At 44.9% G+C, this 288,358-nt stretch overlaps 3 protein-coding genes across 7 annotated transcripts; 2 read left to right on the forward strand and 1 right to left on the reverse strand.

The window, feature by feature from the left end:
* The first annotated feature begins 23,072 nt into the window (after nucleotides 1-23,072).
* Nucleotides 23,073-75,869, forward strand: Ret (ret proto-oncogene). The gene is made up of 20 exons (XM_077798610.1): nucleotides 23,073-23,316; nucleotides 48,884-49,147; nucleotides 50,529-50,816; nucleotides 52,071-52,312; nucleotides 53,688-53,883; nucleotides 54,646-54,845; nucleotides 56,671-56,929; nucleotides 57,844-57,969; nucleotides 58,523-58,633; nucleotides 59,335-59,454; nucleotides 60,209-60,465; nucleotides 62,639-62,786; nucleotides 64,415-64,522; nucleotides 65,587-65,801; nucleotides 65,888-66,010; nucleotides 68,072-68,142; nucleotides 69,260-69,397; nucleotides 70,359-70,458; nucleotides 72,177-72,324; nucleotides 75,075-75,869. Exons 1-20 carry the CDS (start codon nucleotides 23,250-23,252, stop codon nucleotides 75,203-75,205), a joined length of 3,312 nt encoding a protein of 1,103 aa, XP_077654736.1. The 5' UTR covers nucleotides 23,073-23,249; the 3' UTR covers nucleotides 75,206-75,869.
* Nucleotides 75,870-85,363: 9,494 nt separating this feature from the next.
* Nucleotides 85,364-163,677, forward strand: Csgalnact2 (chondroitin sulfate N-acetylgalactosaminyltransferase 2). Of its 5 annotated transcripts, XR_003301765.2 has the most exons (10): nucleotides 85,364-85,499; nucleotides 94,214-95,133; nucleotides 97,261-97,477; nucleotides 99,260-99,361; nucleotides 102,628-102,806; nucleotides 104,859-104,953; nucleotides 116,111-116,192; nucleotides 140,863-141,034; nucleotides 144,393-144,555; nucleotides 145,009-145,832. XR_003301765.2 is itself a non-coding variant. In XM_077798305.1 (9 exons), the coding sequence occupies exons 2-8, from the start codon at nucleotides 94,428-94,430 to the stop codon at nucleotides 141,030-141,032; spliced, it is 1,551 nt and encodes a 516-aa protein (XP_077654431.1). In that variant the 5' UTR covers nucleotides 85,364-85,499; nucleotides 94,214-94,427; the 3' UTR covers nucleotides 141,033-141,034; nucleotides 163,623-163,677. The 5 variants fall into 5 exon arrangements, 4 of the variants coding, with proteins under 4 accessions (XP_077654431.1, XP_026255306.1, XP_026255305.1 ...); XM_077798305.1 differs by lacking the exons at nucleotides 144,393-144,555; nucleotides 145,009-145,832 and adding an exon at nucleotides 163,623-163,677; XM_026399521.2 differs by lacking the exon at nucleotides 144,393-144,555.
* On the reverse strand, nucleotides 142,641-152,516 carry Rasgef1a (RasGEF domain family member 1A). Its single transcript, XM_026399524.2, has 12 exons — nucleotides 152,319-152,516; nucleotides 149,702-149,824; nucleotides 148,055-148,192; nucleotides 146,908-147,129; nucleotides 146,420-146,494; nucleotides 146,044-146,136; nucleotides 145,328-145,430; nucleotides 145,170-145,249; nucleotides 144,342-144,533; nucleotides 143,381-143,504; nucleotides 142,894-142,966; nucleotides 142,641-142,687 (listed from the first exon to the last, which is right to left on the reverse strand). Exons 1-12 carry the CDS (start codon nucleotides 152,514-152,516, stop codon nucleotides 142,663-142,665), a joined length of 1,446 nt encoding a protein of 481 aa, XP_026255309.2. The 3' UTR covers nucleotides 142,641-142,662.
* Nucleotides 163,678-288,358: the final 124,681 nt, after the last annotated feature.

The following is a 288,358-nucleotide window of genomic DNA, read 5'->3' on the forward strand; positions in this document are numbered from 1 at the left end:
CATCACACCAGGACAGACACGGAAGTTTCTTCTATCATTGATGATATTACTTTAATTATTGGGTTAAACCATATTGTCAAGGGCAGATACCTTAAGTTTACAGAGACCTTGAGTTTGTGTGATTCCAAGTTCCCATTCAAACTTTTATCCTCCAATTTAGCATCTGCTGATTCTTGCCTGAATCGATTATTATAATTGTTGTCAAATGATGATTTTTAAAAATAATATACCATCCTACGTATTAGCTGACAGTATACCACACCTGCAAGCTCTTCTTTCCCTTGTGTTTACTTCATATCACTGTAGAGTCAGAATTGTATTGTATTCAGTGGCCATAATTCATTACTGGCATTCACGGTGGTGCTCAAATTTCCTGGATGGGCTTAATGGGAGCCCTCCAAATTGGCCCTGCCAACCCTTTGACATGTCCTCTTAATTCTTGGAGCACTTCCTTCCTTTCTGTCCTAGCAAGATGTTCCAACCTCATTTTCTCCCCAGCCGCAGCCATGGAATCATTTCTCGAAGAAGCCCTGGTTTCCTTTAGTGGAGACACTGTTGACAGAAACGAGTATTTGGGCACTGAAAGTACTGATGGCTACTGGGCCATTGGAAAGATTACTGAGAATGTGTAGAGTGACTGAAGGCACAGAGGAGTGTTCTTGTTCTCAGATGGTGGGAGAACACCTACGTAGAGTTTAGGAGGTGCATGTGGCCACACCTGGCAAGTGGTGACAGGTGAGAACTTTCACATTCTTCCCACTTGAAGGAATTTATTCACACAAACCATTGCACAGCACATAAGAGCCACACATCAGAAATGACCACAGTGTCTGTCAACACATAGTGAGCTAAAGAAATCATAGTGCTCCTGAGCATCGACCCTGAGCAAGTACTGAAAATAATGAGTCGAATTCAAGATTATGAACCATGATTGGATAAAATAGAACCAACAGAATGATATGTGTGTGTGTCACATACAAAAGCGCAGTTTTATAGGGAAAACTCTAGAAGGGCATACTCCAATTTCCAAATCAATGTTATTCCTCCTAGTTGGCAGGGGAGGATGGAAGGGAAAGGTAATTGAATATATGGGAACAGAAAATTATAGTCTTTTAGTTTATGCACTGTTGAACTATTTATAGACTTTCCATAGTTACCATTTATTTCTTTTGTATTTTTTTAAAGTGTTAGGCAATAATTGGTCAAAAGAGACCTACAAAACTGGCCAATGTTGTTGAAATGTACTAAAGTGGCTTTTAAAAGGGAAGAAAATGGAGTCATCATCAGAAGTGGAGTCAACCATCTTTGACAGCAGAGGAAGAAGAAAAGAAAGAAAATCTTGGCTGGGTTCATTTCTATGTGTCCTGCCTAAGGTCCTGGCTCTTTGTGACTGGACTTGCAGGGTCTCTCTAACCTTCCAGGTGTCATTCCTTGACTCTGATCCTGAGAGGTGCCCAGGCCGGCCATGAGGTGCCAGACTGGAGGCCCCAGACCTGGGCTATGCTGTCTTCTCTGCCTCCTGATTTTATAGAGGGAGACCACACATGATCAGAATCACTGTGATCACTAGTGGTCACTGTGGGAACCTCCTTGTCTTGCCTTAGGGTTTCACTTTTTTTCCCTGCAGTGCTGAGGATTGGCCTTGTGCCTACTAGGCAAGCACTCTATACTTGCCCACACCCCCATCTACCCCCGATCCCATAACGGGGCCGCTGCCACCATCATGTACAGCAGTTAGCGATGCCCTCGGCTGTCAGAATTCCGAACTCACCTTGCTTAAATTAAGAAGATTTTGCCTCCATTTACAAGAAAACTGCAAGTAGGCAGCTGTTGGCCCGGATTCAACAATCCAACTACGACTTGGCTTTGTCTCAGCAAGTGCTTATCCTCTCTTTTGTGTGTTCTGCCTCAGGGTCGCAATATATGTGTCCCAGCTTCTGTTATCACATCTACCTTCATTGGAAAAGAGGGAAATAGAGAGAAAACTGAAATACCAGCCATATTTGGCTCCTTTATTAAAAAAAAAAAAAAAAAAAACCAGCCTTCCCCAAAATCTCTCAGATGACTGCCACTTGAGTCTCACTTACCGGAACTGTCATTTGACCACACTGAGTTCAAGACAGACCAGGAATATATTTAGCTTTTTAGCCTCAGTAGCACAAATTATGAGGAAAAGGAAGTTGGGAACCACCTCACAGAACCTGTTACTATTTTCTTTATCCTATTAAAAAAAATGCACGTTGTCCCTGTTTTAGCAAACTGGGAGTGGGTAGTGGCACTTAAGAAATGATTTTTCGTCATGGGATCATCTCAGTTCTTCTTGTTTGGGGGTCCATCCAAAGAGAATTCTACCTGTTGAGAAGCAAGAGGGGAAGTCCAGCTCTGGGGCCAGCAGGGAGCTCACACCCTCTCCAGGACTTAGCAAACCTAAGAGATGTGCACACGAGGACTCAGGATCCAGGGATCCAACCTCCAGCCACCTCCCTGTCAGCAAGAGCCCACTACTGCCAGCTTGGGATGGGGGAGGGAGCCAGAGGCCATCAGCTTCCTGAACCAGGTCTTTGATAGCAAGAACACCTCTGGTCGTTTCCTCCTGGATCACCCAACCGGTTTTCCATCTTCTGGGCTCCCAGGAGTACTGGGAAGCTGAGGCAGGGATTAGACAACTCCCATGCGTGCAGTCGCCACCTCCTTTCACATCCGCTGGGCAGGCCAGGCTGATGGTATCTAGTTCCTGAGACCCTGCAGTGAACTCAGACCCCAGATAGTCTCTCCTGATAACAACTTTGCCTTTTTCATCTCTTTTTAACAAATACGCTGGCTGAAACCCAAACTCCTGGCTGGTTACCAGCTCCTGGCTGAAACTTTTGCTGCTTCCCAGAAATGCTTGAAATGGACATCCATTCTGAAATGGCCAGTGGAGAAGGAGAATGGGCTTGGTGCCCTCTCCAGGCTCCAATTCCTCGTGGGTAAATTAAAAGGGAAGATCAGATGCCTCCTGCGTGACTCTCCTCTATACACAGTCAATAGGTTTGTGAGTGGGACACCCTTGGCCCTCTTGGGGTCCCCTGGCTCACCCTTCATAGAGAGTGGGCTCTGCATCCCAGGAAATGCCTCTGGCAAGAGGTCCACAGCCATGTGTGGCAGCGCTAGCCCAGGCAGGAGCGGCACCCTGTGCCCAGCCTCAGAGGAAAGGCAGTTCATTTTCTGAGTTTGTGGGAAATGCACTTTGAACACATTTGCATCAATGGAGAAAATAATACCTCTCTCAAGAGGCCAGAAAAGAAGGATAATTCAATTTATAGAGACATCCAGCCTTAGATTCTTGCTCTTACTACCTAGGTTCCTTGGCCGTTGAGAGGCAGCCTATCCTCCTGGGTCCAGATGATAAGGAAGGGAAAGAGATACCACATCAAAAATAGGACTGTTCTTCAATTCAGTAGTGAATTTACACATTCACAATAATCATCAGAGCTGGAATGTGGCTCAGTGGTAAAGAACTTGCCTAGCATGAATAAGGCCCTGGGCTCAATCCTCAGCACCACACCGTGTGTGTGTGTGTGTGTGTGTGTGTGTGTGTGTGTGTGTACACACGTGTATATATATATGTACACATAGGTACATGGACCAACACAGGGAAATATTTAGGATGTCATGGTCTTTTTCATGAGCTTTGTGCCACTTGGGTCCCTTTCCTGGTGGAAATGTCTCATTCTTCATCTGCACAATGCCCCTTCCTACTGTGGGTACACAGAGCCTATGTGATTGAGCTCTTCTTTGCTCCATTTTTCAGATGAGAAAACTAAGACTTGAAAAAACTATCTCTTGGGCTGGAGATGTGGCTCAGCGGTAGCGCGCTTGCCTGGCATGCGTGTGGCCCGGGTTCGATCCTCAGCACCACATACCAACAAAGATGTTGTGTCCGCCGAGAACTAAAAAAAATAAATATTAAAAAAAATTCTCTCTCTCTCTCTCTCTCTCTCTCTCTCTCTCTCTCTCCTCTCTCTCCTCTCTCACTCTCTCTTTAAAAAAAAAAAAAAGAAAAAACTATCTCTTACCTGAAATCGCAGCTGGAGCCTGGACTGAGCGTGTTCTCACAGCCTGGAGCACATACCACCTGGCTATACCTCCAGCAGTGACCAAGAGCATCCGCCTGCTTCCAGGCTCTCAGAGGGTCAGTCAAGGGTACCTCTCCTCCCCTTTGTAAACCTGTTCAGCCCTTATTTTTCAGCTTCTTACAAACCACATAAAACAAAGCTGAAGGTGCAACAGAAGATTAAAAGCTGAACCTAGACCAAATCAGGAAATGCTGAGTTCAGCACCCTAGCTCAGTTCCTGCCCACTGAGGTCGGTCCCAAAGTGGCAGCAGGATATGCAGGGAACCGGCACAGGCTTTTGGGGACACCTATATCCTCTAGAACTTCCGGAGGACTAATTTCCCAACTGGCACTGGTTGGTCATTTTCTTCTGCCTCCCTGGGGCCTCTGTTCCAACTACAGTCCCTCACTCCTACACCCTGGGTGTCTCCTCTTCAGAGGATCCTTCTCCTTGACCTCCTTATTTCTGTTGTTCCCCATCTTTAAGACATCCATTACTTGCCTTATTCTACCCTTCAACTAAGGCCACATTTCTTTGTGCCTCTTGATGGCAAAACTGCTTCAAAGATGTGAGTCTCTCTGGGTTCACTTTTTGTGCTCTCTGGAGCACCTGCCAAGGCCCCACGTCACCCTCGTGACTACTGATCTATCCTTGATAACTCAACTGAACACAGGGCAGCAGTGGCCCAGTGGTTTAGTTCCCTTCCTTCCTTTTTTCTTCATCCCCTGCATCTCCTCTGCTTCCTTCCCTGGGCTAGCTGGCCCTCTCCTTTATCCACACTCTAAAGATCTTGTTGCCAGTTCCTCCCACTTCCTTAATTCCCAGTCTACCTACCTAACCCTTCAATCCCCTGTCTCACGCTACCCCAGCTTCACCTGTGAACCTGACCTCCAGAACTGTCCAAAACCACCACCCTTCCTTTGATGCCAAAGCTGCCTTGGCTCACAGACCCATGTGAATCCTGTGGTCTGCCTTTTAAAAAACCTCACACCTCTAGTAATCTCCAGTGCTACCCACTCCCCACCCAAACCACCATTGATGCCCACCTGGACCTCTAACCTGTACACCCACTCAATGTCTAAAAGGCCTGACTTCAGGGTCAAGGCCCAAATGCTTGCACGATGCCCCCTCCTCTCTCTGCTCTCTCCCTTGCTTCCTCTAGCCCCTCTGGCTCTATTTCAGCCCCCTGGTCTCCTGAGCATCTTCAAACACACGTTCTCAAGTTAGCTCTGCCCCCAGTGTCCCATGGCTCCCTCTCTCCTTTCTTTGAGTCTTTTTTTTTTTTTCAAATAACTCCAATCCTGTCACTCTGTTTTAAACTATACTTTGACCCTGGTCCTCTTCCACTACATATTGGTAAGCTATTGCTGATTTCAAAAAGGAGCCAAAAACTTAGGGGCTTAAAACAACATTGGTTGTCTTGTCTTCTGTGGGTCAGAAATCCAGGCCTGACTTAGCTGCTCCTCTCATCATGGTGACCCTCAGGTACAAGGACCCATTGACTCTGAATATAGCATGGGCAAGAGGGCTTCTATAGCCAAGAAGCAGGGAAGGGGTCACTGAATAGAAAATGACCAAGAGGAAACTTCAAGGACAAGAGGGTTTGGGCTAACTTTACCTAGCAGGAGTCCTGCGGAAGATAGGGCTGGGTGATCAGGTATAATCTGGGTGATGGTGCAGGATAAGAAACCCTATTATTTCTGGGGTTGTGGCTCAGTGACAGAGCACTTGCCTCACATATGTGAGGCACTGGGTTCGATCCTCAGCACCACATAAAAATAAACACAATAAAGATATTGTACCCGTGTCTAACTAAAAAAGAAAGAAAAAAAGAAAGGAAGGAAGGAAGGAGAAAGAGAAAGAAAGAAAGAAAGAAAGAAAGAAAGAAAGAAAGAAAGAAAGAAAGAAAGAAAGAAAAAACAAGAAACCCTATTATATCTTGTTATGGTTTGAATGTGAGCTGTAACCTAAAAGCTCCTGTGTTAACGCAGAAGTATTCAGAGGTGGAATGATTGGTTGTGAGAGCTGGGACCTGACCAGTCCATCCTAGTTTGAATGGACCTAAAGGTTCTAACCGTAGGCTGGTGCAGCGCGACTAGGGGAGGTGGGTCACTGGGGACATGCTCAGGAAGGGAGTCTCTTTTCTGCAGCTCCTCCCCTCACCCGTCTCTGCTTCCTTGCCACCACAATTGGAGCAGCTTTTTTTTCTCCTGGGCCGTTTCCCCATGTTTCTCTGCCTCACTTTGGGCCCAGAGCAATGAAGTTGTCCATCTATGAATTGAGACCTCTTGAAACCATGAACTCCAAAAAAACCTTTTTTTCCTCTAACTTGCTCTCGTTGGGTGTTTTGGTCACAGCAATGGAGAAGCTAACTAAAACAGACCTCAAGGCTGATCGGATCTCCAGCATGAGGGGTTCTTGCTAAAATCAGATTGTTTGAGGAAGAACACAGATGGGTCTGGAAGCTTCAGGAGGCTGCATAAAGGTTGGCCAAGCAAAGAAGCTTTGTCGTGTTTCTCTTCAGAGAGAGAAGAGGGAGATGGAGGGCTCCAAGGCTGGGGATGGTGCAGTCACAAGGTGAGTAACTAGCAGGGCCAAGGTTTGCTGAGAGTGGGATATGGGCCTGGAGGAGATAGCAAGATGAGCCCTCCAGGTCAGGGTTTTGCCAAGTGAGCAGGACAAAGGGAGAAGGCAAAAGAATCAAGAAGGGTACAATGACAGTACTGGCCCCTGGAGGCTCAGCTGGTTAGTAGGGAGTGAGGAGGCAAGGGGCCCAGTAGAGAAGGAGATAAATGTATGTCGAGTGTCCTGTCAGGTTCACTTCCCAGATCCCTTGCCTCAAGACCTGGGCCTTTCACAGCACAGCCACCCTGGGACAGGCATCCCTTTGAACCCCTCGGATGACTGATTCCCAGTACCCAGTGTTCATGAGGTGAAGCTGGGGAAAGCCTTATCAATAGACAGACTTCTTGATGAAGGCACAGCGGATTCGTTCCAGGGAAGGCCTGGGAGAAGAATGACCGGGCAGGAGTAGGGGTGGGAGATAACGCGAGGGATTCAAGACCCCCACCTTCTAAGAAGACCCATGTACATCAGGGCTTCAGAAAATGTTTAGGTAAAAATTAATGATATGGTCTTTTTCTTTCTTTTATAGAACTTGAAGATGGTGGAAGTCCCTTCCAAGTCTCAAATCCATTGGTTCTTATCCAGAAGGTGAACACTTGGAAAGAACATCATCCAGATGCAGGAAATCAGGCCCCCTTTCTCTCCGCCCTCACCTTATGGCTAACCTGCCCAGTACTTGGCTACAGCCTGCTCCTACCCTGAAGTCCCAGGTCGTACTGAGTGCTGTGACCAGCCACAGGTCAGTTCCCAATCTAAGAATGGTTGGAAGCCACAGAGAGATCCCCAGGTGCTAACCAAAAATCTCTCCTATGCCCAGCAATATGCTAGTCCTCACAGGAAGCAAGGGCACCCCTGGCACCCACATTCCTGGGCCCTTGGCTCTTAACACACATGGCTCAGAGGTGGGTACCACCTTAGGACAGGTGAGGTGGAAGCCAGGTGGCCCACACAAGGCAATAGAAGGACAGAATGAGAACCCATGTGCTGCCATTCTCCATCATCCTTGTGTACTGAACAGCATCCACACCCCTCATCCCTTTTCCTCCCTTGTTAATGTCCTCAACTCAGGGAGTTCTGTCATTAGCACAAGGCATCACAGGTGTTTGATAAACACTAAGACACCCTCACACACAACATCCTGGCTGGTAGGGACGACCCAGGTTCTCCCAAGGAAGGTGAGATCTAGGGCCCTCTGGGCTGGGCAGCCCAAGCATAAGCCATGAATCCCTGTCCACACGCCCTTGATCAGAACATCTGATGACATCACCTCGTGCAGCCCCACTGTTACTCACAGAATTACAGCTCACCAGGCAGCTTGACAAGATTTGTAAAATGCCCCAGGCATGACGAATCTTCTTTTTTTAGTGGGTCATTTCCTGAAGGAGATTCCAGGGACAACTTAATGCAGAGATTGGAGAGTCCTGGCATTGCGGACAGTGGGGACTGAGGAGGCTTGCAGTATGTGTGTTTCCTGGTGTCTGTGCTTAGGGGTCTCCAAGGTCAGAGAGGACACCCATGTGTTTGTGACACCTCATTGCTCACTACAATGCAATGAGGGGACATTTTGGACTTTGTCTCCCATTCCTGGAGTTAATCACATTTGCTACCTACTCCCTGACCCAGACTCCCTGAGGTGATCTCTAGCCCATGATGTGGCAGATCATATTTTCCAAAAATGACCACAGCAATATTTCTGCTCTTCTAGGATCCTGCCCACCCTCCTTGAGAAACACTCTATTTTCCCTTTCCTTGAAGCTGGGCAGGCCTTTGTGATCAACATAATGAATGGTAGAAAGGGATGGGGTAATTTCTGAGACAAGGCCCCATAAAATTAACAAGGGAGGAAAATTTTCTGCCTGGTCCACCATGTTGTAGGAAACCTAGAACCAACTGGACAGCACGGTGCCTGTGTTCCAACTGAGAGCTACGGTGAAGATCTCAGCTGACCACCAGCTCTAGCCACTACCACAATATGTAAGAACAAGGAGTCAAGATCATGGTACTGTCATGTGTAACTAATTAAAGCAGATTCAAAAAATGGGGGAAAAAAAAAAAAAGAACAAGGAGGCTGGGCCATGCCTTCCCTGGAGTTGCATGTTTGCAAATAACCATGAAGCTCCAGAGTGAGTAAGAGCCTGATGGTGATGATGATTCCTCTTCTGGGCAAGTTCTGATTGATAAGAGAGCAGCTCCTCAGGAGCCGAGGGACTCAGAGGGCCACCACATTAGCAGCAGTAAGAGCCATGTGGCCACGGTCTTCAAGGTCTTCAAAGGAGAAGAGCCATAGGTAGGAAGCATTGTATGGGGGTTTCTATTTAATGGGAAATGTTTTCTTAAGTATCAGCCTTCAGAATTAGAAATTTGGTAGTTTTTCCAAGGGTCATCTCTGAATCCCACCTCCAGATCTGAAGCAAGCAGCATTCTATTGGGTGGAAAAATTGTATATTCAACCTCCATTCTAAAAACAGCAGTAATGGGGTAATGTTAAGTGAAGTTATCCAATCCCAAAAAAAATAAATGGTGAATGTTTTCTCTGATATAAGGTGACTGACTCATAGTTGGGTAGGGAACAAAAGACTGGAATTGTGCTTGGGGTCTTTGTGGTCAGAGGCCAGCTGCAACAGAGGGCATATCAGTGGAGAAATGACTAGGATTCAATGTAGGAGCAGAGTTGCAGGAGGATATCAGAAACCCACAGGGCATGGTGAGAGGCTGCCACATCTCACCTAGATAGGCCAGAGGGGTGGAAGGGGAAGAGAGGGGGCAGGGGGTTGGCAATGATGGAGGAATGTGATGGACATCATTATCCAAAGTACATGAATAAGACATAAATTGGTGTGAACATACTTTATACACAGAGATATGAAAAATTGTTCTATATGTGTAATAAGAATTGTGGTGCATTCCGCTGTTGTGTATTTAAAAAATAAAACCAATTTAAAAAACCCAGCAGTAATGGGGATGTTGTAAGACCAAAACCTGGTTCTAAAGCTGGTGTGTCTTTGAAGTGTTAGGCAATATGCTGAAATTCTCTGGGACACATTTCACCAGGTAAGTGGTCTTTGACTCTATTTACAATGCATAATTACTCTTAAACCAATAAAGCCCACAAAATCCTTTTTATCAAAATAGCACTGATCTCTTATTAGATGAAGGACAGATAAGCCCTTACTGCCCACTGCCCTTACTTCTCTGACTGGCACTGTATCCCAGTTGGGCTTCCACGGAGCTTCCTCATCAGTGTTGCTGCCCCTGATGGGCACAGAAAATGTCACTGAGATGGTGACATGTCAGGGGCAGCAATGTGGTTCCCGTCATGCCATGGTCCTTGCAGGAGAGAAAGGCTGCGACCCCCTTTTGTGCTCCATGCCTCCGATGGCCCACACACCTCTGTCCCAGCAACTGCTTCAACCAACCTCCTCTAAGGCAGTGAGCAGCTTCTTTAAACCTCTGATTATTAATAAATAAACATCAATCTGTGAAGTCACAAGAATAAGACAAAATAGAAGCACAAAAACTATCTAAGATACCAAACTCCATAAAGAATGAGAAACAAAACCAAGTTCATCATAACAAATTCCTTTGCAATGTGTTTGCATTTTCTCAGGCTGCCCTAACAAAATACACCAGACTGTGGCTTCAACAGCAGAAATTTGTCATCTCATGGTTGTGAAGGCTGGAAGTCTGAGATCAAGGTGTCAGCAAAGCCATGCTCCCTAAGCAGGTGCTAGAGGAGGATCTATACCCAGCCTCTCTCTTCAGCTTGTAGAAAATCCACCACTTGTGGGTTTTCTACAAGACACTACAGATGGGGTGGGACCTATCTTGCCTCTGTGTGTCTGTCTTGGTACCCAAATTTTCCTTTTACAAAGCCAGCAGTCTCATTTTAACTTAATTATCGCTTTAATAACCCTTTCTTGAATGATAGTCACATTCAAAGGTACTGAGGATTAGGATCTTAGCATTTGAATGGGGAGGGGGCACAATCCAGCCCATAACAATGTGAATAATAATAATTGGGTTTATGTTTATCTTCTTAGTAAGATTCAGGATGCCTCTGTCACAACCTAGCCCAGAATCATGGGTGACCCAGCAGCCAAGGAGAGGGCAGGAGGGAGCAGAGAACACTTCTTTGGGAGCCCAGAGGCCTGCCTTGCTCAGTGGACTTGGCTGGTCTCTGGGTCCAGCAATGAGGTTTGGATAGAAGGGCACCTCAGGAGTTTTCTATCCCTGAATCACTTTAAGTCACTTAGGGGTTGCTCTCCCTGGCAGCTTAGGGCAGGACACACAAAGAGGTAAATTCTGCCACCAAGAACAAAAGACTAGATTCCCCATCCAGTCTAGCCCTACTGGAATTGTGCTCGGGGTCTTTGTGGTCAGAGGCCAGCTGCAACAGAGGGCATACCAGTGGAGAAATGACTAGGATTTAATGTAGGAGCAGAGTTGCAGGAGGATATCAGAAACCCACAGGGCATGGTGAGAGACTGGCACAGAAGAAACTGTGATCCCCATTCTGTCTGAAGATTCAGGGGCAGTGAGCTGCTGGATCTTGAGACCTGGTAGAGTCATGGTTTGTGGGGGCGGGGGGACCCAAGGGAATCTGAGGGCTTAGAGACTGGGACATAAGTTTCTTGTCCTCCCAGTCTGGTTCTCTCAGGCTTTCCAGGTCCAGGGACAGGTATCAATGTGCTCTTCTGCCCCCAAAAGCAGATCTGAAAAGAAAAAGAAAGGAGTACCTGGGAGCAGGCACTCTCTCACCTATTGCATTATCCTCCACCTCTACCCCAATATGACCCTCACCACAGAGGAGGGAAGGAGACGCACCACTTGTCAAGTTCTGCAAGACAGCTAACTCTGCAGATGGGGTGGGGCCCACTGACTTCTCTGCAAGAGCCCAGCTTGAATCTTCCAGCAGGTGAAGACAGAGAAGCAGCCCTCTGACAGGCTAGGGACAGGGCAGGGATGGGCCAAGAAGGGCATCTGGCTCACATCACCTTGAAGAGACCAGCAGATCCTAGGCGGTGGGTGGTAGAAATGAGCAGTTGCTCAGGCAAACCTTACCAAAGCCAAAATGTTTAAGGTGATGGCTACATTAACTATCCTGATTTGACCATTACACAATACCCTGTAACCCTGTGTACATTAAAACATCACACTGTACCTTGGAGATATTTACAATTAGGTGTTAATAAAATAATTTAAAAGTAAAATATCAATTAATTAATAAATGAATGTAGACTCAATATCAGGAGGTTCCCAGAGCCCAGGTCCTAGCATTGGGCTTCCTGCACAGGCCTCAGGTAGGCCCTAGCCTGGCACCCCCGCCCTCCCTATCTGGCCTTTTCCACAGCTCCTGGAGAGGCCTAGTGAGAGAGATCATAAGCCAGAAAATCAGGGAGTTTCAGAAAGAGGACTGGGAGGGCCCAGACTGGGCAGCCCATGCACTCCCCTCCACCCCACCCCAGGCAGCAGGCCCAGCTGGCCCCATTTCTCATTCCTATCGATTATGGTGGCAGAGACCACGGCACAGAATGTAAATCAGTGTCCCTGGGGTATTTAACCCGAGGAGGGTTAGTTGAAAGCGGCATCCCTTATAAGTTCTGTATCTGATGTTTTTATATTAATTCCTATAGTAGCTAGATTAATTTTTATCCCACTGACTGTTATCTCTTCTTCATTGACTAGGAGACATTTCTGAGAAGTGCATATCTTGGTGAGTATCAGTCATTTAGTGGGGTACTTCCCCTGGCTGCAAGGTTTTCATTAAAGAACAAAAATTCCTTGGATCCAAAAATACAGTCTTTGGAAAATATAATGCTCAGTCTGGCTTGAGTCACTGTCAATACTGACACCATCTGTTTGTGGCACCACCTGGGAGCCCCATGAATACCAGGTCCCCCCAACCTCTCTCATCCCTTCAGCTTTCCCAAGCCCAGAGCTGGCCATAAACAAAATAGGAGTCAGCCTTTACCAAGTGACTATGATTAACAGAGGAACCCCAGAGATAAGCACATCATCCCTTGCTCTCTGCTAGGAGCCCGCCTCACATCTCATTGAGTCCGTGCCCACCTTCTTGTAGCCATGTTGTAAGCAAAGGAAATGCAACAACCAGAAATTCCCTGAAGCTCAGTACTGTATAAGGCATTGACCTGAGGTGAAATCTTGCCCCAGGCCATAGAAATGACCAGCCTCTTTGCTAATGAGGCAAAGGTACTGGAAAATAGATTCTCAGGGGCCTGGGTCTGTCAGGAGAATTCCAAATAGGAATTGAGAGGAGCCCAGAACTGTCTGCAGATGCAAGTGCCTGCAGTTGGCAAGGCAGGTATGTTTTGGGTCCCAAGTGAATGCCAGGGCTACGGGCATAAATCAGGAGGATTGAGACTGAGAGCCTGAAGGAGCTGCAGGGAGGAGAAGCAGGTTGGCACTGCTGGGAGCAGCCGCCCAGGCTGATATAGGGGAGCCTCCACCTGAGACTCACCGCCTCTTTCCCATCCCACCTTGCTCTAGAGCAGTGGATCCCAAATGTGAGCCTGGAACCCACAGCATCCACATACTCCAGGAACCTGTGACAAGTGCACACATACACCCATACTGTGGGGCCGTGAGAACCACAAGTGATGTGGAGCAAGGGCTCCAGAGGAGGAACACCTGGACCTGCCTCTCAGTGACCTCACCTTCAAAAGGAGGACCCTGCCACTACCAGGAGAGTGTGGTGGTCCTGGATGAGGTGGAGGTTCCATACAGTTTGTAGGTTCTCACCCATGCCTCACTGGGCTGGCCTCTGTTTCTAAAGGAGATTATTCAGGCCCCAGAACCACCCTCATTTGGCATTTCTTCCAGGAATCAGACAGATATCATTAAACCCCAAACCTTTAGGATTTAGAAATTACTGACAAATAACAAATGCAAATGGATAACCAGGCAACCCACCACAACTCACTGAAGCTGGGTATCAGCCCTGGGAAGTAAAGCAGAGATCATTTCCTCTCGTCCTGCACACAGGTCATAAGAGCCCCAATGATGATATGTCATTTTATGGAGCTGTTTTTAATTTATAGAAAACTGCTTCCAAGACACAACTGTTTAAAAAATAAAAAAAAAAACTAAAAAAGTTGTCGTGAGTGGTAGCTAGGAAATCAGCTGCATGCAAGGGTTTGGATTCTGCAAAAACCCAAATGATGATATGGGAGCGATGCTTTAAATGACACTGGGTATTTCCTCCGAATTTTTCCTATCCATTTGTTAGGTGGTCTCCTGATGAGGGTTTCTTGGCAAGTCCCAGACACTGAGGAGGTGAATTTAGGCACCCAAGAGGGGAGAAAGTGAGGAGTTGACACTGGAGGAGAAGCCAATGTCAATTCCAGCTACTCAGCATCCACAGCCTTGTTTCGCTCCTGAGACATCAATCCTGTTTATGCACAATCTCTGGAGATCCTCACTTACAATTGGGGTGCTTTAGCATGGTGAGGGTCTAAGCCCTAGAGGCTAGGTTGGGAGGGCAAAATATCCAAACAAATGTAAAACCTGAGACACACTTTCTCTGGTCAACTCTCTTGGTTCCAGCACTAGAGCTGCTGCCCTGGAAAAGATAATAGAGATACCTGTCCCTTCTTTCTTAATAGCCCTTCTAGGAGCCCCCAGCATTACAAACCCACCTGGGATTCTCCTCTTTCATTCCCACCTGCTTGTTTTCTGACAGCCAGGTCCTGGGTGTGCCTTCTCCTGCCTAGGCTCCACATACCTACACCATGATATCCATGGCCAGCAAAGACAAGCTTTCAATGGGCCCAGCCTGGCCCAAAGTGACCCAGAGCTGCAGTAAATTTGACCAGGTATGTAGCTTTTTAGTGCTGACTTCATTCAAAGATGAGTTGCAATTTGGGTATCAATTTGAGGTAGCACTTACCCCCTTACACACAGTCCTGTCAAAGAGGGGGGTTCTGAGAGCAGAGAAGCACATGAGGGGTACACCCAGTCTCACGTGTGGCCCCTGGGTTTGGCAGAGGGCAGCTGTGGGACCTGGCAGAGCTCAGGATGGGCAAGTGGGGGCCTGTCTCTAAGCCGGAAGGGAGAAGCTTCCAGACATGATTGCATCTGACCTTCTCCTTGAGTCTCCTGTCTCTGGCACAGGGCCTGCAGTGAGCTCAGCTCCTTCACACTCCTGGGCTTCATTGTGGGGAACTTTGTAAAGTTTCCAACCCACAGAAAATTACTAACCTCTGGGACCCTCAGGAGGACCACATCCTCTACACAGAGCCCTTCTCATCCCTGAGGACCACCTGTCCAGTCTATTCTCCTGCAACAGTGGTAAGTTGAGAAAGGGAGTTGCTCTGAATAAGCAGGATGCTTCCAAGCTTCCTAATCAGGATTACAAGAGTACTTCCACCCCCAGCCCCACTGACTTGGAGCTGAGGTCTTTAGAACCTTCCTGAGCATACCTCCGCTGAGCAATCCCAGCTCAGGCCAAATCCCAAGGGAACCTGGAGAAGGCAGCTCCTCCCCCTTGCTGTGATCCAGCTATCCTTATGTTTAAAGGGCCAGAGGGAAAAGAATGTTCCTGAGCTTTTTAGAGAGAATCTCCACAAAACACTTCCTGATGCTTGTCTGACACTAAAAACCTATTAAAGTCATAAACTTCTCCTGCGGAACTCTTCTCAAAAATGTATTTATCTAAAGGGCATCTGTGTTTGGTCTCCAACGCAAACGCTTCAAATGTCGGGCCCCAGGTGATTTATTTGGGGCTCCTTGTTCTCTCTCTACTTGATCTGCTGATTTCAGCTCAAGTCCCTGGCTGCATTGTTCCTTCCACTGATGTTTATAGATGGCTTCTATTCACACTGAGGAGCAGCCCAGAGGGGCACAGAGAAGCCTGTGAATGTGCAATGGCAGGAGGGGAGGCTAGAAGAGTGACTACTGATACTCATGGAAGACACCCACCCTCCTGTCATCCTGAGCATATGCTTGTGCCTGTCTACCTGGAACACCATTCGTGTGGCAGACATGTGACCAGCAGCTGTCCCCTGCTGCACAAGATGCTAGGCGTTCAGCAGCCGGTAACCCACTGGCCCCACTGCAGAAAAAAACAGAGAAGAGAATATGGACAACAATGATGAATGTGACACATGGTGACACTGAGGGCTAGGAGGCCACAGTCATTCCAAGGCCACTTGCTGGGGCTCCAGACAAACCCAACACAGTGACCCTGGGAGGCACACTAGGCCTGGAGCAGTATGTCCACACAGCATATGAGCAGCCGCTGAGAAGAGTGTTAACTTCTGAGTGACAAGGAGTTGGGCAGCAAAGGAACTCTGAAGGAGGCAGTTAGGAGCAGGGGCAGCAGCCAGAAAGTCTGGGAGTCTATGCAATTACAGATTGGGGGAACAGGGGACTTTCAGGAGCAGAGGGCAGAGGTACTGAGAGCCTAACCATAGCTACTAGGCCCTTGGGCCTCAGGCTGCAGCACAGAGTCCCCTGACAGCCCTTCATCACTGCATCTTAATATGCACGAGCTCATCAGCCCCTTTCCAAAGAGGCCCCAGAGAGCAGAGCCCTGCCCAGGCTAGGCTGTGCTGTGCTCACTCCGCCTGCAGTGGGAAGAGATTACAGGACTGGGGAGGCCAGGGACTGAGCATGGAGAGAAATATAATATTTCCCAGATGGGCGGGTGCCCAGGGTGTACCCCTGAAATGCCACCTTTCTCCTCTGGGCTATGACATTTTCAAGCAACCAGAAAGTCAGATCAATGAAGGAAAACTACTAAAGCACTCTGTTTGTACCTCATGGGCACTCCCAGCACTGGGCTGGGGGCTCTCAGTGGGCTGTTTCTCTATTGTCACTCCACTGGGTTCAGGGGTGTTGTGCCAGGAGTCCTCCCTTTCCCTCAAGCACCCAGGGAGGATGGGGAGCTGTTTATCAGAGCCATGCTGCCTGATAAGTATGCTTGCCATGCGTGGCTATTTAATTTTATGTTATTTTAAACTCAACAAAATTAAAAATTCAATTCTTCTGTCATACTAGCCACATTGAGCACTATCCATAGCCAATTTACACCCCCCTGTTCCTGCCCTCCAGTTCATGACAGCTTCCCCATGTGCAGCAGGGCAGGCAGACACCACCTCAGCACCCTCAGGCCTGCTGTGAAAGACACTCACCATTCCTAGGGTTACAGCCCACCAAGATCCTGAACAAGGACAGCTTGCAGAAGCCATTAGAGGGCATTAAGTCAATGGACTTTCTATTTGTCAGCATTCCAAAAACAGAGCAGTTTTTTTTTTAACCCCTAGATAGGCCAGAGTTGGAATTCTGCAGATTACAGAGGCATAAACCTTTGAGAGACCAAAGGAATGCTGGGACCCCCCTGGAAAAGGAGACAGAGGCTTGTCGAGGGTACCCTCTTCTGGGAAGATGAACGATGGCTCCTGCCCCTGCTGGGGCAGTGCAGGGAATTCCAAGGCCCGCTGGCCTTCCCATTTCCTGGTGTTTACAAGGCAACACTGTCCTCCATCTCCATCTTCTTTACCCAAAGTTGGCTCCCCACTACCCACCAAATGCCTAAGCCTGTGTCCTTCCCTAATCTCATATGCACTGAATGTATATTTTGTGTTTTGGTGACTGTCCATGGGAAACACCATGAAAGGAGAATCTTTGTTTCTTTCACTGCAGTGTCTCCATTTCTAAAACTGGCACCTGGAATATAGTAAATACCCAATAAATAAATGAAATTTTCAAGAAGATCATACGGGAAGTGTACAGATTGCATGAAATGTGTGTTCACATATGAGTTTTTGAGCAAAAACAAGTCACAACTTTATTCTAAGTTGATCATTTTAGGTTCCATAACTGGGAAGAAGAAACACTGAGGTCCTCAGGAACCTGGATTGGTGGCAATACCCCCTTCTATGTGCCCCCATTGAATGGCTTCTCCCCTTTGAATCAGCATCCTCTTCACAAAACTGGTTCTTTACAGCCCTCCAGCTCAGAACTCTGATTGTGCCTTTCCACAGCACACTGCTACCTGATCACTCCCCCACCCCCACCCCCCACTGAGCTAGAGACCAAATCAGAAGCATCATCCATCTTACCTGAAGGCTTTGCCATTTTAGCCTGGAAACCTGAGGAGAAGTCATAAATAGATTTTGCGATGGTAAAGGTAAGCTTAATTTTTCATTTATCTCCAGCTAATAACAGATGGGTAGGTCCTCCTTCACTTCTAGAAGCCAAAAGGAAAAGAAAGGGCTTCCTAGTGGCAGGATAATTTGTCAGAAAGTTATGAGTGAGTCAAGCAGGGCTATATAGGAAGTGTATATTGAACAATATGACACACTGGCTTCTAATTGCTGCTGCCTTTCTGATCAATAATACATGTTTTCAAAAAGCCTTCTGTTTGCATTTACACAATGGACTGTAACTACTGCAAAGGATCCATTAAGACCTATTTTAAAAAGTGCATTCGTAAAAAGTTGTCTAAATCTGCATTACAAGGCAGATTATGAAACTGCCTTGGGAGATGTTTTTTCTAAAAGGCATTCAAGCCATATCTGCTGGACTTGCCAACTGACTCCCCTGCTCTCTCCATGGTTTGCTTGCAAACCAAGAAGGTTCTTTCCATGGCTCCAGATGATGACTTAGGCACTGTCAGGCTTGAGGTCCCATTTCACTCTACATAGGTCAGCTGTGCCTCTGGATTGGGACACAGTGTGAGCAGTCTCCAGGAGCCTGGGTGGTGCAGGCATGAATCAACCTACCACTTCTGACTATATAATTACAGTTAGCTAAGTAACCCCTGCAGCAAAGTGGGCTCTTGGATTCTGAAGCTCTCTCTCCTTCCAGTCCTGAGAAGACCATGGGCTATATGGGGAGGGCTGGAAGCCTGTGACCAAGCCTTTGGTTTGGGCAGGCCAGGCTTATGTTTGGCACAGAGGTATGACTTGTTACACGTGCAGGTGGGAAGGCCAGAGGAGAGGAAGCAGTTTGGGTTTAGAAGCCACCTGACTTTCTGTGCTGCCTTAACAATATACACTGACTTCTGTGGCCTGATGATTTCAGCTTCTATAGCTGGTAGAAATAAATGATAATAAAACTATGGCTTGTATGTACTGCCATGGGGCCCTGTCTGAGGGTTCTGTGCAGATGGAAAGGCTTGATCCTTGGACAATCTGGGAAGAAGGAATTGTACTTTCCCACTGAGGCCCTGAGACCCTATGGCTGGACTAGCCAACTGAGCCCCTGCCAAGGTCACAATTCAGAGCCACCTGCAAGTTCCACACCATACTCCTGCCCCAAGCCTACCCCCCAATTTCCTAGATATGAGAAAATCCTGGGAGAGGAATGATAAAAAAAAATTCTCAAAGTGCTCACACATTCAGTGTCTATGAGTCCATCCATACATCATTGGATTTTATCCTCAAAACAATACTACTTGGCAGTTACCGCATTGTTATTCCCATGTTACAGATGAAGAAACTGCAGCCCAGAAAGTCCTATAGAAAATGCTGAATGACGTAGCCAGCCTGGTTCTTGTGCTGGGTGAAAGAAATGAAAACAATATTCTTCTAGGAGAAGCAGGTAGGAAGAAAGGAAAGAAGGAGAAGGGAAAGTAGAAGAAATTTAAAAGAGTAACCCCAGTACAGAAGGGGTTCATGGAAGGTAAACCAGGCAAAGAGATGAGGACAGATCAGCTGGATGGAGGTGGACTCTGTCTAGACGCACAGGCCCACTGATGGACAGGAACACCCTGTTGCCTTTGTTCAGGACCCAGAGCCTAAGGCCTCGGGCATCCTACCCATGTCAGGCACCAGAGAGGGTGCAAGGAAGTTTTTTTTCATAGGCCAGGCTCAGGCCCTGTCTGCAAATGGCCCCCATGGGCACCTGAGGCAGGAAGGCTGGTGGAACCTCCACAGAGTCAGTCACACCTGGTAAGTCCAAACCTAGTGTACTGTCTGTTTGTTAATGGGGATAGATTATGTGAAAAGGAGGGTGGCCTGGCCAAGGACCCCCTGCTGAGGTAACCTCAAAGCCAAATTACAGGCAATGGCTTTCTTCTTGCTGCTGTCCTTGAAGGGCATCAATAGCAGGGCCAGGAAGGCAAACCATGGGGGAGCAATAGCCTTGCCCCCTACCTTGACACCCCATGAGATTGTAGAGTGCAGTGGTAGGCAAAAGTGGGGAACTGGGTCACTCAGCAATTCATTAACAGTGTTCATGGTCAGCCTCAGAGTCTGTGCTTCTAACCATTATGTCACACTGCCTGCAGGAGACTTAGACCCCTGCCTATGCCCACTCTGAGAGGGCTTGGTCAGAAGTTCAAGGAATACCCCTAGCTTTCCAATGCCTCCATGGCTGGGTCAGCTCTTGGATTTGTTTCCTCCCCTTTATAAGATCACTAGGGTTGGCATTTTCTGTCACTCTGCTTGGCCTTCTTGGTGCCTCTGGAACCCCCTATGTCTACCTGGTCCATGGTCCCATAACATCCTGCTCTGTCTCCCACCCCAGCAGCAGCTCCTCCCTACCAGGGCATCTTTGTCCACACTAAGCTTGACTTCCTGCTCCCTGGCCAGTGCTGTTTGGGAGTCAGGCCTGCGAGCTCCAGATGCACCTCACCTGCTCAAAAGCCACGAATGAACCTCACATTCCCACTGGCTTTGGGAAGACCATGTGAACTGCCCACCCACTGACTCATTGGAGCCACCAGAGGGGAAATACTAGCTTAGCCCCCACTAGGAAATTGATAAAACGGAGGCTCAGAGAGGTTAAGCAACTTGTGCAAAGTTACCCATTTTAAGGGCAAGTCCAAATAGGTCTGATCACTCCAAAGCAAAAACCTGCATCAGAACCTCTTAAGAAACTTTTTTAAAAAGATGTAGATTTGGGGATGGAGTATATGGCTGGGAGGTGGCCACTTCCTAGAATGGGTTCAGTTCCTAGCAGCATGCACAAATTTTAAAAAATGGATTTTTATGGAGGCGTATACATAGGAATCTACGTACTTATAAAAGTTGCCCTGTGGGTAGAGCCTAGTACCTACCACATTGTAGATGTGACTTCGTCTAGCTCCTAGAACAGAGGGTTGGGACAAGGACGCCAAGGCCAAGTACCAGGGAGGCCTGGGCAAAACAATGGCTATGATCTTCTGAGCATTTACCGTGTGCTAGCATAGGGCTTCACCCTCACATGGACTCCCCCCTTTTATCTTCACTCCTCCCTCTGACAGAGATATGTTTACTGGAGGAAACTGAGACTCAGAGAAAGTTGATTACAAGGCATCAAGAAAGGGAGTTGAAGCCTCTTGCAGACCTCTCTTTCCCCCAAGATGACAGGGAGCAAGAGATGGGGCTTCCTAGATAATCACAGGTTGGGACCTTTGGATTCTACATTAGCACAGCCTCTACCTCCCATCGTTGGACCACAGGGCGTTGCATCCATCTCTTCTCTGCTAAGCAGCTCCCTTCTGCTGCCCTGAGTTTCTAGACCTTGAATGAATGCCCTAGGTCCAGTGAGGACTGAGTCACCCTCTCCCTAAGGTCTCTAAGATCAGGAGACCCAGAGTTTCCTGTCTGCCCTCTACTGGATGATTCCCTCTCTGGTCAAGGCCCCTGGACAAGCCTGTGGGGAAAGGTATGCCCCCAATGCATATGTGCTCAAGGGCTCATATGGAAGTCTCTCCCCTTCCCAGATCTTTTTAAAGGAGAGGGCAACAGTCCCACTATGATGTCATGTGTTCATTCAGGACCCCCAAGAGTGAGGGTAGGGGGAGGGTGAAGACCTGAGGGAGGCCAGGCAAGTCCTTGAGACAGTCACAGAACCAACTAACCACCCTCTGGGAGGTGTGGAAGTGAGGCTATAAGCAGGTGGGTCGAGCCACCCACTTCACTCTGCATTCTCCTAGGAGGCAGCCACAGAAAGCCAGTTGTAGAGAGTACCCCAGCACTTCCCTGGTCACAGGCCTCAGTGCACAGCCCTGGTAGCCAATAGCTCCAAAGATGGGAACTGTCGGCATCCTAGAGAACTTCCCGTGGACAACTCTAGCTCCATAAGTCTAAAGGCCCAGAGCCCTAGAGGTATATGGCAGATAGAATAAGGTCCAGCGTCTGCAAGGTAGCTCTCCTGGGCTGGCAGACCTGTGAAGTGTGGCCCACCCATCAGCAGGCAGACTGTGGATATCTTGGCCCAGCCCCAAGTCAGCCTCTGTCTTGGCAGCTCCTCCTTCTGCCTGCCAGAGTGACTTCACTTTGACTTCATATCTGCAGAGTGATGTGCAGATCGCTTATTCAGCCCTGAGCTCAGCCAGGGATGAGGGTGGGGCTCTGCACACAGCAGAAGACAGCTTGTTCAGGGGCACCCTTGGCCCAGGGTTCTGGACTTGCATACCACAAGGCCCCATTCGCTTCCATTCCTCTATCCCTCTGCACCTAGGTGGAGGCCAGACCTCAAAAAGAAGGTGCAGGTTGGGTGAGAATGATGGACCTTCCCTAGAGGCCCAAAATCCACATACAACCTCACTCCAAGACCTTCCATTTAGGGTACGGAGGCTTCCTCTGGAACTCAATTCTGGGCTCCTGCTACCCACTTTCCTACTCTGTCCTACATCCTCAGAGTTGTTCTATTTAGAGGAGGACAGGGCACCCACCAAGCACCCCATTAGGCTACCTTTGAAAGGTGTGCCTGAGCCAATTTCCTGGTCCCATTGGTTAGATCAGACCTAGGGTTCACAAACTAGACCTAGGGGACCCCCACTCTTTCCACCAGAAGATATTGTAAACTAGAAGGCTACTCTCCCGCTCTCCTTTCTCTCCCGGTTTCCTCCACTCCTTATGCCTCTGGCCCCAGAAGAGGCCAAGCTCGCACCGCGCATCCTTCCTCTGAGAAATGGCGGAGGATGCGCTCCAAGACCAGAGCCTGGGAGAAGGGCTCCGGCCTAATCTCTTAAGACTGTTTGGGCGCACCGGCAGCAAGTCAGCCAGACCCTGCATTCCCACGTGGCGTCTCTGGGCGGCCAGAAAGGGCGAAACTCAAGGACCACAAGCAGGCAGACAGATGAGAAAGTGGATGTACATTTGCATGTTCGTGGATCCAGGAGACGGATAGCCGACCCGCACCGCACCCCATTCCGCAAGCACCCGGTTCTCACAGGCGCCGGGCCAGGGTGGCACAGCACGTCCCATATCCGACTCCTACCGGTGCCCCGCCTGCACCCCGCACTGACCCCAACTATATCCGGAGCCCCGCCCCTAACCCGCACCCTGGCCCCGCCCGGCCCGCGCCCCTCCCCACCCGCGCGCCGCCCCGCCCCTGCCCGCTGCTCGGGCTCAGCCCGCGACAGCCTTGCCTCAGTCCTGGGAGCGGAGCCCAGAGCGCAGCAGCCGAGGGCGCCCCGGAGTCCGCGCCCAGGGTCCCGCCCCGACGCACCGCGCCCGCAGTGTCCACTGTGCCCGCTGCTTCACGGGCTGGCATGGGGCGGCCGGGTTGAGAGCCGCACCTCACCGCCAAGACCCGCCACTCTCCAGTCGCGGCCCCTGAGCGCACCGGCGATGGCGAAGGCGACGTCCGGCGCCGCGGGGCTGCGGCTGTTGCTGCTGCTGCCGCTGCTGGGCGAAGGTGAGTCCTGGCTGGCGTTCTCGGCGGCTGGGCTGAAGTTAGCACTGCGCGCTGAGCGGCGGAGGGGACGCTTTCAGAACCGCGTTTGTTGGCGGCGGGCAGTGGGCAGCAGGTTGCGCGGTGGCTGGTCGGTCGGCCTCAACTGGGAGTGAGGTGGCGATGGCCGGAGGCGGGCAGAGCGCCGCGGGCTCAGTGCTGGGCGGGTCTTGGCGAGGAGAGCGGGACGCGGGCGGGTCAGCGAGGGGTCGGTGTCCAGAGCCCCTGCAGCAGCCGTGCGTCTTAGGCTGGTCTTGCCTCCAGCCGCATCTACGTCTTGGAGCAAAGCGGACGGATCATTCAGGCATTTGGGCACAGACAGGAGCTAATGGGTCAGGTAGCCACAAGATGCCTGCGACCTGCGCGGGGAGTTCTATTTCTGCAGAAGATCACTGTGTCCTGGTTTTCTTTTCGCGCTTCACTTCCGTGCATTCTCCTCCGGCTCTGTTGTCCCAGCTGGCTGAGTGGAGCAGAGGCTCTTTCATAGAAGATGGCTTTTCTCTTGTATTTTTGTTGCCCGCGTCTTTAAAATCCGAAAAGCCTATGGTTTCTGGGTTGTCTTCCCCCTGAGGGCCCTAGGTGGCCCGAGCCCCACCCGGCAACCAACAGACTCCTGCACCGCTGGCCTAGACTTACCTAGAGGGGCGGTTTTTGAGCTATAGGACGGCTCAGAGCGCTTCCTACCATCTTGTGGTATATGCGCTGTAGGATCCCAGTATTAGGTGTGGCCTTAGAAATGTTGGTCACTGCCCCCACTGCCAACCTCAGACATAATGAACAACAAGGCTGAAGAACTATTGACCGACTGTGTTGGCTGCACATTTTAGAGTCCCTCAAACTCGTCCTAACTTGACCCTCTCCTAGAATACTTAACATAGGCATCGAGCATCAAGTTTTCCTAGGAGAGGGAAAGAGCCCCGGCTACCCTCCCCCACTCCTTACAAAAGGAGGCTTTGGAAACGGAAGTCCAGTCACCCTGCCTCTATCCCCAGGTCCTGCACAGACTTTATATTCACAGACCTTCCCAAGGTTTCATTTGTGGTTCTGGTTCCTCAGCACAACAGAGACTGGGGTAGAATGGGTGCATGGTAGAAAAGAATGCAGGGGAGAAGCCAGTTCCTTTCATTGGGGAAGAATGGAAATGGGGAGTCTATTTCTAGGTTTGGGACTGTGGGGTCACAGTCAGCAAGGGGGAGGCAGGCAGGAGGCTGTGCACAGGACAAAAGTAAACACAAAAGTTAACACCCGAGTTCTAAAGCTATCCTATGACTTTGGGTTGCAATTTTGCAATGTGGGTGTGTGGTTAGTTGTGGGAAGCTCATGTGCTGGGCAACCTCCCCATGCCCTTCCAGCCTTAGCTGGGTGTCCACCAAGTCCTTAGGGACCAGGCAGGGGTGGGGTGGGTCTGGCCTGTGGCACTTGTGGGATGGCAGGTACCTTCTGTGCCAAGAAACCTGACCCTTGAGCTAGGTAATCACAGTCATCCTCCCCAATCCAAGGAACATAAGTCCCTGTCACCCACCACCTCCCCTGGGATGATCAAGAAACCAGGATTAGCGGCACTGGGGGTGGAATGGCAGCCCTGCATCCAAGAGGAGACAATTGGATCCTTTGGAGAGGCCTTCAAGAGCTCTTAATCAGAAGCAGCAGCTGTGGGGCTGCGGAGCTTTGCTCTCTTGGAGCTGCTCTAGGCTGCTACTAGGGAGCCCCCTGGGCTCACTGGGCACACACAGATAGGGAGCAGCTTGGCCTCCAACGCCCTCTTGTGGAAGCAATGGTCTAATGGCCCTGCCTGTTGCTCAGGAAATGGGCTGGGTCTCTAGAGGTGATGGGCCTTCCTTAGCTTACATTCACACTCACTTATGGTCATCACCAAGTCACACTGCACCCTTTCTAAGGAAGACATGCTCATGAGATTTGTAGACATGTACTCTCACACATTGTGGCCTTGCTCCTTACACCCCCACCCTCAAGCAGGTACCCCTGGAGACCCAGCCCCTCTCTACCTACTCTTATGTACTAGGATCTCATAGGTACACCTAAGGACACACACCCCTCACCTCCTCATATACTTGGACACTACCCATCATCCCCAGTTTCCCTGGAACTAGAGTTGAGAAACCTCCCTCTAAAAGTTATTTGAAGTTTTGGGCTTTTCAATGCTCAGCACAGCTACAGCTGCATCCATTGCATGGAAAAGGACTTGAGTCCTGGCATCTGGGGCTCCCTCTGCATGTCCCAGGCTGACCCACTTCTGCCCTCCCACAGCTTCTCAGCAAGTGTCTTGCCCCTCCTCTTCCTGGCCTGACTTCTTGGATCCTTCAGAGTGAGCACCCAGGGACACAGCTTTATTTCATTTTTCCTTTACATCCTCCCCTGTCTTTGGCCAGTGAAGACTTGTCCTGCCTTACCGGGTTTACCTGAGCCATGACCTATCTCCCCCATCCCAGCCACTGAGCCCCTCTGGTCTCAAGGAGCTGCCTGCACCCCTCACTCTGGACTAGGCCAGCTGGTGGGTTCATGAGGGTGGAGCCTGAAAGCAGATAGCAAATGGGAAAGTTTATTGAGTCCGTTCACCAAATTGCCTTTATTCTGTAGAATTGCTTTAGGGACTAGCTAAGTAAATCACTGTTTCCTTGGTGGTGTGAAGAAAATGGGAAGCATTCACGTAATGGGGCGCTAATGGCCTTTTAGCCAGGGGAGGAGAAAACTAATTTAAATTATGGTATCTGTTGAAATGGGAGCCCGGGGTGCCAAAGGGATGGGAGGCCCGGAAGCCACCACTTCCCCTGGGGCCTTCCTTTCTCTGCAGCCTAATAGAGGACCCTCTAGGTCCTCTTGCCTTCACTGGGGAAGGCTGAGGCCAGCAACAGACTCTCTGTTGGGGGCTCACAGCATGCTGATCCTTGGCATCATACTGCCAGTTTATTAGCTCACTTTATTTTCCTGACACCCTACCAGGGCTTGGGTTTTATTTTCCCATTTCATAGATGAGGAAACTGAGGATGCCCCAGTCTATGGACTCTGGAGCCCATGGAGAGCACAGAGGGATTCTTCCACCCCTAGTCCTCTACCTTTCCGCAAGCCCCTTCTCAGGCCATTGGTGGTGAGTACCAGGGTGGAGCTGAGGAGGGGTCCTCGGAGAAGAAGTGACTCTGCACCTAATCACCCACTCTTCAGGGCTCTGGGTATCCTGGGGACATCCTGGCCCAGATCTCAGTGTGACATGTGACACTGTGCTCACACACCTAAGCAGGGCCGCCTCTGGATCTCAGCAGAGTTCTTAAAGGGGTATCGCTTTCTTTGATGTCAGGGTCTGTTGAACTGGGAATCAGTACCAGGCATGGTCCTATAAGAGCCGGCCCAGAGAAAGACAATATGTGCTTTGGGCATGACAGGAAAATATCTATATACTAGTGTGGTGCAGCCATGTGGCCAGGATACCCAGAATGTGGTCCTTGCACCCCTCATCTGCCTGGGCACCAAGCATCTGATAGAGCTGCTATGCTGAGGAGAGGGATAGGAGGACAAGAGGACTAGGCTTCAGGGGGTAGAAGACTGGGGACAGACTGGGAGAAGGATGCACCCAATGGGTACCCAGGAAGCAAGGGCAGAGTTGAAGAGGCAATCCACCTCTCCCCTCGTGTGGCACTTCCTTCCATCCTTGGGCAAGTGGCCATGTTTGCACTGTAGAATTCCTGTTCCTGTGGGGATGGAGGGGGAGTCCTCCTGGTGCCAGGGCTGGACCTCCCTTCCCTCCAGGTCCTATCAGTCTGAAGATCTCAGTTCAGGCCTCCTCCTTTTCCATTTCTGCTGTGCTCTCCTCCTCTTTTTTCTCATTTCCACAATTGTTTTCTTGTGCGAGTGACTTAATCGTAACAATCATGTAGCAATGATCAGCAGGTGAATTCCCCCCAAAGGGGAAGTGCACTGGGCTCAGGGCTTTTCCACTGCTGTGGATGCATGTGGGGAGAACAGCAGAAGGGCCCCTTGAGTTGATATGTTGTTGCTTCTCATGAAGAGAAATGTAAAGTAAATCCTAAGCAGTTAACCCGTGTGTGTGTGTGTGTGTGTGTGTGTGTGTGTGTGTGTGTGTGTGTGAGAGAGAGAGAGAGAGAGATTTCACATAGAGGTCTACAACAGGCAGCAAGGCAAAGTTGGCATGAGAATGAGGGGTGGAATCACAGGTGAGATGCTGGCACAGGGGACCTTCTTTCTTCCAGGGTCTGCAAGGGCTATTCTCTGTGTCCTGTGGTATGGGGATGCTTCAGTCCCAGGGAACCTGTGGAGTCAGTGTGACTGACTCAGAGGTCAAGTTCACAGGTCTCTCTAGAAGCTATGACTTGGTACTGTTCTTTTAGGCACTGAATCTGGTTGGGCTGGAAGGGGTTAAAAGTTTACAGACTTCTGAGAGTCTGCTTCTTCCTTCCCCCATCCCACAGTAACAACCCTGGGTGTAGATTTTAGGGGCAGCAGAGACTGTGCCTCCTAAAGCAAGGCTCCAGTGCCCCTCTGAGAACCTTGGAGAATAAGGCTGTCTCCTGATCGAGGCCCTAGAATACTGGGGAGTCCCTGTGGACTGAGTCTTCCTCCTTACTTCTACCCAGTCCCCCCACCATCTTCCTTCCCTGAGCTCTGAGACCATAGACAGGTTCTGAGCCAGCCTAGGCCTCTTTCAAGCTCTGGCCTTCTAACTGCTTGATTGTTATCCTCCCTGAAGACCGACAGGTATAAAGCCAGTGAATCCCTGAGCTGTCCACGTGAGACCATGTACAGTGCAGGGAGGGACAAGAGGAGACAGCAAGATACTTCTGTTCTTCCCCCGATGAAGCTGGTTCTTCCCCTGATGAAGCTGGTTCTTCCCCTGATGAAGCTGGTTCTTCCCCCTAGAAGCCTAGCTGTGGAGCAGATGACACTGATGGGACCTTGAAGGTGGTTGTTCAGGCACCACCTGGACCCTGAGGAAAGCAGGTGGCCAGCCCTGAGCAAACACTTCTGTTTGCATTTGCTTCATGGGTGGCTCCACAAAGTACAGCACCATGAGCACTACCACAGAAGAGTCACCGGTGCACCAGGACAGTGAGTGCTCACACGGGGGTCCAGCTGGTATAGACTTTTCTCCTTGACCTCACTGATACCCAGTGGGGCTGGGCCTGGGGCTCTGCAGCCAACAGGCCATTTAGTTCTGGGACCTATTTAAGGGAGATGTCTATGGCCCTGCATCTCAAGTCCTGAGTAACACAAGTTCCTCTCCCAGTTTGGGGTGGTGGCTGCTGCACCTCACTGTGGTCCTGGGCCTTAGATCCTCTGTAACATGGAGTGCTAATGCCTGGGTTTTACAAAGCCCAGGGTGCCCAGGATATATCTAAGAAGTAGGATGACCCTGGAGCAAGAGGTAGGAGAGGCTGGACAATGTTCAGCAAAACTGATTCCGATTTCCCATGTGTGCCTTTGTGATTCCAGAAAAGTCTTACCTTTGAGTTCCAGAGAGGGGAAGGAAAAAAAAAAACTTACCATGAATTTTCTACCTCTGAGCCTTTGGACCCACCCATTCTACAGAGTTTTGAGGCACCAGACCTAAAGGAGACTATGTCATTTTGCTTGTGTTCCACAAGTCAAAATTCCATCACAGGGCCCTTCTTACTGCAGGGGAGGCTGGTGGTACAGAGAACACAGGTTGCATCCCATGCACATTCCTTGGGTGTCTCCATACTCTCAGTCTATTCACAGGCTTTTCCATGTAGGCCTCTCTGAACATTGTTCTGGTCAACACAGGAGGGCTGGGCACAGAAGCTGGGGGTGGGAGGAGATGGCAAATTATTACAATTTTATTTACTTATTTATTTGGTATAATTCATGTAACTGTTTCTCAATGAACAGTATAGTAACACTTGGCACATTCAGTGTTGTATGGGTTCCAACACATTTCCATCACTTTAAAAGGAACTCTATTACTGTTCCTGTTTTCCTTCCCCCTGCCCGGGCAACCACCAGTCTGCATTCTGTCTGTGGATTTGCCTATTCTGGATATTTCATGTAAACAGACCTTGCACCTGGCATAACTCAGCAATCTTGTTTTCAAAGTTCATCTACTTTGTAGCATATGCCAGGATGTTATTCCTTTTTAAGGATGAATAATATTCCTTTATATGGATATACCACTTTTATGTATCTGTTCATCTGTTGATGCACATTCAGGTGTTTTCCACCTTTTGACTTTATGAACAATGTTGCTGTGAACTTGATGTACAAGTATTTGAGACCCTGTTTTAAGTTCTAAGAGTGAAATCGCCACCAGGCACAGTGGTGGTGGTTCATACCTGTAATCTCAGCAGCTCAGGAGGCTGAGGCAGAAGGCTCGCAAATTCAAAGCCAGCCTCAGTAATTTAGTGAGGCCCTAAGCAACTTAATGAGACTCTGTCTCAAAAAATACAAAGGGCCGGGGATGTAGCTCAGTGGTTAAGTGTCCCTCCGATTCCCAGTTAAAAAAAAAAAAAGTATAATTGCTATGTCCCACCTACATTTTGGTTTTTGAGGAAATATAAACCATTTTCCACAGTGGCAGGATCATTTTACATTCCCACCAGCCATACACAAAAGTTTACAATTTGTCTACACCCTCACCAACACTTGTTAATTTTTGCTATTCAATTTGTTTGTTGGTTTGATTGATTGATTGAGTTTAATCCTAACCTAAAGTAGGTACAAAGTGGAATCTCTTTGTGGTTTTGGTTTGCACTTCCCTACTTACTAGTGATGTCCAGGACCTTTCCATGTGTTTACTGGTCAGTTGTGTATTTTTGAAGAAGTATTTGTTCAAGTCCTTTGGCCATTTTTTAATGGGGTGGCTTGTAATATGGTTTACTTTGGTCTGTCATAGTTTCACCAAGTACGGCGTCTCAGTCAGTGCCCGAGCCTCAGGTCCCTCATCATAAGGGGTCACCTGATGTCCTCCTGTGGGCATCGATTCACCATTGCCCCTTGGGAGCGTGAGGCTCTCAGAAGACCTGGGCTCTAAGGCCACTTGAAGCACAAAGGTCCTGGAAGGAATGGTGTCACAGCTGGTGCAGGAGAAGCCAATGCCCTGGAACCGCCCACTAAAGGACGGAGAAATGGGAAAGTGCCAGGAATCAGCAGCCTCCACCCCCACCCAACAAGGCAGTCTACATAGGAGCCCAGGGCTGCCCTCTCTCACTCAGCCTCTATCCAATCCACACTCTAAAAATAACCAGGCAGATCCGATATAAATTGATTACCGTAATTGTAGCTGTGATGTCATGCTCCTAGCCCTGGAGCCCTATTCCAGAGACGGCAGTGCACACAGAGGCAGTGGCCTCCTCTTCTACATCCCTAGACTGGAGGCCAGCTGGGGATGGGAAGGCCTTGACCAAGGAATGGGAGGAGGCTTTTATGGGCCCCAGCAGTCTGATTTGGTGCAGGGGACTGCAATTGGTGGAGAACTGGTCTCCCTTGGCAGGTGCCCTGTGTCCAGCCTGCCCTAATGGGGCTCCCAGGAAGAGATTCTGTCCCCATTCACAGCTGGAGATGTCGTCAGAGAGGCTGAGCACTGAGCTGAGCCACACACAAGTGGTTTCTACTTTTCCTATCATGTTGAGATCTCTTCTTTGGATCTGGGCTCATACTGTGTCTTATTGCCAGAGTCCTAGGAGAATACTTGTGGTCCTAATCCTGTTCTGGTGCCATGTCCCTCAACCCCAAGGAGCCCCATAGATCAGAGCCTGCCCCAATTTCCCTCCCACCCACCATCCTGCCTCTCAGCCTTTGGTCAGGAGGCTTATTCCATGAATGTTCCTGCACAAACTTCACAGGGACTCAAAGAGGGGCAGAACTTGAGCTGAGGGAAGCCTTCACTTTCAGTGCCACCCTCTCATTTTGCCGATGGGGAAACTGAGAGTCAGGGAGAGAGAGATATGAGTTGTCACACCTGGGGTGTCAGTGAAGGACCTGTAACCCAACTCTCTTCATCCCCTTCTCTGCATGACCACTCAGGTCCTGGGGTGGGGTTCCCTTTCATTCCTGGAGTTGAAGCCTTCAAGATCTTCACACCCAGAAGCTTAATCACAGGGCCCGGATGCCGGCGATATGCCCCCAGCACTGGTGTGCCATGTGCCTCCAGGATCCCAGCTGGTCTAGCCCCAGGCACTGGTAGAACCTGATCTCTCAAAGGCTCCCCAGCTTCCTTTTCTCCATCCTCCTACCAGAGCAGACACTGGGCCTTCTTTGTGCCTTCCTCCCCAGAGAGACACCTGCTTCTGCTCTGGACACTGGGTGGCCTCCCTCCCGAAGGCTGTGGCCGCTATGGTTTTAGCCCATGAGGAGGAGGACACATCGGAATCATGGGGCTGGCCTTCCAGCCACCTCCTGAGCACGGCAGCGGGCCCCCCCCCCCAGTCTTCCAAGCTGGCTGCTGGCACAGGAAGACTCGCTTGACCCAGTCACTTTGCCAGGTGCCTCTTATGGATACTGTGTCCCCAAGAACTATCCTTCCCCATTCTCCCCCTCCCCTACTTCCCCAAGGTGCAAGTTTTGTAGAACGCTACTCAAGTTTAAAAGCAGGAGGGCCTCTATACCAAACTTTGCAATATCCACCTTCCCAAGCGTTGGGTAACACCAGGACCTAGTGAGGGTGCAGGGAATAACCCCTCCGTGCTCAGTTCTCTTCTGTTCAGTGTGGATGGGCATGGGAGACCTCTAGCCCTGGATGGGTGCCCGGAAGGTGCTCCCTCCACACAAGTGGCCATTATTTGCCTGACCCTGGTGGGCAGGCACTGCCTCAGCCAACTTCCTCCTGGTCTCACCTTCCTGGGCCTTCACCCCATTTCACTGAAATATCAAAGAATCAGCTTGTACAAGGAGGTTCTTGAGGCACCTGCATTTTTGAGGAGGCTGAGGGAAGGTCACTTACAATGGTCACTTACGGTGGCATTGTTTTTGGACTGGGACCTCAGGCAAGTGAGTTGGTGGCCTGGAGTCCCAGGTCTCAGGATCCTGGCTTTTCTGTGTGTACAGCTGTCACGGAGCAGAAGAGCTGAAGTGCTAGCTCACTCTGTGTGTCCTTGGGCAGGGTACTTAACCTTTCTCTGCCTCAGATTACTCTTCTGTGGGACAGGAATCCTCATAGCCCCTACCTCGGACAGTCGGTGGCTTGATGCATGTGACGTGTTTAAAACCACCCTGTAGAAATCTTGGTTAACATCGAGCATGACCAAAAGGGCACTGGGATGAGGTGTAAAAATGCTCAGGAGTTTTGAGATATGTGGGGTGACTGGTTTGTTTAAATTAGCATGTGGACATGCTCTGAGTCATGGTTTCCTGCTGGGTGCATGGACAACAGCTGCCCCGTTTGGAAGCAGCAGGGTCACAGCCAGTGACGTCTTATCCCTGTTTTATGGAGGCTGGTGTACAATGCAGTGGACAGGGGTCAAGGAGCACCACAGAAAGCCCTGGAGCCAAGGGGGTCTGGTGACCTGCACCCGGTCATTGGCAGGCCACTTGGGTGGTCAGTTCTTTTCTAGTCATTATTTGCCCTAGGAAAGAAATTAATTGTGACCTAATTGGCAGTTCCTTTGCATAGAAACCGGAAGGAGCTGCCAGTGAGGCTGATGATTAAGTTGGTAGCAGCTGGGAAATCACATTTGGGCAAGAGTGTCCATCATCTCATCAAGGCCACTGCAGCTGGTCTGGGTGGGTGTGGAAGTGTGGGTGGTGGCGGTGGCACATGCTGAGTGCAAGGCTGGGGCCCAAGACCCTCAGAGCAGAAGGTTGGGTCTGTGTTCAGAGGACAGTCCTGAGGTGCCGGCTCCCCCAATGCCCAATTACTCTCAAACCTTAGCCCTGTCCCAGAACCCTTCCTCAGCTACAACAGAAATGAGGAATCCTCATAGCCCCTGCCTCTGACAATTGGTGGTTTGATGCATATGACCTGTTTAAAACAGCACTGTAGAAATCTCAGTTAATACTGAACATGACAAAAAGGGTGTAAAAATAGACGGGACCAACGCTTGCTGATGACCTAGGGTGTAGGAGAGAGGTCCCAGTTGCAGTTCCACTATGAGTGTGAGATATGAATGTGAATTCTGCACTGACATTTCCCAGCACTGAGTAGGAACAGAGATGTCTTCATTCTGTAGAGGGAGCTCAGGTGACATGTATGAGAAAGAATTCTACACAGTTTGAGAGATGTGCCTCGGGTATACAAGGATAGCTGTGGCTCCTCCTCTGTCCAGTTGCTCTTACAGGCCACCAGCCGCCCTGCTGGCTGGGGTCGCAGTAGGACAGATGTCTTGAGAGACACTGCACTGCACTCTGGATCCTCTGCTTTACTCCATGTAGAGGACCAGACTGGAGGGATGATGTGGCCAGAGCCTTGAGAGTTGTACTGTGCTTGAAGTCTGAGCAGATGAGCCAGGAGAATTTGGGGCAGGAGACTTAGAAGCCTTGGGAATAGGAACATGGAGATCCCCATAGTTCATTTCAGGAAGCCCTGACATCCCATGGGTACTAGGATAGCTGCTTGTTCCTCCCTCTGTGCTGGGCATCTAGGTTTCTCTTACCATGTGTTCAACCCAGACCAAGATAGCCACTCATGGTGCCTTCAGAGGCACAGGCTTCCTGCCGAGGGTTGTTCATAGAATTTTGAAAAGAACAAATCAAAATCTAGGGCTGAGGATGCGCTGATGACTAGTATTGAACAATAGGAAAATAGCTGCCTCAGACAATTATTGAGCACCCAGTACATACACTAAGCTATCTATACATCTGCAGAGAATAGCATTTTCTTGATGGTTGTGCAGAGGCTTAAACTCAGGGCACCAGGTCTGAAACAAGCGGTCAGACTTTCTACAAAGGTAGCATTGGCTTGTCAATACAGCTGAGCCAAGATCCAGAAGCCCAAGCTTTGGTTCCTATGTACCATCAAGTTACTAAAGCCTGCCTTATGCCTTTCCTTTACACCTTCGCCAGGGCAGGCATCAGGGAAGTTTCCGAGATTCAACAATAAGCAAGACAGACCCACTGCTGGCTCTGTGAGTGTTTATAGCACAGCTTTCTTAACACATCTAGCGAGGGCCAAGTCTGGCAAAGTTGCTTTCACTTGGAAGCCCTCAAAGCCATGAGAATGGTAGGTAATGATGGTGGAGGTGGTGATGATGGTGGAGAAGATGGTTATGGGGGAGATGGAGATGATGTTTATGATTACAGTGGTGATGATGGGGATGGTGGACATGGTGATGATGGTGTTGGTAGTGATGAGAATGGAAGTGGTGGGGATGAGGAGGGTGACAGGTGCTGTTATCTGAGAACTTCATGTGCATTGACTCAGTTTAGTTCCTGACAGCCCTGTGAGATGGGAACTTTGAGTCTCCTTGGATGCATAGGAGAAAACTGAAAAACAGAACCTGTATCCCTTGTCCAGGCCAGTGCCCCTACCCTGCCACACTTGGTGTTCTCCATCACCCTAAATGGAGTCCTCTCTTGCCTGCACAAGCTGCTCAAAATGCTTCTTCTGCCAGGTTCTCTAAATTCATGACTTTCTGGCCCCAAGCAGCTGGGCTTCTTGTTCCAGGCAGCATTTACCACCCGCAGCTCTTTCCTCCTGAACTGTTCTTACTATCTCCATTGCCTTCAGCCCATTCTTCCTGCCCCTCTGTCCTGGCTGGGCACTGTCTCCTCTTCCCTGGGTGCTGTACCCCTTAGGACAGCTGCTTCTCTGGTTTCAATCTGTGGACGGCTCTCCTGCCTGCCTCTCAGTCTTTTTCAGAATGGGCAGTTTAGGTCTGCCCAAGCCCCTGAGAGATCATATTTTAAAACTGATAACAGAGACAGTAGTGCCACGTGGAATCGGCAAAGCAGGGAAGCACCTTCCACATCAGGCACACTAGACATGCCCGGCCTCCACAGGTACACACGCTTCCTACACTCTCAGGTAAACGTGGCCCCCAAGGCCCAGGTCCCTTCAGGACTCCTAGAGCTGGTACTTCCCTCTCAGGCCCTCCTCAGCCCCTGCGCGAGCACAGTACAGCCATCTCCTGTGACTGGCAGACAGAGGGTACATCACAGAGGTGTCCAGTGCTCCTGCAAAGCAGTGTCTTCTTTCTTCTCTGCAGGGCTATCAGGGGACTTGGTGTGACTCTCCTCAGGGTTCATCCCCAGGATGCTTGGCGTGGAGTATCCCCACCATCTGCAACACCTCTGGCTCCTCAGATGGCTCCCACCCAGGGTTTCCACCCATTCAGATGGAGCAGATGCCTTGACTGAGCATCAACATGTGTGACAATGCAGGCTGTTCTGACCCTTGGCCCGTATTACCTCTGCATCCTGTGATCAGGGGAACAACAGGAGGTATACATACAGACCCCAGAGTCCACCTTCCTGAGAGTCCTATTGAGGGCTACGGGCATCCCATTGTCAGCAGCCTTACGTTCTAACATGTTCATCTCTGAAACCTAGGAGTCCTCACTAGGGAAGGGGCCATCTGTCTATTCCTCGTCAGCAAGCTCCCTGCCCTGCATAGGGACGGTGTGTGTTCAGGAGCCCTGGTCATCTGAGTCTATTTCATGACCGAGTGGAGGCTTCCAGGATGGCTATTCCCTTCGCTACTCAAGGAAGTGCTCAGAACCCGTTTGCTGTCACTTGTCCCCAGGTGGGTGGGCAGGATGGGGAACGGATATTAGTTCTTTCTATATGGCACTCCTAACTATGCTGGGGACCATTCTCTAGAGGTATCTAGATGCTTAAAGGATGTTTCTGCCCTAGTCCTGCCAAGAGCATGGTATCGGGAAGGGCACCCCCAGCTACATGAATATTCCACACAGTTGGGGAGGCACCAGGAACATGGCCAGTCCCACCTGCTCTCATTGCAGAGACTCAGACAGCTCTCTGAACTCTCTGGCTTTGGTTCTTTCACCCTCAGAACTGTGCTAGTGAGAAACCCCAGGAGGATGGAGTGATGAGTGAGAAAGAACAGGTCTATTCCAGGAAGAGAACTGGGGGACACCTGTCTGCTTCATCCAAGTGCCCTGAGAGTTAAAGGAATGGAGGCCATCCAGGTTAGGGCTTGCAGTGAAGGCTGGAGCTGGAGCAAGGGCTCACCTGGGGCAGCAGGTGGGACTTGGGTCGGTGGGGAGAACAGGAGGGAGCTGCACCCTGGGCAGAGCCAGTGCTGAGGCCTGGAGTCAAGGAGCAGATAATGAGAACGTGTAGGCAACAGCTGCACATCCAGGCTGTGGTTGTGCGGGAGTGACAGGGTGCGCTGCACATCTGTAAGCAGGCCAGTGCCCCCAAAAGGCACAGGAAGACACCTGGGAAAACAGATTTGTGTGGTAGCTGCCTCACACAGTGGGAAGCCAAGAAGTCACTGAATCTCCAGGGTCAGAGGCCATGAGTGCTATCCCACAGGTGCAGGGAAGACAGGGAATTGGAGAAATGGAGCAGGATATAGTTAATCCAGCATAAGAAGCCAATGCCTCATGGTTGTTAGTAGTGCTTCTGGGGTTGGCCCCTTGCATGTGTAGATAGAGGCTTGGAAGGGGAAGGATTCCGCATTAGAAGATATTCAAGACTGACCTGAGTCTAAGCTGCCTTCTATGTGGGACCTTGGGTGGGTCCCTGCCTTCCCCAAGGCTGAATGTTTGTGCTGAGTCTTGTCCTGGGGCCTCAGATACCCACCTAAGGCACTTGGACCACAGCCACACCATGAGCCATGGGCTCTTTCCCCATCTAGTCAGGCACAGTGGCCCACACCCGTGATCCCAGCACTTGGGAGGCTGAAGCAGGAAGTATTTTATCATTGTGATGGTATAAGACAAAACCCCAGGCCACTTTATCATGGTATTCCTTCTCATTATATTTAGTTCTTCCTTTTGATTTTAAAGTAAATTTCAACCCAAATAACTTTTGTGGGCCCTGGGCACTATACCCATGCCACCTGCTAGGGCAGATGGTGCCATCAGGAGCACACAAGCAGCTGTACCATGGCCGCCTGTCAGGAGCTGAGGCTACCTCCTCTGCAGGCTTCCCACCAAGGATCGGTGCAGGTGAGCAGGCCAGTGTGTGCCCTCAGGTCTCCCCTAGTCCTGCATGCCATGGTCTTGTGAGTGACTAGCAGCCAAGGTAGGAACTGCCGTGGAATCCAGCGTGCCGAGGTCTTTACTCGTCCTGTGGCAGGCAGCCCTGTGAGTCAAGGGTGAGATGCCAGATGAGCTGAGATTATGGCTTTTGCTTGACCTCAGTCCTGGCAAACGTTGTAGCTGTGGGCACTTCTTTAAAACTGGGCTCCCAGAGCAAGACACCAAAAACACAGGCAACAACTATAACAACCACAAATGGATTGGACTACATTAAAAGTAAAATTTTCTGTGTAGCAAGGACACAATCAATATGTATTTCATATAACCCATGGAATGGGAGAAAATATTTGCAAGTCATATATCTAATACAGATTAATATCCAGAATCTAAAAGCACTGCTATAACTCAACAACAACAGAAACCCAATTCAAAAAATGTGTCAAAACATTTCTCAAGCAGAGGTTTACAAATGGCCAATAAGATCATGAAAAGATTTTCAATATTACTAATCATTAGGAAAATGCAAATCAAAATCACCATGTGATACCACTTACCACCCATTGGGATGTCTACTATCAAAGCTATCAAAGAAATAACAAGCAACAGATGCTGTCGAGGATGTGGAGCAATTGGAACACTTGTACACTGATGGTGAGAATGTAAAATGGCACAGCCACTGTGGAAAACAGTATGGACGTTTCTCAAATAGACCTAGTAATTCCTCTTGAGTATATACTCCAAATAATTGGAAGCAGAGTCTTGAAGATATATGTTTATACTTATGTTCACAGCATCATTATTCATAATAGCCAAGAGGCAGAAGCAATTACACATTCATTGATGGACAAATGAATTAACAAAATGTGGTACACGCAGTATTTGCCACGGCATATTATTCAACCTTAAAAAGGGGAGTGAATTCTGATACAGGCCACAGCTCAGATGAACCTTGAAAACATTACGCCAGGTGAAATAAGCTAATCACAACAAAATACATACTGAGTGATTCCTCTCAGAGGAAGTTCTTAGAGTGGTCAGAGTCATTAAGACAGAAAATTGAATGGTGGTTTCAGGGGTTGGGAGAGGAAGGAAGAAGGAGTTGATATTTAATGGGGACAGAGTTTGAGTTTACAAGATGAAAGTAGTTCTGTGGATGGATGTTGGTTATGGTTGCACAGTTATGAATGTACCTAATGCCACTGAAATGTTCACTTAGAAATGGTTTAGCTGGTCAATTTTTTGTCATGCGTATTTTACACATAACCATTTAAAATAATTTAAAAAATCAGATTCTTATTACTCCCTCCTCCAGAATTGTCGTTAGCAGTAGAGTTTCCCATAATCTATGCTTTCTTCCTAAAAGCAAAATTAGATAACAGTCTTGTGCCAAAGCAGCCTGCAGCTGCACAGAGCACCGTGACCACAGGGCCTCTGCAGCCCGCTGCAGGTGCCCCACCTGTGCATGCGTGCTGTGGTGGACAGCTACCAGCTGGCCATGCTCCTTGGTTACCGGTAAATCATTTCCTGAGCTGAAGGTGAGTGGTTTTATTCTCAGCCTGAGGTTTGTTTGCTCAGAGCTGGCTGCTGGCCTCATCAAGGCCACTAGTGAACTGGAAGACACTGCTCAGGAGGGCCATCTGCACAGTGCTGTCCTGCTGCTGATTGTCTAACAGGCTCCCCGCACCAGTGAGACCACCCAGAGGGTCTGATTTCACCCACCTCCCTGGCCCAGCCCCTGCTGTTCCTTTTCAGATTCTGACCATTTCCTAACCATGCCCAGCCCTTTCATACTCCTGTCCACGGACCCACTTCTTTATTAGTTTATTTGTGGATTCATTTATTGGCTCACTCACTCATTTGTACACAAGTTCATGGGTAGCAGTTGATGGATGTGGCTGGAAGGTGAGCTCTTATGTCATAGTAGGGTGAGTTGGGGACAGATATGGCCCAGCTTCAGAACCTTGGTGAGGTGTTGTATTCTGCACACAATGGGCAGAAAATGCAGAGCACTACACAGAGGGTGCCATGGTCTTACTGTCCCTGGCTGCTCTGTTTCAAGTGGCCTGTGGGGTTGAAAGTGGGCCCAGGGAGCCACACATGACCTAGAGGATGGAGCACGATGAGTTGGGCTGGAGGTGGCCGTAGGGATTCAGTGAGCTAGTGAAAGGGGTGAAAGAGGAAAGGTTCTGGGTGACTCAGGTAGGTGGCCTGAATGACTAGGAAGGATGGTACCATGATGGGGTGGAGCAGAATGAGGGGAGCAGGTTTAGTTGGGAAAGTCAGCTCATTCTCCAAGCCAGACTGAGATATAGGAGTGGATGGATAATGGCTATGACAAAATCAGGGACAAAATCAGGGCTGAGGGTGGAAATGTCATGGTCATCAGCATAAAGAGTAAAGGATGGCTGCTCTTGACTGGGAAAGAATATAGACAGAGAACAGGTAGCTGACAATATCTAGTACAAGGTTAGGCCCTTGTACTAGTCCTTTTTTGTTACTATAACAGGATACCTGAAACAGGTTTCTTTATGTAGAAAAAAAGGTTTGCTTTGGCTCACAATTCTGGAGGTGAAAGGTCGAGCAACTACATCTAGCAACACCCTTCTTGCTGGCAGAGTCCCACAGTGAGGCAGGGCATCCCATGACAGAAGACAGGGAACATGTGTACATGTGTATGCATGTGTTCATCTGGTCTGCCTCCTCTTATAAAGTCACTAAAATTCAAGCATGGGAGGTTCACCCTAATACCTTCATCTAATCCCAATCATTTCTAAGCACCAAAGTCAGATCAAGTGTCCATCCTGTTAGTACATCACAATGGGGATTTAATTCAACATGTGAAGCCTTGGGGGACAGATACAAATCACATAGAAACCATGGCAGCTGAGGAGGAGGAGGAGGCGGCCAGCAGAGGGGGTGAGCAGGCACGGATGGAATCGGAATGATGCTGGTGAACACCAAAGACAGAGGAGGTCCTCAGAGCTGCAGAAGGAGAGAGTGAATACCAGGGGGTAGGGGCAGCTGCCAGAGTGAGCACAGAGTGCCCAACAGAGCCAAAGAAGCAGAAAGTCCAAGAGCCCTGCCTTCAGAGGATTAAGAAAATGACCAACCACACAGAATTCTCTACCCCGAAAAATAAATAAATTGCCAAGATTAAAATAAAACTGTTTAAAAAAAAAAAGGCAAGCCACAGACTCCTATAACAATGAGTGGGATGGGGCAGGAATGCTTTTTTGGGAAACAGGGATCAAACTCAGGGGCACTGAGCCACTGAATCACGTCCCCAGCACTATTTTGTGTTTTTATGTAGAGACAGGGTCTCAGTGCCTCATTTTTGCTGAGGCCGGCTTTGAACTTTGGCCATCCTCTTGCCTCAGCCTCCTGAGCCACTGGGATTATAGGGACACTTTTAAATGCCAGTTCAGTTGAGCAGAGGCCTCAGGGCTGGTGATTGCTCATTCAATGTAGACAGTCTGTAAAAATGTATTCTTTTGTGTCAAATATTTGACTACAGTAAAGAAAAAACAGAATGGGAAGTGGGAGGGGAGCAGTGAGGTAGACGGGTCATATCCTGAGAGGATGACTGCCCAGCTCTAGGCTGAGGGACCCCCCACAGGGACAGCTGGTCTGCACCAGGGAGAATCACCTCCTCATACCCTGGCCCCTGAGGGGGAGCCACAGAGGTCTGTTTCCCATTCTCAGGAAGATGATTGCATTAGGAAATCGTCTGTTAAGAAAATTCTGCTGGGTCATAATAAAACTGTCATCTGCATCGTCTGCCGCTTGTCAAGGGTGGGAGCGGGGCTGGTGCCTGAGAGGGATTCTGCAGGAAGGGTCTGCCCTGCCCAAGCAGTGGAGTGGCTTCTAATTTCACCAAGTGCTTGAACTGTACCATTCTTGCAATTTTTTTCCCCTTCCTTTGAAATTCTGAATTCCAGCGTTTCTGTGGCCATCCTGAAGAGATGTTTAATTGCCTGGAGCTGCATTTGTGTTTATGCACAGGATGGCATAAACTGTATTTCCTCCGGTCGACTTACCATGTTTGTGCCAGTGTCTGTGAATAGCAGAGGTGGAATGAGGGCCCTAGGGCATCTACAGGGAGGCCTGCCCAGGTCTGCCCTGGCAGGGTCAAAGGGTAGCGTGACTGCCACAGATGATGGTGGTGAGGTCCCAGGAGCTTCAGGTGGGCCACGTGTGGCTTTCAGCGGGCATTGGGGGCAGCCAGAACTCTGTGCAGAGCTAGTGACAGTCAGCCCCTGCCTCAGGCAGCCCAGTAGGCATGACTGGAGCATACAGTGCTGGGGCCATGCTTAGTGTGTCTGCACTGAGTGCACGAAAGAATGTATGCAAGAGTAGGTGAGCAGCAGCGTGAAAATATCTGTACTTGTGTGGGATGGTGAGGGTACAACAGTGTGCAAGACTGTGACTATGACAATATGTGTGACTCTGTGTGTGCTTATATATAAAAATAATGTGCCAGGGGCATTGCTGCACGCCTGTCATCCCAGCAGCTCGGGAGGCTGAGACAGGAGGATCGTGAGTTCAAAGCCAGCCTCAGCAAAAGTGAGGTGCTAAGCAACTCAGTGAGACCCTGTATCTAAATAAAATCAAAAAGGGTTGGAAATGTGGGTTAGTAGTTGAGAGGCCCTGAGTTCAAACCCCGGTATCAAAAAAAAAAAAAGAATGTGAGGAAGTATGGTGCAATGCCTGTGTATGAAAGAATGAGTCTAAGACAATGATGTCTGTGTTGGTCTGGGTCCAACCAGAGATAGACCCATGTGGGCAGGCATTGAAACTGCAGCAGTTTAGCTAAAAGTTCCTAACTTCTGTGAAAGAGTAACCAGAGGCATGGCAGAGCCCTCTGATGTACCCTTGAAGAGGAAGAACACCCTCCCCAGCAATAGTCAGAGCCCGCTGAAGGAGCTGGGTCACAGGATCAGGGCTGGCCAATGTGATGGCATAGAGCAGAGACTGTGACTAACACACGAGAAGATCATTTGGGGGATTTTTGGAAGCTTGTTGCTGGGCTTGGGCATGGGCTGCACAGAGACCAAGGGACTGCAAACTTTGGGCATACAGCTAGAGTGCAGCATCCTGGATATATCCATACCCCTTCCCCTCAGACAGCCAGGCAGCAGGATCCAGAGGGCCAGAAGACACGTGCATTGTGATAACCAGCAGAGTAGAATGCTCAGGATCCAGCCATGGACCTGAAAATGTACCTACATGGACAAAGTGTATGACAAGGCTTGTGTAAGAGCGTGTGTACGTGTATGGGAGGACGGAGCTCAGGACTGGTTCCATATGCATCCAAATATGAATAAACTCAAAATCTCAGGCAAGTACGGAGTATTGGAAATGATCTTGCCAGGCTGAAAACAGGTACACAATCAAAACAAAAATCACAGCTGGGTGACCGTGTGTCATGGTTTGGATGTGAAGTGTCCCTTAAAAGCTCACATGTGAGACAATGCAGGAAGGTTCAGAGGAAACAAGAGTCGTAATCCAGTGAATTAATCCCCTGATAGGGATGAACTGAGTGGTAACTGAAGTGGTAGGGTGTGGCTGGAGGAGGTGAGGAGTTGGGGCATGGCTTTGGGGTTATCTATCTGTATCTGACAAATGAAGACCACTCTCTCTGCTTCCTGATAATCCTGTGAACTGCTTCGCTCTGCCACACTCTTCTGCCATTGTGTTCTGCCTCACTTCAAGCCCCGGAGAATGGCCTTCTGTGGACTAAGACCTCTGAACTGTGAGCCCTCAAATAAACCTTTCCTCCTCTACAGTTGTTCTGAGTGGGCCCTTTAGTCACAGCAGTGAAAAAGCTGACTGAAACACTGTGTGTACCAGATGAAGTCATCCATGCTGGCTAGCAGGCACTGTGTTGGGTTTACCTGTGAAGGTAATTTTGAAGGAGGCACTGCCCCAAGGTGACATCACTATACCCCATTGAATAGTGAAACTGAGTCCTTACTGAGGTGGGGCAATGTGGAAGCAAATCGTATCTTGGGCAGATGTGCCTCCATCTTCATTTCTGTCTGCCTTTTGCAAAGAGGGAGCTGTGCCCAGCAGGTGTGAATCGACAGTGAGAGGTTGGTAATAATACGCATATGTAAGAAGTGAGGGCCTGTATGCACCTGCACTGGCTGTTCCTCCTGTCCCCAGCACATCCTATCTGGTTCACAGTTAAATTAAGGTCCCTCTCCTCTGCAGAAGCCACCCATCCCTATGATGCAAAACACCACCCACACTTGGCATCTACATATTTTAATTGGCTGCATCATTTGTGGGGCCCCTTTTTCTAGAATCATGCAGAATTTCAAGATAGTGGTAGCAGAGCATTAAACCCAGCATGAACCTTCCAAGAGTAGGTCCACGGAATTGTCCAGGCTGCACCCCTGAGACTGGCCCTGCACCCACCTCCTCATTTCTTCCCTTGGACCATGTGTTTCTAACTAGAAGTGTCTTTGACAAGAAAGAACATTATAATGCGGAGCCCTGCCACAGGGACCGCCCGGGAGGCATTTTAAATGCATTTAAGACTCTTTCTGTTCACAATCATTGCCCGACCCACAAATCCCTTCTGGCAGTAGCAACACTGGGCCCCACATGATCCTGCGGGCCCAGGTCTGCAAAGCAAGGGCCAGGCCAGCCCGTTCTCCCTGGACATGTGGAATTTTTTTTTTCAGTGGGGGGTGGAGTGGGCCTATCCCACCTCCCAGCCTCTACCACTGAAGGTAGGAGTGCACCATGAATCACTGGGAGACTCCCAGATGGAATTTGCCCTTCTGGCAGGAGGGGTGTACTGAGCAGGGCATTCCCCCTGGCATGTGCCCAGCTACTCTCCTGTAGCCTCCAGGCATCACAGAGCTGTATGCCATCAGCTGTCCTTTCCCAGGACCTGCCCTGAAGCTGAGAGTCACCTGCCTCATTGTCAGGGAGCAGGTAGGAACCTGTGGTTCTCCTGGGACCCAGCCCACTCAGCTGTCTGCCTGTGCTTCCAGCTATTAGATGCCACGAGGGGAGGCTTTGTCCTCCTAGGCCCCTGGGAAAGGAGAACAGCATTGGGCGTGTGTGGGAAGCTCTGCTGTGGCCCCTCAGGAGACTCTGGTGGTTGGGGCCAGCGGGTAGTGGTCCAGTTGTGGCACTCCCTCTCCGGTATTCCACAATGTGATTTTTTCTGGGACCTCCTTAGTTTCCCCTCTCCTTGGCAGTGTGGAGTTCTTGGTAGCTACAGGGAGAGGATATATAAAGAACTCCAAGATAAGCCCTGCTTCCCAGAGGTCATGGCCCTCCCTCTTCCCATACCCACCTCCTCTATGGAGGGGCTTTCCATGAATGACCTTCCCTTCCATTCATCCATCAGTGCAGGGCGGTGGAGCATGGCAGCCCCACTATGGGACGGGCAGGACCAGAACCATATTCCATTGTATGTCCTGCCAGGACCAGAGGAAGGCTTGCTTCAGGTTGGCTTTCCCGTCTTTGTTGTCTTTGAGGGTCTCTTTGAGAAGCATTCCGCAGTGCAAGGAGCCTTCTCATTTCCTTACTCCTCTGGAGCCCCACGTGGTCTTGCCTATTGCGTGTTTGCCTCCCTCCTGTTGCCCTTCGTTGCTTTCCCAAATCCCAGAGGAGAACCCATGCAGCTGCCTAATGGATGTCTTCTGCTGGTGCCTGGAAGAGGGGCTGCTGTGAGGAGAGTGGCACCTAGGTGGGAATTAACTGATTGAAAAGATAAGTCAGGCATGCGGGAGTACAGGGTTTCTGGTATCTGCTTTGTGTGTTGATATTTTTGTGCATTGTAGAGTTATTTGAGTTTATCAATGTGTTTTAAACATTTTTGCCTGTTTACTCATCTTTTTTAAAAAATTATACTTTTTTGATTGTGGAAAAACATATATAACATAAAACGGACCATCTTAAACTTATATTTTAAGGGTATAGTTCAATAGCAATAAGAACACCCACCAGTGTTCATGGTGTTGTGTAACCATCACCACCATCCAGCCACAGAACTTTTCCATCATCCCAAAGTGAAACTCGGAATACCCATTAAATAATAATCCGCCATCCCATCCCCAGCCCCTCGCAACCCTCTTTCTACCTGGGTTTTTATGAGTGTGACTACTTTAGGTTTCCTAGTGAGTGAAGTCATACAATATTTGTCTTTTTGTGACTGGCTTATTTCATTTAGCATAATGTCCTTGAAGTTTATCATGCTATAGCCTGCGTCAGAAAATCCTTTCTTTTTATCTTTGCTGCCTGTACCTCAGATAGGGTAATAATTTCCAGGATATATAAAGAATTTTAACTCCCCCGCCAAAATCAAATAATCCAGTCAATAAATGGGCAAAGGAACTGAACAGACACTTCTCAAAAGAAGAAATAGGAATGGTCAACAAATATATGAAAAATATTCTCTAGCAATTAGAGAAATGCAAATTAAAACTACACTGAGATTTCAAATCTCACTCCAGTCAGAATGGCGATTATCAATAATACAAGTAACAATACATTTTGGCGAGGATGTGGGGGAAAGTACACACATATATTGTTGGTGGGTCAGCAAATTGGTACAACTACTCAGGAAAGTGATATAGAGATTCCTCAAAAAACTAGGAATGGAACCATCTAGTTTGACCCAGCTATCCCACTCTTTTATATATCCAAAGGATTTTAAATCAGCATATTACAGTTATACAGCCACATCATGTTTACAGCAACTTAAATTAACAATAGCTAAACTATGTTCCCATGAACAGATGAATGGATAAAGAAAATGTACTGTATGTACATAATGGAGTATTACTCAGCCATTAAGAAGAATGACTTTATGACATTTGTTAGTAAATGATGGTCCTAGAAATTGTCATCCTAAGTGAAATAAACCAGTCCCTCAAAGCTAAAAGTTAGATGTTTTCACTAATGACATGGAAGCTAAGCCACAATAAAGAGAGTAAGGAAAGAATGGGAATTCAATAAATAGACAAAGGTGAATGAAGAGAAAGAAGAGGGGATAGGAAAAGGAAAGACAGTGGAATGAATCTGTCATAATTTTCCTGTATACACCACAGTGAATCCCACCATCGTGTACATCCACAAGAATGGAGGTCCTAATTAGAATAAGATATATCCCATGCTTGTATAATTATATCAAAATGGATTCTGCTGTCATATATAACATAAGGTAAAAGATAAATAAAAGAATTTCCTTCCCCTTTTTTTAGGGGGTGCATTACCAGGAATTAAACTCAGGGGTACTCATCCACTGAGCCACATTCCCAGCCATATTTTGTATTTTATTTAGAGAGAGGGTCTCACTGAATTTTTTAGCACCTTGCCATTGCTGAGGCTGGCTTTCAACTTGAGATCCTCCTGATTCAGCCTCCTGAGCCACTGGGATTATAGGCATGCACCATCATGCCCAGCAAATTTCCTTCCTTTTTAAGGTAGAATAATATTCCATTGTATATACCATATATAGCACGTTTTGTTTATTCATTCATCCATTGATGAGCATTGGGGTTGCTTCCACCTTTTGGCTATTATGAATAGTGCTGCTATGAGCATGGGTGTGCAGAAGTCTCTTTGAGACCTAACTTTCAGTTCTTTTGAGTCTATTCCCAGAAGTGGAATTGCTGGGTCTGGTGGTAATTCTGTGTTTAATGTTTTCAGGAACCACCACACTGTTTCCTACAGCTTACTGTTCTATTTCATTCTCACCAATGGTGAGAAAATTCTTACTATTAAGTAAAACACTCTTATTATGAAAATCATTGGACATACCCCAAATTGCAGCACGGTTCATGAAGCTCCTTTGTAGTCTCATCCAGTCACAGCCAAGGTCAATTTTCCAGCTTCCTCATTGCAGCTGCACCTTTGCCAATAACCACATTGGGGTTTTATCAGTTTTTTAAGGCAAAATTTGCAGAGGTCGAAATGCACAAATATTAGCTGCACAATGTTGACAGATGGATATGGCCACATGACCTACCTCCTTATCATTTACATTTCCCAGAAAGTCCCCACCTGTCATTCCCAGGCAGTCAACCCTATCCCAACCCAACAGACAACCAGTCTAATAAATTACCTAGAATCAGACCACGTGTCTTCGTTCTGTCTGACTTCTTCAGCAAGGCATGATTTCCACGAGATCCATCCAGACTGTTATACCAGTAGTTCACCCCTTTATATCGATATTATCCCTTTATATCATGGTATAGGCTCTTTCTAGCTCTCAGCTATTCTGAATAATCCTGCATTGACAATTATGTCATTTGATGGATGGATGTTTTTTTGTTTCTATTGGAAAATGGAATAGAGTTCTGGGTCATATAGTAGGAATGGGTTTAAACGTTGACCACTTTGTTAGGAAGTTCTTTCTTTGTTTCGGGCAGTTGTTGCCTGTCCTGCTTGTCTGTCAGCATCTCATACCCTTGAAAATGCTAGCTCTGGGTGGTTTATTCAGAAGCCACCGTGGATGCGCCACTTGTGTGTGACTCAGGTGTTATGACACTTGGTTAATTAAATAATGATACTGCATCAGTTTTATACTTCCTCCCCTTTGTCCCTCCTTTTCCTTTTTTCTGTTTTAATGTAGTGTAATTATAGTCAGTGTTTAGGTATACAAATAATTCTGTGTTCACATTCTTTGGACTAAAAGTTAGAAATTCCTGCTAAGCCAAGCTATGGAACCAAACCTAGGAGCCCTACAACAGATGAATGGATAAAGAAAATGTAGTATATCTACATAAGAGTATTACTCAGCCAAAAAGAAGAATAAAATTATGGCATTTTCCAGTAAATGGATGGATGTGAAATAAGCTAAATAAGCCAGTCCTAAAATACCAAAGGCAGAATGTACTTTCTGGTATGTGGATGCTAACCCACAACAAGGGAGGGGAAAATTAGAAGTTCTTCAGACTAGACAAGGGGGAATGAAGGGAAGGGAGAGGGATGGGAATAGAAAAGACAATAGAAGGAATCAGACATATCTTTCCTATCCTTATATATGAGTACACAACCAATGTAACTCTACATCATATACAACCACAATAATGGGATCCGATTTGGAACAAGTCATACTTGTTGTCTATATGTAGGTCAACATATACCCTACTGTCATGTATATCTAGAAGGAACAAATTTTTAAAAGACCATTATTAAAACATCTGATCATTTAAGAAGTATTAATTTCATGACTTGCAAAAAGAAATTATTTATGATCCTTAAAGATATCAGGTAAATATGTATCAGTAGAGTTAAACTATAGAGACTTATATTACTTTACATGTTTTTATACATTATAAAAAATACTTTAAATTCTGAATATACAAAAAAAAAGATTCCTGCTAAGATCAGAGTTTTAAATTAGTGATGTTTTATTTTTAACCCATGAAGAAGCCATTATCTCCACCCTCCCTCACACACTTGCTTGCTTCTTGTAGCTCCCCTGGGCCTCTACTTCTCTAGAGATGCTTACTGGGAGAGGTTGTACGTGGACCAGCCAGCTGGCACGCCCCTGCTCTATGTCCATGCCCTCCGAGACGCCCCTGGAGAGGTGCCCAGCTTTCACCTGGGCCAGCACCTCCATGGCTTCCATCGCCCACGGCTGCATGAGAATAACTGGATCCGTGTCCAGGAGGACACTGGCCTTGTCTACCTCAACCAGAGCCTGGACCACACTTCCTGGGAGAAGCTCAGCATTCGCAGTAAGAGAGCACACCCCACCTCTGCTTCTTCCTCCAGCCACCCCCCCCCCCAGGGCTTTGGTGGGTCAGGGTAGAAGGGGCCAGGTGAGGCTGGTGGCCAGGCAAGCGACTCCCATAAGTTTGGGGCACTGATGATCCTTGGGCCTGCAGAAGTTACAAGCTCAGAGACCACTGGGAATGATTTGGGTACTCTCTCCAGGACTCAGAAGCCTTTTTCAGTAAGGTTAACCGTGAGCTTATGAAAGAAGGATTCAGAAGGGTTGGGGGAAAATCCCAAGGATTTGATGTAGCTGATGACCTGGAACTTGCTGGAGAAGAAGCAGTTCCCAGAAAACCTATCTTCCCACTGACAGCAGACTCCCCTTCTACCTGGTGGGGACTCAGGCCTGGCCCAGGTCTCCAAGGAGGGAAGCAGAGCCAAAGGAAGACCTGGCCGGCTGCTCAGACCAGGAGTCAGAGTTGCAGCCAAGGCCACCTGTGACCATGGCCCCAGGTGGGGTGGAGATACATCCCAAGGCTTTGTGGTATGAAACGTTGGTTACGTACCCAGTAGCTCCCCCTTCCTGATACCGCCCTGACGCCTGGCCTCACTCAACCTTACGATGGCCCTGAGCCCCTGTCCATAGGTGAGAGGCAGGTCATATGTCACAAATACAGAACAAGTGACACTGCCCAGCATTGGAAGAATGACTGACCAGTCTTCCATGGCAGCCAAGGTCACACCATCCCTTGGTGGGGAGTAGGGAAGGGATGGGCAGTTCTCTTCCAGGGCAGTTCCTGGAGGAGGGGGCTATGATATGGGCCTTGTTTCCATGTCCACTTAGTTGCCGCCATCTTCCTCTTGAGCCCCCAGTAGGAAACTTGACGAACTCTAGAGATCCCTAGTGGGGGTCAGGGTGGAATTTGTTATGGGCCTGTGTTTTTCAGAGCCCTGAGCCAGGCACTGCCTAATGGAGCTAAGATCAAGAACTTGTTGAAGTTACTGTGGTTCCTTGGTGGTAGAACCTGATAGAAATTCCTCTCTAGGTGCTGGGGAAGTCTAATCACAGGACATGTCAAAAATAAGATCACCTGGGGAAGTCTGTGGTGTGGGGGGAGTGCTGCTAGTCACCAGATACTGTAGGAGCCAACCCTGAGAAGCTGTCCACCTGCCAGAGGTCCGGGAACATTAAACCTAGTGCTCCGAGGCTCCCTGAGGAGGGTCATTTGAAATGAGAGCTGAATTGCAAGAGGGTTGGGCTCGGGGGGCACTGGTGCTCCAGGCCCTAGGATCCAGCCAGCAAGATGGGGAGGTGGCGACTGGGGCTGGGAGCCCAGCAGAGTCCTGTGGACCACAGCTCTTGCCCCCTCCCATTCCCCATGACTTTTTCTCTCCCTACAGATGGTGGCTTCCCCCTGCTCACCATCTTCCTCCAGGTCTTCCTGTCATCCACACCCCTGCGTGAAAGTGAGTGCCAGTGGCCGGGTTGTGCCCGCGTGTACTTCTCCTTCTACAACACCTCCTTCCCAGCCTGCAGCTCCCTCAAACCCAGAGAGCTGTGCTTCCCTGAGACGGGCCTCTCCTTCCGCATCCGGGAAAACAGGCCCCCAGGCACCTTCCATCAGTTCCGCCTGCTGCCCGTGCAGTTCTTTTGCCCTAACATCAGTGTGGCCTACAGGCTTCTGGAAGGTGAGTGTCTGCCTCACGGCGCTGCAGGCCAGATGCAGTGCTGTGAGCACTTAGCATAAGCCATCTGGTTTACTGTCCACCACGATTTAACATTCCAGAAATATCTCTTGGATATCTGCTGTGGGCCGGATACTGTTCTAGGAGCTAAGGAAGCAGCAGTGAATAAACAGGCTGGCATTCTACCTGCTAGGAACTTCCCTTTATACGAGAGAGAGAACCTATGAACATACCAGAGAAATCAGATGGCTTCTAGAAAAAAATGAGGTGGAAGGGAAAGCAAGGAGACAGGGAATGGGGAGTGGTAGAGACCACTATCTTTAATTAGGTGGTGGGGGCAAGGGCCCCTGAGCAAAAGTGAGTCCGTGCCAGGTGGGACAGATCTTGCCCCTTGGAGGGTACCACAGTGGGACCCTGTGTCATCCATGTGGAGTGCAGAAGAGCAGAGGTTGATGGGAACAGGGTAGGTCCAGGTCTGGGAGCAACTTTCAGATCTGTGCACCCTGAGGGACACAGGGAGTCTCTGTAGAGCCTGTGGCAGTGCCAGGGATGGAGCAGCCTCATCCCATCTGCTGGGGAGAAAACTGAGGCAGGGAGGCAGAATGACCCATCTAAAGTTACAAGGCAAGAGGTACAGAGCTGGAATGCAAATCACAAGTTGGGAAATATTTGTTCATTAGCATCAAATCATATGCCAAATGTTCACCGTGTTTGTTTTCAAGCGGTAAAACTATTGGCTCTATTTCTCATGTTCTGAAATGAGCAAATATTATTTCTGTAATTTAAAAGTTGCTAAATATTTTTTAAAAACGAGCCATGGCCTGGAGCTGGCTCTCTGGACCTGCAGCCTCCCCACACAAACCTACTCCAGATGGAAGCTGGGGGTAGGATGGTGTGAGTGCATCCCAGGCCTTTCCTGTCTAATTGGGGAAGAGGATTCTCACACTGCTTCCTCTCCATCAGCCTGAGTGAAAGCCAGAAAAGAACAAAACCACACGTCGCTGCAGATCTGGGCTTGTGACACAGGGCTCCCTGCCCCTATGGAACCAGGGGCTCCCTGCCCCTATGGAAGGTGGCATACAGAGCCCTCCCACGAACCAACTCCTCTTACTACCAGCATGCCTATGAGTTCTGGCAATGACGGCAATGCCCCACCCACCCACCCATTCAGCTGCTCTGGGTGGGACCCTGAGGAAAGCAGTTCACCCTGTGCTCAGCCAGGTGGTCACTTGGGCTTCCGGTCTGCTTGGTGTACAGGTGAGAGTCTGCCCTTCCGCTGTGCTCCGGACAGCCTAGAGGTGAGCACACGCTGGGCCCTGGATCGTGAGCAGCAGGAGAAATACGATCTGGTCGCCCAGTGCACCGTGCGCATTGGAAAGCATGAGGAGGAGGTGATGGTGCCCTTCCCTGTGACCGTGTATGATGAGGACGACTCGGCCCCCAACTTCCCTGGAGGGGTGGACACCGCCAGTGCAGTGGTCAAATTCAAGCGGAAGGAGGTGTTTGTCTTGCGCCTGCATGTCTGTCATTCCCATTCTTTCTGTTTCTTGTCTGTATCTCCATCCAAAGTTTATCCCTTGGTCTTTTTTTTTTTTTTTAATTGTTGGTAATTCAGAACATTACATCTATTTTGATATATTTCACAGTTTGATTCAAAAGGGTTATGAACTCCCATTTTTACCCCGTATACAGATTGCTGAATCACATCAGTTACATCAATTACATTTCCATTGATTTACATAGGATAGAGAGCAGAATTTATCCCTTGGTCTTTTAGCCATCCAACCATGTGACTGTCCTTTCATTTGTCCCTCTGTCTGTCAGGCTGTCTGCCTACCAGCAGTCTGCTGGGTCCCAACTTGAGATCCAGGGTACCCTTTGTGCCCAGCTTGAGTCTGACCAGGTGGACCAAACAGAGTGTGTCTGGGGCACACTTTTGATCACCTGTGCCTCTGCACCCCAGCAGGGCTTCTTGCCAGGCGAGGATACACTTCCAAGAAGGCCTTCCCCATGCCCGTGCATAGGTAACCACCCTTGCACAGGAGGGCCTTTAAGGCATAAGGGAAGGAGCTGGGTATTGGAAAGACTGGATTGAAGATCCTGCTGGGATCTTTCTGCCTTGCCCAGGCGGATCCCTGCCCCACCCCTTTTCTGTCCTGGGGTGATGGAGCGCTACTGCCACCTGCTGGGTCTCAGACCAACATGCAGTCAGTCCTATCCGCAGGCGCAATGGAATGGAGAAGCCGGAACCACCTTTGCCTGGTGTGGCCTTTTCCTGCTTCTCCGGGTACTGCAGGTGCAGGTTTTACGGGGGATGGGTTGGGGCTGAGAGGAAAGTTCATCATGTGGTAAAGAACACGTGATCTTGGCAGGGCAACCTTGGGATGACCACAGGGAGCTTGGTGAACGAGCTCCCAGGTGCCCTGTGGTTTTCTACACAGCCCTCTCCAACCTGGTGTACAGAAGATGCTTGGGGGAGAACACTTGGGGGTACACGTAAGTTTGGGTCCCATTCTGCCGTCTGTCACTGTCATGTTGAGCTGACCCTTGTTGTGGGGGCAGGCATCTTTCTTAGGGCAGAGTGAGGGTGCTCCTGCACTTTGGGGACCTGGAAGAGAACTGTTAGCACAGCACTTGGGCACCTGATCTGAGCCTCCTTACAGGAAGTGCCTCACACCTGTTGTACAGTTGAGGCGAAGTCACCCAAGGAAAGTGACTAGGCCAGGTGCCAAGTGGTCCCATGATGACTAAAACCCAGGCTGGTCAGTCTGCAGGGTTGGCTCTGACAGCACTCATCTGGTCCATTGTGGGCTGTGCCACGTCGTGGGTCCTCCCAAGGACACTCCTCTGACTGATGCTCTCTTTACCCCACAGGGCACCGTGGTAGCCACCCTCCGTGTCTTTGATGCGGATGTGGTGCCAGCATCTGGGGAACTTGTAAGGCGGTACACCAACACGCTGCTCCCTGGGGACCCCTGGGCTCAGCAGATCTTCCGTGTGGAGCATTCGCCCAACGAGACCTTAGTCCAGGCCAACGGCAGCTTCGTGCGGGCAACTGTGCATGACTATAGTAAGGATGGCTGGTGGCACATAGCTCTTCCCAGGGCCTCGGGGCTGGCTGAGCTTACCTCCCTTGAGACCACACAACACATGCACATACCCCATATACTCACCACACAAGTACCCCATACACATAACACATACTGTGCATATGCAGTATACACACCACACACACTACTATGCATTGCATACATAGACCATGCACTCACCAAAACATACACATAGCACAAATATACCACACACATCTTCACATCACTCACACTTTACATATAAACACAGCATACATCCTATCTACACACACTACACAATGCCCTGTACACAGACACCTTTTATACACAGCACATATGTATTAGCACTGCATAAATACACATAAACCACTCACCCCATACACATTAACACAAAAAATATGTACCAAAATACATACACACCCTGTACATACATGAAACAATCAGGACACATATACATACTCCACACACACACACACACACAACACACATTTTATGCATACACACATTCTCATCCATGCACACACAGGCCACCATAGCAAAGAAAGTTTGGGCTTCCATCTCAGTAGTATAGCCAACATTTAAATATTGGTTTTAACTGAGGGCTGACCATCAGACATGTTGTTTGGGACCATGCATGAAAGTAGCTGTTTGCACACATGTGTTCAGGGCTGCATGTCTGGGAGGAGGTGTGCTGTGCCATGGCGTTAGAGATCCATCCCAAACCAGAGCAGCTTGATTGTCATCATCATGTTCCCTACCCACAGAGCTGGTTCTCAACCGGAGCATCTCCATCTCAGAGAACCGATCCCTGCAGCTCACTGTGCTGGTCAATGATTCAGACTTCCAGGGTCCAGGGACAGGTGTTCTCCTCCTCCACTTCAATGTGTCAGTGCTACCTGTCATCCTACGCCTGCCCAGCACCTATTCCTTCTCTGTAAACAAGGGGGCCCGCCATTATGCCCAGGTGAGCCCATGGCCCACTGTCTGCCAGGGTGTTGGGAAACCCCAGTGGTGGGGTTCTTTATTTAGCAGATCAAAGGTAAGGTTTGGGGTGGGTGACTCCCCTTCCCTAAGCTACCCAGTGAGTTACTCAAGTGGAACCACAGACACGAGGCCAGGGGGGCAGTGGTCTGGGTACTCAAAAAAGGTCTGGGGGCAAGCAGGGTTGGGAGCTTCTTAAGCCTCTCTATTTTTGCCCTTTTCCTCTTTATATCTTTAAAACATTTTTGTGCTAATATAAGAGCCATGTAAGCATGAATGCTGACTTGGAAAAGATGTCCCTAGTGGATTGTTAGGTTTAAAAAAGTGGTTTGTAGGAATGACTATATTTGTGCAAAACCAAATTTTTCTTGAAAATTTGCAAGCATGCAGAATGTGGTTAACAGTGATGCTCTTCTGGTGTAAGGAGGAGGGGAATGGTTCTGCTTTTTACTTTCTATAAGAGCATTCTGCTTTTTACTTTCTATAAGAGCATTTCTCTGTATTTATATTTGCCACTGGAAAATAATAAAGAGAAGTAGAAAGATAAAAGTAATAAATATTTGTTAAAGAAGATGAGGAGAGGGAACGAATAATCCTTTCCCCTCATATGCACCAGTGTGGAGCATTTTGATCCTGCTCTTCCTTGAATGTTTTTCTTAAGCATTTTTTTTTTAGTTTACTTGCAATTTCAGCATCCATAACTTAACATATTTTCTCCTCATGGAGCAACATGTGGTTATGTATTTTTTAGAATGTCATGTTTGGGGCTCTTTTCTTTTGTACCAGTAGTTTCCCAGTTCCAATAGGTGATTCTGTTCCCCATCAGCTCTTGGCAGCCACTTGGGTCCAGCATACAAGGAACCCCTCCCTTGGATATATCCAAGCTCCCTGCCTGATTGTTACCTGAAGGACTTTCATGGAGGAGGGGTTAGAGATAGGGGCAACAATGCAGAGGGGCCTAGGGATCTCAGAGAGGGGCTGAGAGAGAGCAGGCATTGCTGGAGATGGTTCAATGATATCTGTCAGACTTAGGAGACAACAGGGCCTCAGTCTCAATTCAATGTCAGAGTCCATGTGATTCCTCATCCCCTCCTCCGTTTTTAAAAGTAAATTGAGGTCAGGGATCTTTTGGACAGCTTTGAGGATCTTTGGGAAGATGGAAGTGAACTCGCTCTGCAGGGGAAAGCAAGGTGGCCCAGGAGGCAGGTTTTGTGGTGGTATCCAGTGGGGGCTTGGAGGCACTGGCTTCTGCTCTGACCTAAGTGCTGACCTCTAGGGCTGGTTCTGTACCCATAAGCAGGGCCCTGCCCCATTCCACCACTTCTGAAGCTCTTGGCTTTCAGCTGCTACCCCCATAACTCTTAACTGAAGTAGCCAAAAGGTAAAAGTTTATCTGTCCAGCTCCAGAGCCTGGTGTCCTGGGAAAGAGGCCCCTTGGTCTCATGTGGGACAAGCAGCCACACTGCATCGGTCATGTCAAGAGTCATGTCATATCCAAATGCAGGACTGTGACTGTGACTCACAGTTGGGTAACTTGAGGTTGGGTGCATTACCTTCACCTCTGGCTTCCAGGACCAGGGGCAGCCAGTTACTTGGTGCACTGAGCAGACCTGGGCAGGGCAGAGTTGTGGCAGGTGGCTGGGTCTGCAGATTCTGTGGGAGTAGAAGACTTATCATTGAGGAGGGCATGAATACTCCAAGGCTAAGCTGGGAACCATTTGGGGGCTCAAGCTGCCCAGAAGCCTTTCTTGCTATTTTCAGGCCAATCCAGCTGCTTGGCTAAGGTGTTCCCTGTGCCCCTCACCTAGATTGGGAAAGTCTGTGTGGAAAACTGCCAGGAATTCAGCGGCATCCACGTCCAGTACAAGCTACAGCCATCCAGCGCCAACTGTAGTATCCTGGGGGTGGTCACCTCAGCTGAGGACACCTCGGGGACACTGTTCGTGAACGACACGGAGACCCTGCAGCGGCCCGAGTGTGCCGAGCTCCAGTACACCGTGGTGGCCAGTGACCGGCAGGCCCGCAAGCAGGCCCAGGCCCCGCTGCTCCTCACGGTGGAGGGGACATGTGAGTGCCACACGCCATGGAGGGATGGCAGAGCCTACTTCCCTCACCTGCTGATGGCTTCCCTGAGCCATCGATGAGAATAGCAGTGCACACTGCACAACTTAACTGGAAGGACGATGGGGGGGTAGTGTGAACCAGCTGGACCCAGAGCAACCGTGTGGTGAATGGTCCCCACTCCTCGCCACAGTCAGCACATTCTGTATGTGCTCTTTAGGGCTGCCAGGTAAAAGACAGGATCCTGCTTAAACTCAAGTTCCAGGTAAATAACTAGCAACTTATTTGTATGGGTTAAATGTTTCTAATCTGAGATGCTCCAGAATCTAAAACTTTCTGATCCCCAACATGATGTCACAGGTGGAGAGTTCCACATTTAACCCTGTGGCAAGTTGCAGTCAAAGGCAGGTATACCAAAAATATTATCTCAACCTACCTTCCTGCTATGTGTTTAAAGTGCACAGAAGTCTAAGTGAATTTCTTACCCCCAATAGACTCATGATGATATGAAAATATCATAATGATAAAGATCTGGAAAAAAAAAAAGCATTTCTGGTCTCACATATGTTAGATAAGGGACACAGCCTTTGGGCTACAGCCCTTGTGAGGTTTCTTGATAGTCAGACCTTCAAGTATATCCCACAGAAGAGGTATTCATCCTTTATCTGAAACTCAGGTGTAACTGAGCATCCTGTGTGGTGTCTGCTCTGCCTGGTTGTCCTCACATCCCCCTGTCCTTACTCCCCGCTCCCCCCAAACAGCTGCCCACATCTGTGATCCTCATGTCCCATCCCCCATCCTGTTCCCATTGCTCTCAGGTCACCCCAAATCTCCTGGTCTTGTGCTGCTCTCTCCATGGGTACAGGCTGGATGCTGGGCCCAGGCTGGCCCACTGTGACCAGTTTGTCTGCTCCCCACAGATGTGGCTGAGAAGGAAGGCTGCCCCCTCTCCTGTGCGGTCAACAAGAGGCGGTCTGAGTGTGAGGAGTGTGGTGGCCTGGGCTCTCCCACAGGCAGGTGTGAGTGGAGGCAAGGTGATGGCAAAGGTAGGTCCCAGGAACCTTCAGGAGACTGGTGCTGGTGGCGACCGGGAGTGAGGGTTGTTGGAATATACAGGGTCCTGCAGGCCCTGCTGGCTTCTACAGTGACCCAACAACCTTGTCCCTTGTGTGGCTTCACAATGCCAGGATAGAGGGGAGGGTACAAGGTCATGAGGGCCTTTGCCATCCTAGAACCCTGGGTTGGATTCACTCCAGGCTTGGGAAGGTCTGGGCCAACAACCACTGTTTGCCTCACTGAGTGTGCCTGTGACTACAAAGGTCCTACTCACAGTGTCACCTAAGGGGGTTCTGGCCTCATCTGGCCTCCCTGATCTCCATCCCAGGACTGCCCAACCCTTCCAGCCCTGGGGATCCTTGCCTCTCTCACTCCTCAGGGATACTTCCACTGGTGTTAAGGTTTATGTCGTATTTCTCTGCACAAGCTTCCGTTTGCCTCTTCCTAGAGGGGCAGGGTCAGCTTAGGAGGCTGTGAGGAAGTCTGATAGGAGTGGGGCTCTTCCACATGGGGTGACATCCTATACCATGTTTCATGTCATAGGGATCACCAGGAACTTCTCCACCTGCTCCCCCAACACCAAGACTTGCCCTGATGGTCACTGTGATGCCGTGGAGAATCGGAATATCAACATCTGCCCCCAAGACTGCCTCAGTAAGCTGCCCACTCATCTCCAGTGGTGGTATTTAATCAGTGTGCCTGGGGACAGCTAGCAGTAGAGAGACTTGAATCTCTCCTGCACACAAAGTGGCTATCTCCATTGGTTTGCTACATCAAGCTGCATTGTGGATGTAACTCAATGGTAGAGTGCCTGCTTAGCATGTATGAAGCCCTGGGTTCAATCCCCAGCATAGAAAAAAAGATAAAAGTGTGCTCTGTTAGATTCACTAAGCATGATTCATCAAGCCAAGCCTCCTTCTAACATTTCGTTTAAACAAAACTTGGGATCCTGGTGACTCCCGTGTCACACTGGCTGACTCACAGGGCTACAGCCCTCACGTCCTGCTGGCTGCTCAGGGCCAACTTTTCCTTTTGGATACCTAAGGACCCATTTTCTGCTTCTGAAAAGTAACCATGTGTAGTGTTTTCTGGGACTCAGCCAGGACCCTGGGCAATCTGGGTTCCTCTCCTATCCCCCATGGCCAGAGAATCATCTTGGGAGCATTGTCTCTAAGACCCCTGCCCAGGCGAGCAGGGCTCCTGAAGTTACTACCGTGGCTGGGTCTGACAACACCGTTGCTTGCTGACATCCAGTGGGGATGGGTGCTTGCTGCCTTAGGACACTATTTTCATAATCTGGGGACCCAGAGGTGGCAGGCTACCCTAGAGGCTGAATGGACTGTGTGTATCCTCAGGGGGCAGCATTGTTGGGGGACATGAGCCAGGGGAGCGCCGGGGCATTAAAGCCGGCTACGGCATCTGCAACTGCTTCCCTGAGAAGAAGAAGTGCTTCTGTGAGCCAGAGGACAGCCTGGGTGAGTAAGGGATCTGGGCCCCTGCTCAGAGCCCTCCCCCTCCCTGAGTCCTAAGGAGGGTTTCCAGTGGCACTTGTGAGTTTCCAAAAATGAGGAGATTCCAGGGAGGCTAGTGAACCGCACAAGTCTCCTCCACCCGCTGGGTCTCAGTTTCCTCATTGAAACAACCCTGGAGAAGGCTTAGGGACCCCTGCAAAGTTATTCTGGTCCTAAATTTTCTAATGAAGGATGGGGCAAAAAAGCTGTTCTTCCTCCAAATAATTTGTTATCTGCCTCGATTGTCTCTATGGAGGGCTCTTGCTGGGCCCTGACATGGTGCTTGGGACCAACCCTCCTAGCCAAACCATCTAGTCACACCTTCAGAAGCTGCAGATGTGGTAGGAGGTGGAGGCTGCAGTGACTATGCTGGGGGAAACGCTGATGCCTGAGCCCAGGGACAATTTCCTGGTATCTGAGTTATTACAGGGCCCTAGGTCCCAAGCCTGAGATCCTTTTTTCCTCTCCTTCTGCTTTTTTTTTGTGAAAAAAAAGTACCAAAGATATTTGAAGCAGAGGAAAACTTGTTGCTCACATGCCTTGGCTGTACCTCAGCGGGTTTCTCAACCTCTCTGACTATTTTACCCTACTTTCTGGGAGGGTACTAGCAGGTTACCCTCCTACTAGGGTAGGGGGCACATACACAGCAGCAGCACCTGAGTTCAGTGGGTTCCATTGGCCAGCTCACAGGAAACTCATCATTGTGCCCCTGCTGCAGGCCCGTTGTGTGATGAGTTGTGTCGCACGGTGATCGCAGCTGCTGTCCTCTTCTCCTTCATCGTCTCAGTCCTGCTGTCCACCTTCTGCATCCACCGCTACCACAAGCATGCCCACAAACCATCCATTGCCTCTGCTGAGATGACCTTCTGTCGGCCTGCCCAGGCCTTCCCGGTCAGCTACTCCTCCTCTGGTGCCCGCCGGCCCTCACTGGACTCCGTGGAGAACCAGGTCTCTGTGGATGCCTTCAAGATCCCGGTGAGGGTCCCCAAGAGATCTGGGAGCAATGGGAAAGTGTCAAGGAGAGAGACACATGGGGTTTCCTTACTACTCGTCTGTCTCTCACAGCTTGGGGCTCAGCAAACAGCCCATGCATCCTTGCCCACACACCTCGCATCACCACCAGGAGGCCCCCTGCCTGCCCCGAGTTGCTCTCCAGTGAAGGAGACTGGCTGTGAGACAGGTGGTCCCGTGGGTATAGTCTGATGGGTACTAATTGAGACAGACTGGGATGTCAGTTGTGAGGAGCCCAGGGAAGGTAGAGTGGGCCCCACCTAGCAGGGGAGGTATGAACAGAGGCCCTAAGGTGGAGGCCAAGTAATGAAGTCCCCATCAGCCTTCTTAGAGGCTGGAGCCCCTATGGGTAGGAGTCAGGCACAGGAGGCCTGTGTTCTGCCATAATTTCCATTCTGTTGGGAAGCCTGGGGCAGCAGTAGTCATAGGTGTTATCCCATACTGGCCAGATGTGTTGGAGGGCCAGGGTGCAGCCAGGGCTCAGCCAGAGGAGAGCATGTCTGCTGGCGTGGAGGAAGAAGGCACTGAGGGTGGGGGGGACCGTGGCAGCCAGAGCCCACAGGCATCAGAGCCCACTTCTGGCGGAATCCCGCCCCCCATCCTGACCAAACCTCCCCTGGTCCTGCCCTGCAGTCTCTGCCCTTTTCTTCCAGGGGGGCCTGCCCCTTCGGCATCCTGCTGGCAGGTATCCTAGGAGCTGGAAGCCAAGCTGGGTTTGGGGAATAGCCCAGGAAAGTGCTCTTAGGGCCTGGAATATGCAAACAGAGTGAACTAAGAAGCTTGGGCAGCCAGCATTATGAAGTATACAACTTTGCAGGATACAAAGTACCCAGTACCCAGTGGCCCTTGGGCCCAAGCAGGTCCCATTTCAGGCTAGAAGATAGTTGGGATTACTAGGAGTGGCTTTGCCTGGGGCCTCAGCCCTGGGGCATGTTTGGCAACACCCAGTCCTTGATCAGGGTCAGGACCACAGATGTGGTTCCTGCTCTCTCCCTCTGGACCTTCCTAGTCTGTAATTCCCATCCCCAGCAGCATCTTGGCCCTTCAGCAGGGCTCTAGGATGAGCCATCAGAATCCTCCACAAACTCAGTGTGGGGTTAGGCTGCACAGAAAGGCTGTGCTGGCTGGGTACTGGATTTGTCTGGGGTTCTTGGGGCATGTAAGATAAGACCAAGATAGCCCAGGAGCTCTATGCTGTTGAGAGGAGGCCACCTGCACATGCCTATGCAGATATCAGAGAGGATGACTCCAGAACTAGAGTAGTAGATTCTACTGAACCATCTTTGTGGATGGGGGAACCTAGCAGAGCCATCATGAGCTTCAAAGAGACTTGTACAAGGAGTGACACATGCCTGGTGCCAGCACAGTGGAAAAGGGTTCCTGACAGGCTTTATCCCCATCCCAGTTCAAGTACCTGGGCACAGCTGGATCTGGGAAGGTGTCCAGAGAAATCATAATTGGGACTTGATTGGGAGGGCATAGAAGATGGCATTCCAGACACAGATTAAGTGGGGGATGTGGTGATCCCATGTATGCAAGATGGGCCCATGAGAGGAGCATCTGCTTCCATGCTTCAGGTTAGAGGTTTCCCAAGGAGCTCAGTGGCACCTTTTTATTGTTGTTGTTGTTGTTGGGACAGCCACACAGGGAAGTTGCCCTGGATGTTTCCATTTTAGTTGAGGGTTCTGGGCTAGCAGGTGGCCTCAGCCATGGATGCCCATTTGGTCCTCTGGGAACCCCAGGGGGATCAGGAAGAACAGAGCCTGAGCTGCGGTCGGCCTAAGTATTCATGGGTGTCAGGCAGTCTCAGGACTGACTTGAGAAACAGGGACTTGAGTCCTGAGTGGTTCAGGCATGTTCAGTAGACTGGCATTGAGTCCAGACCCCCACTTGAGGAAACCCACCATGGAAGGGCACTCAGGACCTGGCCATGGGCTTCTTTTTTAATGGAGCACATATCGTTAATCCTAGTTTAGATGATGACCAGTTCTTCACAGGCTTGCCCTTTTCCATGGACGGGGGGGGGGGGGGGGGGGGGGGCAGTGGGGGGGGCCTTGATGGCCTTGCCTTCATCCTTTCCTGTTCCTTCACACATTTTTCTCCTTTTCTTCTGTCCCCACCCTCAACCTCAATGTAGGAGGATCCAAAGTGGGAATTCCCTCGGAAGAACTTGGTTCTTGGAAAAACCCTGGGAGAAGGCGAATTTGGAAAAGTAGTCAAGGCAACCGCATTCCGTCTGAAGGGCAGAGCAGGGTACACCACTGTGGCTGTGAAGATGCTGAAAGGTACTCATCTAGGCACCTGCATAGGCACATATTGGAGTCACCAGGGTGTGTGGGGCCCTTCCCATTGCTGTTAAGGAGCAGCCACAATCTGGGCATCTCCCACAGACATATGCCAGCTGGGTACATGGCCAGTGGTCCTAGGGAAGCAGAGTAAGGATTTTCTCTTAGAAGGTGCTAAGGATGCTATTTCTGCACTGTTGTCCATGAAGAGTCTGGGGTTTAAAAAACTAACTCATTTTATCCTATCATCCCAGATATAGAGCACCTATAAAAATTTAAATATAGTATCTAATATATAATTATATAAAAATAATATAATTATGTTATAATGGTTATAGTATCAAGTAATATCCTATGTGTAAGCTCTAGGTTATGATTTACAACCTATTTTAATGCACCTATATGTCAGTTTCATGGAAATATTTGCAGAATTGAAAACTTAGGACTCAATGGGTTAAAAAGCTCCTTGTTTTTTCAGCTGACAGTTGCCCCCACCCAAATCCAGCACCTTCATTTCTCTCAGCGAAGTGTCTGCTAGAGTCATGGTAAAGAGATCCCTTATAAGGATTGGCCCAAAATCCCAGCAACCCCTATAGACTTATGACCAGTCATTCCTTGAGTTTGGTTCTTGATGGACGTGCCCACCTTCCTGCACAACACAGGCAGGACTCTGGGCAGATGCTGTGGCTGCACTGGGTGGACTACATAGCATAAGGTGTTTCTAAATAGTTCTCTAGACCCTCACACTAGGTTCAAACCCAGATCCTGTGAAAGAGCACAGTTAGATCCTTGTAGTCTTAGTGCAGCCCAGCACAGTCCTAGCCCACCCAAATCTAGTCCAAGGAGAGGAGTTCTAAAGTCCTATCTTTCAGCTCTTCCTCCTCTCCAGACAAGTGTGGGACAGAGTAAGTGGTGTGACATATTTTAGCCACAGCTTCTGACTCTACCAGTTCCTCCACTCCTAGGCACCTGATGGTCGCCTGAGCATAGCTCTGGTCACCCCTGGAAGGTTTGTGCTTAGCAGGCCTTTCTGTGAAATCTGGTCATTTGCACAGTGTGCCGAGTACAGTTAGGCTGTCACAGGGGAGTGTGGCCAGCATTCAGAAGGCCCAGGCCAGATGTCCTGGTATGCAGCGAAAAGCTAACCTGCCTTACTCAGGTGTGTCCACATGGGTTTTCTGTGGCAACTAGCCCAGTGTGAGCTCCAAAAACACATGTGTGTTCAGGCACATTGGAAATCCCAGTACTCCTGTAGGGCTCCAGGCCCATGGCTCAGACAGGAGAGGAAGCCTAGGGACATTGAGGAGTCCTCTCACCTTCCAGAAGGATTAAGGAAGGGGGTTTTCTGCAGGCCACTGTCTTCTAAGGACTATAACTATAGGGACATGATGCCACTTACACAGCCCAGCCCTGACAAACTTTCTGCAGAAAGGTCTAACTTACATGGGAGCTTTCTCCCTGGGTTCTTATTGCCTGGGGCACCTGAAGTCCCTATTGGCTGTGGGGAGCCTGGAGCATCTGGGTGCTACTCTGTGCGGGAGATGATGATTTGTTCCCCACTCAGCATGGCCACACAAGGAGCTTCCAGGAGGACCCATGTGCAACATGCTGTTTGTGCTACATTTCAGAGAATGCCTCCCCCAGTGAGCTGCGGGACCTGCTGTCTGAATTCAACCTCCTGAAGCAGGTCAACCACCCACATGTCATCAAGCTCTATGGGGCCTGCAGCCAGGATGGTAAGGCTCAATAGGCAACTGCTGGGCAGAGGACAGGAGCTCCAGGTGGTTCCATTCTCCCTCTTCTCCCCTTTTCTGTCCTCTCCTTCCCTGTCCCTTTTGCCCTTGGGAATCTTGGGCTTCTGGCTCCATCTCTAGCCTGGAGCTTGGGTCTGGCTGTGTCCACTGACTTAGCAGGCACTTTCTGTCCAAAGGGCTCCCACCTGTAGCACTTCCTGGGCCTGCTGGGGCTGCTCAGAGATCTCCGATAGGACATCTCAGTTGTCAGCACCTGTTCCAGGCTGAGCACCCAGGGCAGGGAGCTCTAGAATGGACAGTTCATCCTGGAAACTACAGGGTACGAGGTGGGCCATGACCTCCTGGTAAACTCTAATAGTAGCCCTGCAGAGCAGGAATGTTAGCACTGTCTCAGAGAAGGACACAGTATACCACCCCATCTGCTGGTTGTCCAAGCCAACTGTGCTGCCCTGGAGTTCTAGAAGAGGTCATGTGAAGAGGACAGGGAACAACAGGTAAAAGGCAACAGTCACCCGGCTCAGTATCATCACAGCTCAGGGCTGGGCCTAGGGCAGGACTGCAGCCCTGGGAGCCACCGAGGGCAGGTGGGAATAGGGAGATGACCTGGGAGCAGAGCCAGGTACAGCCAAGGCAGAGCTAGCAGACTTGCACAAGACGGCCTCAACCAGTGCTCCCTAGCTAGTGTTGTACAGGACCAAAGATTTAGAAAGGCACAAAGTCTTAGATTCAGGGAGGGGTTTCTCCTAGGGCAGGGATGAGCACAGTGGACATCTGTCTCAGGAAGCTTGAAGAAGCTCTCACAGTATTTTGAGGGGGGGCTGGTGCCTACACTGGCATCCTGAAGCCAAGGGAAAGTGAGTCAAGAGTGAATAGGGTCTTCCAGGTCCTCACAACCCACAGAGCCTCAACTGCTCTCTGCCTAGAACAGTACTCTGCCTGAGCCCACTTGCTGATAGTGGCCTACAGCCTTTCCCTCTGCCTGCACTCCCAGAAGCCCAGAGCTGGCATGGCTCTACATGCCCACAGGTGCCTCTCTCTGCCCCCAGGGCCACTCCTTCTCATTGTGGAATATGCCAAGTATGGCTCCCTGCGGGGTTTCCTCCGAGACAGCCGCAAAGTGGGGCCCGGCTACATGGGCAGTGGAGGCAGCCGCAATTCCAGCTCCTTGGACCACCCGGATGAGCGGGCCCTGACCATGGGTGACCTCATCTCCTTTGCCTGGCAGATCTCCAGGGGCATGCAATATCTGGCTGAGATGAAGGTGTGTGCCATCGACACTGTTGCTCTAGCCCACCAGGATCTCTACAGATCCTGGCCTGGGGGTTCCTGATGTTTTTTTCCTCACAGCTTGTCCATCGGGACTTGGCAGCCAGAAATATCCTGGTTGCTGAGGGCCGGAAGATGAAGATTTCAGATTTTGGGCTGTCTCGAGATGTTTATGAAGAGGATTCTTACGTGAAGAGAAGCAAGGTAATTGTTTGTCCCATCTAGCAACCCTGGGTTAGGGGTAGGGTGAGCTGCGGAGGGAGACGTGTGGTACTGCTGTGTGTCACAGAGTGGGGTGTGCCCATAGAACATCTAGAAAAGAGGAAACAGACTTTTAGATGACTGAACTTTTTCTAGACTTCAATCCCAAATCTTCCCTCAGAGACCCCATTCAGGCTCTTACTGTGTCTGATCCTTCTCTTCCTGAGGTCCCTTCATGACTTTTGTAGCCTTTAATCATCACTTTCTAAGGTTAACTAATTAATTCTGTAAAAATAACAATCCCCCCTCCACAGTTATCCCTCTTGATTCTACAGAATAAAAGGCTACCATCTACCATCTGTATAACTTTATCTCTTTGCTTAAAGAAAGGTGAAATGAAATAAACAGAAGCTTGGCAATCATTCTATGCAGAAAGGAATGGGATGCTTCACAAGGAGGGTCTCCCACAGAGGCCTGAGACCTTTGGGCTGGGTGAGCTTGGAAGTGCAGGGAGTTCCTGAAAGATGGAGTCCAGTTTAGTGTTCTCGGGAACTTCCTCCAAGCCTACAAAAAAAATGTGGGACATCTGATCTCCCAGCATTGTCCTGTTCCTTTGGCAGTTACCTTGACCCTCTTAGTTTTGTTTCTTACTCCCAAATCTTTCCAGTGATGGCCCAGGTGAGGCAAGTTCAAGGGTCCCATTGACTAGGCATTTAGAGAGAACCCCACTCAAAGAAGAAGAAAAACAGCACACAAAATGCAACTTTTTATGATTCAGTTTTACTCTACAGGGTCAGAAGCAGTTTGTGTTGCCACTTATTGTGAGGACCATGTTTGTCTTCTGAGGTTTCCGTTGTGACAGCATATCTCAGAACTGCTAAAGGGAAGTGGAAGGTGCTGCTCCCTGCACCAGGGATAGTGTGACAGCCTTCCTGTTGACACATGGATACTTCTGGAGGCCTTGTGTCCTCTATGGAGTGGATTGGACAAGGCATCACCCACAAGAGTCATTGCAGCCATCTGAGAGCACAGGCTGCCAGGACTCTGCAGACAGCATTGTTGAGAACACAGTCATGCTTCATTAAGTACATAAGTCCTAAAGAATATGTTCAAGAAAAAGAAATTATAGCAAATGTTGGGTTAAAATCCAAGGCATGCATTTTTTAAATTAATTTGTTCTCAAGACTTACAGATGGTACCTACCTATAGTTCCAGCTACTCAGAAGGATCACTGAAGCCCACAGGTTCAAGACCAGCCTGGGCAATATAGCAAGAGCCCATCTCAAAAAGGAAGGAAGGAAGGAAGGAAGGAAGGAAGGAAGGAGGGAGGGAGGGAGGGAGGGAGGGAGGAAGGAAGGAAAAGACTTAACCATTGAAAAACTATTCCTCAAGTTGCATTGTAAAAGATTGGTTTCCTGTCATGGGAGATGAGAGAGACACTTATTCAGAGATGCCAAAAGGGCCCTAGGAAGAGGGAAAATTCAGCCTCAAGAGACATGAACAGGTTTCTTCCCTAAAGTCTTCTTCAGAAGAGCCTTTAGAGTTGGCTGCTACCAGAAGTCCCCAAGATAGAGCTGGGATGTAGCTCAGTGGTAAAGCACTTGCCTAATATCTGCAAGGCCCTGGGTTCCATTCCCAGCAGGGAGAAAGAAAAGTGGCGGGGGGAAAGAAGAAGTCCCTAAGACAGGGTTAGTTTTTCGAGCACATGTGCCTTGAGAACATCCAGACATATCTTGCTGGAGAATTCTTGGCCCTCTGTTGGCCCCATCCAGGACTTCCCAAAGCCCTCACATTGTTGCAGAGATGTGGTGCATGACAGATCACCCTGTGTGGCTGTGGGCAGCTGCCTGATTCCAGCCCCCATCTCGCAAAGCTCAGGAAATTCAGGCTGGACCTCCGGCTCCTTTGAGGCTGTGCTGTGCATTGTTAATCCTACACTTAGGCCTTGGTACTCGGGACTCCCTCCAGAGCTGTGACTCAAGGGACATGACCAACCTCTTCTTCCACCCTTGGTTTCTAAAGCTTCAGAGTAACATGATTGCCTTTCTTCCACCTCCTCTTTAGGGCCGGATTCCTGTCAAATGGATGGCAATTGAGTCCCTTTTTGATCATATCTACACCACCCAAAGTGATGTGTAAGTGTGGATATTGCCATTCTGGCGTGGGGGTTACAGAGGCCACAATGCCCATCTGTGCAACTTGGCCAGGGAACAAGGCTGGCTGCAATGCCAGCCATCTACATTGACCCCTGAGCTGAGGGATTTTAACATATTCATTCAACAATTGGTCAGGCCCAGGTAGCAGTGATGAAAACCGGTGGAATGGGAGCAGCTGGTCAAAAACCTTTCTCCCTCCATTCACCTTTTCCACACCTCCCTCCTCATCTCTGGCCAAACGTGGCCAAACAGTTCCCCTCCTGTGGATCTGTGGCCAGGTCAATTCAGGCAGAATACCCTGAGCTGTTCCCCCACCCATAAGAGGGACTTGGGGGGAGCTTCCACTTGGAGATCTCTTTACATGAGTTTTTGGGCTCAAAGGTAGGAGCTAAAATTTGTTCTTTCAGGTTGGATGAAACATGATTGATTCTAAAAACATAACATGCTTGCTTCTAAAGTGTTCTGCAATCCATAAATATGCAGATCTTGAATAACATGGCTGCGAAGATGCCATTCTTAAGCAGTTTTAAACAATAGATTTCTGATGATGTAAGTTGAATTGAAAAATTCAAAGACAAATACAATGGGAAGATTAAAGTTACTTGGACCAAACTACCCTAGTCAGTCCTGCCGGCATCACAGGCTTGGCCATCCAGCATCTTTGGTGGTGTAGGTGTATATAGTTTTTATAAGTGGGCTCATGTGATGTCTGCTATTTTCTGATATTTTTATTCCCACTTCATAGTAAGTTTTCACTAACAGTTTAATATTTTTCTATAACATTTTTCTCCTCTGAGACTTTATGAAAATTTCCTGACACACAGAAATGGTGAAAGGAATGTCGCCCTTGTAGCTCTTCCATGGCAGTGGCTGGTGTGAGGACGTCAGCATCCCTGGGGTTGGGTGCCAAGCAGGCAGTCCTTTCCCACTTCCATGCTGCATCCATCTGTGCAGCTAGACCCAGGCTGAAATCTGTGCACATTGGGCCATTCTGGCACTGGGGTTGATGGGGTCAGCAGCTGCTAGGGGAATGTATGTCTGGGTTCCAACCAGGATGCCCCGATGAAGACACTCACTGGTCACTTGCTCACCACAGGTGGTCCTTCGGGGTCCTACTGTGGGAGATCGTGACCCTGGGGGGAAACCCCTACCCTGGGATTCCTCCTGAGCGGCTCTTCAACCTTCTGAAGACAGGCCACCGGATGGAGAGGCCAGACAACTGCAGTGAAGAGATGTGAGCAGGGTTTACAGCTGTCCTCTGACGCGAGCACGCTGGGCTTTGGATGGGAGGAGACACCATCACCCATTTCCTCTCCACTCCCAAACAGCCCTGGGCCATCAACCCTAGGAAATCTGGGTAGTGGGAGTGACAGGACGAGGTTAGAGAGGCAGCCTTGGTTGTGGGGCAGATACGGGGACCCCTGGCCCCACTGGGAGCTAATGGGCTTCTGGGAACTCTTAAGAAGGAATAGGAGCAGGGACCACTATAGTGTGAGCTTAAAGCATCCTGCAGGTGGCTTGAGGAAGAGCATGTGTTGGAGAGTCCCAGGTGGAGGCAGAGTCAGGCAGGGGCTGCCCTAGGGCACTAGAATCATGATTCTTGGTACCAGTTCCAAGAATCCTGGTGGAAAACAGATGAGAGAGGGCCATCCAGTGGCAAAGATGAGTTGGTCCACTCCTGTCACAGTCTGCCCAACTTGGGGCAAGGTGAACCATGCCAGGGCAAGGAGGTACTCCCTCCCTGAATGCCTCCCAAGTACATACCCGTATCATAGTTTCAGAGCCCTGTGGCTATGTGCAGGTTTCTGGGAAAGCAGGAAAGGTGAAAGACAAAGATGTGATTGATTGCCAAAAGTTTTGTTCCTTTCCACACCTAAATCCCTTAGTTGGTTTATTCTTCATAAGAGTTTTAAGGATTAGCACTTCCTACTCAGCTACCATAGTAGATGCAACATCTGGTTCACTATCTGTCAGTGACTTTGTAATGAAAGATATGCTAGACCACAGTGCCTGGTGCCCTCAGCCCCTGAGTTCTCAGTGAGGCTCAAAGATATTAACAATGCATAAACATGGGTGAGGTCTGGGTACAGAGCCCCCCCCCAGAGGTATCATGCTGGATGTGGTGGCACCGCTGGGTGGTCCTGGCGAGACCTGGCCTTGCTGGGTCATCACTACCTGTCTACTATTCCCTTCAGGTACCGTCTGATGTTGCAGTGCTGGAAGCAAGAACCGGACAAGAGGCCAGTGTTTGCTGACATCAGCAAAGACTTGGAGAAGATGATGGTCAAAAGCAGAGTGAGTCTCAGAGCTGTTTCCCTCAGGCAGAGGTGGAGGGGATTCCAGCCTCACCCCCAGAGCACTGGATTTAGGCTCTCTGAGTTCCCAGGGTGAGACCACACTAGGGCTGGCCAGAGGGAGAGAGTCATGCTGTGTATCAAAGGTAGATAGCAGATTGAGCCTGCTTCTCAAGCCAGGCCCCTTGAGCATCTTTTCATCTGGAAAAATACATGATTCTTAGCTTGTCACTTAGGAAGAGCTCCCCAGAGACAGGCATACCAGGAGAATATTCCAAACCAAAGGAGATCCTTTGCTGTAACGAAATAAGAGAAAGTAGAATTGAAGCAGGCATCCTATATGCCTACACCCTGAGGTGTCTGGCTCTGGGGGTGGGCATGCTGTCACCATGTGTGGTCTACAGAAAGAGGCTCTCAATCTTCTGAATTTTAAAAGGTTTATGTTAAAGGTGGTATAGTGGTGCACATCTGCACTCCTAGCTCCTTGGGAACCTGAGTCAAGAGTATCACAAGTTTGAGGTCAAACTGGACAACTTAGCAAAATCTTGTCTTAAGATAAAAAGGGATCAGGACGTATAAGACCCTGGCTTCAATCCCAGCACTGCACCAAAAGAGAAAAAAACAAAAAGGTTTATGTTACATCTGCCCGTTTTTATTGTTAACAACTCATTTAAATTTCCCAAAGCCCAGTGTGGGCCAAAGGAAACTTGCCTGGGGGTCCAGCATCAGCCTGCACGTCTTCAGTTTACAATTCTGTGAGTAAATGAGAAAGTCACCAAAATTTTGGGTCGATATTTATTGAATGACTATTATGTACTATAATCTATCTTATCTGCAAGTAAACAAGACTAGGCCCAGCCTACTCTTACACTGCTTACATAGAAGTTTCATCTTCACACTGGTAGATTTACTGAAAGTCATTTTCAAATTTAGTAGGGTGCACAACCTAGGCCTGCCCTAACAAAACTTAACATTGTTATTACTTGGGCAAATCTCTGATTTCTGTGAGTGCAGGATTGTCCTAAACAGAGGTAGTTGCTGATACCAAAAGATCTGGCCTTCCTAAAACAGTGCTAAGAAACATATAGGAAAATGCTGGAACCCTCTGCACTTGTTTAAGTAGAACAGTATAAGTCACCACATTGTGCTCGGGAGCTGAAGCCTGTAGTAGCATCCCGTGTAAAACCAATATCAGTGACATATGTCAGATTTCTAAGCCTTGGTATGATATTCTAGATGGCAGAGGCCCTTGGAGGGAAGCTGAAAAGCATCCATCAGATTGAAGCTGCTTCTGGGTATGTGTTGCTTCAGCCTGAGTAATGTGGCCACAGTGAGCTCTCCCAGGGCCTCTCCCAGTTTATAACTAAACTGGTTCCCCAACCCTCCACTCAGAGGTAGGCTGGACATGGCTGGATGTGGCAGACCAGGCTGTATGGCACCTGCTGCCCTGTAGGCCCTGGAGGTACAGTGCTGAGAGAACACATTTGTCTCTAGGAAATGACTTTCCATGGGGAGAGAGGCAGAATAGATAACACTCAGGTCCAGGTAAGATACGAGCCTAGGGCTCAGTGCCTGACTCCTGGGTGAGGGGCTTAGGTCTTAAAGAAAGGTCGAGTGCAGAGTGGGTTGCAGACAATGCCTCTGCCCTGGCATCCAGAGTACTGGGGTGTTTCCAGAAGTGGCCCAGGGTGGGGGTGACAGGCCATTTTTCTCTTCCAGGACTACTTGGACCTTGCTGCATCCACCCCATCCGATTCATTGCTTTATGATGATGGCCTCTCAGAAGAGGAGACACCCCTGGTGGACTGTAATAATGCTCCCCTCTCTCGCACCCTCCCTTCCACATGGATTGAAAACAAACTCTATGGTAGAATTTCACATGCATTTACTAGATTCTAGCAACGTTGTTCCCTTCTGCACTATCTTTACTCTCTGTAATGCTTTTTAAGAGTGTTTCCGATCTGAATGAAACAAAGTCCACTCTGAACCTTTTTCTTTGTAAATGTCTGACTTTGCATCCAGTTTATATTCAGGCATTTTTGCAACTATGTCTTTCTAAAAGGATGTGAAAATAAGTGTCATTACCATACCGCCCAGCAACTTAATATGATAGAGAAGAAACACTTCAGGGCAGAATTCTCAGGGGACATTGAGAAAATGATGAATAAGTGACTTCCAGGGTGGGAAGCAAGACACAGTACTTCTGATTTAGTTACTTGGATAAATTTACCTGATCTGGGGGAAGATTTAAATTAGAAGTGAGCAAATGGCATCCCCGGCCTGCACAGCCGAGGGACCCCCAGGTTCCTCCTGGGCTGGTGAGTGCCTCCATGAGGCTTCCCAAGTCCCCACTCCCAGCCATGTGTCCACCATCAAGGGCAGTGAACAGCTGGAGCCAAGCAGGCCCTGGGCAGGCATACCAGACTGCTGTTTTCACATCCTTCGCATTCCCCCTTCCCCATCACAACCGTTGTCACTTACAAAGCCAGTGCTAAACACTGGAGCCACTGCTTTTGAAAGAATGTAGTCTGTGGTGCTGTGGCCTTGCGATGGACAGTAAATATGGTTCTTGCCAAAACTCCTTCTATTGTCTTGGATTAAATACTTGAAATTTTTTCTGCTTCCTAATTTCATCATTGACCATTTTGAAATCTTGGAGTTTCAAGCATTTTTCAAGCTGAGATTGTTCCTCCTGCATGCTACCGAACTCATGGAGTCTTCACTGGCTTTGGGTCTGGCACTACATACATGCCATGTGTGCTGACGATACTGTGGTGTGGCCTGCGTGCACCCTCCATGGGGAAACTCTTCTCCTCCATTATAGGCTGGGATGACAGATGAATAGGCCCCTTTGCATTACAGAATGTTTTATGGAACGTTCCCACTGCAGTAAGCCATTTAATGCAGCAATGTGCTGATGCTTATGCTGCTTCAGGAAAAAAGTTAAGCAGTTCAACAAATATGCATCAGATTTGAGAGTCTGAATCTCATAAAAGTCAAAATTGATAGGGTCTATTAAATTACATTTACCAAGAGAGCACGTGATATTTCCCCTAAGTAGAACAGTGTTTTGGAAACCTGGAACTCAAAACTGTTACTGTAATTGGCACAGAAAACACGAGTTTGGTTTGAACATCAAAGGGAGTTTTGCCAAGGCCTTACTGTCTGCACATGAAGTTTGGGTTCTTCAGTGCAGAACAAATTATCTGTTTTCATTTTTAGGCATGTCAGACCCGAACTGGCCTGGAGAGAGTCCTGTACCACTCACGAGAGCCGATGGCACTAACACTGGGTTTCCAAGATATGCAAATGATAGTGTATATGCTAACTGGATGGTTTCACCCTCAGCGGCAAAATTAATGGACACGTTTGATAGTTAACATTTCTTTGCGAAAGGTAACGGAATCAGGAGGGGAAGAAATATGCTGACAATGGAAAGCCCACCGGCCCCTTTTTGTGTACATCACACTGGCCAAGCTAAGGTCAGTTTCTAGGTGGCAGACTCATTTTCAGTAGTGTATTGTAACTGATTTCCAAAGTGGTTTTACTTCCAATAGTTGGGGATTTTCCCTCCTAACAGACATGCCCCACTGGAAGAATGTTCTGAGTCTTAGTGGTTAAATATTCCTTTCTCTTTGGCACGAGGCAGTGCCTCTGTTGGTCTGTGTCCATCATTAACCACCATGCACTCTGTGTTCATATGTGTGGGTCTGCCACTTGCTACCTTGTATAAGAAATTGTACCCGAACTGTTTGATTTTTCTGGTTGCCCAAACAATACAACAAGGTTTAAACATGAAGCACATACACCAAAAAAAGGCAGTCTGAAAAAACTGGCCAAAATGACCTTTGTTCAAAATGAGAGGCAGGTGGAGCCTGGGTAGTGACATCAAAGCTCCACCAGGGATGTAGGGGAAAGGGGAACCTCAGGATAGGCCTCGGCTCAACATTTGAAATCCTGAGAATGGTTTTTAAAAATCATGTAGCCTTTTTTTAGGAAGATATTTAGTTTTATCATGATTAAAATGATTCTTAGATTTAGCACAATGGAGAGATTTGATGCCGTCTTTGCTGTGTACATGACGGCTTGAGGAAAAGGGCTCACCAGACATATTTGTCCCCACTGGGCTTACTACACTGTCCTCATATGTCTGTACTGGGCGACCACTATTCCTGGACCAGAACAGGATGAAGAAAGAGAGCATGGAGTGAGTGGAGTGTCCTCAGTCCCAAGACTGCTGACAGCAGAGGTCTTTTGCTGTGAATACCGCCATCCTGCAGTGCACCCCACTGTCAAAAATCAGCACCTCATCTTCTGCATTAGGAGTAGGTGGAGCTTGTGCACATTTTATTTGGTATCTTATCCACCCACTCCTAAAGGTACAGTGTGTTAAAAGTAGCATTGACAGGAAATCAAGGACTGCTACACCTCGTTACAATTCTGATGTGAAGACAATGTTTTGGCTCTTATAGAGTTCATGTGAAAAGGCACATGGATGGGCTCTTCCTGTGTTTGTCATTTAATGCTGCTATAACAAGACATTTTGGTTTCCTCAGTTCTGACCATGACTCATACATAAGCTTCTTGTCATTCTCCACCACTAGATTGTGGTCACAGACACTCAGCACTCCTCCAGGTTTGTGGGGGTGGCTCTTGGGAAGTCCCAGCAGCTCTTTTGGCTGTCCCAGCACTGTCACTTCACAGGAAAGGGTCGCATTACCAAAACACTGCCTGGTCTTCAGACTTAAAGCACTGTGATAGGACTTTTAAATAGTCTCAGTAAAATACTGTATTTTGTAGGCATTTCACAAACACAGTAAAATTATGGCACTTTGTGGCCAAGAAGGCTTGGATGAGTATGTGATAGAGCCTTATGGTATTTGTGAGTACACATGTGTACTCACACATCTAGAGAGAGTTGGAAAATGCTTATTTGGACATGTAACATGGCTTTAATTTGGGCCATTTTTCAGATAGACTGTGAGAACTTCCTTTACAAATATCTGTAGTAGTGGCAAACTTTTGGTTTTCTGATGTGCTTAGTGATAGTTTTAGTAAATGCAGAAATAAGTATAAACTCTCAAATTATTAAAAATAAAAATGCCTACATAGTAAGTGTGAATTGTTACAGCAGGTTTGTTCTCATGGGATAAGAACTGTGGGTCCAAACAGATGATGGGGAATTAACACTTGACTAATAACCAGTTGTCTGTCTATTCCTGAATTATAAAAGTACCCCTACTTGTTAGTCCTATCAGATGGGATTTTCATAAACATATATACAGAAGTTACTAAGTATTAAGTATTACCAAGTATTAAGTAGCAATCTGTCAGCTATTAAAATTTGTAAAATCCATTTATGAAAAGTTATTAAACCATACCATGTTAACTTGCTTTTGTAATCAAGGTGACTAAGGAAATAATTTCAGTTGTGTAAATAAAATTATGTATCATAAGATGTGTAAAGTTCTTTTCTCTTTTTAACTTCATAGTTGGAAACATCAGATCTTTGATTCTGAAGTTTCCATACAAGTATTAAAATGTCACAAGAGAATGCATTATGGTAGCTACTGGGGACTGGATAGTGATCAAGGACCATGGGCCCTTGGTGACTTTACTGGCTCATCTTGCACAATATGTGTTGAAACCTGGCACATGGATAATAACTGCCAAAGCTCAGCTAATTCCACCTTTCAAGGAATTCCTTCCTTCAGGCTACTTTCCCTAAGATAAAGAAGAAGCAAAGCTGAGTTTAGGAATTCCAATTCTCTAGCAATTCCTTGCAGCTCATTTCTTGAAACTGGAGTTGAGTTGTATCAAAGAGAATATATTATTGAGTATTAAGTAGCAATCTATCAGCTATTAAAATTTATAAAATTTACATAGTCATGCATGAAGATCCATTAGAAAAGAAAAATTGCTGTCCTGAACCACTATGGTACTTAACACACTCACTGCTTCTGTTTATTGGTGTGTATTGGAATTCCTTGAGGTATTACTCCAGTCTGATCAGTTAACAAACATGACTTGTTAGCAACAGAAATCTGACTCTGTGATCACATTGTTCATTGAACGCCAAGTGCCTACATCATTTCCACTGCACACGTGTGTGTACACACAGGCCTGTGCGGGTATCACCCAGCTGCTGCCCCAGCCCTGCAAGGCCACAGCTCCAGGCCCTCTGTGTCTATATCTGCTCATAGCTTCCTCTTTCAATCTGGACCATGGAGGCTAGAAAGAAAATGAATGTTATGCTGCACAGGTGACTCTGGGCAATATTTGTCCTCCAGCTTCCAATGGACTTTACTCATAACTATGCATTTTACATATCTAGAGTCAGTTATTCACTTCAGCCTTTGTCTAGGATTATTAAGAAACCCAGGCTGAGAAAAGCTAATGATAACATCCCCTTTTGCAAGAGCATAGACCCTCCATGACGACTGTATGTTTTTTTGTTGTTTTCCCTAAAGTATTTTTTTTCACTAGCCTCCATGAAAGATTTCTTCTTGCCAGCTTATTTGGGTGGAAATCTAGTTGATTTTTTCTGAAAGCAGGTCTTAAATAAATACTACATGTATAAAAGAAAATTCAAAAGGGAAAGCATAATTTCCACCTGTACAAAGAACGCATTCTCCCATCCCCGGTTCCTCTCCTTCCTTCAAGTATATTCACACATAGCATATTTAGCTGTCCTTGCAACTGGAGGGTTGTTCCAGGAAGTCCTAGGAAATCTGTTCTTCCATGTCTGTGAACAAGGCATAGTAAGAGTGAGGCTGAGGGCACATACAGCTGTGCCCCTCACATTTCCAGTGTAAAACTTGATTTCTGTGCTTATGTACAGTCAGAAAGCCACTTCCCTCTTCTTCACAGCAATGGCATTGACTAGAACTTTGTAGAGTCTCCCATCTCGTTAGGAGAAGAGAACTGGAGCTAGAACTCACATGAGGGACCATTTTAGCTAAGAACATAGAAAACACAACATGTAGAGAATGGTTCAATTTGGGCACATTGCTGTGTCCACAGAGAGGTACAGTGTGTGGCCATCTAAAGTTACAAGGGTGAGCTTCACTTCCAGAGTTAAGGAGGCAAACACAGTGAACACCACCCACCCACCCACTCCAAAAACATTAGTTAATCTTTGAAACTGTGATATTTTTGAGTGTTATGTCAAGTGACAAGATATTTTTGCAGATGTTATAGACTCTGTGAAATCACAGGACCTGGCCAATTGACATCTCACAGCTAGAGACAAGACAGAGGAATCTAAACAAGGGCTACATCTCATTGTGGTGGCTACAGGGACATCAGCATTTCAGGGAACTCAATGGACAGCATGGAGGGAGCCTGTGGCCCAAGACCACCCCAGCCACTGTGACTTCAGCAGCTCCCCATCATACCAGGAAAGACCATAAAACTACATTGAGCAATTCAAGTTAAAAATAAATGTCAACAAACAAGGTAAGGAAAGTGCATTCTGAAACAAACAAAAAAATTTTTTTTCTTTGAGAAGAGTTTCTGTATTTCATACATAAGCAGTACTTTCCATGTGAATTATCAACTTCTTAAATAAAAATATGAAGCTTATTTTAAGTGTCCAAATTTTATCTTTGTCATTGCTGTAAAGAGTACCAAAGCAAGCATGTAAGTATGTCCATTTTGACTGCTCTCATTTCTCACTGCCCTCCAATCCTTTTCTGCATTTGCCTATGGAGGAAGGGATCTATGAAGGACTAAGAAGGGTCTAAGTGCAAGTGAAAAAGTACATAAGGCTGCCTATGTTATCTGAGGCAAGCAACCTTGGCCAGAGGACTGTGGGGACCAGGTGGTGCCTCATCGTGGAGTCTCTCTTCTCATCAAGGCACTCAACTTCTCCATGTTTCATGCCTTTCTTCTGAGAATTTTAAAGAACTTGAGGATTTTTCTGGAAACTGTGGATCCAGGGCCTGGGAAACTGAAAACTTCAATTACTCAGAACCCCATGGTAAAGGAATACATGGAGGATTTGGGGGACTTCATCAGTGTCTCGAAAGAAAGATGAATTACAGTTAGAGATTTTTAAGAATAGGAATGATGTTTTTGATGGAAGAATTCTGACTTCTCACATTTGAAAGAAGTAAAGGGAGTGTCACGGGAAACTGTATCTTTTGGAGATGTCTAAACAATTTGCATATACTGTAGTCACCCTTATTGAAGAGATATGTTCCAAGATCCCCAGGGGGTACCTGAAACCACAGATAGTACCAAACTATGTATTGATAACCAGAATGGACACTAAGTGACTAATGGATGGGTAGTGCATACAGCATATATGTGCCATGTCCTGGGCACAATGGAGCAAGATGGTAGGAGATGTCATTAGGTGACTCAGAATGGCACACAATCTAAATATGAATTGTTTATTTATGGTTTTCATTAATATTTTCAGACAATGGTTGATCATGGGTACATGGAAGCCTGGAAAGCAAAGCCACAGATAAGGGTTAACTTATCTTTTAACTTTGTAGAAATAAAGACTAAAAGGAGAAGCCCTTTATTCTGGTTTTGCTATATTAAGGGAGTCAGCCAGCATCACTTGTCACTTTTTGGCAGAGATTTAAAGGCAGGCAAAAGAACGGGGATGCTTTATAGTGGGTGGGGGGGATTGAGGTGTGTGAAGAAGGCTTCAGGTATGCTGTGACTAGAGGTTGGTTGGGGAAGCTGTAGGCAGGTTAATTAGCAAAAAGGCATCTTACTGTTACTGGTTTAAGAAACGGTGGCTTTCTTTGGTTTTTAGTTGGAAATGAAGCAAAAAATAAGGAAGCTGACAGTTATTGACCAATCTCTCTTTGTTCCGGGCCAACAGTTGTGATATTGTGGTTTGGTCTCCTGGGTTGGTTGCTATATTTCATTATGGTTTCAATATTTGTCTCCTCCCAAACTCATGCTGATATTTAATTGCCATTGTAACATTATAGTATTGCACTTTCTAGCCTACAGAACTGTCAGAATCTGTAGAATTTACCTGTATGTGGTGAGGACTAGAACCCTGCTACCTGGCATGGTTAGCACTCTTTCACTAAGCTACACCTCCAACCCAGAAGATACATTTTCACTCATTATAAATTTCCCAGTCTCGGGTATTCTGTTATACCAGCACAAAATGGACTGAGACCATGGCTTGAGTATGGAACTCATATCTGAGTCATAATTTTCAGCCTTGGTGATTTACAGAATTAGGGTCTCTATGACAACAAGTCTTGAAAAGCTACTCCTAAAGTGCTTCAGATATTATCTAAAGCAAACAAGATACTCTGTACCTTGGTGCTCTGACCACAAAGGAAGTAGTGTTCAAAAGGAAGACTTGGGGAGCCAAGAAAAAGGAGTTGTTCATGACAGTATGACAGAACTATTAACTGGGTTACATATTTGGGTCTCTATATGATGTTGCAAAAATTTAACTCATGCTATATGGAGGTTGTTCAATTCAAACTAAAATTACCTGGGATCTGATAAACACATTATAATAATTGGTTCTTTTTTGAGGGGGATTTTAGTGAGGTCAGAGATTATTTTGGTGGTGATCATTTATCCATATTGCTACAAGTGGAAATGCTATCAATAGTGATTTCTTGTAGTTTCCTTTGTTGAGACTGGAATTTCTCAGAAGTTTCCATTATGGGGGTCTGATGATGGGTGGCGTCTTCAATAGTCAGGAAGTTCAGTGGGCAATAGCTACTATTTGGGATACTTGAAGAATGGTATTAGAATGTATACATACTGATCTAAAAATCATAAATGAGGAAAGAACAGAAAGAAAAAGGGTCTCTTAGTATGTGAGAATCAGAAAATGAGGGGAAAAAAACAGGAATTAAACGGGTATTGATTCAGCATCTTGGGTGGAAATTGTGCACTATCCAAGATCATTGATACGTTCCAAAGATCTTGAGTTAGTTATCTGCTCCTAATGATCAGCTGCTGTAGAAGATCATTGAGAGCTCCCAGTTTGAAGTTTTATAGAAGAGCAGTCAAATTCTGTGTAATTCTGGATTGCTTCTTTAGTTGTGCAAAGTGAACGCAGGATTGACATCCTGAGGCTTCACTGCTGTAAAAATACTCAAATATAAAATACATTCACATCCCATGGAAGGTAGAAGCTGGATAAAATCCATCCAAGGGTGTTCAAGAGCCCTTGAGGCTTTGGTTCCTGGCCACATTATACCTTGAAGTTTTTCAGGATTATATTGTTGACGGGTGACACAAGACTTAGTTGTCTCTCTAAAGCTTCTTCTCCAATATTGATTTAAGCTAGTAATCAGTTTAGCTGGGTGCAAGGGCACACTCCTGTAATCCCAGAAACTTAGGAGGCTGAGGAAGGATGATCACAAGTTCAAGGCCAGCCCCAACATTAATGAAACCCTCAGCAAGTCAGTGAGAATGGCTTAAACAACAGACTCATAAGGCCCAGACCTGTGTTTTAACTTGTGAGTTTCCTTCTTATGGCAGATACCACTAGTAGCTAGAACAATACAAAACAGCAAAATGAAAGCCAGCAAAAGGGATGAAAAGAAATGAGCTGATTCTACCAATGATGCTAAACACGTAGAAATCAGTAACAACTCCTGAGTACCAAGCTGAGCTTAAGCAGATAGGAAGCTCAATGCAAAGAGCAGAGTTCAGGCCCAATACTAACTTAACCAAATTGATGTGGACTCCATAAGCCAAGAATATCCAGGCACCAAGGGCTTCCCTAGTAGTACACCTGGGGGAAGGCTAGGGTCTTTGGTGAGAAGCAGTATAGAATGTATATTGGGGCCACCAAGGAAAACTCGAAATAAATGAAGTCCACACAAAGAAGAACAAGTAAAGGCTATTTATTCTGAATTTGCTATAGCAAAGGAGTTGGTCACCATCCTTTGCTTTTGGTAGAAATTCACAGTCAGGAAGTGGAACAGAAAAGCTTTATTGTTAAAAAGGGGGGGGGGAGATGGTAGGCCTTCAGATTGAATGTTAGTGGAGAATTTTTTTAAAACTACATATTTATGATTTGTATTTTCATACAAGGTAACTTCATTTTAAGCCCCAGTGTATCTCCAAAAATCTGCCTGAATTATATAATGAAAAATATATATGTGTGTATACTTATATCCACATGTACGCATATATGTATTTGAATTATATACCCTCCATATTCAAATAACATACTTTTTGGTACTCAACTTGGCTATGTAAAAAAGATCATAAAAGCTAATGACTTAAATCCGTTGATGGAAGAACCTCTTTTGCTTTAAAAACAATTTTAATCGTGGGGTGTGGTGGCACACACCTGTAATCCCAGTGGCTTAGGAGGCTGAGGCAAGAGGATCTAGAGTACAAAGCCAGTCTCAGCAACAGAAAGGCGCTAGCAACTCAGTGAGACCCTGTCTATAAATAAAACAAAATAGGGCTGGGGATGTGGCCCAGCAGTTGAGTGCCCCTGAGTTCAATCCCTGGTACAAAACAACAACAACAACAACAAAAAAATCCACAAACAATCAATTTTAATCAGTGATTCAAATTGCATTTAAAAATAGGTGATAACTGAGCCTCACCAGCTACTTTGATTTCATGCCAGGTCCCATCCTAGAATAGTTTTGGTATTTTCTTCTCTGAATTTTTGTTTTCTTCACTCTAAACTGAAGACCCTGATCTACTCCACAGGGATGTTAGGATAATTAAAAGATTCAGAGGGGCCTAGGAGAATAGCTCATGTAGAGTGCCTTCCTAGCATGTGTACAAGGGCCTGGGTTCAATCCCCAACACCCACACACACACACACACACACACACAAAAAAAAAAAGGGCAGGAAAAACAAGGTATAGAAAACACTGGAGAAGCTCCTTTTGCTCACTGTGTTCTCCAGTGTTTTCAACAAACATGTGGCTATATAGTATGATCAGGAAGAAGGAGGATAATGGAAGGAAAGCAAATACAATAAATGAGACAAAAACTCAGTGTCTATGGCTTGTGGAGGGGGACAAGGAAAGAACATGCTAGACACAGAGGGGAGTGTTCTATCTTGCATTGCAACACACCAAGAAGTGAGGGAGGTTTGAATTTGGTTATCATAGATTAGACTTTTCCTTCTAGAAGGTTTACCAGCATTCATTCATTCATTTACAAATCCCAGAAGATGCAAAGAATGCTAACAATAGGATCAGGCCCTGTGCTTGGTTGGCATGGGGATGCCAGAGAGAGTAGGAGAGGTCATATAAGTGCCCTCATGGGAATGGACAATCTGGTCCTATTTTAAGGATTCATAAGGAAAGAGCAAGCCTAAAAATTTGCTATTACTGGACATGAGACTAAAGAGTGAGGTCCGGAGGCCCCTGTATTCTATGGACTTCTTAACAATCATTTGGGGGAAACATCAAATACAGTATCATATTCAAGGGACAGGTAATAGACTTAGACTTGGACTGAGAACTTCAAATCTCTAACAGTTCGGTGAGCTGCCATTTATACTTACTTGTATTGATACTTTATATTTTGTTTTATTCTCTTAAACCTACCAATGTTGTGTTCAGTACCATTTGCTAGTTTCCCCACTTTCTAATTCTCTCAAGAGAGAATTATTACTAACACACCTTTACATTCACACTCCCAAGTTGGATCATCAGACTTGTGGGATAAATATCAAAGGCAGCATCAGAGAATCAGAGAATAGAGACACTAGAGCTTCACACTTAGCTTACACTAAGTAGATTCACACTAAGCTGATCTGCATACTAGAGCATAACCAGCCAACTAAGCAATTTAATCAGGAGGGGCAGTTAATGTAATCAGACATGCCTTCAGCTCAAGGAGCTGGTCAAGTGGCAGAGATGGTGGGCACCACAGAGATCCCTGCATGTTCTTAAACAACTGAATTTATCGAATACTATGTGCTAAGAGAGGAAAAAGACATAGTCCTTATTTCCTAGAGCTCAAAGACCAATTCTGTCTGTGACTAGATTAATTCTTTATTCTTAGGCCGGGTTGAGGGGGAAGAGGTGTTGGAACTATAAAATTTTACAGTTGCTCAGAAATTACACTAGAGGATTGAGACCTTTATGTTTGGAATAGAATGGATATTCAACAAGCCTGGCTTGGTGGTCCAGACTCTTGAAGGATTTCCCACAGGGCATTCAAGAACATCTGGGCTAAAAACTTCCCAGCACATGTCAGCTAACAAAGACAGCTGTGATTAGAACAAATCCTCCTCCCCTGGAATGCTATTTCTATAGGATGTACTCTACAGTCACCCCAGCCTTCCACTCTAACTAATGCATTTAATGATGGTAATAAGCACCAATTGCCTGCCACCTGCCAGGTACAGTGTCAGATATTTCAAATACAAAAGTGCATTTAATCCTCACAACAATTTTAGGAACACATATTATTTTTGTTTCCAAAACACAGCTGGGTAAACTGAGTCTCAGAGAGGCTAAGTCCTGAAGCCAGAATTAGATGGACAGTCAGCATAGATAGGTATATCGAGTCAGGTTGCTTCAAGGAGGCTAATTTTGGGTGAGTCTGGGAAATTGGAGACTGTCCCCTGAAGGATTGAAGTGTTAATTCCTTCAGAGTCTTTCTTCCACCCTTATCAAGAACCAGCCCCTGCTCCAACTTGTTGCCAAGGTAACCTGTCCCAGGAATTGCCCCTCCCTACAGGGGCTCTAAGGTGGTTAATGTGTCCTTGGCTGCACCATCCTGCCCTTCCCCCTTCAGCTCACCTGTTTCCCACCTTTTAGCCATCCCACCAGCATTTTTCCTAGGCCTAATCACATACTCAGGAAGGAGAAAGATTAGGGGAAGAGGGCAGGAGAACAAAGGAAGCCTAGGACATATAAAAAGGGCAGAAAACCTCGCTTCTGGGGATAGCAGGATACCAGCTATCCCTTCTCCCTCCTGGGAAAAATCTATGTTACCCACCACACCCCCTTTTAATTTTTTATTTTGTTTTTATTGTTGTAGTCGGACACATTACCTTTATTTTATTCATTTTTATGTGATGCTGAGGACCGAACCCAAGGCCCCATGCCTGCGAGGCAAGCGCTCTACCTCTGAGCTACAGTCCTATGTTACCCCCTTTTTAAATAAACCTGCTTTATATGCTTGCCTCCTGCTTCTCTGAGGTTCAAACTTCAACATGTGAGGAAGCAGGACTCGTCACCGATAACCGCGGTATCACAGCCGGGTGGAATAAACCCCAGAGCTGGTTTTTAGCACAGTGTTCTGCCCAGTCACAAGCAGGCCCTGGTGCTGCAGTGCTCCTCTCACGGGCTCAGTCTGGTACTCTAGAGGACAAAGTGCCTGAAGGATGTTCCTGGAACAATCACTTGAATGAAGGAGGCATGGGAGAGGGTTTTTCCTCATTTACTAAAATCATACGATATTGAACTTCAAATCCATTTTCCAGAAAGTGCACTTCAGCTGTCTCATTTAGCATATGAGGAAACTCCAGTCCAGTGAAATGGGATGACTAGACCCAAAAGATCACTGGCAGCCCAGAGCCCTCTTGGCTGGAGCCTACTGCTCAGGCCAACATGCCTGAGAATGCTCAGATACCTCTGGAGACTTCAACTCAGCGACTACATCTGCCCTCGTGGCTCCTGGGGGCTCCAGGGCAGGGCAGGGCAGCGCTGCCCACGGAGAGCTGGCAGGGGACCTGCGAAGCCAGCCTACAGGCCGGGACTCAGACCAGGCGCTGCAGGTGCGGGCTCCAGCCACAGTGGTTTCCTGGCCCGGGCACTCTGCTGGCCTCCACAGGTAGATTTTGGAAGTCCACACCCCTATGTATTTTTTAAATGCAGCAACTCTAGCAGGCCAGTCCCGAGCGGGTCCGAGGCAGTGGGCGGGGCCTGCGGCTGCAGTCTCATTTCCTCGCGCGCGCCGGAAGTGGCCGTCCTTGGCGCGGCGGCGCGCCCCGCGGGTGGGCTGCTGAGGCGGCGGCGGCCCCAGTGCGCGGGGCGCCGCCCATGTGTGCCTGTCGTCCCGGAGGTGGGGGCGGCTTGGTGGCCGCGGTGGACCGAGAGGGCCAGCGCGGTGAGTACCCGGCCTCGCCTGAGACTCCCGCCGGCTCGGGCGGAGCGGTGCCGGCCACCGGAACGCGGGCTGGGGTCTGCGGGCACTGGTCCCTGTCAGGTCACATCGGACGTACCCTCCGGGGCCCTGTCCCCGTGTGGTAGCTTCGCGGACAGCCCTCCGGAGTCCGCTGGGATTTCAGGGGAAAGCTGCAGTTTTTTTCCGAGACCGGTGCTGCCAGGGACCTTTGGTTTGCGTGTCAGTGTTTTGTTTTGTTCACTTTTTTTTTTTTTAAACTTACTATCTCCTCTCGGTGGATAAACTTTTTAGTCATCTGTTACCACTTCCGGGGGGGGGGGGTTAAAATCGTTTTCTCTGACAGCAGCACTCCCATCTCTTGACAGACAGCAGAAGGAACGCCTTTAAAAGATGCACGTTTTGTAGGAATGAGGGGGGTCGAGCATCCCACGGGACAGGGAGCCTCTGGCCTTGTCAAAAAATTCACCTTGAAAATTACTCTATTCTGGAGCAAGTGACAGAGAAGAAATTTGTCAAACATGAAAGCGATGCTCCTTCTGTGGCGATGGTATTGACAGCATGACAATATGATCATAAATTCGAAGCTTTTCCTTTTAAGCCCTTGTTAAACCTGAAGGTATTTTCTAGCCTGCTTTTGAGATAATGTATGCCATGTCGTGGCAGTTCACTGTCATTTTGAAGGCTCCTGGACCTTCATTTCTGGTGAGATTAATGATATCTTTATATCATTAATGTATTTTAAAAGTACCTTTGGTCTTGGAAGTGAGAAACCAAGTATTTTATGAGAGAATGTTCGCATTCATTTTGTATTCTTTCTAGTTGTTTAAAGTTGTTATGTGACTAAAAGAATGCAAAAGCTGCCAGATTTGCAATATGTATGGCTCAGATAATTTGAACATAAGTACAATTAGTTCCAAGCGGTTTAGAAATTACATTTTTTCCTTAACTTTTTTGTAGTTGTATAAAATAACATATTAAGTCAACAAGTACATAAATCTTAATTGTATAACTCAATTAATTTTTACATATTCATTATCTGTTTAACCTCTATATACATCATATTATAACTGAACATTACAGTGTGAACATTTTGATTAAACATTTCAATCATCCTCTGCTTCTTCAAGTCACTTATACTCCTATCCCCAATCTGTATTTTGACTCTTCTCATCAGCTATTAATTTTGTCTATTTTGAGCTTCATATTAATGAAATTCCATTGCTTGTGATAGTATGGTGTCAGTGGTGCTTTTTATTGCTATGCTATATTCCACTCTATATGACTACTCTTCTGCTGATGAGCATTTGTGTTTCCAATTTTTGTATACTATGTATTTTGTATATTAAGAATGTTATGAACATTCTTGATGAGCATGTAGATGAATTTGTTAGCCGTAGAATGATTGAATCATAAGGTAAGCAGCAAATGACATTTTAACTTATGCGGAACATTCCTTTTTCAAAAAAAAGTAATAGAAGCTTTTGTTAAGTAATCTAATATTAAGGATGATTAAAAATGGTTGAACTATTATGAGTTCAAGACTTAGGAGATTCCATTACCAAGTTATTATTTATATATATTTATATATATATATATATATATATATATATATATATATGTATGTATTACACATCTATAACAGTCTTCTTTAGATGGTCATTACTTGTTTATAAGTCTGTTAGATCTGATTATGATCTGACTCTGAAGTTTGGTATAACAAGGAGGAACTGTGTTACTCAAGTTAGTAGTTGTTAGGGGAAATTAAGTAGTTGTTGTTAGGGGAAACAAAACACCACAAGAATATAACTAAAAATGGATTGAAAAATCATGGGATTATAAAACAATGAATTTAAATTGTTATTTTCATGCTACATGAATACTAAGTATAAATGTAAAATTAATTATAGGGTTGTTACAAATGTGAATTGTTACAGGAATATAGTTATTTCCATACATATGAAGGTATTAGAATATTTATAATGTTAACTGAAAACAAAAAGCACTAAATAATTGTGGGAAATCAGTGGAACCCCAGACTGAACAAAAACAAGAACTAAGCCTAAAGGAGTTAATGTAAGAAACAGAAGAAAACCTTAAAATAAATGTTAGTTATCTTAAATTGGGAGCTTATCCCACTTGTTGAATACATACAGGCTGCCATGAAAAAAAGCAGTCTGTTTTTAACTATTAAAACATAGAAAGTGCTGGGCACAGTACTTTCAATTATTTTGTATAAGAAAACAGTTAATTTATTTCTCAACTCCATGTCACAGATAATTATAGCTAAGAAATTTAATGGAGTGTTAAGAAAGGATGCATAAGCTAGAGGAGGTAGAATTTTAAAATCTTTAATAGTCCGAATCAAAAATTTAATAATCTAGAGCATGATTTCAAAGTCAGGTTTTTCCCCCCCACATCAGACAGGTAATGTGCTAATAATAAGAAAGGTGCATGTCACACAGCACTGAATACCTACATTTACGAACCAAAAAGGATCTCAAAGTTGGTTTTTAATCAGCTTTCTGTTGCTGTGACAAAATACTTGAAATAATCAACTTAAAAGTAGGAAGGGTTTATTTTGGCTCACAGGTTTCAGTACATGGTAAATTGGCCTGTCACTTTGGGGCCTATAGCAAGGCAGTATGTCATGATGGAAGCCCATGGCAGAGGTGGCTTCCTACCTTGTGATAAGCAGGAAGCAAGAGGGACAAGAAACAACTGGAATCCCAATAACCCCTTCAAGAGCAGACGCCAAAAGACCTAAACTTCCTTCCACTAGGCCCCACGTACCTCCCAATAGCACCACAGACTAGTGATCACACCTTCAACACATGGGCTTTTAGGTTACATTTCAGATCCAAAATATAGCAATTGGGAACGTGGGAAGTAGGTTTAGGCAAGTTGGAAGCAGCAAATACTGACCAATTATGTGTTGCAATGAATAATTTAAGTAAATTTAACCAGGAATTTCACTTCCAGGGATTTATCCTATAGATGAAATAACATATATTCAAGTCCTATATGCTAAGGCTGTTCATGCCAAGATGTTTAATAATGGCATTAGATTTGGAAGGATACACCAAAACCAGAGAAGGGAACTTAGACTCTAGGATAGAAGAGAGACTTTACTGTAAGCCCTTTTATCATTTTTAAACTTTTTATCTCATGTTTTTACTTTTTGATATTTTAGAAGTATAAAAGAATTAGGGCTGGAGTTGTAGCTCAGTGATAGAGCACTTGCCTAGCATGTATGAGGCACTGGTTTCAATTCTCAGCACCACGTATAAATAAATAAACAAAATAAAGGTCTATCAACAACTAAAAATATTTTTAAAAAAGAATTATAAGTTGGACTTTGTGGTACATGCACGAGTTCCAGACCAGCCTGAGCAACACAATAAGACCCTGTTTCAAGGAAAAGAAAAAAAAATTTTTTTTCTTTTAGAAGTATTAAAAAAATTAAGGACTTAGAGTTGGGGTTGCCATATCTGGCTGGTCACCTATATTTTTATTTATCTTATTTTTTTAGTTTTGGCATCAGGAATTGAACTCAGAAGCACTTAACCACTGACCAACGTTCCCAGCCGTTTTTATTTTTATTTTGAGACAGGGTCTCAATGAGTTGCTTAGGGCTTCACTAAATTGCTAAGGCTGGCCGTGAACTTGCAATCCTTCTGCCTCAGCCTCCAAAGTTGTTGAGATTACAGGCATGCACCATCACACAGACCACTGGCCATCTATTTTAATATGACCTGTGACCTAAGGGTAGTTTTTACATTTTTAAATATTTTGGGGAAAAGAGAAAAACAATACTTTATGACCTGTGAAGATTATATGAAGTTTGAATTTCAGTGTCCTTTGAAACAAATATGTGTATTAATTCACATATCATCAGTGTATGCTTTGCATGCTACAATGGCAGAATTGACTGGTTATAACATTATCTGACCTAAAATGTTGGCTGACCCCTAGTTTGAGGCCAAAAATAGATTTCTCTATATATAGGAATTTGGTTTGTTATAACGGTAACTTGCATTTCAAATTAAGGACAGGAGCATGTATTATAATATGAGTGACAAGAAGTGCCTATTTAAGGAAAAAAATTACTTATTTTACATTAGAATTACTTCAGATAGGGAGGCTGACATTGAAAAGTCATTTAGGAAAAGCTTGATACATTCAACTATTAACAAGAGAGACCAAAATTTGTGTAATGGGAAATTTCCTTTCAGTTTTTTAAAGATATTGCTTCATTGTCTTCTCATTTGCATTGTTTCCAAGAGTAATCTTCTATAATCTGACATCATTGCCTTTTGTTTCTTATATATGATACATGCTTTTTGTCTGGCTGCATTTAAGATTCTCTTGATCATTGAGTTTGAGCAGTTTAATCATCATATGCCTTGGTTTTGTTGTTATTTTGAGATAAGTTCTTGTTGGTTATGTGGCCAGGCTTGAACTTGGAATCCTCCTGCCTGAACTTCCTAAATAGCTGGAATTACGGGTATGTACCACCTTGCCTGGCTGTATGCCCTGTTTTATTTATGGTTCTTATACTTGAGGTTGATTGAGCTCCTTAAATCTATGTATTCACAGTATTCATCAGATTTGCAAAATGTTCAGCCTTATTTCTTTAAATATTCTAATCTCCTCATTCTTTGGGGCCTTCAATTACATATATATTATACTATTTGAAGTCATCACACAGCTCTGTTCATATATTTCGTTCTTTTTCCTTCTGAAGTAGTTTCTACTGCTGTGTCTGCAATTCACTTTCTTTTTTTTTTTTTTTTTTTGAAACATCTAAACTACTCTTAATCCCATCCAGGGTACTTTTCATCTTGCCGTTGAAATTTTCATCTCCTAAAGTTTAATTTGAATCTTTTTTTAAATGTCATACGTGTTTCTACTTTGTTTTTGAACAGGAACATCTTTTTAAATACAATTATACTGTTTTAATGTCATTTTCTGTGAATTCTCATATTTGTGTCCGTTCTAGATCAGTTTTAGTCAGTGATTATTTTCATTATGGCTGATGATTTTTGTTTGAATGTCATATATTGTAAATTTTACTTTGTTTTGTGGTATTTTTATATTTCTATAAATATTCTTGAGGCTTGTGCTGTTACTTGGAAACAATTTGATCCTTTCACGTTTTGTTTTTAAGATTTGTTGGTAGGACTAGAGCCATGTTTAGAGCTAATTAGTTCCCACCACTGAGGCAAGACATTTTTGAATACTTTACAAAATTCCCCATGAATTTTGAGGTTTTTCCAGTTTGTTTGGTGAGAGCATGCCTATTTCTGGCCCTGCATGAATACTAGGTTCTGTGTCCTCAAATTTTTTGTGTGGTCTTTTCCTTAGCCTATTAATTTCTCCATAAGCTTACATTGAACAGGACTCCACTGAATATCCAAAGATGTCTCTTCTTCAGAACTCTGGAGTTCTCTCTTTTTGTAGCTGTCTCCTTTGAACTCTAGCTGCCTTAGTCTCCTCAGACTGTCAACTCAGGAAATCTGCTGGTCTGTGCTTAAGTTACTCTCCTTGGGCTGGAAACTTAGGCAGTAAATTGGGTAGTCATTTGTTTCTTGTTCCAGGATCGCTGACCTTTTTTACTTGATGTTGAATATCTTGAAAATCGTTGTTTCATATTTTGGGGTCTTTTTGAGGGGGAGGAAATTTTTTTCTTTTTAGTTGTCTGTATATTTCTGAAATCTTTGATTTTTATATTTCATTCCTTTAACAATTCATTTTCTTATCTCTGCAATATCCCTTTCTCTGTAAATAAACCTTATCTGTGATATAAACACATTGTATAGTATGATGGTAATCAAGATGGAATTTTTTTGTTTTGCCTTTTTGTGGGGCTGGGAATTGAACCCATGGCCTTGTGAGGCAAGCACTGTACCAGTGAGCACATTCCTCCTAGTCTTTCTGATATTCTTAACATACTTAGAGCTGTTATAAACTAGTCTTCTAGGATTTGGTTGAAGAGTTTCCTACAGGAACTAAACAAGTAAGATTTTAATTGAGGGCTGGGGATGTGGCTCAAGCGGTAGTGCACTCGCCTGGCATGCGTGCGGCCGGGGTTCGATCCTCAGCACCACATACAAACAAAGATGTTGTGTCTGCAGAGAACTAAAAAATAAATATTTAAAAAAAAGATTTTAATTGAAATTTCTCATAAAAATAAGACAATCACCACAGAACTATGCAACTAACATTTACATTCTGAGGTAATTACAGCAGCTTTTCTTTCATTTCAGTGGAAAACATTCTGCTATAATATTAGCCTATTAAGTCACAAGTTTTCAATTCTGTGTGTAGTGCAATGAAATTGGCACAGGTACATTAAAATTGGTTGGAAATAATAATCTAGAACTTAAATATAATAATTAATATTAAAATTATTACATATTGTATAATTCTATATTATTATTTTATAATTATATGACATATTGTATAATTCTATACACTATCTAAATTTTTATAGGTGTTCCACATCTGGAATGATGGAGCAAAATGGGTTAAATAGTATGTAAACCATCTCAAATCAAACAGTGCTATCCTGAAAAAACTGTATGGAGAATGTATAAAAATACATTTTAAATCAGTGGGTTTTTTCCAGGATTTTTGAAGTGCAACCCAGTTATAAATACATTTTACATGAAAAGTTCATACATATGCACATATATAATCACAACACAAAACTTACTACTAAATGTGATTCACGTTGATATTTTTTATTCCGTTGAAAAGTTAATCTGTACAAGTGGCCCATTTAAGTCATAGCTCACAGTATAAAATATATTGTCTGCATACCAAAAAAAAAAAAAAAAGCTATGAGGTACCCTATTAATAAAAGGTAGTGGTATTTAGATTATATATTTTTGGTTCTTTTATAAAGTTTCACTCCAAAACTGTTTGAGTATATAATCGTACTATGGTTAAGTCTGTCTACCTTAATAATAATTTATACAAATTATGTTTCTACATTTTCAATTTGAGCCTTACTTTTCCCTAACAAGTAGGCTGATAATAACTTACAAATAGTTAAGAAATTCCTCTCAGTTTTTCTTTTCAAAATGACATTCAAGTGATTTCTTATTTCTAATGATTATAGTTTTGAGGCATGCTAAATTCCTAGAACTAATATTAGCTTTGCATGCTTATTTTTAAATTAGTATTTCTTTTTTCTTTTCTTTGGACTGGGGATTGAACCTGGAACACTTTACCATCCCCAGTCTCTTTTATTTTTTATTTTGAAACAGGGTTTCACTCAATTGCTTAGGGATTCACTAAGTTACTAAGACTGGCCTTGAACTTGCCTACCCTCCTGCCTCAACCTTCAGAGTCACTAGGATTACAGGCATGTACTTCCACACCCAGCTTAGGTAGTATTTCTTGAAACTAAAAATGTCTCCTATTTTTTTCTACATCATTTAAGATTTACAATCAGTGGGAAAGAGGCTGTTAATAGTAAAAGACTTTATTGTAATGAATTAAATTTTTCAAGATACTTGTTTATTATTTGTTTTATTAAAATAATAAATGGTTAAAGGGAGTTAAGTTAATTATTTGTGGTCTTCTATCCTACATTTTAAATAGATATGTGCCACAAAATGTGTACACTGGAGCATTTTCCACAGAGGCATTCAGGCTTTCCTAATCACTAAGAAAGTGACTAAGACTGATGTTTCCCAGTCATCTTCTTCCATAGGTTCTACTGCACTGGAGAAACCATTACCATAAAATATCTGCAGTCAACACATTATCCTTCTTGATAAATTACTTGGTGAGAATGGAAGTTCTTTTGCAGGGAAGGCTTCCCTGCTTCTTCTCTTCTAAGTTTAACCTTCTCTACTTCTGGAATTTAAAATCCTTAGTTTAGAAATAGATACAGAATAGCTTATACAACTAGTTGTAGCATGAAAGGTAGCATATAATTTTGTAAATTTATAATGGTATTTGAATTTTTTCTCAAACATATTTAAAATATTCATATTTTTTCTTTATATATATAGACACTAAACTTTCCAAACTTGTAGGAAATCTGTTGCTGTGTAATACAGTAAAAAGAATTATGTGATCTAATCTTCCAATAATCTACCAGAGAACTTTGGACATAAAAATGTTTTTTTAATGGTTTTCAGCTGTCTGTGACCTTTTGATATTGCCCCCCCCTCCCGCCACACACATACACTTCCTAGATTGGCTGAGTTGAGCAATAGAAATTAATGAGGTAGAATATTTGAACCAAATAAATTGGAAAAAACTCTCTCCCATGAAAACCATTATTACTATGGTAGAAACAATTTATAGAAATTCAATTCCTAAGTGTATGCTATTGAAATATTGTGTTAATACAAAGTTATAAGCAATATAATTAAAATAATTAGAAAACAGTAGAATCTATGTAACAAACTATAGAATACAAATCTGAATGTAATCTTAATGTTTCTGTGATTCAGGAGATTATGGGTGGATAGCCATACTGTTTAAAAGTATTATACATAGTATTTTAGAATTTTAAAAGGCATTATAATAATTTCTCCAAGTATTTACCAATATTCTATTTGTGCTTCTAGTGGTGCTCAACATATAGTTTATTGAACATATAAGTTTATTGAAGCTACCAACAGTTTGGTTTTCTTAAGAAAACAAAATTCTGATTGATTGTGATCTGTTTCTTTCAGAAAGCTCACTACCCATATAATGGATTTTATAGTTCAGATTGTTTTATTCTGGATTTCATGGTAACAAAACAGGAAGTATACTTAATTTCTCATTTCTACAAGTAGTCATGACTACTGAGAAAACAATTTTTTTAAGCTACAGCAGAATTCATCTTGGTACCTTTTATGGAAATCCTGATTTTGTTTTTAATTTTGATAACCTTTTGCTAAAGGTATGAAGAAGCAACTTATCTTGTTAGGCAAATACACATTTATAAGAATGTCTAGAAGAGGATCAATCCTTCACACCCGGACCCACTGGCTACTGTTAGGACTGGCTTTGCTCTGTAGTTTGGTATTATTTATGTACCTTCTGGAGTGTGCCCCTCAGACTGATGGAAATGCATCTCTTCCTGGTGTTGTCGGAGAAAATTATGGTAAAGAGTACTATCAAGCCCTCCTACAGGAGCAAGAAGAACATTATCAAACCAGGGCAACCAGTCTGAAACGCCAAATCGCCCAACTAAAACAAGAATTACAAGAAATGAGTGAGAAGATGAAATCATTACAAGAGAGAAAGAATATAGGGGCTAATGGCATAGGCTATCAAGGCAGCAAAGAACAAGCACCTAGCGATCTTTTAGAATTTCTTCATTCCCAGATTGACAAAGCCGAAGTTAGCACAGGAGCCAAACTACCCAGTGAGTATGGGGTGATTCCTTTTGAAAGTTTTACTTTAATGAAAGTATTTCAGTTGGAAATGGGTCTCACTCGACATCCTGAAGAAAAGCCGGTTAGAAAAGACAAACGAGATGAATTGACAGACGTTATTGAAGCTGGCTTGGAGGTCATTAATAATCCTGATGAAGATGATGAACAGGAAGATGAGGAGGGTCCCCTGGGAGAGAAACTTATATTTAATGAAAATGACTTCATAGAAGGTAATATGAAAAATAAATTGGTAAATAGTTGTGTTATTATGACAATATGCTATTGTTTATGCTGACATGTCAGTTGTTACGCACAGTATTAAAACATTTAAGTTCTTACCTGCTTAATTCCACCAAGAATTTGAAGTGGCTTTTTGGAAAAATGCTATAATGAGATCATAATAAAATTGAGAATAAGGACCAGGGAAGTACAAGAATATAAACTATTGAAGCTGAAGAGCTCTTTTGAGCAGTGTGTATATTTACATGTGTATGATTTGCATTCCTCGCTTATCTGATCTTGATATTCCTTTTTAAAACATAAAAGTTTTATGTTTTTTTAATTTTAATTTTAACACCTCCTGCTAGATATTTAATTGCAGGCTTAAATAGCAATTTTGGAAATAAATCTTTCTTAAAAGTTCTTTTTGCTTGATTCCATAAGCAGCCTACCACATGCAGGGTTTTTTTTTGTTGTTGTTGTTGTTGTTGTTGTTGTTTTGTTTTGTTTTTATTCCAAATTATCATGACTATCACTTACCATACTGTGATATAATATATGGAGGCCTTTGGAAGCCATCAGTCAGGACATAGTGGTTTGCTGGGCAATTTCACCCTGCGGTTCCTTTTTTTTCCTACTATTACTTCCTGACATTTTTTAAGGTTTTATTTTTTTTTCTTACAACTCTTCTAATTTTTCTACAAGCTCAACTTTTTGTCTTATTCTATGTTTGTATTTGTGACAGAATTGAAAGATACAGAGGAAATAAGATAATTAAGTACCATATAAAATGTCCACACATTAGATCTGCCCCCAAAAAAAGGAAGCTGAGCCAGTTTTATATTCTACAACTTCTGTGTATTTTGTAACTCTTCTTTCAGGATATTTTTCTGCATGGAACATATTCCATACGTCACTTTTTCTCCACTATGCCACTACTCTCTCTCCTAAAATAATACTGACAACCTCTGAGTAGATCCTATTCCTCTTCCAGATTTTAGCTCAGGTGTCACTTCCAGGAAGTCATCTCCAGCTTCAAGTTTAAGATAGCAGTGCTTCCTGTATGCTTTTGTCATCTCTACACTGCATCCTCTCTCCTAGGACTTGTTGTAGTATATGTTGTTGCCCATTTTCTGGTTCATTTTCCTGCCTCAGGAGGGTTGGGACAAGTCTATCTTATTCACCATTTTATTACCATATATTGACTGAGTGATCCACACATTTGTATGTCTAACTTCTCTCTTGAGTGTCATGCTTAAAAATTAGATTGCTGTGAAAAAGTACTGGAAAACAATATCAACCATATTATATTATGTCCAAGTGTAAATATACCACAATGAACCCCATGTTTTTACATAATTATAATCTACTAATTAAAAAAAGAGTAATAGAAAGGAGACCAGTAGAGAAGAGCTGAGGATCAGGTGGAGGGAGGAGGAGAAGGAAAGATATTGGGAAATGAGATTGATCAAGTTATGTTATGTACATGTACAAATATAGAATAAGGATTCCTACTATTATGTAAAATTTTAATGCATTAATAACAAATAATAAACAGCAAAGGCAAAAAATTAGATTGCCCAGTAAATTTCTATACTTTTATCCTAAAAGCATCTCAAATCACTGTTGATATATAAACTAGTTTTTCTTCAACTTCACTATATTCAGTGTATTGTTACTATTTATTTTTCTGTCTTTCTCAAAACTCAGACCATGTTGTCTATTTATATTATTAGTCATCGATATGAAGACACCTGATTCATTTTTGTTGTACTGAACAGAGCATCAGAAGTTTTTTTTAACACTTGGGCTCAGAATTTAATATTGCTTTAAGTAATTTCTTTGTCATATGATTACTGTAATGATAAACTATTATTTTTAAAGTCATATGTATAAAGGAATAATTATCATTTGGAGGGTATTTCATGGATTTAATAATATAGCAGGGTGATAAGCTTTTTTAAAAAACTCTCTTCTACTTCAAGAATAGTTTTCATTGTCTAGACAGTGGGAATAAATATTTTCACAAATAGACTAAGACTCTATAGATCTGGTTTAATACTTTCAATCTTTGAGTAAAGTCTTGTTGAACTTATAAATTTTGACATGAACATGACTTTGAAAACTCTTTCCTTTAGGTTATTATCGCACTGAGAGAGATAAGGGAACACAGTATGAACTCTTTTTTAAGAAAGCAGACCTTATGGAATATAGACATGTGACCCTCTTCCGCCCTTTTGGACCTCTCATGAAAGTGAAGAGTGAGATGATTGACATTACTAGATCAATTATTAATATCATTGTGCCACTTGCTGAAAGAACTGAAGCATTTGCACAGTTTATGCAGAACTTCAGGTAATTGTCGGGACTTAATGATTTTGCTAAGTTCTAAAAAAAAAAACAATAGCATTTTGTACAGATTTGCTTAATTTATTTCCACTGATTACTTAGAATTATAGAATAATTTTATTGCTTTAGGGGAATTTTCCTTTTTTATATTCTCCTTTTTCTTTAAGAATGAATCATATGTTGTATTTCTTGAAATTTTTAACCGTATGGTAAATTGAGGGTGACAACTGTTACAAACTAAATTTGATGGCCTTTATAATAGTGTGTGAATTCATTTTAGGACTAGTTAAATTTTTAAGAATTACTTTATTGAGGCATTTTTGTATACAATAAAATCCATGTAATAAGGATAATTTAAAGGATGTTTTAAGGATAAGAAATCATATTTTCATGACTTTGGACAAATGTATACATTCACAAACTACCACCGCAATCAAGATATAAAGGTTGCTATCTCCCAAGAAAATCCTCTAAAGAACAATTTGAGTTTCAAGGTTGAAATAAATTTAGAAATATAAGCATTCAACAAAAATTTGGAGAAAGTCATTCCATCTTGGAAAGCAGAATATTTATGGTTTTATTTTTTGGTCATTAAATTTGGATATTTTAAGGGCTGGGGATGTGGCTCAAGCGGTAGCGCGCTCGCCTGGCATGCGTGCGGCCCGGGTTCGATCCTCAGCACCACATACCAACAAAGATGTTGTGTCCGCCGAGAACTAAAAAAAAAACAAAAAACAAACAAACAAAAAAATTTGGATATTTTAAAATGCTGAAGTGTTAAAGAATTAGAATACCTAAGAAAAATAAGGCTTTTGTTTTAAATTAACAATTGTCATTTTTAATTATTCTAATGCACTAGGTTTAGTTCTTTTTTAATCCTAATCCTTATTCTCATATTAAAAGATTGGTTAACACCATTCTGCAGCATAATATATGGAAATTGGACTTGTAAATGAGATCTGAAAGGGGCAGTACCAGGGGTTGAACTCAAGGGCTCTCAACCACTGAGCCACATCCCCAGCCCTATTTTGTATTTTATTTAAAGACAGGGTCTCACTGAATTGCTTAGTGCCTCACTGAGGCTGGCAATCTCAATCGAAATCGCAATCCTCCTGTCTCAGCCTCCCCAGCCTCTGGGATTATAGTCATGCACCACCTCCCCCCACTTAGATCTGATTTCTTGAAGCTTTGTTTTTTAAATCACCTTTCTTGAAATTACCTTCAGAGGCTACATCTTTCTTTACAGTGGATAATCTCAGTGATGGCAAATATTTGTTCCTTGATAACAGATAAAATTTTTGGAATTAGCTAGTTTGAGGACAAAATAATTCTTGATCCAAAACTTAAATATTTGTCTGTTTGGTTTTGAACACATTGAACTTACTTCCTTAAATAGTAATCCCAAGGTAAAAGCTTCCCAAATGTTTTGAAATATGAGAGTAATGTTGGATTCCTTCCATAGCCCTTGAGGATTATACTCATTGACATAGGCTTCATGCCTTTACCTAATGCTTCATGTGATTTCATTCTTTTTTTTTTTTTTAATATTTATTTTTTTTTTAGTTCTCGGCGAACACAACATCTTTGTTGGTATGTGGTGCTGAGGATCGAACCCGGGCCGCAAGCATGCCAGGCGAGCGCGCTACCGCTTGAGCCACATCCCCAGCCCTGATTTCATTCTTTATCAGTAGTGCCTCATTCATTTTCTTGTTGAAACTTTATGTGATTGCATTTTGAGTAGTGCCTTATATATGTTCTTGAACAAACTTTATTTTTCAATTCTGTTAGGGATGTTTGTATTCATCAGGACAAGAGGATTCATCTCACAGTGGTGTATTTTGGTAAAGAAGGTCTCTCTAAAGTCAAGTCTATCCTAGAATCTGTTGCAAGGTTGGTGAACCATGTCCACAGTAAAATCCTTGTCATATAACTTTCTGAGAAAAATAATAATTTCAGACATTTAAAGAGTTAATAATTTTGAATAGTTACTATTAAGAAGAATTTTGAATAACTACAACTAGGAAGTTGACTGAGCATGTGGGTGGTAAATGGTGATGATATATGTTCCTCATTTCACAAGCAACCCTACACAACTCATCTTCCTTTAATTGTTTAGCAGGCAGCCTGGCAAAATCAGGATGCTCTCCCTTTATGGCCCACTTACCTATATGTTTGCTGCTGCTTTCCCTTTTTTTAAATCTAATCCCTGCACTTTGATACCATCTTCTGAGCATGTCACTTTTCTTTTGTTCCTTCTTCTCCCCCTGTAAATGATATTTAGGTCCCCCATATCTTTAACAAATAAAAAAAAAAGAAGAAGAAGAAGAACTGATTCTACAGTATGCAATATCTACTCACCGAACAGTAGATCTGTAACTGAGAAGCCCATATAGTACCTGGCACATGGTGGGTGCTCAGGTTTGAATGAATTAATTAATAATCTTTAAAACTTAATTTTTTACTCTTTAGCTTCTCAGCCTTTTTCTCTCTTAAGTTGTAGGTCCAAAGGTACAGCTCTCTACCAAATGCAGCTTTTCTCTGTTATCCTCGTCAATCACTTTTATACATTTGACAGTCTAACCAGGGCTTTCTTCTTGAACCATGCTTATGTTTGTAAAACAAATATTTTGTGAATGTAATATGTCATAACATATACTGGTTGAGTCGTCTCTAATCATACCAGTTCTGTACACCTTGTTTCTTTACCTTTCTGCTAGTTTTTGGTCACTCCCTAAGTGTTCAGATTTGGCCAGCCTTTCTTCTCCAACCATTCAACTAACATTGATTGAATCCTACTTATTATATTCTGGGGTACACTACTTTGGAGTCTGACTGAGGTAGTTGGAAGAAGACTGAGCATAGCTGAGTACATCTATACCCTGCAGGGACTCTCATAGCTTTGATATATATAAACAGGGTTCATTGTCTTCCCCTTCTCTATACCAGTTCAGTGTGCCCCTCTTTCAGCTCAGAATCAGACCATTTTCACATGGCCATAGACCTAATGTTTGAGATACAGAGTCTTTTACTCATCTTTACCTGTAATTGCCTTTGATGAGTTACTTCGTACTTATGTCAAAGGACCTCTTCTTTCTTCCTTCCTTGCTACTGCCACTATCTACCCCAATTCCCCCTCCATTTCTTCCCTCCCTTCCCTTCTTATTGTTTTTCAATTGCCTACTAAGTATCAAGCATTCACCCTGATATTACTGAAGTTGTCTCTATGTTGTAAAGACACTTCTGTGGCATATGGTAGAAACTTACCTTGAGCTTGCTTAAGAAAAATAGGAACAGTATTAAAGAAACTTGAACACCTCCCAGAAATGAAAGGATTGTTGTAACCAAATTTGGAAAAGAAAAATAAAAACAACTTTGGGTCTCAGTGACTGGAACCAGAGAATTAAATACCATCAAAATTCTCTTGTCATTATCTTGTCTGTTTTCTCTGCATGTTGACTTCATTCTCCTGTTGCAGATTGGCTTCTTCCACATGGTGAGGGATATGGCTGTTGGCGGCTCTGGGCTCACATCTTCTCAGCTTTGCCATCAGAGAGGAAAGAGCTTTCTCCCAGCTCCCGTTGAGGAAATCCCAGGAAAGGACATTTTGCCCACTCTTGAGCCAATCACATTGGCCAGGTGGGGTGGGGGTTTTGTGATTGACCCCACTTAAGCCTGGTCCCCACTCCTAGGACATTATGTGGTTGGGCCGGGTAGAGTGAAGGGTATTCTGTGATCAGTGTTTTACTTGGTACTGGGCATGTGGGGTGGCAATGGACAGTTTCCACAAAAGAAGGGAAAGATTTATAAGACGTAAGATAAGGAGAAGAATATGGACACCCAGAACACTTAGAGTCCAATCCATGCATTATTTGAGCTTTTACTTCCATCTCTCCATTATCTAAGCTATACTGTTGTAGGAGTAATCTTCCTCACATGTTCCTGTTTTTGATTCAACTGTATCCCTAGTGCAGTGGTTCTCTAGCTTTAGTGTCAGAGGCACCTGGAGGGCTTACTGAAACACAGAGACTTGGTTCCACCCTTGGCCTCTGAGTCAGTGTCTGAGGTGGAACCTGAAAATTTGCATCTAATATGGTGCTAGGGAGTGCTGGTGCTGTGGGTGTGAGGGATTCGGGGTGAGAACCACTGTCCTAGCAGAAAACCTTGCTGACTCCCCCCTTGTCTTTAGGATACTGACCAAGTTCTTTAACTTTGCATGATAGGTGTACCTCAATCTGAGCCTCCTCTCATTGTTCCCATGTTAGGGTCCCTTTGTTCCCATCTGATTTGTTCTGACCTCTAAATGCTTTCTTTCTTACCTCTTTCACTTTTGAGAACAATTATTTGGAATGACCTGTACCCTTACCACTGACTTCAGGATTTTAACCCAGGCATAACTCAAGTTCTGCTTCTAATATCTTCTCTAACTACTCCATATATAAGCAATCTCTTCCCAGACCTGCTATTCATTTATTCATTCATTCATTTCAGCAAATACATATTGAACTCCTACTCTGTGAGGAGCACTGTGTGCATGGTAATGAACAAAACAAAATCCCTACTCTCATGGAGTCAGGAAGACACTCACACAAACATGTCTGGTGATACTAAGGAAAATAGCCAGGGAAGAGGATGGAAATTAAAGAGTGGGAGATTGGAATACTTCTGAAATGGTATCTGGAAATATCCCCCCTGATAAGGAGGCGTTTGTGCAGAAACCTAAAAGATATCAGAAAAGCTCTCTTTGTGTGTATCATCTATGCCCAGAAATTATTATTATTATTATTACTATTATTATTATCATCATCATCATCATCATCAAATATTATGGCTATTTTTCCATGTGTGTATTTCTTATCTCCCCAGTAGGTTTTTAAGATTTTAAGGGTCTGTGGCCACTTGGTAACTGGAAATCTTCATACCATACCACCAGCATATTTCCTCATATGTGGGAAATTAGTGAATATCTGTCCCTGATGATGGGAAGCTGATGATTTCCTTTCCCTTGTGTAAATATAGAACATATTCTATATTGTGTGAATATAGAACCAACATAATAAAATATTTGAAGTATAAGACATTTTGTGAGTTCTGTTGAAGAAAAAGCATTGTTAACTTTAAGTGGGACTTAGCATTTGTTGTATGTGCTTTCCTCATAGTGAGTCTAATTTTCACAATTACACCTTGGTTTCATTGAATGAAGAATTTAATCGTGGACGAGGACTCAATGTGGGTGCCAGAGCTTGGGACAAGGGAGAGGTCTTGATGTTTTTCTGTGATGTTGACATATTTTTCTCAGCCGAATTCCTTAACAGCTGCCGATTAAATGCTGAGCCAGGTGCGTAAAACGTTGGTAGATGAGCTGAATTTAGAATTTAGAACAGCATTGGCATGTCCCATGTTTTGAATCAAGTTAATTTGAGAAAAGAAAATTTTAATTAAACGCTAGGATGTTTTTTTTCTTGTTAGGTATAATTTAACTGAAATACATAATTTAACTGGAAAAATTGACCCTCTGAAATTCATATCTTTTGTTCTCTTGGAACCAAATTCTATTGGCTACATTTGAAGCCAAATAAAGAAGGCCAGGAATAGAAGACTGGAAATTGATGAGGAGGAAGCAACTCAGGTCAGAAAAAGAACCATACAAATGGTGTGGAGATATGAGAGTGAGAAATATCCAGTTTCAGGCAGATAGTCCACCCCCATACACGTGCATGTGCACACATCTACACATGTGCACACTCATGCAGAGGTCTGGATATAGGTAGTATTTGGTCTCCAGACTATGCATTTTGGGATTGTTTCCTATACTTTGCTTTATGCTGTAGATATTTTGAAAATAAATGAGCAAATGACAGTTTTATAAATCAAATTTTATTTTAAATTTAAAATCAAAAGTTTTCTGTATTAAAGAGTCTCAACAGAAAAATAAGTTCAGTAAATATATATTATATAACATGGTGATTACAGTTAGTGACAATGTGTTATATACTTGAAAATTGCTAAGAGAATAGATTTTAAATGTTCTTACCATAATAAAAAGTGTACGAGGTAATAGTTAATTGGCTTGGTTTAGTCAATTCAAAGAATATACATACATCAAAACATTATGTTATGTACCATAAATATATATATTTTTTCAATTAAATCATTTTAAATAAAAGAATTTCATATTAAGTGTTTTTATGTGGAACTATTCCTATACAAAAATGACTAATTTCTTATTAATGAGTTTGATTGGGGAAAGTTGTCAGGAGCTCTCTCAGAACCCATGAGTAAATGTGGGTTAGGTATGTTTTTTTACTTAAGACAGCATGAAATTCAAAACATGGAAGTTGAAGAAGACATATTTGCTCAGTGTAAAAAAAAATATTTTTATATCCAGAAATAGACCATCCTCTGAGAAGTTGAGCATCCCTATCCCTTAAGTGAGTGTGAATGAAGGTGTCATGTTCATCAGTTATGCATTTCTTATAGTAAAAAGGCTGCTGTCACTTCTAAGCTGCTTGACGGTTTTTGAGCACTTCATGCTACCATGATTGAATTCAGTCATATCAGGGTCTCTCTTTTGAAGGCAAATGGACCAGTTATCCTTTAAGGTCCTTAAGATGCTATCAGTTTGAAAGCTAATGCCAAGGTCTTCTGTAAGGGCTATAACATCAGATATTTTTAATCCTTATCTAACCCAGCTTTTCCAGATCTTGGTTTAAATCTGTCTGCAGTTCTGTTTTAATTATTTCCTACATATCTATGCATTGTACAGTATTCTCTGTATTTTCAATTTTTTAATATTTATTTTTTTTAGTTGTAGTTGGATACAATGCTTTTATTTTATTTATTCATTTTTATGTGGTGCTGAGGATTGAACCCTGGGCCTCACATGTGCTAGGCGAGCACTTTACCACTGAGCTACAACCCCAGCCCTATTTACTGTTTTTGATTATTCTGTTTGAAGGGTAGATTTAACTGAAGTTTCTAAGTTTTTGGTATTGTCAGTTATTAATCTACATCTAGTGCTGCTAATTAGATGAAATAATGAGTAATAGGTGGGTCACCTAATTAATAGCTCAGAGAATACATTTGTGTATCTCCCCAAAGTTCAAGGGAATAAACATATGAAGCATCCTTTAGTCTGTTTTAATCTCTGTTCTTTTGCAGTTGTGTTTTCATAGCCTGACCTACCAATATGTCACAAAATCATCATCATGTTCATCAAATTGACATAACGTTCTATAGATTGAATATTGATAAAATAAATATTGCTAAAATAAAATCATATGTGATTACAAAGGACTTTAATAAAATCTCAATATATAGAGAGTAATAAAGATCAATTCTTCATCTTATAACTTTCTTGTATGACATAAACGTATATTTTAATTTATAGGTAAAAAAGTGTTTTACCCTGTGGTGTTCAGTCTTTACAATCCTGCCATCGTTTATGCCAACCAGGATGCACCACCACCTGTGGAGCAGCAACTGGTAAGACTTTTACATTGCCAGTTAGGAAAGACTGTTTTTTAAGTTTGTTGTACAAATAGGAAACAGAGTTTCAATTATTATAAACACATTCCCATGTCTCTTTCACACTTCCAATCCCCAGTAAAATGCCTTATTGCTTCAAAATTGTCGGCTGGAAAGGGAGAAGGGGTTGGGAAAAGTTAGATTACAAAGAAAAACTTCATATTCTGGAATTTGAAATTATATGTTTTTGCCAACTTATTTTTACTAATACTAAAAGTTTAATTTTTCAAAACTCTACTGACCAGGGGTGGGCATATAGCTCTGTGGTAGAATGCCTACCTAGCACGCAAGAGGCCCTGCACTGGGAAAAACAAAAACCTCCACTAACTAGAAATTAAAACTCCTCTGCCAAATCAACTAAGAAGAAAAATTATACTAAGGAAATTACTTAGACAATCATATATCAAAACTTATGGTTGTTACCAAACTGTACTTACATATGTCATTTTAATTTTTTAAATAAACATTATTTTGGAATAATTGAAGTTTACAAAGAAAGTCAAGAGTTCCTGTAAGTCCAGCTTCCCTTAATTTTTAAATAACCATAGTACATTTGTCAGAATTAAGAAATTACTACTGGTGAGTTACTGCTAACTATACTACAGATTTTATTAGAATTTTACCATTTTTCCTACTGGTCTCCTTTTTCTGCTCTAGGATCCAGTCTATGATACCAAATTTCATATAGTATAATCTTTTAACGTCAGAGTTAAGAAAAAGTAAAAACAAATGAACTAAATCATCAATTGAAAACTCCAAGGAAAGCAGGAGGAAAGAAAGATAAAGGTAGAAATGAATGAAGTAAAAATAGGTTGACAAATATAGGAGCTTATTGTTTATGTGCAAAAAATAGTTTTTTTAAATATAAAGTGGGCAGGGGATGGGGCTATGGCTTAGTGGTAGCATACTTGCCTGGCATGTGTGAGGCACTGGGTTCAATTCTCAGCACTGCATATAAATAAATAAATAAAGGTCTATCAACAAAAAGATATTTAAAAAATATATATATATATACATATATATGTGTGTGTACATATGTGTGTGTGTGTGTGTGTGTGTATAGTGGGAAAATATCAGGTAAAAAAACTACATTGAAAATTAGAATATGAATACATGACAGATTAAGTTTATATAGTAACCTGAAAAATTCTAAATAGAAGGAAAGATTTGAGAATCTATAAAATATTAAACAAGAGAAGTTCTTGTTAGAATTTTATAAATAAGAAGTGAAGAAACTTAAAAGCCTTTTAAAAATTAGAGCAGTTATCAAAAAGTTACTTTGTATATACATAAATGTTTTATTGATGAGTTTTTCCATACTTTCAAATAGGTAATACTAACACATTATAATCTACTTAAAATATTTCAACTTGATATCAGTACATAGTAGAGCATGCACACATACACACACACACACACACACACACACACACACACACTTCCCTCCACTTTATCTGTAGGCCAGTATTACTTAGGAATATTGACACTAAATTAGAAGGACAAACAGCACTGACATCTACCTTATATAATACCCCAAATCCTTTTAAAATGAGTTATTAAGAAGAAATAGGTGCATTAATATTGGAAAATGAGAAAAGCCATCAGTAAACAAATTTTGAGAAACCTCTATCAGATTATAACATTTGGCATAGGATTGCTAGAGGAGAGAACAGTCTAGAACATGTTCAGGAGAGCAGTGAGTAAAGATGAATCTGCTTTGCATTCTCTGAGCTCATAGCAGATAGAGAGTAGAGGGAACCCATGCTGAGCATCATAAGGATCAACCATTAGGCTACAGAAGTGCCTGTGGTCCCTGGAGCTGGAGAGGCAGGTCAGGGTGGATAGGAAACCCCACTAGACTCCAAAGATGAGCCACTGTGAGCACATTCTTCCTGTGACCCTGTTATGCCCCTATTCTACTATTACTGGAGATAGTCCCCCATAATCATGACTGAAAGCCATGGATTTTTGAAACAAAAATAAGTAGCAATTAACCAAGACTAATCAAATGTTTAAGGAAAAACAGTACTATTAAATTTTAATAAACAGAAAAATCAACACATGAGAATATGAATGTAGGTATAAAATAACTTTAAAATACATATTATCTTTATGATCATTAGAGAAAACATTAAAATCTTAAAATCTTATGATTTCTTAGTAAAAAAGGACCAGAACTTGGAAATTATGAAAAAATAGAAATCAGTAAATGAGCTGAAGAGTGGAATCGTCACAGATGAAATGGCACATATGACCAAGAAATAATGAGAGAGAAAAACTGAGACATGGAGAATCAGTTCAGAAGCTCTAAAATTGTTTAATAGAAGTTCCAGAAAGAAAACAAAAGAGAATGGGGCAGGGAGGATAGGGAAGAAACCTTGGCAGAGATAAGGAAAAATAAATATTCCTGGCATTTGAGAGCAATCAATGGAAAATCCTGGTACCTTCCAGAAACACTAAAAATAGCATAACCCAACTTGTCCACAAAGAAGTAAGAATCAGATTGACATTAACCTTCTTTTTGATAATATTGGTGCTAAAAAAAATAAGCAACACCATGAAAATTCTGAAAAATAATCTTTGATTCTAGAGTCCATATTTGACCTACTATTTGAAGGTAAAATAGACATTTTGGACACTGAAGACTCAAAATTTATTTCTCACAGATCCCTTTTTATGTAGTTTAACAGAATGAAAAATGAGAGAGGAAGACTAGACAATAAAATAGTGATCAACAAACAACAACCAAAAAACAAAACTTTCGATTAAGTCTAAATAGTTGTGCTGAAACACATATTTTGCTTTTGAAAAAGCAAATAGCAATTTGGGATTAAAAAATCAAAGGGTGTATAAATGGCATATAGGTGTGTTTTACCTAGCTCTCTGAACTGAGAGGATCTAAACCAGTGACACCCCAATAGTAACAAACATAACCAGTTCCCAAATCTTGTTTTTTAATATCATTCTCCAATAAAAGGAACCAAGGCTCCTTGGAAAAATAATTGATTGTAGGACTAGAAAAGGAAAATACAAGAGGAGCTTGGAGCATTTTCTAGCACCAATAAATAATAGTCTTAAATGATAGAGGATGGAGATGTGTCAGAGAGTCCCAGAATCCAACTAAAAATCCTCCTATGGAATAACTTGAGCAACAAAATAACAAAATAATCTAGACATGAATTATAACCTAAAGCATAAAATAAATATCTGTAAGTCCATCCTGAGATAAATGAGTAAATAAATAATAATAATAAATGAATGGATAAGTTATATTAGGTTAATAGGGAAAAAGAGATGAATCTTCCTTACAGAATTTCAGAGTAGTAAATACCCCTCTTCCAGAAAGTGGAGCTAGGTAACTCACTCACAAATTATATAATATAAAAAGAGAAAATTAACTCTTTTTAAAATTTATTTTTAACTGATGCATAAAATTACACATACCGAGGCTAGGGATATAGCTCAGTTGGTAGATAAAAATAAAAATATTGTGTCCAACTATATCTTGCATGCACAAGGCCCCAGGTTCAATCTCTAGCACCAAAAAAAAATTACACATATTTATGGGTATCATAATATTTCCATAGAGGTATACATGGTGTTATGTTCAAATCAGGATAAACACATGTATTTAAACATCTATTGATTCTTTTTTTTAAAGTTGGAAACAACACCTTTATTTTATTTATTTATTTTTTATATGTTGCTGAGGATCAAATCCAGTACCTCACATGTGCTAGGCAAGCACTCTACCGCTAAGCCACAACCCCAGACCCCATCTATTGTTTCTTTATGGTGAAAACATTTAAAATTCTTTCTTCTAGATTTTTGAAATATGCAGTACATTTTTGTAATTTATTGTCACCCTGCTGTGCAATAGCACATCAGAGCTTCTTATTCTTTTTTTTTTTTTATAACTTAGTACTAACTAATCAACCTTTTCCCATCCCTTCTTTCTCCCAACTCTCCCCAACCTCGGGTAACCACCATTCTACTTTCAATTTCTAAGTTAAACTTTTTTATATTTCACATGTAAGTAAGATCAAAAAATGAACCCGATCAGAAAATGCACCAGTCATGGTGGCACATAGGTGTAATCCCAGCATCTTGGAAGGCTGAGGAAGGAGGATCATGAGTTCAAAGCCAGCCTCAGCAAAAGCAAGATGATAAGCAACTCAGTGAGACCCTGTCTCTAAATAAAATACAAAAAAGGGCTGGGGATGTAGCTCGGTGGTAAAGTGCCCCTGAGTTCAATCCCTGATACCAGGAAAAAAAAAAAAAAACAAGAAAATGTCAGTCAGGAACCCAGCAGATATTAACCCAGGGATGAACAAATACCTGACCATTAGTTCTCAAAACTGTCAAGGTCATCAAAAACAAGGAAGACTTAGAAACCATAGGCAAGAGGAGACATAACAATTGAATGCAATGTGGTACTCTTGACTAGATCTGGAACAGAAAAATATATATATATATTCAAGGGAAAATTGGTGAAATCCAAACAAAGTCTGGAACTCAGTTGATAGTAATATGAAAACAATGGTTCTTTAATTTTGACAAAATACACTGCAACAATGTAAGATAAGAATGTTAGGGGGCTGGGATTGTGGCTCAGTGGTAGAATGCTCACCTAGCACGTGCAAAGCCCTGGGTTTGAGCCTCAGCACCACTAAAATAAAAATATTGTGTCCAACTACATCTAAAAAATAAATATTTAAAAAATAATAATGTTAGGAAAAACTAAAACTCTGTGAGGAAAACTGTTTACTGTTAATGTAACTTTCTGTAAATCTAAGTCATTACAAAATAAAAAACTTTAGTAAACTTAATTGAAAAACTAACTAAAAGACAAAAATAAGTGCTCGATAGAGTCGACACACAAGCCTGAAAAGGAATGTAAGAGCATGCTAATATTCTTGTCTGACTTGGAGGGATGTGGAGAAGAATGATTTGAATACTGATTCATTTTAAATGTTGCATAGCAAAATAAGTTTAAGCACTTCAGCTTCTCATTTCACCATTTGTAATCATTGCAAGTTGCCTAATTTTTCTAAGTTTCAGTGGCCTCACTTAAGACAAAAACTGCTCTATTTAATGTTTAAAATTATATTAGAAGTAAGTCAATAGTAAACACATAATAGAAAAAATTAGTTAAAAAACATTTGATAATAATTCACAATAAACATTTAGTCATCCTTATTAGAAATAGATTAAAATGACAATACGTTTTTCTGCTGCTTTTTTTTTTAGTTGTTGATGGATCGTTATTTGATTTATTTATATGTGGTGCTGAGAATCAAACCCAGTGCCTTACGTATGCTAGGCAAATGCTCTATCACTGAGCTACAAGCCCAGCCCTTCCTGCTGCTTTTAAAAATCATAGCCATAGGGCTGGGGATGTGGCTCAAGCGGTAGCACGCTCACCTGGCATGCGTGCGGCCTGGGTTCGATCCTCAGCACCACATACCAACAAAGATGTTGTGTCTGCCAAAAACTATAAATAAAAATCATAGCCATGTAATGAGGCTAGTAAGAATATAGGCCAGCTCCATGGGTCAAGGAGGTTTCAACAGGTTTATCCCTCTGATCCTGCAATTTTCACTTTAAGGAGTCTCTCCGGAGCAAATAATCAGAGCTATAGAATAGCAAAATATATATAAACTGGCAATATTAAAGGCAAGCAAAACTCTTTTTTTATTAGTTGCTCATGACAATACAATGATTTTGACATATCATACATTTGATTCAAATGGGGTATGAATTCTCATTTTTCCACGTGTAAAGATTGCAGGATCACATTGGTTATACAGCTACATATATACATACAGCAATACTAGTGTCTGTTGTATTCTGCTGCCCTTCCTATCCCCCCTCCCCTCCCCTCCCCTCCCCTCCCATCACCACTCTCTACCCAATCTACTGTAACACATTTCTCTCTTTTTTTTTCTTCCCCCTCACACCATCATATATATATTTTGTATAATGATGAGGGTCTCCTTCCATCTTCCGTGCGATTCCCCTTCTCCCTCCCATTCCCTCCCACCTCGCTTCCCTGTTTAGTGGTAATCTTCTTCTCATGCTCTTCCTCCCTACTCTATTTTGAGTCACCCTCTTACATCAGAGAAGACATTTGGCATTTGTTCTTTAGGGATTGACTAACTTCACTTAGCATAATCTGCACTAACGCCATCCATTTCCCTCCAAATGCCATGATCTTGTTATTTTTTTAGTGCTGAGTAATATTCCATTGTGTATAAATGCCACATATTTTTATCCATTCATCTATTGAAGGGCATCTAGGTTGGTTCCACAGTCTAGCTATTGTGAATTGTGCTGCTATGAACATTGATGTGGCTGTGTCCCTGTAGTATGCTCTTTTTAGGTCTTTTGGGTATAGTCCAAGAAGGGGAATAGCTGGGTCAAAAGGCAATATCACAACAGACACTACATAAATGCAGAAGATAATTAGAAATTATTTTGAAACCTTATACTCCAATAAAATAGAAGATAGTGAAGGCATCGATAAATTTCTTAAGTCATATGATCTACCCAGATTGAGTCAGGAGGATATAGACAACCTAAACAGACCAATATCAATTGAGGAAATAGAAGAAGCCATCAGAATACTACCATCCAAGAAAAGCCCAGGACCGGATGGGTATACAGCAGAGTTTTACAAAACCTTTAAAGAAGAACTAATACTAATACTTTTCAAGCTGTTTCAAGAAATAGAAAAAGAGGGAGTACTTCCAGATTCATTCTACAAGGCCAACATCACCCTGATTCCTAAACCAGACAAAGACACTTCAAAGAAAGAAAACTACAGACCAATATCTCTAAAGAACATAGATGCAAAAATCCTCAATAAAATTCTGGCAAATCTGATACAAAAACATATCAAACAGATCGTGCACTATGATCAAGTAGAATTCATCCCTGGGATGCAATGCTGGTTCAATATATGGAAATCAATAAATGTAATTCACCACATCAATAGACTTAAAGATAAGAACCATATGATCATCTCGATAGACGCAAAAAAAGCATTTGATAAAATACAGCAACCCTTTATGTTCAAAACACTAGAAAAACTAGGGATAACAGGAACTTACCTCAACATTGTAAAAGCTATTTATGCTAAGCCTCAGGCTAGCATCATTCTAAATGGGGAAAACTTGAAGGCATTCCTTCTAAAATCTGGAACAAAACTCTTAATAATAAAATAAGAAATTGAATTGTAGTACTTACTGTGGTGAATATTATGTATCAAAAGGAAAGTGTGTATGAAATGTACAAATGTACAAATGCAGTGCAAATGTAGAGGGTATACAAAATTAAAAATAGGATATGGTATGTATAGTTTATGGCATGTATAATTTCTGACATTTTAATGATAATAACTAATATTTTAATGTGCCCTTTACTATGTGCACAGTACTATTCTGTTTTGCCTACATGTTAATTCATTTAATCCTCCTGACAACCTCTGCAGTAGGTGCTATTATTACCCCCTCTTAACAGATGAGGGCACAGCTGTGCTATGGTTGAATGCAAGCTCAAGTGCATAGCTGGCTGGAGGGGGCCCAGGCAGCATGCTCCACACTGTCCATTCATGTATTACACAGACTGCCTCTATTGTATTGAGTCATCAAATATTGAGGGCTCATTCTATGTCAGGCAATGTTAACCTTTGGAACCCCAGAACCCTACAAACATGGTGATAGCTCATAAGAATCCTTATTCTAGTAATAGAAGAAAGTGGAGGTAATTATACAATACATGCCATGCAGATCATTAAAACAGTTGTAAAGACTGAAGTGATTTCTGTGGTGTGTTCTGTCAGAAAGGCCTTTCTGAGAGGTCCCTGTAGGAGGAACTATCCAATGGCAGGAACCAGCTAAGTAGTGATTAGGGCAAGTGGTTGCAGCAGAAGGAACAGCTGCTGATTCTCCTATGGTTGGACAACAACCAGGAGACAATGTGCACAAAGCTGATCCAGGTATGATGTTCCTATCATCTCCAGAAATGTCCTTGTGGCTATGCTGTGGATGATTCATATTCATTATGACCAGAATCCAGTTCTTCATCATTCCTTTCTGGGATGGCCCTTTCTCTGGACTCCAAGAAAGACACCTACTGCAGATCCTAAATCTTTCACATTAATACTCTCTCTCTCTCTCTCTCTCTCTCTCTCTCTCTCTCTCTCTCTCTCACACACACACACACACACACACACACACACACACACACACTCAAACACACACACACACACACACCAGAATAATCTATACCACTTATTTCCCATTCGTAGTTATAGTCATTGCCTCTTAACTGGCCTCCCTTCTTACCTCTTCTAGTTTGTTCTCTGTATTCCAGCCAAAGTGATCTTCCAAAAACATCACATTACTTCTTCTCCAGCTCTTCAAAGAACACTCATTGCCATTAGGATAAACCTGAACCACAGGTACACAAGATGTACCAGGTATGTCCCTACACATTCTTCTAGGCCAGGGTTTGGCCTAGAAGAATGTGCAGGGACATACATGGAACACCCTTGTGTACCACAAGCAGTTATGGCTTGTGGTCCAAGTCAGCCCTTCTACCTTGTTTTATATAGCCTATAAATTACAAGTTATGTTTACAATGTTAATAACTAAAAAACATTAAATAATATTTCATAACACATGGAAATTATATGAAATATGAATTTAAGTGTCCATAGTAAAGTTTACTGGAACACAGTACACTCATTTGATTATTTATGGTCAGCAACTACTTTCATAGTACAGGCACAGTACAATAATTGTGACAGATTATGTTACTTGGCCCTGAAATATATACTCCATGGCCTTCTATGGAATAAGTTTGCTGAGCCGTCTCTGTACTATAGTCACCTCTCCTTCTGACTCTAGCCTTTAGTCTTCTCCATCCCTAACCTACAGTGCTCTCCCATTTGTTGGCTTTTGCACAAACGGTTCTTTTTCCAGAACTCTACCCTAACATATCATCTTTCACTTGTTCATTCATCTAAACGATCCCAGCTCCAGCTTCATTTCCTGAAGGAAACTGTCTTAGTATGCTACAGTTTGTGTGAGGCACCTCTCTCTTTTCTCTTGTTCTTCTCACATCCAGGTTCTTGCTTCCTACCCAAGTCAAGCTCCATGGTCAGTCATAGCCACAACCTCTTTGCTGTGTACTCACCTCCTTTGTTCCTTGCTCCTTCCAGTGTTCCCATAGAACTCCATCTCTATCACCCAGACCCAAAGCAGTGGATGTATAGCCCTAATCTATAGACTTTAGAGTCTCAGGCTCCTTGACTGCTCTAGAGTCCTGTGCCTTACACTTTCATCATTCTCTGTCCTTGAGGCCACACTGGACTCATAACCATCCCAGTACCCTTCACCCTCCAATTATCTTGCTTACTATTTCACATGGAAAAAGAGAAGCAGCCAGAAGTTCTCTTCCTCATTATCATCTCAAGAGTTCTGTCAGCCTTACTGCCTCTGCTTATCACATTCCCAATGGAATGTCCCATGTCCCTTCATAAGACCAGCTTATCCTTTTGTGGTGACCTCTGTTGTATTTATAAGGACCTCCTCTAGCCATTCTTCCCCTCTCCTGTCCTAACATTTGCCTCTTCTAAATTATTCCCATAACCATACAAAAATAGCATATACTACTTATCTTTAAGAAATACTAACAGCCCCTTCTTGACTCCAGAGCCTCATTTTCTGCTCTTGCCACAGTCATTCCCTTGTTATTTGTTACATGCTATAAGCATGCTCCTACCAGAGTCATCTTACATGCTGCTCTCCTAGTCTGCAATGATTTCTTCCACATAATTTGCCTAGTTCCCTCCTCATGTCAGTCAGGTTCCTGCTCAAAAGTTTACCTCCTCAGAGAAGCCTTTTATGGCAATTATGTAAGAAAGGCTTTTCTTCTGTCATTGTCCTGGCATGTATTGCCACCAGAATATATATGTATTTATTTGCTAATTTTTCCACAAAGCCCTGATTTTACATTACTTTCTGTACTTGGAATTCAGCAGTGACAACTTCATTTTGAATTTGGTTTCCCTCATGGTGGATAAGACTCAGCATTTCCAAGCTTTGTATCTGCATCCTGCATGAGGGATTGGCAAACTTTTCTGTAAAGAACCAGATAGGAAATATTTCTACTCAACTGCAACACTGTAAATTAAATAACTTACAAAAGCAGACAGCAGTCCAGAGTCAGCCCAAGGCCATAGTTTGCTGACCCTTGCCTTATACCATCCAAAAAGAACAAGCGAATTTTCTAGTAGTTCTCTAGGAAGAATAAAGAGGCTTTGTTTTCTGAAGTCCCCAAAAACCCTCCTTTTTAGCTTGTTGGCCTGAATTTTGTCTAATACCTAATGGTGAACTCTTCCCTAAAGTAAGTAGAATGAGATTTTCTCATTGGTGTAAAGTACTCAGGGCTTACTCAGAAACTACCAGGTGACAGGAGTTTCCCAAAGTTCATGGGATGCATGGGGCCAGGTAATTACCAGAACAAAACTGTATTATCAAGAGGGGGCCTGAGGGCTGGGGATGTGGCTCAAGTGGTAGCGCGCTCGCCTGGCATGTGTGCAGCCCGGGTTCGATCCTCAGCACCACATACCAACAAAGATGTTGTGTCCGCTAACTAAAAAATATTAAAAATTCTTTCTCTCTCTCCTCTCTCACTCTCTTTAAAAAAAAAAAAAAAAGAGGGGGCCTGAGAAATGTGTACTGGGGAGGCACCCAAATAAGGTATTTGTATGGTTAATCATGGTGCATTGCAGTATAAGTTTGTGCAATTCTTGTCCTCCTAGAATGTATGCCCCTTGAGGTCAGGACTGCACTATTTGATTATTAGTTACCAGCTTGCACCTTGTATAGAGCTCAAACACTTTCATCACTTGCAAGTGGTAAAAATCCTTGGCTCACACAGATTACTATATTTTTGGTTTTTGTACGAAGTTAATAACAAAAATCCTTTGTCATTCATATAAATAATAGGAAAAAAGTATACTTTGGAAAAGAACTTGATTCGTTATTGATTAAAACTTCTAGTTCTCGAGGAATTAAATTGAATTTTTTGTTTTTTTAACTTAAGGTTCACAAAAAGGATTCTGGTTTTTGGAGAGATTTTGGCTTTGGAATGACTTGTCAATATCGATCAGATTTTCTGACCATTGGTAAGTTTATCTTACATTTAAGGATGGGACTTTACATATTTACTATAGACCTTATGGTGTTTTTCAAAAATATATCATACTTGAGTGTTTTTCTTTCTTTCTTTTTGTGGGGGGAGCCAGGTTACTGGGGATTGAACTCAGGGGCACTCAACCACTGTCTCAGCCTCCCAAGCCGCTGGGAATAAGTGTTTTTCTTTTAAATCATGTGTGTCTCAGGTTATATTTAGAAATGTAAAAGGCAAAGTGAGTTTATAATTAATGTCTTTGACAAGCAGAGATAAAGATAAAAGTGTAATGTTTACTAATTCCTTTGAAATCAAAACACCACTAGTTTTTTAAAACACCTATTTGGCTTGTTGCCTAAATTGTAGTTGATTGCAGTACTCTTACAAAAGGTCTCTCTATAACCTACTGTAGTATTCCTGGGTTGTTACAGCTGCAAGTAGTCTTAGGTTATCTAGTTTAAGGATTTTCATGTTTTCATTTAAAGATAAAGTTCTTTTTTGTCTATTGAACTATTATGCAAAATTCCATTGTTTAGGAAAAGAGAGATTTTCTTTCTAGCCTGATTGAAGTGGGAGTCAGCGGCTTAGTTGTTCATCCCATAAGCTCAAAGATGTGGTGAAGAATCTGATCTAGCCAGGTGTGTTGGTGCATGCCTGTTATCCCAGTGGCTCAGGAGGCTGAGGCAGGAGAATCATGAGTTCAAAGCCAGCCTTAGCAAAAGCAAGGCACTAAGCAACTTAGTGAGACCCTGTCTCTAATAAAATATAAAAAAGGGCTGGGGATGTGGATCAGTGGTTAAGTGCCCCTTGGTCAATCCTTGATTACAAAAGATAAAAATAAAAAGTGACAGAGAATAGTTCAGCAAAGCATGCTGACCTGAATTCCATGTCTCCTGATTCATTTAGTGATTCCCTTGCCACATCATAGTAGAAGTCATATGGAATTAGAATGTACATAAGACATATTACATTTATTTTTAAAATTAGCCATTTGTTTTAGAAATCCCTCCATGTTGTCTCTTTATAGGAAATAATGATAAAAAGACTCTTAAATGAAACTAATGCTTTTTTCCCTGATTTCTTGTTTAATATAACTTTAAGCATTCACTTTCAAAAACAGAAATACTAATCTATCTTAAAGTTCTCTGATTCTGTTTTTAGTTCAGATATACTGTTGAGTTGTTCTAATGGTTTTCTCATTTCAGTTATTTTAACTCCAGAATTTCTATTTGGTTATTTTTCTATAGATGTAATTTCTCTTCAAATAATATGCTGTATTTAATGAGATATTGTTATCTTACATTCTTATACTTCTTTAGGCATGAATTCTTTTAATACTTTGAATATATTTATAATGGCAACTTTGGAATTTATGTCTGTTAAAGCCTACATCTGGGCCCTATCATAGGGCCCTACATTTTTTTATGCTTTTGTAATTTTTTTCTTAAACTGGACATTTTGGCAATATATTGTGGCAACTCTGGATACTGATTCCCCTATTTCCATGGCTTGTTTTCCTTTTTCTTATTTATTTATTGACTTGGCAGGACTATTTAGTGAATTTTCCTACCTCTACCCTAACTCCCCATCAATATGAAGCTTCTGATGTCCCTCCTCAGGACATGTGCACAATCTTCTGAGGTGGCACTAGATTTAGCAGGCCTCTGTTTGACTCTTTCCATGCCCTTGTTGGTATTATTCTCAACTGTTAGGAATCACTGATTGCTCACTAATTGCTATCTTGTTTGTGACAATATTTGAATGCACTGATTGTTCTGCAATCTGAACCAATTAAATTAGGCTTTTTTTCAGGGGTAGTTTTTGAGACAAGTGTTTGGACCCCAGAAGGGATGTTCTTCCTGTCTCTGCCCTCATTCTCTCTAGTAAACTAACTGGCCTACACAGTTCAGGTTTTGCCCTCATGAAGTTACCAGCCTCTTAAGTGCTTAAAACCAAAATCTCCATTATTTTCAAGAACCCCTTTAGACTTGAATTTTTCTATGCCATGTTTCAAATTAAGTCACATTCTTTTGAGCAGTTTATTCTTGGGGACTGTCTCTTCCCTTAGGAAAAATTTCTGAGCAACTGTTCTGGAGCTGAGAATGGAAACAGTAGCACACTTCTCATAAAGCAGAGGTGTTCCCTTAACACCTCTGCTTTATGAGAAAGTTGCTGGATGGGGCAGTAAAGCCCCCAATATTTTCTGTCTGCGTTGTCTGGAGTAGAGCTTCCATACTAAGTGTGGACTGGTGAAAAGGGAGTTTCCCATTTGGAATTTTGCCTCTTTTATTTGGATCTCCTCTTTTCTTCATTTCTTCTATTATTAGTATTCCCATTATGTATATGTTACACCTTTTGTAGTTGTCCCACAGTTTTTGGATATTCTGTTCTTTTTTTAACATTTTTTCTCTTTGCTTTTCAGTTTTAGAAGTTTCTTTTATATCTTCAAGGACAGAGATCCTTTCTTCAACCAAATCTAGTTTACCAATGAGCCCATCAAAGGCATCCTTCATTTCTGTTACAATGTTTGTGATCTGAAGCATTCCTTTTGAATACCTTCTTAGATTTCCATTTTGCTTGTATTACCCACCACACATGTTATCTACATTTTCCATTTGATCCCTTAACATATTAATCATAGTTGTTTTAAATCCCCAACCTGATAATTCCAATATCCCTGCTGTATCTGAATCTGGGTCTGATTATTACATTCTCTTCAAATTATTTTTTTCCTTTTAGGATGCTTGTGTTTTGCTGTTGTTATTGTTGTTGAAAGCTGGGCTTTATGTACTGGATAAAAACAACTGCACTAAGTAGGCCTTTGTGATGTGGTGATGAAGTGTGGAGGGTGGAATGTTATTCTAAGCACTATGATTAGGTCTCAGTGTTTTAGTGAGCTTGTGCCTCTGGATTGTGAACTTCACATATCCTTTTCAGTCCCTTTTCTCTTCAAAGACAGGATGGCTAGAGGGGCTAAAATTGATTATTTCCTTCACCCAAGTCATTTAGACTGGGATTAAATAGTTTCTCCTGAGGTCTTGCCTTTTTAATAAGAACAGAATGCTCTGGCATATTTCAAAATGGTTACCTTTGCCTCCCTCCCTTTGTCAGAAACATGAGAGGATCTTTCTCTGATCTTCAGTATGAGAACATGGTAGAGCTTCTAAAGGTAAAACTCTCAAGTGTGGGGATCCCAGTATCACTGGGGCCCCCCCGGAATTTTTAACTCTGAGATATGTTTACACTGAGCCTCTAGCAATTTGGCAATTATTGGTTTTTCTCCTCTGTTCTGTCTCCTGCAGAGATTTCTTCTCTAGTAACCTGTGATCCATTTTATCTACCTATCAGTCTCTCTAAAAAATTGGGGGGGGGCAGAATTTCACCCAATGACCTCATTTCTATGAGCGATCTAAAAGGAATTGTTGATTTTTCAGTTTGTTCAGCTCTTTGTTAGGACCAAGTGATGATTTCTAGGCTCCTGAAATGCCAAACCAAAAACCAGGAGTTCCCCGTTTATATTTATGTATCTGCATCATTGTATTTGAAGAGCTTATTCATAGCTGTAAGGAAGAAAAGCTGAGATGTAATCAGACATAGCATTTTGTAAAGCTAAAACTGTTTAAAGCAATCCTTTAGAGTTTTCATGACTATTGTCTATCCTGCAAATGTTAAATTAAGTAGGATACAATTATTTGGAAGGAGACACAATTTAGAAACTTAGCCCTTATAGAATTTTTCTCAGCTTTTAAGATATTGTTTTCTTACTCTTCAAAAACTCCAAGTGGTTTGTGTTATACATGCTTCTTTTAAAAGTTGTTCAGCTTGAAATCAGTTTAAAAATAATCTCAATTCTATTTCCCATGTCATTGTCAGCCCACTATAGTTAGCCTCTACTTCGTAGTTCCATCAGAATTATTCTAGGCAAGGTTATAAATAGCACTTATGCTGCCAAGTATATTGATTCTTTTTCAGTTCTTAATTGAGTAGCACACCTGCCAGCTTCTTCCTTGAGGCACTTTCTTATTTTTTTCTATTTATTACAAGGTGTGGTTTTTTTATTTGTTCTTTTTAGTTATACGTGGCAGTAGAACGTATTTTGATATATCATACATACATGGAGTATAACTTCCCATTCTTGTGGTTATAAATGATGTAGAGTTACACTGGTCATGTATTTATATATGAACATGGGAAAGTTATGTCTAATACATTCTACTATATTTCCCATTCCCATCCTCCTTTTGCATCTCCCCATCCCACCCTGTCCAATCCAGTGAACTTCCACCTCTTCCCTCCTTCATCTATTTTGTGAGTCAGCACCCGAATATCAGAGAGAACATTCAGCCTTTGGTTTGGGGAGATTGGCTTATTTCACTTAGCATGGTAGTCTCCAGTTCCATCCATGTTCCGGCAAATGCCATAATTTCCATTTCTCTTATGGTGAGTTGTATTCCATTGTGTATACATACCACATTTTCTTTATCCATTCATCTGTTAAATGGAACCTAGACTGGTTCCACAGTTTAGCTATTGTGAATTGAGCTGCTATGAACATTATGTAGCTGTGTCACTATAGTATGTTGAAGTCCTTTGAGTATATGCTGAGAGTGGGATAACTGTGTCAAATGGTGGTTCCATTCCAAGTTTTCTGAGGAATCTCCATAGTGCTTTCAACAATGGTTGCACTGATTTGCACTCCCACCAGCGCTGTATGAATGTACTTTTTTCCTTGAGACACTTTCTTCAGTTGACTACTGAGATGCATCTTTTCCAGAGGTTTCCACTGATCTGGGTTCACTTTTAGTCTCTTTTGCTGGCTTATCTTTCTTCACAAGAAATTGACATTTTTTTCCTTTTCTTTTCTTTTTTCTTATTAATTTTTTTTTTTTGTACCAGGAATTGAACCCAGAGACACTAAACCACTGAGCCATATCTCCAGCCCTTTTGTGCTTTTTATTTTGAGACAAAATCTCACTAATCTTACTAAGTTGCTGAGGCTGGCTTTGAACTTGCAATGCTCCTCCTTCAGTCTAACAAGCTGCTGGGATTATAGGTGTGCACCACTGCTTCCAGCTTAGAAATTGGTATTTCTTAGTGTTTAGACCTTGGCCCTATTTTTCTTATGAATTTCTTCAAAAATTTTATTCATTCCTGTGGCTATAAATCATCTATGTATCCATTCTCAGATTTATACCCAGTTTGACCTTTTCTTCTGTTCTCCCCTGAGGAAAGTTTTCTGTAATCCAGAAAAACTCAAGTCTTGAAGGATAGTTTAGGTGATTTGTATTTCCTTCTCTTTTATTGACCATATAGAACTTTAAAGTTTACAAAGTATTCTCAAATACCTAATCTCATTCTGATAGTCTCAGCAACTGAACTTGAGCTCTAGAGTTTAACTAAATGTCAACATGTAACTGGACTTTCAAAGCAGGAGTTCAGGTCTCTGTATCAGTGATTTTGTGCTATACCGTGTCATCTCACTTGAAATAGAACATTTAAAATCTTTATGGTGTCTGCTTGTGCTCTGGCTGTCAGGCAATTACTTATGGTGTCAATTTTGATCCCACAGGTGGATTTGACATGGAAGTAAAAGGTTGGGGTGGAGAAGATGTTCATCTTTATCGAAAATACTTACATGGTGACCTTATTGTGATTCGGACTCCAGTTCCTGGTCTTTTCCACCTCTGGCATGAAAAACACTGTGCAGATGAGCTAACCCCTGAGCAGTACCGCATGTGCATACAGTCTAAAGCCATGAATGAGGCTTCTCATTCCCACCTGGGAATGATGGTCTTCAGAGAAGAAATAGAGATGCATCTTCATAAACAGGCATACAGGACAAACAGTGAAGCTGTTGGTTAACAAAATTGTTAATGTATAACAGTATAACCATAAACCAGCACTATTTATTTAGCCTTAATTCCAGTTCCAGATATTGTGCCTCTTCCAGAAAAGACTCGTTTATTTTTCATATCCTTTCCGACATTATGTTGGCAGTTCAACTTGATAGAAGAAGAAAAACAAGTGTTTCAATGCAAAGCCTATTTGAGAATACTGCACTATGGAATAGTAGACAAAATGAAATCTGGTGTCTGTCCCAAAAGTAGATTTGAGTCAGTTTTCTGCCTGGTGCCCATGTTCTGATTCTGTGGGATTGCATGCTGTGATTGCATCTGGTGAAGGGATAGAATATGCTAGGCACATTGCTACAGAGGAGACTGAGTGGTACGGATGTGGTGCAGGGACAGGTACTATTTCTTCACTTCACCTGCTGACCACTAAGTCAGTCGATCTGATTTTTGTTTTGTTTTTCTTTGTTTTTTTCATGGTACTGGGGATTGAACTCAGGGGCCTTCTACCACTGAGCTATATCCCCAACCCTTTTTATTTTTTGAGACAAGTTCTCACTAACTTGCCAAGGCTGGCTCCAACTTGAAGTCCTCCTGCTCAGCCTCCTGAGTAGCTGGGATTACAGGCAAATACTACCACACCCAGCAGTCTGCTTCATTTTTAAAGGAAGACTATTAATTTTGGTTAATAGCTTAAAAATCCTTTTTTACTGAAGCAGATAATAATTAATTGACATCTGAAATTCCCAACCAGTCAAGAGATGACAAAAACCAAAACCCCTTAATATGGCTTAGCCCCCAAATGTCTGTTTTTAAATAAGTGGATAATAGTAGAAAATAGTTTAGAATCTATTACTTTATTAAAAATATGTTGTTACACTATCAATATGTTGGTCAAAGTTGCTATCGACTGTTTTGAACAAATGTGGAAGCATTTTTAAAGAGCATTTAATATGTTGGAATGCAGGATACTAGCTATGTTTGATCATCAAGTTTATGTGAGTGAGAGATATCAGTGCCTTCCTGAGGAGGCTCAGGATAGATGAGCATAGCATGGGTTTTTGCTTTGTATTATCTCATTTAGCATGGATCCATATGTATTGTTATCCTTTATTTTATAATGTGTATATTTGCTATATCTGTATTTGCATAATTACAATATTTTGAATTGAAAGAGAATTTCTGAGGGGAGAAAAAAGCAATTGAATGAGGTATATACAATAAGACCAGTCTGATTTGAGAAAAGGGAAGAAGGGGAAGGTAGTTTGAATAAAAATCTGAATTACAAACTATTTTAGAGAAATATAGATAGAATATTTTAATTGAAGTATATATTATATTAATGAGACAAGATGAATAAGAAATTATATTCACATAGGACTATACTACATTATTGATCACACATGGATCTTTTGCCATTAGGTCAATTGCTAGATCCAGAAATTAGAAGGTTAAAGGCAATGCATAAACTTTTTTATCCTTTGACTTTTAAAAGGGACCTACTATTTGTATACAAACCCCTGAAAATTCATAGAAGAAAAATTATTATTCATTTTGCTCTGTAAGTCATATTATCTGAAATATTACAAATTCCAAATTTCTAGGTGCTACATGAATTAAATTTTACAGTAACTTAACTAATTATTTTTACAGATTTTAAGTTGGGGTAGTGTTAGGTATTTTTAAAGATGTGTAAAATGTCCTCTGAAAAATTAATTCAGGCTATTGTCCCTTTTGTATGCAGTTATTTATTATGAAGACCAGTAAATTATGGCATTTAAAATGAGAGAACTTATTTGTAATGGTAAGTTGCAGCTTGTTTTTTGAGGAAATCAAGTTATTTTACTTTTACTCCTATTTTTTAAAACTCTCTTCTAATTTAAAAATAGAAAGGATAGAAAGTAAGCAGTAGAAACATTACTGTTTTGACATTAAAATGGTACCAATAAAATATTTTATTACCAAAAGTTAAATGAAAATTATTTCTAGTGTAAGATGTCACAAATACAGAAAAGTGTATAATATGCAATTGTGTGTAAAGAACAATGAAGCAAACAGCAATATATGCCACCTGGGTAAAGATACAGGATATCACCAATGACAGGCCCCTGTGGCCCTTCTAGAGCACATATCTTTACCCTTTCCACAATAATCACCATCTGATTTTTCTGATAATTTCCACTTGATTTTTTTTGTCATAGTTCTTCCAACAGTATACATATCTCTATTTAGAATTGTTTAATTTTCCTTTTTAAAGTTTTTTATATATTATTTCATACTATATTCTTTTAGTATTATGTTTTGAGATTCACCATATTAACCTCAAAACTGGTTCATTTTTATTACAGAATAATATTTTATTGTATGAACACACTACAATATTTATTAATTGTTCTATTTTACTGATAAATACTTGGATTTTTTTCTAATTATTTGTTGTTATTCTATTGTTGCGTAGTTTTTTGGGTTGTATATAGTTTTTTGTGGCTTGTTTGCTTTGTTCTTAGAAGCAGTGGTGTCTACATGCTTCTCACAAGCTAGTAGTATTTCTCTAGGAGTAAAAATGCTGAGTCATTGGGTGGGTACATGTTTAACTTACTTTCCAAAGTGGATCACCTTCCAGTACTGGGAAAATTTACTTTTCATGCTTGGTAATACTTATTATCAATAGTAATTCTTGCCGACCTAGTGAGCTTTAGGCATGAATTGTAGTTATAATTTGTATTTTCAGTGTTTTTGCCCATTTTTACCAGCTCATAGAAATTCTTCATATTCTAGATACCAATTTTTCTTGATTAAATATTTAACCTAATCAAGATGATTATCTTCTCCCAGGATGTGGCTTCTCTTTTTCCATTCTTTTTTTTTTTCTCTTTTTTTTTTTTATTGTTGGTCGTTCAAAACATTACATAGTTCTTAATACATCATATTTCACAATTTGATTCAAGTGGGTTATGAACTCCCAATTATACCCCGTATACAGATTGCTGAATCACATCAGTTACCCTTCCATTGATTGACAAATTGCCTTTCTAGTGTCTGATGTATTCTGCTGTCTGTCCTATTCTCTACTATCCCCCCTCCCCTCCCCTCCCCTCCCCTCCCCTCCCCTTTTCTCTCTCTACCCCTTCTACTGTAAATCATTTCTTCGATTTGTATTATCTTGTCTTACCCCTCCTTTCCTCTTATATGTCCTTATGTATAACCCTGAGGATCGCCTTCCATTTCCATGCGATTTCCCTTCTCACTCCCTTTCCCTCCCACCTCTCATCCCTGTTTAATGTACATCTTCTTCTCAAGCTCTTCGTCCCTACCCTGTCCTTGTTTACTCCCCTTATATCAAAGGGGTCATTTGGTATTTGTTTTTTTAAAGATTGACTAGCTTCACCTAGCATAATCTGCTCTAATGCCATCCATTTCCCTCCAAATTCTATGATTTTGTCATTTTTTAATGCAGAGTAATACTCCATTGTATATAAATGCCACATTTTTTTTATCCATTCATCTATTGAAGGGCATCTAGGCTGATTCCACAATCTTGCTATCGTGAATTGTGCTGCTATGAACATCGATGTAGCAGTGTCCCTGTAGCATGCTCTTATTAGGTCTTTAGGGAATAGACCGAGAAGGGGAATAGCTGGGTCAAATGGTGGTTCCATTCCCAGCTTTCCAAGAAATCTCCATACTGCTTTCCAAATTGACTGCACCAATTTGCAGTCCCACCAGCAATGAACAAGAGTGCCCTTTTCCCCCATCCTCTCCAGCACTTATTGTTGTTTGACTTCCTAATGGCTGCCAATCTTACTGGAGTGAGATGGTATCTTAGGGTAGTTTTGATTTGCATTTCTCTGACTGCTAGAGATGGTGAGCATTTTTTCATGTACTTATTGATTGATTGCATGTCCTCCTCTGAGAAGTGTCTGTTCAGGTCCTTGGCCCATTTATTGATTGGGTTATTTGTTATCTTATTGTCTAATTTTTTGAGTTCTTTGTATATTCTGGTTATTAGGGCTCTATCTGAAGTGTGAGCAGTAAAGATTTGTTCCCAGGATGTAGGCTCCCTGTTTATCTCTCTTATTGTTTCTTTTGCTGAGAAAAAACTTTTTAGTTTGAGTAAGTCCCATTTGTTGATTCTAGTTGTTAACTCTTGCGCTATGGGTGTCCTATTGAGGAATTTGGGGCCCGATCCCACAGTATGTAGATCATAACCAACTTTTTTTTCTATCAGATGCCGTGTCTCTGATTTAATATCAAGCTCCTTGATCCATTTTGAGTTAACTTTTGTGCATGACGAGAGATAGGGATTCAGCTTCTTTTTGATGCAAATGGATTTCCAGTTTTCCCAGCACCATTTGTTGAAGATGCTGTCCTTCCTCCATTGCATGCTTTTAGCCCCTTTATCAAATATAAGATAGTTGTAGTTTTGTGGATTGGTTACTGTGTCCTCTATTCTGTACCATTGGTCCACCCGCCTGTTTTGGTACCAGTACCATGCTGTTTTTGTAACTATTGCTCTGTAATATAGTTTGAAGTCTGGTATCGTTATACCGCCTGATTCACACTTCCTGCTTAGAGTTGTTTTTGCTATTCTGGGTCTTTTATTTTTCCATATGAATTTCATGATTCTTTTATCTATTTCTACAAGAAATGCTGTTGGGATTTTGATTGGCATTGCATTGAACTTATAGAGAACTTTTGGTAATATCGCCTCTTTTTCCATTCTTGATAGTACTTTTTTTTTTTAGTTGTTGATGGATCTTTATTTTATTCATTTATTTATATGCAGTGCTAAGAATCGAACCCATTGCCTCACACATACACATGTGAGTTAAGCACTGTACCACTGAGCCACAACCCCAGCCCTTGATTGTACTTTTTGATGAGTAAAAATTAACTTCAATTTGACTAGTCTTTTTTCCATTATGATTTCTACTTTAACGAACTTTGCTTTTTAGAGAAGTTTTAAGTTTATAGCAAAATTGAACAGAAAGTACAGAGCGTTACCATTCAGTAGTCCCACCTTATCTACAGTTTTACTCTTTGCAGTTTGAGTTACCTGTGGTCAGCTGATCCAAAAATATTAAATGGAAAATTCTAGAAATAAGCAATTTAGAAGTTTTAAATTATGCACTATTCTGAACAGTATGATGAATATTCTGAGCAGTGTGATGAAATCACATGCCATCCCACTCCATCCTGCCTGGAATATGAATCATCCCTTTGTCCTGCATATTGATACTATGTAGTACCCATCTAGTTATCAGATCCACTGGCATGGTATCACAGTGTTTGTGTTGAACTTAGAAGGTCAGTAGTAGCCTAACCCCATGTCCCAGTGTCTGTGTCATTTATCTCATTTTATCACATAGGCATTGTATCATTTTACATCTTAAGAAAGGTAAATATAGCACAACAAGATATTCTGAGAGAGGGACTGGGGTAGTTTGGATATGAGCTGTACCCCCAAAAGCTTCTATGTTAATGCAGGAATGTTCAAAGGTAAAATTATTGAATTATAAGAGCTGTAACCTAATCAAGCCATCTTAGTTTGAATGGACTGGATAGTAAATACGCAGGTAGGGCATATCTGGAGGAGGTGGGTCACTGGGAAGGGGCCCAAGAAGGATATATCTTGCCTAAAGCCCAGCTTCTCTGCTTCCTGGAGGCCAAAAATGAAGCATCACTCTTCCACCATGATATTCTGCCTCACTTTGGGCACAAAGCAATGAAGTTGATCCACCATGGACTGAACCTCTGATATTTTGTGAGCCAAAACAAACTTTTCCTCCTCTAATTTGTTGTCAGGCATTTTGGTCACAGCAATGAAAAACCTAACAGAAATTTGTATGGAGAAGTAGGGTTGTAGCTATAACTGACTTCACCATTTGGTTCAGAAGGCTTTAGAGCTTGCAGGAGGAATTTGTAAAAGTTTAGAGATGCAACCAGAGAAGCTTTAGAATAATGTAAGGAGAGCTTAATGGGAGATTCTTGGAAAACTTAGAATAGCCAGAATGCCAATAGGAATGCAACTGTACTCATGAGATTTCAGAGAGGAATGAAGATTCTATAGGGAATTGAACTAGAGGCCACTCGTGTCACATTCTGTCAAAGAACTTGTCTACAATTTGCCCATGTCCTGACTTTGAGACTATATTTAAAGGTGATGGACTAATTAATCTAGCAGAAGAAATTTCAAGCCAGCAGTGTTTGATCAGTGGCATGGATATTGCTGGCAACTTTTACTCAGATTTACTGTGAAAAGTGGGAGCAAAAAACAGAACTAAAAGATTTTAAAAGCTTACAATTTGATGAGAGAAGTGCTGGTAAAACTGGAGCCAAGAGAGGTGTGCTTGTTGAAAAAATTATAGACCCTAAAGAGATACTAAGTACTTTCACAGAGACAATAGGAAAGATAGCTTGAGGGCATCTCAGGATTTTGCAAGACCACACCTTATTGCAGGCTCAAGTGTGTAGAAAGGAAAATTCCTTGAAGAAGAGATCATGGGGATGCCTTGTTTGCACATGAGGGCCTAGGAAGTTGTTTCACCATACTCAGCCAGCCAAATTCTCATAGGCTACTACAGCTGTGATCCCTGAGAGCTCAGCTACTACATGAATGGCAGCAGACCTTGGCATAATCCACATGGTGCTGTTTCTGCACAAATTCAGGATGCTTCCATTAGAGGGTCAGGAAAGCTCCCACTGAGATTTTAAAGGAAGGTCTGAGAGGCCAGGTAAAGTTTAGCAGGATTGGAATCCCTGCAGGCTGGCCCTGAGAAGACAATGCATGATGCTATGAAGTTGAAGCCATAGCGGAAATGGAGACCCCAAGAATTTAGAGATGCCAGTAATGTGGGCTGTCTGAAAAGAAAAGTTGCTGGCTGTGGAGAGAGCCAGCCTAAAATAAAGCCCATGTGTGCTGCAACCAGGAAAGTCAAAGGGCAGAGCTGCCCAAGCTCTTTGAAAAGAACATCTCACAGCCATGTGTCCTAAATGCTGTACAAGGAGTTACAGTGGAGTTACAGGACCTGTTTGTCCAATTTGGTTTTGGTCTTGCTTTGGCCCCATTTCTTTTTTCTTTCTTTTTTTTTTTTTTTTTTTTTTTGTAGTTGTAGGTAGACAGATGCCTTTATTCTATTTGTTTATTTTTATGTGGTGCTGAGGATCAAACCCAGTGCTTCATGCATGCTAGGCAAGCACTCTGCAACTGAGCCACAACCCCAGCCCCCCATCTCTTCTTTCTATGCCCCTATTCCTTCCATTTGGAATGGGAATATTTATTCTGTGCCACTGTATTTTAGATACATGTAACTTGCTTTTGACTTTTACAGAGACTCACAGCCAAGAGTTTGCTTTAGGTCTCAGAGGGAAGACTATGGACTAGGACTTTTGGGCAATACTGGAACTGTTAAGACTATGGAATTCTTAGAGATAAACTAATTGTATTTTGTGTTGTGAGGACCAGGGACAGAACATAGTATGATATGAAGTATCCCCCAAAAGCTTCTGTGTTAATGCAGGAATATTTGGAGGTGAAATAATTGAATTGTAAGAGCTGTAGCCTAATTGGGCCATCCTAGTTTGAATGGGTACTAAGTGCAGGCAGGTGGGACATGGCTAGAGCAAGAGTTCGTCTTCCCTTTAGCACCCTGCCTTTACTTCCTTATTGCCATGAATGGAGCAGTTCTCTTCAACCATGCCCATCTGCCATGATGTTCTCCCTCATTGGGCCCAGAGCAATGGAGTTCATCCACCATGGACTCAACAACTGGTACTATGAGCCAAAATAAACTTTTCCTCCTTTGAGTTGCTGTTACCAAGTATTTTGGTCATAGTGATGAAAAATCTTGACTAAAACAAGTGCTATGGTCATACAATTTTTGTTATAATAATTGTTCTATTTTATTATTAATTTTTGTTATTAACCTCTTACTGTGCCTAATTGATAAATTTTATCATAGGTATAGATGTATAGGAAAATACAGTGTATATAGGGTTTAGTACTTTCTGAGTTTCAGGCATCCACTGGGAGTCTTATAATGTATCTTCCACAAATAAGGTGGACTACTGTATCCCTTGCTCATGCATATGCACAGATTTCCCTATTAACTCCCCCTATCAAAGTTACAACTTTTGTTACAGTTGATGATCCTGCACGATACCTTATTATGACCCAAAGACCATGATTTACATGAGGGTTCACTCTTGGTATTATATATTCTGTGCATTTAGACATATCAATGTTAATGACATGTATCCACCTTTATAGTATACAAAATAATTTCACTGCCCTAAAAATTCTCACTGCTCTGCCTATTCATCCCTTCCCCCTAACTCTGGCAACCACTGATCTTTTTATTGTCTTCAGAGTTTTGCTGTTAGCAGAATGTCATATAGTTGAAAGCATATAATATGTAGCCTTTATATAAACTGACTTCCCTCACATAGTAATATCCATTTAAGTTTCCTCCATGTCTTTTCATGGCTTGATGCTTCATTTATCTCTAGCACTGAAAATATTCCATTGTTTATTCACTCAACTGTGATGGCATCATGGTTGCTTCTCAGTTTTGGCCATTGTGATGATGCTAGTCTGTAATCATCCATGTGCAGGTTTTTATTTGTACCTAAGTTTTCAACTCCTTTAGGCAGACACCAAGGAGCACAATTGCTAGATCACATAGTTAAGCATATGATCAGTTTTGTGAGAAATCACCAGTCTTCCAAAATGGCTACAACATTTTGCATTCCCACCATCTCTGAAAAATAAAAGGTCTTACAGCTCAGCAGCATTTTGTGGTATCTGTTCTGTAATTTGACTCTCCATTAGGTGTGTAGTAATATAGCATTTGAATTTGCATTTCCCTAATAACATGATGTGGAGCATATTTTCACATGCTTATTTTCCATCTGTATAACTTTGGTGAACTGTTGGTTTCTACTCTTTATTATTGATTTATGACCTCATAATAAGGAAGGATTTCATAGAGATATTGTTACCTATTATCTTCTAAATATCTCATTTGTAGGTTTGCTTTTCTTGATCTATAACCAAATAGATTTTGAGTGTGATCTGAGATAAGGATTATATTTCACTTTTTCCCATAATTATAAGGTAATGATGGAAAAAGGTGAAATACTTTTTATCCATTGATTTGCAAGACCACTCTGTCATCCATCAGACATGCATACACATGTCTAATTCTGGGCTATCTTTTGTGCCATCAGTTTTTCTGTCCATCAGTACACCACAACCACATGGTCTGAATCACTGTAACTTTGTATACAATGTGATATTTGGGAGAGCTGTCCACTTGTCTTGTCCTTAAAAGAAGTCATGGCTATTTTATAGACTTTGTTCATTCATATAAATGTTGGAATAAGCTTCAAAAAAAGTTTATGAATTTGTAATCACATTAAGTCTATAAGATCACATTGAGAAGAACTGATCATTATGATGTGAATCTTCCAGACCCTGAACATGTCATATCTCTTTGTCTGTATATATCTTCATTGTCTTCCAATTAAGTTTATAATTTTTCACACAGTGGACTTACATGTATTATTTTCCCCCTAGGTACTTTGTATTTTTTATACCATTGTGCCTGTTGTTTTGTTTTTCTTTTTGTCTGTTTAGAAATCTAAACCTGGTGTTTAGAAACCACTGATTTTAGTTTTGTTTTCAGAAATCTTCCCAAAATTTCTTAATTCTGTTAATATATTTCTAGTTTCTTTTGTATTGTTCCTATTATACAACCATGTCCTATTTTTAAGAATGGGAGTTTTTAGCTTGGTTTGGTTTTTATTTCCAGTTTTTAGACCTTTGATTTATTCATTTTCCGGTGCTTATTAGGATTTGTTCAGTGATGATGGAAGTGCTAATAGTGGGTTCCCTCCCTGTGTTACTGATTTCAAGGGTAACACTTTCAGTGTTTCATCTGTAAATAAGGTATTTACTGGAGGGTTTTTGTTTGTTTGTTTGTTTGTTTTGTAAATACCTTTTATCGGGCTAAGAAAGTCTCTTTTAGTATTACTTGGTGAGATTTTATCATATCAGATGATCATACAACCTCTTTTCCTCCTATGTTAAGTTGATGAATTAAATTTATAGGTTTTCTGACATGCCCTTGCATTCATGGGGCAAGCTCCAATTGGTCATGATGTTTTAGCCTTTTTTTATGTTGCTGGATTTGGTTTCATCCACATATATTCACACATATATTCATTTGCATCTCTGTATTCATGTGGGTGTGTTTATAATATTTTTCAGACATTTTCATCTATATTCTTGAAGAAATGTCATGTACCTTTCCTCTCTCATCCTTGTTGGACTTTTCTTTTTTTTTTAATTTTTTTTTTTTGAAAGAGAGAGAGAGAGAGAGAGAGAGAGAATTTTTAATATTTATTTTCTAGTTCTCGGCGGACACAACATCTTTGTTGGTATGTGGTGCTGAGGATCGAACCCGGACCGCACGCATGCCAGGCAAGCGTGCTACCGCTTGAGCCATATCCCCAGCCCTGTTGGACTTTTCTATTAAGGTTCTAGCTTCTAAAATAAGTTACAGGTGTTCCCTCTTACTGTTTCTAGAAAGGTTTTTTTTTTTAAAACAGGAATTATTTGAATATGAGGTATAGCTGCCTGAAAACCACCTGGGCATGAACTTCTCATGGGAAAAGTTCATGCCCAGGGGAAGCTTTGCGATCACTGGTTCAATTTATGTAATGATTATATAACTATTCAGATTATATAACTATTATATATTATATAACTATTATATATTATATATATATATAGTTATATAATATATATTATATAACTATTATATATTATATAACTATTATATATTATATAACTATTCAGATTTTCTGTTTTTCCTAGAGTCAGTTTTGATTACTTGAGGTAAATTATAATTTTCTAGAAATTTATACTGATAAATTTGAAAGTGTAGATTAAATGCACAAAGTTGTTTACAGTAACCTCTATTTATGTGTAATATTTACATGATTCATAGTGATGTTATCTTTTACATTCTTGGTATTGTTTATTTGTACTGCTTTTTATTTTTCTATGTATTTTTATTTAGATGGATTCTCGATATTTTGCCCAGGCTGGCCCCAAACTCAGCAATTCTCCTACCTCAGTCTCTGGCCTCAGCCTGCCATGTAGCTTGGACTAAAGACATGTACCATCATGTCTAGCTCATATTTTTTCTTGGTTGGCTTTGTGAAGTGTTGGACAATGATTTTCAGTCCTTTCAAATAACTGACATTTATCAACCATGTATGAAACATCCAGTAGCTTCACATTCTCCCCAGGACTATATTTACAGTAGTTTTAATTTAGACTCAGTAGGTATGTATAGTTATCTCATTTTGGTTTTAATTTAGTATATCATCAGGGAAATGTAAATACCTTATATCAATGACTTTTTGTTCATTTACCTTCCTCCTTTTGTGATAAAAAGTCTTTTGCCTTTTTAAAAAATTGGCTTATATTTTAAAAAAACTGATTCATGGGAGTTACTTCAATATTATGGATTTGAGTCCTTTGTCAGATTTATACATTACAAATATCTTTTCCCAGGTATGGGCCTATTTTTCACTCTCTTAATGGTATCTGTTAATAAGAGTTCTTAATTACAAAAAAGTCCAAATTATCAGTTTTCTTTCTTTTATAGCCAATGATTTTGATGTTAAGAAACCTTTGCCTATTCCAAAATATAGAAGAAAATTTCATGTTTTCTTTTAGATAATTTATTATATTGTCTTTAAAATTTGGAACTATGATAAATCTGGAAATTTTAGGAGCCAAGAGTTGTTCTTTAGTTTGCTTTTTTATTGTTGATGTCATTGTTTGGGGTTTTTTTTTGTGTTTGTTTGTTTGGTTGATTGGTTAGCTTTTTGTTTTTTTGTTTTGATGAAGGTCTGCTGATAGTCAGCTCTATTGTAGTTTGTAAATATCTTTATTTTCTCTCATTTAAACAATATATTTTTGAAGGGCAAAGAATTCTAGGTTGGCAATTATTTTTCTTTTCAGCCACATGGATGTTATTCCATAGCCTCCTGTCTTTAGTTATTTCTGCTGTGAATTATTAGCTATGTTGGCCCTTTTTTGAAAGTAATCAGCCTTCTCTTCTCTGACTGGCTATCCATCTCCTCTTTATCTTTCTTCTGTATCATTCTGATATATCTATATGTGAGTTTATTTTTTTCTGACCCTGCAAAACCTTGTAGAGCTCACTGGCTTGTAATTACAAATGTTGAGTTTCTCTGACTTCATTTAATGTTGAGGTTCAGAACAGACACTTTTTCTTTTTTCTTTTTTTTTTTTTTTGCAATATAATAGTGTTTTATTCATTTAAATTTTAAATGTAAGCACCATGCAGGATTTACAACATTTGTCTTGGAACCAAAGCTAAAACAAAGGAGAATATTTAAATAAAAACTATTAGCCACTGCATTGCCATTCTCATTGCAATGTCAGTGTTTATTTATTTATTTATTTATTTTTGTTGGTTGTTCAAAACATTACATAGTTCTTTATATATCATATTTCACATTTTGATTCAAGTGGGTTATGAACTCCCATTTTTACTCCGTATACAGATTGCAGAATCACATCGGTTACACATCCACTGATTTACATACTGCCATACTAGTGTCTGTTGTATTCTGCTGCCTTTCCTATCCTCTACTATCCCCCCTCCCCTCCCCTCCCCTCTTCTCTCCTCTCTCTACCCCATCTACTGTAATTCATTTCTCCCCCTTGTTTTTTTTCCTTTTCCCCTCACTTCCTCTTGTATGTAATTTTGTATAACAATGAGGATCTCCTTCCATTTCCATGCAATTTCCCTTCTCTCTCCCTTTCCCTCCCACCTCTCATCCCTGTTTAATGTTAATCTTCTTCTCATGCTCTTCCTCCCTACTCTGTTCTTAGTTACTCTCCTTATATCAAAGAAGACATTTAGCATTTGTTTTTTAGGGATTGGCTAGCTTCACTTAACATAATCTGCTCTAATGCCATCCATTTCCCTGCAAATTCTATGATTTTGTCATTTTTTAAAGCAGAGTAATACTCCATTGTATATAAATGCCACATTTTTTTTTATCCATTCGTCTATTGAAGGGCATCTAGGTTGGTTCCACAGTCTTGCTATTGTGAATTGTGCTGCTATGAACATCAATGTAGCAGTGTCCCTGTAGTATGCTCTTTTTAGGTCTTTAGGGAATAGACCGAGAAGGGGAATAGCTGGGTCAAATGGTGGTTCCATTCCCAGCTTTCCAAGAAATCTCCATACTGCTTTCCAAATTGACTGCACCAATTTGCAGTCCCACTAGCAATGTACAAGTGTACCCTTTTCCCCACATCCTCGCCAACACTTGTTGTTGTTTGACTTCATAATGGCTACCAATCTTACTGGAGTGAGATGGTATCTTAGGGTGGTTTTGATTTGCATTTCTCTGACTGCTAGAGATGGTGAGCATTTTTTCATATACTTGTTGATTGATTGTATGTCCTCCTCTGAGAAGTGTCTGTTCAGGTCCTTGGCCCATTTGTTGATTGGGTTATTTGTTATCTTATTGTTTAATTTTTTGAGTTCTTTGTATACTCTGGATATTAGGGCTCTATCTGAAGTGTGAGCAGTAAAGATTTGTTCCCAGGATGTAGGCTCCCTATTTACCTCTCTTATTGTTTCTTTTGCTGAGAAAAAACTTTTTAGTTTGAGTAAGTCCCATTTGTTCATTCTAGTTATTAACTCTTGTGCTATGGGTGTCCTATTGAGGAATTTGGAGCCCGATCCCACAGTATGTAGATCGTAGCCAACTTTTTCTTCTATCAGACGCCATGTCTCTGATTTGATATCAAGCTCCTTGATCCATTTTGAGTTAACTTTTGTGCATGGCAAGAGAAAGGGATTCAGTTTCATTTTGTTGCGTATGGATTTTCAGTTTTCCCAGCACCATTTGTTGAAGATGCTATCCTTCCTCCATTGCATGCTTTCAGCCCCTTTATCAAATATAAGATAGTTGTAATATTGTGGATTGGTTTCTGTGTCCTCTATTCTGTACCATTGGTCAACCCTCCTGTTTTGGTACCAGTACCATGCTGTTTTTGTTACTATTGCTCTGTAGTATAGTTTGAAGTCTGGTATCGCTATACTGCCTGATTCACACTTCCTGCTTAGAGTTGTTTTTGCTATTCTGGGTCTTTTATTTTTCCATATGAATTTCATGATTGCTTTATCTATTTCTACAAGAAATGCCATTGGGATTTTGATTGGCATTGCATTAAACCTATAGAGAACTTTTGGTAATATCGCCATTTTAATGATGTTAGTTCTGCCTATCCATGAACAGGGTATATTTTTCCATCTTCTAAGATCTTTTTCTATTTCTCTCTTTAGGGTTCTGTAGTTTTTATTGTATAAGTCTTTCACCTCTTTTGTTAGGTTGATTCCCAAGTATTTTTTTTTTTGAGGATATTGTGAATGGAGTGGTTGTCCTCATTTCCATTTCAGAGGATTTGTCGCTGATATACAGGAATGCCTTAGATTTATGCGTGTTGATTTTATATCCTGCCACTTTGCTGAATTCATTTATTAGCTCTAATAGTTTCTTTGTAGACCCTTTTGGGTCTGCTAGGTATAGAATCATGTCATCTGCAAATAGTGATAATTTAAGTTCTTCTTTTCCTATTTTTATGCCTTTAATTTCTTTCATCTAATTGCTCTGACCAGTGTTTTGAGAACTATGTTGAACAGAAGTGGTGAGAGAGGGCATCCTTGTCTTGTTCCAGATTTTAGAGGGAATGCCATCAATTTTTCTCCGTTCAGAATGATGCTAGCCTGAGGCTTAGCATAGATAGCTTTTACAATATTGAGGTATGTTCCTGTTATCCCTAGTTTTTCTAGAGTTTTGAACATAAAGGGATGCTGTAGTTTGTCAAATGCTTTTTCTGCATCTATCGAGATGATCATATGGTTCTTATCTTTAAGTCTATTGATGTGGTGAATAACATTTTTTAATTTTTTTAAAAGAGAGAGAGAGAGAGAGAATTTTTTTAATATTTATTTTTTAGTTATTGGCGGGCACAACATCTTTGTTTGTATGTGGTGCTGAGAATCAAACCCGGGCCGCACACATGCCAGGCAAGCGCGCTACCGCTTGAGCCACATCCCCAGCCCCAAATAACATTTATTGATTTCTGTATATTGAACCATCCTTGCATCCCAGGGATGAATCCTACTTGATCATGGTGCACAATTTTTTTGATATGTTTTTGTATCCAATTCGCCAGAATTTTATTGAGGATTTTTGCATCTAGATTCATTAGAGATATTGGTCTGTAGTTTTCTTTGTTTGAAGTATCTTTGTCTGGTTTAGGAATCAGGGTGATGTTGGCCTCGTAGAATGAATTTGGAAGTTCTCCCTCTTTTCTATTTCCTGGAATAGCTTGAAAAGTATTGGTATTAGTTCTTCTTTAAAGGTTTTGTAAAACTCTGCTGTATACCCATCCGGTCCTGGGCTTTTCTTGGATGGCAGTATTTTGATGGCTTCTTCTATTTCCTCAATTGATATTGGTCTGTTTAGGTTGTCTATATCCTCCTGAATCAATCTGGGCAGATCATATGACTTAAGAAATTTATCGATGCCTTCACTATCTTCTATTTTATTGGAGTATAAGGATTCAAAATAATTTCTAATTATCTTCTGTATTTCTGAAGTGTCTGTTGTGATATTGCCTTTTTCATCCCGTATGCTAGTAATTTGAGTTCTCTCTCTTCTTCTCTTCGTTAGCATGGCTAAGGATCTGTCGATCTTATTTATTTTTTCAAAGAACCAACTTTTAGTTTTGTCAATTTTTTCAATTGTTTCTTTTGTTTCAATTTCATTAATTTCAGCTCTGATTTTAATTATTTCTTGCCTTCTACTTCTTTTGCTGTTGTTTTGCTCTTCTTTTTCTAGGATTTTGAGATGAAGTGTGAGATCATTTATTTGTTGGTTTTTCCTTTTTTTAAGGAATGAACTCCAGGCAATGAATTTTCCTCTTAGAACTGCTTTCATTGTGTCCCATAGATTCCGATATGTTGAGAACAGACACTTTTTCTTAACACCCTTGGTTGGGCTTTGGTTAGAGCATTTTATTTCAAGTTCACGGTTACACTGAGGGGTAGTTTTCTGGGATGCCAGCTTTAGCAGGCAGGGTTTCCTCTTTGATCCCTCTTCTTGAGCAGACTCCGGATCACCTTCTGCATCTCCCTGTGGACTTAAAAAAAAAATGGATGCTCATGGGACAAAAGCTGGATTCAGCTCTTTCTGGACTTCTCTGGGTCCTGCCTTCATTTAGATTTGTACATTTTGTACAACTTTATGGGTTGTTTTCATCAGGCAGATACTTAGTCTTTCATGGTGTCAGAAATGGACAGGTGCATAATTTGCTTTCTTATATCCTTTCCAACATTGTTTACTCAACACTGCTGCTGAAGATCCATCATGAGTGTCCTGATTATGTTGGGGTAGATACTTGTAGTGTTTTGGCAGTCCCTTACCCTCCTCACAGTACTAGGACTTCTTTGGAAGGAATAAAGATAGAAATTGTGTTAACATGATCTAAACTGGTCTGTATGTGGCTTATAGATTTTGTTTAGGAAGTAGTTTTCAATCCCAAATTTTCAAATATCTTTTTTCCTCATGTAAGTTTGTATACTGGTTGGATTTAATAACTAAGTGGCTCTTTGGTGATGATAGTGTATTTTGGCATTGATAGGACTTCAAGTGTTTCTGTGAGAAGGGTGCTGCTCATAATGCTTGCCTCTTGTTTCCCAAGAACTGCTGCTCTCTGCAGAAGAGCAGCTCAGCATCATGAGGTGCCACCCATGCTCCGTGCCATCTACTCTTCCAAACCATGAGACAAAAATTTCCCCACATCCTTGCTAGAAATTGAACCCAGAGCCTTGAACCTACTAGGGTGATTCCCATTTTAATCCTGGGACAATGGAGGTTTAAAGAGCCAGATAACTTGTTCAAGCATCTGGCAGCTGAAAACCAAAACTTAGATCCAGTAGTTTTAACTTCACTTCTCACTCTGACCGTTGCCTTTTTTGGCCTCCCTAAGGAACATGGCAAACAGGTGTAGGTGCAGGAGATATGTATGTCACAAGTAATCTGTCACAAAGGTCTCAACAGGATCTTAGTAGATCCTTAGCTCCTCTTCCTGCCACACCTGGAGCTCTAATATAGATCTGTTTGTGCAACTTTGTGAGGTGAGAGGTAACATTTGGATATTACAGGTGTTGTGAGAAACCAGGTACTTACTGTTCACTGGGCATAGCTACAGAGGAAATGGCACTGCACAGAAGAACCAGGACATGAGATGGACACTGGCAGTCCACATACAGTGTGACAAAAAAATGAGGGACAACCCCAAGGAGCCTAGTCACCATTCCCAGGGAACATTTCAGGGGCTCATGCAGACTGAACTGCAGTCTCCTAGCTTTGCAAGAATGAGAGTAGGGTACAGGAGTATGATGTGTTGGCAGACATACAAAAGTTCCATGTGTGAGTAGAGGGCACCTGGGAGAGGTGGGCTGTAAGGAGGTGGACATGCAGGAGCCCACCCACAGCCCCTTAACTGCACAGAGCTTTTCCCACATGGTTTGCAGCCAGGCTATACTAGGCTTCCCCTGGCTTTCCAATTCAGCATATCTGGAATGGGGCCTGAGAATGCACATTTTGTTTCCCAGGAAACAAAATGGGCCAAGGTTGGTGTCATTGCAGGTCACATGAGCTCACATCCAATGCACAGATGTCCTGCCCCTTCTTTGGTTGGGTAGGTGAAACTCAAAAATAACTTTACCAGGAAACTAGGAATGCCATAAACATATTGTCATTTGCCCAAAGTTCAGGTATCTTCACATGTTCTGTACAAACTACAAGCTCATGTTCTCTACAAACACCTGAGCACCTGTTAGTGCTGTGTACCAGATGATAGGGGGAGAGCAGCAGACAGGCCTCACACTCAGCCTTGGTCTGATGCAGTGGCTACCAGCTATTTAAACTTAGACATTTAGTTCCTTGAGCACACTGGCCACATTTCAATACTCAATACCCACAAAATGTAGTTAAACGTGGCCATTATATTGGACAGTGTAGTTATAGAACATTCTGTCACTGCAGAAAGTTTTCTGTTGGGTTGTGTTGGTCTTGTGGAAATGTTGGATAATGAACAAATTAGAAATTAGTGGAGTTTACTGTGAATGCACAGGGTTAGACTGTAGTGAGGACCTCATCCAGCTTGGGCCTTGTCCACAGCAGGGAATGGGCAGGCTGGAAAAGAAGGGTGACTCCCCATTTTTGGTGCCTCAGTTCCTTTAGTTTCCCAAGTTTCATGTGCCCTTCAGTAAACCCTGCTTGAAGATTCTTGAAGGCAAGGACAAGCCCCACCCAGACCTGTATCCAGCATATGCCTCCACAGGAAGATGTTAACAAGTGCTGCCCAGCCCCCCCTGGGCCTGAAGACCCGCAATGTCCACATTCATCCAGGTTCCGACTGTGAAGGCTCCTGCAGTGAAAGAGCCTTTGCAGTTTTTCACTGAGTGTCCTCAACTTACCTGACCATGGACTAAAGCAGCTAGTGGCATCCTTTGCCACCAGCTTTGAGGCAAGCAGGACTGCAACACTGTGCAGCCTGTTCTAGTCTTGCACTGCACATTGGAAAAGCCCTTTGTGAGAATATGTTGCCCAACTGCAGATGAATGCTCCCTGCCAGGTGCCCCCTTGGATGCCTGATATGTCCTCCCTTCTCTTCCTCCCTAGCCTGGGCTACTGGCACCACGTATGGCATACCACCTGGCACACACAAGAGTGGGGAGCAACATGTTCTTTTATTGATGCAAGTACGTCCAGTCACACCAAAACTGACATCCTGTGCTATGGTACAGCTTTATACTCAGAGATCAGCTCCAAATACCAAAACATCAAATTGAAGGTATGTATCAAATTGGGAAAATAAAATAGCAAACATAGACACTGTTTCAAGTAGAACTGGTGACCCGTGAAGCGCACATTGACATGAAGGCTCTTTAACACACATACAGAAAATGTTCTGACATTGTATTCCAAATATATATTCTCAAGTTTCAGCCTTTCTTTATCTCAAAGACATAAACAAAGCAATATGTACTATCAGTATACAATCTGGACTAGCTAGAATGTCTGAAAAGTGCAAACACACTGTGACAATACAGTGTAACTATTCAGCTCCACTCTGGCTGAGGGCAGCAGCCACTTTGCCTCCTTCACCAGGCCTGGCCCATTCGTCTCCAGGCTCTCCCTCTGAGCTCTGGAATTGGGACCTTAACGGGTCCCTGACTTGGCTTCCTGACTCGTGGCTCCTGCCAAAGCCAGGCAAGTGGAGAGGGACAAGGATGAGAAGCTCCTGCAAGGGAGACAGTCAGTGTGGATGGACCGCCTCTGGCTTTCTAAAGGAGAGAGCCGTGCAGTCCCACGGTCAGTAAGGCCCAAGGTTCACGCCAGGAAGTCAGACATGAAAAATGGAGTGTTCTCTTCTGGTTTGGGTTTAGAAAAATACCTCTCAGTGTTGGGCAGTTCCATCTGAAAGGGCTCCAGCAGTTACAGCCTGGCTAATTTTCTGATTTTAGATTCCAGTGAGGTTGCCTCCCACCAGAGAGAAGAGGAGGGCAAGTCCCCTAGCACACTGACTTTGCTTCTTTCTCTTCCTTTTGTGCGTGGGTTTCGAGAACAGCTTTAAATGTCACCATCCCGAGTCTACTTGGTGTTCTCTTCATTACAGCTCAGTGTGTCTTTCCGTTACAGCCATGAAAACTGCAATGCTATGGCTCCCTCCCCCTTATTACTTTAGATTTTCTCTTGTCTAAAACACAATTGAAGAATTTGCCAGACATATTCTTCCAGAAAATATGCCACCAGGTGTCCCCCTGCCCCTCCCCGACCCCATAAATCCCTGATAAAGGAAAATGAAAATGTAAACTTTGGAGAGCCCGCACTCAAAGGTTCACTTCCAGAAGTATATACGAGACCTCCCAGGTGCCCCAGCCCTTCCCCCTGGAACCTCATGGCCTAGGCTGTTGAGGGTGAGCGCCTCACAGCTCAGGGCAGAGCTCACTGAAGGCTCAAACAACAGAGCAGGAAGACCGGACCCCCAGTACCCTCTAAGGCACTAACCCCGACATCAGAGACACTGGCTGGAAAGGCGTCCGAGCAGGCAGGGCTCACGTTGGTTTTGGTTGGGTTTTTTAAAATATTTTTTTCATAAGATGTTAATAATCAAAAGTATAAAATAAAAATCTACATTTCATTAGAATAAGATGTTATCATGGATGCCATCTCCCATGATACTCTTTCCCCACCCCTCCCCAAAGCAGGGCCCTGCCCTGTTATTTAAAATAAACAAAAAAACTTTGTAAGTGCCAAAGGTTGATGCATGAAATAATTACCATTTTCTTTTTCATAAAAGTTATATACAAAATGGACCCCAACCAGTGAGGCCTCCTCATCTCAACCCATATCAATCAAGATTCAAACTTGGTTTGTGCGTGTGCTTCATCCGGTTACGTGCAGGCTGCATCCAGACCCTCAGGCTCTATTAAGGAGAGTGGTCCTAAAGGTGGGCAAGGGACAGGACAACAGTCAGGCTCCTGAGCAGGCAGAAAGTGTAGGTCCTTGATTCGTGAGGGGAGGGCCCAAATCCGGACCCAGTCCTCAGTCTCCCACTGCCCCAGGACCCCTTTCAGAAAGGCAGATTGTCATGTGTGCTCCCAGTCCTCTCCCTTCCTTGTGGGCTCCTGGGTCCCTGGGGTATCCTACCTGAGGGCCTTCCAGCTGTCCTTTTCCATATGGTTCTCAGGACCTTCACTTTCAAAGGAGGCGATGAAGAGAGCTGAGGATGGGAAAGCTCTTAGAACCAGTATCTCCTTGGGTGTCTGCCTGCCACACCCAGTTATCCCTTCCAGGGGCAAAGCTAGTCCCAGGACAAAGGGACAAAAACCTCTGGCTGGGTAATATGCAGGTTTCTACTGCAAGGAATTCCTAGACTTCTTGTCAAGGGACTAGAGTACTTCCTTGTTTTGGTTCTCTTGAATAGCATCCCGTCCTCCTTATCTGTCATCTGTCATCTGTCCATAACCCACCTTCATGCACACTCATGGTGCAAGCTGAGTAGCCCCTATGTGATTCTGGGTAATAATCACACCCACCTCCCAGGGCAATCCCAAGAGGACAAGGGGCCTAGATGGGGAGTCAGGGCAATTGTCCAGCTGGCAAGTGGGGCATACTGCCAGGAAGGGGCTCTTACCTTCCTCGCTGTAGATGGGCGCTGTAAGCAGGTAACTCTGAATCTTCTTGTCCTTCTCAAAGGGACACTCTACTTGTGTCCATGTCATAAACTCATGGATCTGTCTGGAGATCTCCCAAAATTTCTGAAGGTACAGAAAACCAATAAAGTATTCATCTGTCATTGTGAGCTTAAAACCCAGTCAGAGGCAGGGGGTATGGTTTCTGGTCTTGCCGCTCCAGTCATTAGTGCTGTTGAGATGGAGACAGTGGCCCTGCATGGCTGACCCCAGGGCCATGGTGTCTTGTGCTACATCAGAACCAGCATATGTTCCCTGAGGCCACTCTATCATGCCTTCTGCCTGGGCCATCAGACTATAGCAGGGACTGTGTCTCCCCTGATAGGGCTCCATTTATGATTCCAGCCTGAGGCAGCATCCTGGCCACACCCAACACAGAAGTGTCAGCCAGGACATGCCATGATCTCACTTCTAGGGCCTATATAGGCATCCACAGTGCCTACCCCTTCTTTACCTGTAGGAGCCCAGTGCCACCTATACTTCCCCAGGCACTTTTGTCCTGCCCTCCTGTCCTTGGTCAGAGCCCTTTTCTGCTACTATCTCATCTGTATTCAAATTCCTTCTTGCATAAAACTCTCCTGACCCCCAATTCCCCAGAAGTGGCCTCTGTTCTATCTCCTGGATGGGATCAATGGTGAAACCAGGATCCTGGGTAAATATAGGTTCCCTGTGTCAACAAGCTCTGTGATCAGATCTTCCCTCAAGAAGGGCACAGTCCACTCCTCGAGCCTTACATCTCATGGCCAAGCAGTAATGCTGATGTTTCAGTCCTTAAAGCCCTTCCAAACCTCAGGCAGAGCTTGGGAAACCTGCAAATACTGCCACAAAGCCACTACCACACCTGTGGGGACACATGGTCTCTGCCTACCCATCTGTGCCAGAACCACAAGGGACTGGGCTCACCTTAAAGTTAATGTGCCCATTGGGTAAATGGTTAGTGTGGATTTTGTGCAGGAAATAGATGTCCTTAACGAAGAGGTTGAATACTGGGATGACAATCTTCTCACGGCTGCTATTGGCCATCTGGGACCGCTGTGTGGCCCCCTGCAGGGCAGTGCGGTAGTTACAGAAGTTGCTGGATGGATCCATGTGGTGCTGTGGGCATAGCAAGGACCAGGTGAGCCCCTCAGACCCACTCAGCATGCCCTCTGCAGAGCACAAGACAGCAAGAGGAGAAGTCACTGTCCCTAGAGGAGCCCAGGAGTGAGCACAGAGTGGGTAAAACCAAAAGGTGCCTGCTGAACACTGGGGCCTGTGGAAAACTATAAAGAAGTGTCACAGCCCTGCCCTGTTATGCCCAGGTCTCATCCCCCTTCCTTCCAGACCTTGCTTTGCTCTTCTATATATACTAAGCCTGACCAGCTCCATGGGACAAATGTTTTGCCAGAGGTCGGGAGGTAGTGATAGAAATATATCTGGGAAGGACTGCAGATGAGCTAAATGGTCTGCCAGCCTCTGGGCAACCCAGATAATCCAGAACTAGGGAAAGCTGATCCAGGAAAAGGCCAGTAAGACTGCTCAGTGGATATCATCCCTTTTGTCAAACTCTCCATTCTCTAACTTGCTCTAGGCAATGCTAGTTCTACTGGATGCAGCAATGGCCAAGGACAGCTTGAGAACCCACCAGCAGGCCAGCTCCATACATGTCTGAATCAAAGGAAAGATCCCACCCCTGCTGCCACACAGGACAAAGGTGGGGCACTGGGCTGTGCCAGTAACTTGGGTACCTACCTCCAAGACGTCAAACTTGGCTGTCTTGACTTTGGACCATGTTTTCTTCAGCCGAGCCACTGGACTAAGGTTCATGCCAGCTGCAGGGACAGTGGGCAGGGGTCAGAGCATGAGAAGGCAGAGGGTGTGGGCAGCCCCCAACCTGTGCCAGCACTCACAAATGATGGCCATCATGGAGTTGAAGTTTCCAATGTTGAAGCACTCTCGGGCCACATCAATGAAAAACTCCAGCATGCGGGTCCGATGCTTCTTCTTAACCACCTGGAAGGCAACAGGATGACCTCAGCGTGGAGCCACCAACAGGCCACAGGAGCTGGGGCCACTGGGCAGAGGGTCGAGAAGTTCCTTGGGACTTAACTTCCAGGTCTGGGAGATTCAAGGCTCTATCTGTGAGACTCAGACACATGTCCAACACCTGATGGATCTCCTCAGCCATAAAAGGGATGGGCTGTTTGCTTGCCAAGGCTGGCAGAATGGTGCTGGGCACAAGGGGCACACTCCCACATAGGGGATCCCTATTGTCATTTAAGTAATCAATGGATATGGAGGCTTCAGGGTGGGAGCACTACCAAGGCCCTGGCAATGGACACTTCATGTGCTTATTTTGAAAGTTCCATCATCTAAAGGGGAAATACAGGGGAATGATATTAGCCAAATTATAATGTTTTATTGTATAAAAATATGAATTTTTTCATATTTTTTCATATTTTTCTTAATTTTTAAAGTGTGACAAAGAGAGAGAGAGAGAGAGAGAGAGAGAGAGAGAGAGAGAGTGTTCCATATAAGTTGAGGCAGGCAGGGCAAAATTCACAACCTCACCAGGTCTGGAAAGGGCATGGCCACCCCACCCACATCTGCTGTGGCACGTTCTTACCCGGCACACCTCAGTAGCCACCAGCATGCTCAGGCAGTTGAACCAGTTGTCATAGGCCTCCAGGCTGTAGGTCTTGTTCATGTCCCCTCGGCACTGGGGGTTACAAAGCAAGTCACAGGGATCCCAGAGGACCCTGATTGGGCAAGTCAGTTCCCACTGCTCACACCTGTCTGCTCCTTGGCTGCCCAGTGCTCAGCTAAGCTGGGAGGTCATGCTAGCTCCCCAACCCCAAGCAGAGCCTGTGTCCCTCCCAGCATGCATCACTCTGTGTGGCCATTGCTGAACCCCCTCAATGGGTACCAGGAAAGCCATCAGGTTTCATGATCTGACACTCCAGAAGTCATGCTGAGTGCAGCCTGGACCTCAGCCCACTCACCCTGTGGTTGTCCAAGGAGTCCATGTGGCTGATGATCTGCATCAGGTCCTCAGGGTGAATGCTGCTGACCCTCTCCTAGGGGGGAGAGACAGCAAAGGGAGGGTGACCAGCCTCCCCTAAAAGAGGAAAAAGAACTGCAGGGGAGAGTGACTCAGGCCTTGGAGACAGGGAAGGCCTGCCTAGGGCACAGGCCCTTCTCCTCCCAGGCCAATCTTCCATCCTGGGACGAGGACAATGCAGTACCAAACCCTCCCATTCACACAGGGCTGCCAAGCTCCTGCAGACCCGATACCAGCTGGACACAGCCAGCCTGAGGCACACAGGCCAAGGCTGGCAAGCCAGCTTCCCTGTGACCACCCAGTCTGGCTGGCAAGGATCTTGGCAGCACTACATTGAGAGGGACATTGGGTCCAGCAGCCCTGTCCAAGCAGCAGTGAATGTGGCCCTAGTCCCACTCTACTCCATGCAGAGCATTTGGCTGCACTGACCAGCTCGATGTGGGTCAGCTGCTGGGCCAGCACCAGGGGGTCGCAGCACACGCCCAGGATGTCTTTCTGAGCGGCCGGTGGCTTGGCCTTGAGGACAGGCCCTTTTTCAACAGCTGGTGGCCGGAGCTTCTCCCGCAGCTCCTGGAGCTGGCTCCGGGTGGCCAGGGATAGCAGCAGGCTCTGTATCATCTGGGTGATGGCCTTCTTTACTGTGCCATTCTCCTGTGAGTGTCAGAGAGTGGTGAGGGTGCTGAGGTGGGCTTGTGGTAAGTCCACTGCCATCATGAGAAACCCATCTCATCGCCAGAGACATGGCTGACTTTGAGCCCACATGCCCTGTCCAGAGCTGCTCTGAGCCTCTGAACCCTTGATGAGAGAGGGGTGCAGTGTGGGCTCCTCTGAGGCCTACTGGGGAAGGTGGGCTCCATGAACTATCCTTCTAGCAGAAGGGCAGAGGGCAGGGTCAGAACTGGTCTTCTGGGGTCTGAAAAGTGTGGCTTTCCCAGAGGTGGCCAGCTGAGCTGCTTGTCACTGCCTCCCAGCATCAGAAGGGGCCACGGCATGAGTCAAGGCATCAAGAAGGGCTTTTACCCTGGGTGGGGACAGCCTGGGTCCCCAATCTCTCCCAAAGCTTTCCCAGGGCTTCCCGAGTCCCCCAGGGAATAGGAGCTGTGGAACACAAAGAAATTCTTCAGCACAGAGAGACCCTCTCAGCTCCTTGGGTTTCCTATCTCCAGCGAAGGCCAACAGTGAGCTAGGAGTAGAAAGAGCATACAGACTCATATCCTCTCAATAGGTCCCAACAAGGGTGTCCAGGGCCAGAAGGGGGTTCAGAGCAATAGTCTTGCATGCAGTGTTTGTAGGCAAAGTTGACCCAATTCTGGCCAGCTGAGCTGCATCTGGGGATATGGCAGATCCGGTGGAGCCACCTTGCCACTCTCTTCATGAACTATCCTTCTAGCAGAAGGGCAGAGGGCAGGGTCAGAACTGGTCTTCTGGGGTCTGAAAAGTGTGGCTTTCCCAGAGGTGGCCAGCTGAGCTGCTTGGAGTAACAGGGGAGGGGATCAATACTAGTCTGTGTCTGTATACCCCACCTTCCAGAAGACAGACCCAAGCAGCCTGACCAGGGGCTGAGGGAGGACCTCACCTCATCGCACTGGGTGACACGGTGAGCAATGGCCTTCAGCTCCGCCATGGCCTTCTCATCCTGGAAGTCATAGGGGAAGGCCTCTGTCCACTCCTTCAGGAGCTGCACAATCTTGGCGGAGAAGGACTTTAGCTTGGCCTAGGGCAGCAGGGATCAGTGTGAGGCCCCATGGGCCAGATAGGACTGCAAGATGGCAAGTGTCACAGCTTCCTTCTGCCTCAGGACCCATACCCCTAAGCCCAGGGCCTGTGCTGGGCATGTCTCTCTGCCACACATGCCACCTGTGGTTTTGCCACACCAGAATGACCTCTGAGACTCCTTTTTGTTTCCTACTTCCCTTAAATAAACTTTTTTTTGTCATTTAAACAAATTAATTTCCAAAACCATAACCCATCACTATTATAACATAGATTTACTTGCAATACTTAAATGTTACCCATAAAAAGCATACAGGAAAATCAAATAAAATCATAATGTTAAATTAGAAGCTTATCTGCCCTTTCTGTTAAAGACAGTTTTGCAAGTGCCGTAGGGCAGGGTGTAGACCTGAGGAGCAAGTAAGTTAACGACTCCTGGTCAAGAAAGGTAGAGGTATCCCTAGTCACCTGTGTCAACTTGCACATGCAGCCTGGGGACAGGTGCCCTGCACCCTGGCACAGGGCTGAGGGAAGGAGGGTGTGGGTGCAGCTGCCCATCTTGTTCAGAGGATGCCTACATGGCCTCTGCCCCCATGAAGTAGAGAGGAAGCAATGCAGGATGCTCTGTTGCCAAATTCTCACTGACCCACCAGAATGCCCAGAGGCCAGAACCACTCCTGCACCCACCATGGCTCCTCCCATACCTGATCAGCTCCCCACCACACTGTTCCAATCCAACTGTTATGGCCACAGCATGAACCATGACTGCTCTGGGGACCCAGGCTATCATGACCCCTAATGCTCTGGGGACCCAGGCTCTCACACAACTCAGCCCCCAGCCCTGCATATGCTTGGAACCTGCCCCTTTTGGGTGACATGACTGGCCAGTGCTCTGGACTGGACCACCTGGTGCCAGCTACTCTGAGAAGACTATGTGGAGGGCACATGGCATTCACGGGCATTCTTCTGCAAACCTCCAGTGACAGAAGGTCTGGCCACATGAAGCAGGGAGGTGAAGGGCCGGTCGGGCCCCACTCCTATGCTGCTCTGACAGCCCTGCCAGCCCCTGGATATCATGTCCACCACCCATTTTTCCACTTTGGACCCTGAGCTTCTGAAAGTCTTGTCCAAATGCCTGCCTCCGAGGGCCTCAGGGTCAAGCTATGGCTTCCTGACTGTCTGAAACCTGGCACCATCCAGAAGAGACTGTGGCCCCTATAAAATACTCGAGCAGTGAAGGCTGAGGACACTGCCACCTGACCCCCACCCCCCATGAGGTGGCAACGGTCCAGGTCCTGCTGGCTATAACAGAACCTTCCATATCAGGGAGACTGGCATTGGTCTGGACGGCTGTCTATGGGGCCCTTCCCTGGAAGGGGCACAAGTGTCATCAATAGTAGGGACTTGGAGCATCCTAAAAGGAGTTCTCTGCTCTGGCAACACCCCTCAGACCAGGAGAAGCCACACCCCAAGAGACACAGACAGCACCAGGATCCCTTCGCACTCATACCTTCTCAGGCCCAGCCTCCAGCTGCTGCCTTTGCTCCAGGCAGATCTGCCCCACTCGGGCCAGCAGGTCATGGGGGGGGATAAAGACCCGGGAGCTCAGGAGGAATGTGAAGATGTATGTCCTCTGAAGAAAGGAGACAGGCAAAGTGCTGGTCAGGCCAGGAATGGCAGCATCCAGGTAGGCTCATGCCGCTGCTCTTCCTGGCCTGGCCCTTCCCAGGCCAGCATCACATGTGGGGCCTCTGTGCCTTCACCTGCATGGTTTCCTTCACTTACACACCTGGCTTCTCTCATACTGCTACTCCAATCCCACCCACCTTGGAGGAACAGCTGGGCTGGAATTCTCCAGCACCCTTTGTCCCACTCTATAATGGGAGCCAGCCTTGGATGATGGTGGGGCTGTCTGGGCATGCTGCCCAGCCCGAGATGCTCCCTGAGACCGGGTCCAGGCCTCTTGGTTCTCCAGATCCTTGCAGGCTTTGCCAAGGTCAGTGGGGAACACCTGGGAGAGATGGCTTGCTCAGTGAGGCAGGGCTCTGTTGGCAGCAGAGTGGCTTGATGGGGAGCGTGGGCAGAGCAGTCAGAGGGAAAGGATCGGGCCTAGCCCGTGGGAATGTGACCTGGGGGACTAAGTGGAGCTGAGAGGTCAAGGAGGACATGGCCTGGTCAGCAGGAACAGGGCCTTGGAGGACAGGACCTGGAAAGCTATGGATCTTGTGACCAGGTGTAGCCCTTCACCCCAACTGCCATTCCAGGGCCCCTCCATCCCACATCCATGTGCCCTTGTCACCAGGATCCTCAAGGACTGGACTAAAGGGTGGCGAGGGGAATCTGTGGCCCAGGGTTCTCAGGCCTTCCATCTGCAGGGTCAGTTCCTGTGGAATCTTCATACTGGACTCTGCTTATAGGTGGACTTGTGGGTCAATACCATCTCCATGAGGCTGCTTGGGGCTCCTAGGAGGGAATCTACCCCACTCAACCTCACTCTGTCCTGAAATGGCTGCCAGAGGATGAGAAGTGGGAGGGCAGGTCCATCCACCCCAACTCCCAGCCCAAAGGACAAACTTCCTTGCTCCAGCCCAAAGATAACACGGCCAAGCTTCCTGGGAGTGCAGACCTCCTGGAGCAGGACACAGGGCCAGGGGTCCTCACTGCCCCCAAGCAGCCCTCCAGGTGGGGAATAAGACTACTAGGAGCCCTCCCTGGAATATCAGGGTATCCTCTGCCTCCACACACACTTCCTGCGCTCTGTGCTAGGCTGTGCAGCATGGGTGCTTATGGGTCCCAGCTGCAGGTAGGACTCTCAGGTCCTCCTCATCAGCAGACAACTCAGATACATAAGGAAAAGCACACTATCACCTCTTGGCTAAGGCAGATAGGGGAGGAGCCATTACCATCTCCAGGAAAAGTGAAGACTTACTGGGGTGTACGTGTCTGGCCCACATGCCTGTCTGGCAGTGAGGAAAGGGGGAACCCAGGCACTCTGCAGAGGAGCCAAGACCCAGCCAAGACCCTGGCCTACTTTCTTCCCTTGTCATCTCTCTGTTCTCTCCTGGGAAGCAGTCAGGATCGTAGAGCACAATGTTCCAAGAACTCCATTGGATAACACCTGGATGGCTCCTCTGGGAAAAGCCTATGAGATGAGGAGTTCTTCCTGCTATAGCACAGGACCGCTGACCCACAGGCTGACTAGCATTGAAGGGTCACAGTCCTGCCTTGGGCTTCTTCAGGACCTGAGGCTTCTCCTCCTGGCTCTGCCCCCAGGCACTCAACATCAGTGTCTGTACTATCAGCACTGTCCCTGACAGGGCTTATGGGGTGGACAGAAAAACAGGGGAGTGGACAATGCAAAGGTGCATCTTCCCAGAGCCCCAGAAGGAGGGAAGTGGCCTGACAGGAGGGGAAGCTGAGCTGACTCCAGCACAGCCAATAGGAAGAAGCTGGAGACCAACAACTCTGCCTGCACCTCCTGCGAACCACCTCTGAACAGCCAAAGCCAAGGCAATGACTGCCCTCGGAGGATGAAGGGTCCAGGACAGGCCCTCCCAGAAGATGGATGCTCAGCTCACAAAAGGAAGCAGGCAGGCCTACAGACCCACCGTTGCTAAGAGACGTCACTCATCAGAGGCGGAAGGAAGCCACACGTGACAAGGGAATATTTTCTCAATTCTCAGAATGTACGACACCATATTTAGGTTAAAAGGAAGGATTTGGGTTGATGAAGCACAGCCTTGCCCTTGAGGGCCTGCTGCTCCATATGTTAGGGTCTGCATACCTCAGGGTGGGACTGTCACCCTTTGTTCTGGATCATGAGGTTTATGCACAAAATAAGTTTGTCAGCTCAGAGATGGCTTCCAGGAAATGAGCTGGATTACCCTCACCAGGACCTGAGTTCTTCCTCCCCTAGGGGCTGGGTCCTTTTTGTGTTTCTGCTTCCTATGCCTCCAGGGCCATCCCAGCAGCAGCAGAGAAGCCACTGCAGCCTCTTCCAGGCAGGTCACAGGGTGAAGAAGGTACAGGAAGTGGGACTGTCTGGGCCTCCCCCTCCTCCCAGAAGCAGCCTCTCCTGGAACCAGATACATTTCCCTGTAACTTTCCCCAAGACCCCAGGCACTCACATCGGGGTAATAGTCCACCGTGGGGACCAGGTGCTCCATCAAGGCTTCCAGGGACCCAGAAATGAGGCGTCCATCTTGGAAGATGAGGTCCCCAGAGCCACTGCCAGCCCCGCCTCCTCGCTCCCCCATGCCGGGTTGCACCTGTCCACTACAGCTGGGTCCGAGGATGCTGGAGAAGACCACAGATGTCTGGGGCATAGTTTCCTAGGAGAGAAGAACAAGGCCATTAGGCAGCCTGCATGTATTCAGGGTATGTGGCGAGAGCCCCAGACGTACCACCCAAGTGGTCGCTTAGCCACCGCACACCTGATAAATGTTTCTTCAGCACCTGCTATGTGCACATGGGGCCTCATCTTGGGATCTGGACACAAAGCCTGCCTCCTAAGGTTATAAGCAGGATAAGAAGAGAAATTGTGGAAAAAAATGCCAGGAGGAAATACAGGGAGCCTGTGGTCAAGGCGGCCTGAGGGAAGGTGATGTGTGTAAAATGGTGCTGGCCATACAGAAAGGAACCTCCTAGGAATGAGACAGTCCAAAGCCCAGTGTGTATGAAGGGGATAAACAGAGACGGTGGTCTGAGTCTAGGATGACCACACTTACCCCAGGGCCAGCATGAGAAGAAGCCACTCTGAACATAGTTAAGGGAGCCTTCATGGGAGGGAGGCATCTGGAAGCCACTTGGGCCAGATTTGCCATAAACGAGAGAGAGCTCCTCAGGTCAGGTAGGAGCAGAAGAACAGGGGCAAGGCCGACCCTGGACACTGTGAAGGACTGTCTCAGCCCTGGAACACTGACCAGCACAAGACAGAGCATGAAGGCAGGGTCTAAGGAAAGATGTGGGACTGGCTTTTGGACATGTGGAATCAGACATGCCACTGACATGTAGACACCTGAGCATCAGGCATCCTGTTGGCCTCCCTAGGGCTGTCCCCTGTGGCTGCCCTGCTGAGGGCTACAGGGTTCCCACCTAACATTGCGGCTAGGCCTCTTTTGAAAGTTCTCACGAAGCAGGGGAGACTCTGAAGTCCTCCAGGCCTCAGTCTCTGCATCAGGCAACCGACCAAGTGTAAAAGGATCATGAAGCTTTTGCGGGCCCGGGCCTCTGAGACCCAGGCCTGGAAGTGTGCTCTCCCTCCTGTGGCTGCACACACAGTCTCACCCCTCCCACCCCTGGGAGACAGGTGGGCCTGGGGCCTAGGCGGCTGAGGTCAGGTGGCAGAACTGGACCTTCCTGCCATGGCAGGGGGCACAGACAGCACAAGCACAAAGCCACATGGCCCTCTCTCGGCGGGGCGCTCCTCAGAGGAGTGGTTCCTGGTACTAAGAGGGGTGTGATTGGGAAAGCAGTGGGAAGGCTCCATACCCTCCTCTGGCTTCCTGCCCCCCTGCACAGTCCATGAGGGCTCAGCCTTGTAGACTAGGGCAAGCCTCAGAGCCATCCTAGCCTCAGTTTTCCCACTATGTCAAGCAAATACTAGCCATGATTACTGCTGCAAGAGGACCACGGGGCTGCTCTCCAGGGGCTTTACAAGCAGAGGACCACCTCCCTGTGACAGAGCATACGGCACTGACCCCAGGCTCAGGGCAGCCTCCCCTCCAGGAGGGGGAGGAGAGCCTGTCTCAGAGTTAGCTTGTTGCAGCAGCAGCAGCACCTCATGCATGTGAGATGAACATTCTCAATGCCCAGCCCTGTCCCCTGTCATATCAGAAACTCAAAGATAAGCTTGACATTCGTTTTTTAATAAGCCCTCTCGGGACTTGTGTGCTCAAGTCTGAGGATCACTGATATCAGTGAACCCTTCATTTCTCAGATGCTATATCAGGGGCCCAGTGGAAACAGACTCCACTAAGGAAATCCTAGAATTTCCAAGTCCTCCCCAGGTCCCTCCCTGGATTAAGCCTAGACTACTGACCTGTAAGTCCTCACCCCAATTCCTGAGGTCATGAGATGTTGTTTTCCCATGGAAGAGGTAGGAGGTACTATGATAGGAGAAGGGAATGCCCTAACATGCTGCTAACAAACAGCCCTTGCCAAAGGGAGACCTGCCCCAGTGCTGGGGAGGTTTGCCTGGGAGACCAGGGGAGTCAGCCTGGAGACTCAGCTCATGGTGATTCTGCTGCTAGGGAGGGGTTAGATGAGCCTAGTAGGAACAGGTCCCCTTCAAGGACAGGGTCCTGGATGAGGGACCAGCACGGATACCCAAGGCAGGCCAGGTTCAGTGGGGGATTGGCAGAGCCCATGGAGGCCCCGTGGGAGGAAACACACAGCATTAGCTAACGCTCTCAGTACATAATATGTACCATAAGTGACACTGAGTGCTGGTGTTGAATCATCTCATTTATTTCTCACAATAACACCAACCCACACTGAGAGCATCCAAAGATGAGGACAAGGCACCAAGGGCGAAGTCACACTCCACATATCACAGTGAGACACAGAGGACCAGGATTCAGGGCAACTAGCTGCAAAGAGGTGAGTTTTGCCAGGATCCTCAACTCTGGGAATCTTAATGGGTAGAGGGAGCACCAACTACTGCAGAGGTTTGCTGGGAGGATCAAATGAGCCCTCAGTATAAGTCGCACACTGCACTAGCTGGTTATCACTTCCCTGGGATCTGATTCCCATCTGTGAGATGGCTCAGCACCCCTCACAGGCCACAAGGGTGCCAGGACTCAGGAAGCCAACCCTGTGCTGACACTCTAAAACCAAACAGCAGTAGGCACCTGGTCATGGTTAAAATGCACAAATCATTCCAGGCAAGGCCTGTTGGTCAAATCTGCATCTAATTGAGGCACACAGGTGACTCGCATGCAGGAAGGATAAAAGGCCACAAACTATCCCGCTGAGAGTTCCAGCCTCCAGTGCCTTCTGCCAGCTAAACCAGGTGCCCTCAACTGTGGTTGCACATCCCAGAGGCTTTTCAAAGCCATTCTGCCCAGCTCCCACCCCAGTGGGTCTGTCTTAACTGGTCTAGCGGGCAACTCAGGTGCTGGCATTTTCCAAGAATTTCCAGGTGCAAATGGGAGGAGGAAGCCCAGACAGGCCTTCTCCTGCCTCTGCTGCACCTGGCTACAGCCAGACCCATTGCCAGGTTACAGACACTGCAGAGAGCTCAGTGAGACACAAGGACCAAGCAAAGGGATGGTGAGGATGGAGCTGGCTGGTGTGGGCCACCTTCGATAGGACCCACCTTCACCTCTGCTCAAGTTAGATGGAGATGGCCTAGACCAAGCAGCAGCCTAGACCAGCAGAAGGAGTGGGGGGCAAAACAGTACCCCTAGATGGTTCCTCTCAACTCCTAGCACCTCCTCCTCTGTTCAGGCAGAAAGGCAAGCACCTTCTAATTATAAACCTAATCAACTCAGAAAAAATGTGCTCACACGTACAAGTGACTCACTCTATCCCAGGGGACAGACCTTGAAAGCTGCCCCCCTCCCACCAGGTGGGCATAAGGGGCAGTTGGACAGGACAGGATGAAGGCTACAGGATGAGAGGGAGAGGTCTCCCACCAGCTGCGTAGACAACCAGTTTCCATAGCTGGGTTTACCTGGCTCTCTGGGGCACATGGAAGAAGGGGGCCTCTCTGTATGAGAGCTGATGGCTGGTCCCTGAAAGGGGCCAGCAGTCAGGTGGGTAGGCCAGACCCACTCCCCTGCACAGCCAGAGGTAGCCCTGCAGGGATGAGTGTGGACAGGAAGAGCTGCCTGAAGAGGCTGAGCCCCAGAGGCCCTTTGCTCCCTGCTGGCCTGGGTAACAACATCTGGTTGGCCAGAGGGGAGGTGGGCAAAGCAACCGGGCCTAGGAGCTTCTTATAGTTACACATTGTCCTCTCCCCAGATCCTCCCCCTCCCTGTCCACCCCCATCCCATACCACCACTTTGGTGGCCCCAATCCTTCAGGCTTGACCTGAGGTGCCCCATCCAGGATCTCTGCTGTTATTCCCCAGAGCATGACATGGCTTGTGAGGTCTTGCAGCCACGGTTCTATGGGGCTCAAGCCTGCTGCCCCCCATACTGGCCCAGAACAGGTAACACTGCCTTGGGGAGTCCCCATACAGTTGCAGCCCCCAGCCCCTGCCTCTTGCTCCTTTACTGCCCTTGTCTGCGCCCTCATGGTGACCACATGATCCACACAGGCTTGAGTCCTTTCCTGTGGTTGCATGTCCTGGACCCAGCACTGTGGAAAACAGTCAGCAATGTGGAGTGAAGACACATGTTCTCTGTCTCTGAATCCAAGGGGAAGCTTCTGGGATGCTCTGAGCTTCAGTTTCCTCACCTGTCATTGGGTTTCTTATCCCACCTCCCTGCAGGGCTGTGTAAGGGTGGAGTGAGAAGATGGCAACCCATGTGGCTGTGTCCTTGGAGTGGACCAGATGTGGTTATATGCCATCCACCTCTGTGTCTGCCCTCAATGACACCCAAAAGGCCCAATGTCAGCTACCACTGATTCTAACTTATGCCTTCTGACCTAGAGAGAGCTGTAAGGCCATCAGCCTCCAGCCCCAACTACATGTTCTCATTGAGGCATGGGACAGATGGACTCATTTTGACCTGTGTGTCCACAACCCAGAAGTCAGGGCTGGCCTAGGTAACACCTGGAAACTGTTCATACCTAGGGGGACAAACTTATCTATGGAGCATGAGAACCAATAAGAAAATGCCCCCTCTTCACTCCAGATGGACAAAAGCATCACTGAGACTGACTAATGTTGGAACATATCCAGGCTATTTATTGGCTCTGCTTCCCTGCTTCCTGCTCCCCTGGGAGTAGGATCCCATATTTCGTAATGAAGTGTTCATACATAAGCTTCGTTCATATGTCAGCTCTGATCTCTAGGGAAGGTAGCTCTGGAGAAGCAGCCATCATCTTGCTTCTGTGCCCCTCCAGTGTGCAGAACATGCACATGCTGATGGCTCCAGGAGCCCAGAGCGTGAGGGATCAGGACCCCCACGCTCCAGCTGTGGGTTTGGGCAATTACTCCAACTGCATAAGCACTGGCTGATGGTGGCACCTGAACTCACAGTTGCTGTGAGGAGTGCAAGCACAGGGTGCATGAGGGGCCCAGTACAAATGCTCACATGCAGGATGTGCTACAGTACAGAAAGTGAACACTGCTCTCAGGGCTCTACTCCATCTGCAAGGTGCATTCTGGGGCTCTGCCTTAGAACAATGCAGGGAAAAGACCCCCTTTTATGGGATACAACCACAAACTTTAGTTTCTGAGTATTCACAGCTCCACTATAATTTATATATGCACACATGTGTGCCCTTGCACCTTTTAAGGAACATAATGCACAAGTACAGTGTCAGGGAGCCGGGTTTTGAGAGACTTTCAGAACCTGAAAAAGTTGAGACAGTAAGAAGAGAGATCATGGGTGGCCCAGTGCCATAAGTCACTCTGGGAGAGAGAGACAAGAGGATTTGGGGAAGATTTTGCAAAGAAGTATGTACAGAGTTCCCTTTTATAGCCTCTTCAAGGGACTTCAGAGATTTTACTGCCTCACACTGCTCCAAAGCTTTCTCATGTGTTCCATGCCAGAGGCAGCAGAAGTAGAGGAATATTTGCTTCTGGCCAAGAGCCAGACACGTGCCCAAGAGAGTAGACACCTTTTGTGAGTTGGGATACAGTCCTTACTTCCTCTCACAAACTCCAGTTGTCCCAGAGACAGGCTCAGAGACCCTGTCACCCAGGTGCTTGGTCTCAAGAGTTGCAGCTGCAGCAGAGACAGACCCAGAGGGTCTAAGCAGAGCTGCTGGACTTCCTGCAGCAGAGCCAACGGGGTTTGGCGTCTTGCACTTGTCCAGTTCTGGTTCATGGCTATATCCTTTCCTAGTCTTATGTGCTCTTCCTGCCTCCTGTACAAAGGATGCCCAGAGGGTGAAAGCCCAACAAGATCCAGGATGTGGGGGAGGCCCTGTACCACCCAGTGGTCTCAGAAAAGGTACTCCCATAGCTGAAGTCGTAGCAAACAATTTACTCAGATATCCTGGGGTAAGAAATATAAAGGATGTTGGCTTTAAAGGAGTATCCAATCACAGCACTGTCCATGTACAGGGTCATCTCTCCTCACACCTGTCCTGGGAGTCCTGTGCACCTACACCCCTCCCAGGAGACTCCCTAGTACTCTCAAGAGACATGCCCCCATCTCTCTGCTGTTAGCCTCCATCTTGATGCCTAAGTCTCTGGGACTTAGATGTTGGTGTGAAGGGGAGGGCAAGAAAGGTGGCCACCCTGAACAGGGGTCTCATCCTTTAGAAGTCAGATGGGGAAAACCACAGCCTTTCCCACTCATGGGTTCTCTCAGGCCTTCAGGATTTGAAGGCCCAGCTACCTACTTGCTTTTAACACCAAACCCACTTTCCTAGGACATCCTGGGAAAGGAAAGAAGCATTCACCTCCTAATACACCCAGCCCTGGGATGTCTACATGAGGCATCCTGCTCGGTTCCAGAAGGACTAAGGGAGAAATACTGGAAGGTAGATCTAGGAGGTAATGGGTCAGCCCCAAACACATTAAACCTCATCCAGTGGGGAATGGGAACAACAGCTTAAGGAAGGGTGTTTCTTATACAGGACAGGAACAGGGTCAGGCCTCCTCTGTTCAACTCTCAAGAGGGAGCTGTCTGGGGCCTGTTCCTAGCACACATTCAGAATTCTGTAAGCCCCTTCTGGATTCTAAAATCTGTCGTTTTGGAAATTTTCTGATATATGTCAAGCAGCTTTTAACTAACATTGTACTTTAAATTTCCATCATCAGGAGTTAGTCAAGCTATGTACTGGGCTTTACAAAACTCATCTCACATAAATGCAATTCTCCTATAACCCAGAGATTCCCATTTCTCTGACAGGAATATCAGCTCATGAGATCTGCATCAGGCTGCTCAGGCAGGCAGCATGTGCAGGTCTGCCTAGGCTTGCCTGCCCCAAAGCCCTGTGTTTTCTTGGACAGAGACCCTGTCACCCAGGCTCTTGGTCCCAAGAGCCTGTGGGTTTGGGCAGTTACTCCAACTGCATGGGCACTGCATGAGCACTGCATGAGCACTGCATGGGCACTGCATGAGCACTCCATAACATTGCCCCTAAATGTTTCTGGCAGGGACAGGACCCATCTGAGCTTGAGATGACAGCTGAGACCTTTGCCAGGATACAGAGGCAAATGCACATTCCCACCACATTCTGCATGATTCCAGGGACTTCTAGGCTCCCAGAAGCTTATCTGTGACCCCAAGGAAAGTAACCCAGCTTCCTGGGAAAATGGAACAAAAATGGCCCTTAGGGCCCATTTTGCATGAGGGTTCTGCAAGGAGGTGGATGAGGGGCCTGAGGCAGCCGCTGCCTCTGCCAGGCTTGGCAGTGGGGGATTCTTTCTGAGGCAGCATGGGGGCTTCTATTTTTTAACCTACTCAACAAAAAACCAAGACTATTTTTAGCTCAGCAATCTGCAGGGCATCACAATTAGCAACTGAAAATTACACATCCTGCCAGTCTCCCCTCGGCTGGCTATGGAGGAGGTGGGGGGAGAAAGTGCTCCTGGAGGGAGCTGGGTGCCAACCCTGTGTCCGTCCCCCCCCCCCCCCCCCCGTGGGTCACAAAACCAAGACGGCATGCTCAGAGGCTTCTTTTAGGTCCATGTTGGCCACTGGGACCTGGCCAAGGGACACATGAGCCAGCTCCCTCACTGGGACACTACCAAAAGGACCCAATTGCCCTTCTAGTGTTGTCCAGTTCCCTGAAATGGTTTGCACAGAGGTGGCTTCACACAGTCCTTACTCCTCATTCATTCAGAAATGTTAACAAGGACCAGCCTAGCCACTAGAAATCCAAATGAAGGAGAATCCATTGCTCTCTGGCCCTACAAATCACCATTGGAACAGGTAAGTCCGGCACAGGATGACCACATAGATAAAGGTTAGAGGAGGCTCAGGTCAGAGGAAGAAGCAGGTGGTCAGAAGACTGGATGAAGGAAGGCCCATCAAGGAGGCTTACCTTGCTGTAGCTTTGAGCCAAGACTTGAAGGAGAATTCTGGATAAAGAAGAGCTATTAGAGGAAAGACTGCATGAGCCTTCACCCAGTAGCTGTCTAGGAAGTCTTCCCAGAGCACATCCTGGCTGGCTCACTCACTCCAAAACAAGTTTTTATCAGTTATCTATGCCCATGACATCCTAAATGTGGATCTGTGGAGGTGTCCAGGTCATGGCCTCCAGCAGTGCAGGACTTCCCCTAACCCTGACTAGAACCAGGCCACAGGTGGCCTCCACCACCAGCACATGCCACCGCAAAGTGGCAGGTCCTGCTCATCACCTGCCTAACTACGCCCAGCCCTGCATTGGTCTAGGGTGGATCCAGACATGGAGGGTAAGTTTCCAGTCCCTGGAGAATCTCCTTGGGACAGGTGGTTCCTGATCCCCTTGGCAGTGAACAATCTCAGGGAGGGGAATTGGCTGGAGCTGGGGGGGTGGGGGGGGCTTCTAAGCCAGGTAGTTGCAATTCAGGCCAAATTCGTAAATGAAATTCTTGCTTAAATGAATGAGGGAGTAGGTGGGGAGGGCACACAATTCCTATGTAAATGCAAATCTCTAGGTAATCTTTAATGAGTCAGAGGATTTTCCTCAGATGATTAGAGGGGCAGAATCGGACCCTGGGGTGCTTAACCACTGAGCCACATCCCCAATCTTTTTTATATTTTGAGACAGGGTCTTGCTAAGAGGTGGAGGCTGGTTTTAAACTTGTGATCCTCCTGCCTCAGCCTCCCCAGCAGCTGGGATTACAGGCATTTGCCACTGCACCCAGAGAATCAGATGATTTTGACCCACTCCTTGGATGGGAGACCGTTCTAGTCACTTCACGCATCCCAGAGGGAAGGGTGAAAGGTCAGGTTCACTGGCCCTGGGGACAGAGTGTGCAGGAGGCCAGCTCTAAGGACGGCCTCCCTTCCTGGCAGCAGGAGGCATCATACTTGCTCTCTCCCTCGCCTGAGTTTCCTGGTGACAGGTCGGATGGCAGAAACCCTTTGCCCATCACCTCCCTTATCCTTCCCCATCCTCTCCTGTTCCCTAACTGGGTTCACAGACCAGAAAATTCAGGGAAAGGAGGCAGCTGGCCATGGACAGGACACTTGCCCACAGTCATTGAGATCCCACCTTCATAAAGGGCAATGTGACATTCCAGCTAGCAGAGGTGCAGGCTGAAAAAGAAAGCACCCTTCCCCCTGGGGCCCAACCCATATCCCCCTCTTCTGTCCTCCTCTGGCTCTGTCTTCTCTAACACCCCCGTCATCACAATTGCACTATTTCAGCGTGCCTTAATCCACACCCCTCCCCCTACTCCCTGCCCCACCTTCCCAGAGCTGCAGTCTCCATGCTCATCTGGAGCCAGGAGCCTGCACCCAAGTCCTAAATGAAGAACACAGGTGACTTGTCAGTAACCCAGCCTCTCTGGGCATCACCTGCACGGTACTCATCGTGAGCACCACCTTGTGGGAGAGTCTTCAGCTTAATTCCGCCTCATTCATAGACACTACAGTGGGTGCAAGAGGGACGTGGAGCCAGGACCCTGGAAGTCCAAACCTGTTATGACCCATCACTCTCAAGGGGTGGTTTCTGGACCCCAAGCCTAAGGCCATCCATCACGTTTCTTCACCCCAGTGCTGGAAGGACACTCCCCCAATGGTCCAATCTGAACCCAGACTCTCCTGCCTCAGGAACCGCAGGAAACGGCCCCCAGGCCTGTCTACTCTTCCCAGACCTAAGCTCCCAAATCTCCCTAACTTTGAACTGAAATGTATCTCCTTTCCACAGAGTCCTGGTTCTGTCTTCTTGGGCCCCATCTGATGGAAATGCAGAATCCAGCTGCAGGCACAGGTTGGCCCTGAGATAGTTGGGAGGCTAGCCTATCCCACCCATTTGTGGGCCCCAGCACCCTCTTCTTTAAGACATCATCTCCAGCACCTGCTCACCAGCTGACAGTGAGCACAAACCAAAACCAATGAAGCTCAGGATAGCCTTAGTACCTGGTGGGTTTCCTTTTTTTTTTTTTTTTTTTTTTTGGTACCAGGATTGAACCCAGAGGCACGTACCCACTAAGCCACATCCCCATCCCTTTTTATTTTTTTATTTTGAGACAGGGTCTCACTAAGTTGCTGAGGCTGGCCTTGAACTTGTGATCCTCCTGCCTCAGCCTCCCAAGTTACTGGGATTACAGGCAGGCACCACCATGCTCAGCACCTAGTGGTTTTTGATAGCAGCAGAACTGCAGAACATTTCTGATGGACACCTGATCTATGGGTTGCCTAGCTGCTGTCCTAAACACAGATAATAAGAGGGGGTGTTTCCCTCTCTCTGGTCCCACCTCTGGGTCCCCTCTCATACCCACCATTCCCAGGACAGCCTACCCAGGTCCCCCGCTGTCGACCAAGAAACAAAGAGAGAATCTGCCTCCTACTTCTATGCAGCTTGATTCCTCGACCTGTTTGCACTGCCCTATCTCAGGCTTGTGGGATTCAGAGCTGGTTCTGGTCTAGGGTGGGCTGAAAGGTATGGGGTGATATCTCTCTTTTGCCAACAGGTCTCTTTTTATTTTTATTTTAGTTGTAGATGGACACAATATCTTTATTTTATTTTTATGTGGTGCTAAGGATTGAACCCAGTGCATCACACCTGTGAGGTGGGCACTTTACCACTGAGCTACAACCCCAGCCCCCTCAGGTCTCTTAAGTTTTTACCCCCTTGTCCCTCTGAACCCCTGTGGCCTCTGCAGAAGGCAAGTCCTTGGGAGAGCAAGCCTGGTCCCATCCCTGGGATAGGGCCTAGGGAGCTCCTGCAGCACCCAAGTCCCATCCTCCTAGTCCAGTGGCCATCAGATGGACAGAGGGTAAGGGGAAAGACATTGCTTTTCACATAATTCAAGCTTCAAGAAGTAAGATTCACCAATGCTGCAAAGAAGGGCAGTATTTACCTCTGTGCACCTTTGGGGCTGGCCCAGGCAGTCCTGAGGCCTGACACAGGGCTGCAGGCCATGCTCCAGCAAGGAGGCGGCTGCCATGGGAACCAGAGTGCCAGCCGCAGTACCTCACCAGGCGCCTTCTCCACAAAGGCCCAGGCTTGGGAGCAATGCTGATAATTAAAGCTTTGTTACAGACACACGATTCATTCTTTTGTTCTGAATTCTTTTCTATTACCAAATACTATTTGAATTGACTGAAGGAATCTTGCCATCTCCTCTTCACACTCCTAAATACAAATTCTGCCAAGCCTGGGTTTTTTCCTCATTCTTTTTTCCTCCTCCTTTTCCCCTTTTTGTCCAGTCAGCTCCTTCTGGTAGCTGCTCAGGAGACAGAAGGTCATTGTCCACCAATAACTGCCCCACGATGGAGATTCAAGAAGCCCAGGGATGGAGCAGGTGGGATTTCAGAGAATCCCTGCCCTTTCTAGCAAGCTTGCCTCCTTGCCTCCCACTTGGCTGCTCCAGGACCAGGGCAGGGCTGGGGCCTCCTCAGGCTCCCACCTCTGGCCTCACTCCCTCTTGACCGACTCCTGGGGACTCAACTCGGATTACTAAGAGCCTCCTACACTTGGGGACAGCTCTAGGATTCCAAGAGGCCAAGCTGGGTACAGGCTTGGACACAAGCAAACCAAGATCATCTTGGAATCCAGTTTTGTCATGACTAGGAGTCCTCTCAGGGTGCCACAGAGAAAGGAAGGTAGGTATACACGCTCACCCCAACTAGAGTTGCCCCTTCCTAGACAGGGCATCCACTGAAGACTTCTGGGACAGGATGTCCTGCTGCTAATCAAAGCCCAGCACACTGGCCAGGGTTCCCACCTGCTCCAACAGAAAGACACCCCATGTCTTGGGTCAGGCTGAGAGCCAGACAAGGATCAACATGGCTACAAGACAGAGGGACAATAAGCTGCCTGGGTCAGAGCTAAGGGCCCCAGAGAGGCTTGTCTGAGGGATGGATGGGTGAAGTAGGCCTTTCCAGGGGTGAGCGGCTCCTATATGGGTGCTGGGATATAGAAAAAAGAATGGACAGTTCTTTTATTTTTAAATGACATCTAATTATACCAAGAAAAGATTTTTCCTTTGTGCTTAAAAACAAATAAAAATCAATTTCCTTTGCTTGAATTGACATCCTCCTGGCAGACACCCACAGCAGTCCTCCTGAGATTCTAAATGCTATAGAAGCAGGGAGCTTTGTGTTTGTCAAAGGGCAGGGTATGGCACAGAGGGGCATCCAGCTCCTACTGGGCTAGGAAAGCCATGGCCTTGTCCACTAGCTACAGACTCTGGAACAGGACAGGACACTTCCTGATACTTCCTACCACATGCTCTGTGGGTAATAGCTCTGGGAGGTCCAGCGGTCTCATCACCTCTGTTCCTCCACACTGCAAAATGGGGATCTGGCCAGGGCCCGAGAGGCCTGAGGCTGAGCAGTTGGATTTTTGTCTTTCCAGTGCTGGAGCATCCCACTCTTTCCCAGGAGGGCACTGCTATCCACCTGCCAGATAAGGTAGAGGCATGTGGGCTGAAAATAGTGCAGAACCCAGGAAGCTAGCCCAGGTTTTCTACCTGCAGGCTGGGACTTCCTGCCAGTGTTGACCAGACACAGAGAGACTGTGATGCTAGGATTTATAATAAGATATAGATCTAGGTATCTATAGATATGGATCGTTTCTGATGCACAGTTCCCCAACCCTGAGAATCTCCAAAGTGATGTATCTTTCTGTATGCTAAGGTGATTAGTGAATGAGGTAGCCTCGGGATGAGGCTGGTTGTCAGGGAAACCAATCACATGATTAGAAGGTTAGAACTTTCAGTCCCACCCCACCCCAACCCCAACCTTGGAGGAAGGAAGAGGGGCTACAGATTGAGTTGATCATCAGTGGCTAATAATGCAATTAATCATGTCTATGTAATGACAGCTCCATAAAACCCCAAAATGACTGGACTGCGAGAGCTTCTAGACAGCTGAACAGATGGAGATTCTGGAGAGTGGTAGGCCCAGCAAAGTCGTGGACACTCCACACCCCTTCCCTCATGCCTTGTCCCGTACATCTCTTCCATCTGATATCCATCTGTATCCTTTATAATCACGTGTTTCCTTGAATTTTGTGAGCTGCTCTAGCAAACTAATCAAAGCAGAGAAGAAAAGGTCATGGGGACCCTGATTTATCCTGTCAGTTAGAAGCATAACTTGGGGGTTTTTTATTAGCATCAGAATAAGGAGCAGTCTTGGGTACTAAGTTATTAACCTGTGGGATAGCTGGTGTCTGCTGGAGAATCGGGTGTCAGAAATGCTATGTTGAGTGACTGAGAGTAGAGAATAGGAGAAATGTCTCTATTAGAGGCAAACTCCAGAGAACACAAAGCTGTACCCAGGAAATGCCATAGGTACCTCCTCGTAGGCAAGAAAGACTGGCAGAACAACAACCAGAACTTGCTAGAATTTCCAACAAGGAATGGATGCCCAACTAATGAAGATCTTGTAGTACATGTTCTTGGGATGAGCATTCAGAAATGTGAGGAGCCACCCATGAAATATAGAGCCAGAGGAACAGAAATGCACATTCATTCTACTGTTCAGAGTTTTTTATCTACATTGTCAGATGTCATACCACCAGTGAAGCCAAATGCAGTCCCTAAACCTGCCCAGCCTGGTGGTACACTCCTATAATCCTAGCCACTCAGAAAGCTTAGGCAGGAGGATCAAGCAACTTAGTCTCAGCAACTTAGCAAGACCCTTTTACAAAATAAAATAATGATTTTTAAAAGGAACTGTAATTCAGGAGTAAAATGCTCTTCATAGTATGAATGAGGCCCTCAATTTCCTATACCAAAAAAAGAAAGAGAGAGAGGAAGTCCCCAAATCAAAATGTCAGGTGACAGAATGATAGGAACATAACATAACACAGCTGCATATTAATAAGTAAAACAATGAGCCAAAACATGCACCTACTTGATTGAAAAACTTTTCTAAGTAATATTTGGGTTAAAGAATCAATGCAAACTCCAATTACAAACAAAAGAAAAAATAAACCTTAAAGGAAACTCCACACCAAGTGATAAGAATTATTCAGCCAAAGCTGTACTCAAAAGAAAAATTCATAGACTTCAATACCTTATAAGACTAAGCACTTGATTCAAAAATCAAAAGAGAGCTTCTAAACAAAACAGACTTGCAGCAAACTAGAGTAAAGAATTTCTAAAAGGTAAACAAGTGAATTTAATCAAAGAAAGAAAGTAGTACTGCTTATTAAATTCAAGAGCCTGATTCTTTGAAAACACAAAAAGATAAATCCCTGGCAGTTCTAATCAACAAAAGGAAGGGAGGGAAAGAGGGAGGAAATGCAAAAATACATTGGGCATGAAAATAGGAAATTGAGGATATGGGAAACAAGCTTTAAAAAATCAATTAGTTAATCTAAATTATCTGAAAGCTCTTTGAACTGGGATATTCCTAGAAAATCTAAACAACATAGCCCAGGCAGGCTCTGTGGCCAGGGAGACTGGGGCAAGAGGATCTGAGTTCAAAGTCGGCCTCAGAAACTTAGTGAGGCTCTAAGCAACTCAGTGAGACCCTGTCTCTAAATAAAATACAAAAAAAGGGCTGGGGATGTGGCTCAGTGGTTATGTGCCCCTGAGTTCAATCCCTGGAGAAAGAAAAAAAGAAAAGGGGAGAAAACATAAATAATCAAAATAGACTAAACATGTTTAGAACAACCACCCCCCACCCCCTGCGGGCCAAAAAAAAAATAAAAATAACCACAGTACAAATTAAGTTGACAGCCAACTAAACCTCAGGGAAACAGAAAAGCATGCTGTGGCTGAGATAGTTCCTAAAAATGAATTCTTTCAGGCCTTTAAGAGTAAAATAACTTTATATGATATTCAAACTATTTCAACTACACAATTCACACTGAAAATTTTTCCTATTCATTTTATGAAGTTAACATGATTTATAAATGTGACAAATATGTCTCCTAATAGGAAATACATACACATTCTTACCAATGAATATATATGAAAAATAACCTAAGAAACAGCAACATATCAGTAAAATGAACTCAGAAGCATTTTTAAGCACAATAGAGACTGCCCCAGTGGGATTTTTTTCCATGAACAAGAGGATGATTTAGCTCAGAAAAGCTAAGCAAGTCAACACATTAAAAGGCCCAAGGAGGAAAGACATTTGATGATTTTGCTAAATTCAGAAAAGCCCTTGGTGAAACTGAATATCCATTCTTGATGTATATGCTTGGCAATTAATATGGGAGTAGGGCATACTGTGCATGATGAAGAATATCTATGGGCACTATAGGGCCTATTTCAGACACAGAAAAACTTTCAAATCTTTCTCATTACACTGAAGATCAAACCAAGGACAACTGCTGTTACTTAGTGTTAATTTGCATCTTTTGGAAAACACAATAAGAAAATAAATAAAAGACACCTTATATATGAAGAGGTGGAATGTTCCTTATAATATGATTAATTTCCTTTGTTTTTTGGGAACTCAAACCAAAAATCTATTCAAACTAACAAGAGCTCAATAATCAATCAGCTAACATATATATTTTTTAAATCAAGGAATGACCTATCTCTCTCCTCTCAGGTGCCCCAAACAGGGGCATGTGGAGCAGGTACTAGGAAGTTCACTCCAGCAACAATGGATAGAACAGATGTAGGGGTGTGTGTGTGTGTGTGTGTGTGTGTGTGTGTGTGTGTGTGTGTATGAGAGAGAGAATGTGGGTTTGTGTGTGAGTATAACTGTGTGTCTGAATGTGTCTGGGTATGCATGTGTGCCTCTGTGTCTGATTACGTACCTGAGTTTGTGTATCTGTGTCTGTATTTGTGCCTATGTGTCTGCATGTATCTACTTGTCTGTGTATGCATCTTATGTCTGTGTGTGTAAGTATGTACCTCTGTGTATATGAATGTCTATGTGTATGACTATGTGTTTCTGAGTGTGTATCTTTGTGGAAGTACATCTTATGTCTGTGTGTCTCTTTGGACCTCCCACTGCCGTCACCCTGGGACACTGGCCCACTGATATCATTCCAGGACATGCTGTGCCCAGAGGGTCTGCTCTGCCAACCAGGTCAGCTATGCTGAAGCCTGGGCCCCACACAGGTGAACCTGCACCACACCTCACCTGGGCCAGGCACTGGTTTCCAGCCTTCTCCTGGAATGGGCTCATCCCTCTTCTCAGGATGTCTGTTGTGTGTTGTGATGGAGAAGGTAAGGAGGGAGGAGGAGCAAAGATTCTGCTGCTTCAGGGATTGCTGCTGTGACTTGAGTCTCAGGAACCTTTCTCATCTAACATCTGTCACTGAAAGAGCAAAGCTGAGAGGGTTCGCAGACACCTCATACCAGGGACCTAGCTCCCACAGATTTTGCTCTGGCCACGGAAGTTCTCTGACTCACACTCACCAGCCCCAGGACAGGGGGTGGTTCACAGGGCAGCCACACTGACATTTGGGAAATGCTAGAGGCTGGGCCCAGCCAGGAAGGCACGGGACGGTGGGGGCGGGTTGTTCCACTGGACAGTGGGTAGGCCGGCAGGCCAGGACTTCAGGGCCTGCAGAGTTCCTGGCTGCCTGCCCCTTCCCAAGACCCGATGTCGTCCTCAGACCCCAACTGACTCCAGGTTCAACTGGGAGCCCCCTGAGGGTGCTGAAACCTGTCTGCCTCTGAGCCCTCCCTGCCTTGTCCTGGAACCCATAAGGACCCAGGCAGCCCATAACCTGGCCTAGCAGAAGCAGCCTGGAATGGGAATTAGGTCTGACCCCTGACTTCCTGGCTGACCTCAGGCAAATCACAACCCCTCTGAGCCTCAGTTTCCCATATGTAAAACATGGAGACAGGACGAGCCACTCTGTACAAGCTATTTACAACTCTCCTATTAGTTCCTTCCTTCCCTCACTTATGCAGTCAACAAGCATCCACTGAAGCCTTCCAGTCTATGCCACATAAGACTGAACAGAAGAGCCCATGTTCCTTCACATCTGCCAGACAGACAAGTCTTCATATCACATCACAGCAGGATCTTCTTGGCATTAAGGGTCTCTGCTGGGTGACGTGTAGGCACAGGGGTAGGGAATGAACTCTGAAGGGGAAAGTCAGGGAGGGCTTCCTGGAAGAGGTGATTTTGAGGTGGGCTTCCAAATATAACCAGGGGAGTTTCCAGTGGATTAAGGGAAGGAAGTACAGGGAGACATAACAATTTGGTCTTCTGACAGACTCAACTTTCCTGTGGTCACTCTCCCACAGCTCCCCTGGAAGGCCACACCCAAGTGGACCAAAAGTGTGGGCAGTGCAGGCAGCTTCCACAGGCAGGCCAGCTCTCCCTTCCCGTGAGGGTCTGATTCTTCCCCCAGGCAGACTTCCTGACCACCCCTCCCTGCCCATGGGCTCGGGGTGTGTCATGCTGTGGATCGTCCTGTTTCACTGCTCTCTGTGCCCAGGCCAGAGCTAGAACCTAGAAAGCACATTCAGGGGGCCATGGTCATTAGATGCTCTGGCTCCCCTCTCTTTCTCGGTCCTGGGGGCCAGGGATAGAATCCTCACCCTGCCTCTCCTGGGGAGCTCACTCAGAAAGGGGCCCAAGCAGTCAGGCCCACCAGGTGGGGCCCAGGAAAGCACCATCTGAGACAGCTGGAGCACTGCCGATGGCCTGGAGGTGGCAAGGAGCCTGCAGCATGGAAGACACCTGGCTCCAAAGCAGCAGATCAGCCCAGACCTCCCCTGACTGCCCATCCCTGCCAGGCAAAGCCTCACATCCACGGGTCCCCTGTGCACTGCCTGCCTCTGTAGTACCTGCTACACCCTTGCCACCTCTGCCAGTGGCAACAACCTTCTCCCTGGGGCCAGCCCAACTCCTTCCATCTCCAGGGCCATCTCCAGCCAACTGCAAGGCCTCTGGCTTTCCTTTAGATGTGTCAGAATCTTCTTCCCTCCTCTGCTACCTCCAGAGTCTGAGTCCCTGATTTGTCCCCTTTTCCACTGTAATCGCCAACTGCTATCCCCAGCCCCTGCACATAGCTGGCTGCTGTTCCTCCTGGTTAAGTTCTTATGGACATATCACACCTCTGAGGCCTCCCAGGGCCATCCTACCTAAGGTACAGACACCATCCCACAAGGGTGATCAGCACTCTAGGTACCAAGCACCAGACCCCTGCTGGCCAGGTGAACAAGGCTGTCATGACTAGTCCCAGATGGGACTGTGTGAGCCCTCTAGCTCTCAAGCATTGAGTCAAGTGACCTGTCACTCTGGACTGAGTCATTTAAATGACACTGAGGGCTCTCTCTGGTTCCTGCCATGAGACTCTGTCATCTGGTCCCTAAGTGAGGTGAGGACCACGTGGGACAGGACTCAGTCAACTCTCAACAGGCATTACATGAATGAAAACGACACTGTGTCATTATAAGCTACTGGACTTGGGGGTTGCTTTATTACTACAGAATAATCCAAACTATTCTGACTGATGTACTTTGGGTATATTCTAGTCCTCTCTCCCATTTCACTTTTTGCCTTTAGCTCTTAATCACATAACATTTCCTGAATTTTACTTACTGATTGTTCTTTTTTCCCTGGGTGAGCCACCTGAGGACCAGGACTTTGGTGTGCTTGGTCCCTGCTAAACTGCAGGACCTGCACACAGCAGGTGCTCAATAAATGCATGTAGGTCAATGAGTGAATGAAAGGAAAAACGAGTCCTGCTGGCCACTGCAACTGGGCCTGTCTTCTCTCTGCACTGGGCCTCCACTAGCAGCCTGAAAGCATGCTTAGAAAGCTGGGGACAGCAGAGCTGCCCAACATAGTTCAAAGCTGGAGAAATTCAACAATGCCCCAGGCTCAGGAGTAAGGCCAGGACCTTTCTCAGCTTCCTCCCGGCAGGACTCCTCATTCTGGTCCTTGGAAACCCACTGCTGGGCTCCATTCTTTAATGGTCCTTGAAAACCCACTGCTGGGCTCCATTCTTTAAATACATCTGCCTGGAGGGGGGGGGACTCCGGCAAGCACCACCCTGCCCTCACCACCGCCTCTCCCTTGCTCTCACTCTCACTCACACGTCCCATATATAAAACAGGCCCTCCCTCTCGCCCACACATCACACAGACACGCAGACACACCTCCCACGTGCCCTCTTCATCATAGACCACCCCCTCTCCAGGCACCTCCTCCTTGGGCCAAACAGGTGGTTCTGGGGCCCCTCGATTCCGGGAAAGGATCCAGAGTCGTCCCAACTCCTCGCGAACCTGACGGTGCCGGCGCTGAGCAGCCCCTCGCCATCCCCCGTTTCCCTCCCGTGGGCAGTCAGGGGCCTCAGCAGGCCAAGCCAGGAAGGCAGCGGAGCCTGGGCGCGGCCGCCGAGCGGCGAGTGCCCCAGTGGGGACACCTGGAGAGTGGTTCTCAGCCCTGTCCGAGGCAGACGCTCGCCCCCCCCCCCAGCTGGGTGGCGCAGGAACCCCGCCGCGGTCCTGCGGTGGAAAGGCGCTGCCCGGAGCGCGCCCTGGACCACGCCTCCTGCCCCGCCGCCCTCCACCGGCCACCAGCCGCAGCCCTACCTGGGGCTCCAGAAACATCCTGGCTGCCTGCTCCAGGTACTGTCCCCGACCCGGCAGGCGTCGGACTGCTGGAGACTCTTCTCCCGGCCGCCAGGAGCCCGCCCCCCGCCCCCCGCCCCCCAGCTGGTGGACCTCCCCACGCCCTCAAAGCCACCTCCAGGCGGGAGGGGCGGGCTGGCCCAGGGGCGGGGCCCACAGACCCGGAGATCGGCGACCGACCCGACCCCGAACAGCGGAGCCGCGGACGCTGCCAGCCAGGGACGGGGCTGGGGGTCGCGCAGAGAAGGGCACCGTGTGGGCCGGGCGTCTGTCCTGAGGTTAAGTTGGGAGCGTCGTGCCGTTTGGGACTCGGCGCAGGGGGAGGCGGTGGTGGTGGTGACATCCGGCTCACGAGGGCCCCGTCTCCTCCTCCTTCTGGTTTCTCTTACCCTCCCAACCTCACCTCGTCATTGACACCCTAACCAAGCTGCAGCAGGTGTCGGGCAGCGTTGGGTTGGATGCCCCCGCGACCGGGCCCTCGCTTCCCCAGCTCTGGCCTGAAGCATTTCACAGAGCTCGCTGTCCTTCCATTTCCTTGAGTGAACCCCGGGAACGAGCAGCGGCTTTTGCGGGAGGGCTAATCTGAGAGACCCCAAGGATCCCCGAGGTACGTGGCAAAGTCAGGTGTCATCCCGCGCCCCAGAGTCCCAGCCCTCAGAAGAAATCCTGTCAGGTGGTTGGTTTCCCTCCACCGGGTTCTGAGGCCCCAGCCCCAGCTCTGAGACTCTGGATGGCAGACACCAGACTGAGCCCAGGAGCCACCTGCCGGGAAGTCTGGATGAAAGAAGCAGAGACCAAACCAGAGAGGGAGCTGAAGCCAGGTTCTGGGGAAGGCAGAGCTGGCGGCCTGAGGGACCACTCGGGAGGAAAAGGAGGCTCTCAACTTGAATGGTACAGAGAAGAACCGGGGATGCCCAGAGAGAGGCCAAGACCACCTCAGGAGAACTCACATCCCTCCCCCACCCCCTGCAGGCTCTATGCCTGGAGCCTTCAGGACAGATACCTCTCCTCCCAATTCCTCCTTCTCCTTGTCTGCTCCCTTACCGGAAGCACAATTAGGCACTAGGCTGTCTTGATGGAAAGTTATTTCTGTCTTGAGGAATTCAGGACTGTGCTGGGTCCATTTGCTGACCTCCTCTATTTCTGTCAGTGCTAGTCCTGGGGCTGGACCCCATTTCTCATGGCTCCAGAGAATGCACTATTCTTACCTCATGATACAGCACCCTACAAGTGGGCAGTTAGGGGAAAACTCCAGGCAGAAATGGTGCAGCCACATCTCCACCACTTCCTCCACCAGCAACTTTCACACTGTCCTCTTCCCCATTCTGTCATGGCATATTGTTTCAAGCCATCCAACAGATACAAAGCTCACAGTGGCCTCTGCTGTTAACTAGTGGTTCACATCTGGGCCTTCAGGCCCTGGGCATACATGGCCATCCCATCTCTTCAGACCACTCTGGAGTTCCAAGAGAGGTAAAACCTAGAGTCTTAGTCTTACCTCCGGGGTAAACTTTAGGCATCCTCCCCCTGCTTTCCTTATTCCTGTCCCATGACCCTGCAGGATCTCTGGCCCCTATGATGGTCATGGCATTGCCTCAGGAAGTCTGTGTGGACAGTCAACAGCCCTGCTGCTACATGCAAGCCTTCCCCTCTACCTCTCTGAACATGGCAGTCTGGAGGAGAGTGATGGGTGGTTAGCCCCTGTTGTCTTCCTATACTGTTCCAGTCACTTCCCATCAACAGATATCACCACTATTGCCCAAGGACCTCAAAAAGGTAAGGTGCTTCTCCTGGAGTAAGAGAGCACCTCTGCCCTGGTTGTCTCCTTGGCCCACAAGTATAACCTGAGCATTCATGGGTACATCTGATCCTCAGGCTTCCTTGTGCCCAAGGTCTGATGACAGGGGAGCTGACCCCTGCCAGCTATCCTTCTACTTGAAGCTGTGGGTGGGACTATCCTTCTGAGAGGGCAGTGAAGACCAATGTGGGACCTCCACTGTCCTCATCAGCTGCAGAAAGTAGAGAATGAGCAAAGTGTGGTGTGGCCAGTGGACTTCTGCCAGGACTTCTGGAAAGAGAAGATACATAGGAGACACCCCCTCCTTCCTCCAGGCAAGGGCTGGACATGAGACCTGGAACAGTGTTTCCATCTTTAAACATAAGAGGCACCTCTGAAGAAGGGCTGGAAATCCTCATTCTGGGATAACAGTGGCCCAGTACATCCAACATGAGTGCAGGATCAGAGGCTGGACCATAGCATCAGGCTCCTAATAAGTGTCAGCACTTGCTGCCCCAACACTGCAAGCAAAGGATCCCCATTACAATCTGAGTCAGGTCCCATCCTTCCTCTGTCCACAAGTTCCAATGTCTCCTGCCCTGATCATAATCAAAGCCAGAGTTCAGCAGCTGTACTGACCCACTCCCACCTGATACCTCAGCTCTCACTACTCAGTCCTGGCATGGAACATACTTCCCCTGGTGTCTGTGGATACTCTCCCTTAGATCTCTGCTACTCAGAGACCTTGGTCTCTGTCACCTTTCCAGTGACATATTTACAATGTCTCCTTCTACCCTAGCAATTCTTCCTCTCCACTGAACATTTTTTCTTGCGGTTATTCAATCTGACACTCCCTTGTTAGCCTGCTCCTAAAAAAATGTGAACTCCATGAAGACAGGATCTTTGTTTACTGCTACAACACAGTGACTAACATTGCAACACATAAAAGCACTCAGTGCCTACCTGTGTAATACATGTATGTGCATGTCTGTGTATATGCAAATATGAATATTAATAAAGATGTGGAATAAGGATATAGATGTGGTATATGGATATGGATGTAGATGCGGATATTGATATGGATACATATATGACTACAGATGTGCATATAGCCAAGAATATTGATATAGGTATGGATAAGAGTATGGATAAGGACATAGATATAGATATGTACATGCATATACAAATGTAATAGGGATATATATTTGGATACAGATATGATGTGGATATGGATATAGATATGGAATATGGGTACAGATGTAGACAGGGATATGAATATAGATAGAAATATGAATATGGATATAAATAGAATAAAATAGGAATATGGATAGGGATAAGGTTCTAGATATGGAATGTGAATATAGATATAGAGATAGGTGTATATATCCAGCACAGGACTCATATACATAATAATAAAGAACTGAGAATGTCAAAAAAGTCAGAAGACCCAATATTTTTAAGTGGGCAAAAGTCATGAAGGGATACTTCACAAAAGGGCAATAAACCTAAGGAAAAGCACTCAACTTCATTAGTTATCAGGGGGAGGGAAATTAAAACCACGCTGTGGAATCCCTGGACACCCACTGCAATGCAAAATTGAAAAGGCAGAAAATGCCAAGTGCTGATGAGGAGGTGGCACAACTGAAACTCTCAGCTGCTGGTGCTCCACCACTGGGACAGCCACATGGAAACACGGCTGACCAGGCCTCTGAGAGCTGAGCATGTGCAGACCCAGGACTTCCACTCTGGCCCTGTAGGCCTGGCAGAAATGCTCACAGACTCACCAGAAGAGACACATCAGCTCTGCTCACAGTGGACCCAGGCGTCCTCCATAGAAGACCAGACTCCTGCCAAGCTGGAACTGGCCAATGGAACATTCCAAGAGAAGGGTGGACAGTGACAGTCATCCACAGGGCAAGCCTCACCACCATGATGTGGAATTCAAAAAATAGGCACAGATGCTAAAGTAGGACCCCATCCATATCTAGCATGGCAAAGGCACCTACTCCATGGGGAGGCTGGGAGGTGCAGGCTAGAGGGAAGGGGCTGGGAGGGGCCGAGGGGCCAGGGGGCCGAATCTGGGTGCCTATTATCCCAAACACAAAAAAAGAAATCACAGAGCTGAACATTCTGTCTTACGCACTTCTCTGTACATATGTACAAAACAATTACATTAAGAAAATTGAAGGAGAGGCTTGAGGGTGTAGCTTGGTGGTAGAACACTTGTGAAGCCTTGGGTTCCATGCCCAGCACAAGAAAGGAAGGAAGGAAAGGGAGGGAGGGAGGGAGGGAGGGAGAGACGAAAGAGAAGGGAAGGGAAGGGAGAAAACTGAGGGAGAAAAAATGAGAAAAATCCTCCTAGTGGGATGGGCAGAAGCTGTCTGGGCCCCAGGGTCCTTCCAGGTCTAGTGTGGGCCACACCTCCGACCAGAAGCCAACTCAGAGGCAGGAGTATATTAGGGGCACTAGGTATCTTGTCCTTCCTCTCATCCCCGAAGAACAAAGGCAGTCTCTGGTGAAAACACCTGCTCCCTCCTTTAAAAGATAGAGATGCCAGTTGGGGCAGGAAGTGCCCAGTGGATTTTGGAGGATGAAAGGTGGCCCCAGGCAGGCAGCAGACCTTGCAGAACAGAGGAAGCGGGATTCCTAGTGCTCCACAGTGGGGACTAACAGGATCATACCCACCTGCTGGCTCACAAAGACCCTAAGGAGGATATAAGCACATGGGGACTGAGGCTCAGGATGAGGGGCCAGGTAACAGTGGGGCTCTGGCTCCTAACTCTGGCCTGCTTTCTCACCCAGGACATCCCACCTGCCAGGTGACCTCGTACCTGTTTGAATTATCAGTTCCCAAGAATAAAGCCAGGCCCATGATGCCAACTCAAAGCGGCTTGGTGAAACTTGAAGTGGAATGAATCAAACACTAGGGGAGCTCTAGAGACATCTTAGCTCCGTGCTCCACGTGGGCCTTCTGCAGCTCCAGGTCTGTCCGGACCCAAGCCTCTTGCACACAGCCAGTCTGCAGAGAGGTCCCCCCTGCCCAAAGCCACACCCTCCAAGTCCTTACTAAAGGCCACATTGCGGGATGTCAGTGCCCCCAGAAGTTGTCACTTACGACCTTGTTGCACTCACACCCAAGCCCTCCTGAAGTTCAGGGCAGGTGTGTCCGACTGCTAACTTTGCCCACTGGGTAGACTTGATGACAAGAGGGGACCCATAAGGCTCTGGAATTTCCCTAACACGGTCCCATGAAAACTCCCCTTTGGAAGATAATATTCTAAGCAAACAAGAAACTCATGGTTTTAGGCCATACTGGAACAAAAGGTTATTTGTTGGGGAGATAAACGGGGTCAGTTGATCCTTCTGATGACCCTCCCTGTATTACAGAGGGAACTGTTCTGCCTGAATGAACTCCCCAGTGGGACAACAAGTGTTCCATGGGCCTCTTCCTATGGCCTCAGCTTGCCCTTGATATCATCCTGAGGTGATAACAAATTAGGGGTGAGCTGTGAGATCGCCCTGGGTGTATATTTACACAACTAACCATGTGTACATGACCACGTGTGTAACTAACCATAACTAATGCACTGACTGCTCAGGACAGCAGCTGTTCTTTGCGCTCAGGGCTTCATTGCTCTGCTGTCAAGAGGCTAGGAGAAGGGAACTCGGCACATCCTTTAGTATCTACAGCCACGACAGCTATCTCACAGGTCCAGCCCTCCCTGCTGCCTTTCTGCTGTGCACAGGGACTGGATAGGTTGCAGAACCAAGAGGGGCAAGCAGATATCTGACAGCAAAGGCTGAAAGGGCCTTGCAGAAGGGTATGGCCTGGGTACCATGTCCCAGTGAGCACGGAGCCCACCTTGGCTGAGCCCAGAAAAGTAGCTCCACAGGGAATTCAGCCTTTAATCAAAGACATGAGTGGCACAAACTGGCAAGGAGTGACCCTTCTTCTAGGCCAGAGGCAGCTGGACACCCAGTCTGGGCCACCCCATCGCTGTGACTCAGCACCACCTCAGGCAGGTCCCAGAGCCTGGGGGTAGAAGAGGCCAAGACAGGGACTCTGAGGCTGAACCTTGCAAAAGATGTTCAACCTCAGGCTAGGTAGGCCTCAGGCCTGAGGCATGACTGAAGCTGTGCTGCTGAGGGATGAGGCTTGCCGGAGGGTTAATGGGGATCCATAATGAGCTGTGAACTCAGGGAGACAGGGGTCAGGAAGACCAGAGGAACCAGAAGGAACCACTGAGATTGGTATGACCCTGTCTCCACTTTGCAGGGAGGGAGACGTGATGTGCCTTGTTCATAGGTGCAGAGCCTTTTGGCCAGGGGAGGTTAAGCAGCAGGACAGCCCAGACCATTGTCCTCCATCTCTGTCACAGACACTCTCACCCTGCCCCACATTTGCTCACAGCCCAGCCTCATTCTTGACTGTGTACCTACCCCCAGGACCCACACCGGTCACCATGATGATGAGCATGTGCAGGGTGCCCCACAGCGGAACTGTTGTCTGTTTTGGCACCAACCCAAACCCCAATGCAGTTTGGATATGATTTCTAGCCATCTCACAGGCTGAGACCTGCTCGAGGCTGCACTCTCAGCATCTTCAGGGGCAAGCAGGGTTAGAAATGCTTCTAGTCCTCACAAGGCTTTTGTGAGCAACAGAGAGAAGCACCTTGTCCCCACAGGGTGTGGCTAGAGAGCAGAGAGCCCACTTGCATCTCAGTCATGGGCCCCTGGTATGGTAGTCATGTTCTGCAGGGAACACTGGGTGGTGTGCTTCTCAAAGGCATTTGATCACAGAGCTGCTTTCTCCTGATGTCCCAGGAGTCCACGGAGGGGCCAAGGGAGGCTCCTCTGCCCATTTGCACCTAGTCTAGCTGTGAATCTACAGCACTGGCCCTGTCTGCATGTTTGTCTTACCCACGTCCAGCTTCCTGGGACAGGAAGGGGGTTCCTGCCAGAGTGGCAGCCACAACAGAAGGCAGCTTCCATCATTCCTAATAATGCACATTCCTTCCCTTGAATGTGCTCCTCAGGGAAACACATTAAGGTGCCACGATGGATTCATACCTTTTCCACCTGAGGCTTCCAAAGATCCTCTCATCTACTTCTACTTCCTAGAGGCCAAGATGATTCTGATATCCCCTGAAAATCTGCATCCTGGGGCTACTCTGAACTAGTGGCCAGTCCATACCAGCCAGTACTCAGAGCATCTCGGGGCTATCAGAGAGGCAGGAGGTAAAAAAAAAAGGCAGAAAGTCCTGGCTGGGGGCTTTCTCAGACAGAGACTCTCCAGCTGACCCACTTACCTGGGAACTTGCTAAAAAGGCAATGCCCAGGACCTTTCCACAGAAATCACTCCTGCCCCCAGGGGCATGTGAGAACTGGGGGTTAGGGGAGGTCACTGTTTGGGGAGGTGGTGTCAGATCTTAGATTGTGATGTGGGACCCCTGATCCAGGAGTGTGGAGAGGCCTCTGTACCCAGGGAGGCCTGTGCACATACACAGGGGACAGTGAGGGACACATCCAGGGTGGGGAGGCTGGGACATGGCATGGGGTAGAGAACACAGCCTCATTTCTAGAGCAATGGACCCAGAAAGGATCAAGAGCACCTGCCTGAAGAGTCAGAAAACAGGCTTCCAGACACCCAGGAAAGATGGGTGGGGGGGGGGGGGGCAGGGCTCAAGCAGGTGATAACTTGATGTGAAATGGGTCATGATACACAGATACCTTCCTCACCCAAGTCTCTTAACACCCACCCCATCTGAGCAGAGGATGGCCTTCAAGGACACACCAGCACAAAGCAAGAAAACGTGAGGACGACCTTGATACCCTGATGAGAAGGATGGGAGGGGGAGGGGCAAACGAAGTAACAGGAAAAGCCCCACCAGCCAAGGAGCAAGCTGCTTCGTGGCAACAAATACACATCAAGTCCCGAGTCATCCATTTTCACCTGTGAAATCTGCAAAGTAACGGTGAAGGTGACAAAGAGTGTCCGCTTACGTTTGGAGGAAAGGCCAGGGTCACTGGTAAGAAGAGGAGAACGGTGGCAGAGAGGCTCCACAGGTACCCCAGGGAGCAGAGCTGCTCTTGGAGCACGCATCACCTAGTGCACCACACATCCCTGTGCAGACACGCAGCCCTGTGTGTGTGCATGTGCATGTATGTGCAGATTTGTTATGTGTGTGCATGTGCATGTATGTGCAGATTTGTTATGTGTGTGCATGTGCATGTGTGTGCAGATTTGTTATGTGTGTGCATGTGCATGTATGTGCAGATTTGTTATGTGTGTGCATGTGCATATGTGTGCAGATTGGTTATGTGTGTGCATGTATCTGCATGTATCCACACACACACCTGTAAAAGAAACAAGCAGATGCCCACCTAAGTGCTAATCAGTGTGTCAATCCCCACTGGCCAATTTCTCTCATGCCCTTTACTCCTCTTCTCTCCAGTTCTCCTTGTCAAGTCTTTCTCAAGCTTGCTCCATGACTGTGAATGGCTTTAAGGCTGTATAAGACATGGCATGCTCTTTTTCTAAAACCAGGTCCTCAGGCACCCAGCTGTCTTTGAGGAGGCTGCCCACAGGGCAGGAGGCAGGTCTGGATCAGCTGCAGCCACCAGAGGTTTCCTTCATGGCTCTTATAGTCTCCTGGAGAAGGGAGACTTGTTCCAAACATCTGGGTGGCTCCAAAAAAGGGAGGTAAGATGAATTGATATGGAGGGTCAGAGAGGTGGTTGGGTGTCAGGAACAGCTGCATCAGGCAGCATGGCCCCCGACACACACACACCCGGGGTTTTGAAGGAGCAGTTATAAACAAGCAAGTGAGTCTCCTCTACCATCTCACCCACAGGAAACCTGTTTTGGTGTGTTCTCAGCATTGCTCATTCATCACTCCTCCTTACCAGTTACCCTTAGCTTCTCCCTCCAGCTGGCAGACCAGAGGCTCCACCTGGACCCACACTGGGAATCCGACTGGGGAGCAGGCAAGTGGGCCTCCCAGCCAGCCTGACACAGGCCTTCCTCTCCACACAGGGGATTTTATTATCTCAGGGATGTGACAACTTGACTCTTACTTCCAAGACTTAACCCTCCAGATTGTCCCTCTCCCTCTTCCTCTACCCCCAGCGTATTTCTACCCTGCCACATCCTGCAGAATGCCTTTCTAACTCCTGAAGTCCTCACGGTCAAGTCCCCTCCAGCTGCCAGCCCACTCACACTGTGCACTTCACACCCTGGTCCTTCTCCCCTCGCCTTCCCTGACAGCCAGTGGCTCTGAGAAGCTGAGCTTGGACCTCCTGACCAGGCTCCATGGAGTCAAACGTGCTCTAGTCAATGAGTGATGTCTGCCCCAGGTGTGGGAGCAGAGGAACGAGGCACGAGAACCTGGATCCTAAGAGGACCCAGCTCCTCCTCATAGGTTCTTCAACAACGGGCTGGTATTCTGCATTCCTAACTAGACCATTCTTTTTTTTTTTTTTTAATTAATGAACATTCACTATGTGTCACATAGTGATCTCACAGATATAATTCACTATGTGTCACATAGTCATCTCATAGATATAATCCATACTGTATAGGTGACATTCCCAGGGGTTAGGCCCTAGGAAGGGGAGAATAAAAAACAAATTAACAAAATCCAGATGGTGATGAGCACAGAGATGACACAGAGCCTGTAGGTCACAGGAAGTATCGCCTAGAGCCTGGAGTTAAGATGGGAATGCTAAATTGGAGTCATCCAGGAAGAGATTGCTAGGCAGGGGCACAATAAACGCAAAAGCCCTGAGGCTGAAAAGTGCTTGGTCCGTTCAAGGACAGTGTTGTGGCCTCTGGCAAGAGGTGGCTGCCCTGGGAGTTTTCCAGAAGCTCAGCAGAACTATCAGGTTGGAAGACAATGCTACCTGGAAGCTTTCACACCGTCCTCTGTGGCAGGAAGCCTGCCAGTTCCCTGAGGAGTCCCAGAACAGCTGGGAAGCCAGCTTCTTCAGGGATGACCTGGAAGTAGTGACTTCTAGAAATAGCTGGATGGAGACACTCTACATTCTAGACCAGTTTTAGCCATGTTGAGCTGGACGCCTCCCACCCTGTCCTAAAGGTTCCACCAGGGATCATGGGGATCCCTTAAAATGGAGGCCAATTTTGCAGATTGAGGCTTGTTTTCATTTTTAAAGGGGGGGGGGGAAGAGGGCTGGGCCAGCCAGGCATAGTGGCACATGCCTGAAATCCCAGCAACTCGAGAGGCTGAGACAGGAGGATCGCAAGTTCAAAGCCAGCCTTAGAAATGGTGAGGCACTCAGCCACACAGTGAGACCCTGTCTCTAAATAAAATACAAAATAGGGTTGGGGATGTGACTCAGTGGTCAAGTGCCCCCAGGGTTCAATCCCTGGTATAAAAAAAAAATAAGAAATGTTAAAAAAAAAAGAGGGCTGTGCCATTAGGATGGGGTATGAATAGGGATAGAGGAAGCAGCACTAGGAATTCTTGCTTTTTTCTCCCTCTCAAAATCCAGAATCATCAGGGAAAGTGGAAAAATGCTCCCTCTTACTCTTGGAATCAAAGGAACCAGCTTTCCCATGTCTGTGTCACTTCTATTCCCAAGAAGACGCACCAAGGCCACCAAAGACCACTGCCTGTCTCCCCCACCTCTCTCTGGGTTCAGGGGGGCTGTTCTCTGGCCAGAGTCCAAATGCCCATGGCACAGTTCTGGAAATGTAAGCATGGCTTGTGTGGACTTTCGGTATCTCAATATTTCAAAAAATGCTTTTGCAAGAACAATAAACAGAAACTGGAATCCATAAATAGTTCCTCCTGGCATGAGACAAAGGGGCCCCAGCCAGCCCCGGGACTGTGATTAGCACCCATCACTGCACTGCCAATGTGTGGAGCGGGCGTCAGCCCATGGGCAGGTCAGTGGCGTCCACTCAACTGGGCCCTGGGAAAGCCCCTGCCCTTCCCATAGGGACTGGTAATCCTCAGGTCCCTGTCGTGACTCCCTCTGGTTCTGCTGAGGGAAGAGGTGGAGCAGGCAGGCCTGGGGGCTGGGGGGTGGATGCAGTGCTGGGACCACCCTCTCCCACCGTCTCTACCCTCCCCACGGAGCCTCCCAGAGGGTAACTGCCAACCCTACCTTTCGCACACACACTGAAGCCTCTGGAAGAACTTGCTATATTGTTGGTGTCACCACTGCCTGTCCACTACCTGGCCCTCGGTCCTTATGACTCTGTGACCCTGGCATGGGCAGAATGTGCCTGAGATGCACATGGGATTCTGGGACCTGACCCTTCATCTCTGCATCCCTGGCCTCTGGCTCCAAAGGGCCACCTGTGTGGAGGGACTCCACAGGGAATCGTGCGCCCCCTCCTGGTGTGCAGTGCAGCCCACAATGTGGATCCTATAAAGGGAAAAGAGGGTGCTGCCTTCACCTCCTGCACTCCGTCTGTCCTCAGTTTCCCTCCTGGGGGTAGGGGTGGGACCAGGTGGAAGCTGGGCCACCAGCCCTCTGGGCAGATCCAAGTCAGCCAGGCAGGGGCAGGGCCACCTGGTGTCAGTCATGGAGAAAGCAGCACTGCGGTGAGACCCTGGGCCCACACCCCCCGGGGCCTCTGCTCCAGCTCTCACGAGAGGGCCCAGGGAAACTGTGGGAGCCTGAAAGCAGCTGGACCTCTGTGACATGCCCCTCACAAGCACAGCACAGCCAGGCCTCAGATCTGGTCGTTCTAAAAACTGAGAAGACTTTAGGGTCCCACAAGCTTCTACGGACGTCCAAAGAGGGTGTAGGAGCCAGGTGACAACCCCCCACTCCTTCTGCCACTCAGTTGCTGCCCACAATTCTCAGATAAGAGACTCTGCCTGAGAGCTCCTGTCTAAGATCCTGGGCTGTCGAGGCTCGGGACAAGGGGGAGGGTTCAGAAGCAGCCTGGGCTTGCTACTGGCAGGGTGGGGGGGATGTCTCAGGACCAGCCTGGCCTTGTCGACGGCTGCAGGATTATGTCTCAGGACTCTCTGGTTCTTGGTGTGTGTGACCTGACTGAGGTGGTCTGGGGATCTCAGGGCCACTGTGGCCCTGATTCACGGGGCTTAGCTTTTCCCTGTCCTTGGCCAGCTCCCAAACTCTTTTCCCAACTCCCTCGGTCTCCTGGACTCTTCCCTCCCCCATCTGCAGGGGGAGATGTCCCCTGTCCCACTTCACCCTCCCCTCTGGATGAAACCCTCAGCCATCCTGGGCCTCGTTCCTGGAGCTGAGCCCGTGGTTACGCTGGTCTTACTCCCCCAGGTGCTGCAGGCCAGGGTGCCTTGCTCTTCCCTCCTGAACTGCTCCCCCATCCCCGTCTCACACACAGCCACAGGGACCTAGACCAGACTTTCTCTGCACCACAATGGCCCAGGACTTCCAAGACATGCCTCCCTTTCCTGCAGTCACTTGGGCAAAGACACAGAAAAATACTCTCCTCCCACCCATGGACAGCCATCTCGGCCCAGTAGAACCCCTGACAGTGAGCCAAGAAGGGTTGATGCAGGTGGTTGAAGTTCTACCTTAGGAGGTTTTAAATGAAACAGCACCGATGCTCTCCTACACTTGAGCTTCTTAGCTTAATTCAATGACTTAAAATATTTTGGATAGTTTCGCTACTTTTCTGCAGAGTGTGGGGAGTGTTGGGGAATTGAACCTGTGCTTAGCACATGCTAAGCACATGCCATACAGCAAGCCACAGCCCCAGCCCCAACAATATTTTTTTTTTTTTTTGGTACCAAGGGCACTTAACCTCTGAGCCACATACCCAGCCTTTTTTATATTTTACTTTGAGATAGGGTCTTTCTAAATTGCTTAGTGCCTCACTAAGTTGCTGAGGTTGGCTTTGAATTCACAATCCTCCTGCCTCAGCCTCCCAAAGTCGCTGGGATTACAGGCATGCACCAACACACCCAGCTAAGACATTCTTTTTAAAAACTATTTTAATTTGTTCTTTTTAGTTACACATGACAGTAGAGTGTATTTTGATATATTATACATTCATGGAGTATAACTTATTCTAATTAGGATCCCATTCTTGTGATTGTACATGATGTGAAGTTCCACTGGTCATGTATTCATATATGAACATAGGAAAGTTATGTCTGATTCATTCTACCATCTTTCCTATTCCCATCCTGCCTCCCTCCTCTCCATTCCCCTTTGTTTAATCCAAAGAACTTCTATTCTTCCCTCCTCCACCCTTATTGTGTGTTAGCATCCACATACTAGGATGAGGTATGAATGACATAAACATGGCAAGAATTCCACCTTTGGTTTTTTGGGATTGGCTTTTCCACTTAGCATGATAGACTCCAGTTCCAACCATCTGCTGGCAAGTGCCATAATTTCATTCTTCTTTATGGCTGCCTAATATTCCATTGTGTATATATACCACATTCATCTGTTGAGGGGTACCTAGGCTACTTCCAAAGCTTAGCTATTGTGAATTGAGCTTCTATAAACACTGATATGGCTGCATTGCTATAGTATGTTGATTTTAAGTCCTTTGTGTATTAACTATGGATAACTGGGTCAAATGGTGGTTCCATTCCAAGTATTCTAAGGAATCTCCATACTGCTTTCCATGATTGGTTGCACCAATTTGCATTTCCATCAACAATGTTTGTGTATATCTTTTCCCAAGTCTCCAAGCAGTCCTGCAACTCTGAAAACACACCAGAGCCACTTTGAGGTTCTGGTGGGCACTACCTTTACTTCCTCTCCTTTTTCATGTAAATTTTTTATTTATATATGACAGCAGAATGCATTACAATTCTTATTACACATATAGAGCACGATTTTTCATATCTCTGGTTGTATACATAGTATATTCACACCACTTTGTGTCTTCATACACGTACTTTGGATAGTAATGATCATTGCATTTCACCATCATTAATTACCCCATGGCCCCCCTTCCCCTCACACCCTTCTGCTCTATCAAGAGTTCGTCTATTCCTCCCATGCTTCCTCTCCCTATCCCACTATGAATCAGCCTCCTTATATCAAAGAAAACATTTGGCATTTGGTTTTGGGGTATTTGCTAACTTCACATAGCATTATCTTCTCTAACTCCATCCATTTACCTGCAAATGCCATGATTTTATTCTTTTTGCTGAGTAATATTCCATTGTGTATATATGCCACATTTTTTTCTCTATTCATCTATTGAGGGGCATCTAGGTCGGTTCCACAGTTTAGCTATTGTGAATTGTGCTGCTATAAACATTGATGTGGCTGTGTCCCTGTCGTATGCTGTTTTTAAGTCCTTTGGGTATAGACCGAGGAGAGGGATAGCTGGGTCAAATAGTGGTTCCACTCCATATTTTCCAAGGAATCTCCATACTGCTTTCCATATTGGTTGCACCAATTTGCAGTCCCACTAACAGTGTATGAGTTTGCCTTTTCCCTCACATCCTCACCAACACTTATTGTTGTTTGTGTTTATAATGGCTGTCATTCTGACTGGATTGAGATGAAATCTTTTGATTTGCATTTCTCTAATTGCTAGTGATAATGAACATTTTTTCATGTATTTGTTGACTGACTGTTTATCATCTTCTGAGAAGTGTCTATTCAGGTCCTTGGCCCATTTATTGATTGAGTTATTTGGTTTTTTGGTGTTTGGCTTTTTGAGTTCTTTATATACCCTAGAGATTAGTGCTCTGTCTGATGTGTGAGGGGTAAAGATTTGCTCCCAGATGTAGGCTCTCTATTCACCTCACAGATTGTTTCTTTTGCTGATAAGAAGCTTTTTAGTTTGAGTCCATCCCATTTATTGATTCTTGATTTTAATTCTTGTGCCACAGGAGTCTTAGTAAGGAATAACTTCTGAAGTACAGTGTACTGAACATTTCACACACTGTTTTCAACTTGTTTTTTTATATTTATTTTTTTGTAGTTGTAGTTGGACATAATACCTTTATTTTATTTATATATTTGTTTATTTATTTTGATGTGATGCTGAGGATGGAACCCAGGGCCTTGCCTGTGCGAGACGAGTGCTCTACTGCTGAACCACAACCCCAGCCCTCAACTTGCTCTTTTATCTGGACAAGTTCTCGTGTTTTTATCACAGCTGAAGTATATTCTGCCTGATGGCTGGAGTACCTGTCATGTATGATATATTCCCTTGCAAATGACACTGAGGTATTTCCCAGGTTTTGGTGACTACAAACATTCCAACAATGAGTATCCTCAACCCAGGATTTTTACTCAAACAGGACCATATATGAAGAATAAACTTCTAACATTAGATTGCTGAATCAAAGGTTATGTGTACTATAAATTTAAGGAGACATCACAGAAGTGCTTACAAAGATAATGGCAAGACAGTAAAAATGACAGAGTATGGATCTCCAAAACTCCCCCATAAAAGTAACAATAAGACTAGCAAAAAAACTTTTTTAGAACTTTGGAAGTTTGTGGAAATCCAGGGAATATTTATTCACAAAATGCAACTGAATTTCAGTAAGAACTACAACTTTGTGGCTTTTAAATTTGCTCTAGTCCCGTTCCTGACTCTATTCCCCAGTGCCTTGAAAAATAAGACCCCACATTCATCATGAAAACCAGTAGCCTAGCAGCCACTGGAGTGAACAGAACAGAGATGGAACTCTTTCAATACCTCATTCCCAGAAATTGTCATTATTTCACCTGTCCTGTGGTTTCCGTGGAAACCCTATTTGCAAGGATGCCTGTATTTGACCTGACTCAGAACTCACCAAGTACAAAAAAACCTATTCCCCATGGTTGATCGCCAAGAACAATTGCAGGCATTTAACTTCACATTTAAAGCAATGGTTCACAGCTGAATCCAGCAATAAACTAATCAAAAGGATTAAAAGTTCCATATCAAGATGTCTATAGAAGCTTGGAAAAGTTGCTGTATATTCCTGGGAATCTAAAATAGGTGCATGCTCAGGGCTGTGCAAATGCTCAGGAAAGTCCTTAGGAAGACCTAAGTTCTCATTTCTGGCTGATTAGGAGGCTCTGTGCAAGCAGGAAGGCAGAGTTATTAACAGCCTAGCTGACAGCTAAAGGCATGCCTCAAGCACACAGAGCCCCTCACCAAAGACCAGGAGACTTATTGCCTCCACACAGTGTTAAATTTTTTTGTCTAGTCATTAAATGACCACTAAGATAACTGAGCAGGAATTTTAACACCAAACACAGACACTGCAGAATTAATTTTCAAAAACCATGAAACAGACAACTATTACTACAAAAGCAAACCCTGAAGAGGGGTGAGACTCTGATTTCCAGAATTTATTTACTAGACAAAAACTTTAATCAACTATTTTAAATATGTTCAAAGAACAAAAGGAAGCCATGCCTAAAGTCACTCAAGGAAAGTATATAAACAATGCTTCATCAAATAAAGAATACCAACCAAGGAATACAGATTCTATTTTTAAAAGCACAAAGCAGAAATTCTGGTGTTAAAAATTAAGCAAACGAAATGAAACATTAACTAAAGAAAACCAACTGCAGGGCTGGGGATGTGGCTCAAGCGGTAACGCGCTCGCCTGGCATGCGCGGGGCACTGGGTTCAATCCTCAGCACCATATAAAAAATAAAGATGTTGTGTCCACCGAAAACTAAAAAATAAATATTAAAAAATTCCCTCTCTCTCTCTCTCTCTCTCTCTCTAAAAAAAAATAAGAAAGAAAGAAAACCAACTGCAGATTCGAACAGAGAAAAGAATCATTGAACTTGGAAAAAGGTCAATTGAGATTACCCAGACTGAGAAACAGAGAGAAAAATAAATAAATAAATAAATAAAGTCTCACACACCATAAAGGATACCAAAGTATCCTTTAGGTTAGTCTCAGGAAAACAGAAAAGAAAGAATACTTAAGAAATATGCCCCAAATTTGGGAGTTCATAACCCACTTGAATCTAATGTATGAAATATGATATGTCAAGAGCTTTGTAATGTTGTGAACAACCAATAAAAAAAAGAAATATGCCCCAAAGTTACTAAATTTGAAAAAAAAATTATGTTAATCTCCATATCCAAGAAGCTGAACAGGTTGATTTCCCATCAGAAGACATGGAGGGCAGAAGGCAGTGGGATGGCACACTCAAATTACTGAAAGAAAAGAACTGTCAACCAAGAATTCTTTATATAACAAAACTCTCCTTTAAAAATGAAAGAGAATTAGCCAGATAAATAAAGCCAAGAACTTGTCTCTGGGAGACCCATTGTCCTACAAGAACTAGTAAAGAGAGTCCTTTAGGCTGAAATTAAAGGGCACCAATCAATAACCTGAATCCACATGAAAAAATAAAGACCACTAGTAAGGTTGACTATATAGACAAATAGAAAAGACAGTGTAAATCATGTGTATATGTGTGACCTATCTGGTTCCTATTGACACCATACCTTAAGATAGCTTCCTGGTAGGGAGCAAGCAGGAGGCTGGACTTTCTGCTACAGAATCCTTAAATACCAAGTAAAAAGAATTTCATTCTGAAGAGCCATATCAGACTAGTTGCTTTTGCCCTCTCTGGACAGATCGCCTGCCTGTGTGTCTGTCTGTCTGTCTATTTATTTATTCATTCATTTAATGTATGAAATAAACCCCAGATACAGAGAACTGAGTTTACCATGTCCCATAGTTACCACCAGTTGTGCAAGGCACTTATCTTGCTATAATTTTTTTTAAGAGAGAGAGAGAGAGAGAATTTTTAATATTTATTTTTTAGTTCTCGGCGGACACAACATCTTTGTTGGTATGTGGTGCTGAGGATCGAACCCGGGTCGCATGCATACCAGGCGATCGCGCTACCGCTTGAGCCACATCCCCAGCCCTATCTTGCTATAATTTATCTTATTATTATTTCTAATTTCCTATCTGCCTATTTCATTTTTCCTCATAAGCACCCAGTCAAATGTACTGTATAAGGTCTTAAACGTGTGTGTGTGTGTGTGTGTGAAAAACAGAAAAACAGTGTTTTGCAAAAAAAAAAAAAAAAGACAATGTAGTGTATTTTATGCTCGTAATTCTTTCTCCTATTTATTTTTTCCCTTTTTTTATTGGTTGTTCAAAACATTACAAAGCTCTTGACATATCATATTTCATACATTAGATTCAAGTGGGTTATGAACTCCCATTTCTTTCTCCTATTTAAATCAAAAGACAACTGCATGAGACAGTAATTTAAAATGTGTTAATGAGCACACAAGACATAAGAATATAAATTTTATGACAATAACACCACGAAGAAAAGGGGCAAAAGAACTATAGAGAAGCAAAGTTTTTCTATTCTACTGAAATTACATTTGTATTAATCTAAACAGCATTGTTTTAAATGAAAATGTTAATTACAACCTGCCAGGGAACAACTAATGAAATAACCAAAAAATATATATAGTTAAAGAAATGACAAGTGAAGTAAAATGGTATAATAGAAAATAAAAGAAGGTAATAAAGGAGGAAGGAAGGAACAAAAACAACATGAGACATGAAAAACAAACAGCAATCTCTACCTTATCAGTATTTGCACTAAATGGAAATGACCCAACAATTGCTTTTTGTGAGAGATACATTTCCTAACTTCAAAACTCAAGACAAAACTACTGTAATCAAGACTGTAATCCCGAGAGGTGGGAGGGAAAGGGAGAGAGAAGGGAAATTGCATGGAAATGAAAGGAGACCCTCATCGTTATACAAAATTACATATAAGAGGAAGTTAGGGCAAAGGAAAAAAAAACAAGGGAGACAAATGAATTACAGTAGATGGGGTAGAGAGAGAGAAGATGGGAGGGGAGGGGAGGGGAGGGGGGATAGTAGAGGATAGGAAAGGCAACAGAATACAACAGACAATAGTATGGCAGTATATAAAAACATGGATGTGTAACCGATTCTGCAATCTGTATACAGGGAAAATATGGGAGTTCATAACCCACTTGAATCAAATGTATGTAATGATATGTCAAGAGATATGTAATGTTTTGAAGAACTAAAAAAAAAAAAAAAAAAAAAAGACTGTGGTCCTGGCAGAAGGACAGACATATAAGTCAACAGAACAAAACTGAAAGCCAAGAAGTAAACCCATAAATCTATGCTCAATCAATTTTTGACAAGAGTTTCAAGATAATCCAATGGGGAAAGAAGAGTGTTTTTCAACAAATGCTGCTGGGACATCTGGATAGCCACAAACAAAAGAATGCGTTTAGACTTGCACCACACATCACAGACAAAATGAACTCCAAATGGATAAAAGACCTAAATGTAAAACAACATAATTCTTAGGAAAAAAGCATAAGGCATAAGTCCTTGTGACCTTGGATTAGGCAATCATTTCTCAGCTGTGACATCAAAAGCACAAGCAACCAAATAAAAGTGAGGAACTGAACTTTATCACAATAAAAAAAATGTTTGTGCTTCTAAGGACACTTTCAAGAAACTGAGGGCCAGGGATGTAGCTCAATGGTAGGGTGCTCTTCTAGTATGTGAAGGTCCTGGGTTCAATGTTCAGCTCCATGGATGGATGGATGGATGGATGGGTAGAAGAGAAATTGAAAAAAAACTTCCCTAAGCATGGGAGAAAATATTTGCTTATCACGTATGCCATAAAGATCTAGTATGCAGTTGAGGTTGTGGCTCAGCAGTAGAGCACTCGCCTAGCATGAGCGAGGCCCTGGGTTCGATTCTCAGCACCACATAAAAATAAATAAATAAAATAAAGGTATTGTGTCCAACTACAACTAAAAAATAAATATTAAAAAAAAGATCTAGTAACCAGAATATGAAAAGAACGCATATAATGCCATGATAAAAATACAAGCTAATTAGAAGTGGTCAAAGGATCTGAATATAGACCTCTAAAGAAGATAAATAAATGGCCAAAAGCACATGAAAAATTGTTCATCATCATTAATTATTAGTAAAATGCAAATCAAAACCACAGTGAGACATTACCTCATGTCCACTGAGACGGCTATAACAAAAAAGATAGCTATTGAAGATGCTGAAGAATTGAAGCTCTCATACACTGCTGGTGCCAATGGTAAAGTTGTATAACCACTTCAGAAAATAGTCAGTTCCTCAAACTGTTAAGTAGGGTAATCATATGATTCAGCAATTCCACTCCTACATACATATCCAAGATATTTGAAAACCATGCCCACACAAAGATTTATACACAAATGTTCCCAGCAGTATTGTTCATATTAGCCACAAAATAGATACAACCCAAATGTCCATCAGTATATGAATGAATAAACAAAATGTAATAGACTCATACAATGGAATATTACATGGTAATAAGAAGGAATGAAGCATTAATACATGTTACAATGTGAATAAACTCAAGAACATTATGCTAAATGATACAAACTAGATACAACGGCTATATATCTTATGATTCCATTCCATTCATATGAAATGTACGGAGTTTAGGTGAATCCAAAGAATCGTAAAAAGAAATTAGAGGTTATCAGGGGCTTGTGAGTATAAGAAAGGGCACTGGCTGCTAATGGATATGGGATATCTTTTTGATAATGAAAATGTTCTGGAATTAAATAGTGGTGACATTTTCATAGCTTGTGAATGTCTACTAAAACCACCAAGTTATTCACTTAAAAACTGTAAACTTTTGTATGTGAATTATCTGTTTCAATTGTTTAAAAAAGAACAAAAGACAATGGTCAACATCCCACTCCCAAGACAGCACCAAATTCCTCTCACATTCACCACAATCTAATAAGTGAGAATGAGCCCATACAGACTTAATTTGCATTTCTTTAGTTATGAGAGTGAGCTAATAAGACATTTTCTTCTTGAATTGTCTCTCCTTGGGCTTTCCCCTTTACTCAGTTAGCTTGTGGATTTTTTTTTCTGATTCATTTATTCAATGATTATCTATTGAGTTAGTATGTACTTTACATTGTTGTGGGCAGTGGTGATACAGTTATCATTAATCGAGTCCTGGCCCTCATGTTATCATTATCAGGGGAAGGCACAAGTATTGAACAAGTAAATACACATCAGCTGCTTTATTACAAGCACTGTGGAGAAAACGAGAGCAGGTAGGAAGGATCAGGAGTGGATGGGGGAGGGAGGGTTTATTGTTGTTATTGTTGTTTTCATATCAACAAGGTGATCAGGGAAGCCTCCTCTGATCATTCGACTCTTCAGCGGAGACCTGCAAGAAGCAATCCATGTGGGTCCAAAGAAACATCAAGTACAAAGGCCCTGGAGCAGGGGCATACCTGGTCTGCTAAGGAACAGTGGGAGACTAATGCTACTGGGTGAAACAAGGGTGGTAAGAGGTGAGCAAAGACCAGGTGCAGTGTGCACGACTGTATCCCAGCTACTCAGGAGGCTAAGAAAGGGTCATAAGTTCTAGGCTAGCCTTAACAACTTAGTGAGACCCTATCTCAAAATAAAATTAAAAGGGCTGGGGGTATAGATAAATAGTAGAGCACTTGCCTAGCATGTGTGAGGGCCCTGGGTTCAATCGCTATTACCACTTTAAAAAAAAAAAAAGTGAGGACAGGGCCTGGGACCTTATGGGACAGGCTAAGGGCTTGTTTTAGCTTTCTAATCCCCTTTTCCATGAGGAATACATTCCAATACCTCCATGAATGCATGAAAAGGATAGTGTTAAACTCCATATAATTTTTCCTATATATACATACTATAATACGCTTCTTTTTAGCATATCCAAATTGCTAGTCTCACTCCACTTATGATTTAGGGCCATTATTAAGTAAAATAAAGGTTACATGAAAACAAACACTGCAATACTGTGATGGTCAATCTGATAACTGAGATGTCTAGGTAACTTAAGGGCAGGTGGTGTATACAGCATGGAAACACTGGAGAAAGGGATGATTCACATCCCTGGCAGGACAGAGGGATTGTGGGAGATTGCATCACACTACTCAGAAGACTATGCAATTTATGAATTGTTTATTTCTAAAATTTTCTATTTAATATTTTTGGATCATGGTTGGCTGTGGGGAAAAGAAACCACTGAAAGCTAAACCACAGATAAAGGTGGACTACTGTACCACAAACTAGAGGCTTAAAACAATTAGAATGTATTCTCTCAGTTTGGGAAGCTGGAAGACTAAAACCCAGGTGTGAGCAGGACCAGGCTTCCTCTGAGGTTCTAGGGAAGAATCCTCTTACCTCTCCATAACTTCTAATGTGGGGGCAATCCTTGACTGTCTTTTCTTGCTGCTGCCTGATTTCAATCTTTCCCTTTGTCATTGTCCCATGGCCTTCTCTGTGTCTCAACATCTCCCTCTCCTTCGATGCCCATCAATCATTGGATTCAGGGCACATCCTAACCCAGTAGGACCTCACTAACTTGATTAGATCTTCAAAGACCCTGTTTGCAAATAAGGTCCCATTCAGAGGTTTCAGCCCCCTGAAACACTATTTGGGGGGCACTATTCTCCCCAGTAGGAAGCTCCTTCTCAGACCTTTGGCATCTCTTGTGTCTGCAGTTGCCTCTGCCTCTTTCATGTGATGTAGTCTGAATGGAGAACAACCCCCTGTAATCTAAATCACTTTGCCTTACTTATAGAGGCCAGTCTGCAGGGGCAAAAGTGAAGTTGGATACTGGTTAGAACCCTGCCAACCTTTCCATTCTGCAAAGTATGATGAAAGTTCATGCCATCCCTCTATGTCCCTTTGTCCCATGTATATGCTACCCATTCACTAGTCATTTAGTCTCAGTTTTCAAGAGACCATGCCATGACATCACAGTGCTTAAGTTCAAGTAACCTTATTTTACTTAATAATTTCCCAAATCACAATATTCCAGCATCCGTTCTGGGGAGGGTGGTCTCCACCAGGGAGGTAGCAGGGCAGGTGGCAAGAAGTAGCAGATTCTAGACTTTACATAAATATAGGGTTTGATCATTGATCAGATGTGAGTTCGATTGCAGATATGGCTTGAGCAAAGGAATCAAAACCTCTGGATTTGCAAGAGCATTTCGTATAGGAAGACATCTGACTTCTAGTTCAGGAGAGTGAACCAAATGTGCATCAGCCAAACCTCAGAGAAACAGGAGAGCAGAGGATAAGCTGTAGACAAGGGTAGGTCCCAGGTAGATGTGAAAGCAGCCTACACTTCTAGACTACAGGAAGCAGAGTAGTGGGGGGTGAATGAAGCCAGAGCTAGAAATTCCACCTTTGGGTAGGAGGGGAGGACATCTAAATAGATGGTCACATGGAGGTCTGTAACACCTAAGGGGTTTACCCTCTCCCACCACAGGACACAGGCAGGCCATTACTCAGCCTAAGACAGTCTTCTAAACAAGCATTCAGTGTGGATCCCAGGGAAAGTCTCTCCTAACTCTGGCATCAGAGGGAGAGGTGCTGGCCCTGCACCCAAGCTTGGTTTATAGCACAGAGCTGATGCCACCTGCATCACCATGCCATTTCTGCCTCAGATTTCCATGCAGGGGAGGGCTGCAGTGAGATATGGCCTAAACTTCAGGTAGCAGAGGGAATACACAGCATACCCTCTGGAAAGTAGCATTCATATGGTGCTAATTCTGCAGGCACACCTTGTAAATCATGGAGACGTGGCTGCCTCCACCTAAATTTCACTGATTGTCACATGAAGTCCACCAGGCAATGCCTAGTAGATTTGTAGAAATGGATCCATCCCTTGGGCCCCAGAACTGTAGGGCCACCAGTGTGTAGCCCCAGCCTTGGAGAGCCATAGGTAGGAGACTCCAACACAAGAGCTGTTGCATGAACTGACCCCAGTAAAACCAGGGTGCCCAGAAAGTGGGACATGGAGACAAAGAAGATTGTTCCAGAGTCTGAAGATCTAATGTTGTTCACCCCATTGGGTTTTTGGACTTGCTTGGGACTAGTTATTCCTTTCTTCTCACCTACTTCTCCTTTTGGCATAGGAATGTCTACCCTTGGCTTGTCCTATCATTGCATTTTGGAAGAAGGAAACTCATTTGATCTCACAGGTCTCGGCTAGAGGAATGTGCCTAGAGATGAACCATGCCTGAAATCTCCCCCAAATCTGCTTTAGATGAGACTTTATATGCCGGATTAATGCTGGACAGGTTAAGAATTGGGGGGGTCTGGGATTTATGTATTCTGTATGGGAAGACATGAGTTTTGGGGGGCCAGTTGCAGAATGATAAGGTTTAATTGTTTGTCCCCTTCCAAACTCATGTTGAAATTTAACTGTCATTGTAACATATTAAGAGATGAGATCTTTAAGAGGCGATCCAGCTATGAGCACACTGGGGGTGGGGGGTCGTGTCATGATGAAAGAGTGAGATTGCCCCATTTTGCATGTTTGTGTGTCTTTCTCTTTCTCTCTCTCTCCCCCACCCCCTTGTTTCCCTTTCACTGTGTGAGGACACAGTAAGAAGACCCTCCCCATATGCTGGCATCTTGACCTTAAACTTCTCAGCCGTCAGAACAGTGATAAAATAAATTTTTGCCCATCATGAATTACCAGGCCTGTGATATTCTGTTACACCAACATGAACAGACTAAAACAGCTTCTACCTGTCTCAATTTCTTAAAGCACTTCAGTGGTTTCCACTGCTTAAGAAGGAAGACAAAGCTGTTAACTCGGCCAGCAAGGCCCGGATTCCCCTTGGGCAGCTCTGCTCCCTGCCTGACAGGCTCCAGCCTGCTCAGAATGGGCCAATAGGTCAGGAGCGATTCCCAGGGTTGAAGCTGTCTTGGGATCATTCCAGAACCACCTGTTTCTGCCAGGCGTTAACCACCTTCCCATCTCCATCCACACAGCAGGTTCACTCCATTTTACATTTTTTTTTTATTTCTTTCATGCCAAGAAAGCCTTTGCTTCTCAAAAAAGCTTGGAAATGCCTGCCATACCCCATGTAGCCTCAATGTGGAAGAGGCACTAGGAGCCAGGAGCTATGCCCACCCGCCCCCATAGGCACTCCTCTCTGTGGTCTGGCTCAAGTCCTACCTCTGTGGTCACTGTGGGAAGGAGACCATAAGCACCTCTTCTCAGAGGGAGGGACACAGACCTGGGAGAACGAAGAAAGCAGGGAAGGAGTCCTGCTCCTCTCCTCTCAGACTTCCTGTGTGGGCACATCCTTCTTCAGACTGTTAGAGATTTCTGTGACAGCTGTGAGGGCACCTTCTTTAGAATGTAATAAAAGTCACATGTAAAAAAAGTCCCATGACAGTGTCAGGTCCAGGAAAGTGCCCAACAAACTCAGTGGGCCCCCAAGGGGATGAGGTCAAGAGTCTTGGGGCAAGGAGCCCCTGGTTAGGTGGAACCAGGGGACATGTTCTGGGCTGAAGTGGCCCCAGGGCATGGACTTGTCTGGGTCCAGCAGTACTCCCTGTCCAGGTCTGGGGTTGGGGCCATCCTGATGGGAAGACCTTTGGGCTGCTGAAGAAGGAGGAGTTTGTATCCCAGAGTCATCTGGTGGCTACTAGAGAGCTCCCTATCCAGAAGTGGCTGCGGGAGTCCTGCTCTGGGGCAAAGCAGCCTTCGTCCTTTCTGGGGAAATCTCCGTATCTGTGTCCAGGTGTGGGTGGTTCCTGTGGCGCCAGGTACTGAGGGTACCTGCTACCATCGCTAGAAATGCCAGGCCACATCCTGTTCTACTCTGAGTTTCTGAGGCCTTCGACATCTGGTCTCAGGGACGTGAGGACTGTTGCTGGTATGGTTCCCAGGCACACAGCAATGTAAGGTTCCGCCCAAGCCATCGAATAACACAGCAAAAGTGAAATGGAAATGTGTCTGTCCACTGCTCTAGCCAGCAGGGCTCCTCACCCCACCTTGGCCCTAGGTTCATACTACCGGTTGCTAACTGGCCAGCGCCAGCCCTGCATCCCTCAGAAAAAGCTTTCTATGAGGTCCAGTGGGCAAGGGGGACTGAGACCTGCTGGCCTCTGGTGTATCCTGCATTCTTAGAGGACAAAACAAAGGATGCTCCTGCCCCGACTTCAAGGAGCTGATGCGGACAGCAGGGCCAGAGAGTTCCTTAGCCACTGACAGTGCTCCTGCAGGTATCAGAACATAGGAGATTAGTGTCTATTTTAAAAGCAAGATTATTCTGTGTTTTTCTCAGGTAAAGCCCTCTGGGAGACCCAGCATAGTGCCTACAGCAGGGCAAAGCCAGGGCAAGGTCCCAACTCTGTGTCTAATCCAGGGAATCAGTGCAAATTTTTCAGCTCTCTCTAGTATTGGTGGCAGACACCTGAGACAGCTGGCTCCCTTCTTCCAGCACTGCACATCCACAGCCAAGGCAAGGGTCTCTGGTACCATGGTGGGTATGGGAAGCCAGGGAGCCAAACAAACTGGACATTGAGTTCATGACAGCTAGGGAGATGATGACGACAGGGAGGGAGGAAATCAGACCCCATCACAGGACAATCCTGAGTAGCTTTAATGATTCTCTGATTCCCCAGTTGGTGATCATCCTTTTGATGGATGCCAGGCCAAGAGGGAAATGCTGGGAGGTTCCAGAAATCCAATAGAAAGAACCATGGAAAGAGGCTTGCTCTTTCGGTTGAAGCTGCCAACCCCATTTCTGGGACTCCTTTCTCCTTCCCATCCAGGTCCTGGCATGTAGCATGTGGAGCACTCCTGAGAAGTTTCCCAGCGGGTTCAACAATAAATCCCTGCTGCCCCTTGCCATTACCTCAGGAACAAGGGGTCTGTGTGCTACCCACCCTCACCTCCCAGGTCTGTCCCCAAGTATCCTGAGAGGCCTCCTCACCATTCTGTGAGTTGGAGCTCTACCAGAAGCTCCGCAGGAAGCACAATCTCTGTAGCACCAAGAGTTTAGCTTCCAGCACACACCCACACATGCATGGAAAAAAAAAAGCCACATAGATTGATTTTCTGTTCCTCATTTGCAGCTGAGCGTGTGTGTGAGGGATGCAGGCAGCTGTGAAAATTGAGACGTCAACCCGGAGCCCACAGCCGAGCTACCTCACCTCCACACGTGGTCAGGGGACGGCACAGTCCTGCTAATTGTGCAAGCCCTGAGCAGACTGTGAAATGTGCTCGATGCGGCAGCTGGAGAGCATTAGTCCCATCAGGACTGTCAGGAATCTAGGTCGTTGACTCAGCACTCTGGTTTAACAGGAGGCGTGTGCCTCTGCCTCCCCATCCCTGGCCCACTCCTCCAGGACCTTGGACAGGGTGCTGCTGAGCAAGGATTCACAGACCAGCCTCAGGATCCTCATGAGCACCAGTTCCTTCCTCGTTCCTGTCCAATTCTGAAGGGGACAGGTGAACAGGGAGTCTCCACCACACAACTGACTACTGGTAATGCAGGAATGAATAGGCAGACAGGAAAGCCCTGCCAGGTGGTGGTAGCACCTTGAGAATACACAGGGATGGCGTCAGACTCCACCTGACCCTGACCATGGGGTGTTGTCAGAGCACTGGATGCAAGCACCTGTCTTCACCCGTGCTGGGAGGACCAAGGGCAGTGACTTACCTGAGTCAAGACCCCCGGAGCAAGATCTTGGAGTCTCAGCAGACCAAAATGGGCACCCCTCTGATGTGTGTGCATGGCACTGCCACCCACCTCTCCCCTCATAGTCTCTCTCATGTTAGCAGATAGACATCCAGGCCAAAAGATGTCAGCAGGTAGAAAACAGATCAAGACACCCAAGACATAGCAGACCCCAAACTGCAGGCCAGGACTGGAAAGGTGGAACCAGACCTCAGGGAAGTGAAGGGCCTTGACCATGTCAGGCACTCAGGGCAAGGTGGGGGGCGCAGCCAGCCAAGTCAGGTAGGGGCTCAACATCCAGCAGCCCTTTCTAGTGTAGAGGTCTGCCTGAGGAGGGAAGGAGCAGCATGGAGCCCCACCAACACTAAGCAGACCAGCCCCCAGGTGCAGTTGGGGCCCCATGGGGCAGCCTGTGCACAGGGAGGAGGTAGGCAAGCCTTGGTTGGCCACCAGGTAGGTTCAGATGTGGATTTGCTTCCTGGTCTCTGAGCTCAACCTGTGACTCCCCAGAGCATCTAGGGAGGAAAGGGAGGGAGATCTTCCTTGGGGCAAGCACACATGAAGTATCTACAGTGCTTTTCTTTTTTAAGTCTCTTCTTCCCTCACCTGCCCCAAGATTGATGACTTTGGCAGTGGTAGAGGAGATATTCTGGGGTTCAGGCTGCAAGAACTGCCTGGATTGCATGAATGGTTGAGCACCTTTGCAGGATACTTGCAGGCTCCACCTGGCCGCATACCCATCAAACTGCCCTCAGGAAGGGCTGGGGTGCAGGGCTGGGACTGACCTGCACCTAAGAGTAGCCCCAGTCGCCTCTCACCCACAACACAGGCCAGCTCTGACTAGCTTGCTGGCCCTGTACCCTGATTATCCATCATCTGAACCCCATTATAACCCACAACCTGCAGACAAAGGCCCTTCCCCAAAACTCTCCTCACAAAATACCAGCAGCCCTTTCCTTCAGGACCATTCAACTTCACAAAGAGCCCGGTTATGGGCCAGAGCTTCATGTTTCTTCCATGTCCACGCCCCAGAGACAGGGACTATGCATACCTAGCCCTGGGACAGGCCCGTTTGGGGGGGTTGGGAGGTGGCTTCCTCAAACTCCTATCCCTGGCTATGGTAAAGCTGGGCAGCAGATCAACCAGATCTGCCCTGGGCTCTGATGTCACTAGATCCTTAACAAGAAGTTTTCCTGACACCCACACTCCCCACCACTTCATCCTGATGGTCCTTCAAGGCAGGTGCAGTGACCTGTAAACCACACCACGCATGGGTTCACACCTGACTAGCTCCCCAGACTGCAAACACCTGGATGGAAGACAGCTATCTTTCTCACCTCATGGAAGGAACTGGGCCCCCCAAAGATGCCCACACCCTGATTTCCAGGACCTGTGAATGTTTCCCTATATGGCAAAAGAGACTTTGCAGATATAATTTCCTGGATTATCAAGGTGGCCCACTCTCATCACATGGTGCTTTAAATTGAGGAGTCTTCTTGGCTATAGTCAGAGAAATGGATCTGATGACAGATCAGGGTCAGAGAGGCAGCAGAATGAGAGGATTTGCTACCACACTGCTGGTGCTGGGAGGTAGGGAGACATCTGTGAGGACCAGAGAAAGGCTCTCTGGGCTGAGAGGATAGCTGATAGTCCCCAGGGAATGGGGACCTCACAAAACGAGACAACAGACTCCTGGATGACCATGATTCTGCCCCGGTGCCTCCAGAGGGGGAAGCTGCCTCCACCTGGATCTCAGCTCACTGAGACCCTGACTGACCTCTGACCTACAGAACTACAAGGTCCGTGAGCTGTTATGGAAGTAATAGGCAACAGCCCTGCACGAGTCCCTGGAAGGCAGGGTAACCAGCTCTGCTCCTGAGCACTGGGAGGTGGCTGTGGTGGAACCGAGGGAAAGGGCTGTCACATCTCTGAGCCTCCATGCATGGCACTAGCCCACTCTGCCTACTGCTCTGCTGTGTCTGGGATCCAGGCCTCCACACCCCAAGAGGCCCTGCTGAGAACTGAGCAAGACTTAAACTCCAGGGCAGGGCCGGTGCTCAGCTCAGCCCAGGCGCTGCGAAGGGCATCCCTCCAGCAACGCTGCTCCAATCGTCCCCACCCCAGGCTGCACTTCCTGAGATCCCAGCTGAGCAAGGATGAAGTGAATGGGACAAAACCATCCAAGGTGGGGACTCAGGAGTTGGCGGGCTTCAGAGGAGGCAGGGGACTCCGAGACAGCTAGGGGGCCATGAGGGGCCATGGAGATACCATAGACCCCCAATCTGCCAGCCCATCCTGACAGACTCCAGACTCTGTTTGTTTGGATCGATGAGAGCATGCTTGCTTGCCAAGGCCAAACTTCCCAGGACTGGACATCGTGGGGACTCTAGTGTTGTTCCCCCCAATAGCACCCTGCCCTGGGGGCTTCCCCTAACAGCACCTATCCTTCCAGCTCTGTGCTGGCCCAGACCCTCTCAGGTGGTGGCTCTTTCTGCCAATCCACCCTATTTCCTCTCCATCTCAGGGCTCCCAGCAGCACTGCTAGCCACACCACATGCCAGTCCAATTTCCTTGGCAGCAAAGGGTGCGGCCTGGAGGGTCTAGAACTGACCCTCCATACCCAGGTCACACCTCTGTGACACCTAGGCCTCTGGAGCCCCTGCTGTAGGCTGGAGTGGACGGAGGCTCAGAGGTGCAACAGGTGGCCTCCACCTGGTGTCTCACTCTGGTGGTGCTACTAGGCAAGGTCGCATTTACTGACCCAAGTATCTATGGTGACCAGCAAGTCTGGAAGCTGCTGCTGCAGCATGAAGAGGCAGAGTCAGTCACGAGGGGTGAGTTCCAGGTGGGGACTCTTCCTGGGGCCCCTGAAATCCTTGGCTAAACAGAGGGAACCTTAAAGGAGGCAGCCCCTCTGTGGCACACAAGCCATGAACAATAACTTCAATGACGCTTGGATAGATCCTCGTCAGGTCGGATGGCATGGGACCTCCTCTGTTGCAGCCCCACCCAGAGGGAGAATAAGCCCTGAGCCTCAGGGACACCCAAGGCCTGACTGGAGACCCCTCTACCTCACGGTTTCCTAACACAGAGCACAGCTGGGAAAGCTGGGGACTTTCCTCTTGGGCAGAGGAACGACATTTCCAGGTCTCCATAAGGGAAACTGGGAAACACTGAGTGCTTTCAGCCCCCTCCTGGGAAGCCCCGTGGGTCACAGCTCAGTTACTGCCCAACAGAGTCAAGCCCCACCCAGCCCAGCCCCTCTGGCCAGCTGGTTTTGGGCTGGGCTGAGATGGAAATGCCCAGAGGGAAGTGCCCTGGGATCCAGGAAACCCTCCAAAGTCACTGCCCTGCACAGCCCCTGCCAGGAGCCAGCACCCTGCAGTCCCCTCACGGCAGCCGGTCCTCCATCACGCCTTCCTGCTCCACCCACTGCCACCACCCTGGCCCAGCCCACTGCCCGCCCCAGACCTGGTCTCTTCCAAGGATGTCCCGGATGGCAGAGCAGGCCGAAGTGGGAGAGCTGACCCCTGTCCTGGTCAGATCTGAGGGCTGCCCCCTTGTCCAAAGACCTCAGTTTGTGAGGCCTATCCCCCTACCCTCTTAAGGGCTGCCTCCTTTGTTCCCTCGTTAAGCCCAGGATTTCAGGGGCCCCAGGAAGAGTTCCCAACGTTTCACCAGGAACCATCTTTTTAGGGACCCCAGGAAGAGACCCCATCTTTTCAAGGCAACTCCTACATCTTAAGCCCTGCCCACAGGGTCCCCAGAGTTGCTCATCATACCTTAGTGATGGAATGTTCCAGAATCGAAACCTCACAGCTAAGTCAGTGACTCCTTGCAGGAACACCTGTGAGGAATGTTGCTGTCCCATTTTACAGAAGCACAAACTGAGGTCAGAGATGTGATGGGGGCTGTCCAAGCTAAGAAGTCCCAAGTCAGGGCCAGACCTGAAGCTGAAGACCAGACTCCACATCAAGGGCACCCCAGGGCCAGGTGCTGGAGACGGGGAAAGCCCAGCCTCTGGCTCAGGACCCTCAGGTGGCAGGCATGAAGTCATTCCTTGGAGCCCAAACACATTGGCTCCTCTGGGAAGACCCTCTGAAGGGAGAGCCTGGGGCAGCTGGGGCCGACGCCTGGCTCCATCCACCCACCAACACTCCACCTCCTAAGGAGAACCAGGCCAGCAGGGTGGAGGGGAGGGCATCGCTGTGGTCTGGACTTCTCTCTGTCATCTTCCTTCCTCCTCTGGTTGCCAAGCAACACTAAAAGCTGCAGCATGCATGGAAATTAGAAAGGCCCTTCCTGCCTTACTCCTCCCCCACCACCTCTGTCAAATGGTTTACCACGGAGACTCTTCCCTTCCTGGGGAAACACTCTACAGGACGAGGCCCCATGGGGACCCCAAGTGGGCCTGGCTGCAGGGGACCCACATCACTGATGGTCTTGCCACCCTGGTCTATACTACTGTGTACTACTTGTCTGTATCTGTTTGGGTGGGTTAGGGACATGGATCAGAGATGGGAGAGCTTGTGTGGGCCTAGGCTTAGGGGCCTAGGAAACCTTTTGCCAGGTGCTGTGGCAGAGAACACCAAAGGGTGTTCCCCTTTCCCTAGAGCACGGTTTTACAGAGGCAGCATCTGAGACCCAGAGAGGGCAGCTGCTTGCACAAGGCAGGAGGTGACAAGGCTGGGCTCCAATGCAAGGCTGCACTTGGCCACCTGTGTGCTTCCTAAGGGCCCCACCAGGGGTGATCACGTGGGCAGGTTGGACAAAAGAGAGAGACAGGATCCCTCCCCTGTCAGCGGAGCAGGGAGGCAGGCTCGATGGGTGGGTGCACAGTACTGAGGAGTCAGGATCTAGGAGTGCCAGGGGAGACATGGGGCAGGGGCTAAAACTACAGCCCAGCATCCCTGGGCAGGACACCTGGGCACATCTCTGACAAAGGCACCAGGGATTTAGGCCTCACCAGGGACACACCGGCCTGGCATCACAGAGGGAGTTCCCTAGAAAGCCAGGCATGCTTCCTGCTCAGCAGTATGCACTGAACTTCTGTGCATCCTCGAGAGAGCAAGGGAAGCTCCAGACAGACTGTCCACCTGCTTGTGTTGAGCCTAGCCAGGCTGGAGGTCTCAACTCTGGGCTGACCCTCCTGGCCCAGAGTGCAGCAGGCACTAGGTCACAAGGACAAGAAGAGGGAGGGCAAATCTAGGCACCCCACCCTGCCCAGCAATGACAACCTAAAAAACTAGGGTATGGCTTCATGGACCTAGCTCTATGGGGGTAACTCGGAAGCCAGAATTACCTGGGGACCAGAAGGGTAGGACACAGGTCCAGAGAGTCCAGGTCTTTCCTCATGGCATGCCAAAAGAGCTCCTGTCCAGTGAGCCCGGGAAGGGTTCAGTAACTCAGAAAGTAGGACAGAGCCCCAGAGCCCTGGCAAGTGGCCTGTCCAAGTGGATGACTGCCCTTTCGAGACCTGCTAGCACCCTCACTCCCTTCCCTTGCCCTCTCATGGCATCTTACCAGGTGGGTGCTTCCTGCCCCCAGCCCTGGGACACCACTGGCACATCAGGGACCCAGATTTTGGAGGAGGAACCAGAACAAGCATCTGCCACCCTCAATAACTGTCCCATGGGCACCTCCTAATGGGATATTGAGGACCCCAGGCCACCAAAAGCCCCCTATCTTGAGCTCTCCACAGCACCCTTCCTCCCTCTGCAGTCAACAGGGTAGCTGGATCCCGTCAGTCCTTCCTTGCAAGCTTCATGACCCCAGTTTCCATATCTGTGAAATGAGCACCAGAACCACCCTGTCTCCCAGGGTTGTGATGAGAATAGCTGTGTTAACAGAAGGCACAGAGCAAACTATCTAAGCATTGGCATCATTATCTGAACACCCTCCTGCCCACTGCCCACATGGTCTGGAGAAGACCCACCTCTCATACCCCACAGGAAAGATCTGGCCCTCTCTGAGCTCTCTGCACCTACAGCTCTCATTGGTACCTCTGGAGTCCCTGGGCCACTAGCAGGGCTTGGAGTGCTGAGGGAGAAGGAAGGACTACAGCGGAGAGCCTGGCCCAGTTTCCTTTCCTTTTTCCTCTGGATCCCAGAAAAAGCTCTAGAGTCACGATGGCCTGGGCTTGAGTGTCCTCTGGCTGGGCAGTGTTCCACACTGGGTTCCCCCCCCAGGAAGTGGGTGGGATGAGGGCAAGTGGCTCAGCTGCAGGGAAGGCAGGGTGGTCAGGAAGGGGTACAGTCCAGGGTGTGGCGACCAGTGAGGGTGGGGTGAAGGGGTGCACAGCTGCAGGGTATGGATAGCCCACAAGGCATGGACGGAGGCTGCACCTGGCCAAAGTCAGGACTCACTAAGGCTTGAGCAGGCCAGGGCCAAATCATGGGACCCTGATGGGCTTCAGCTTAAAATGGCAGGCTATGGTCTGGGAAAGTTTTAGAACCAAGAGGAAGAATTTTATTCTTGCCTCGGCCTGACCCCTAGGATTCTCCATCTTTCATGGGCATTGGAATCCCCAGGAGGGTTTGTGAAAATACGGCTGCTCCCAGCCCTTCAGAGTGTTTATTCAGGAGGCCAGAGTCTAATAATCCCCAGGTGCTGCTAATGCTGCTGGCTTCAGGACCCTACTCTGAAGAACTACTAATCTAAAAGCATAGCCGGAGGAGAGTCTGGGAAGCAGAAGCCAAGAGGCACTGCACCCACAAAGCCTGCATGCCTCACCTGAATCAAGCCAGGTTAGCTTCAGGATGGGCCTGAGCCAGGTGATAGGTAGGTGGGGCTAGAGAGTGGATGGCTCTGGGTAAGGGTCACACAGCATGGGAGGAGCAAACCAGTCTGTGATAAGCCCACCTGCCATGACCCATAGATATCCTCCTTCCCTCTTGAACAAGTACTTGTCAAGGGCAGTCTTCCAAGCCCAACAACCAAGAGGAAAGAGGTCTCCTGTGTGTTAACTCTGAGCCTGGTGGATTCTTCTGGCCAGCAAAACCAGAGATAGCTATCTGCTTCTTGCCTCCCAAGTCTAGCATCAGACTTTGAGGGCACAACAGGGCAGGGATAGGGCTTAAATCCCCAAGGGCCAGCCTAGACCAGGCAGGTTCTGAGCAAGGGTCTGGAATCCGGGGGCCTGCCAGCTCACCCCTCACTCTGTGCCCTCCTCCCAGCAGGCCACAGGCAGGCTGGGTACAGAAGTGGGTACCCAGCTCCAGTCAGTACCCCAGCCCTGGCCTGGGCCCCACAAAAGTATGCCTCCCATCTCCTGTCTCTGGAACTCTGTGTGTGTGTGTGTGTGTGTGTGTGTGTGTGTGTGTGTCTGAAACTCTGAGAGAAGCAGCCATCTGCAGACCAGGGAGGTGCTCTGCTTATTGTACCTTCTGTTCTCAACCTTGTGAAGGTACCTTTTTGGTGTCCATTGATAGGCCCACAGAGTCATCTGCCAAGCCTCCAGCCTCCTTCCCCACTTCTTTCCTAGAACACAGACAGCTTACATCCACCAACAGAGAGGAAGCACAGGGCGTCTAGGACACTCCCACCACTTCCCAGGCAGGCCTCCTACCACATTGCCCTCTCATCCATCTCCACCACATGTAGGCATTTACGCTACAATCAGACCTAGCTTTTTGACACCCCAGGGTGTCAGGTCACCTCTCAATATAGGAGGGACTGAGGGGAACACAAGTCGGGCAGACACCTCCCAAATCCATGTCACAACCAGAAGATAGTTAACCACAGCAACAACCACAGTAAATCACCAGCACAGCTAACAAGGTATGCTGTGTCCTCCTAGACAGAAGGGGCTACAGAAAAGATAGGGGTATGCTTGGAAAACTGATCATGGTACCTTGACCAGAAGAAGCATGCTGTGTTAGAGAGATGAGGAAAAATAATGTGAAAATCAGGGGGAATCATGTATTGGAAAAGGAAAGAATTTAACACTTATCCTGTTCTTTCTAGTGAAATAACCCATCAGCCCTGGTTAACGAAGGAATGTCATTTACAGAAGGAGTCCTCAAATGCATTCAGAAGGAATTATAGAAATACAAAGGTCCCATCTTGCAGACCTTCAAGCAACACTTAACTTCATGCTCATCAATGGTTGAAACTGTCAGAAGAACAAACAGATTCCGGGATATAAGGGTACATCTTACCTATATCCACACCCCTGCAAGCAGACCTGACAGTAGAGTCCTGCTGAAATGCAGTGTGAAGTACAGAGCAGCACCACAGAAGCATCCTTACCAAAATAACACAAACAGTGCAGAACGAAAATTCTGGTTTAGAAAAAACACTGAGGGTGAAGGAATTAGTTCTATGACACCAGGAGAAAGTACAGACAAGTCATCAAAGAATGCCATTCTACAGACACCAAGTTTCTGTAGCAAATCAATGTTCAAAAAAAGGAGGGAGAGGCCAGAGAGGGACTGCCTTACCTATAAGAGACTTAAGAAAAATACTTACCAAATGCCACATGGGGCAGGATTTTATTTCATTACTGAATTTACAAAACAACTGTAAAAAGGTCTTTTCCAGACAACTAAGAAAAAATGAATAGGCACAGGGCATGTTAGATGATAGCAAGGAATTGCTGTTAATTCTGATAATTGTATGATAATGACTGATTTTATAGAAAAAAAAATCCTCATTCATTTGTTCCTTTGTTTTAGGGATCCACATGGAAAACATATGAGGACAAGTGATGAAGGTCAGGGATGTAATTTAAATATTTCAGATAAAAGTAAAAAAAGAATAAGACCCCAAAAAAAGAAAATGAAGAAAAAAGAGAAGGGGAAAAAAGGGGAAGAAAACAGAAAGGAAGAAAGAAGAAAAGAAAGAGAGGGGGCTGGGGATGTGGCTCAAGCGGTAGGGCGCTCGCCTGGCATGCGTGCGGCCCGGGTTCGATCCTCAGCACCACATACGAACAAAGATGTTGTGTCCGCCAAGAACTAAAAAAAATAAATGTTAAAATTTTAAAAAAGGGGAAAGAAGGGAGGGAAGTGAAAAGTGAAAGGAGAGAAAAATGAGTACATGAGCCAGGATGGGTAGAGTCTGAACTGCTGAATCTCAGTAAAGAATATGTGGGGGTTTCATAACTCCCTTTAATTTTCAGTACATTTGAAATTTTTCAGAATAAAAGTTCAATTTAATATACAGTCAGAACCACAAAGCAAGGGGGAAAGTCCAGAAATAGCCTCAAACACATATGGCAGCTCAGAGCATGGTAAAGGTGATACTTTGAATCTGTGAAGAAAAGGTATTTAATAAGTGGTGTTGGACAAATGGGTGGCCATCTGGAAAAAAGTAAAATTGGACTCCTACCAGATGGATCAAATATTCACATATGAAAAATGAAACCATAAGTCTATAAGAAAAACACATGAGAATTTCTTTATAGTTTCAGGGTAGAAAGGGCCTTTCTGTTTATTTAAACCCCAGGAAATTCTGATAGGCAACTATTTGGTTGTTTTGTTGTTGTTGTTGTTGTTGTTTTGCAGTGGGGAGTACCAGGGATTGAACTCAGGAGCACTCTACCACTGAGCAACATTCCCAGTTGAATAGGCAACTATTTGTAACCCACAGAAGCTAATATCAGAGAATTCACACCTATTGTGAATGTTACAAAATCCCAAAATCATTTTTAAAATGATGGGTCTGAATTTTTGCATGGCAAAAATCCTAACACAACAAAATGAATCAATAAATTGGAGAAAATGCTTGCAACTTATCCTAAAAACAAGTTGTCAAATATACAAAGAGCATCTGTGAATCGACCAGAAAATGACCAACTGGGCTGGGGTTGTGGCTCAGCGGTAGAACGCTCACCTCGCACATGCGAGACTCTGGGTTCGATCCTCAGCACCACATTAAAAAATAAATAAATAAACAAGTGAAATAAAGGTGTTGTGTCCAACTACAACTAAAAAATAAATTTTAAAAAAAGTCAGAAATCCCAGTATTCATGTACCATCTGTTGATTTAAAAAGAGAGAGAGATCAACATCCCAAAAGTAACACTATATTAATAATATGAACACCAGAAAATAATGGATCTTATACAATCTCATTCATCACAAGAAAAATGCTAATTAAAATTGCAATAAGCTATTTCTCATTGATGAGATTGGCAAGGATAAGAAATGGAGAAACAGGCACCATATACATCAAAAACAAGCATAAATTAGTACTGCTTGGAGGACAATCTGGCAAAATTTCCCAAAGTAACAAATGCTTCTCCATTTTGCCCTGTTCAAAACAGGGAGGCCACTCTACATGCACTGAGATAGGGGACTCCAAGATGCACTGACACAACCTGTGATATGGCCTCCACACGCACCAAAGGAATACTACACTGCATGTGTGCACAGACCAGGAACTTCCAAAACAGGTGACAACAAAGCCTCTGACCAGGGTAGCTGGAGCTGGCCGGGGAACGAGAGGACATATACTCCCACAGGCACCCTGATTACTTTCTGAATGCTATTAAAATAAATACAGGATTTGTCCACTGATGAGGGGCAGAGAGCCCTAAGCTTCAGTCCTGGCGCTGCTACTAATCTGCTCTAGGACCTGGGGGAAGTCGCTTCCCTTGCTTTCTCCTCTCTGAGGTATCTTTAGGGCATCCAGGCCTGCATCTTGCAGCAGCTTCCAGTGGTGAAGTAGACAGAAGGCAGCCTCTCTGTCACATTTTCTTGGTAGCAGAAGGACTGAGAGACAGGAAACCGAGGCCAATCCAGCTCTTCCACCTACTTCCTGAATGCTGAGCCATTTTCTCTTTGGAATCCTCACATGGAGGATCCAAGGCTTATTCACCAACCCTCTGGCTCTCCCCTTCATATTAATGATTCAAGGATAATCACTGAGGATTCCAGTCCAGCCCAGAACTACTGCCCCACTACAAACAGATGGAGGCCCTTGGCCTTCAGAAAAACAGCCAAAAGTCATATACCTAAGACCAGCCATGTGCCCTGGGACCACCCATGCCAACCTAGATCCCATGACAACTCTCTTAGACCAATCCCCCTCCCTGCACTTAGTGCTGCTAACAACCCACTGATAGACAGCTTCCCCGCCCACTTACCATTTATTGAGCACTTACAACGTACCAGCCCCTGCACTGGGTGTTTATTCCCTGGATGTTATTTCATTCTTCCAACAGTTCTAAGTAAGGATTGATCCCATTTCCTGGATATGGAAACAGAGGTTTAGAAGCACAAAGTAGCTTGCCCAAGACCTTACAAAATTTGATTTTCAAAATTAGGGCCAAAAAGGAACCCAAGTGGATAATTCCAAAATTCACTCCTAATCCTTCTCCCTTCTGTTCTAATCCCACCTGCTGGGTAGATTCAAGGGTACTAGCCTACTCCCTGCTGCATTATGATCTAGGGATTCCTCTCCTGCAGCTGCTCTGCTCCCACAAACTCAGGGTGTTGGGGGCACACAGCCACAGGCACATGGGGACAAATGTGTAGGGTAGATAAAAGAAGAAAGGCAGAAAGGAACAGAGCCACACCCCCATACACCCACATACACGGTGCACACACACACAATGCATCCACACGGCCTGGTCATTCTCCGGCAGAGCATTTCTCAGACTGAGATAAGAAAGACATTTTAGAATTTTTCAGAAATCCAAACAAAATGCTTCCCTCTCACCACCACCACCTCCTCCTCACATTTATTGATTTGCTTATTTAATTAGTACTGGGGATTGAACCCTCATGTATGCTAGGCAAGTGCACTACCACTGAGTTACATCCACGACCCTTTTAATTTTTTATTTTGAGATAGAATCTCATTAAGTTGCCCAGGCTGGCCTTGAACTTGCAATCCCCCTGCCTCAACCTCCTGAGTAGCTGGGATTACAAGAATTTCCCACCATGCCCTCACAGTTCCTGAGTTTACTGTGTTCCAGAAACGGTGCCAAGTGCTTCACAGGTAAGATTAACATCATCACAGTTAATCTTTAAATCAGGGAGCCTAGCTACCCTCATCTCTATTTCTTAGAGCAAACAGGCTCAGAGGGATCAAAGAACTTACCCAAGGCATTTGTCTGATTAGCAGCAGCCCTGCAGATCCTGTGCAGCTTGGCTCAACCCAATATGGCTGCACTGTGCCCCCTCTTGGGAGAGTGCCCACTGGCAGGCTGAGCCCTCAACCAACAGGACACATCATTGCCACTGCGCAGGAGGAGAAGGCAGGCCACAGAAGGCTTCCCCAGGCCCTACCACAAAGAGAGTCTTCTGTCCCTACCTCCCACTCCACTCCACTCTGGGGTCAGGTGGAGGCTGACTGGTATGTGACCACAGAGGCCAAGAGCCCTACAAAAGAAGCAGGTCTGCAGCAAAGGGCATGAGGTCTCAGGGCCAGAGACCTATAGGCCCAAGAAAAAAGATGGGGGAGACACTGCACCTTCCAGGTCCTGGAGACCAGGTGGGTTTCCACCTTCTTAGCTAGGACCAAAAGCCCTGAAGTCCCAGATGGAAGGCAAGGAGAGAAGGACACGTAAGAGGGACCAAGGACACTTAGAAGGAGTAGGCAGTAGGAACACAGGAGAGAGAGACTTGAGAAAGGCCGTGTGATCACCCTTAACAGATACGAGAATCAAAATGCTTATTAAATTCTTTGGTTGAAAGAGTTTCTGATGGAGGGAGGGGCCATGGCCACACTAGAATCAGTGAGGAGTGGGTCTGAGGTGAGGAGGGGGACACTGTGGGAGGAGTAGAGAGAGAAGCAGCTGCCACAGGAACACAGCTCAAGGGGGACTGAACACTGAGGCTGCAAAAATCCTCTTTTGCTGCAGAGGCATGGGTTAAGGGAGAGGGCAGTCGGGGAAGGTAAAAGTGGCTATGAGGAGGCAGAAGATACATGCAGACGGGGGCAAGAGGACAAGTTCTTTCAGGGTTGAACTCCCCTAGGAACAGCCTGGATCTAGGCAATAACATGTAGAGAGCTGGGTTCTTGGCCTTGACCCAGCTACTGAAGTGCTGAGACTGGCTGTGATCTCCCCAGGGTGTGTGCTGAGAGAGACGAGCAGGGGCTCTGGGAGTCCATGGCACAGATAAAAAGGATCAGAGCACGGGTCCAGTGTCACACACCTGTAATCCCAGTGACTCCAGAGACTAAGGCAGAGGATGACAAGTTCAAGGCTAACCTAGGCTACTTAGTGAGACCCTGTCTCAAAATTTAAAAATAAAAAGTACTGGAGATGTAACTCAGTGGTACATGCTCCTGGGTTCAATCCCCAGTGTCCAAAGAGCAAAGAGGTCGAGGCGAAGGGAACTCCAGGAGAGAAAGGGTTGAAGTGGGGAGCAGTGAGGGGTTCGGAAGCCAACAGAGGAGGCTGAGAAAATGAGGTATAAGCCATCAGATCTGGAATGGTCTTTTCAGAGTTCCCAGCTGCATTTTGATTCAAGGACCCTGTCTCGGCTCCCAGAGCACCTCACACTGTAACTGCACAGATCTCAGCCCCTTCCCACATGCAGGTTCCCAGTTCTTTCCTGGAGGAAGCACAGGCCCCTCCACAGTGATGTCTCTAGTGTGGACTACATCACACCATGGCCCAAGTAGCAGCTCCTTCGCAGGAGCCTCTGCATGTAGATTAGCCCTGGAACTGAACTGAGACTCCATGCCCACGGCCCCAGGGTTTCCATCTCAGGGCCTGGCACTAGCTCAACTGCCTCTAAACCCCTCCCAGGTGCCCACTTCCCAGCCCCTTTCCACCCCAGGACCCATGGAGGGGACATGTGGACTTGTCCTCAGAGAACACAGGCTTTCTAGACATTCAGCAGGGAATCTGTCTGTAAGTGCTACCATAGTCACACCCCACAAATCCCCTTCACTGTATTTTTATCAATTGAACCTAAGCTTTTTTTTTGTTTTCCCTCTGGTAATACTTGGGATTTAATCCACGGCTCCTTTACCAATGAGCTACATCCCTAGGCCTTTTTAATTTTATTTTGAGACAGATTCTCACTAAAAGTCGCCAAGGCTGGTCTCAAATGCAATCCTCCTGCCTCGGTTTCCTGAGTTGCTAGGATTACAGGTGTGTGACACATACCTGGCTCTAAAGTTAAGGTTTTTATCATTCCTGTTATTATTTATTCTTTACCCATTTTTTACACATCTTTTAAATTTTCTAAATATGATTTTATTTTGGAATTACCTATTTTGTCACTAAATTCTTTTAAACTGCATGATAGTCAGAAAACATAGTCTGGAGGATACAGATTTTCACCAACATGCCTACTGTTGAGCTGGTGGTTCTATGTGTGCCCTCAAGGACACCATCAATAGGGTGAGGTCAGCAGTGATGCATGGGTTGTGGGTATGTTCCCTCCAGGTCTTGCCCGTGTGGGGGGTTCCCATCCCACCCCTACTCTTGGAGGTGGTTCCCACTGCCTGGGCCAATCAGTGAACAACTGGGACCTCTGGCCAACCCCCAGCTTGGACCACTGTCAACCCCTCCTCCCAAACCCTCCAGTGTCCTCACACATAGTGAAACAGGTGATTTGGCCCAGCACCTCACAGCAGACCTTTCTTGGTTGGCGTGAGTTACAAGGGACACGTGGGTCAGAGTAGGGAAGGGCACAGGGCTTGCAGTGCATTGTTAGGCAGGACTGGGCTCTCCTAGGGCAGCCTTAAGGCTTACCTCCACCCAGACTGGTCTTCCAGGGACTCTACTCCCTGTCCAGTCCCCCTGGGGAAGGTACCCCTATTAACAGTAGTGAAACTGATACAGCCTCTTGCCTCCTCTGAGTAATTTACTCATGAAAGCATCTAAACTTCCTCAAGAACTCCCCCAGAAGCTTCTGTGTCTTCAACCTGCTCCAACTCTAATCTCCCAGCTGATCCACCTGCTCAGTCTTACCTTCCCTCCCTCCGCCTCAGCTCTGAGAGCTCAGAGTTGGATCCCAACAGCCTGGCCAGCCTTCTCATGAGCTCAGGACTGTACAACATTACCTCATTTAATCCAGACCATGCACCTAGAGGAGAAATGGAAGCCAGGATGGTCTAGAGCACAGAATCAGTCTGCAGAGAAGACCCAGACAAGAGAAGTCTGGCTTCTGAGCCTTGGTTTCTACAGCAGCAAACTGTAGCTTCTCGCCCTGGGAAGCATCTGGGGCCAGGGCCGGGCATGTCTCCCACACTCTAGGTAGAAAGCTTCATTTGTGGTTGGGAACCAAGCCACACCCAGTGGAATCCAGGCTCAGTGACATTCACATTGGATAGATCTGGGCACCAGAGGCCTAGAAAGCCCCCCAGGCAGAAAGGGTAGGGGACGATCCTCAAGATTTGGGTAGCTTTGGACGGGGTGAGGAGACAGGCTGTGCTGATATACCCATCAGAGCACACGCACTCTCTCCCAGCACACTCAGCTTCTGGGTAAGCTAGCCTCCTCCATGGAAGCTACTCTTTGTTAACAGTGTTGTCATGGCAACTGGATCTAGGGAGAAGCTCTCTTCAAGGTAGAGTCTGAGGGTGACACTTGGAAAAACTGAAGTGGTGGTGATAACAAGCAGGGTGCTAGCCTCCCAGCCCTGCCCCCCAATACTCCTTCCTGGATTGGTCCAGTCACCAAATTTGTCCCAAAAACTCATCTGACCAACAGCTCTTGGTCTGCCCCCCTTCTCCTCTCCTTGAAGCAGGGGGGGGGGCTAACATCAATGTGGCTCAAGACAGGAAGTCTGCCCCACTGCACAAAGCAGCTCAGAGACTTCTGCATACATCCCAAACACAGCTACCATCTCAAATGTGGGGTCTGTCTGAGACCTGAAGTAGACAGGTCCCCAGAGAATCACAGACAAGTAAACCCAGGGCAGCACCCAGAGGCCTCTGAGGATGATCTCCCTGCACATCACACCTGACAGGAAGCCTCTGAAAAACACTGGAAATCAACTGTGGGGAGGAGACCCAGCAGGGGCCAAGACAGAGTCCTGTGTCATGAAGGAGATGGCATGAGAAGAAAGCCATGGCAACTGTCCAGGCCAGAATGGAGGTGACAGTGAGCAGGGCAAGGTGGAGGAGGGGGCAGAAGAGAGGTCTAGGAAGCCAGACCTGGTGGAACACACTTCTAATCCCAGCAGCTTGGGAGACTGAAACAGGAGGATCCTAAGTTCAAAGCAGCCACAGCAACTTAGCAAGGTCCTAGGCAACTTAGAGAGATTCTGTCTCTAAAAGAAAATATTTAAAAGGGCTAGAGATGTGGCTCAGTGGTTAAGGGCCCCTTGGTTCAATCCCTGGTACCAAAAGAAAAACGAAGAGAGGTCCAGGGCAGGGCCAGACTGGCTAATGACTCAATACAAGGGTGACCCGACAGAAGGGACAAGGGATACTGTGGCTGCCTACCTGCTCAGATAGAGATCCTGAGGCTGGCAATGCTCAAGGGCATGACGATACCCATGGTCACTTGGGAGGCATCCAGGAGGCACAGCACACAGGCTAAAGAAGCCCCCAAATCCAGGCTTAGGCTGAAAGGAGTTGGGCATGGAGAAGAACAGAAGCTGTGTTTAGGGAGAGGGTATGGCCCCAGATCCTGTGTCCCAGAACAGGAGGAAGAGCCATGAGGGGGGCTATGGGAAGTCCAGAGAACAAGGAGGAGAACCAGGGGCCAGGTGGCCTATCCTGGAGCAAGGACAGTGAAGTCCATGGCCTCTGAAGATGGTCTTCCTGAACTGAGGAGGAATACCAGATTGGAGTGGGCTGGGAGAGTGGGAAGTGAGGATGTGGAGTGAGCAAGCCGAGAACATGTCTTCAAAGTCAGCACGCGCAGAGGAGGAGGGTGGGAGGAAGCTGAAGGAGACAAGATTTGTTGCTTTTAAGATGGAAGAAGTTTTACAAAAATAACTTCACCTCTGAGGCCAGTCACCTGTCAACTGGGTGGTATCATCCCACTTGTGAGCAGACAGCCCAAGAGCTAGGCAAACAGAATGGAACAACCTAAGTGCCCAACACTATGCCCTGGGGTTGGAGTCAACACCCCAGCTGTACAGAGCTCCTACTCACCCATGGAGTACCTGCTTCAAGCTATTCTGCCCAGCCTCAAGCCTCCCCTCCTCAAGCTAGCACTGATCTCTGTTCCCTAAACTCATTAAAAAAAAAAAAAAAACACAGACAGCTCATGAAGCCTCAGAGCCCCCAGGCAACACTGGGCAAAGCCTGGCTCTGGCCCAGGGTTGTGCTCACATCCCAGTACAGACCAAGGGGACCTGAGAAGTTTCTGTGTCAAGTGAATGAGGTGGAGAAAGGCTGCTAGGGAAGGACCACAGCGGTTTGCTGAAGTGACGGTTAAAGGCACCCAGGTGGTTCTTAGATGCCTTTGCAGACAGAACATCCAGACCCCTAAGGATATATGACTGTATCAGAGTAGCATCCCTCCCTTCTGTCATCCTCAGGCAAGGGAGGCCACCAGCAGCATTCACACCCCCTGCCACCCTCATGTGGTAGGTATCACAATGAAGCCCCTCTCAGTCCTCTCTTTATAGTGTCTAAGGCAACTAGAGCCAGCCTGTCCCAGGGCACAAATCCCAGAGGTCCAAACCCCTCTCCAAATCTGAAAGGCCAGGATACCCAGGGTTTTAGGACTTTCCATCACATGGCTCTCATCTCACCATGCCTGCTGACCCTCTCTAACCCTGTTTTGGGGGTTCTCAGATGGGAGCTTCCTGGTGTCCCCAGCCGACAAGCATTCTACAGGGCTTGTAGCAGTCAACCCACTCTGGACCATCCTTTACATCCATTTTCTCACATACCCACAATCACAGGCTCTGTGCCCAGAAAGGAGTAAGGCATATGCCTGAAAAGAGGGCCATGTATCCTCCCAGGACCCTCAAGGGTCAGGAGGCCCTGCTGGTGACCAGTGCATGTCAGAGGCCCTTCTCTCATGGCCACTGCACCAGAAGATTCTGTCTGTGTCTGCTCCCTGCCTCCCTCCTTCCACACATCACATCCTTGCTAGGTAAACACTCATCCATGGGAGGGAGGTGAGCAGGCAAGGGCAAAGAACCAGAGAGGCAGCCTGGAGTGAGTGGGAGTTACCGGAGGCAGATTTTTGCTCAGCATTTGGAAGCTGAGAGAAAAACAGCCAGAGCGGACCAGGGCTGAAGCAGATGGCCTCGGGAGGAAAAGCAGGAGGGAGTCCTGCGCTCTGGGGCAGAAGAGATTTGGGAGGTGGGTCCTGACCCAGGTCTCCTTCCCCTCCCCGGGACTCTGCCCCAAGCAGCAGGGCCCTTCCCCAGAGGTAGGGCCATGCAGACATAACCATCCCACACCAGCACACCCACCTAACTTCCTGAGGCTCAAAGCCCCCTACCCTGCCTCCGCAGTGCACCTACACTTGACCTATTTGATAAATTTGGCTTTTGTGAAATACATGATTCTGGGGCTAAAAAGCCAAAGTAACCTATTCCAATACTTCTCTGGAGGCCATCATTCTACAGGTGGGGAGGCAGGCGTGCTAAGGGGCTCCCAGACCACACCTGCATAACCCACCTTTTACTTGATCTCCCCCAGAGGACCCAGGGGTAGGTAGGTGGGTCTGTTCTTCACCTAGCCAGGTGACACAGCCTGGCCCCTCCCACATGCAGACAAGGCCCATCCATCAGTACCCAACAGAAATGCAGTGGCAAGCATCATGCCTCCTCCTCCTCCTCCTCCTTCTCCTCCTCCTCCTCTGCCTGCAGTTGCTAAGTTACACCAAAAAAAAAAAAAAAAAAAAATCCTCTGCTCTATGTGAACTGTTCCATTTCCACGATTTGCCAGGTGGAAGGAAGCCATCAGGCTGGCAGCTCAAAGATGCCTCCTAGAGAAAAACAAACTCATTGCCTGGCTTTCGGACGGGGCCCCCTGGCACACCTGCATGGGCTCCCAAACCAGGGAGGCCATATTTAAGAGTACACAGCTTCCAAGCTTCACCATGGAGCCTGCTGAATTCTTTTCAGCCCTGCAGCACCCCTGTCTCAGACTGACCACCAACAAGAGGGCTGTTGGAACACTACAATCCATGGTCCTAAGGACAAAAACTAGAGGGACAGAGAACCCATTTATGTGTCCCCAGGCCACCCAATTGAGGTCCCCCATGTCCTCCCACTCAATTTCTTCTTCTGGAGCTGGGGTCCTGAGGTTCCAAAGCAGTGTCACTGGATGTCACTGTGGAAATGCCTTCAGGGGTCATCAGATACATGGTGTCATTCTGCTGGCAGAGAAACAGTTTGGGAGGGGCCTGCAACCCACCATGGTTCCTAAGTCAAAACTGGTCTCCCCACTTTCTAGTGCTTTGCTCAGAACAGCGGCTACTGCAGTGCCCTGGAGGACCCCTGCCTGGGCAAAGAATGGCCCAGACCCAGGACAGGCTTTGCTGGGCAAGAAGGAATCCAGACCCAGGTGGGGGAGTTCAAGGGAAGGGGCAGACCATCACCTTCCTGAAGGTCCTAGACTCCTGGGGCAAGTGGCCATCTGGGTCCTTCACTTTTCCTGATAGCGGAAGAATGACAGTAGCAGGGAGGGTGAACCAAAGAGGGAGGTTCACACCCCTAACAGGAGTAGAGGGAGCCCCGCCACCTCTCAGACCCCCAACCTCCCCATAAATACCACTAGCTCCAGCGCTCTGGGGCAGTTAGAAATGCTGGGTGCAGAAACCTGCCAGCGCCTCTCTCCCCAAACAGGACTACCCCCGCACCGCGTGTGCGCGCGCGCGCACCCACACACACTCTCACACAGACCTTAACCAGCCGCACCTTGCCCCAGTCCCTGATCCCAAGCAAGGCCCAGGGCAAAGAGCGTGGTCCTTCAAACGACCCTGATCCACTGGGGAGAGGGAGCATCTCCTCAGGCCAGGGTTCTCTCCTCTCCAATGCGGTACTCACACCCCAATTCCTCACCAAACAGCGAGTGCGTGAGATGTCACCACGGGGCCCAGAACGCAGAGGAGCAAATGGAAACTTCCAACTGCGCAGCCCCGAGCTCCTTGGATTCCCCGGCCCCCTCCCCCACGCCAGGCCGGGGGCAGCGGACCTGCCAGCGGTGCCGACGCCCGCCTGCCGCGTTCTCCCGCCACGCCCGACCCGGACCTCCCGGTGCCCTGCTGGGGCGGAGGGTGCAGGGGGTCCCGGCGCGGTCCAGCCCGGGGCGGAGTTCTCAGTAACTCCGCGCGCTAGGATAGCGGGCGCCCGACCCAGCGCGCGTCCCCTGACCCACGCTGAGAGCTCGCGCCCCGGCCCCACGACGGCCGCGCCGGGCGGGACCCGGGGCCCGCGCACGCCCCGCCCTGTCCGCGCCGGCCACCGGAGGGGACCCGCCGGAGGGAGGGACGGAGAATCGGCGGCCGCTGCCTACCTCGGTCCGGGCCAGCGTCGCTCCCGCGCCGCCCTCGCGCCGCAGTCGGGCCCCGAGCAGCGCGCGGCCGGCGCCGGCGGCGGCTCATGCTCGGCGCCTGGGCCCGCGGCACCCGCCCACCCGCGGCCGCCCCCGCGCTGCGCCAGCTGCGGGCAGAGCAGCTCCCTCCGCAGCCGGCGCGGGGGAGCGCGAGAGAGCGCGGAGCGAGCACCGAGCGGGCACGGAGCAGGCGGGCACGAGTGCGGGAGGGAGCGGGCAGGCGCGGGGCGAGGAGAGGGAGGGTGCGGGGCGAAGGTGCAGCTGGAGGGAGGGCGCGGGGAAGGGACACCGGTGAGAGAGGGCGGGCCAGGTTTTCACTTGAAAAGGGTAAGGCAACCCCCAAAAGGTATGTGGCCATTTCCTTTAAAAAAAAAAAAAAAAAAAAAAAAAAAAAGACCTTTGGGAACTCCGGGGAGCTGCCAAAATTTTTATCAGTGGCAGTTGACAGTGAAAACGCTTCCGAGGGCAAATCCTGGTCTCTGGAGTTATTTCCCCCTGTTATCATAATCATTCTAAAAAGGTTGGTGTTGGTTTTTGTTCCCATTGGACAGATAAGTAAACTAATGCTGGGGAAATGCACTACCTCCGAGCTGATACGTGGCAGATCAAGAGTCTAAAGTCACCTTGAGAGATTCTATGGCCCCTATATTTACAAAACCACTAAAGACAAGATTCATGTCTTTGGGCTCCTGCTGAAGGGACATCCAGAGTGACTCTTGCACCTAGGCCAGACTCAGGCAAGTGTGGAACAGGTCTAGGACCAAGAAGCCACAAGGTGGAGGGGTCTGTGTGGGAGGTGCAGAAACCCAACAACACCTCCTTGAAGAGGCTGGGAACCCTTCTTATTCATTCAGGACATGTTTTTGGAACGCCTACTGTATGTCAGGTCTCAGTCTGGACACTGGGATACAGGTGTTAAGTGTCACTGTCTGGTTAGAGTTTGCATTCTGGTGGGAAGTAGATAGTAAATTAAAAATACTAGAAAATAATTTATTCGCCTGATGATGCAGATCCCTAGAGGAAAACACAGCAGGGAGGTAGGATAGGGAGTGCAGTTTTGGGGTTGGGGATTTGATTTTTGGTAGTCTTGGAAGTCTGCTGAAAGGTGAGGTTTGAACCAAGACCTCATGAATGAGTCAAGTCATGCTGGATTGAAAAATGAATATTTGAGACAACAAAAACAAATGCAAAGTCTCTGAAGTGAAGTGTGCCTTGGAAGAAGCCACAGTAGAAATGAAAGTGTGGTAGAGAAGAGATTCCAGAATGTTCTAAGGTGGCAGATCAGGTGACCTTGTCAGCCATCAACCCACTGTGGCTTTGAATCAGAGGGAGCTGTGGAGCTAGTGGAGTGTTTTGATGAGAGTTCAGTGGTAGAGTACTTCCTAGTACTTCCTGAGTTCAATCCCCAGCCCTGTAAGTAGTAGTAGCAGTAGTAGCAATAGTGGCCCAGTTTCAACAAATATTACTATATGGCCAATTTTGTTGTATGTATACACCCATCCACCATTCCCCTTATTATCTGTGGGTTCATTTTAAGTGAACTTTTAAGAAATTGTAAGCATAATATACATAGATAAAAATCAAATTTGTGCTTACTGAATTTTCAATAAGAATACACCTGTTCAGTGAGAGTATTAGTAGCATCTGCACCTAGATTTTCACTGTGAGGTTTTTAATGATAAGTTTGTTTTAATAGATTCAGGATTATGCAGTTTATCCACTTCTTCTAGTGTCACTTTTGGTAAATTGAGTTTTTCAAAGATTTTGTTCATTTTGTCTAAACTTTCAGACTTACTTGACAGGCTGTTTACAACATCCTCATATTATCCCTTGAATGTTTGTTAACTCTGTAATGGTATTCTACTTTCATTCTGCTATTGGAGACATTCTTCTTTGATTAGTCTGTCTTTGTTTCTATTTTGAGGGGTTATATATTGTCCATTTCTCCCTTCTTTCCTTTCTTCTTTTTTATTTTTATCTTTTTAAGCACTAGAAGTCAGTTAACCCCAGGTCCTTGAGCATCCTAGGCAAGTGTCCTACCACTAAGCCCCCTTTCTTTATATCTTGGTTGGTTGGTTTGTGGTGTTGCTTGTTTTGTTTTGTGGAGGTACTTGGGATTGTACTTCCCCTGCCCTTCTAATTTTATTTTGAGTCACATTCTTTCTAATTTGCCCAGTCTGGCCTCAAACATGGCATCTTCCTGCATCAGTCTCCAAGCAGTTGGGATTTTAGGTGGCCCTACCATGCCCAGCTCTTTCTTAAATTGGAAGCCAGGTTCATTGGTTTTTAGTTTTTTTTTTCCTACTACACACATTTAGAGCTATAAATTTTCCTTTTAAGCACTGCTTTATGATCTCTCACAATCTTTTTCATTTTCATGTAGCTCAAGATATTTTTTTAAATTTTCATTTTTACTTCTCTTTTGCCCCACAAGTTATTTGGAAGGGTATTGCTTACTGTGCAGATATTAGGGAATATTCTGGGTATCCTCCTGTCATTGAGTTCCAATTTAGTCATACAGCCTATTGAGGGGATTCTGTATTATTTCAATTTTCCAAAATCTGTTTTTACATTTCTTATGGCCCAGAATGTGTTCTATTTTAATAAACACCTGATGTGCCTTTGAAAAGAGTGAATATTTTGTATGCATCAATTAGATCAGGTTAGTTAATCAAGTCCAAACCTTCCATATTATTACTGAATCAAGTCCCATATTCAATCAGTTCCTGAAAGAGATATCTTAAAATCTGTAATATGGCCCCAGTCAGAAACTAACCCAAAAGTCCTTCAATGGGTGAATGGATAAATTATGGTATATCCATACAATGAAATACTACTCAGAAGTAAAAAGAAATGAGCTGATATTAAACACAACCTGAATGGTTCTCAGAGTATTATGTTGAATGGAAAAAAAAAACTCAGAAAAATCCATACCGTATGATTCTACTTCTATGTATTTATATGACATTGTAGAAAAGGCAAAACTATAGAGATGAAAATGGATCAATGGTTGCCAGGGAGAGGATTCACTACAGAATGGGAAAAACTTTAGAAGGATTAAAGTACACCTATATCTTGATTTGTAGGGATGGGCACATGGCTATGCTTTGTCAAGACTTAAAATGACTTATATACCAAAAAGAGCCAATTTGTTGTGTGTAAAATCTTGTGTGTATGTGGTTCTAAGGATCAAACCCAGGGCACACAAGCTAGGCAAGCAAGTACTCTACTACTGAGCCACATCCCCAGCCCAAAAATAATTTTAAATCTCCAATATAATTAGAGGCATTTCTGAATATCTTGTCACCTCTTTTGCTCAGATGCTGCCTATGAATTTGGGGTTCTTCCCTCCTTTTTTCCACCTCTATTTTTTTTCAGGGGAATTAGACTGATTCATTGGTGCCAATGAGTATCCCATTGCTTCTTACCATGGTTGGGATATGGCCTGAGTATGTCCCTCCCGGGGTTCAAATGTTGGAAGCTTGGTTTTCACAGTGGCAATATTGGTAGGTGGTGGAACCTTTAAGACCTTGAACCTAGGAAAAGGTGATTCTGTAATTGGGGATACTTCCCTCACAAAGGATTCCCCCCCACTCTCTGGACTCCTGACTCACTGGGATTTCTTCCTCTTACATGTGCTTCCACCATGTTGACATCTGCCATGATGTAACACAGCCAAGGGGGCCCTCACCAGAGGCTGAACCAGTGGAGCCACTTCCTCTTGACTTTCAGCCTCCAAACTGTAAGATAAATAAACATCTTTTTCTTTTTATACTACCAAGATTCAGGTATTTTGTTATAGTGATGATTAAAAATATTAATGTGTCCCTGCTGCCATGAATAAGAGTCTATAGGGTGTTCTGGATGAAGTGGAGAGAGCAGTTGGCAATAGTCAGATGAGGGATGAAGGTGGCTTAGACCAGGACAGTCATAGTTATGGTGATAAGAAGTGTTTGCAGCTGAATGTTCACTACCTACAGAGCCATGAGTACTTGGAACAGAGAAAAAAAAGGACCCAGAGATGACCTTGGTGTACATCAATTCTTTCACCCAGGCAGGGCACACTAGTCCGGTTCCATGGTAAAACTCTGACATTGACAACTTCAATAGGGGTTTGTAACCAGGTGCTGGCTTGTTGTATTCTCCCCAGACCTCCTCTGATGGGACTTCAGAAGGGTCTTCTGGCCCTGGGTGGGATCCAGGGCAGAGGGGCTAGGGAGCAGTACTGAGGTGCAGCTGCATAGCAGCACACAGGAGTACTGTGAGTTGCTTCATTTGGGATGGCTGTGGGTTAGAGGGACTCCATAGACTACAGGAACTCATAGGTAAGGATCCAGCTGGACATAGCTATAACATTTAGTTTTAAGTGACATTTTGCCCTCCAGGTGACCTTGGCATGCATTCCAAGCCCTGTAGGACAAAATCTTTAAGACAATCAGCCAACCATGTTGTTCTGATCACTGATACCTTAACTATTTCTTAACTGACATTGAATATGTGAGTAGTATATAAGAAAGGCCAGGTACATTCCAGTTGGCTACATTCCACCTTTGTCTAGCTTAGCATATAAACCCCTTCCTCTTGCCTCAAGGTGTGGGGATCCTCCTGTCTTGCTGCCACATGCATCTGCCCATAAGTTCCCAATAAATTGCACTTTGTGCCTTCCTGAGTCTGTCTCCCTCTTCATTTGCAAGATACCTTCTGCTTCTGTCCACTGGTTCTCTTACATCAGGACTGGTTTTTTCTGAAATGTCCATTTCCTATGTCCATGACACCTCAACCACCTATATGTCTACCCAATGTTACTGTCACACCAGACATTATCCTGCCCCAAATATGCTCCCCTTTCAAGACCTTTAATGTTGACCTCCCATTATGACTATTACACTGGCCCACAGCACTATACTCCACAGCATCTGTGGTTCATGACTTCACATGTCATCATGATCTCTGCTCACGCCAGACACAGTGGTGCACACCTCTAATCTCAGCGGCTTGTGAGCCAGGAGGATCTAGAGTTCAAAGCCAGCCTTAGCAACTTAGTGAGGCCTAAGCAACTCGGTGAGACCCTGTCTCTAAATAAAATACAAAAAAAAGGGTTGAGGATGTGATTCAGTGGTTAAGTGCACCTGGGTTCAGTCCCCAGTACGAAAAAAAAAAAATCTCTGCTCCCCCTGCACCCATCCAAGTCTGCCCAGCATTTCAGCTTTCTCTCTGCTGACTTTACTTGCCTTCCCATTCAGCTTAGTTTCCATACACAAGATTTTCAGTTTTCCTTTGCCAATACCTTGCATTTCCATGTTCCCTTGACCTTTGTGTCTCCCACCACAGCAAAGCTCTAGTGACAGAGGAATCTCATTCCTCCTATTCCAAATACCCCTCAGGTATCTAATTGCTACTGTAGAGGAAATCACACAGCCCTAGGGTCACATTAAATTCCAATAAGTTTATCAGTGGAACTGAGAACACTACTCAGTGTCCTGTTTTTAAATTGAGAAGTATGTCCTATACACAGAAGAGATGTGACAAATGTTTGTGTTGTCTTAAGAATAATCAAAATGAGGGCTGGGATTGTGGCTCAGCGGTAGAGTGCTCCCCTAGCACGGGTGGGACCCGGGTTCGATTCTCAGCACCACATAAAAATAAAGGCATTTTGTTTGTCCATCTTAAAAAAAAAAATTATCTCTCTCTCTCTCTCTAAAAAAAAAAAAGAATCAAAATGAGAACACCCACAAAATCACTACTCAGGTTAAGAAACAGGGCACTGCTACTCAGGAGAAGCCTCTTTCTTGGGCCCTTCCCCAGTGGTTCCCCCTCTTCCGCTGGGAGCAACCCTCCCTCCCAGAGATAATCATTATTCTGGTATTTATACCCTTGCTTTTGTTTAATCTTTACCCTTAGATAATATGTCGGTTTTTTAACTTTTGTGAATGGGATCATCATCTGTATTTTCTCCTGTTGCTTTTTTAGGCAGGTTGAACAACTTTAATCCAAATATCTGAAATTTAAATGCACCAAAATCTGAAACTTTGAGAGTACCAGTGTGACACCATGAATGGACAATTACATGCCAGGCCTCATGTGATGGTTACAGTTGAAATGTAGTTACTCCAAGAGAATCATATAAAATTTGGGCTACGTATGGAAAGTATATATGGAACTAAGTAAATTTTATGTTTGGAGTTGAGTCTTCCCCTAAATATTGCATTATGTATATATAAATATCCCAAAATTTTTTTAAAAATCTGAAATCTGAAACACTTCTGGCCCCAAACATTTCAGGTAAGAGAGAATCTGTATCATCAATATTATATGTGAGAATATCTGTATTTTATTCAAGCAGACCATTGTTTGGTACTCTGTTATGTAAATATACTGTAATATGTCACCACACAAAAAAAGAAAGTAATAAGTATAGCCATGCAACTCAGGAAGCTGAGGCAGGAGGATCTCAAATTCAAGGCCAGTCTCACCAATTTAGTGAGACCCTGCCTCAAAATAAAAACGTCTGGGGAGACAGCTCAGTGATAGAGCACTGGGCTCAATCCCCAGTACCAAAAAACTAAAATAAGTATATGAAGTAATGTATATGCTAATCAGCTCATTTAAATTATTCCACAATATGTACATATTTCAAACCCACATGTTGCATACCATACATAGAGACAATTTTCATCAATTTTTAAAAGGCTAATTTTTTTAAAAATGTACTATAATATAGTTATTCAATCTACTACCAATAAACATTTGAGGAATTGACATATTTTTGCTCTTATGAACAATGCTATTATGAATATTCATTCATTTTCTGAATAAAATTTTTTCATTTATTTATTTTTGCATTACAATTCTTAATATACCATTATACAATAATTTATCATGTCTATGATTATATATAAGGTATGTTGACCCCAAATTCACATCTTCATACATGTATTTTGTGTAATGATGAGAGTGAATAAATATTTCTTGAGCACCTACTGTGTGCCAGGTATTGGAATAGAGATGTGACCAAAGCAGATAAGAATCCCTTCCTGAGTAGTCTAGAAGTGGATGGATGACTACAATCAGCAGAAAAGTGATAGGTAACATATATTATATATTAAAAGATGATAAATTCTGATTGGGAACAAAAAGCAGGAAAGATCTGAAAAGTACCTGGGTGGAGAAGTTGCACCACTGGGGTAACAGCCAAACAGAAATTTAGAAGAGCTAAGGATCATCCCTGGGGTGAAGAGGGACCTGCAGGGCCAAGAGCCACATGGAAGTCCTCAGGCTGGTAGGGCATGGTGCAGCTGTACTGAGGCCAAATGAGAAGGGTCTATGCAACACAGGGGCAAACTTCACAAAGTAAAGGCACAGCCCCACAAGACTGCCTTCACCTCCAACACTCGCTGCCAACACAGCCATCCCCAGGCCACTGGCACTTCTGACCAACTGATAACAAATTTGGAGGTTCCTACTACCTCCTGAAATAGAAATTCACCCCAACTCACAAAACTCAGGAAAGTGCTGTACTCAAAATTACAGTTTAACTACAACAAAAGTGGGGAGTCAGAATGCATCACCTTCCTGAAACATCTGTGTGTAACAATACTATCAAAAAAGCACCGTGGCGCACACCTGTAATCCCAGCTAAGGCAGGAGGATCGCAAGTTCAAAGCCTTCAGTAAAAGAGAGGCACTAAGCAACTCAGTGAGACCCTGTCTCTAAATTTAAAAATACAAAATAGGGTTGGGGATGTGGCTCAGTGGTTGAGTACCCCTGAGTTCAACAATCCCTGGTACAAAAAAAAAAAAAAAAAACAGAATTGCTACAAACTTAGTTGAGTGATCTTTGTCAGTTTTATTGTGCAATTTTAGAATTGGGCCACACTTCATTCCATAAGATAGAATAAGTGTTCTGATGGACTGAGTAGAAGAAATTGCTCTTCTAGATAGAGAAATTCCAGAGGGGAGGAAGGAGCAGGAAAAAAAGAAAAAGCAGACTAATTGTTTCAAAGTTACTTTTCTTGAAAGGAAGGGACAAGAAGACAGAATAATAGAAAAATAAGTGATTAACATCAGGTTACTTCAAATTATTTTTTGTAAAGATTAAAGCAGAGGGGACTTCATTGTCAGATGAAAACCCGCATGCTAAGGAAATCTGGCGGTCACCCTTCTCTCCCAATTTCCCAGAAGGTCAGATAATAACTTAGCTTAGCCACAGTGACTCCATTTTTATTTTTAGTCATTTTACTATGTATATTTGTAAACTAGTCCCAAACAATGGCTTTTTATAATTTTTATTTCACAATAAACACATGGTATTATTAACCAGGGAAAATCATCTGAGCTTTTGTGTCCAGAGTTCTATTCCTGTTTCCAGAGTTTCATCATGTAGGCATAACCATCCCCTGGGTGGTTCTAGTTCCTCCTCCCAGAAATCAGACTGATAGCTCAATGGATGCCCCCAAATCACATGGATTTGCCTTTCTGGCATGATGAGCCCCCATTCTGAGGCATCTTCTTAGCACAGACTCAGATGGGATTCAAGGGGCCCACCACAAATAACAAGGACACTCCATCACTTGGGGAATTCCAAGGATTTAGAGGCTTCCTCCCAGGAACCAGGGACAAAGGCCAGCACAGTTCCACATTGTACAACAGCTTGTGTAATCAATCACAAAGGGAGGGAAGATCAGAGAGATACTGAAACTGATGTGACTCCATTTTTTGAAAAATAAATGAATAGCAGCAGCTTCTACCTCAAGGCCTGTCCTAAGGAAGAGGGCATGACCCTTGTCCTTGGAAAAACCTACAGAGCACTCCTAAGCACATACCCACCCTGCTGAGTTGTTTGTCTGTAAATAACAGGAGAGGTCTGTGGTGCCAGGTGTCCCTGACTCAGTTAGGCTAGGTGAGGACCCATAGCAACCCCCCTAGCAACCTCCAATCAGCATAAGACAGGGAGAATACCTGGGATGCCAAATGACCCCCAGTAGTTTATGGTGGTTGATAACAAGTTGGGAAACCATGTAGTTTAGCACGTACACCCCCATGGCCTAAACCAATCAGTTCAAAGGAATCCTTTTCTTGTACTAACCAATCACCCCTACCCATCTTGTTCCCGCCAGTGAATGTGCTAATCAATGTTAAGAGTTGTTGTTTGATTTTCCCACGGTCTGGAATGATTTGCTGTGTGATGTAGTGACACATAGAGTATTCCCCCCAAAACCTATAAAATCTCACTGAACAAAGGACGGGAACTCACTCCCTGGGACCGCTGCGTCGGAACTGTTGTGAGTCGAGGCTCGAGCTTGCAATAAAGACTCTTGTGTGATTGCATCAGATTCGGCTCCTGGAGGTCTATTGGGGTCCCACGAATCTGGCATAACAATCTACAACTAGACCCCATTGAGTGCTCATCTTCTGGTGCCCAGGTTCAAGAGTTCTCCCAGGTGTAGGCTGGAGGTACAACTCCTGGGTCATTGGAAATGCACATACCCAACTCTCTTGAGAAATGTCCCACTGTCTTCTAAAATGGGTATACCAATATCCACTCCCACCATGTGGAATTCTCATTGTTTTGACCTGTGGCAGATGGAATAATTGTCCTATTCCCTGGAATCCATGAATGTGTGTCCTTACATGATAAAAAGGGACTTTACAAATGTGATCAGTTAAGGATCTTGACATAAAACATCTTTTCTAGCAGGCACAAGGTGACCATAAGGGTCCTCATAAGAGACAGGAAGGTCAGAGTCAAAGGAAATGTGATGCTGAAGTGGAAAGAGTGAGAGAGCTTTGAAAGCCATTACATTGCTGGCTTTGAAAACAGAGGTAGGAAACTTCTATAATTTAGATCTTTCTCTCTCTCTCTCTCTCTTTTTTTTTTTTTTTTTTTTGGTACCGGGGATTGAACTCAGGGGCACTCAACCACTGAGCCACATCCCTAGCCTAGCCCTACTTTGTATTTTTTTATTTAAAGTTAAGGTCTCACTGAGTTGCTTAGTGCTTTGCTATTGCTGAGGCTGGCTTTGAAGTCATGATCGTCCTGCTTCAGCCTCCCAGCCGCTGGGATTACAAGTGTGTGCAGCCATGCCAGGCTTAGTTTAGATGTTGAGTGTCCCCCAAAGGCTCATTTGTTTAAAGGCTTGGTTTCCAGCTTGGTACTATTGACACAGGTATTCTACTTATCACATATTAAAACAATGGGAACCCCACACATCACTGGTGGAAGCAGATATTGGTATAACCATTTTAGAATACAACTGCACATTTCCCAAGAGAGTTGAGCACGTGCATTTCCTATGACTCAGGAGTTGTGCCTCCAGCCTACACACTCCAATAACTCTTGCACTTGAACACCAGGAGACAAGTCCTCTCCTATGTCTGCTATTTCTCAAAATAATCAGTTGAAACTAATCCCCATGCCAAAGAGATATATTTTGGGTGGCATGTTGTATCCCCTATAGGCATATTCTGTGATGCCATATTCTGGTCTCCTACAGATATATTTTGGGCAACATATTCGCTTTCAGACCTCTTTTACCTCTCTTTAATATCCTCCATTTAAATATCTTACCTTTCTCTTCAAAGGATACCTAGAACCCTTGTATGCCTCCCAGTTCATAACCTGTCTCTTACCACTTAGTCAGGCTTATTTGCAGAATTATGTCCTCTCCTGTGGCTGAAGGTGTAGCTCAGTGGTAGAGTGTACACTTAGCATGTGCAAAACCCTCTGGGTTCGATCCCCAGCATATATTCTTTGCTCCTGATTTCCTTCAAATCTGGTTTATACACATACATTGCATTAAGACCTTTCCCTTTTGTTTGTTTGTTTGTTAATTCTTTTGAGGTGCTAGGGATTGAAAAATTCAAACTGTTCTTGCTGAGCTAGGAAATGATTCAACAGGGATTTCAAACACTTAAATTTGATAGTGTTTGTTTGTCACTTCCTTGAGAAGTGACAGTCATTTTCCATCACAGTTAGGATCAAGAAAAAGTTCCATTAGTGTTAACAATTTGCAACACTTGTCCTTTTGTCAAAAATAAAAGTGTAATGTTATGAATTTCAATAACTCTTTTCAGGAGTTTGCCATGGGATGACCAGAAGACCTCTCTATAATATAGAGGAATCTCATGGTTGTTCTCCATCTCATCACAAAGGACATTAATAGTCAACTATTTGAGTTTCCACTCCAGTGCAGGAGCAACTTATAAGCTGCATTCCTATCCTAACAACTAAAAAGCTGAATAGGCTGAAAAACCAACAACAGGCAAATCACTATCTTAAAAATTAGGGATGCAGACAGACAGATAAAAGGAATCATAATTTATCAGAGCAGAAACCTCCATGGGAATCAGGGAAGGGCAGGAATTCTGAACTGTAACTGACAAATTTCTGTAGGCTCAACTTGAAAAAGCCAGAGAATTTAAAAAGTCCAGGGAAAGCCAGTCTTAAAGGGTGCCCACATACTTGTGAGTTTTACTTCCAGGAGCTTTACCAAAGTGAATATTGGTGAAAATTTACTCAAAGTGAATATTGGTGAAAAACTTCCTCTGAAAAAAAAGGAAAAGGAGCCATTTTTTAAATATGTCAGAGCTTCCTATTCTTATCAAAGTCTGCCCTCAGGAGAAACTCTTATACCTCAACCTGCTGGAGTTTTATCAGAGCTGAACTAACCTGGGGAAGAGAAATAAATACTCAACTCCCGCTTCTCTAACCTTCTTGTCCCACCTAAGGAGAAAGAAAAAAAATAATCTGAAAAGCAATAGTAAATTTCACAACCCAGAAGCATATAAACTTACCAAGACTGAAAACTGATAAGAGGGCTTGGAACTCTGCCCTCCCTTGCCAGTGCACCACTAAAAGTCCCTTCCCAGAAGTTCCTTCCACCCAGTACATCATGTCTAGATTTCAAAAAGATATTGAATGTGTCAACCACAAATGAAATCAACCTCGTTGAGAACAAAGAAAACTATTTGGGGGCTAATTAGGACTGAAATCCTGGAAAACACAGATTTAAGCAACCTTGAAAATGTGCTCTGATATTTCACAAAATGACAGCTGTATTTATAGCTTTTAACTACAAGGGGATTGGAAATTATACAACTTATTAGTCAAGAATTATGATTGATGCTGGCAATAATTAATCCATCTTAGAAAAAAAGGATTAGGTGTTATTTCATACTGAATACTTTGGGGAATAGCTCTGTTGCATAGAAGGTCAGCAGAGGTCAATAAACAGTATTTCAGGAAACTACCGTTTGGCCCAGTCTGAATGTCAGCTCACATTGTTGGGAGTGGGGGACAAGTCTTCGGCCCAGTTCAAAGGTTCAACTGCAGACATGTCTGAGACCTAATGTAATGATGGCCTCTCAACTCCATTTCAAGCGGCCCAAACCAATACCACTCCACTTCAATTTTCTTACTTGACACAAAACATACTAAAAGGAAAAAACATAGTTTAAAGAGACTGAACAAACATCAGAACCAGACTGATGTTGGATCCCAACAACTAGCAGAGATGTTGAAATTATCAGACCAAGAATTTAAAATAACAATGATCAATGTGCTATGGGCTTTAAGGAAAAAATGGCAGCATGCTAGAACAGATGACCAATGTAATCAAAGCAATGGAAATTCTGAGGGAAAAAAAGAAAAAGAAAGATATGTTAGCAATCAAAAAACTCCATAACAGGATACAAAATCAACGGGCAAAAATCAACAACTTTCATATAAACCAATAATGAATTCACTGAAAAAGAAAACAATCCTATTCACAATAGCCTTAAAAAAAATCCTTTAACTGAGGAGGTGAAAATTATAGACAGCTGAAGAAAGAAATTGACGAAGATACTAAAAGGTGGGAAGACTTCTCATGTTTAAGAATAGGCAAAATTAATATTGTTAAAATGGCCATATTACCAAAAACAATGTATAGATTTAATGCAATCCCCCATCAAGACACCAATGATATTCTTCACGGATCTAGGGAAAAAAATTTAATTGGAAGACTTAAAGACCCAGCATAGCTAAAGCAACTCTAAGCCAAAAAAGTGATGCTGAAGGCATCATATAATACCTGACTTCAACTTATACTAATAAAACTGCATGGTACTGGCATAAAAAAAACAGTCACATAGACCAATGGAACAGAATAGAAGACACACAGGGACTAACCATTACAGATGTTCCTTGACAAACATACATTGAAGAAAAGAGAACCTTTTTTTTTTTTTTTTTTTTGGTACTGGGGAATGAATCCAGAGGCACTTTACCACTGAGCCACATCTTCAGCCCTTTTTATTTTTTTATTTTGAGACAGTGTCTCACTAAATTGCTTAGGACCTCACTAAGTTGCTGAGGCTGCTCTTGAACTTGCAATCCTCCTGCCTCAGCCTCCTGAGTCACTGGGATTACAAACTTGTACCACCACACCCAGCAAAAGACAGACAGCCTTTTTTAACAAAGGTGCTGGGAAACTTGTTATCCACATGTAGAAGAATGAGACTAGTTCACTATCTTTTGCCCTGCACAAAAGTCAACTCAAAATGGATTAAAGACCAAAAATTTTGCCACTCCTAGAAAAAAACAGGGTCAACATTCCAACATATAGGCACAAGCAACAACTTCCCTAATAAGACTCCTAAAGCTCAGGAAATAATATCAAAAATTAATAAAGGAAATGGTGTCAAATTAAAAAGCTTCTGCACAACTAAAAATGTGAAGAGAGCTCTCAGCCTTAGCACTATCTTCATGGAAACCATGAAGGCCAAAGGAGTAGAAATAAGGAATGCCAGAGGCCAGAGACATTGGTACAAGTTTTTGGACCACCTCCTACTGTCCAGATTTTGTCTGAGTGGATTTAGAATTTACATTGCCATCCTGTCGTCAAGACCACCACTGAGAGAAGACCCACTTTGCTCATAACAGCCCCTGTTGGTCATTTGCCCAGGACCTTTGGCATTCTGGATTAGTTCATTTCTCAACTGTGGCCAGTGTAAAATGAATACAATAAGTCATCACATCTGCTGTTTTAGCTGAAGAATCAAAAAAAAAAAATGAAGAGAGAACCTACAGAATTAGAGAAAATCTTTGCTAGCTGCTCTTCTGACAGGAGATTAATGTTCAGAATATATATTAAAAAACTTAATACCAAAAAAAGAACCCAATTAATAAATGAACAAATGAGCTAAACAGATACTTCTCAAAAGAAAAAATACAAATGGCCATGAAAAAATGTTCAACATCTTTAGTAACTAGGAAAATGCAAATCTCACTTAAGTTAGAATGTTAGCCATGAAGAATGAAAACAATAATAAGTGCTGGAAAGGTTGTAGAGGAAAAGGAACACATTTACAATGTTAGTGAGATTGTAGATTAGTACAACCGCTATGGAAACCAATATGGAGTTTCCTCAAAAGACTAGGAATGGAACTACCACATTACCTAACTATGCACTCCTCAGTATTTATCCTAAAAAATTATAGGTGGCATACCATAGGGCTACACACATACACATGTTTATAGCACCACAATTCACAATAACCAAACTATGGAACCAGCCTAAGTATCTGTCCATGAATGAATAGATAAAGAAAACGTGTATACACACAATGGAGTTTTATTCAGCCACGAATAAAATGAAATTATGTCATTTGCAGGAAAATAGATGGAATTGAGGGCATTATATGGAAGCTAGAGAGGAAAAAGAAAACAAAAAGATGGAAGAATCTTATGAAAATTGATGATACCAATAGAGGAAAGGGACCAGAGAGAGAAAGGGAGGGAGGGAAAGGGGAAATACTGAGGAACTATACTGACCAAATTATATTGTTATGTCTTATGCATGTATGAATATGCAACAATGAGCACCACTCTTATGTATAACTAAAATGCACCAATAAAAATATGGAAAAGAATTCTGGAACAGAAATGAAGAATGCCTTTGATGGGTTCATTAGTAAACTGAACATGGTTGAGAAAAAGAATGTCTTAGCTTGAGGTTATGACAGTAAAAACGTTCAACACTGAGAAGCAAAGAGAAAAGAAAAACAGAAGACAATATCCAAAAAGTGTGGAACAACTATAAGAATATAACTACACAGAAGGAGAAAAAAGAATGGAACAAAAGCAAAACAAAACTACATCTAGCGTTATCATATTCGAACTTCAGAAAGTCAGAAACTCTTGAAAGAACCCAGAAGAAGAAAACATGTTACCTATAAAGGAACAAAATTAAGAATTGCATCTGAATTCTCACAAACCATGTAAGCAAGAAGAGTGAAATGAAACCTTGAAGGTATTTACAGAGAAAGATTTCCAACTCAGAATTTTGTGAAATTATTCTTCAAAAGTGAAGGGGAAGCTGGGCACAGTGGTGCAGGCCTATGATCCCAGCTGTTTGAAAGGCTAAGGTAGAAGGAATGGGAGTGTGAGACCAGCCTTGACAATTTAGCAAGACCCTGTCTCAAAATGGGGGTGGGGGTGGTGGGAATGTGAAGGAAAAACAGACACAAACAGAAATTGTGGGCATTTGTTGCCAGTAGATCTGCCTTGCAACAAGTTGAAAGAAGCTCAGAGAGAAGGAAAATTATATAGGTCAGAAACTTGTGTCTGCATAAGGAAAGGAAGATCACTGGGGAATGAAAAAAAAAAACATTTAGTGTTCTTAATCTTAGTTGATCTAACAGATAACAGTTTACTCAAAATAGTAATGGCAGTACTGCATTCAAATATGTGTGCTTGCATGTGTGTGGGTTATTGGGGACGTGCACTTATATATAAGTAATGACAGCAATGATACAAGAGACAGAGGGAGGATTAGGATTATTTTGTTATCATAAAATAATTGAACCACCCAAGAGTAACAATAGTTTTACTTAAAAGTGAACTTGGATTAGTTTTACAATTTACAAATGTATAGTGCAAACTCTAGGGAAACTACTAAAAAAATATAACTTCAATACTAAGAAAGGAGAGAAAATGGAATTATATTAAATATTCCATTAAAACAAGAAAAGGCAGAAAAAAGTATAGAAGACAAAATTAGTCCCTACACCACAAAGAGAGAGAGAGAGAGAGAGAGAGAGAGAGAGAGAGAGAGAGAGAGAGAGAGAGAGGACAAAAAATGGAAGGGAGGAAGGAAAGAAAGAAAAAGAACAATACATAGAAAATAGTACCAAGGGCTGGGGCTGGGGCTGGGGCTCAGTGGGAGAGTGCTCGCCCAGCACATGCAAGACACTGGGTTCGATCCTCAGCACCACATAAAAATAAATAAATAAAATAAAGGTATTGTGTCCAACTACAACTAAAAAAGAAAAAGAAAATAGTAACAAATATGATAGGCATTAATCCAAGTACATTAATATTACTTTAAATGCCAATGATCTAAATATACCAATTAAATCATAAAGATTAATTTTTTTTTAAAAAAAGATTGTCAGATGAATCAAAAATAAGTCCTTACCATGTTGTCTGTAAGAAATTCACTTTATACAGAAAGACACATAGAAATTAAAATTAAAATGCCTGTAATCCCAGTGGCTCATGAGGCTGAAGCAGGAGGATCATGAATTCAAAGCCAGTCTCAGCAACTTAGCGAGGCACTTAGCAACTCAGTGAAACCCTGTCTCTAATAAAATATTTTTTTTAAAAAAAGGGCTGGGGATGTGATTCAGTGCCTAAGCACCCTGGGTTTAATTCCTGATACTCCAAAAAAAAATTTAAAAGATGGAGAAAGATAAATCATGCTTGCACTAATCAAAAGAAAGTAGGAATAGTTAAACTAATTTCAGACAGAATAAACGTTAGAGCAAGGAAAGTTATATATAATGATAAAAGGATCAATATTCTATGTTTGTACCTAACAACAGAGCATCAAAATAAACAAAGCAGGGCTGAGGTTATAGCTCAGTGGTAGAGCGCTTGCCTAGCACGTGTGAGGCACTGGGTTTGATCCTCCGCACCACATAGAAAGAAAGAAAGAAAAAGAAAGAAAGGAAGGAAAGAAAAAAGGAAAGAAATGAATGAATGAATTGTATCTATCTACAATTAAAATTTTTTAAAGTGCATAAAGCAAAAACTTATGGAACTTAAGGAGAAATAGATAAACCCACTATTATAGTTGGATTCCTTGATATCTCTATCAGAAATGGACAGAGTCAGCAGGCAGAAAATCAGGATATACTTGAACTCAATAATACCATCAATCTACTAGATAAATCAACATTAATACCCTGCTTCATTCAACATGAACATGGAAAATCAGTCACAACGCTAGAATGAATTCTAGACCATAAAACACAATGAACAAATTTCAAATAATAGAAATTATGCAGTGTCTGCTCTCAGAACACAATGGAATTAAGCTAGAAATCAAAAACAGAAAGATAGCAAGAAAATTCCAAAATAAGTAGAGATTAAACAACACAATGTAAGTAACATATGGGTCAAAAAACTTTTTTTAATATTTTAACTAAATGGAAATGAAATAGAATTGATGGGATACAGCAAAAACAGTACTTAGAGGGAAATTTATAGCATTGGATATATACATTAGAAAAGAAGAAATATCTAAATTCAATAATCTAAGCTTCTGAAAGGAAAGTGACCACAACACTCGGAGTGACCAAAAGATCTTTATTGCAGCAGTGCAACAAAGAGAAAAGAAGGAAGGAAAGAGAGAGAAAAGAGAAGAGATGAACAGGGAGAGAGCAAGAGCAAGAGAGAGACAGAGAGCGCACGCAAGAAAGATAAAGAGCAAGAGAGAGAGAGAGCAAGAGAGAAAGAGCAAGAGAAAGAGAGCAAGAGAGAGGGGGGCCTGGCAGGAGGGAGTTTTTATAGCCCAAATCTAATGGGGCCTCTGGGTCTGCAAGCTGCCTTGTTGGCCTAAGGGGGGTTGAGTGCTCAGCCTTGAGCAGGACTTGACACAAACAGGTGATAAAGGACCAGATAGAGGGGGGTTTGAGTGCGTGGGCTATCTTGCAGCCAACATCTGTTCAGCCTGCCCTGCAGACAACACAGTTCAGCCTGCTCTGCACCCAACAGCTTCCATGTTAAGATACTAGAAAAAGAAAAGCACATGAGTTCAAATTAAAAGGAAGAAAATAGCTAATCAAAAAACAGAAATCAAAGAAATTGAAAATGGGAAATCAATAGAGAAAATCAAAAACCAAAAGCTGGTTCTTTGTAAAGATAAATAAACTCAATAAGCCTCTACTCAGCTAAGAGAAAAACAGAAAGAAAACATAGATTACTAATATTAGGAATGAAAAAAATATCACTACAGATCCCATGCACACTAAAAAGCGAATAAGCATAAAAACTCTATACCCACAAATTTAATAACCTAGTTGAAATGGACCAAATTCCTTAAAAAACACAATCTGCCAAAACTCACACAAGAGGAAACAAATAATCTGAATAAATCTTTATTACACAGATTAAATCAATAATTAATAATCTTTCAAAGCAGAAATCACCAGGCCCAGATGGGTTCCCTGGTAGATTCCATTGAACATTTAAGGAAGAAATGATCAACTCTCTACAATCTGTTCCAGAAGAAATAAGGAGAGGGAACACATCCGAACTTATTCTACGAGGCCTGTATAACAAACTAGACAAAGACATTACAAGAAAAGATCCAACCATTTAAGAAAATATCATCTATATAAGTCCTCCTCTGGGTCCATGGAAAATGCAATAAGTGCAAAATTCTGAAATCAAGAAACGTGAGGAATCCTTGCTCTTCCCCAGCAGTGGAGGCTTCTGCTTTGCCCCACCACGTGGACTTTTGTCAGGACACCAAAATCCACCTCACGTTTGTTCAAGGTACATGCCAGGGTCAGTCTATATATAAGCCATTATTAAGTTGAATTTCCTTATTTTAGAAAAATAGATATAAATGGTCCATCCTGCTTGCCCAATATTGGAAGCCGCTATCATTGAGAACTAATATTTTCTGAATACTAGCCCTGTGCTGAATCTGTAACATGGATGACTTCATTTACTTCTCACAGCTCTGTGAATTGGAGTCTAAGATAACCCTTCGTGATAAACAAAACTGATGATGACATTTAAGCTCAGTGATGATCAAGTAACTTTGGTCACTCAGCTGTGGAAGGTAAAGTGAAAAATCAGACCTTTCTAACCTTGATAGGAGTCATTCATCTGTCATCTTTGTTATGGCAACTACAGTTGGAGTGGTATCCTCATTCTTTGTTTAGTGCAATCACTCTTATTATTGGACATAAATCAAGAGCAACTTTATGCCCAACTTTTGCTCCAGTCCCTTCTCAGAGGGAGGGTGGGATCCTGATGTTCCCCAGATGCCCTCACTTCCAGTTCCTGGATCTCCAGAATAGGGGATGCTGGTGACTGGAACAGTCCTTCTTTCTATTTGATCTTGTCCCATCATTTTACATTTTCTAGAAGGATCTCCTCCTCTTCTCCTCCTCCTCTTTCTTCTCTTTCATTTCCCCCACCCCCCCCCGCCAAATTCAAAAGGAAAAAGGGTTTATTTGGCTCACAATTTTGAAGACTGGGAAGTTCACGATCAGGGGCTGCATCTGGGAAGGTCCATCTTGCTGATGGGAACTCCCAGCAGAGTCCTGGGGGGGCACAAGGCAACATATGGCAAAATTGGACCTACAAGACAGAACAAATGGGTTTTTATAACAGACCCACTCTGGTTGTAGATGGACACAATACCTTATTTATTTATTTATTTTATATGGTGCTGAGGATACAACCCAGTGCCTCACACATGCTGGGCAGCACTCCACCACAGAGTCACAACCCCAGCCCCAGACCCACTGTTAAGGTATCCCATTAACCCATTAATCCATTCATGGATTAATTAACGAATGTTCTACCCTCAAGAGCAAATCACCTTTCAAGGGTCCCACCTGCTCCTACTTGTTAACACCTAACAGTAGAGATACAATTTCTTTTTTTTTAACAATAATTTCCTTTTTACTAAAGTTTTATGGTTATACATAGTAGTCCTTCTTGCTCTTTTAACAGTGTCTCTCTCTATTGCACAGACTTGCCTCAAACTCCTGGACTCAAGCAATCCTCCTGCCTCTGCCTCCCGAGTATCTGGGATTACAGAGATGGACCCTCACCACCCAGAATATCTGATTTGTTGCTGTCACGCTTCTCTAAGTTCTAGCATTGATGTCTACTTTTCCTATTTCATATTCTGTGGTCTGTAATTTCAGTGGCAATTTGGAAGGAAGTTAAAGTTGCATACGAATGTAGCCATTTTATCTGGAAATCTATTGTATTGAAAACAAAAGCTACATGTTCTTTTTGCCTTTGGAGCATGGGTATAGGCAAGTTCTCTGAATTGAGATGTTTCTTCATCTGAGCTAAAAGTCTGCACCTGAAGCTATTGCATCATAGGAACCTTTGACAAATTAACAGGGGCAGGAGGAGCTGGGAGGTAAAGGAGGTTGAGCCCTTTGAAATGTCCTCAGGCTACACTTTTCAGTTCACCCCACCTGCACCCATTCAAGGCTGTTGTTTAAAAGTTTCTTGGGTCATGGTTTCCAATGTGAATTTTAAGGATCCCTGGGGAATGGGATGAGGCTGAGGGCAAGGCCCCAGGGATCCCATTCCCACTTCACCCAAATAGCTCTGTGAAAGGATCTATTCTAGGAAAGCAATCCAGATCCTGGTCAGACCTGCATGGGCAATATAAGCATAATCCAGAAAGGGACATTCTTGTGGGAGGGGTGCAGGTGCTTCTGAGGTTCAGACCTCATCCTGAGCCACAAAGTGGAGCAGAGCCAGAAGGACCCTGGCCCAGAAGTGGTGGGAAATCCAGTTCCAACTGTACCGGAAGAATGTCTGATTTATTTCATTTCACAAGAGTAAGGGTGGTTTTATGACATGAAAATGGAAAGAGAACATCAAAGCAACTCTTATTTACTGCAAAGGCCAAGACTGAGATACTTGTTCCTTGGAAAGCTTCTGCCTTGCAGCTGTCCTACACAGAAAAGATCCACACAGGGCCTCAGCACCTACTTCTCTTCATGGGTGCATTACAGTTGTACCTAATGATGAGATCTGTTGTTACATATTTGTCTATGCACACAATGGAACAGTATAATTTGGCCAATATCACTCCCCAACACTCTCACCCCCCCACCCTTGTTCCCTCTCCTGTACTGATCTCCCTTTGATTTTCATGAGATCCGCCCCCACCTTTCTTTTCCTTTTTTCTCTCTAGCTGCCACATAGGAGAGAAAACAACCCTTGACCTTCTGAGTTTGACTTATTTCCTCAGCACCTCACCCAGCTATTTATGAAGATTGGAAAACCTATTTAGCAGCCAGCCTCAAGGAGATGGGCTATGAGCACCAGGCATATCAGGTGTCAAACCAGAAGGAATTAGGCTGGGATAGGGTTGCGCCTAAGTGCTCTGTGAGTGCTACAGGCAGTTAAGTCCCCTGACCAGCACAGCCAGGACTATCTCGTTGCACCTTAGGGGCTAGGAGACCAGACATTTGGAACAAGTCGATGCTGTGGGAGGGTTAGGGGCTGACAACCTCCCTGAAGGTGGTACACAATGCATCCCCCAAAATGGCCAACTTTGCCTGACCAACGCAGATTGGCCTCGTGGTTCTGCCTCCTGGCTCAGAACCTGTCTCCCTCTGGTTTGCAGACTTACGTTCTTGATCCTGGGCTGCTGTATTTCCCAAGGACCCCTGGCGTGGGAATGGAAGTGCCTCTACTGGTCTACCTTTATATAGAAAAATCCCCAGAGCAACAAGAGCTTTCGCAGGAAAAGGTCCCACTGGGATAAAGTCGCCCCCCAACACCTGCCACAAGTTCTAACACAGCTCTTCTGTGGTCAGCGTCGAGGCCATTGGAGTCAAAGTTCTTTGTTCCCAGCATCACCCAGTGATGCAACACACTCTTCTTCTTTGCTTGCTGAGGAGTACAGTCTACTGATCTTTTCCATATTCTGCATACACTAGTCGCTTTTTGCTAGCCTTCTCTTTTCTGATCATCACCGAACACTGGAGTGGGTACTACTGTTGTTGCCATTTTGCAAACAAGAAACTGGGACTCACGGGCTGTTACAGCCAGTAGGTGGTGGTTCTTGGAACCCTAACCCAGGCTGTTTCCTGTGCCGTGTTGCAGGGTTCCAAGGGCAGAGGTCTCCTGGGACTAGGATTCTGGGGTAAAGGACACACTACAATGAACCGCAGTACCTGTCTTCTCAAGGCTGTGAGAGTTCATTTAAGATTTGGGGGGATTGGGCTGGGGTTGTGGCTCAGTGGTAGAGTGCTTGCCTAGCATGTGTGGGGCACTGGGTTCAATTCTCAGCACCACATTAAAATAAAGATATTGTGTCCACTTACAACTAATAAATAAATAAATAAATATTTTAAAAAAAAAGATTTGGGGGTCAACAAACCTGATTTGTGCTGGGTTTACCAGGTCTCTGAGTCCTGAAGCTGAGAGTGCAGTGAGGAATGCTAACCTGAATGCACATAGAGTTTGAATTATTTAATTCTATGATCTTCATCTTTCTTGGCCTGTTTCTCTCCCTGTCTCTGAGGGGGCATGACAATCACGACAGTCAATCACAGCACTGTCCAGGGTAGTACGTGAGAAATTCCACTGAAGGACACCCATAACAAACATGACCTCCTTCCCGGCTCCCTGTTGGGGACCTGTGACCTCAACCTAGTCCTGCCAGACATGGAGTCACCAGCAGCTCTCCAGGCAGGTTTCTGGGAAGGCTGACCATAAGGGCCATCCTGACCATGTGGCCTTCTTTGGAAGCCAAGATGGCTCTTAGCAAGAGGACCACTTGGAACCTACACAAAGCATGGAAATTTGCAAGAAAGTACTGGGGTTCTGAACTCAAAGGTGAGGGGGTCCTTAGCAGCACCAGCAGAACAGAGAACTCAGAGATGGTCAGAGCTAACTTTAGTCCCAGTGCTGTCACTTACTGGCTGTGTGAATGTGAGCAATTCCTAGTGCTCTCCAAGCCACCCTCTCAACATCAGTAAGTGGGGTAGACCGGGTCCTCCTCTTCAAATGAAGGGGAGGTAACATGTGTAAGACACAAAGGAGACACACACCCACACACACACACACACACACCTGTACACACATGTACATGCACACAAAACCTCCCCAAATATCATTACCCAGCCTAGCAGGGCAAGCTCTCAGGGACTGGGTTTTGAATCATAGGAACATTTGTTTGAGAACAATTAACTTAGAAGGCTCAAAGCATTTCTTGGGAAGTATGGTTGGTGTCCTGCCTCCCATACAGTGTATTGGGCCTACTTGGGGGATTAGTTGCTATGGTTTGGATATGATTTGAGTGTTTCCCTGTTTAAATAAGTTTTTTTTTTTTTTTTTTTTTTTTTTTTTACTGTGACCAAAAGACCTGAAAAGAACAGTGAAAGGAGAGAAAGTTTATTTGGCTCATGGTTTCAGAGGTCTCAGTCCATAGACAGTCAACGTCACAGCTCTGGGCCTGAGGTGAGGCATAGATAGCATCACGGTGGAAGATGAGATGACAGAGAAAAGAAGCTCAGCCCAGGGTAACAGGACGCAGAGGTCTCTGTTCATCAGGGACAAAACATAAACCCCAAAAGCATGCCTCCAGTGACCTACCTCCTCCTTCCATACCCTACCTGCCTACAGTTACCACCAAGTTAATCCATATCAGTAGATTAACCCACTGATTAGGTTTCAACTCTGATAATGTGATCATTTCACCCTTGAACATTCTTGCCTTGTCTCACATATGAGTTTTGGAAGACCTCTCATTTCTAAACCATAATACTCCCAAAGGTTTGTGAGTTAGAAGCTTAGTTCCTAGAGGGCAGGATTTGGGAGGTGCTATAGACCCATTAAGAGGTGGGGCCTATTGGGAGGTCTTGAGTCATTGGAGACCCTGCCCTTGGAAGAGGTGAAGGTAGCTCCCAGGAGAGGGTTGTATAAAAGCTGGAGCTTGTCCCTGCTCAGTCTGCTTGCCTCCTGTCCGATGATGTGATCACCTCTTCCCACAGAGCTCCAATATCGTCATCTGCCATGATGTGATGCAGTTGAGAGGGCTCTCTCCTGAACTGAGTCAATGTGAGTGCTATGTCCCTGAACCTTCAAAACTATGAGCTAAATAAACCTCTTTTCTTATTGAAGGTAGACTGTCTCAGGTATTTTGTTATAGCAACTAAAAGCTGACTGACACTGTAGGGTTTTGTTGGTCTTGAAGAGGAAAGAACATAGTCATGTGGACAATCCAAAAATGCTCACAATCTATGGAGACCTCCTTTTTGTTTTCTCTTTTTCCCTCCTCCTTTCTACATTGGAAAGAGAAAAACAACATGCAGAGGGAAGTACGTGTGCTATCTTGCTGCTAATTGAGGGGGAAAGAGTGTTGAGCACTTTTGTCTTTCCAGAGGTTGATATGTTTGCCAAAATACAACTGCTGTCCCTCTTCATAGATTAAATGACTCATTTCTGCTTGAAATTTAGAGAAAAAAAAAACTCTATGTGAATAAAAAGCTCCTCGTGGGTGCTGTTGTTAACAATATTTGCTTTTCATCTAAATAGGTCGTAACTGTTTAGAAAGGTCTCTCAATCCTTCTGATTTCTCAGCTCTGAAATGTCAGCTTCCAAGAAGCAGCCAATGGGATCTGAGTTGGAAGTACTCATAAATCAGAGAAGGCCCGGGGGGGGGGGGGGGGGGGGGGGGGGTGAAAGCATATCGAGAAGCACTTCAAAGGGCTGGGCCTGGATTGTGTTGCCACGCCCCAGTTCACAGTGTGCTGCCCAGCTCAGACTTTCAGTGTGTGTTCATTGAATAAATTAACGAGTCAATGAATGAATTAGTGGAGGAAGCCGGAGCAGAAGTGGGAAATGCAGAGAAGCACCATGCTTAGCTGGGAAGATAGCAGTCATTTTCAGGAAAAGAGACTGGAGTGCGAGGTGGGGTGGTGGCTTGACTTGTTCATAACAGACCCCCAGCCATTCTTCCAAACTGGACCAAAGAAGGTACTTCAGTCAGACCCTGGAGAGGGTGATTCCTGAACCCCAGCCCCAGAGGGACAAGAGAGTGAGTATCCTGCCTCCCCCAGGGTGGATGGGATTTTGCTGTGAGAAACCTGTAGGCAAGCCTCTACTCCTGATTTTCTACCAGGTGTGTCCCCCCCCCCCGACTCTAGGCCCCCTCTGTCTGCTTGCTTCCTCTCTGGTGATGGGATCACCTGTTCCCACAGAGCTCCCACCATTGTCATCCTCCATGATGTGTCATCTGCCACCTCCAGGCTCCTGAAGTTTCTTCCCCTTCTGGCCTGGGGAGTGGACCTGGCCTAAGGAAAACTGACTTGAGTCTGCCTCCCTGCTCTTCTCCCTGCACACTGAGGCTGATGGGATGCTGCAAGAAACCCAACAGGGGCGGAGGGATAAAGAATTCCTTGAGAAAGGGCAGGAAAGAGTAGGGAAAGGTGGAGAAGCAGCAGAGCTAGCTATGTGGGAAAAAAGAATGATTCACTCTTGGGGAGGATCACAAGCTTTCTGTGGGGGAGCCCAGGTGTGTGCCCGTCTGTGTTGGGCGCTTCACAGGGTGAAGGCCAGCTGGCTGTCTCAAGAGTGCACACATGGGAATAAGGCATGTGAGCCCTGCACACACAGAGATGCACTTCCAAGCTACCAGTGCATGTGGACACATGTCCACCACAAGACCCCAAGAATAGTAGGAGTTTCTGGAAATCTCACAGGGTTGGGACCCAGGATGCTAAGGCCTTGGCCTTTTCTACCTCTGTAAGTTCCTCCAGGCTCTGGCTGTCACCAATAGGCCAGTGCGTTACAGGTACCTTCCATCTTGCTTGCCAAGAGATTATGTGGGTAGTCTCAGACATCTAAACAGACCTTGGTGCTCAAAGTGCCGTTCTAAATGTGCCCCATGTTCTTTACCACGGTGACTTCTGGAAGGAGAAATAATATGCTCATTTACCAAAGAGACAATGAAGCCAAGTAGGTCAATTTTCTAGTCCCTTATAGCCACAAACTGGTGAAATAACAAAATATCTTAAAAAAAAAAAAAAAAAAACAGGTGAAGACGGCTGCAAATTATGGGTTATATTCAAGTTTTCAAGACTTTGAAAAAAGGAAAATAGGAACTTATAAGAATCAGAATACTGACTTTAGGACCTCTTCATTTGCCCCAGGATAGGATTAGTAGGTCTGGACTCAGAGGTCATAAGAATTCTGAGCAACTCCAACAAGGAACCCCTACCAATACGGCTATACTGACCCCAAGGCTAGCCCCTACCCCCATGTTCCTTGGGCAGGGGGCTGCAGGAAGAACTAGAATGTTCTGCACTGGGTAAACAGGAAATGGCAAAGGCAAGGATGACCACACAGTAGTGAATCACTGAGATTTAACACACACCCAAGGAAAATAAACACCACACAAGAGGAAAATAGAACATCCAATGGAAAACAACATTCAAGTACCCAGAGTTAATTGAGCAAACAGAATAAGACTTTGGAATAAGTATAATGAATATCCCCAGAGAGATGTGAGTGCATAGGAAGCCAGAAAAAAATATTCAATCATAAATTTTGACAGCATTCTTGTTGGAAAAAAGCTAAAACTATCTCTGCAGATGACATGATCTTGCATATAGAAAATCCTAAGGAACACATACATACAAAAATATACGCACAACTATTAAAGCTATTAAATGAGTTTATCAAGATTTCAGGGTACAAAATCAATACACAAAAATCACTTCTTTTTCTTTTTCTTTTTTTTTTCTTTTTTGATACTGAGGATTAAACCCAGAGGTGCTTTAGTACTGAGCTACATCCCCAGCCCTTTTTATTTTTTATTTTGAGATAGTGTCTCACTAAGTTGGTTAGGGCCTTGCTAAGTTGCTGAGGCTGGCCTCAAACTTGCAATCCTCCTGCCTTAGTCTTCTGAGTTGCTGGGATTAAAGGTGTGCCCTGCCAGGCCTGGTATCAATTGTATCTCTATACACTAGCCATGAATAACCTGAAAATGAAATTAGGAAAACATAATGTTGGTTTGCTAGGGCTACATAACAAAATGCTACAAACCTGGTGGCTTAAATGGAAATGTATTATCTCACTGTTCCAGAGGCCAGAAGTCCAAAATCAAGGGGTTGGCAGCGCCATGCTCCCTCTGAAGTTGCTGAGGAAAGATCTTTTCCAGGTCCTTCTGTCATCTTCTAGTAATTTCCCTCTGTGAGTGTGGCAGTGTAACTTCAATCTTTACATTGCATTCTCCTTATGTGTTTGTGTTCACATCTGAATTCTCCTTTAATATAAGGAAACCACTCATGTTGGATTAGGGCCCATCTTGCCACAGCATGACCTCATTCTAAATCAATTAATTACATCTGCAGTGATCCTGCTTCCAAACAAGGCTATATTCTGAGGTACTAGGGGTAAGGATTTCAACATGTGAATTTTGCAGAGAAACAATTCAACCCACAGTAAATTTCATAAGCAACAGCCTCAAAATGAATGAAATATTTATGAATAAATTGAACCAAAAAAGTTCAAGACTCATACACTGAAAACTATAAGCATTGGTGAAATAAAGAAGAAAAATGAATGGAAAGACATCCCATGTTCATGGATTGGAAGGCTTAACATTAAGAGGGAAATATTCCCCAAAAAGTAAAGATAATCTCTTTCAAAATATCAAGTGAATTCTTTTTTTTAAAGAGAGAGAGAGAGAATTTTAATATTTATTTTTTAGTTTTTGGCGGACACAACATCCTTGTTTGTATGAGGTGATGAGGATCGAACCTGGGCCGCAAGCATGCCAGGCGAGCACGCTACCACTTGAGCCACATCCTCAGCCCTCAAGTGAATTCTTTACAGAAATTGAGAAGCTGTTCCAAAAATTCAAAAAACCCAGAATAGCCAAAACAATCTTGAAATAGATGGACAAAGTTGGAGGACTCAAATTTTCTGACTTCAAATCATACTTCAAAGCTACAGTAATCAAAGATGTACCATACTGGCACAAGGACAGACATATAGATTGATGAATACAATTGAGAGTACAAAAATCAGCCCTTGCATTGACAAGCAATTGAGTTTTCAAAAGGTGGTCAATACAATTTTACAAAGGAAATAATATTCTTTTCAACAACTGATGTTGGGAAACCAAATGTTCACATGCAAAAGAATAAAGTTGGATCCCTACCTCTCATCATATTTAAAAATTAACTGGAAATATATCTGATGCTTAAATGTAAGACCTAAAATTACACAACTCTTAGAAGAAAACATAGGAGGGAATCTTTGACATTGAATTTGGCAAAATTTATTGGATTAAACATCAAAAGCACAGACATTAGAATCCTCATACATGGGGCTGGGGATGTGGCTCAAGCGGTAGCGCGCTCGCCTGGCATGCGTGCGGCCTGGGTTCGATCCTCAGCACCACATACCAACAAAGATGTTGTGTCCGCCGAGAACTAAAAAATAAATATTAAAAATTCTCTCTCTCTCTCTCTCTCTCTCTCTCTCTCTCTCTCTCTCTCTCTCCCCCCTCTCTCACTCTCTCTTTAAAAGAAAAAAAAAAAAAGAATCCTCCTATGTGGCTAGTAGGAATGTTAGACTGCTACAATGGATAATAGTTTGGCAGTCCCGCCTCCCCCGCCAAAAAAAAATCCGACATAGAAATAGTGTATGCCCTAGCACTTCTGCTCCTAGGTACATACCTAAAGGGACTAAAAGCTAGGGCTCGAACAGATAGATACCTATTGACCAATGTTCATTGCAGTATTATGCACACACAAAGCCAAAGAATGGAAACAACTCAAGCATTCATCAGCAGGTGAACGGATAAACAAAATGTTTATCTACAATAGAATATTATTCAGCCATATGAAGGATAACACATGTTATATGGTACAACATAGATGAACCATGAAAACATTGTGCTAAATAAAATAAATCAGACACAAAAGGACAACTATCGTATGATGCCACTTATATGAGGTACTCAGGACAGCAAATTCACAGAAACTAAAGTGGATTAGAGACTACTAGGGGATGGGAACTGGGAAGGGGGAAGGATAGAGGATGTTTTTGTTTCATTTTGGTTTGGGTAGTGCCAGGGATCAAAACCAGGGCCTCTAGGGCAAGTGCTCTTCACTGAGCTACACCACTAGCCCTGGATAGGGAATTTTGTTTCATAAATACAGAGTTTCTGTTTAGCATAATGAAAAGGTTTGGGGAATAGACAGTGGTGATGTTTGCACAACGTTATGATTAAATCAATGCCACTGAATTATACTTTTTTAAATGGTCAAGATGGCAAATTTTGCTATATATATTTAACCATAATTTTAAAACATTAATAATGGCCAAGCACAGTGGCACACCTGTAATCCCAGTGGCTCGGGAGGCTGAGGCAGGAGAATAGCAAGTTCAAAGCCAGCCTCAGCAAAAGTGAGGCGCTAAGCAACTCAGTGAGATCCTGTCTCTAAATAAAATACAAAATAGGACTGGGGATGTGGCTCAGTGGAGTGCCCCTGAATCAATTTTTGTGAGAGTGCCCCCTACAAACAATAAAAGATTAATAATACAATAATGTAGTATGTTTAAATCATTTAATTGTAAACTATGTAAATTTTATATTATGTGAATTATATGGTCAATAAATCTGTTTTTGAAAACTGATAGAAAAATCAAGAGAAATTAAAATAACTGACCTCATAATGGGAATTTTTTCATACACTTCACTGAGAAATCAAGAGATCAAGTAGAAAAGAGGCAAATGTACATATATGTGTGTATATGTGAGTGTGTGGAGAGAAAGAGAATGATAACTCCATTAAAGTTTTAAAGATTAATAAAATTAATCTTTGAAATGACACAAAAATTTCCCAAGATATAAACTCTTAAGTATTTCTTTTTTTTTAATTTTTAGTTGTAGATGGACAAAATACCTTTATTTATTGATTTTTATGTGGTGCTGAAGATCAAACCCAGTGCATCACATGTGCTAAGCAAGCACTCTAGCACTGAGTCATCATCCTAGCCCCTCTTAAGTATTTCTTAATCAAGTCAAAAAATTCAATTCATATTCACTGGCCTCAAAACAAAAAGGTTAGAGACTAGTGACTCCCAAAATGACAAAACACACTGTAAAGTAACTTTTCAAAGAACATCAAAACAAATTACCAACCACTTAGAAATGAATGGCAGAGTGCTCCTCTTTTTAAACTTCTGAAATATTTTCAAAGCAGTATCCAGAGCCTTAAATATATTTATTTGAGAAAAGGAAGATTAGAAATGAATGAATTACCCTCCTAATACAAAAACATGTCTGCCAACATTAAAATAAGCCCCCTCCCCAAAAAAAAAAGTCAAATAAGTGGTTGGTAGACAAGAAAGCAGAAAGTAATGAAGTAGAAATCAAATATTCATTAGGAAAATTAAAATACCTCATACCATTAATGCATTAAAACCAAAGCAAGGCGCTGGGTCTGGGGCTGAGCCGCAGAGCACTCGTCTCCCATGCGTGAGGCCCTGGGTTCCATCCTCAGCACCACATAAATAAAATAAAAAGGTATTGTGTCCACCTACAGCAAAAAAAAAAAAAAAAAAAAAAAAAAAAAAAAAAGCAGGCCCTTGGAACTCAGTGGCACTGTGAATTTGGACAGATGCTGGGCAAGACTCTGCTGCAAATGCAAGTTTCCGCCTTGGTTTGTGCAACCTGGTCAGGCCCTTGGAAGCAAACTAGAGAAGACAGAAACAGGAAGTATCAAAAAGATGAAGGAGGATAAATGAAATTAAATAAGTCATGGTAGGTCAGCATATAGGTATTATAAAAAGGTTTGAAATCACAGTAATCATGGAGACATTTATAGGAAAACATGACTTATCAAAATGAGCAAGAAAATACCAGTAGATGAAGAACTACGGGAAGGAAATGGACAAAAGAGTACAAGGTTTACCCTGAAATGTTGCCTAACTTTTTCAGACAATGTGAATTTCTATCTAGAAAACTGAACTAATAAAATGTAAAAATAACCAGGACAAAAGTGGCAATCCCTACTAGGTATTGGCAATGATGAATTATAACAATAGGACATATGCCATTCATGATAGCAGCACTTTGCAATACTGGAGGTAAACCCAACAAAATCGGGCAGGATTTATATAAAGAAAATTGCAAAATATAGTGTCTGTATTTTAATCAAAAATAAATAAATAAACAAACATGATGTATTCCTTGTTGGGAAGATTAAATATGGTACAAATGTCAGCTTTCCCCAAAATTTGTGTGGCATTTGAATTCAGCATTAACTAAACTAAACTGGATATTTCCTATGAAATTGACAGGCTAATATTCAAAGAAGAAAATACGTAATAATAATCAAGACAGTTACAAAAAAGGAAAGCAATGAGGTAGGAATTTTCTGTGGTACACAAAAAATATATTGTAAAGTACTATAGGAGATAAAAATGTAAGGATAAATAAGTGAAAAAGATACTCATGTTGAATGAGAATAGTGTCCTAAAACTGTTCCATTCAAGGAATTTCCTATAAACTAAAAGACCTCAAAAATATGGTTATTCAAAACAATGGTACTGGGTTAACTGAATATATACTTATAATATCATAAAGGCAGGTATCTATCTCACAAACTAAAACCCAGATGATATGTTTATCAGAACTGTCCCAAAAAGTTTACAGAATTTAAAGAAAGGAGTTTAAAATATATTCATAAGTGAAAAAAATGTATTGAGATGGGCACCATGACACAGGCCTATAATCCCAGTGGCTCATGAGGCTAAGGCAGAGGATCGGAAGTTCAAAGCTCTCCTCAGCCACTTAGTGAGGACTTAAGTCACTTAGCAAGACCCAATTTCTAAGTAAAATATTCAAAAGGCTGGGGATGTGTCTCAGTGGTTAAGTGCTCTGGGTTCAAGCCCCTGTACCCACCCCCCCACACCAAAAAAAAAAAAAAGGAAAGAAAGAAAAAGAAAAAGAATGTATTGAGGTAGAAAAGTCATTCTTTTTTTTTAAATACCTTTATTTTATTTTATTTTATTTTATTTTTTTATGTGGTGTAAGAATCAAACCCAGGGCCTTACATATGCTCGTCGAGCACTCTACCACTGAGCCACAACCCCAGTCCAGAAAGTCATTCTTAATACACAAATCACTAATCTATAAAATATCCAAAGAAAAGATGATAGCAGTTGAAATATGCCAATTACCCTAATCTGATCATTACACATTGTGTACATGTATTGAAATATAACACTGTACCCCAAAATGTGTACAATTAATGTATTTTTGTGAAAGAAAAAATAATTTGTATGATTATTATATATTCTTTTTTTTAAATAGTATGCCAATAAAAAATAAAGGATTAATTTGTCCAAATCCAACTAAAACAAGAAGTTTCTCTGTGATGAAAGATTAACTGCAAACTTAAAAGACAAGTTACAATGTGGAGACCACATAGCCACATTTAAAGGGCAAAACAGCCCTCCATAGGTCAGTGTTGAAAATCCAACAACTCAGAGGTAAGAGGATGTGGACAAGCAAGTCAAAGAAGAGGAACTACAAACAACCAAGAGACATGAAAAAATGCGCACCCACAAGATACAAGATACGTTACTCATCAGTTTGGCAAACACTGTAAATATTAATGATATTTGGAACTGATGGGAGTATAGTGAGTACAGTATTTTTGGAGACAAATGACCATAGCTACTAATATTAAAATGTGCAATCTCTTTGACCAAAAAATTTTCACTTCCAACACATATACATAAAAAAGGTTATACAAGGATGTTTATTTAGCAATGTTGCTAAGAGCAACACAAATGTATAAAATAAAATAACTAATGTCTATCAACATGGAAAAGTGGAAATAAATGTTCACTATTCTATAGTTTACAAATGAGGTCATCCTATCTGCATTAATATAGATAAGTTCTCCAAAAATAATACTGTCTTGAGGAAGCAAATTGCAGAAGCATGAATATATAGGACACAATTCACATTAACCATTTTTGTTAATTCACAGATGAAGCCCAAAGCATGCCAAAGCAAATTAACTAAAAACAGTCAAGAGGAATGTGCACACCAAGCAGTAACCTCACCACCTTCGGTGAGACCTAAGGCTTGGTGACAAGGAGCAGGTGGCTAATGCAGTGAAATACAGTAGGACTTCTGCTGCATTTGTATGGGTTCCTTGCTTTAAAAAACAGAACTGGACTGGGGATATAGCTCAGTTGGTAGAGTGCTTGCCTCGCATGCACAAGGCCTTGGATTCAATCCCCAGCACCACCATCAAAAAAAAATTGGAAAAAAAATGGGGCTGGGGATGTGGCTCAAGCAGTAGCGTGCTCACCTGGCATGCGTGTGGCCAGGTTCAATCCTCAGCACCACATACAAACAAAGATGTTGTGTCCGCCGAAAACGAAAAAAAAATAAATATTAAAATTCTATCTCTCTCTCTTAAAAAAAATAAAAATAAAAAACAGAACAGGTTTGTGTATTATTCTTTTACTTAGAATATAGCTGAATGTAGTAGAGCTGGGAATGTAGCTCAGTGGCAGAGCACTTGCATTGCATGCTCAAGACCCTGAGTTCCATCCCCAGTGACACATAATAATAATAACAACAGTAACTTTTCTAGGTGTGGTGGCCACACACCTGTAATCCCAGCAGCTCAGGAGGCTGAGGCAGGAGTATTTCAAGTTCATAGACAGCCTCAGCAACTTACTGAGGCCCTAAGCAGCTTAGTAAGACCCTGTCTAAAATTTAAAAAATAAAAAACTTTAAAAGACTGGGGATATAGCTCAGTGGTTAAGCAACCCTGGTACCTCCCTTCCCCAAAAAAGGAAAAAAAAATACAGAGAGAGAGAGAGAGAGAGAGAGAGAGAGAGAGAGAGAGAGAGAGAGAGAGAGATCTGACTTGGTTCAGAACATAGAACAGGTGTATATTTCAAAAGCACCTGATGGTCTTGACACTGTTGAATATGGACTCTGGGCTGTTTTCCCAGGTCGTGAAATCCCTAGGAGGCATAGAAAAGGTGAGAATGCAAGTGCTCTGCCAGTTCTTAGGAGGTACCATGTCCTTTCGGCCAAAGAAATCCTTGTCTTGTCTTTCCCCAAAGACAACATTTCTCTTCCTTAATATCAATTGTTTGTGTGTGCGCACAAAAAAGAAAGAGAGAAACGGGGATGCCGATGTTCATTTTCTAACTCTGAGACATCAATGTCTCGGTCTTTCCCATGACGCTGTCCTCTGAGCCAGTAGGATTGTGGATGATGCAGCATTTTGGAACAGAACATCTTTCTCCAGCTTTTTGTACCCAAGGCAAGATCTGAGGCTGATGTTTCTCTTCTCTTACCAGAAGGGGTCAGCAGAACGTTTCTGACACTGCTCAGGACTCTGGTTTCCTCCTCAGGGTCCTGGGTGATTTGTTGATGGAAACAATAAAGGCCTGGGTCAGTCCTCCAGTCAAGCTCCCAAGAGGAGCAGAGTGACATTCCCTTCAGGGGTGCCCCCTGGCCAACAGAAAGCTGAGACCGGATGGAGAGCCTCTGCTGGGCTGTGAAGTGTGTGGTTCCGGAGGGAGTGTGGTGTTTCTTTTGCATCAACCTCAATTGCCAAGGCAAGTAGAGATTCCGTGGGACAGGAAAGGACGGTACATTCCTCTCATCACTCCTCTGTGGTGGAGACAGCTCCACTCCAATTTCATGGATTCTCAGAGAGATTCAGTCAATTCCCCAGGGGCACAAAGTCATGAATGACCGAGGCTGGACTTGAACTTGGGACATACAGCTCTGCTTCAGTCCTCATTTTCTCTGCTACATGTCAAGGGAGCCTCCCTGGAGGTCTGTGTGTGCATTGTCTCCCGTGAACTCCTGAGGACCTGCATGTTTCTCCCTGTTCACAGGACCAGGAAGCGCTATTGCTGGTGCCTGGGCATGGGAGGCGCCATCCAAGCTGTGCTGCAGGGATCTGCTTTGGTTTTGTCACCACTCTGACCTGTTGGTTACCTTGCTCTGGACCTTCTCACCCCCTGCTAGATTGACCCCCTTTCTAGAGAGATAGACACGAGGGTCCCTAAAAGCCCTCGGAGCTCTGTGTCTGGTAACTCCAGGAAGCAGTTAAGCTTCCTCTTCCAACTCGTGGGCTCAAGGGCCTAGTGGCTGTGCTTGGACTGAGGAAGGGAACTCTTCCTACCGGGGACCCAGGACCCTGGAGAAGGATGTTGCTGAAGTTCACTGAATGAACTGTGGCTGGTGAGGGGAGTAGCCCCAACAAGTCCAGGGAACACCCATAAGCAGAAGCCTTTAGCCTTGGGACAGTGGACCCTGTCCCCTACATTTGGGCAGCTGGGCCACCTTCTAGAAGTCCTGAATGACAGAGGAGAAACAAGAATGGGGAGAGCAGGTCTCTTCTACCATCAGAAAAGTCCTCCCCAAATCCGGAGAGAGGCTGGTGGGAGGTGGGGAGAGGTGAGCCAGGAGGGCTTTCCAGAGCTGCCAACTGCTGCCTGCAGGGCAAGAATGGTCCACAGGGGACATTGTGTCACCCTCTTCCTGGGGTCCCACATGCCTCCAGTGGACACTCCATCACTCCTTTGGTCAATCTGAGATAGGAATTTGGAAAAAAGAAAAATAGACTGAGTCTCAAAAAAAGAAGTGCCATTGGAATGCAGGAAATGCCCATGAACTTTTGAAATGCAAAACAAGCCTTGGAGAGCAGCCAAGCCCACACCCGTGGGCCACACCCTTGCCTGCAAAAAGTAATGTGAGAGCCATACTCAAGCAGAGAAATTGTATAACTCTGTTATAAAACTGGCATGGAATTGTATAACTCCACCCTGACTCTACCTCTAGTCCAGTCCTAGAACTGTCCCTCTATAAAAACTAACACCCCACACCAAGGTGTTGCTGTATCTCCCTCTGGAATTAGCCAGCATTCTTCGTTGAATGTATATTCCTTGCTCTACCTTCAAAAGCTGCTCACCCTCAAGATGGCCAGCATCCCCCTTGAATGTGAATTTATTTTTCTAAATAAATCCGTGTCTCTGACTGGCACATGCTCAGATTCCTTTCTTAAGTGAAAGCCAAGGACCCCATTTGTCCACAAGCTGAGATATCACTCTCCAGGAACTCCTCCAATGACAACCCTACCCTACCTTCTTGTGGGCTCCCTGCCCCTCCTGAATAGTCTCACTGTCACCTGAGCCCTCCTGCCTCCAAGCCAACTCCTTGAGCACTGTCTGTCCCTCTTGCCTACCTTGCTTATGGCTGGGATCTCTGTAGAGTGCCCAGGTCACTCTGGTCCCCATCCATGCTTGAATAGATTGCTACTCACCTGGCCCCTGATTTCTGTCTATACCTGCATAATGGAGTCGCCTCTCTCACGGGGCCCAAAGGAATCAGCATAAGGAAGCCCCAGCCCAGGAGTGGCCTGTTGTGAGTTGTGTGAATTGTTCAGGGTCTCTGCTATCCCTCCAGCAGCCCTCCCCCTTCAATATGGTACTCCCCACCCATGACAGAAAGCTGGAGATGGTGTTGCTTTGGCCAAAGAGTTCTGAGTGGAAGTGGTCTCTGCCTCCCTGCCCGCCTCCCCCGAGCAGAATATGAAGAGCTGTTATGCTCATCTTGTGTCACTCCTATCCCCCTTTCATGAGCCCATCAGGTCCCAGGTGTAGTCTGCCTCTTTATCCAGAGTCCCTAATGATGCAGACCTCAGCAGATCTGAGGCCGACTTGCAGTGGACTTTCAATGTGGGTGAGAAAAAATCCTCTGCATCATAAGCCACTGAAGTGTGGACTCATTTGTTCCAGCAACACATATTAGCCTGAGCTGGCTATAAGCATACAGAGGACCATGCTATTTCCTTCCCATCTCCCCTTTAGGGATGAGGAGTTCATTGTGTATAAGACTACAGATCTCAGAGGCAGAGAAGAGTAAGGTCTTTGACCAGTGGCAGCAGCAAGAGGCAGAGGTTGGAGTGATGGGGAAGGGATAAGCAGAGGAGAAAACTTGGATGTCAGGCTGTGGGTGGAGACTACCCAGAAGTCTTGGACCCCTCCAACCCTACTAACCCCTGCAGCAAAAAAGTTTACCAGTAGGTCTGAAGGTGATAGGGGCGTGGGTTGACAATCTGGCAACATTAACTGAAATTGCATTCTTGGCTGTGTGTGCATGTAAAAATAGTGCCCCTTATATCATCTTCCAAGATTTTCAGTAATGATGAAATTTTGTGGGTGCCCTATTTGGGAGGAAATATCAAGGGTCCCATTGTAGATGTGCAGGTGGAGGCCATGCCCACTATCCCAGGGTTTGATAGCACAGGCATGAGGCCCAAGGCAGGTCCCCTGAGTACTTGGTTGGAGGCAGATGGTGTGGGTGTGACAATCAGAGGCTGGAGGCTGGGTGCACTGATTAGGAGTGGATGGGGTAGACCAGAGTCGGGCAGAACCACAGAGAGAAGGCCTGCATTTCCACCCTGCCCCATGCTCCTCCACGGCAGTCCAGGCAATGGAGCAGGTCAGTTACAGGTAGGCTATACCTTTCTTTTCAGAGAATTAGAAGGCATCTCTCTGTGTGGTCTTAGCCTGCAGGAGGGAGATTTCCACTCAGTCCTCAACTGTCAGGGCTGGAACAGCAGCAGAAGCCTGCACTTTGTCTACATTAACAAGAATATCTCCAAGAAGGGATGCTCCCCTTAGAGGCACGGGGTAACCTCTTGGGGGACATTTATCTCCACAAACATGAAGCCCAGCCACAGAGATTGGAGTGGAAGGAACACAGACTTCTGCTCCTTGTTAATTTCATGGTTGACTTAACCTTTCTTAAGTGATTACAACGCTGATGATGAAGTGCTTGGAAGGCTCTTACTTTTATTGCCAGCCAATCCTTCTCTTTCTTTATCCCAAAGGATTCTGACTCTGACTATGAAGCTCAAGGTCCCTTCATGGGCATCATCATTTGTGGGGAATGTGTTATTTTGCCTGTTCTAGGATGGAGAGCATCAGAGACAGGAGAATGAATGATGATGGTCATGGTGAAGATGATGAAGATGATGATCACCAAGCAGTGAATGTGAGCCAGGCTGGGCTGTGTGTGCTTTTCATGTATTGTCTATTGAATTCTCTCAATAGCTCAGGTGGACACAGCCACCTGAAATGTGAGCTCCTGGGCAGTTATTTTTTTTTTTTCAGGGGGAGATGTCAACAACTATAGCCAAGTGTTTGGAATAAGGCCTAGCATATAGTGGGTGATCAATAAATACTTGTTTTTCTTAAAAGAAATGTCATTATTGTGGGAGACCAATCTTGCACATGACTGAGTCACTCCCAGGCTGGGTGATAGAGGCATCAGCAGCAGCCATGCCAGACTGCCCCACCCTTCTTGGGTTCGAGGCACAGTGTCTTTTTGCATGGGCGTATCTTCCTACAGCCCCATGGGTGGAGCTATGCTCACCTGTTCCTTTGTAATATTATCCCTTGCCCTGTTTGGGATAGAATGTTCTTGGAAACACCCTTTGTGTGTCCCCTTATCTTACTCTGCCCTTGGGTGTGGCCTTCCTAGCTGTCAGTCAACCTGCTGACAGCAGACATCATAAAGCTAGACTCAGCCCCCTGAAACCTGACCCCCTGCCTCACTTGAATAGCTTCTCCTCAATAAAAGGGGTCAGCATGTGTGGGCTCTCTCTCTCTCTCTCTCTCTCTCTCTCTCTCTCTCTCTCTCTCTCTCTTTCTGCAGGACCCTTAAGGTTAGAGGAGCCGTCACAGCAACCCCAAAGAAAAAAGGTATTTCTGTCTCTTGCGTGGTTATTTCTCGCAACCCAGTTAGCCCAGTTCCCCTGGAGTAACCCCTGAGTCGCGAGCAACCCAGAACATTATCATCCGCATTTTATTTTATTTTAGAAACATGGGTCCTATGTTGTCCAAGCTGGTCCGAATTCCTGGGCTCAAGCAATTCTGCTGCTTCGGCCTCCCAAGTAGCTGAGATCACAGGTGCAAATAGCTAAGACTATAGGGATGCACCACAGTGCTCCAGTCATAATTTTAAAATGATGGAAATAAGACTTGGGAAATTAGGATATGTGCCCAAGGCCCCTTAGTTCATAGGTGGAAGAACAGGAATGAGAACTCTGATCTGTCAGATCCAAAAGGTTGAAGTCTGCCTTTGCAGGTAGGAATAGTTCTGCCTCGCCTCATTGGTCAAGTTGGATAGAAAAGTTCGGGAAAGAATTTATCAATGGGATGGACTGTGATTTAGGCTGCACCTTCATTTAGGAGCGCTTGCAGCATATTACATTTGCAAAGGTGGCCACATGAAATAAGGTCATTCCTCCCTTGACCTAGGAGGCCCTCGGTAACTGCCATAACCAAAAACCTGTGGCTTCTGAAACAGGTCCTATAACCAAGAAGACGTCTGATTCTGTTGCCACTTGATAAGACCAATAACTCAAGGGACAGAGTGATAGGAGAAGAAAGAACTTTATTCAGCAAAGAATGAAGCAGCAGGAGCTCTTGTCACAAAACAGCTTCTCAACTTCAGGGAGTAGAAGAGTTTAGATGTGGATAAGAATAATGAGAGACAGAGACTGGCTAGTAAAAGGGAGGGATATTCATGTTTTTCCCTGGATTTGACAAGGGATCTCCCAGGAACTCAACTGCCACCTCTTTTCATCCTTTTATGGTCTAGTGTTTCTGGTCATGGTGATTGGTAGGTGTCTTACACCTTGAAGAGGAAGAAAAGAAACTAGGCAATTCTAGGTCAATTTAACCCCATATTATAGTTCTGAACAAAATATTTCTCAAATGATTGGCATGTCTACATGCAGAGCTGAGTAGAATCTGATCCAAAGGTTAAGTCAGCAAAGGAGACAGACACAACATAAATCTAAATATGCCAAACATTTTCATCCCATTCCAGTCAAGCACAGGACATCTGAAGGCCCAATCAGTGTTTTCAGCAAATGTGTATTTTGAGTCCCTGAAAAGTAACCTTAGGTAACCATTAACATCACAACCCACACGTCAGAGGCATTATCTACAGAAAAACTAGTTGGAGATTAGTAGTATATTGCTCAGCTGTATGACCTCCAAAATTAGTGATTTTAAAGTCAATTAAGAACAAGTGAAGCTAGACTTTTTATTTAGGTTTTTCCCTGGTAACTGTCCTACAAGACAACGTGGCTTTGTCCTGGACCTCCTTCTCAGGACATCATGCATTTTGGGAGTCTGAGCTCACAATTATGAAGTCTGTCTCTGCTGAGGTCAGTTTTTTTTCTTCTCCTGTCACTCTGTCCCTTGAGTTATTGGTCTTATCAACTGGGGAGTCAAGGAGTGGCCACCAGATGTAGATGCCGAAGGATGCCCAATCCTAAACCCTAGCTGTTTGGGGATGGGGGCACTGTCATACGTGGAGAAAGAAAGGGATTCATCCCCAGCCTTCCCCTGACTGATGTGGAGTGGAGAGAGGTGGAATGGCTGCACTGAATCTGGCCAAATCCCAGCTCTGTGAGCCACCTCAGTGTCATTTCTGATGCTCTTGGTGGAAGTGTAGGCAGGTAAATGGAGCATGGACAGCTGCTCCACATCCTGCTGCTGTTCGAAAAGTCCCAGCCTCAATGCTGAATGAATTCTTTAAAAATCATGTTAGAGCATGTATAAATAGACAACAGGGAACTTCCCCTTTAAGCATAGGTAGAAAGAACCAATCAGATATAAATTAATAGGTGAGAGAAGTAAATCTAGTAGAGCAAGGAGAATGGGAGAGGGGAGGGAGGAAGAGAGGGAAAAGGGAGAAATCATAAACTGAAATTGAATTCAATGCATGTATGAGTTTGTTGGGATGAACCCAACTACTATGTATAAATATAAAGCTCTAATTTCAAAAAAAGAAGAAGAAAATTTCCAGCCTCCACAGGATTCCTGGTAGCTGGATTTAACACCAGCACCTCACTACCGGTCTGCCCCACCTGTCTGCCCCCACCTGTCTCCTTACGTCCAACACAATGGGCAACACCAGCCCTGGGGTAACTGGCTTCCATCGGGATCCCCCCTCCTTTTTTTGGCCTCTGCAGTATCTTTTTCCATCACCTGGGTGGTCAACATCCATCTCAAACACTCTGCTGTGGGCTAAATACTGGTGTCCATCTGAAATTCATGTGCTAGAGTCTAATCCCTAATGTGTTGGTATTGAGGTGGAGTCTTTGGGAGGTCAGGGGAGCACAGCCCTCATGAATGGGATTAATGCTGTAGTGGCACCCCCTCCTCCACACACATATACACACAAAAATCTAAAATAAGCTTCTCCAGAAATCTTCACCATAATTGATTTTAAAACTATAAGCAAAAGAGTTTCTACAAAAAAGTTCAATGTAGTTAAACTTCCTATTTTCCTGTTGCCCTATTCACTTGGCCACTGGCTGGGAAGAAATCAACACTCCAGGTGCTGAACACCCCTTTACTTGTTTTTCACAAACATGTATTGAGTATAGTAGTTTGTAGAAGCGTGTTTGCAAATGCAAAATGTGATAAAAAAGACAAATCCTTTAACAAGGCCTCTGGCCTTGAGCTGGAGCTTCACAGAGATGTCTACATTTCTAAGATAAGAGAAGTTACCAATTGGGCTCCATGGTAACAGCTGGCAGGGGAGGAAAGAAGGGGGAGAAGAAGCTTTCCCCTTCTCAGGTGTTGTCCTTGAAGAGTTAACTTGTCCAGAACAGTGAAAAAAAAAAAAAGCTGCTTTTATGTGAACTTCTGAGCCCCCCCCCCCTTACATGTTGGGTATAAAATTCTGAAACTACCTGAACTCGGGGTTCAGGGGATTAATTGATTTACAGCAAAAGCTGTGCCCTCTGAACCTGGCTGCAGCCAAACAAAACTGTTTCCTGCTATCTTCGGTGCCTTGCCTCGTCTGTCCCTACAACAATGGCTGTTATGGTTTGGATCTTAAATGTCCCCCAAAAGTTCATGTGTTAAAGACTAGGTGCCCAATGCAGCAGTGTTCAGAGGTGGGCCTTTGGATGTGATTGAATCATGAGGGCTTTGACCATTGGTGGATTAACAGTTTAATCTGTTGGTGGGGAGGGCTTTTTTGTTATAAAATCAAGCTCTCTCTTTGCTTCCTGGTTGTCATGAGCTGAGTAGCTTTCCCTCATCATGTGCTTCTGCCTCACCACAGGCCTAAAAGCAACTGGTTCAAGTAAACATGGACTGAAGCTGTGAGCCAAAATAAATATTTCCTCCTTTAAGTTGATTTCTCCCAAGTATTTTGTCACAGTGACACAAACTGACTAACACAAATCCTGAGTAAAGAGGGTCTGAGAGGGATTTTTGTTTTCTTTTGTGGAACTGGGGATTGAACCTAGGGCCTGCACGTGCCAGGCAAGTGCTTTGCCACTAAGATACAGCCCCATCCCTTTTAAAAATAATAATTTTATTTTGCGAGAGGGTCTCAATAAGTTGCCCAGGATGGACTCGAACTCACGTGATCCTCCTACCTCAACCTCACAAATAGCTGAGATTACAGGTTTGTGCCACCACACCTGGCCTGAGGGGGATATTTTGCTCCTTCATAATGGGAAAACACAAGAATGCCTTATCTTTAAAGCAGAGAAAGAGGCTTCACCAGACTCCAAATCTCCTGGCACCTTGATCTTGCACTTCCAGTCTCCAGAACTTGAGGAAAAAAAATTGTATTGTGTGGGGGCTGGGGTTGTGGCTCAGTGGTAGAGCACTTGTCTAGCATGTGTGAGGTACTGGGTTCAATCCTCAGCACCACAAATAAATAAGTAAATAAAATAAAGACCCATGAACAACTAATAAAAATATTTTTTTTTTAAAGAGAGAGGAGAGAGAGAGAGAGAGAGAGAATTTTCAATATTTATTTTTTAGTTCTCGGCAGACACAACATCTTTGTTGGTATGTGGTGCTGAGGATCGAACCCGGGCCGCACGCATGCCAGGCGAGCGCGCTACCGCTTGAGCCACATCCCCAGCCCTAAAAATATTTTTAATTGTGTATAAATTAGTCAATCTACAATATTTTGCTAGAGCAGACTGAACAGAGTAAAACACCTTGGCAAGTAAGATATCTTTCACTTAAAAATATCCTCTTGACTCTATTTTTCTTATTTTTTTTTCTCATTTTCAGAAAAATATTCTAAAAAAAATTTATCTGCATTCACAGTCTATGCTCACTCCCACTCTATCACTCTTGAACCTGTTACAATTCATTTCATCCACCAAAACTGGTGGTGTAAGGTTTCAAAGACCCCCAAACCTAACAACTAATCCCACTGATGTAACCTCTCATGGGTTTTTGCATGGACTTACACCTTCCTACTACCTCCTTTGCCTATCTCCATACCACCCGTTTCTCCTCTCCTGCTGCTCCTCCTCAGCTCCCTTTTCTGGTTCTACCTTATACCCCAACTTTGATGTATTGCTGTGTCAATGATTTAAGCCCTAGGCTCTCTCTTTCTAGATGCGCCCACCTATTCTCTAACCCTGACTCTCTCGGTATTACAAACACTGTGTGCATGTTTTCAGTTCAAGCTCAGGGCAGGGAAGAGGACTTTCGAAGAACAATGAGCAGAAGAAGGTAGTTGCTTCATCTTTGGTTTTATCTGATGCACCTTATATGAAATAATTATTAACTGAACATCACTCTGTAATTGCAAAAAAAAAAGACATAGTTTTGCTGACATTCTGAATGCTTCTAAGTAAATACAGTATTTTTATTTTAAAAGAAGAAGAATGATGAGAAGGTGTGCTTTATTCTGTGCCAGGCATGAGCTGGTCATCGGCTCTGCTGCTGTTCCTGACACCGTGGCCCAGGGCCTCCATCAGCATTCTCCAGAACAGCCAACTTCCTGGGTCTGGGGCTCCCCTGGTCCTCACTCCGAAGCTCTTGATGACACCCTGATGAAGACAACAGGAGTTCAAAGCACAGGGAAGTGTCAGAATTCACATGACCTGGGTCCACCTCTATGATAGTAGATTCTTAGGCCTTGGAGGAGAATCCCAATGAACCTAGGTTCCAGCCAGGGTTGGGATTGGGGCCAGACTCCACCTGGCCTTGAATTTCCTTTGCTTCTACCACAGGTAAGAAAAAGGGAAGTCACACACAAAGGCACCCCAGGTTTGGTGAACCCCCTTCAGGTCCTTTGTAATTCAAGTTCATGTTGGCCACTGCAGGCAGGCAGCTGATAGGCATTTGAAACACAGCTGGCCCCAAATGAAGTATGATATAAGTGCAAAGTAGACTCTGGGTTTTGAATAGTTTATAAGAAAAAGAGATATAAAACATCTCATTAATAACAGTTATATCAAAGGGGTTGGGGTGCAGCTCAGTGGTAGAGCACTTGCCTAGCATGTGAAAGGCCATGAGTAAGATCCCAGTGCTACACACACACCACACACATACACCACACACACACACACCACACACACACACACACACACACACACAAGTCATACTGATTTCCTGTCTGTTGATGATATTTGGGATATATTAGGTTAACTAAAACATTGGAATGAATTATATGTGCTTCTTTTTGCTTTCACTAGAAAAAAAACAAATCCACATGGGAGCTATACAGCCCTAGAGAACTCCAAGATTGGCTGGGAGGCTCCTCCTGGACTGAGGGGTAAATGGGGACCTTCCAGGCAGGATGCTGCATCTCCTATGGAACCTATCTGACAGTACCCTCATCACAGCCTATGAAAATGAAGAGGCTGAGGCTTCTGCGATGTCCAACAAATGGGCAGCAGAATTCAGCGCAGACCCAGCCTGCCACCAACATAGCCTTCCACAGCACAGTCACGTCCCCTGCTGGGACGGTTCATCTGTACTTGACCTGCTCCTGAGAGGCGGTGCCTGTACCTCCCTTCCCCCAAAAATCCACCCATTTTGGGTGTAAATTGGATGGTTTTTAAAGTTAATTTATAGAGCTGTGCAACCATCACCACAATCTAATTTTAGAACATATCCTTCACCACGTTTGTATTCCCATCCTGTGTTAGTCAGCTTTCCACTACTGTGAGAAAAATACCTGATAAAAACAACTGAAAAAGAGGGGAAAAAAAACACCATTTGAGAGATTTCAGTCCATGGTCACTTGGTTCCATTGTTTCTGAGCCTGTGGTAAGGCAGAGCAATGTGGAGGGGAAAGTAGCTCACCTCATGACAGCCCAGAAGCAAAGAGGGAGAGGAAAAGATCAAAGATATGCCAAGGACATCCAAGGACAGTCCCAGTGACCTACTTCCCCCAACTAGGCCCCCTCCTATGGGAAAAAGGAAATGTCCATCTTGTGTCACTATCTTTAAATGCAAAGACCCTGAGATAGTTCCATTAAAAGTATGTATTACCCAGTCTACACCTGCACTGGTATTTCTGGATATGACCCTGAGCATTGTGATCTAAAATCTCTTCAGCTGGGCTGGGGGTGGAGATCCATGACAGAGGGCTTGACTAGGAGTTCAAAACCCAGCCCTACAAAAAAAAATTCCAAGTGATCTGAATTAAGTATCATCTTGCATAGATCTGACATGAAAACTCAATTTCTACCTAACCCTTATTCTTCCTATTACTTTTTAAATTGAGAACTAATATTTTGAGTTAGAAAATATGACATTCTCAAGTTCTACTCCAATCTTTTGTTCCTTTTTATATGAAACATGTCACTTACTGAAGAATTCTTTAGCAATTGTACATTTTAATCTCACAATGTAGCTTGACAGATTGTTTTATTTTATCCAAATGGTAGTGTTTAGCCGAGTGTGGTGGCACACACCTGTAATCCCAGAGTTTGGGAGGCTGAGACAGGAGTTCAAAGCCAGTCTCAGCAAAATTGAAGTGCTAAGCAACTCACTGAGACCCTGTCTCTAAATAAAATACAAAATAGGAATGGAGATGTGGCTCAGTGATTGAGTGTCCGTGTTCAAGCCTCAATACACCTAAAAACAAAAAACAAAACAAAATGATAGTGCTTAGATTATAAATTAGCCTGTTAACAGATCAGCTTATTTCTTACCTCTATATACTGACAGTCAGAGTATCTTCTACTTGTCTGTGTGCTCCCATGTAACTGGATGACATACTCAGACCTCATGGTTTCCCAACCTTGAGCCCTGGAAGGGACCAGCCATGTGAGCTTATGGCTTATGCCGTCTGAGTTCATGAAGACTGAAATCACAGCATGCATCAGGCACAGGCTAAGTGCTTAACTCGTCCCATCAAATTATTTTCTGATTCATCCGGAAAGGCAAGAAGTGGCAATCAAAGGAAATCTGTTCCTAAAAATGGAAACAGGGTTTTCATTATAAATGCCTTCCTTGCTCTGGGCTCAGTTCCTGAAAACAATCACTGGGATCATGTGTTGGTCCTTGAATTCCCTTTACAACAAAACAAATCCTGGAATTGACCCCAGAAAAGGTAAATCAGACAACAGTTTTCTTTGGCCATTATAGGGTTTTTGGATTTGTTCCCTTGTGAAATTACTTATTATAAATTACTAATATTCCCAATATAAAATCTAGGGGGGGTGTGTGTGCCTGTAATCTCAGTGGCTTGGGAGGCCAAGGCAAAAGAATTATGGGTTCAAAGCCAGCCTCAGCAACTTAGTGAGGCCCTAAACAACTCAGTGAGACCCTGTCTCTAAATAAAATATTAAAAAGGGCTGGGGATGTTGCTCAGTAGTTAAGTGCCCCTGGGTTCAATCCCCAGTACACACACACACACAAAAAAAAAAAAAAAAAAAAAAAAAAAAAAAAAAAAAAACCTAAGCAGGGAGAGGGTGCATAACTCAGTGGCAAAGCCCAGGGTTTCAACCAGCAATACAAAAGAGAAAAATCTGAAAAGTAAAACCTAAGAGGCAGCTGGTGGCCCACAATAAAAAATGTCTCAAATGAACTTTTCCTCATTCCAGGGTGCACTTCCTTGGTCAAGGTGTCTGTGGGTCTGTCTGTGGGTGTGGGTTTATGAAATGCACATATACTATTTTTGTACTGAATCAAATAGAAGAGCTGGCTTTTAGAGCCGGGATAATCCTTTCTGATGCCTCTGACGCTGATCCAAGGATCCCCATAGGATGCCAATGGTGGAAATCAACACTTTTCTTTTCTTCATGGGAGAAGTCATGGTTCTGAGCATTTCTGACCTCCTTCCTTAAAGCCAACCCTGGCATATCCACAGGGACAAGACACCAGATTAAAAGGAACATGAGGTAGCTCCAGCACAAAAGGCAAGAAACAAGAGTTTTATTTGGTAGGTATTCACATTAGGTGGTCACCTTGCCTGCAAGTCATGTTGGTACTACCCACCCCTTCGGATTCTTTCCTCTCATTTATGGGCATCTATCATCTACCTACCAATCTTCTGTTGGTCAATCAACTATCAAAATCCCTAAATATTTGTTTTGTTTTGTTTTTGTCGAGGGGGTTACTAGGAACTGTCCAGGGGTGCTTTTCCATTGAGCTATATCCCCAGTCCTTTTTTTTTTTTTTTTGAGATAGGGTCTGACTAAGCTACTGAGTCTAGCCTCAAACTTGTGATTCCCCTGCCTTCAGCTTCCCAGGTTACTGGGAGTGTGCACCACCACACCCAGCTTCAAGGTCCCTCAAGTTTTAAAAGTAGATATTATAGGTTTTAGAACATAACCTTTAACAAAGAAGGAAACTCCCTTGTAGTTGACTAAGAAGTATTGTCTGTTTCTCGTGTGTCCATGGCTAGATCAAGGTTTGGATTTTATTGGTTTTTTTTTTTTTTTTTTGGTTATTGTTTTTGTTTTCCTGGTCCCTTAAAAGCAACATACTCTGTTTATTTTTATAGTGGTTATCCTTTAAAACTCATATTTATTTTCTTATATTTCTTTCTTAAACTGAATAGTATCTCTTTCCCACCACAAAAATAACCTTAGCGAACTCTCAAACTCCTGCCACATCTCCCACTCCATACATCCTGTGTCTCACTTAAAAGTTTCATATACATTTATAAGACGTTTGCCACAAGGAGGCTAAGGGAGGAGGATGGCTCACAGTGTCTTGTCTTACCCTGGATGTTATGTAAGGTACATGCGTTCCTATGAGAACTGAAAAAAGGAATATCAGTATTTTGGTGTTCATTTAATAATCCAAGATATTGAACACTGTTTTCACAGCAGTCAATGTGTGTTGCTGGTTCTGTGAATTATCTGTTGGTGCTCTTTGCTATTTCCTTTTTTAAATTCCTCTTAGTATTTGTTAAGTAACACTTGTTGATTGTAGAAAATGTCTGTTAGTCAGCATTTTGTCACTGTGACCAAAATACCTGACAAGAACAACTTGGCGGAAGAAAAGTTTATTTGGAGCTCACGGTCCCAAGATGAGGTAGAACATTGTGGCAGAAGAGGATGGCTGAGGTAAGCTGCTCTGATCATGGTGACCAGGAAGAACAAGAGCAGGTAAGGGCCACCACAAGGAAGATAAACACTTCTAAGGCCTGCCCCCCGTGCCCATGACCCTCTCCAGCCATTTCCCATCAGTTACCACCAGTTACCACCCAGTCTATTCAAGCTAGGTTGGACTGATGAAGTTATAGCTCTTATAATCTAATCTTTTACCTCTGAATAGTCCTGTGGGCATGGGAGCTTTTCTGGAACATGTCATTGTGGGGAGCCACCCCGGAGCTATTTGAGAAGTCTTCACTTGGCCTTGAGCCAAGGAGATTTTGGTTTGGCATTGCAAGCCATTTTCTGGTTCCTCCCACCTAATGGATTGCACAATGCACGTGACCTCTATCCTCGATCACCTAGGAAGACTGATGGATCCATAACTCCCCAGTTGGGCTTGACCCTTGGGAACTGGAAAGCCCACCTCCTACTTTATTTGGTGAAGAAAATTCTGTAGAAAGCCTTTGAAGTTCCATATAAATATATATTCAATAAAATATAAATAAAGCGAACCGGGCTCTAGCTTTCTCTTTCCAGTGTGGAAGTCAACCTCTGAGGTCGAAGAGCCGTCCAGCCCTCGCTTTCTAAAATTACTTTCTGCTTCGTGTGTTTTTTTTTTCACCACCTTCTTTTCTTAGCTTTATTTCGCAGCCAAGCCTCTTCATGCAAAGGAACCCCAAATTCCATTGCCTGCGTGGGACGTGGGTGAGATGTCATATTTAAGCCATAATAATTAGTAAAAACCACCAGAAGCAGTGGCAACCTGTAATCTCAGCCACTCAGGAGGCTAAGGGAGGAGGATGGCAAGTTTGAGCCCAGCCTTAGCAAGTAAGAGAGACCTTATCTAAAAATAAAAAATAAAAAGAGCACTAATGATATGCCTCAATGCTAAAGGACCCTTGAGTTCAATTCCCAGTTCCACCAAAATATAATAACTAGTAAAAAAAAAAAAAACAGAAAGAAGAAAAAATGGTAGTCACCTAAAATTCCCCAATGCAAAGCTTAGTTATGTGACATGCTTTATTTGTGGCCTTCCAGAAGGTTCTTCTCAGATGTTTGCCACTTGGACCTGGATGTCCACAAGGCAATTCCAACACCTCCCTTTTGGGAGGATTAACAGTTGTCCTAAACAAACCCTGAGTAGACACAGTGTGAACATGAATAAGAGTTTGTTTATCCTCAGAAATTTCAGGTTTATAACTTTCTGCTCAGCATCCTAGGGAGCAGGATGGCCCAGAATTGCTGCTTGGCTCCACCTATCACAACCATGTTCTGGACTGCAAGGAAGAGGAAGGGAAGAAGGGCCCACTCACTCCCTATTAAGGAAAATGCTCATAAACCATAAACAGTCATTTGGGTACATATCAATGGATGGATAGTAGTCACAGGGTTATCTCCAGCTGAAATGGGGGCTAGAAAGGTACTTTGGGGAGGGAACATGGCTGTCACATTGAAAGCAATGTGGTTGGCAGATATGATGTAGCATAGCTGTAATCCCAGCTACTCAGTAGCAGAGGCAGAGGAATGGCAATTTCAAGACCAGCCTCAGAAACTTAGTGAGACTCTATCACAAAGGCTGTGGTACACGCCTGTAATCCCAGTGACTAAGGAGGCTCAGACAAGAGGCTCGTGAGTCCAAAGATAGCCTCGGCAAAAGCGAGGCACTAAGCAACTCAGTGAAACCCTCTCTCTCAATAAAAAGTGTCCCTGAGTTCCATCCCCCATACCCCCCAAAATAAATAAATAATAAACAGGGTTAGGAATGTAGCTCAGACTTAGGTTCAATCCCCAGAACCAAAAATTAATTAAATAAGATACAATTTTATCTTTTTTAAAAAATTTATTTAATTTTGGTACCAGCAATTGAACCCAGGGGTGCTTAACCACTAAGCTACATCCCCAGCTCTTTTAACTTTTTGAGACAGGGTCTTGCTAAGTTGCTTAGGGCCTCACTAAGTTGCTGAGGCTGGCTTTGAACTTGTGCTTTTCCTGTGTCAGACTCCTGAGCCGCTGCAATAATGGGTATGCACCAATGCACCCAGCTATATGTTTATTTTTATTTTTTAGTTCTTTTTTTCTATTTTCCTTCCTTCCATCTCACTGTCTCCTTCTGTTTGTTTTAGGTTTTGTTCTCTTCCTTTGTTCTGCTTTTTTCTTGGGGGGGGGGTTACTGGGTTAAAACAAGGGGCATTTTACCACTGAGCTACAACTTCAGTCTTTTTTTTTTTTTTTTTTTTTTTTTTTTGAGCTAGGCGCTCACTGAGTTGCTTGGAGCCTTGCTAAGTTGCTGAGGCTGGTCGCAAACTTAGTATCCTGCCTCAGCCCCTGAAGTCACTGGGATTTCAGGCTTGTGACACTGCACCCGGCTCCTTCCTTTCTCACAAATGAAACTGAGATTATGAACCAAAGGGCACAGCTGAGATACTTAAGACTGTAAGTCTGGTTTGGGGTGGATCTTTCAGGGTAGGGGCTGGTTAGGACTTGTTTCCTACTTTTTACTAAACAGTTGATGCATCTTTCCAGAAGTCTCTGGAATGAACACTAATGCTGTCAGGGAAGATAGGAAGACTGTGCTGATGAAGGAAACCCAAAGGCAACGTCCATCTGCGTGGACCCTGAGCTGTGGACGTTGCCTTGGCGCCCCCTTGTGGTCTGAAGATCACATGTGCTCGTGCCTGGGCTGATTCAAAGCAGAAGTCGACAAGGTCGCTTGTCCTGGAAGGAGGCGTGGTTTCTGCCTCCCTGAGGTTTTCCTGTTCCCTTCTCAGGCTGATCATCTTTTGGATCATTTACTGGGCACACCTGTACAGCATCAGTTAGCACCCTGAAGATAAAACAGTCAACAATGGAACGCAGAGAAAGATTACCATCAGTATGTAGTTGCTCTTCAGGACAGAGCAGATGACTCCAGATTAATCCCAAGGAACAAATCTCATGCAATTTGAAGAATGAGAAACATCAAGAATAACAGTAGTCACATTCTCCATTCTGATCTCTCTTTTTTGTCTCTTTTTTTTTTTCCTTCCTGGATTTTTTTTTTTTTTTTAGTTCTCGGCGGACACAACATCTTTGTTGGTATGTGGTGCTGAGGATCGAACTCGGGCTGCATGCATGCCAGGCGAGCGCGCTACCGCTTGAGCCACATCCCCAGCCCCTGGATTTGTTTATTTATTCTGAGGATTGAACCCAGGGGCACTTTACCATTGAGCTACCCCCCCCCCAGCTTTTTTTTTTTTTTTTTTTGAACAGGATCTCACTGAATTGCTTAAGGCCTCATTAATTTAATGAGGCTGGCCTCTAACTTACAGTTCTCTTGTGTCCACCTCCTGAGTCTCTGGGATTACAGGTATGTTCCACCATGCCCAGCAAGTTTCATTGTGTGTGTGTGTGTGGTGCTGGGGACTGAACCCAGGGCTTTGTGCATGCAAGGCAATCACTCTACTAACTGAGCTATATCCTCAGCCCAAGTTTCATCATTTTTAAATCAACCAAGAGGAGCAACTGATATTGGTCAAATTATATTGCTATAATGTGAGAATGTACCAATATATAACAATAAATCACATCATTATGTACAACTATAATGCACCAATAAAAAATTTGGTATAAAAAAGAGCAAGTGAAGCTAGAGGGTTTACTTAGGTTTTTTCCTCAGTAACAGTGATTTTTTTTTTACTTTTGTTACAGAAGTATGGCTATACAACATTCTTTTCTTTGCTTTTGGTAGAGTATTTTATAAACTTCATGAGATATTCAACATTTTATTATAAAAACAGGCTTTATACTAAGGTGAATGTGGCCAGCAGTAGGTTAACATCAGAGTTCTGATCACATTGAAGGCAGACAAGGCTGAACTATGATGTTCAGTAGGTTAGGTGTATTAAATGCATTTTATTTACATTATTTTCAACTTACAATGGGTTTATCCAGGTATAAACTATCCTAAGTTTAAGAGCATGTATACCACTTTAAGACAGTCAAATAGTCACAGTGTTGTGGCCTTTGGGTTACACTTTGGGTATCACTTCCCAAGAAAACCTAGATGCCAGGCAATGAAACTAGCAACCTCCAAACCATTAGGTCTAAGGCAAAAGAAAAGCGTCAAATAGAGCTATAACAGGCAAGACCGCCTCCAGGTAGGCAACATCTGCACCCTGGTCTGCTGCCATCCAGTGCTGGCTCAGTGAAAGGCCAGATTCACAGAGCAGCTCCACCAATGTCCCCAGAATTGTTAAGGTAGTACATAATTTGGTTTTAGAGACCTGATCCATTGTGGTGTTTGTCACCTAAAAAGTCACCTCATGATTCAGTCCACTTGCCCAGGAACAAGAGACTACAACCAAGGGATCCTGAGTAAGTTCCAAAGAAAAATGAGGACAAGCCCCACTAGTCAACTGGTCACATGCTTTAATCACAGATAAATTACTGGCTTCAGAACATGCTACCTTGAGCTGTCCCCAGCCTGCAGCAAAGACCAACACTTATGCTCCTTGGAAGTCACTCCACCCTGGTGCATAGCAGTGCCCTTCACATATCCTTGAAGCTATTGTGGGGGTCATTAGGTCATTCATGCAGGGCCCTAAATGAGACACAGAAAGAAGCCATGGGTCTTGAACTGCCTCCTAGGCCCTTATCCCAGCCCAGTTTTTGAGAATCCCCACAGTCTCTGCCCCATTAGCTTCTGAGAATGGGAGAAGAATGGGGTCCAAGGGGAGCTGATCTTTGGCCTTAAAGAGGATGGCTCTCCTCAGGTAAGTGATTCTCACCCTCGGGGTTTATGGACCTCTTGAGAGCTGAACAAACTGGTTATCTTAGAAAATGCACATCATCTCGTAGTTCTGAATACATCATCTCCCTACACAAGATTGAATGTGATTCCCAGCATGGATCTCAAGTCAAGACTGTTTGCACAGACCCACTCCTGAGGACTGTTAATGGCCCCCAAGGCCCTAAGCAAGAGGAAGGGGCCAACCAACATTGTCCAGGCCTCCTGGGACCAGACAGGGTGGCTGCCAGCCAGGCAGCTAGTTGAGGTTAGTTATTTCATCAGCCACCACGCTGTTTCATGATCACACATCAGGAAAATAGTCGAGGACTTGGAGAAAAGTTATTTCATTGCCATGTGGCCCCAGTGATGAGAACAACTGTCCACCCAGGGGTCATCCAGGGGTTGGTCTTGAACACTGGGGCTATCTTTTAGCTGGGCCAAATGCTGGATACCCCAATGGTCAGCTGGGGTTAGGATGATAGTGTACAGGACAAGCTCATTCTAGGGCAAGGATGTTACTGTCATTTGATCAACATCAAAGTGCCCTGGAAGGAGAACAGAAAACCTGCCTTAGCCAGATCCAGGCATCATGAAAGCATGAAGACGGCAGAGCTCACCTCTGGGAGGAGGCTGAAGGAGTTCTGGGAGGAGGTAGGTGTCTCTGAGACAGGGAATCAGGGGACACCTGGAGATGTATCTCAGGATGGATGCAAACCAAGCTTCATTCACTGCTCCACTGGCTTTCCCCACCTCCCTGCCCTGTCCACCTTTAGTGAGGTTTTTTTTTTTTTTTTAAATATTTACTCTTAAGCTTTAGGTGGACACAATATCTTTATTTTACATTTATGTGGTGCTGAGGATCGAACCTGGTGCCTTGTGCATGCTAGGCGAGCACTCTACCACTGAGCCACCACCCCAGCCCCAAGTGAGGTATTTTGGAAAACCAGAGAGAGCCTGAGAAAATCAGAGTTAATGGGAACAACAAGAACCCATGCAGTTCCAAGTGCTATTGCATTTGGAGATAGAATGAGCTCTCGATGACTGTGAAAACAGTGACCATGGGAGCAGGCACTGGCCTCTGCTGGGTAGGTGTCGGACAGTAAACCCATTGCTCACCCAACACTGACTAAGCCAACTATCCCACTCTACCAATAAACACTCAGCATCCATTGGCTCCTCCCTCATTCTACTTTGGTGGAAAAGAGACTCTATTAGAACTGAGCACAAGCCTCACCACCTTGACCACTACTAAGGAGACTGAGGCTGAACCTGCCCTACCAGAGAGAAGAAGTCTCTGGTGGAAGCATGAAGTAGTGAATTTTAGATGCAGGCAACAGAATTTCTGGAAGCCAGAGAACAGGGATAAACTTTGACTCACAGCACCCGATTTCAGATGCCAGTTCGGTCACGCTCTGGCTGTGCAATCTTGGGCAAATAACTCCATATCTCTAGCTTCCTCTCACTTTCCAAAAATTGTTGATTGTCCGTTTTGAATGAGTAGAAGTGCCAAGTGCTCAGAACGTCAACAAGGAGTTCTCCAGTGTTGGTTCTCCTGATAGATGATGTCTTTGCTATGGAGGTCATGAGAGAACTTCGTTTATACTTGGTGATCCTGCCTCCCTCACTGCACCATCCTGAGTGCCAAATGGGATGACAGGTAGAATGTCTTTTCAAGGGAACATTGTAATAAACTCCTGATTTCTCAAATATCAGGTCTAGAATTGCTATGACAATTGGTGCCCATCTAGAGGTTTGCAGCAGATTCTCTTGGAGCACATTAAAATAACAAAACAAGCCAGAAATGGTTGCATACACCTGTAATTCCAGTGACTCAAGAGGCTAAAGCAGGAACATCACAAGTTGGAGGTCAGCCTGGACAACTTAGTGAGACCCTGTCTCAAGAAAAGAAAAAAAGGGGGGAGGGGAGACTAAGAATGTAGCTTAGTGGTAAAGTACCCCCTGGATTTAAGCCCCAGTATCTGGCTGGGCCTCACCCATACTAGGCAAGCATTCTATCACTGATATACATCCCCAGCCTTATTTTTATTTTACTTTTAAATAGGATCTCAATAAATTCCGGGGCTGGCCTCAAACTTGTGATCCTCCTGCCTGAGCCCCCTGAGTAGCTGGGATTACAATTACAGGCTTACACCACTGCATCCAGCTAAGAGTATTCTTGAAAAGAATGACATTTACACTAAAGTTCTCCATCCCCTGGAGGAAAGGAAGAAGCCCTTCAACAGGCCCAGATTCTATTCTAAGACCATCATATTTTCATGAAAATGTTGCAAAGCATTGACTTCAGAGACCACTCGCACCAGGAAGACAAGGTCAGTTTGGGGTCTCGGACTTCCTTCAGTAGTTGTCTGAGGCCCAGGTCTTCTTGGAGAATGATTTTATGCTGTTCAATCTTTGAAACACTTCAATATTGAGATGTGCTCCTCTGAAAACTGTCTAGCAATTGTCAATGTCTATGTCCTCCTTGCCCAGAGCTTACCCTGCAGCTGGCACCGGGGTAGGGAAATATGGGCTCTCTGGTACCAGGGACACCTGCCTGTGTTTCAGAGAAGTGCATCTTTTTTGTCAGTTTCTACTTCACTATTTGACTATTTCCTCTTTTTCTTGTGTTTATTTCTTCAGATGATCTTTCTGGTTCCTTCTTTTTGTGCACGTTTAGTTCCTTTTTTTCTTTTTCTTTATATATCTAAGGCCTTCTCCACTGCTCACTCCAGCCCTATGCTTCCTATCATCCCTGATCTATGAATCTCTACTCCTGGCTTGACTTCTTGGAGCCGCCGCCTCCTCCTCCTCCTCCTCTTCCTTCTCCTTTTTGTACCAGGGATTGAACTCAGGGCCAGTTGACCACTGAGCTACATCCCCAGCCCCTTTTTGTAATTTATTTAGACACAGGGTCTCACTGAGTTGCTTAACACCTTGCTTTTTTGCTGAGGCTGGCTTTGAACTCATGATCCTCTTGCCTCAGCCTCTGGGACTGCTGGGATTACAGGTGTGTGCCACTATGCCCTGGCTCTTGAAGGCTTCTTAGGTGATTCCCTAAGTGAAGCCTGTTTCCAGGCAAATTTGTTGTGCACACAACTAAAGGTTGTCAAGGACTTCCCTAATTCCAGTGGATGGCCAAAATAGCCTTCTTGACTCAGATGTGATTTTTCTGGAAAAGTTTCATGAACTTCTGCAAGTTGGCCAACCTTACTGTTTTGGCCTTCTATTCACTTGGCAATAGTCTAAGTGCTTGCATTTCTGTATAGATGCTTTGAAACTTTGGCTCGATTCATCGGTGATTCACTTGACATCTTCAAGAAAGTGGAGCTCCAAGAATAAAATGGTAATATGTGAGGACTTCTGGTTTCTGATTCTCCATGTAAGGAGCTTGGAGGCTGTCCTTCAGCAAATGAATGGACAAATAAACTGTGGTGCATGGAGATGACAGAATATTGTTCAGTGCTAGAAAGAAATAAGCTATGAAGCCATGAACAGGAGGAAACTTAAATGTATATTTCTAAGTGAGAAAAAACAATATGAAAAGGCTACATATTGGCATGATTCAACTCTTTTGACATTCTAGAAAAAGCAAAAATAGACAGTAAAAATATCAGCAATTGCCAGAGGTTAGGAAGAAGATAGGAATGAAAAGACAGAGCAAAGATTTTTTTTTAAGACAGTGAAAGTGCTATGTGCTTGGTAGGTCTCTTTTGAGATGTGTGTGTATGTGTGTGTGTGTGTGTGTGTGTACACACACACACATACATATAGATATAGATATATAATCAATTGTAAGAAATATATAATTCTTGTGGGGGAAGTAAAAAAATTATCCTCTGCATGTGCAGGAATAGGAGATATACTGCACATCTCTGCACCTTCTGTGAACCCAAAATTGTTCTAGGGGCTGGGGGTGAAGCTTAGTGGTAGAGTGCTTGCCTAGCATATGCAAAACCCTAGGTTCAATCCCTAGTACCACACACATAAAAAAATTGTCTTTTGCAAAATATTAATAAGCACTAGGGCTGGGGTTATGGCTCAGCGGTAGAGCGTTTGCCTTTCATGTGCAAGGCTCTGGGTTTGATCCTTAGCACCACATAAAAATAAATAAAGTTAAAAAAAAATAAGCACTGGCTTCCAGAGCACATTAGGAAATGGACTCAGGCTGTGCTAGCCTTTAAGTCACCAGTCCTCCTTAGCAGGTATTTCATTAAAAGCCCTGCCCTCACCACAACTCAAAGGCTTAGGAGTCTTCTGAGCCACAGAGAGAGCTGTTGGGTAATTGGGCCCACGTGGGTCTTTCTATCCTCCCATCCTGTTCATGCTTCCATTCTATGACTTGTGTCTTTACCCTGCGGTGTTCTCTAGTAGAGCTGAACCTCCACACTTCACTCAATTCTGTCTTTTGGGCTCCTTTATCTACTTGTTTTGCTCTCATTCATTTTAATAATCACTTCTCCAATTCTCTACCAGCTGGGTATCCTACAATCAATTCCATTCTGATACTATTTCAGATCCCACAGGACAAGGGCTTGATCTCATAGGAATGCCTCCATGACAAATGCCAGACATATGTCCTGGGGACCCAAGGGACAGAGCTTCCATGTCCTCTCTGGGTACACCACTCTTCCAGCACTGTCATGAATTCACCAACCTGGAAGCTCCCCAGACCCACAGCTTAGGGATTTTCATGGAGGTTTCATTATGTACTATGACTGATTAAATCATTTGTCATTGTAATCTCCAGGCCCTCTCCTTTCCCTGAAAATTCCTACCCTCTATTCATACGATTGGTTCCAGTGGGTGACCAGCCCCTATCCTAAAGCTCTCAAGAGACCCACCAAGCACAGACATGCACTACTATATCAGCTCCTCCCATATACTCTAAGTCATCTCTAGATGACTTGTAATAACTCATGCAATGTAAATGTTATGTAAATGGTTATTATACTGTATTGTTTGAAAAAAAGTCTGTACATGTTTAATACAGACACAGTTTTTAAAAAATATTTTCTGGGCTGGGGTTGTGGCTCAGAGGTAGAGCGCTCACCTAACATGTGCAAGGACCTGGATTCGATCCTTAGCACCACATAAAAATAATTAATAAAATAAAGGTATTGTGTCCAACTACACCTAAAAATAAATATTAAAAAAAAATATTTTCAGGCTGGGGTTGTGGCTCAGTGGTAGAGTGCTTGCCTAGCATGCACGAAGCCCTGGGTTTGATCCTCAACACCACACAAATGTAAAATAAAGATATTGTGTCCACCTAAAACTAAAAAATAAATATTTAAAGAAAATATTTTCTATCTGTCATTTGTAAATCAAAATTATATCATGAGGGGGCTGGGGTTGTGGCTCAGTGGTAGAGTGCTTGCGTAGCACATGTGAGGCACTGGGTTCAATCCTCAGCACCACCTAAAAAATAATTAATTAATTAATGGTTAAAAAGAAGAATGATCTTTTTTAAAAAAAGTTACATCATGAGGTTTGAAGAATCAACTATTTCTCTAAGTCACAGAAAAGAGTGACTCAATCTTTTCCCATGGTCTGATCTGGAGCACATCATTTCCAACTTGAGTTCTTCCATCCCTGAGCTTGGTCAGGTAGTGTTTTATCTCCTCAAAAGTCACAAGTCTCGGGCTGAGGCTGTGGTTCAGTGGTAGCGCATTGGCCTGGCATGTGTGAGGCACTGGGTATGATTCTCAGCACTATGTATAAATAAATAAAATAAAGGTCTATCAACAACTAAAAAAATATTTTTAAAAAAAGTCACAAGTCTCTGGTTTGCAGAAGTGATGGCTTTATCAATGGGCATCATTTGATGAATGCCTTATCCTGCTTTTTAAAATCCTTGTGGAAATATCTTGCAGTATTACTCTGACTCATCCATCTGTGTTTCCTTCACTTCCTAGGTGTGCAGTGTCTTCAGAGAGATCCTTTGCTGGTTCCTTTCATCTAACTCAATGTATGAAAGTGAGTTTTTCCTGAACCAGGTTTTCACAGGATGTTTTTCAGGAGCAATCCAGGGCTGTTTCCTAGGCTCATGTAGATTTTGCTGTGATTGAAGTTTTGTACATTGTCATTTTCCTCACCTTTAAAGAATGAATGAGCTATTTTGAACATGAAAATTATAAAGATAAAACATAAAGAGTTCTAAAAAGCTGGGCATGGTGGCACACATCCGTAATCCCAGCAGTTTGGGAGGCTGAGGCAGGAGGATTAGAAGTTCAAAGCCAGCCTCAGCAAAAAAAGTGAGGTCCTAAGCAACTCAGTAAGACCCTGTCTCTAAATAAAATATAAAATACAGCTGGGGATGTGGCTCAGTGGCCGATTGTCCCTGAGTTCAATCCCCAGTACCCCCAAAATAAAAGATTTTTCAAATTATGTGCATGTTTAAATATGTCACAATGAATCCCACTATTTTGTATAATTATAAAGCACCAATAAAAACTATTTTCAAAAATAAGGGCCAGGAGCTGGGGGCAGTGGTGCATGCCTGTAATCCTATAGACTTGGAAGGCTGAGACAGGAGGATCATGAGTTCAAAGCCAGCCTCAGCAACTCAGCAAGGACTAAGAAACTCAGCAAGGCACTAAGCAACTCAGAAAAACCGTCTCTAAATAAAATACATTAAAGGGATGAGGATGTGGCTCAGTAGTTAAGCATCCCTGGGTTCAATCCTTGGTACAAAAAAAAAAAAAAAAAAAAACAGGACCAATAGGGGAAACAGTAATAAAAATATATCCTGGACTAGGGGTATAGCTCAACTGGTAGAGTGCTTACCTTGCATGCACAAGGCCCTGGAGTCAATCCCCAGCACCAAAAAAAAAAAAATATATATATATATATATATATATATATATATATATATATATTAGAGAGAATATATATATATATATATATATATATTAGAGAGAATATATATATATATATATATATATAAAATATATATATATTAGAGAGAAAGAGAGAGAGAGAGAGAGAGAAAGAGATCTTTGCAGGGGGGAAAGTAAAAAATATAAAAAATAAGTCTAAAATGTAAGGACTCATGGTGGTACACATGTGTAATCCCAGTGTTGAGAGTCTGAGGCAGAAGGATTGCAGGTTTGAGGCCAGTCTTAGCAACTTAGCAAGACCCTAGGCAACTTAGTGAGACCCTGTCTCAAAATAAAAAATAAAAAGGGCTGGGGAAGTAGCTCATGATTAACCACCCCTGGTACCAATAATAATAATAATAATAATAAGTAAGGACTCAGCAAATAAAGCTAGACATACTATTACCTCAGACAACCTGTGTCTGCCTGAGTTTGCATCTTAAGGGTGCAAACTGATGACCTTGGAGATGAACACATTCCCCCAACCATAGGGCTTCACTCTTACTCCCAATTGTAATCATTTCCTTTCTTTCCTTTGTAGTTTTCCAACATTTGTGTTGTAGTTTGAAAGAATGCATCAGCTGGCTCTGCATGCCCTTTACCATTTTCTATACATGATCTTGTAACCTGTCTCCTCTCAGGTACTTATAATTCAACCTCAGCCAAGCAGCCAATCTCTTCAGACAAGTCTTTGTGATGTTGTCTTCCTTATGATTGGACACTAAACTTGGAAATAACCAAGATCCAAAAACACTTGGTGCTTCCTGGACAGCCAAAAGTTCCCCTCACCTTACCACCCTGGCATGGTAATCAAACAGAAGTGAGGTCCTAGAAATAATAGGCATGATGACATCCTTTACATTTAATTAGCTTCACATTTTTTAATTGCACAACATTAAAAAGATGACCTGCTGACCTGTTTAGCCAGCCCACAGGGTAGAAAAATCTCTAAAATCTAAAAGTGTAGTTCAGAGGTTAATTTTTCACAGGCAAAATGTACAAAATATTAATAGAATGTTATATTAATAAAAATGTCCTAGAATTCATACACTTTTCAGGGTGATTGGAAGGCCTGGAGCTGTGTCAATGTCCTTGCTATCTTCCCCCTGGGAACAATCTTATAAAATAGTTCTGTATCAAACCCCAGAAGGGATGATTTCTCACCTTCATCCTTCTATTGCTGGTTATTGTAATCATTTAACCAGGCCACTTAGTCTTGACATCATTGGATGGTTTCTGCTTTTTGGCCATGCTTGCCAAAAGACCCATTTTAAACTAAAGGCCAGAAATTACATCTTTAACAAATGGTGGTCTCACAGCCAGGATTGTAAGGACAGGATTGGATACTCAGCAAATGATGCCACAAGAAATTTATGGTAGGAAAAAAATAGATTGTTGAAATTTTTTATAAAAAATAAAGAAACTGATGGTAGGCCAGATGCCATGGCATGTGCCTATAGTCCCAGCTACTTGGGAAGCTGAGGCAGGGGGATAGCCTGGAACCCAGAAGTTTGAGGCCAGCTTGGGTAACATAGCAAGATCCCATTTCAAAATAAATAAAAAGAAACTGGTGGTGATACAGGCTTCTTTGCACCAGCTAACATGTCCCACGAGATTTGACTGGGGACTTGAGTGAGGGCTTCTAGGACTCTTAGGGTAGAACAGAAGCAAGTAAAACACCATGACTCTGTAGCTGGTGGGCATGGACTTGATTTGGGAATCCATGGAGGTAAGCATGTTGCATTGGGCATTAGCACCATATTGCCCTCAATGTGAGGTAAACCAAGTCACACAGCTCCAGGCAATGTGCCCTCGAACTAACTTACAAACTCCATGAATAAACATGATGTGACTTTCCATCTGCATTTGCTCTGGTGATGGAGAAGAAAACACATTGACTTGGATATAGCTAAGTGAGCCTGCTGTCCAGCTCCTGCCCCACAAGTGAGGTGCCTGGGTAGGTGGGGTATGCCTGGGCAGATGCAGGGCAGCCCAGCTCTACTAGGGACACCTCTGCAGACTCATCTTCTGCTTCAGACCTGGTTTTCAACATCATGGAGAATCCTTATATTTCTAAGTAATGCCCGTCATGGTCAGTCAGGACAAGACTGCTCCTCTGCCAGAGTAAAACAGAAGGAGTTTGAGAGCTAGGCTAAAAACCAGAGAGGTAGCCCTCACACCAGCTGGGATCCTGGCTGAGGGTGTGGAGGCTGGGTACTCTTGAATTCAACTATATCACAAGCTGGCTGTGACCACACTCTACTTTCATTTTGCCTTTGTATGGAACAATGATAAAAGAGCCTCCCCTTGGCTTGTGAATTTTAAATAAGTTACTATGTGCAAGGAGCTTTAGACAGCATACATCATTACTGTTTTTGTGGTATGGTCCCTTCTTTTTACTGTTGATGGAGAACTGAAGGAAGATGCCTTTGAGCTCTGGTGACTGGTATCCATCTCAGCCCTATCTGCAGATGAACTGAGATAATAAGTAAGTGCTTCATCAAGGGTCATTGATGACATTGGAAGCAAGCTCAAGAAATCATCTCAGTTTGTTTCTATAGCCAAAGCAAGCCACCTGCCAAGCCTAATGTCAAGGAGGCAGGAAGTCCACACCCATCACTATGATGCCATATGGCTAAATGCTACTACTGCAGGAGAGTGAAGCATTCAGAGCAATCATTCAACCTCTACCTTGAAGTTGAATGCTATAACACATGCTGCAGTAGTATGTCTTCCTTTGGAGTGTTGTCTATGTAGGGGTGCCTTGGGCCAGTGGACAGTTTTAGATATGATGGTCAGGGAGGGTAAAAGTCCTGGGATAAGAATAGGCTTATCACATTAGAATAGCATGGGGTCAGCGTAGCAGAGCAAGGAAGGAGAGGAAGATGGGGAAGGGGCCTACAGATCACAGTGACATGCTCTGATTGATTTCAATGTGCCAGGCACAGTGGTGCACACCTATAATCCCAAAGACGCAGAAAGCTGAGGCAGGAGGTCACAAGTTCAAAGACAACCTCAGCAACTTAACCAGACCCTCAGCAATTTTAGTGAGAACCTAACTCAAAATAAAAAGGGCTGGAGATGTGATTCAGTGGTTAAGCATCCTTGGCTTCAATCCCCAGTACCAAAAAAAAAATGAATAAAATAAAAATTGCAGAGAGTCCACTGGGAATTAGAAGGCAGCAGGAAAAGCCTTTCTAAGGCTTTCAATAGTTTAGATGCCAGAATAAAGACTAGAGCAGGAACAATGAAGATGGTGAAAGTCTGATGGGATTTGACATGCATTAAATAGAAAATGGGAGAAAAACAGACTAGGCCTCCAGGAGATCCTAATCTTTTTTTTTAGCCTAGGTCTTTTTACTGAAATGGAGAATACTGATGGAGGGCTGTGTTTCTTGAGCTATGATCATCAGGAAGTCTTATTTTGAACATGCTTGATTCAAGATGGTTATAAAACACTCAAGCATGGATATGCACAAGAACTGCCACTTGAGTATTGCATTCACAAAAATGATAGAAGTTTGTAGAGTCAGCACAGATGAAATTTAAAGCTACTTCATTTAAGGAGGATTAAAAGATTAAAGTGGAAAAGTCCAAAGGCTGGACCCATGGCACTGCCACTGTTGAAGGTAGATTAAGTGAAACTCATGGAGGCCCATTAAGAAATGACCAGGGAATGTCACCTCAAGCCAGGTGGGGAAAGAGTTTCAAAGGATAAGGGAGAGTGAGGTCAGATGGAAAGCTGGGAAATGTGGGTGTGAGATGGCTAACCTATGTATTTGGAGGCAGTACAGTGACTAGTAACCCTGAGATCTGGAGCCACATGGGTGTTTAAGGTGGGTTACAACATGTCATAAAGGATGGCATATCATAAAGGATGCTTCCAGTATCAAGGATGGGAAAATCTAACCAATGTGGTTTAGATAATGGGATATGATCTCCAAAGTCAGAGATCTCTTAACCACACAAGCAGGGCTCCTGGCAGACTTCTCCTCATGGTATAGATGGCACAGGAGCTCCACACATCACTTATTAAGGAGGATATTTTTCCTGATTCATTCATTCTCTCTCTTTCTCTCTCTCTCTCTCTCTCTCTCTCTCTCTCTCACACACACACACACACACACACACACACCATACTCTTCCTCCCTAGCTCCAGCCTTGCTGGTCAGAACTGGACCAAACTGTCAACTGATCCAACTCTAATCCCTGACAAAAGGAAAGGCCCTCAGAAGACCCAGCTCTCTGTGAACTTGGCTCAGATCACCCAAAGAATGGTATTGCTTAGAGGGGGAAAAAGGATTGATTCTTGGGGAAGAAATAACTTTGTTTTCAGAAATAAGGAGTGAAGGCCCTAGGAAACCATGGTCCCTGCGAGAAAGTGAAGAAACCATGAAAGAGGAAGAGACGCGAGGCAGAGACAAAGTCACTAACCAACAAGGGCAGGGGCCCCTCAGCCCCTCACCTGTTCCTAGGGTATCTGTGCTAGGATCTCCCTGTGTGAGACCACTTCCTGCAGGAAAAGCAGCACAACTCTGCTCACCATGGGGACACCGCGTTCTAGGCAGAACTGTGGAGGGCGGGGCAATTAATACCTTTGTGACGCACCTTGAATAGAGCCTCTGATTTGCTGTTTCGGTGGGGGCGGAGCTGAGGAAGGCAGGAGGGGCGGGGCTGCTCTGGAAGCTGGGACGCTGGGACGTGTCTGTGGTTCAGGTAAAGGCTCTGCCTGGGTCTGGCAAAAAAGAGACAGATCCCTTCTTACCACCCTGTATGGACATCACAGAGCAAAGGAGCTGTAGAAAAGAGTCAGAGGCTTCAAATACACCCCACAGGTAATGTCATTGATGCCCAGCTTGTGCCACCCATAGGCCACTTCTTGGCCCGCAAAGAAATGTACACAGGAACCAACTGGAAATGGGTTCTGGCTGACAGATGACAATGAAGGAATTCGGAGTATCCTGGTCCAGCCAACAGCCTTGACTCTGGAGCTACAATATACACCAGGATGTCTCCAATGGAAAGGCCTGAAAGAGCTTAGACCGGATTTTGAGGCTGCCAATGAGGCAGTGATTGGGGCTCAGAGCCCGGCAGAGAGCTCTCTTGGTGACAGACGTGCTAGTGGTCCTCTGCCTGAAAATCTGAAGCCTGGTTCTTATTGTCGGGAGGGTTTTGAGCATATGATTTTGGGAGGCATTTTTTTCTGGAGAGTTCTTTCTATGGAAGGGGGGAATAACTGAACGACAGATGGAGCTAAAATGTAAACAAAAATTTAAAATGCTTCAAATCTTGTCAGACAGTGAAGAAAAGCCCCAAATAGTAAACCCCCTATTTGAGGAACTAAGGCACAAAGCACACAATTAAAAAAAAAAATCTCTTCAAGGAAGTGTCTGGGCTTAAAGATTTGCTAATATTAGAAAATCTTCTTGCTAGTTTAAAAACCAAAAAGAATTTTTAAAATATACTATAAAGCTGTTTATCTATGGAGTAATTGCAAGATTTTATAAAGAATTTTACAGGCCAAACTCTTAGAAGTTAAAAGGCCCCATCACCCCACAAAGCTGAACTCCATCCAATTCAGATGGAAAACACTGGCTTGCAGAAGACGCTGGAGCAGTTAAAACAGGAAGCCCCAAGCCAGCAGGAGCAGGTGAGAACTCCCAGAAGTTTTCTTCCAGAAGCTTTGCCTTACAAAATAAATGATGTGAGATTACAAACAGTTGCAATGGGAAGCAGAAACCTGGCCTGACCAGAGAGAGAAGATAAACATCACAAGAGAGGACAGATGTCACCACACAAAATCTTTCTTGATGAGGGTTGAAAAAGGAGGCAAGTAGTTCCAATGCTATGTGAGCCACAGATAGCAAGGTCATGATACATTGTAGAGGCACAAGTAAGATTAGAGAGTAAATACAAGATCTTATGGAGAAGCTTTATGACCTCCATCAACTGAAGTTTGGGGTTCTGAAACAGAAGTAGAATGCACATCTACTTGAGATAGCTACATGTGATGCATGGACCTTCACATGTCCATTCCTGCAGCTCCATGCATGGGCCTCTACAGACACCTCCTCGTGCTTGCACTTGTTACTTTCTTGGGCTGCTATAGCAAATTGCCAAAAACTTAGTGATATAAAAGAACAGATTTTTTTTCTCACACAATTCTGGAGGCCAGGAGTCTGAAATCAAGGAAACCAAGTTGTCATCAGGGCTGAACTCACTACAGAGGCTCAAGGGTTAAATCTGTGCCTTGCTCCTTTCAGCTTATGGTATCAACTTGTTTGAATTCAACTTGACATGACTGCATCATCTGAAGTCTTAACCACATGTCTGATTTCCACTGGTTGGTTGATGCTGCAAAGCTTCCTAGCATACTGTAAATAGATAAAACAGAGCTGGGGGTATAGCCCAGTGGTAGAGTATTTGCCTAGCATCCCTGGGTTGGATCTCCAGCACTGCAAAAAAAGAAAAAAAAAAAAAAGATAAAACCATTATAGTGCTGTGTGGAGCTTTTCAACAGGACCCTGGCACTAGGAATGTGCTTAACTCTTCTATATTAACCTAAGATAAACTAGGTCCATTCTGACTTGGATGAAGACATTTTTAGTCCTAACCAAGTACCACATTTCTGTCAGTATATCTCCCAATGCACTCCCAATGCTATCTTCAAGCGCAAGTAATCCTGACTCTTGTCTGCCTTTTTATTTGGTTTTTATGGTACTTTGGGGATCTGTTCTCATATACTGGTACCAAGTTGTTCTAGAACATGCCAGCAACCCGGGGTTTGTGTCTGCATTCGTGATCATGTGGCCTCTTCTGTGTGCATCTAATCTCCTTTTGTCACTCTCTTATAGGACACTCATAATATTTAGGGCCCATCCAGATAATTCAAAATGATCACATTTGAAAAACACTAAACCCATGGGGCTGGGGATGTGGCTCAAGCGGTAGCGCGCTCGCCTGGCATGCGTGCGGCCCAGGTTCGATCCTCAGCATCACATACCAACAAAGATGTTGTGTCCGCCGAGAACTAAAAAATAAATATTAAAAATTCTCTCTCTCTCTCTATCCTCTCTCACTCTCTCTTTAAAAAAAAGAAAAAAGAAAAAAAAAAAGAAAAACACTAAACCTCAAATGCAAAGACACTTTTTCCAAGTAAGGTCATGTTCACAGGTTCCAGGATTAGGACAAGGACATATCTGGGGAGGATGTAATTTTCAGCCTACCATATCTCCCAGTCTTTCTCTTGGGTTTCTGATTACCAGCTAAGCAATTAACCCCTGTCCATGTGTTAACATAGTGTATAACCATAGTCTACTTCTTTTCATACATTGAATGACTAAGTGCATTGCCAGAATTTCTGCCCATTGGGGGGATTTTCCCTCACCATTGTTTCTCAGGGTTTCCTCATGTTCGGCTATGGTACAGCAATATTTTTTGCTTACAACCACCCAGCAAGCTAGCCTGTCCAAGCTTGGTCCCTTTCCTCCCACCTGTGTCAGGACACTTTGCACAGCTCCAGTTCAGAAATGAATAAGAGAGCAGCCCTGATGCAATATTAGTGGGTGATGCAGGGCCTGGACCATCTGCTGTGCAGTTTATGTATGTCATCTGGCTCTTTCATGCCCACCCTGGGATGAAATACTACCATTAACTGTGAGCTGCTCTTGGGTCCAGTGACCTCTTGACTTGATGAGTCTAGCAGAGCCTGGCTCAAACCAAGTTGCTCTGGCTGCAGTCACTTAAGATGTCTCTTAGTGGGTGTTCTCTCCCCCATCAGAATCCAGGAGCGCTCTAGGGGCTATTTTGTTTAAGCAGGGGGGGGCTTGGGTTGATGGCATATATCTATAATTCTCAATTACACATGGTATGGCCTTGATCCAGAAACCTAAGGGTCTACATTGTGATACTCACATTGGTACTTGCCATAAATAGCTCTAAATAGCATCTTTTCTTATCACAGAAATACAGTAAGTTCTATCAGATTTTATAGTACAAGGGGTAGAGCTGTTTACATTGCCACAACCTGAACTTACTATAAGACCCCTTTTCTGCTCTGGATCCCAGTCAAAGCCAACAGCCCTTCATGCAGCTCAGTAAATGAGCCGGAACAGCATCTCCACCTATGAAATTTGCTATCTTCAAGCCCAAGCAAGTTTACCATGCATGTTATTTTTATCTTGTTGATGGGGGATAAAAAAAAAAAATCATCTATACTGGGCACAGTGGCACATGCCTGTAATCCCAGCAACTCATGAGGCTGAGGCAAGAGAATTGCAATTTCAAAGCCAGCCTGAGCAACTTAGTGAGATCCTGAGCAACTTAACAAGACCCAATCTCAAAAAAAATTATATTTTTTTAGTTATATGTGGACACAATATCTTTATTTCATTTTTATGTGGTGCTGAGGATCAAACCCATTGTCTCACGCATGGTAGGCGAGCACTCTACCTCTGAGCCACAACCCCAGCCCCTCAAAAATTTTTAAATAAAAAAATGGGCTGGGTATAAGTGCCCTGGGTTCAATCCCTGATTTTAAAAAAATGCAATCAGTTTACTTTGGAGGGAATGCTCAAGCATATCCTAAACTACTGGACCCCTAAAATCTCCAGTGATGAGTTTAGCATAATGGTAGAATATCTAAGGTCAATATATGCAAATTAATTGTATATGCAGAAAATGACTCAAAATGGATTATCAATCTAAATG

The sequence above is a fragment of the Urocitellus parryii genome, chromosome 5, assembly GCF_045843805.1.
Source record: "Urocitellus parryii isolate mUroPar1 chromosome 5, mUroPar1.hap1, whole genome shotgun sequence".
Lineage (NCBI taxonomy): Eukaryota > Metazoa > Chordata > Mammalia > Rodentia > Sciuridae > Urocitellus > Urocitellus parryii.

Coding starts and splice junctions, on each gene's coding strand:
- Csgalnact2 (XM_026399520.2), top strand. CDS start 94,428: ATGAAGAAGCAACTTATCTTGTTAGGCAAATACACATTTATAAGAATG. Junction 99,362..102,627: donor ATCCTAGAATCTGTTGCAAG/GTTGGTGAACCA, acceptor CTTTCCTCATAG/TGAGTCTAATTTTCACAATT. Junction 102,807..104,858: donor CCGATTAAATGCTGAGCCAG/GTGCGTAAAACG, acceptor TTTAATTTATAG/GTAAAAAAGTGTTTTACCCT.
- Ret (XM_077798610.1), top strand. CDS start 23,250: ATGGCGAAGGCGACGTCCGGCGCCGCGGGGCTGCGGCTGTTGCTGCTG. Junction 49,148..50,528: donor GGAGAAGCTCAGCATTCGCA/GTAAGAGAGCAC, acceptor CTCTCCCTACAG/ATGGTGGCTTCCCCCTGCTC. Junction 68,143..69,259: donor TACACCACCCAAAGTGATGT/GTAAGTGTGGAT, acceptor TGCTCACCACAG/GTGGTCCTTCGGGGTCCTAC.
- Rasgef1a (XM_026399524.2), bottom strand. CDS start 152,516: ATGCCCCAGACATCTGTGGTCTTCTCCAGCATCCTCGGACCCAGCTGT. Junction 145,431..146,043: donor TGGCTACTGAGGTGTGCCGG/GTAAGAACGTGC, acceptor GTTGCCTTCCAG/GTGGTTAAGAAGAAGCATCG. Junction 142,967..143,380: donor GCCCATCTACAGCGAGGAAG/GTAAGAGCCCCT, acceptor TCCCATCCTCAG/CTCTCTTCATCGCCTCCTTT.